This window comes from Cetorhinus maximus, chromosome 3, assembly GCF_964194155.1.
Source record: "Cetorhinus maximus chromosome 3, sCetMax3.hap1.1, whole genome shotgun sequence".
In the NCBI taxonomy this organism is placed as follows: domain Eukaryota; kingdom Metazoa; phylum Chordata; class Chondrichthyes; order Lamniformes; family Cetorhinidae; genus Cetorhinus; species Cetorhinus maximus.
This window is the reverse complement of record NC_135881.1, coordinates 73,322,938-73,582,742: the sequence shown is the minus strand read 5'-3', so window position 1 is coordinate 73,582,742 and position 259,805 is coordinate 73,322,938. Positions and strand designations below refer to the sequence as shown.

Sequence of the window (259,805 nt, the reverse complement as noted above, 5' to 3'; positions counted from 1 at the left end):
AAATGATATGAGAAATGAGCAATAGTAACTAACATGTGGTAAAAGCTTTCTATGCCTCAATGCAGTGAGGAAAACAGGTTGCTGCAGAGAAAGAAAAACAAAAGAAATATGGGCCAGGACTTTACGCTGAATGAGCGGGCACACGCCCAACACAGAATCGCGTGAAGATGCCGGGCCCACGTACCGACGTTTTTACACTCGTGCGCACGGGAGTCAGGTGCACCTGCCGACAATTAAATGGTCAATTAAGCTCATTATCAACTCAACCGATCTGAATTTTAAATTGCCTGCATGATTTAGTGCTCGTCACATGGACAAGACGGGCAGGCAACCAATCCCTTTTTTCTTATTTCTCATCTAAGGGCAGGATCAAAGGGGACTGGACCATTGGCTGTGAGTTCAGGTGAGAGTTTGCTGCTGCTTTAGCGCTGAGATTTCAGACCTTTTCCTGTCTCTTGGAGGATTGCTGCCGAGTGCAGCCTTCAGTATACGGGACAGTGCCATCTGTATTTCAGCAAATGGGGATTGTGCACTCCACTGGGGGACCTCCTCTGAAGAGGAAGAGAGAGGCAGAAGGGAGAGGAGGCCAGATGTCAGCAGGCAGCATCACAGGGACAGACCTGTGAGAGGACAGACGCAGGCACAGTGGGTGCAGGACCAGCAGGGAGAGCAAGGCAGGAGGTACTGCAGAAGGATGCCATGATCTTGCTGCCAGAGGGTACAGGCAGCGATCCAGCTACCTCAATATGTCTGAGGCCCAGTGCCGCAGGAGGCTCCGCCTCTCCAGGGGCACCAAGACATCAATATGCCAGATGATTGGGCCAGAGATCGCCTCCAGCCATGTGGGTGGGCACCCAATGCCAGTGGCTCTAACGATCACAGTAGCCCTCAATTTTTTCACCTCTGGAACTTTCCAGGGGTGAGTTGGGGATCTGTGTGGTGTGTCCCAATCAGCATCCCACATTTGCATCAAACTGTTCACTGACGCTCTCTTCAGATGGGTCATGCCATTCATTTATTACTGGGTGGATGAGGCCAGCCAGGCTGAGCGAGCCAGAAGCTTTTCAGCTATTGCTGTGTTCCCCACATCCAGTGTGCCATAGACTGCGCTCATGTGGCCATCAAGGTTCAGCAGGTCAGCCAGGTGCCTTCATGAGCAGAAAGAGCTTCCACTCTATGAATGTGCAGATAGTTTGCGACCACAAGAGACAGATTCTGCAAGTCTGTGCAAGGTACCCTGGCAGCTCCCATGATGTATACGTCCTGCGACACTTCCAGGTGCCAAGATTGTTCGTGGCTCCAGCTCGACTGGATAGATGGCTGCTGGGTGGCAAAGGGTATACCTTGAAAAGGTGGCTCTTGATGCCACACTGGCACCCAAGGATAGAGGCAGAAGAGAGGTACAATAGGAGTCATGCCTCCAAAAGTGTGGTGGTTGAGAGGACAATAGGGCTGCTAAGGATGAGGTTCTGCTGCCTGGAACTGATCTGGGGGTGCACTGCAATATCTTCCACAGCGCCTGTCACTTATAGTTGTTGTATGCTGCGCTCTCTGGCACTGGCAAGGGGGCACACACTGGAGGACAGCGAGGCAGCTCCACAGGCCTTAGGGGACGACTCTACTGATGGATCTGATTAGGAGCCCGGGCAGGCACAGGGTGTGGACGTGGAGGCAGACTTGAGGAACCTTCAGGGAGGCAGCGACATCAGGGAGGCCTTGATTCAATGCACCTTCAGCTAGGCTGCCAAGGCATGGCTTCGATCTCATGGCAAAGGTGATGCATTTACCACACATTTCTGAGGAGGCAATCCCATTACCCCAATGTCGCTTCACAACCTCTGTATTAAAGTTTGCTGCCCCTACCGTCTATCATAAGGCACTGATGAGGCCTGCATCTATGGAAAACATGAAGGACACTCGGGGCATTGAAACAAAATCTAGATTTACATCTTTTCCAAAGTTGTGATAAAGGAACATAACATAATTGTTTTGCTACCGTCATGCATAAACGATACATAACACTGATGAAATGAAAGAACGTCACCCATGATAACCCCATCCTGTGCTCACGGTGCCTTAAACTTTCGCTCGTGTGTGCTGAGTCTTGGTGCCCCCTCCTCGCTGGCAGCGACATTGGAGGCAGATTCCTGACTCTGCTGTCATGTCGGCCCTGATGACCTTGGCAGTCGTCCTCTGGCCGGCGGGGCTTGAGCAGGCTCCGCCTGGGAGAGTGCAACCTGCAACGTGGCTGGGCATTTCTCAGTCATTGCCCCTCAGCAGATGCCATGGCCACTGGCAGAGGGATGGAGAAGCTGCCGCCTTCGTCCAGAGAGCCATGAGAGGAGCCCACAGAGACGGCAGAGAAGTCCTTCTTTGAGATTAGACAACCCTAAGTTGTTTGCACTCTCCATCAGTCTTGCATCTGCCCACTGGACTCTTACCTTCCTCTAACCCCTGCCTTTCCATGACCTGAGGACCTTGCTTCTCACTGGCACTCTAGCTCAAGGGTGTCCGTATCAAATTTGGTCAGGAGGAGCAGGTTGGCCATCTCATCAGCCATTCGTCTGTGCTCCACAGCATTATGGCTTCTCTTCTCCTGTTTGGAACAAATTGCATTCATTAGTCCACCCTCTACCTTCAACACCATACCAGCCTCATGCCACCTCCCACCCACTCAGGAGGACCAGGTAAAGGAGCCTGTCAAATTTGTACATCCCATCCCTCTATGCCCCCAAGGCTAGTGACCACAAATTCCAGCCTTGGCCAGCACAGGTATATGTGCCATTTGACACTCTGATTTCTATACCCCTGAGAGCCATGAAGGACAGCCACCTTTCATAACATGTCCACACAATACCTTGCCAATTTGGTACGCATCCTTGCCGAGCGCAGAATCATTAAACCATTTGCGGCACTGGATCCAGGAGTGGCGCAAAACGTCATGCCCGCTTACCTGGGATGCCATTCTGATGAGGCTTTATTTGTCTGGTGTGGTGGCCTCCTTTTGCCATCCTGCAGCATCAGAATGTTCCGCCTGGCACTCTCTGCCTCCACTAGAGTGCACAGGCACTCGTCAGAGAACCAGGGGACAGAGTGCCCACTGGCATTTCCTTCCCGCTGTGCGTGCCCAGCGGCTGCTGAGGACATAACTCTTGCGAATTTCAAAAGTCTCTCCAAGACAGCTCCCTGACATTCCTCAAAACCTCCTGGCAGCCTTCAGGGAGCTGCTTCTGCTGTTTTTAAATGCCTCACTGGGTCCCCATTGGACCCGGCGCCCACCATGCTCCTGCCCCTGCCGCCAGAGCATCACCAATGTCCAGGCACATTTCATGCTGACCATCCCTTAATTGGCCAGCCAATGTGATCACTTTCGGGGTCCGATCATGGCTGGAAGCGGAAATCACGGCCACTTCTGGGCCCGCCAATCAAGTGCACCCGACAAGCTCAAAATTCAGGCCAAGAAATAAGAATTGTTCAAGATTAACAAAATTATTTCCTTGTGAAGCTTTCAAGTCTGAGAACTACAACAAAATATTCAGTTTATTATTGCTACCGTTGACTATTGAGGTTATCAAACAATCATTTTCATTCATCAAACAATTCTGCCTGAATATATTTAATAAACACATTTACAGTGATTAGGCACTACACAGTATGCTTTGAGGTTCTTTGGTTTCTTGCTTGGTATCATTTCTCTCTCTTACAATCCTGCCAAATCTCATTCACTTCCAAATAACAATCAGTGCTTTTTGTTGAACTCTTTGCAGTAAATAGAATTTCAGTTTAGTTTGAGGAAACAAAATAGCTCTAGCAATATGCCTTGATACTACGCTCTTCAAATAGCTCCTGGACTCACTCACCTCCACATTGTCTCCAAACATATTCATTACTTCATCGATTCTTCAAGCTGACTCTACCCTGTCTACAAGCCAACTTCATCCCACCATGAAACCTCTCATTTTAACTTTTTAAAATCTAAGATTGTCTCCCCCCTATTCTTTCTTTACAACTGGACATAACTACCATAATTTTTGCCCTGCTGATGTGATCTGTAACCTAAGTTTTTCTATGTCCATTTGTGTGTGCATTTTGGCTGTCAGTCCAAACCTGAGTCCCTTATTTATGTCTCTTGCTTTCTTTCTCTTTCTCTTCTCTTTACCCCTCTTAATCCTTCTTTCCTGTCTCCTTGCTTTTCTGTTGCCAATCATGTCTCATTTTATTTCTCCTTTCTTGGATGCTTTGCTCCCCAAATCCCTACCCCAATCATTCACTTTTCCTCAACCTTCCTACTATCCTGCTCCTGACATAATCTTACATCTTCTCTCTGCACCTCTCTTGGCAAAGGGCCCATTGAGGTGTCCATCATTGTGGGATTGAGATTCTGGAGCGACTCTGGAATTCTGTCCACGGCCAGAGGACAAATTCTTTATTTGTTAAGCCCCTAACATTTGAAACTGGGGCTCTGAGATGCTCCAGGAGAGGTTGGTCTGTGGGAGACGATGCCCATGGTTCGTGAACAATAGGCGTGTTGTGAACCCAGTGCTTTCACCACTAAAGTTGAATGCTGTCAAAGAATCCACTCAAATGCACATCTTATCATAAATTGTTGTCACCTTCTTCTTTCTACATCTCAGATCTACTTTTATTTCTCTCACTTGCCTTTTATTGGATGTCCATTTTGGGCTGTGACTAAAGGCTTAAATAAATCTCTGTTTAACCTGTTTTGCTTTTATCTGTTTAACCTGTTTCTCCTCTCCCACCAGCATGCTTCATCTGCCACTTCTACAGCCAGAGGCTAAATGCAGAGGCTTGACAAAATAAATTAAAAGGATGAATAACTATGTTTCAGATAAAATACAAGACCTCCACAAAAAAAACCCGACTATTCCTCAAGATAGATTCAGCGGAAAATATGTAAATTTTGTAGTGTTTATTCATTAAAATATCTGATTTATATAACATTCCATTTAATTGTGTTTCCCAATAAAAATTTGAAACTTACAGCTACAGTCAATACCTCTTTCAGTTTCTTCATTAGTGTTTCACAATTGTACACGTCATTAAACTGATGCACAATATCTTAATTTGTGATTGGGGATGGATTTTCTATATATTTCCCTTTCATAAGCTGGGGTCAACTGGTATAAGCAACAAACAACAGATGACAATGGAAGAAGCAAATCCAACTGTCATCAACTGGCTCTGACTGGAAAAAACTGATCGGCAGCAGCCCGTGCCTGCCGCCTCCAGCTGGGAAAGAACAACTGGTTGCAACTGGGATCAGTTGATGCCAACTGGCCCCAATTTCCAGCTGGCAACTGAATTCAGCCATGCTACTTGAACTATTTTTCAAAACAGTGAACCCTGAAGCTTCATTCTTTTAGTAAATAACTGGGTTTTGGATTCTAACAAAAAAGCTAAACTTCTTACTGGTCTCCACCGAGATAATAACACCCAGCTCAGAGGGTCCAGCAAGTTCATATCTGCACTTTTAAGTGCCAGCAACTGGGGCTCAGGCCTGTTGCCGGATCATCTGGACTGTTTTCAAAAATGGCTCCAGGGCGGTCCTGTTTGTTTTCTGTCTTCGAGCTGCTGATTGAGACAGCAGACCAACTCCAGCACAAAGTGGGGTCTTCTACCGAGAAAATCCCGTTTCCTGGCAGTTTGGTGATGGAGGCGTGATTAGTCCCACTTCCTGATTCCCGCCTCTGACATGGCCCTGGAGGCTTGACATGTGATCATGTAGAACGTTTGGAAAGATCAGGTGGCTTTGGATTTCTAGGTGGAATATTATCTAAACAGACCCACACATGGTAGGGAGGCTGTTAGCAGGTCAGAACCCCTTTTGTCAATGAAATGGGCTTTACCATTGCTCCTAGGTTTCCTGGCCAATTTAGAGAGGGCTGGTGGGATGATGTGTTGAATCTGTCAAAGGAAGGATTCTAATTAATGGGATCCCAGTAGGAGTCAGAAAGGCAGAACTGTACTTTGATTCTTGAAGGTACAGAAATGACAAACATAACGAGAAGACCAGGAATGGCTATTCCCCTGGATCTCTCACTCTTACCTGGAGGTCTGCTGTGGGATCTGAGGGGCTGGAGTGAGGTGGCCTTCAATGAGGTACTGGTGTTCAGACAAAGAGAGAGCTGATCCTCTGTCTGTAGACCCTGTGTTGACGTCCTTGCCTCCTTTGACCTGGATCTTGTTGTTCATCCCTCTGTAGGGTGGAGCTGCATGTGGCTGAGGAGGAGACAGCTGGTGTTGCTTCTGTTGCTCCGGGTGCTGCAGCTCTTCAGTTTCACTCTTTGAAGGCTTCCCAGCCTGTCAGTTTCATTGTACAAGAACTCCACCTGCGCTCTTGCCTAGTTGACCCTCATAAGTTCCCCACATCTTGGGAAATCCATGTGCTGGATGTTAATGCCTGAAAGCTGGGTTAATTCCTCAGTTAATTTCTTCCTTAAATATTACTCGACAGCTCCATCGGAGTTTTGCACCCACCTGAAAGCGTACTCAGGTTAAACCCAGAATTGGCCCAATCATGTCAGGTGCCAGACCCAGTGCCACTTTTCAAGGCTTTAACCTCCTGCCCACACCTGAAACCCTCTATTTGGCAATTAAATGCTGCTGATAATCCCCAAAGCCCCCTGCCACTGGGATTTACCTTGCATTGTGTTTAATTGAGGTTGTGTGCTATGATTAGCCAACAATTTCATTATCACCAGTTCTGATGAAAGGTCATCAACTTGAAGCGTTAACTCTGACCCGCTGAGTATTCCTCGCATTTTCTGTTTTTATCTCAGATTTCCAGCATTCACAGTAGCTTTTGTAACTCCATTGTCTTTGCACTTTCGATAACTAGAATGATAGAAGGTGAACTAGGTGGACATAGCAAGCGCTAGACAAAGGCAGACCAATGTTCCTATGTTTGCAAGTATGCCATCTTATTTGAGCCCAAATTGAACTTCCCCATATACGAAAAACACAATACTGCGGATACTGAGATCTGAAATGAACACAGAGAGTGCAGAAAAATTTCAGCAGGTCTGGCAGCATCCTTGGAGAGAGGAACGGAGTTAACGTTTCGAGTCTAACTGGAGTCATATTGGACTCAAAACCTTGTTTCTCTCTCACAGATGATGCCAGACCTGCTGAATTTTTCCAGCACTTTCTGTTTTTATTCCAATGCTATATCATTTCTAGAGCAAGTGCCACTGACTTCCACCTCTGTAACATTGATTATGTCAGCCTCCCAGCTTCATCGTTCTCAACTTGTCTGCATTCATTGGCACAGTTGACCGTATCATCCTTCTCCAATCCCTCTTCACAGCCATTCGGCTGAGTGTGACTGCACTCGCCTGGTTCCATTCTTGTCTATCTAATTGTAGCCAGACTATCACCTGCTATCAGCTTCCCATTCTCGCAACATTACCTCTGGTGTCCCCGAGAATCTATCTTTGGCCCCCTCCTGTACACAAAAAGTAGGACAAATCCAACACGGGCAATTACCGCCCCATCAGTCTACTCTCAATCATCATGGAAGGGGTCATCAACAGTTCTATCAAACAGCACTTGCTTAGCAATAACCTGCTCGCTGATCTTTAGGTCACTTTCATGCCTTGATTACCATTGGTCAGCATTTGGACATATGGTACGACACACATTGGGTAATTAAACCTTTTTTTTAAAGTATGAAACTTTTCAAAAATTTATTCCCTTGCAATTTGCACACAATCCAAACGATTATGATCGCAACATTTACGACAATTGCGAGATTCAAATAAATCAGCACATATGGATTGTCACTATATATTTATGTATGGGAGGGCTAGGTCGTGGGCATAGCTTGAAGGTTAGTTCCACAGGAAGTAGAGAAAGGGAGATAGAAAGAGAGAGCTACATGAGTCATGATAGGAATGAAAGCCTGAAAGCTGATGCTCAGTTTGGGTTCCGCCAGGGCCACTCAGCTCCTGGCCTTATTACAGCCTTCGTGCAAACATAGACAAAACAGCTGAACTCCAGAGGTGATGTGAGAGTGACTGCCCTTGACATAAAGGCAGCATTTGACCAAGTGTGGCATCAAGGAGTCCTAGCAAAACTGGAGTCAATAGGAATCAGGGGGAAAACTCTCCACTGATTGGAGTCACACCGAGCACAAAGGAAGATGGTTGTGGTTGTTGGAGGTCAGTCACCTCAGCTCCAGGACATCACTGCAGGAGTTCCTCAGGGTAGTGTCCTAGGCCCAAAAATCTTCAGCTGCTTCATTAATAACCTTCTTTCCATCCTAAGGTCAGAAGTGGGGATGCTCGCTGGTGAATGCACAATGTTCAGCACCATTTGCGATCCCTCAGATACTGAAGCAGTCCATGTCCAAATGCAGCAAGACCTTGACAATATCCAGGCTTTGGCTGACAAGTAGCAAGTAACATTCATGCCATACATGTGCCAGGCAATGACCATCTCCAACAGGAGAGAATCTGACCATTGCCCCTTGACATTCAATGGCATTACCATCACTGAATTCCCCACTATCAACATCCTGGGGGTTACCATTGACCAGAAACTGAACTGGACTATAAACACTATAGCCACAAGAGCAAGTTAGAAGCTTTGGATCCTGTGGCGAGTCACTCACCTCCCCAAAGCCTGCCCACCATCTACAAGGCACAGGTCAGGAGTGTGATGGAATAATCTATACTTGCCTGGATGAGTGCAGCTCCAACAACACTCAAGAAGCTTGACACCATCCAAGACAAAGCAGCTCGCTTGATTGGCACCCTATCCACAAACATTCACTCCCACCACCGCCGATGCACAGTGGCGGCAGTGTGTACCATCTACATGATGTACTGCAGGAACTCAACAACACTCCTTAGACTGCACCTTCCAAACACACGACCACTGTCATCTAGAAGGACAAGTGCAGCAGGCACATGGGAACACCACCACCTGGAAGTTCCTCTCCAAGTCACTCACCATCTTGACTTGGAAATATATCGCCATTCCTTCACTGTCAATCGATAATGGTTTCAATGGTCAGCATTAGATTTAGGAATAAAAAAGGGGCAGCCACATTGTTAGGTGTTTATTATAGACCCCCAGATAGTCAGCGGGAAATTGAGGAGCAAATATGTGCACAATTTGCAGAGGTGTGTAAAAACAATATCAATAGGGTAATTTTATTAGGTGATTTCAACTTTCCCAACATTAACTGAGATAGACATAGTGTTAAGGGCTTGGATGGAGTGGATTTCTTGAAATATGTACAGGAGAACTTTCAATATGTAGAGGGTCCAACAAGGGACGGAGCAGTGCTGGACGTAATTCTGGGGAATGAAGCCGGGCAGGTGGCTGAGGTGGTGGTGGGGGAGCATCTTAGTGATAGCGACCACAACATGGTACAGTTTAAGTTTGTTATGGGCAAAGAAATAGACAAGTTGCAAAAAAACGTTCTGGATTGGGGGAGAGTGGATTTTAGTAAAATAAGGCAGGATCTGGCCAAGGTAGACTGGGAACAGCTACTTGTGGGGAAATCTACAGAGAAGCAGTGGGGGGCATTCAAAAAGGAAATGGGGAGGGTACAGGTTCAATATGTTCCCTCTACGGAGATAGGAAGGAGTAACAAGCCCAGAGAACCATGGATGACCAGAGATATTCAGGTCACGATGAGAAGGAAAAGAGAGGCTTTTAGCATGTACAAGGGAAGCAAATCAGCAGAGCATTAGTGGAGTACAGAAAGTGCAGGGTGGAGCTTAAGAAAGCAATTAGGAGAGCAAAGAGGGAATATGAGAAAGCTCTGGCTGGTAAAAGTAGGGAAAATCCCAAGGTATTCTATAAGTATATCAATGGGAAGAGGATAACCAGGGAAAGAGTAGGGCCCATAAGGGACCAAGGGGGCAATCTATGGGTGGAGCCAGAGGACATCGCTAAAGTGTTGAATGAATACTTTACATCTGTCTTCACCCAAGAGAATGAGGATGAAAGTACTGAACTCGGGGAGAGAGACTGTGAAGTTCTTGAGCAAGTTGATATAGGGAGTGACAAGGTATTGGAGGTGGAGTGACAAGGTATTGGAGGTGTAGGCAGGCTTAAAAGTGGACAAATCTCCAGGTCCGGATGATCTGCTGAGGGAGGCAAGGGAGGAGATCGCAGGGGCTCTGACCCAAATTTTTAATTCCTCTCTGGCCATGGGGAAGGTGCCAGAGGACTGGAGAACATCTAATGTGGTTCCGCTATTTAAGAAGGATTGTAGAGATAAGCCAGGGAACTACAGGCCAGTGAGTCTCACGTCAGTGTTAGGGAAAGTATTGGAGAAAACTCTGAAGGAGAGAATCTATCTCCACTTGGAGAAGCAAGCTTTGATCAGGGATAGTCAGCATGGCTTCGTAAGAGGGAGGTCATGTCTAACAAATTTGATTGAATTTTTTGAGGAGGTGACCAGGTGTGTAGATGAGGGTAGTGTAGTTGATGTAGTTTATGTGGATTTCATCAAAGCCTTTGACAAGGTCCCACATGGGAGACTTAAAAAAAAGGCAAATGCACATGGGATACAGGGTAATTTGATAAGGTGGATTCAAAATTGGCTTAGTTGTAGGAGACAGAGGGTGATGACAGAAGGATGCCTTAGTGACTGGAAGCCAGTGTCCAGTGGCATACCACAGGAATCTGTGCTGGAACCCCTATTATTTGTCATTTATATAAACGACATAGATGACGATGTGGGGGGTAGGATTTGTAAGTTTGCGGATGACACAAAGTTTGGCCGGGTGGTTAACAGTGAGGTTGAGTCTTTTGGGCTACAGGAAGATATTGATGGGGTGGTCAAATGGGCAGATAAGTGGCAGATGGAATTTAACCCTGAAAAGTGTGAGGTGATAGACTTTGGAAGGAGCAATTTGACAAGGAATGGCATGACACTAGGAAGTTCTGAGGAACAAAGGGACCTTAGCGTGTGTGTCCATAGACCTCTGAAGGCAGAGGGGCATGTTAGTGGGGTGGTGAAAAAGGCATCTGGGACACTTGCCTTTATCAATCGAGGTATAGATTACAAAAGTAGGGAGGTCATGTTGGAGTTGTATAGAACCTTGGTGAGGCCACAGCTGGAGTACTGTGTGCAGTTCTGGTCGCCACATTATAGGAAGGATGTGATTGCACTGGAGGGGGTGCGGAGGAGATTCACTAAGATGTTGCTTGGGATGAAACATTTAAGTTATGAAGAGAGGTTGGATAGACTTGGGTTGTTTTCGTTGGAGCCGAGAAGACTGGGGGGGCGACCTGATTGAGGCGTACAAGATTATGAGGGACACGGACAGGGTGGATAGAGAGCAGCTGTTCCTCTTAGTTGAAGGGTCAGTCACAAGGGGGCATGTTCAAGGTGAGGGGCAGAAGGTTTAGGGGGGATGTGAGGAAAAACTTTTTAACTCAGAGGGTGGAGATGGTCTGGAATGCACTGCCTGGGAGGGTGGTGGAGGCGTGTTGCCTCACATCCTTTAAAAAGTACCTGGATGAGCACTTGGCATGTCATAACATTCAAGGTAATGGGCCAAGTGCTGATAAATGTGATTAGGTAGGTAGGTCAGGTGTCTCTCACGTGTTGGTGCACACTCGATGGGCCGAAGGGCCTCTTCTGCACTGTGTGATTCTGTGCTTCTTACCTGGTCTTCCCTATATATGACTCCAGATTCATGACAATGTGGCTGACTCTTAACTGCCCTCTGATATGGATATGCAAGCACTCAGTTCAAGGGCAATTAGAGCTGGGAAACAAATGTTATTCTTGCCAGGGACGCTTACATCCCAAAAAAGAATAAAGAAAATTTATGTCCAAGTATGTTTCTTAGAAGTGCATTGAGACATTTTGCACTGCTAAATGTACTATATAAATGCAAAATGTTGTTGTGACTTCAAATTCCTCATTTATATGGGATCAGTGGTTCCAGATTTTTTAAATATCTCATCTGGCATTCAAACAAAACAGATATACTTTACCTATAATGATTGTTGTTCTGCATCAGCCCACATTATTCATACTGTAAACCAAAGAATGGTGGAAATGGGTATTCACTGTGGCTTATAAAGGACCATATACAAACAGGACATAAAATGAGTAATTTCACCAATCATCTCTCTATTGAATATAGCTTTCCCAACACTCGTCAGTCAAATTGTAAAGCGGTCAAGCAACCAAATGCAATGTATAACTTATTGCTCCATATTTAATGGATTTACGCACATTACATTACTAAGGTACATTGAGGAAACCTGTTCAAGCTATTTACACCACATTCACTCATTACATTTCACAGTACATTAAGCAATATTCTGGTAAGCCTTCATAACCATATAATTTGCATCAAAGCTGGCCTGCAATAGAACTGTAAAGGATATGATGATTCATAACAGTGGCTCAGATCTAAATCACAAACAGAAAATAAATGCATGACTTAATAGGACAAATCAGAAGGCAATTAGAACAGAACAAAACATAAAAACAGACTCATGATGGGATTCGTTTCCATTAGTGTTGAGCCTCACCCAACAGCGTTTTCCCTTCGTGTGTGACCTGACCAATGCCAGACAGCTATTTAATCAATTGAGAATAACAGACAAGGCCAATCCCAACATCAGTCAACACCTACAACTGTACAGCAATCACCAGATAGTGATTTTGAGTGGGGAATCCAAATTGTCTCCCATAACTCCACCACCACTCCTCCCCCCACCCACCCCTGCCTCTTCCTAGCTGCAACCACTGAAGCCAGCATTGTTCCCAAAATCCACAAACAGAACTGTCCTGGCAGACCGATCGTGTCAGCCTGTTCCTGCCCCACGGAACTCATTTCTCGTTATCTTGACTCCCTTCTCTCTCCCCTTGTCCAGTCCCTTCCCACCTACATCCGTGATTCCTCTGACACCTTACGTCACATCAACAATTTCCAGTTCCCTGGCCCCAACCGCTTCCTCTTCACCATGATGTCCAATCCCTCTACACCTCCATCCCCCACCAGGATGGTCTGAGGGCCCTTAGCTTCTTCCTTGAACAGAGGCCCCAACAATCCCCATCCACCACTACTCTCCTCCATCTGGCTGAACTTGTTCTCACACTGAACAATTTCTCCTTTAACTCCTCTCACTTCTTCCAAATAAAAGGTGTGGCTATGGGTACCCGCATGGGCCCCAGCTATGCCTGTCTCTTTATGGGGTATGTGGAACAATCCTTGTTCCAGTCCTACTCCGGCCCCCTCCCACAACTCTTTCTCCGGTACATCGATGATTACTTCGGTGCTGCTTCATGCTCTTGTCGGGACCTGGAAAAATTTATTAATTTTGCTTCCAATCTCCACCCTTCCATCATTTTCACATGGTCCATCTCTGACACTTCTCTTCCCTTTCTTGACCTCTCTGTCTCAATTTCTGATGATAGACTGTCCACCAATATCCATTACAAGCCTACCGACTCCCACAGCTACCTCGACTACAGCTCCTCACACCCCGCTTCCTGTAAAGACTCCATCCCATTCTCTCAGTTCCTTCGCCTCCGTCGCATCTGTTCTGATGACGCTACCTTCAAAAACAGCTCCTCTGACATGTCCTCCTTCTTCCTTAACCGAGGTTTTCCATCCACGGTCGTTGACAGGGCCCTCAACCGTGTCCGGCCCATACCCCGCGCATCCTCCCTCACGCCTTCTCCTCCTTCCCAGAAACATGATAGGGTCCCCCTTGTCCTCACTTATCACCCCACCAGCCTCCGCATTCAAAGGATCATCCTCCGCCATTTCCGCCAACTCCAGCATGATGCCACCAATAAACACATCTTCCCTTCACCCCCCCCTGACGGCATTCCGTAGGGATCGTTCCCTCCGGGACACCCTGGTCCACTCCTCCATCACCCCCTACTCCTCAACCCCCACCTATGGCACCTCCCCATGCTCACGCAGAAGATGCAACACCTGCCCCTTCATTTCCTCTCTCCTCACCGTCCAAGGGCCCAAACACTCCTTTCAAGTGAAGCAGCATTTCACTTGCATTTCCCCTAACTTAGTCTACTGCATTCGTTGCTCCCAATGCGGTCTCCTCTACATTGGAGAGACCAAACGCAAACTGGGCGACCGTTTTGCAGAACACCTGCGGTCTGTCTGCAAGAAAGACCCAAACCTCCCTGTCGCTTGCCATTTTAACACTCCACCCTGTTCTCTTGCCCACATGTCTGTCCTTGGGTTGCTGCATTGTTCCAGTGAAGCCCAACGCAAACTGGAGGAACAACACCTCATCTTCCAACAAGGCACTTTACGGCCTTCCGGGCTGAATATTGAATTCAACAACTTTAGATCTTAAACTCCCCCTCCCCCCATCCCCACCCCGTTTCTCCCCCCTCCCCTTTTTTTTCAATAATTTATATAGATTCTTCTTTCCCCACCTATTTCCATTATTTTTAAATCTAAAACTAAAACCTTGTTAGTCTTTCCACCCCACCCCCACTAGAGCTGTACTTTGAGTATCCTGCCTTCCATTCTTAATTAGCACTTTTCTAGACAAATATCACCACCTTCAACACCTCTTTGATCCTTTTGTCTGTGACATCTTTTGATTATCTGCTCCTATCACTGCTTGCTTATCTCCACAATCACCACACCCTCAACTTCTCTCTCCCCCCGCCCCCCCACCTTAAACCAGCTTATATTTCTCCTTTCTCCTAACTATGCTTCAGTTCTGCCGAAGGGTCGTGAAGGCTCGAAACGTTAACTGATTTCTTCTCCACCGATGCTGCCAGACCTGCTGAGTTTTTCCAGGTAATTCTGTTTTTGTTTTGTTCCCATTAATGTCTGGCTCATGTCAGGTAGTTCACACAAGACAGGGGTGAATCCAGAACCTTCAATGAGAGATCTTTGAATTGGAACAGCCTGCACACCAGCATTTTCGTATTTCAGTTCTTATATCTATTATCCATACCAATTTTACAATACTTAATGTCTAACATAAATTGGACAGTCCATCAGAAAATGTTAGGGAAGCTACTTAATGGCAATCTACCTAAATATCAGTAGAGTCATGCAATTAATAATGCGAAAATTAAATGGTACCACTATTTACAAAAGCAAAGTTCCTCCAGTACCTGCAGATAAAGCATTTCCTTGTCAGGATTGGGAATTGGCATAAAAAATAACAATCTTGTTCACAAAGCTGCTGGAAACGCTAACTTCTAATATAAATCCCTTCAAATTATTATCAACCTACTATACAAAAAGACAAAGTTCAAGCAGCATAATGAAAATGAGCTCTGCCAAGTAGCTTGAAAGGGAGCAAAAGAGATAAATGTCAGCCAGGCCTGCCCTTAAGCAAAGAAAATGCTAATTTATCATTCACCATACAGAATGCAGCTGGGAGCTTGCATTCAGCTTGGAGACAGAGTTCATGAGAGAAGAGAGGCTGGAAGATTTGCCCAGCTTGGAGCTAGAGGAAGCAATCTACAGTAACCTTCATAGTGTAAACAAACAATTAGCTTGGAGAAGGCAGAGTGAGAGAGAGGGACTGCAATGAGCAGTCAAAAGACAGAACAAGGAGTGTAGAGGCCATTAGGAATCAGGGGTATTTTCCTGATTTTTAACTCTCTGATCACGAATGCAGTGAGGCCCAAGCTTGAACTGAGAAGTCCACAGTCATGAGGTTTTGAAGGCCAGTTGAAGGATTGCTTAGCCAAAAGCTTATGAAAGGATCCACATGAAATTTTTAAACTTGAAGAATAGCTTAAACAAAGGAGAAATTAAAATGAATTTTGAGAGCCGTGGCATACTTGCAAAATGGAGATGTGAACAGATCTTCTATTTCTTGGGATGTATAATGGAACTCTTGGGTGGAATTAGAAAGTAAGAGGAACCGGGTTTATACTATAAGGCCGGGATTTCCCGGTCCTGTTGTGGGTGGATTCCACCGTGGGCGAGATGGCGCCTCAGCCAGAAGTCCATTGACTTGCGGTGGGACTGGAAGATCACGGCAGCCGGCATGTACGGAAAATCACGCCGTAAGTCTTGACAAACCATAGTGTTATGTTAGTCGGGCTTGCTTTGTTTAATTTACATATGAACATACAAACATATGAATTAGGAGCAGGAGTAGGCCACTCGGCCCTTCGAGCCTTCTCCATCATTCAATAAGATCATGGCTGATCTGACTGTAACCTCCCACATACCCCCAGTAATCTTTCACCCCGTTGTTTATCAAGGATCTATCTAGATCTGCCTTGAAAATATTCAAAGATTCTGCTTCCATTGCCTTTTGAGAAAAGGAGTTCTAAAGACTCACTAACCTCAGAGAAAAAATTTCTCCTCATCTCTGTCTTAATTGGGTGACCCATATTTTTAAACAGTGACCCCTAGTACTAGATTCTCCCACAAGAGGAAACATCTTCTCCACATCCACCCTGTCAAGACCCCTCAGGATCTTATATGCTTCAGTCAAGTCACCTCTTACTCTTCTGAACTCCAGTGGATACAAGCCTAACCTGTCCAACATTTCCCCATTCCTTGTATTAGTTTAGTAAACCTTCTCTGAACTGCTTCTCATGAATTTACATCCTTCCTTCAATAAGGAGACCAATACTATGCACAGTATTCCAGATGTGGTTTCACTTCCTCTACAACTGAAGCATAACCTCCCTACTTTTATATTCAATTCCCCTCGAAATAAACAATAACATTCTATTAGCTTTCCTAATTACTTGCTGTAACTGCATAATAGCCTTTTGTGATTCATTCACTGGGACACCCAGATCCCTCTAAATCTCAGAGCTCTGTAATTTCTCACCATTTAGATATTACGGCCTGAATTCCACGCTTGGCATGTGTTCCAAGCCGGCAGCAGTGGAAGCGGATGTGAAATCCGCTTCTGGCCATGGTCGTGTTACAAACGCGATTGCTCGCTGTGGGAGGTTACAGTCAGATCAGCCAAGATCTTAATGAATGATGGAGAAGGCTCGAAGGGCCGAGTGTCCTACTCCTGCTCCTAATTCATATGTTCATATGTAAATTAAACAAAGCAAGCCCTACTAACATAACACTATGGTTTGTCAAGGCTTACAACGGGATTTTCCGTCCACTCCTGCCTGTCACTGGCATGCACAGTGACAGGGTAATGACTTAAATGAATGACATTGTTGTTGTTCTCCCTTAGGTTCGCCAGCTTGCACTCGAACGCAGAACCCCGAAGGGCTACCCTTGATGCCAGCGGACCATGGGGCTTTAAATGCACCTGCGTCACACCCCTCTCTGAACCAGGCACTGGTGCAGATACCAGCACTTCGATGGGCATTAGATCGTCAGCTAGAATGTCGGTGCACAGCAATGAGGGCACTTCACTCCCGCTTGAGGAGCAGGCGGAGGCAGAGAGTGCTCATGGCGCTGGCAGTCAGAGGGCTGCTGGAGACCAGGGCCATGCTGCATGAGGCATCCAGTATCCCAGCTCGGTGCCCATCCATCAATGGCAAGCAGGGAGGTCCAGAGCGACCTCATATTGACACACGACCTGCTTGTTGTCTCTGCGGGCTCTTCTCAGGGCGCTCTGGATGACAGCAGCAGCTCCTCCGCCCCTCTGCCAGTGACCGTGGCATCTGACGAGGCTGTGATGACTGGGGAGATGCCAGCTGTGGAACTGGCCGCTCTCTCCCAGGCAGGGCCAGCACAGGCTCCACTGGCCAGAGGACGAATGTCAAGGTCATCAGGGTCAACAGGACAGCACAGTCAGCAGGCTGCCTCCAATGTTGCTGCCAGAGAGGTGGGGATGCAGTAGGGGAGGAACAAGATGCAGCACTCGCGAATGTAAGTTTAAGGCACCATGAGCACAAGAGTGATCTTCTGTTCCAGCATGTTTTGTTAATATGTTTACTGGTGTGGTCATTAACACCATATATAGTTATGATCATTTGATGTGATTGTCAACATGATATAAATTTTGCTTTTGTCTTAATGGCTTGAGTATGCTTCACTTGTTTTGCAGGTGCAGGGCATGCCAGTATCTCATGCTGGCTGTGAGTGGCTCTAAACTTTATTGCACAGGTGCTGAGTGGCCTTTGGGTTCAAAGGAAAGAGTCATTTCAAACATCCAAGATGGAGGCAGCACCCTTGGCATGAGGTGGAAGCAGATCTTTGGCAGCCTAGCTGTCCAGGTGTCCCTGGTGCCCCTGAAGGATCCAGAGGTCTGCCTCCATGTCCTCAGCGTTCTCTTCACTGGGCTCCTCTTTTGACTCACCACTGGATTCATCCTCTGAGTCCTATGGAGTTGCCTCAAGATCCTCTTCCTCCAGTGGGTTCCCCCTTACCAGTGCCAGTGGGGAGCACAGCATGCAACCACTATCAGTGACACCCACTCTGGGGGAATTGTAGAGCACCCCCTGAATGGCCCAGGCATTGGAAGTGATTCTTCAGAAGACCTATGGTTCTCTCTATCACCGCCCTTGTGGAGACATGACTCCGATTATAATGCTCCTCTGCCTCTGTTCTTGGGTGGCGGAGAGGCAACATAAGCCACTTTTCAACGGATAGTCCTTGTCACCCAACAGCCATCCATCCAGTCACGCTGGAGCAGTGAACAGCCTCGGCACCTGTGAGTGTCTGAGGATGTAAGCTTCCTGGGAGCTTCCAGGGTACCTTGCACAGACTTGCAAAATCTGCATCCTGCGATCACACACTATCTGCACGTTCATGGAGTGGAAGCCCTTCCTGTTGATGAAGGCACCCGGCTGACCCGCTGGTGCCTTGATGGCCACATGTGTGCAGTCTACTGCACCCTGGATGCGGGGGAAGCCAGCAATCACTGCAAAGCCTCTGGCTCATTGTGCCTGGCTGGCCTCCTCTATACAGAAATGAATGAAAGTCATTACCCACCTGAACAGAGCTTCTGTCACCAGCTTGTTGCAACTGTGGACAACTGATTAGGACACTCCACAAAGATCCCCCACTGAGCCCTAGAAAGAGCCGGAGGCATAGAAGTTGAGGGCCACTGTGACCTTCAGATCCATTGGCATGGGGTGTCCACCCATACAGTTGGAAGTAATCTCAGGCCTCATCATCTGACAAGTGGAGGTCACAGAATCCCTGGAGAGGCGGCGCCTCCTTTGGCATTGCACCTCGGTCATATTGAGGTAGCTGCATCGCTGCCTGTAAACCCTGGCAGCAGGATAGTGGCATCTTCTGTGGCCCCTTCCGCCTTGGACTCCCTGTTGGCCCTGCGCCCCTTGTGCCTGTGCCTCTACTCCCATAGGTCCCTCCCCTGGAAGCTGCATTGGGACACCTGGCCTCCTTTCCCTTCAGCTCCACTCTTCCACCTCAGAGGAGGTGCCCCCAGCGGAGACCACAATCCCCATTACCAGGGAAATGGAAGGCTGTCTGATAGTTGGAAGGGTCCACACAGTCTGAATCTTCCGGGGGCCTTGGAGACACTAATGAGTCCTGAAATGAAGCCTAGAAATGCTAAGACTGAAGCTAAGAGCAGAGATGAAGCTGTCAAGTTCAAATAAGCAACCAGCAGCAAACTATCTCCTAAACTCCTCACTACTCACACTGGCAATGCTGCTGACCCTTTTTATCCCACCCTCGGATGAGGTTTTGTTAAAAGTGGGCTGCCCATTTTGCCTGTGCGATGAGTGCAAAATCGCACAGGCAACATAAAATCACAAACAATTGTCTTTTTAATGTCCTTATAATTGTTGGCAGGTGCGGTTCTGACACCCGGGTGCGCCCGCCAACCTGAATGTTGCTCGCGTGCGTGATGACATTGGGACACTCGCCCGACGTCATCTTGCGCTATTTCACGTCCGTTCGGGTGGGGCGCGTGCCTGCCCGCAAGGCATAAAATTCTAACCTATGTTTCTTTTTGATTCTTCCTGCCAAAATGGAAATTTCACATTTTCCCACATAATACTCCATTTGCCAAATCTTTGCCCACTCACTTCACCTATCCATGTCTCCTTGTAGCCTCCTTATGCCCTCTTCACAACTTACTTTCCTATCTATTTTTGTATCATCAGCAAATTTAGCAACAATGCCTTCAATCCCTTTATCCAAGTCATTTATATAAATGTGAAAAGTTAAGAGCCCAGCACTGATCCCTGTGGCACACCACCTGGCACATCCCGCCAACCAGAAAAAGACCCATTTATGCTTACCCTCAGTTTCCTGTTAGCTAGCCAATCTTCCATCTGTGCCAATAAGTTACCCCCTACACCATGAGCTTTTGTTATCCACAATAACCTTTGATGCGGCACCTTATCAAATGCCTTCTGGAAATCTAATTACAGTACATCCACTGGATGTACTTATCCACAGCACATGTGAGTCCTTAAAAGAACTCCAATAAATTGGTTAAACATGATTTCCCTTTCACAAAACCAGGCGACTGCCTGATTGCCTCGAATTTATCTAAGTGCCCTGTTATAGAATCTTTAATATTAGCTTCTAACATATTCCCTATGACAGGTTTTAAGCTAACTAGCCTTTAGTTTCCTGCTTTCTGTCTTGCACCCTTTTTGATTAAAGGAGTTAAATTTTCTATTTTCAATCTCATGACACCTGCCTCAAATGCAGGGAATTTTGGAAAATTAAAACCAACACATCAACTATCTTACTAGCCACTTCTTTTAAGACCCTAGGATGAAGTCCATTAGGCCCAGGGATCAGTCAGTCCGAAGCTCCAACAGTTTGCTAAGTACCACTTCCCTGGTGATTGTAATTTTCTTGAGTTCCTCCATCCCTTCCAATTCCTGATTTACAGCTATTTCTGGCAAGTTACTTGTATCCTCTATAAGGAAGACCGATGCAAAATACCTGATCAGTTAATCAGCCATCTCCTTATTTTCCATTATTAGTTCCCCGGACTCACTTTCTATAGGACAAATGCTCACTTTGTTAACTCTTTTCTTTTTTAAACATCTATAGAAACTCTTACTATCCGTCTGTATATTTCTAGCTAGCTTTCTCTCATATTCTAATTTTAATATATTTTATATATATATTATATATATATGTTTTTGTTTAGAAGTGGCATGATTCTTTCAGTTAATAGCTGGGTGTTCAAATTTCTCTTTAAACGTTAAACAGTCTCTACAGAGATTGTAACACAGGCAGCAGGCCAATTTCATGCTGCCTGCTAATTATAATGAAGTCTGCATGCAGCTAGCATGTCCCATATTATTCATTAGCTGCACACATCAACAGGAGACTCATTATTGTAAGTAACTTATACTTCTTTAAGACAGCTACTACTTAAAATTAGCCTGCACCTCCTAATGGGGAGGTACATTGTGGCTCCAAAGCAGGTGCTAGGATTTGTTCTGCAACATTATTTAATCTGGGAAAGAGAGATTAATGGTTGACCATGGAAAAACACAGCTCCTGTTTTTTAGCTGCTGCACTGGAGGTCTTGGTGAAGGAGGTGGAAAGGAGAAGAGCTGTTCTGTGTCCTCTAGGAGGGCCGGAGGCCCAGGAGGTACATTGCAAGAAGGCAATGGGGCCAGATACCTGTGGAGGTCAATACCATGAGTATAGTCCCATGGTCTTGGATGCAGTGATGAAAGAAGGTTAATGATCTCACACCATAAGACATAGGAGCAGAAGTAGGCCATTTGGCCCATTGAGTCTGCTCTGCCATTCAATGAGATCATGGCTGATCTGATAATCCTCAATTCCATTTTCTTGCCTTTTGCCCATAACCCTTGATTCCTTTACTGATTAAAAATCTGTCTATCTCAGCCTTGAATATACTTAATGACCCAGCCTCTACAGCCTCTGCGGTAAAGAATTCCACAGATTGACTACCCTCTGAGAGAAGAAATTCCTCATCATCTCTGTCTTAAATGGGTGCCCCCCCTTACTCTGAGATTATGCCGTCTGGTTCTAGACTCTCCCACAGGGGGAAACAACCTCTCAGCATCTACCCTGTCAAGCCTCCTAAGAATCTTACATGTTTCAATATGGTCGCCTCTCATGCTTCTAAACTCCAACGAGTACAGGCCCAACGTACTTAACCTCTCCTCATAAGAAAATCCCTCCATGCCCAGAATCAACCTAATGAACCTTCTCTGGACTACCTCCAATGTCAGTATATATTTCCTTAGATAAGGGGACCAAAACTGTTCTACAGTATTCGAGATGTGGTCTAACTAGTGCCTTGTATAGTTTTAACAAGACTTCCCTATTTTTATATTCCATTCCTTTTGAAATAAAGGCCAACATTCCATTTGCTTTCCCTATTACCTGTTGAACTTGTATGTTAAAAACAAAAAACTACTGCGGATGCTGGAAACCCAAAACAAAAACAGAATTACCTGGAAGAACTCAACAGGTTTGGCAGCATCGGCGGAGAAGAAAAGAGTTGACATTTCGAGTCCTCTTGACCCTTCAGCAGAACTGAGTAAAGTTAGGAGAGGGGTGAAATATAAGCTGGTTTAAGGTGGGGGGAGAGAAGTTGTGGGGGGGGTGGGTGGTAGTAGGGACAAGCAAGCAGTGATAGGAGCAAATAATCAAAAGATGTCACAGACAAAGGAACAAAGATGTGTTAAAGGTGGTGATATTATCTAAGAGAATGTGCTAATTAAGAGTGATGGCAGGACACTCAAGGTACAGCTCTAGTGGGGGTGGGGTGGAAAGACTGACGGGGCATTACAGATTTAAAAGTAATGGAAATAGGTGGGAAAGGAAAAATCAATATAAATTATTGGAAAAAACAAAAGGGAGGGGGAAGAAATGGAAAGGGGGTGGGGATGGGGGAGGGAGTTCAAGATCTAAAGTTGTTGAATTCAATATTCAGTCCGGAAGGCTGTAAAGTGCCTAGTTGGAAGATGAGGTGCTGTTCCTCCAGTTTGCGTTGGGCTTCACTGCAACAATGCAGCAAGCCAAGGACAGACATGTGGGCAAGAGAGCAGTTTGGAGTGTTAAAATGGCAAGCGACAGGGAGGTTTGGGTCTTTCTTGCGGGCAGACCGCAGGTGTTCTGCAAAGCGGTCGCCCAGTTTACGTTTGGTCTCTCCAATGTAGAGGAGACCGCATTGGGAGCAACGAATGCAGTAGACTAAGTTAGGGGAAATGCAAGTGAAATGCTGCTTCACTTGAAAGGAGTGTTTGGGCCCTTGGACGGTGAGGAGAGAGGAAGTGAAGGGGCAGGTGTTCCATCTTCTGCGTGGGCATGGGGAGGTGCCATAGGTGGGGGTTGAGGAGTAGGGGGTGATGGAGGAGTGGACCAGGGTGTCCTGGAGGGAATGATCCCTACGGAAAGCCGCCGGGGGGGTGAAGAGAAGATGTGGAACATTCCTTGTTCCAGTCCTACTCCGGCCCCCTCCCACAACTCTTTCTCCGGTACATCGATGATTACTTCGGTGCTGCTTCATGCTCTCATCGGTACCTGGAAAAATTTATTAATTTTGCTTCCAATCTCCACCCCTCCATCATTTTCACATGGTCCATCTCTGATACTTCCCTTCCCTTCCTTGACCTCTCTGTCTCAATTTCTGGTGATAGACTGTCCACCAATATCCATTACAAGCCTACCGACTCCCACAGCTACCTCGACTACAGCTCCTCACACCCCGCTTCCTGTAAGGACTCCATCCCATTCTCTCAGTTCCTTCGCCTCCGTCGCATCTGTTCTGATGATGCTACCTTCAAAAACAGTTCCTCTGACATGTCCTCCTTCTTCCTTAACCAAGGTTTTCCACCCACGGTCGTTGACAGGGCCCTCAACCGTGTCCGGCCCATCTCCCGCGCATCCACCCTCACGCCTTCTCCTCCCTCCCAGAAACATGATAGGGTCCCCCTTGTCCTCACCTATCACCCCACCAGCCTCCGCATTCAAAGGATCATCCTCCGCCATTTCCGCCAACTCTAGCATGATGCCACCACCAAAATTGTCCCACCCCCCCCTTAAACCAGCTTATATTTCACCTCTTATCTATTTTTCCTTAGTTCTGGGGAAGAGACATACGGACTCGAAATGTTAACTGTATTCCTCTCCGCAGATGCTGTCAGACCTGCTGAGTTTTTCCAGGTATTTTTGTTTTTGTTTCGAATTTCCAGCATCCGCAGTGTTTTGCTTTTATCTGGTTTGTGTACACTAGTTTGGTAACCATCAAAATAAAGTACTGCAGCATCAGTCAGACAATTCCATGTATTTCATTACTGAAACATCTAACAAGTATGGAAAAACATGCAAAATGTGTAGAATGCTTCGACAGCCAGGAGCAATAATAATGCAACTAACCTGTAAGTAGTTGATAATCCCTTTAAATGATGCTGTTGTGGGGTAGGTCTTTATACCATTTTACTAATGTTCAGCTGTGGAAGCTTACGAAAGGGTGTAGGTTGGAGTGTGAAGCTCCAAAATGGAAGCACTGGTGTCAAATCAGCATGATGTCATCATCTGCCTGCTCTGCATACCAGTGTGGTGTCCAGCACACTTTGCGGCAGAAGCATGCATGTTGACACAGCGCCATTATGGAAACTTAAGGAGCCTCATGGTGCCCAAAAAACGGGTAATAGCAAGCAATGTTCTCTCTGAAATCTGTTCGCTCGGCACGGTCTTCTTGTTGAATTGCGTGGTCTCCTTAAGATTGATAGTGGCCATGTATGTGTGCATCTTTAAAGGGAATGTGGCTTGTGGGTGGCCTGCTTGTTACCTGTGTGGCACATTCCCTATCATTGCATGATTTGGCGGCTTTGCTACCAAGCCCAAAAAGTTCTGTAATTTTTAGGCTCGGGGTAATAAGGTTTTCTAGTAGGAGAAAGCGTACTGAGTCTTCTTTCTGATAGTAAGGGTACAAACAGAGGGACACCACTTTTGCAGTTTGGGAGGACAAGAGGAAAGAGTTGATGTACGTACAAATTTACAATTTTTAAGGTGAAGCCTATTGTATAATTATTTTAGCTGCACCATGATTGGCATATATTTTAAAATATAAATAGATTCAGTTGCACAAGAAAGAGAGAAACAAAAGTTCACACTGTACAGGTAGTAACTGACATCTGTGAACAAAGGATTAGCGGATACAGCTCCAATAAGCAAGAGAAATGTTATCCAACATTATGCACTGTATCACCAGGGCACAAAAATTCCTTTGTGAGCTTTTCCTAACAAATTGGTTATCACGCTTGGGTGACGTTCATCAGCTCATTATTTTAACAAAGCTGCTTTATTTTAAATATGCCAATGATTTTCAAGTAAAATACATAGAAATTTCACCCAAACTCATTAACAAATTTGTTAAAAGTAGCCTTCGAAGGAACTTTTACTTCCAAATGTTAAAACAATAAGATTTCACAAGAATGGAGTCCAAGGCGATAGCAAAGGGAGGTTAAGATGGAAATAGGTTGGTTTAGCAGATTAATTGATCATATAGCAACACTGCCATGTCCTGTCTGCACAAGAAACTTACCACAAATGGCTATTGAATAGCAACAGTGAGAGCACTGCCTATTTGTTTTGTTATCTAAGATGGGAGACAACATCACCCAACCCCCATCCTGCTACAATGTCTTCTACCATGTCCTTAAGAGACTGCTCATCAGATTTATGCACCACACCAGTCCTCCAGCGCTTCCATACAAAGCTATTCTGATAACTTGATGACTTTATAATTAGATTATTTTACCAGGTCAACTGTATTCCCTTACCCTGTTATCTGCATATCATTAAAATATCCTACATAGTTAAAACTCTTCCATAGAATTGTAACCAAGCTTTTTAAAACTTCAGTCTTCACACTAATTATATACTACTTAATACAAAAAGAAAATGCTGTATGTAGGTACTAAAATTGTTAAAAACAATAATATTCAGATTGCTTAGCTAGTTAATACAATGAGCAGCTGATCTGCCCAGATATGAAGATGCTGTGTTTCATTGCTAGGTCAAACGGAGTTAGTTCATCTTAGCTGGATGGTGATAAGGTGGGGGGGGGGGGGGGGGGTGGTCAGGAACCTGGCTAGGAATTATTTAATTAGGCAGGATTCCAATTCTTGTCTACAAACTCCTTGTGAATTTTCTGGAATTAATTTAAGGACATTAGGCTGGGCCAGAACTGTTTTCCAACTGTGATGCCTCAAATTGCCTGATATGCTATGCTTAAAAATGAAGAATGACTACTTGTGTGAGATATCAAAGCTGAAATGGTGCCTGTGGAATCATATCCCAGAAAGGAGCCTAAACCTTTGGAAAAGGGAAGAAAAAGAGAAAAAAAATTGAATAATCGAACTATTACCCTCTATACATCATTTATTCTTTGACTGATTGTGGGCATTTAAACACAAGTTCCCATTGGCAGTTTCATACAAAGGGGCAACATAAGCGATGATATTAATACTGGTATGGAAGATGAGTTAGATTGCTAGAGGAGGTGATACTTGAAAGAAAGATTAAGGCCTCTGAACCAGGCACAGAGAACTGGATAGTAGTCTTCAATTTTGAGATCCATGTGTTCCATAATGAAGACTTAATAGTTCTTTGAATTATTGAACTATCCATATTAATGCAGAGGCTTACATTTTAATAAGCCATAGATTTCCTCTGATACAAGTGCATACACAATATGTTTATACAGTGGCTTGACATCAATCTTCCCATTTTGGCCTTCATGGACAACAAACAACAATTCACAGCTTTTCGAGTGGTTCTGATAATTTAACACTGGCATGTTGAGTGTTGCAATATCACTCGTAAATCAAAGCTGCCAAATCTCCCTCTCAATTCTCCTGTGTAAACTGACTCAATGCTCCACATTATGAGCTGGACAGTAACATGTTCTCTTGAACAACACTTATTTAATAACATTGCTTAAATTGCATTTGTAATAAAAAAAAAATACAATTTTCTCCAAAACAATAAAAACAAAAACAAAATGACTTCAACAATAAAGGAGTATGCTAGTTAATTGTTAGGTCATGTAATAAGAATCTCAGCAGAACCTAATCCACGGCTAATGAACCATTCTAATGCTCATTTTGATTGATTTTTGTTACTGAAAATTAATTTCCTTTTTCCTGTACTGTATTGTCAATCATACTCCAAACCAAAGACAAAAACCATATGATTTTTTTTGCCCCCAGCTGAATATTGAATTATTTTGTACCTTAAATTGTTAACTGTTGTAGAGCTATACAATCTTACCTGGTGGAACTAGGGAATTGTTTCTGGCTCAGACAAACATTCTCATCATCGGGTCAAATTATGAAGAAATGCACCATTATTTTCACACTCTTTACCTTTCCACCTCCTGTGACTTTAGCACACCCATCGTATCAATCACAGGACAGGCCCATCTTTGATCACATCTTTCTATCACACTCTTCTCACAACCTGTCCCAGCTCCACTTCCTTTTGCGTCCCTCTCTCTGTTTGGTCCCTCTCTCCTTCAAATGTGCCATCATCACGCCTATCCTCAAAAGATCAATCCTTGGCCCCACCACCCTTCCAAACTTCCTTCCCATCTCCAACTCCGTTTGTCTTTCAAAGTCCTTGAACGTGTTGTTGCTTCCTAAATCCGTGCCTATCTTTCCTGGAACTTCATATTTCAAACCCTCCAATTACGTTTCCACCCTGCCTCAGTACTGAAACAGCTCTTATCAAAGTTACAAAAGACATCCTATGTGACTGTGACAAAGGTAAACTATCTCTTCTCATCTTTCTCAGCCTGCCCTCCACCAATGACATGGTTGACCACACCACCCACCTCCAGTGTCTCACTACTGTCATCCAGTTGGGTGGGACTGCATTATCCAGGTTCCAATCTTATCAATCTAATTGTAGCCAGAGAATCACTGACTCATGTACCATTACCTGTGGTGTTCCCAAGTATATAAACTTGCCCCCACCCCATTCCAATTTCTCATTTACACACTGCCCCTCAGCAACATCATCTGAAAATAGAGCCTCAGTTTTCACAGGTTCAAAAACAACACCCAACTCTACCTTATCACCACCACCTTTGTCTCCACCACTGTTGTTAAATTATCAGACTGCTTATCCAACATCCAGTGCTGGATGAGCAGAAATTTCCTCCAATTAAATGCCTGTGAAGACCAAAGCCATTGGCCTGGATTTCATGTTGTCAAATTTGGCGCTCTGACCCCTTCCCCACTCTGACAAAAAATTCGGCGTGATGACATGGATCAGCAACCTGACATCATCAGACCAATCTGCAATAATATGGACACTTCCACTGATGGAATATGGGGCTGGCACACTGATTATATCACTCCTATTTACCTATGTAAAGAAGGATTAAAAAAACAGGGATGAAAACTTTGGCGTTGATGCATTGGTGGAGTGGATGCATCAATGGAGTCAGGAAGAAGATGCTGAGGGAGTGGGTTAGGAGCTGTTGAGTTCTTTGTTTGTTTGGGCTTTGTGGAGTGATGTTTTAATTTCACTGGCCAGTAGAGAAGGTGGAAATCTAAGTTCACAGGGAGAATTTTAAGCCATGGTAATTTACACCAAGGGTGGTTGACGAGTGAACTTCTGCACCATAAAAGATTGTTGGAGCAGAATCCATAATTTGTTTTAAAAAAAGAATCAGGCAGTTGCTGAAGAAGAGGGCCAGCAAGACCGTGGGATTAGACTGGGCAGCTCAAATGGAGATAAACGCAGTTTCGCACTCTAAAGACTGAATCTACTGTTCACACACGGCAACATTCTATGATACAAATTGAGGGGTAAGTGTCAGAGATTGTAAGCCAAGGAGTGACAAAGATACTGATAAGGCTTTTGGCAGTAGTTGGTGGAGGTTGTAATGTAAGCAGGTGAAGTAACAAGGCAAAAAGTATGCTGTCTGGCTGATAGACTAAATATAGAGCTTGAAACTCAGTTTAGGGTCAAGCAGGCCAGAAATGCTGCAGTGTATACTAAGCTCAACCTGAGCAAGTAGATGTGAATTGGAATGGAACTGGCACCTAGGGCTTGCAGTTTTTATTGCTGAAGATGAACAAAATGACTTTGATCTTGCTGAGGCTGAGCTACCGTGTTCTGACTCATTCACATTGTTGCACTCTATGCACTGGATTTAATGTCGCCGATGTGGGCCCTGCCAAATTAAGTGCCTGTCAGGCACCTAACTGGTCAGCATGGGTATTCTCACCAAGGAACTCACCAAACCTCCTTAGACAGCACCTGCCTAACCCACGACCGCTACCATCTAGAGGTCAGCAGATAGATGGGAACACCACCAGCTGGAAGTTCCTCTCCAAGCCTCTCACCATCCTGACTTGGAAATATGTGGCCGTTCCTTCACTGTCGCTGGGTCAAAATCCTGGAACTCCCTCCCTAACAGCACTGTGGGTGTACCTACATCACATGGGCTGCAGTGGTTCAAGAAAACAGCTCACCACCACCTTCTCAAGGACAATTAGGGATGGGCAATAAATGCTGGCCCAGCCAGCGAAGCCCATGAATCGCATGAATGAATAATAAAAAAAATTCCCGGGATTTAGGTGGAAAAACTGGCTGCCAATAGCTGCCAGGCTAGCACAGGCTGGCAGCTCTTCATTGGCCAGCAGTGTCACCGGGAGCGCTGCCTGCTGCTGGTAAACTCTGAGACCTTCACCAGGTTTTGACATTGGATCCCTGGCTTCAGGTGAGTGAGGGAGGGATAGAGGGTGGGGGTAGATAGAGGGTGAGGGTAGGGAGTCATAGGTGGGTCAGAGGTGTTAGTAACTATATTTGTATTTGTGAGTGTTAGCTATAGTTTTAAGTTTAAGTTTTAGCTTTAAGTTTAAGTAATCTTGTAATGTATGTTTTATTTGTGGATTTACAGGGTGAAATATAGGTCTAGTTTCACTTTAAAGACTGATGCCTGCAAGTCCGTGGGTTTGTTGGTATACATGCATTTTTAATGAGGTTTTACGACTCTTGAAGTAGAAAAACTGGGCTATTGCCTAGCAACAGGAGGCCCGCACAGAGAGACAGAGATAAACAGAAAAGCAGTTTAAGTTCAATAGGTCATTATGTTCTAAGGTGACAAAAGCAGTTTAAGTCTCTCTCTAGCTGGACATGCTAGCAGGTTGCTGAGGAAAATAAGCCAAAGAATCTTAGATGAGTTGCTCTAAAGTTAAAGCAACAGTGAATGTCGAGTGAGTTCTGGATCTCAAGGGAGATACCAAGTTGTCAGCAGTCTAATGGGAGAGAAATCTGCAGGGAGCAGGTCCTAAAGGGAAAAGAGAAAGGTTCCAAGAAGCCCTTTAAGTTAAGCCAAAGGACGAGGACAGGAATCGGGAAGAAGATCCTGTTCAGTAGAAGTAGAAGTAATGAGCAGAGAAGAAGGCTCCAAGCATAAAGGGATAAAACTGCAGGATGTAGACTTAAAGTAAAATAGGCTTGCGAGAAGTCAGAAGATTCAAGGATGTAGACTTAAAGTAAAATAGGCTTGTGAGAAGTCAGAAGATTCGAGGAGACAGCCAAAGGCTGGTGACTCCTTACTATGGACATGTGAAGCAATGGTGTTCTGTTGGCATGGCTGAGTATCTGAGAGAGTGTGTGGAAGGCAAAGCTTGAATGCACGTGGTGATACAGGAGAAAGGAACATCAGGAGGGGAGTTTGAAACCTTGGAGATAGACCCTTGTGAAAGGCATCAGAGAGAAAACGTCATTTGGGAGAAGGTTCCAAAGTGGGTTCTTCGAGAGTAGAGATTGGAAACCCTCATGTGAAAGATGGAGTTCAGTGAGACTGGTTGGCTTACAGTGTGACAGGCATCTGGGGGGAGTTGATGAGAGCTTCATAGCATTGTTTGGGATGGCATCTGTCACTTGGTTTCAAAGTGTGCTGCATCTGACCACAGGTCGCCTATTGGTTTACATGGGCTGCGTACTTACTGTGAACATTGGACTGTAAGATAGGTTTTGTAACTTGGGTTATCCTTACAAATCTGTATATATCTGTAAAAGTATAGTTGTGGGTGAAGGAGTATTTGTAATATAGTTCATCTTTTCTTGTTTAACAAATGTTTTGTTCTTTTGTTAAAGTTCATCAGCTGACTCCTGTGACTCTGTTCAGTCGCTGCCCTCTACATTTCTAAACAAAAAATGAAAGTTAGGATCTATCAAGCCGGATTCTACCATGGGATTTGGTTTGTCCAGTAGTAACATCAGCTGGGATCATAATAAAGGCAAGGGCAGGGTGTGGCTTTCAGTAGCCCCCCCTCTTCCCATTGCTGGGTCCCTAGATTGGGCAGAATACCTGACAATAAAGGACCACCCTCCCTTCCCAACCCCAGTAAGCCGCTGGCAAACCTGACAGGGTGGCCTTTGGGAGGCAAGGGAAAACCTTGCAACTCTCACTTGATGCCTGAGCCACCACTAAATTTCGATGTGCTCAGGGATAATTGGTGTCAATTGGCTAATTAATGAGCCTAACTGATATCCCACCACAAGCGGGTGTGTTTCCCATATCAGCCCTTTCCCGCCTCCAGCTTAATGACAGGAGGTTTCCCTACGCTGGGAGACTGAAGCGCAGCCTCTATCATGATTAAGTGGATCCAGCTGCCATGTTTGAATTCCGCTCTATATTACAGTTGTTGGACTGAGGAAGCTGTTATTGCTATGCATATTTACAAATAATGTTGGCCTGGAGTAGCAAATACATGAATAGAACTAGACAGGACATGGAGCCTTGGGGCATATGCCACATAGCCTGGTATGGTATATTTAAGAGTAGTAACTTGGCGAAGATCAATTAATGGAGCTGAACATGTGTTGAGAGTAGTAAGATTTTAAATAATTGAAAATGACATCTGAAAAACCACACAGGACTATGTACTAGTTAGATTAATGTACAGTTGTCTGTTTCTTAGCAAAATTAAAAACAAAAATGCTTAAAAGCTTTTAAAACATGCCTTTCAATGTCCTTGCACATAAAAATAGCCAGTTTAATTTGAAGAACCTCCTAGAAGGTCCGTAAATGGAAACCATTTACAAAAACTTGCAATGCCAAATAATTCAGTCTGGGATCAGTTTTTGGGTGGGGCCAGCTTCTAGTGGAATGTTTTTAAACTTAAAGCCAAAGGCCGCAGAAAGTCGATTTGCCCTGGACATGACTTACATTTGAAATTCCACAATCCTTTGTGTTGGTTTTGCCGATTTTGAGTGAATTTCCCTTTGGGAAACATCACAACCTAGCGGCCAAGAATTTTATGTTGGAAGCAGGGGTGTAGTGCCAAATTTTGAGGTGCAGGAGCTCTAAGAAAATGTGTTGGCCATAACATTTTTAATTCTACTATTACGTTGTTTCCTATGCATTGATCATTTGAGTCCCCAAATGTCAGTAAAACTAAAAACAAAAAAACTACTGCGGTTGCTGGAAATCCAAAACAAAAACAGAAACAGAATTAGTAAAACTATGTTTTTTAAGTGAAAAATATTAGCGCCGCTGGGCATTTTATTTCGAACCATGTGGTATTTTGAATCATTAGTCTTTAGTGTAGCTAAAATTTCATTATGCAACAGTCCAATTATTTAACTCAAACCTATTTAAAAAACATGAATTACATGAAACTTTACTTACTTCTGACTGGGGGATGGTAAATAGCGAGGTCACTGCTTTAGCTGATTCATATTTGCAACCTAGACCTGGGTGTACAGGTCACAATTTCAAAATCTGAAGATGATGCAAAACTTGGAAGTGTTGTGAACTGTGAGAAGGATAGCGATAGACTTCAAGAGGATATAGTCAGGCTGGTGGAATGGGCAGATGAAATTTAATGTAGAGCAGTGTGAAGTGGTACATTTTGGTCAGGAGAATGAGGAGAGGTAACAGAAAATAAAGGGCACACTTCTAAATGCAGAAGCAGAGGGACCTGGGTGTATATATGCATAAATCATTGAAGGTGGTGGGGCAGGTTGAGAAAGCAATTCATAAATTATACTGAATCCTGGGTTTTATAAATAGGGGTATAGAGTACAAAAGCAAGTAAGTTATGAACCTTCATTCAATACTGGTTCAGCGTCAATGAGAGGATGTGAAGGTTTTAGAAAGGGTGCAGAAAAGATTTGCGAGAATGGTTCCGAGGATGAGAGACTTCAGTTAAGATGATAGATGGTGACGCAGGAGCTGTTCTCCTTGGAGAAGAGAAGGTTGAGAGGGGATTTGTTAGACATATTCAAAATCATGAAGGATTTGGATAGAGTAAATCAGAAGAAACTGTTCCCATCGGCAGAAGATCAAGAATCCTAAGGTGATTAACAAAAGAACCAGAGGCGACATGAGGAGAAACTTCTTTATGCAGCACATGGTTTGGATCTGGAATGCACTGCCTGAGCCTGTGGTGGAGACAGATTCAACTGCGGTTTTCAAAAGGGAACTGGATAATTATCTGAAGAGAAAAGATTTTGCAGGGCTACAGGGAAAAGGTTGAGGAGTGGGACTAGCTGAGTTGCTGATGCAGAGAACTGATACAAAGACAGTGCGCTGAATGGCCTTCTGTGCTGTAACTATTCTATCATTCTAGTATAGACACATTCAAGGAAGTTGATAAACACATGAGGAAGAAAGAAGCCCAAGGTTACCCTGATAGTGTGATCAAGAAGGGTGGGAGGAGTCTTGCGTGGAACACCAACATAGATGGAGTGGGCCAAATGGCCTGTTTCTGTGCTGAAAATTCCACGTAAAGCTGCCAGTAAGTAATACAAACGCTATACCGTTCTTCACATCCTCAGGCAATCACAACCAAGGAATTAATGCAAATCGCTTTCTCTCTCTCCCCCCACCCCCTGTACCCCTCACACTCACTCTGCCCCACCCCCTCACAATCTCTCTCCTCACAATCTCTCTCCCCCCACCCTCCCATCCTCAATCTCCCCCACCCTCTTCATGCCTACTTCCTCCCACTCCGTCACACTCTCTATCTCCCCACTCCCTCACGCTCTTTCTCTCACACAGTCTCCAGTTACTCACTTACTCAGATGCTGGCGGGCCCCGCTCAGGCTGCCTCGCGCCACCAGCCCTCCAACTCCGGCTGCCTCACATGGGCCCCCCTGCTCCAACTACCCCACGCTCCGGGCCCTGGAACTTACCTTCAACTTACCTTCCCACTTTTTGCTGCTCGTCCAATCAGAGGCTGGTTTCTCTCTGCATTTTCTCACTAGTGGGCCTATCAGCAGCAAATGCAGGGAAGAACCGGCCTGTGACTGGATGAGCAGCTTTACAGCATTTTTCAAATATCAGTCCAACTTGAGTTGGACAAGTCTGCTTTAAATAGGTGGTGCTGGAGCGGCGCTCCCATGCACTCCGGCAGCACTGCACCACTGATTGGAAGTGTTAGGAAATCACAAGCCATTTTAGGTCAATGGGCACTGAAGTGAAGGGGGAATGGGGATAGGATCTTGGTGCAGAGAATAGATAGCAGAATTTATGTATGCTAAAGTTTAGAGAATGGTGGATGGAATAGCCAAATCTGGAGGTGACAGAAGCATGGATGAGTGTTTCAGCAGCAGATGGACAGTGAAGAATAGAGACAGTTGATATGACAGAGGTAAAAACATGCAGTCTTTATGATAGGATATGGGACCTTTCATCAGTTCTCATGAACAATCTCACGTGAAATATTGACCGACAGCGGCTTTTAACTGTCACTTGCTTTGTTCAGATTTCAGGAGACTGGATTCAGGGAGTTGGTTGCCAATTTTTCACTGCTAAATCTGGATCCACTTGAATGGCAGAATCATACATTTGATTTTTCAAAGGTTTATGATTTTGCTGCTGGAATGAGGGAGCCACATTGAGAGTAAACTGCAGAAAGTTTGCTTGTTTGTTAATGGGCTTTAATATCTCAGCACTGTGCAAGATCAGCGTAAAAATTATATATCTTTGATTTGCTACTGGACATTTTCAGAACTTTGTGCTTTAATATCAGATTTTCTGTATTGATTTCTTCTTTTCATGTGATTTTTTTATATATAAAGGAAATACAGAAGATCTTTACCAAATAAATGTTGTTTTAGAACTGTAGTACCAAATGCATTGATGCATGAATGTACAAATTGCGCATTAAAAAACAATGGCGAGCAATCTACCAACTCTGGTGTGAACTCTTCCCAGTTGCATCATGCTAACACTCATATACAGAGTTTCTAAATATCAATCATATACTGGCTTGTAATAGTGCACTGGTATGCAAAAGACTTTTCTCAATTTTATCATCTGAAAAACATAGGCTTCAAGATTCGCCAAATTTATTTCACAGAAGTAAGAAAATTGAAATAAAGGTTTTAGCAAATTGACTCAAAAGGTCATCAGAAATAAATAATTCTATTAATAGATAAAAATAAGAAAATTTCAGCTCTGAAGTCTCAAGTCTGTGTCAGGTATAATTTCTGTCTCCCTTCCCCTATCCAGCATTATTTGCACAAAGAACAAAGATCAGCAGAAAGCAAGAAAGAAGCTATCTTAAACTTTAATATTACTTACCCGTTGCTCTATATACTTACAAGTGACACTCTTAATTCAATTTTAGGATACCAAAATAATCTTCTTACATTCTCATATGATTGTACAACAGGCTTTCACATGGTTTGATCAATGTCATTTTAACTCTACTGATGTTAAAATATTCTTGAGACGTGAAGTCATGCAAAAACCTACCATCATTCCAGAGTAAATTACAGCCCTGTTACTCATGCTTAACCATCAATAATCATATTTTTAATTCAATCAAAGGGCCCAAGTTAACAACTGTAAACACGAAGAGTCCTCTTCAAATACACGATTTTTAAAACAAAATCTAAAAATATATTCCCTAAATAGAGAGAAACATACACCTGCATTAAATTTCTTAAGTTTTACATTTGCAACGTGCTTAATGTTAGTTTTCATATGAGTGATCCAACAAATTATGATATGCATACACAAAGGAGACCCAGTTTTGATTGATGGCTTCCATTTGTGAGTTGCATAAACACTTGAAGCTAGCTGTAGGCAATGTCGCTTTGAAAAAAATTAAGAATCTATGACCGCTTTCTTCAGTTGAAGAGGTTAATAAAAGTTCATTGCAATTGTATTCAATTTCTCAAAGTGCATGACAATACTTAAAATAAATAATTATACAATAAACACTTAAAATTTAATGACCAAGAAACTCATTTCGGCACAATTAAATGGTACTTAAAATCATTTATGTTTTTATTTCAATTAAATACAATTTCCCAACTAAATTATGCTGGGATATTATGTAAACAGAGGCTTATCTTTCATTTTATAATAGAGGTTAAGAGAAAAAAATACAAAAATCATTACACTGGTAGGTACAGGTAATCTCTATAGATATTGTACATGATCATTCTGGTTGTAGTTATGGCAGTGATAGTGGTAATTTACAGTTATTTAAATGATTCAACAGTAGACTAGTATTATCTGTGCTACTTACTCATTGTTCATATACTGATCATTGACCCTGGAATAAGCTCCACTGTCCAGTTTACTAAACTTTCTGTTTTTTTGGCAAGACAAAAGATTATAGCCAACTCGATTGCTTTAGGAGCATTTTAGATCATACTCTTAGCAGTATTAAAAAGTTAATTTACTTCAGTGGTCAAACTCTAGTTTAGCTAATTTGCAATCAACAGTAAACTCAAAAATGACTTAGAATACAAGTATCCAATCTCGCCAAAACTATGAATTAGATTCTTTTTACAAAATTCTATTTAATTGTGTTAGTGAGAGCCTGCAAGTATTCCAGTTAGCTCAGCCTGGTTTACTTTGCTTTGGTTTTGCCGATTATTCATTTCACATATTGGAACGAGTCAGCCAAGTGAAATCCTAAAAGCAAACAACATAAAGTCGAAAGTGATAAAAGATTATTCGGCTACTTGCCCTAAAAGATCAAGTAATGCTATCAATATATCTCTCAATATAACGATGATTTCATCCTGGTAAATATTTAACAGATTTGCGAAAGAAAAGTGTTGTTACCACTCATATTCAAATATCTTGGCAATTGAACGTGATTTCCAATAATTAGATCTAAGAGAAAAATTGGAAGTGCAGTGGTCTTTCCCTCACATGCACATGTGCACACAGAAGAAATTAAATAATACTCGAAAGAGCAAAAACAATAACTTCTCCTCCCCCCATTCAACACTTTCACCAAAAAACATAAGAAGGAACCTGAACGAACACATTGTTTGTACAATGCACAGGGCCCACACATTGACCGATTGCTTCAACAAACTGTAACTTCTAGTAATAGCACCACATAGGACATATGGCTAGAAACAGGCCATTCAGCCCAACAGTCCATGCTGGCATTTTTGCTCCACTCGAGCCCCCCACCCCCCAATCTTTTCTCATCTAAATCTACCATTATAACCATCTATTCTCCCTCATATGCCTGTTTAGTTTTCCCTTAAATGCATCTACACTATTTGCTTCAACCACACCCTGTGGTAGTGAGTTCCACTTTCATACCACTCTTTGGATGAAGAGGTTTCTTCTGAATTCCCTATTGGATTTCTTGGTGACTATCTGATGGCTTCTAGTTATGTCCTTCCCCACAAGAGGAAATATTCTCTACGCATCCACTCTATGAAAACCTTACGGAATTTTGAAGACCTCTATTAGGTCACCCCTCGGCCTTCTTTTTTCATGAGAGAAGAGACTCAGCCTATCAATCCTTTCTTTAAGTGTATACCCACACATTCCTGGTATATAGTTGTAAATTTTTTATGCACCCTCTCCAGTGCCTCTATATCCTTTCTTATAATATGGCAAAATTGTACGCTGTACTCTTAAGTGTGGTTTAACCAAGGTTTGATAGAGATTTAGCATAACTTAGCTACTTTTCAATTCCCTTCTTCTCCTTGAGAAGAATCAAACCCCATGAGGTTGGTACCAATCTGATCCACACCAGCCATCCAGCTAACTTAGCCAACCAGCCAACTTTCAGTGATTAATGTATTTGTACTTCGATCCCACCTAGACTTGCACCTTCCAAGTCATAATATTCTTCCTACCAAAATGTACCACCTCACATTTATCCATGTTGAACTTTATTTGCCAAATATTTGCCCATTCTTCAAGTTTATTAATGCCCTTCTGTAATTTGTTGCAGTCCCCTCAGTGTTGACTATTGCACTTAATGTATTTTTGATTGAATTCCCAAATTGCTAATGTAAATTGTGAACAGCAGTGGTCCCAGCACTAATCCTTGTGGAACACCACTTCCCACATTCTGCCACTCTGAATAACCACCCTTTGCTTCCACCCCCTGCTTTCTGTCTTGAAGGCAGTTAGCAATCCATTCTGCTACTTGTCCCCTGACTCCACAATTTCTGACATTAGATAGCAGAAGCATTAATCCTCATATCTAATAATTTTCTAGAAAAAAGGTGTCATGCCAGAGGATTAATGGATAGCTAATGTAGCTCCAGTATTTAAGAAGGGGGACAGAAAACATCCAATGAATTATAGACCAGTCAGCTTAACATCGGGTGGTAGGACAAATAATGGAAAACTTACTAAAGGACAGAAGAACATTTAAAATTAGAAATATAATAATAAAAACCCAGCATGCATTTCAAAAGGGAAAATCTTGCTTGACTAAGCTTATTGATTTTTTTTTGAGGGGTTCCAGTAACACATCGACTGAATGCCCTTAGAATAGTAAGACACAGGATTCTCTCGAGACTGCCCACACAGGGAGTTTTCAACTCTCAGCCAGCTGACTGCAGAAGATGTGTAATACAGGTCAGGTACTTTTCTACAGGGAGGTAAAGTTAGCGAGCTTATCAAGCTTTGAACAACCATTGTGAAAGCAGCATTGACAGGAACCTGGGATTTGGTTCTGTTTTGTCTATCGTCTCAGTCTCAGTTGGTGGATGTTCTCCCAGAGAGTAGACAATGGTAATACGGTAGATGTAATTTATCTGAATTTTCAAAGGCCTTCAATAAGGTGCCTCATAGTAGACTCATATGAATACTATTGTCTCTGTTATCTTTTCCCTAGATTTTTAAAAAATATGTGGATACAATCCATCCGGACCAGGGGTTTTATCCTCTTTGAGTTTGTTTAGTTTATTCAATACATCCTTTTTTAAATTGTAAATGCACTTATCTTATTCCTCAACTAATCATTCAATGTCACGTCAATCTGTTCTATCTCCCTGGTAAATGCAAATCATCTTCTACATTTTCTTCGGCGCTTTGGGAGGAGAACATTTGCCAACTGAGACTGAGGCGACAGACAAAACAGAACCAAATAAATAAAAGCAAAGTACTGCAGATGCTGGAAATCTGAAACAAAAACAGAAATGCTGGAAAAACTCAGCAGGTGTAACAGCATCGGTGGAGAGAAAACCAGAGGAAACGTTTCGAGTCCGTATGACTCTTCTTCAGAGCTGAAGGACAGTCATACGGACTCGAAACTTTAACTGTTAAAACAGAACCAAATCCCAGGTTCCTGTCAATGCTGCTCTCACAATGGTTGTTCAAAGCTTGATAAGCTGACTAACTTTACCTCCCTGTAGAAAAGCACCTGACCTGTATTACGTATCTTCTGCAGACAGCTGGCTGAGAGTTGAAAACTCACTGGGCAAAATTTTCCAAAATTTGCACGAAGTGCGGTAGTGGGTGGGTAAAACGATGATTTGCCCGCTGGCTGTGATGGCAAGTTTTCACACCATATCGTCCCGAACCCACCTCATTGTTTATGCACTCCCGGGAAACACACCGTTTCCATGGTGGGCGGGCTCTCATTTGCCTGCCCGCCATCACCCTGTCACTGTATCACGCCAGGTGCCATGTTTAAAGTCCAGCCACAAGCAAATCTCAGTGCCTCCAACTCGCTACTGCTGCATGGAAGACATGGCCCTGAAACCGATGAAGACTGCAGCCCCCAGGTTCAGTCTCTCAAGCGATGGATGCCATGGAGGCCAGCCGGGATGTCCTCTACTCCCGCTCTAGCCACAGGATGGGCAGCAACAGCACGAACCCAGCTTGGGAGGCGGTGGCAGCGGTGGTCATTGCCAACGCCCTGCAAAAGAGGACAGCCACCCAATGCCGCAAGAGGATGAATGATCTCCGTTCTGCCAGAGTAAGTCATTATTCTCATCACTCAACTCACACACTCACTAACCCATCACACATCCACAGGGCCCTCACTCACTGCCAGCTCAAAGGACATCACCATTCACTCCCTCACACTCACCGTCATTGTTCTCATCCTGTCCATGGGACCACTTATCACTCACACAGGCCAGGCACATTTAACATCTGGCCTGGCAGGTGTCCTGCTTACATTTTCTCCATCTCTATTCATGCAGGACAAGCTGGCACACAAGTGAGAGGTCGCAGTCCAGTGGCGGAATGCCCGAAATTAAGGTCCTCAAGGGCCTTGAAAACAGACCCTTCCAGCTGGCCGGCGAGGATCTGGACCGGTCCTGTGCTGATGGTGAGGTCGGCAGTGTCCTACCAAGTGAGAGTCCAGCAGTGTAACACCCATCAGACAACCATGCTGTGAGTGATGTGTCCTGTTTCACAGGCCAAATCTGGTGAGCAAATCGCACTTTCTGATCTACAGCAGGCGGAGGCAGGGACTTCCCAGGTGTCCGGCATTCGGAAGACTGCTGAAGGCCAGAACGTTGTTGAGTCCAAGTCAGATGACGAGCCTCTGGACTCGGTCATGTCACAGTTGCTGGAGCTGCAAAGACAAGCTCAGGAACATCAGAAAGGGATGTCCGCTGCACTCCTCAGATTTCAAGGCACGATGGAGGAGTCCGTCCGCCTTCAGTCTGAGGTGATAGCGCTGGCATGCCAATGCTCTGAGGTCAACACTGGTAGGATGGCGGCCACCATGGAGCCCTTGGTCCAGGACGTCGCTGATGCCATATTTGGCCTCCAAAAGTGTGCACGCGAGAGGGATACTGGGTAGCTCGATCTCACTCCAGCTACCCCTGCTCCTCAAAGAGTCAGCCTAGGGTCCCCAGGCACCCATAGGGAGGAGAATCCGCAGGCGCACACTCCGGGCCCATCCGTCCAGGTGACTCCGGGAGTGTCCAACCCATCTGGCTCACCTCTTCCTGTGACCTCAGTAGCTTCAGCTCTACAGGCCGAAGAGGGTGCCACTGCCACACAGCAGGACCCCGAAAGCAGGCCGGGGCCCTCCAAGTCTCGGCCCCCAACAGGGCACCCACCAAAGTCATCGCAGACAGGGCGTCACAGACAGCAGGCTGCCTCCACCTCCGCCATGGATGTCCGCGGAGCACCAAGACACAGTGGCAGGGTTAGGACAGTTAAAGAGAATTAGTTGCACAGCCTGGGCACGGGTGTTAATCACTTGTACACACTGTTCACTATTGCCAATAAACTCCCAAGAATGTCTCCCTGCCTATGGCTCCTTGTTCTGATGAGCAGTGTTCTTGTCACTCAGATCTGAAACCTTTCTTCACAAGATAAAGGCAGGTGTCTCAGTCCAGGGCCTCTTCTCTGTGCTCTGTGCAGCCTTCAAACCATTGTGGTGGTCGGGCCTCACACTCCCTGGAAACATTGCTGATTCCTGCACCTCGGCGGCGCACAGGATGTAGTGGGCAGGTGCCACAGAGTTCTCTCATTCTCTCGGTGTGCTCTCAGCACCTTTAAGTTGGGACTGGCTCTCATCTCTTCAACATCTGTGACCACTGATGCTGTGATCTGGAAGGGCTCAGCTGCTGAAGGCAGACAAAGCATCAGATGCTTCTAAAGTTTTATGGCTGTGTCTCTATGATATGGCCCTGATCACAGAGCGCAAGCGAGCTGTCCTCGGCCAGACAGGAGTCAGACATTCTCAGAGGCTATGTGAAGATTTATGGAGTCTCCTCGCTGAATGTCATCATCATCCTCCTGTAATCAAGTGGGTATTAGGGCCTCCACCGCATCTCCATTACAGGAGCATTCTCGCAGACGGTATTTGCGCTGCCCTAAGCCAGATTGGAGTCAAACGTTCACAAATGCAATGTGAGTATCAATGGGGTCACCTCACTGCATGTTGTCATCATCCTTCACAAATCTGGCAGCTGTGAGGGTCTCTTGAGTGCACCTGCCTCGTCTAGCCAGTGCGAGGGCCTCATCCTTGTCATCATCGTCTCCGAGGACCTCCTCAGTCTCATCCCTGATGGCGTCCTCCTCATCGGAGGAGTCGTGCAGCTCCTCCATCTCCTCCTCAGCCAGTTCCTCTCCCTGTTGCAGCACCAGGTTGTAAATGGCGCAGCAGACAATGATGATGCGTGACACCCTCTGTAGACTGTATTGCAGGGCTCCACCAGACCGGTCCAGGCACCGGAACCACATCTTCAGCAACCCGATGGTCTGTTCCACCAAGTTGTGAGCTGCAACATGAGCCTCATTATAGCGTCGCTCTGCTGCAGCTTGAGGCCGCTGCATGGGTGTCATCAGCCACAGCCTCTGCGAGTGGCCCTTGTCTCTAAGAAGCCTTCCCTGCAGCCTCTGTGAGCCCTGGAAGGCGGCAGGGATCTGCGAGCAACTCAGGATGTAGGCGGTATGCACACTCCCGGAAACCGTGTGCATACCTGCAGGATGTGTTTCTGGTGGTTGCATACCAGCTGCACATTCAGCGAATGGGAGCCCTTGCGGTTGATGAAGTCACTGTGTGTAGTGACGGAGACCGGAGCACCACATAAGTGCAGTCAATCGCACCCTGCACCTGTGGGAAACACGAGATCTGGACGAATATAATCGCTCTTGCATCCTGGCTGTCCTGGTCTTGGGCGAAATGCACAAAGTTGTATGCCCTCTCACGAAGATGGCATCCGTGACCTCATGGGTGGAGGCTTGAGAGATCCCACAGAGATCACCTGTGGAGCCCTGAAAGGAGTCACTGGCATAGAAATTGAGCACCGTGGTCACTTTCATGGCCACTGGCAGTGGATGCCCTCCATGTCCCCGTGGCGCTGAATATTGCAGTAAGTGGCAGATGTGAGCAACCAGTTCACTAGACATGCGCAGTCTTCGGCGACACTGGTTCTCGGTCATCTGCAGGAATGAAAGTCGGTGTCTACAGATCCTGGGTGTCACTAAGAGTTGACCAGCGATGGCTCGTTGTGGCTCTTGGGCAGCATGTGTGGGAGCCCCAGCTGCCCCTTCTTCTTGAGGGTGCTGCTCCTGCCTTTGCACTGCCAGGAGCCTCAGTCGCTCTCCCTCCCATCGCCTTCACTCTCTGTAGGCCATCAGGCAAACAGCTAGTTCACCATGCTCCATGATCCTGATGTGCTCCTCATGGAGGATGAAAGAGAAAGACACGTGGTTAGCATGGGTGCACTAAGAACCTGTCCTGGTTAAATGTGACGGCCCCTTAACATTTCTCGGAGAGTGCTGACTGCCACTTGGATGGCCAGAGATTAGTGCGCTGCATGGCTGCCCTGTTACCTTGAACCATGGGGGAGACTGGTCCAAACCAGCATGCTGAGATTGCAAGGGGCTGTTAGCGCCTCCAGCAGTGACTGCGCCATGCCCAGCTTCAGCGAGGAGATTGTACAACGTGTGCAGTCCAACTGCTCCACGGTCCACTAAAGTGCTCATGAATTTGCAGTCTGTGCCAGGGGTGAGAGGAGGGGGGGAGCTCTGCAGAAATTGGTAGCACTTTGATGCCTCTGCGTTGCTTGAGTGGGCAGATAAACTGGAGCCCGACCCCAATCATATCAATGTGGCTGCGCCTGAACTGTCTCAGTTGCAGAGGAAAAGTCACTTTCTACAGGTTTCCCGGATGCGTAGCCACTTCCCTCGCCCACCGTACCCACCCCCCCCAACCCCGAATGCTTGTGCGCTATGTTCAATGGTAGAGCTGCCCTTGCCCGCCCACCACCACCCCTCCACCCCACCCCTGCCACCACCACCAGTCTCCTCACCGGCAAGGCTGCACTTGCCACCCGCTCACCTTCAAAGGTCACCTCAGAGGCAGGGCTTCACATGCCCCCTTATTCCTCCCCCCGCCACCAGTTGAGCAGGGCAGCACTTAACCCCAACCCCCCATGGCCCTAAAGCCTGCAAAGCAACAGGCAGAACATTGCTGTGCACTCACCTCCAGTTCACCCAAAGTGAAGGCTGCCAAGTGCACATTGCCTGCGTGCTGTTGTGAAACACGTCGGCGTGTTTTCCCGCCGATGTGGACGGACAATCCAGCAGGGGTGCAAGAACCTGATAATGATATGCTGATTTATTATAATGAGGTTCCCGATGCCTGATGGTGGGAAACCTAGCCAGCCATTGCCGGGCTGAGCAGACGCCGCCCATCATGTCCGCCGCCAGTGGGTATGGAAAATTCTGCTCACTGTGTGGACGCTCTCAAGAGAATCCTGTGTCTAACAATTCTATGGGCACTGAGCCATTGTGTTACTGGAACCCCTCCCCCTATACAAAACTGATTTAATAGATTCATTATGAAGACTATAATCGTCTCCACAGGAGGTCACTCCAAACACAACAATAGAGATTTAATGCGTTGAACTATGCATGTGTTCATTCACAACAGAATCAGCCTTTTTCAACCCCTTTCCCACCCAACTCTACAAAGAAAAATAATCAATGGCTGTTCCAACTGCCTCCTTAAAGGAAGTGGAGTTGAAGATAATTATTTATACATAAAAGACATTTTTCCAAATACACTTACTTGCTTTTTTCTGTCAGATGATGGATCAATCATCACATTAATAAGTGATGGCATTTTCCGGTCTGCCAAACATGCATCAAGTGCATTTTGCAGCTCCTGTGGTGTCTGTACAAAATAGCCTTTTCCACCAAATGCAGACATGACCTGTTCATAGTGAGCATTGGGCAGCAGAGAGATGGGTGGAGCTCTGAAAAAAATTGGGGAAACATGGCACTGAATATGCTTATCAAAGAAGAAAAATGACCATGTCATCTCTTCACTTGTTTTCGTTTAAATTTGAATCCAATTACATAATCAATTGTGCTGGTTTCAAATTTGAGACAATTTAGTGAAATGCTATCAATTTTCACTTAAAAATATCCTTAATAAGGTCAGCAACACGAGCTGTCGGCATTTAGATAATGACATTTTTGGAAAACATGTTAGACAATTTCAATATTGCATCAAAGTTCTCAGTCATGTACAATGGCAAATTTATTATAAATTGAAAGTACTTAACAGACTACAATAAATACCAAAAGCAGTTAAAAATGATGAAGGCTTCTATTAGATCAGCTGAAAGCTTAATAGAAAAGAGGATTGTGGACAACTGTGGTAGCAGCTTTTCAGCTATGTTTAAAAGGTAGAGGACTGTCAAAGATTGTACTGACCATTGAAGGATGCTGAAGGACAGTTTAGAAAGGACTCTTGTTACGATCCCCATAGAAACCAATAAATTTTAAAAAGTGATGTGAATTTCTAGGGGGGAATCGTCCCAGATTTGCACTAAGTGCGGTAGCGATGGGGGAAACGACATTTTACCCACAGGGCGCAATGGTGGCTTCTCACATTGTATCGTCCCAATCCTGCCGCATTAATTATACATTCCCGGGAAACACACTGTTTCAATGGCAGGCAGGCTCTCATTCACCCGCCATGCCATTACCTTGCTGCTTCATCACGCTGAGCGCCACATTTCAAGTACAGATGAGTGCACACCTCTCAGTGCCCCCAGCCCGGGACTGCTGCACGGAAGACACACACTCTCTCCATCTGTTTTCATGCAGGAGATGCCTGCTCACATCAGCAGAGAGAGGTCCCAGACCAGGGCTGCAGTGGCCCACATTAGGCCCCTCACTCACTTTGAGGAGTGTGCCATCATGCTGATTGGTCAGGGCATGGACCGTGCCTGCGGTGACGGTGAGGTTGGCGGCGAACACCCACATGAGGATCCTGCACCACATCATCCCTCTCTCAACGCAGCTGTGAGTGCTGTCTCTCCTGCTTTTGACTCTGCTGCCATGCACTAATCATCTCTACTTCAGTTCACAGGGAGCTCTGCCAAGCAACCGACACCCTCAGCCAGCTAGTCCATCAGCTCCAACCAGATCCTCACCTCCAGCCAAGAGGACACCCCCTCCATTGAAAAGCTGGAAATAAGCAGCCTGGAAGACCCGTCACAGCGCTTACTTGCACCCTCCACCAGCGCAGAGACACACACCTTGATGGGACCTAGATCTAGAGCAGGATCGGGTCCACAACCTGATGGTCACTGCACGGATGTGTGTCCACAGCAGGAGGAGGCAGGTTCAGCCAAGCTCCTCAACACTCTGAGGGCTGCTGGGGAAGAGGCATCCGAGGTTGGAGTCAGATGACAAGCCTCTGGATTTGGCCTTCCAACTCACCGTGGAGAGTCAGCAGAAGGAGTGGGAACATCACACAGAGCTGTTGGGATCCCTCAAAAGAATGGCTCGTGAGTCAGAGGAGTACATCCACCTGCTCTCCGATGAAGTGCCTACATGTATGCATATGAAAGTCTCCATAGGGGGGATGGCGGGTGCCATGGAGAACCTGGTCCGGCAGAACGTGGAGATGTATGCAGACCTGCACTTCATCGCAGGGTCCATGTCTGAGTTCCTGCAGTGGCAATGCGAGAGGGAAACGGGGCACCTCAACGCGTCCCTCCAGGAGTTCCTTCCCCTCAAGGATTCAGGCTGGGGCCCCAGGTGCCCAAAGGGAGGAGGAGCGGCAGCTGGACACCCCTGGGGCATCCACTCAGGAATCTCAGAGACTGTCCATTCCCTCCGAGTCGCCTTTGCCCGTGACTCCCTCAACCTCGTCCTCTGTCACTGCAGAGGGAGCTGCTGGCCAACGAGTGATTGTGTGTGTGTGTGTGGCAGGGCCTTTCAAAGCCTCATACAAGCACTCTCCCACACATACGGATCCTTCCCATATCACACTCATCTCAATGTCCTGAGCATTTTCAATGCTGCCTGTTGGGTTCACTTTCAGTTGTCCATCTGAGCTGACCTGCATCTCCACCCACCCACTGATCACACTCCCATGCAGCACTTGATCTCACCCATCAAGATCCTTTTTCACTTTCAATTTAGACAGCATGGTGGCGATTCAGTTCTTCATTCGCTCCCACGTCCTTTCCCTTTCCCCAGTCACCCATTTCCTTTTCCCCATCACTGTTGACTCCAGCCCCGGCATCCCCTTCCATCTCCCCTCCGTGACCCATCAGCCACAACCCTTTTCCTTTGGGGGTGTCCAGGTGAATGTGTACATTCCCTTCCTTCCTGAAAATCCCACCCCCATCCATATTCACCTCCCCGACCTCCTCCTTCCCGCCCCAGGGTCCGTGTCTGCCTCTGAGTTCCCACCAAACACCCTCACCGTCCATTCTACCCATACTGACCCTCCCACCTCACCGCCTCACTGTGCCCTCCGTCATTCTCACCATTCCCTCATACCACGTTCACCCTCAGTTTGTTCCACAGGAGGCAGTCATGCCCTTCCTTGCACGTTCAGATGGACATCCCCCCTTCTGGACCCCATCACCCCCTTGGAACCTTACCCCCTTGGAACATGTTCCCCGCCAGACTCTGCCACCCTTAGTCTTCCCCCAGTCTCCCCGCGCCCGCTGTCCCCACCCCACAGCCTAGTCCTTTCCCCTTCCTGACTCCTTCAGACACCCTGACTTCTTAGCCACCCTTGTCCTTCCCCACTACCAACTCTTTCCTCCAGCCTTACTCTTTCCCCTCTCTGCACTCCTTCCTCCCCCTGGACTCCCCCACTTCTCCACACTCCTGCCTTCCTCTGAACGCCTTCCCCCCTCTGAACTCCATCCCTTACACCTTCCACCTACCTCCTCAGTTGCCATCCTATCCCCCGTTACCCCCTCCTCCCCCTGTACTCCCACCCCCCTCCCAACCTCCCCCCCGACATCTTCATTCCACCCCCTCCACAACCTCACCCCACCGATACCTCTTCCTCTCCCAGTCGATCCTAGACCTTGCTCTCCCAGCCCCCAGTACATCTTCCTCTCCCAAACACAGCTGGACCTTCCTCTCCACCCCCTCGACCATCATCCATGGTGAGCAGACCCTTGATGGTGACTTTCCACCTTTGGTGAACTGCTTCGGGGTGCAGCCATGTCCATGAGAATCCACCCAGCATGCCATGGACGTTCCTCCAGGGTCCCGTGGCTTTCGGGCTCCATCATCTTCTGCTCCTTGGATGTCCGCGATGTGAGCAAGGCCCTGGCGGTAAGTGCCAACTTCTGCACGTCACAGTTGTCAAGATGTGTTCTGCACCGGTGTCCAATCAGGCCGACATGGGCAGACAATCCAGCGGCGGTGGGGGGGAGGTGTGATTCTGGCGGACTGACCTTTCTTAAGATATGCGAATGTATTACAATGAGGTTTCCGACATCCGATGGCGGGAAACGCGGCCCGCCATCAACCGGCTGAGCAGAAAATCACAAACTGGTTTCACAATCATGAATCCGATTTCTGGCCTTCTCGCCATATTGTCTGCTCATGCAGCCGAACACGCCCGACGCCAGCGGGATGGGGAATTCTGCACATTTGTCTCCCTTCTTGAATATAGTCATGATCAGTGCGTCCCTGACATCTCCCGGCATGCGCTCTTCTTCCCAGGTGAGGGATATGATGTTGTGCAACTGTGTCAGGAGTGTATTTCTGCCATGTTTCAGAATTCAGAATCACTCAAAACCAGCTGTGCTGGGTCAGACATGTGTGTACGCCTGACAGCAGGCTCCCAAAGCTCCACTCGGAACTCGGTCACAGCAGGAGACTCCCAGTAGGGCAGGGGAAATACTTTAGGGATGTCCTCAGGGCATCCCTGAGGAGGCCAAAAATACTGACTCATAGGGGAGCTTGGCTTATGACCAATCAAAATGGAGAAGGGTCATTTGCGAAGGCACTGAACACATGGAGAGGCTTCACTGGGAATGTGCAGAGGTGAAGTCAAGGCATTGGAGGGAGTGCACAAACATCCAAACAACTCATCTACCCAACCGTTCCAGCACCACCTATCCTGCATGTGGCAGAGTCTGCAGATCGCACATTATCAGCCACCTCAAAACCCACTGAACTGGAGTAGAAGCAATTCATCTTCGATCCTGACAGACTACCTAAGAAGAAGAGGAGAAGAAGAACCCTCTAGTGATTCTGTGGTCTTCAACTCTTAACAAGCATCATTTCTTCAGATCGAGAATCTATCATCACCAGCACTCTGCTTGGGGGTTAACCTAAAATCAATCCTTTTTTCCTGCTTGGCATAGCAGCACCTGTCGTTGAGTCTTCTTCCCCCAAATTTCTCGGTTTGATTGGCTCTGAGAATCTGAGATTCCGGACAGCAGCAAGACTTCTCCTTTGTGTCAAGGTGTTAAACATTGCATCTTACTTTGAATAAGCTTCAATTTGAGTTTCCGCCTCCATACAAGCAGGTCACATGGGTTTGTCTCCAGGCAGATTCAGTATGAAGTCACATGGGTGTGTCTTAGGGCAGATTTCATAGCAGGTCACATCCCCCTCTCCAACCTATTTCAATCTACCTTGAGTTAAAGGAGACAGTTTAAAACATAACCATCTTATGAAGTCCAGCAGCCATAACACTCTTGAGATAAAGCAGTCAGAGGGTGGTGAATCTTTGGAATTCTCTACCGCAGAGGGCTGTGGAAGCTCAATCGTTGAACATGTTCAAGACAGAAAACGATAGATTTCTGGAGACTAATGACATCACGGGATATGGAGATAGTGCAGGAAAGTGGCACTGAGCTAGACCGTTGAGTTAGATCAGCCATGATCTAATTGAATAGCAGAGCAGGTTCGACAGGCCGAATGGGCTACTCCTGTTCCTTTGTCTTCTCCTGCACAACTGACAGCATAGTTCTGTTAATAAAATTGTTAATGTTAAATAGATGAGGACATTTTTTTAGAAGGAATAAGGAACTTTTATATAAATCGGGTTGCTGTCACTGGTGATATGCATCTAAAGGTCCTTAAGGAAATAAGACAGGAGCTAGGTGAATGCACTGCCTTTATCTTTACTGGCTCACTGGAGTCAGAGCCTTTCCTCAGACCGGTTAGAAGCTAACATATTGCCAATTTTTAAAAAGAGATCATGGCAGAACCTGGTTAATATAAGCCCATTAGCTTGACATCAGTAATAGGCAAGATGCTCAAAGGAATAATTAGACATGCATTATATAACCACTTAGACAGAGGAGGCTGTATCATTCCGGAAAAGAAATTGTATCTTACCAATCTGATTGAGTATTTTGAAGAAGTAAAAGAATGAAGGCAAGGAACTATTGAAGGTTATAGCACAAAATGGTCATTTGACCCAGTGCCAATTCTTTGCTAGAGCTATTCAAAATTAATCCCACAGCCTTAATCTCTCCTTATAATCTTACATCTTCAAATGCAAAACATCTGAATAGATCCTGCCAACATTGAACTTTTAAGGTATGCACAAGAAAAATGAAATATAGTTTTGCTCCCCATGCATTTCCAAATTTCCCATTTATGGTAGTCCAACAGAAATATGAATATGATACTTTTGTCATCATTATAATGTGAACTCCATTTAAGCATGTTATCTATGGACAAAAATTTCTATCTAGGTTTCATTTTCACCACATACATTAGCAGAGCAACATATGGATTATCATTACTCTCTTGTACAATTAGCTCCATGCTGCTGAAGGGAGAGCCTTAAGAGAAAAGAGGCTTGGTCACTGTCACAATGCATCATAAACAGGCAATGGTGTCTAAAATCACCACACCATGCAAAGATCTGCATTTGAATAGAGCCCAACCAGATGGAGAATAACTGATTTTAATGAGCAGCCATTAAAAAACAGCTGTTAACTCACCATTTGAGGTAAAACATCATACCATCATCCCAGGGGTTGTGGAGTACAAAACATTCAACCCAAAATATCAGAAAATTATTTATAAAGTGGATAAAATTATTACCAAAGCAAAATACTAGTATGGTATCAAGATGATTTACTTATTAGGGAACAAAATGAGACAAGCCACGGAAAGCTCAGCTGCCAGTGGAGAGAAGAGAAATGAGCAACTACTGCAATGTTAGTGACCTGGAATAATAGCTTCATTATCAAAAGGCCACTTCATCTAACAGCTAGGCAAAGAACATACTGCATCTCCTAAAAACAAATTATACTAATAAACAGAACTGGGATTTATACCCTCTGAATGAAAATCTAACACTCAATGTCTTGGCCGATCGTTTAGTAAAACTGGTTGTACAAATACCCACTGATGTCCCAGAGCAAAAGAGGTCATTGACTTCAAATCTTTGTTTTCTATACAAATGGTTGAATCAAAGCTGACACTAACAATGAAGGGTCTTGTTCTCCTATTAACAAGCAATGTGAAATCCTTCAATAGTGTAGTGTCACTATTCTCCAACACCTGCTGCTCTTGTAGCATCAGCTCCAGCTCCTGTGGTACTCACTGGAAAATTGTGTCTTTCTGTATACTGTCGCTCTGATTGACCAAAATTGGATTCTTTCATAACAATTGAGAAAATGGGTTAAAAACACCCTAAAGCACTTCACAACACAAACAAACAAAAAAACTGATGGAGATCTGACGAGGAATGGGAAAAGCTTAGTCAGAGGGCTGAGTTTTAGGGCAGACTTTAAAGGAGGAGAGGGACATGGAGTGGTTTATGGAGGGAGTTCTAGAGAATGGAACCTGGACAGCTGGAGGCATGGCCACAATGGCGGGGCAAAGGGAGCGGGGGTGCATAAGAGGCCGAAGTTCTTGATTTGTTGGAGAGTTGAAGAAGCTTGCAGAAATAGGGAGGGGCAAAGATTAACATGTAAAAAGTGACCCCACCGGCCCCCCAACCTCTCAAGAACAGATCGTCCCTAAGCACTGATCTTATTTCAGTGTGGAACCAGCGTGCTCCTGCCTGCTATTCTGCCACCTGTAGCCCACCCGCTCAACACAAACATACTTTGGCTTTTGAAATGGACTGCGGCTCCTGCTCAGACTGTCGGGTAGCTGCGAGCCACACTCTGGCATCCTGAACTCAGCTGAACAGCGCTCTGCTCCAACATATCATACAATTCACCAGGAGCAATGCCACAGGAGATCTGCACTGGGTCTTAGGAAATGAAGCTGCACCTTTAGTACTGGTTAGACAGTGGGAACGTGAATCTAGCAGACATGATAACATCACTGTAGCAATATTTTTAAAGACATCATTCTGCTTCTCAAAATACTATTATGCTTTCATTAAAAGAAAAATAATGCGGTGGTATAATTAAAGCATGAATAAATCATTTTTGGAAACTGTAACCCAAAATCACAGTAGCCATTACTTCCACAATTGTATAGGGTATAACACTCTAGAAATAGAAAATGTGTTATGTTTCATGATTTGAGACTATTTAGCTTAAGTGACAATATATTTTGATTTGAAGCCAGATGCAAGATTAATTCTGAAAGTTCCAGCACAAGTTTCAATCATGTCAGAGAGAAATGGCTGAAGCTACTGAGACAATGGGGGACTAGATATGTTAATGAGCTCTCCAGCGTATGTTAATAAACTGTCCAATGTAGGTTAATGAGTTCTTCTGTAAGAGATAGGCCGGCCCTCAAAACTGTTATCCATATCAGTTTGAGACCTAAGAAAGGTTGTTATTTCCAATTCCTTCTGGTAAACACACACGTGGCATGTTGGGATGGACGGAACCTGCAAGCTCAGCAGGGATTGGCTACACAAATTCGCTCCAAGAACAGGCAACTCAGTTAGCCAATCTCCAAGCACACAGGAGGTGGGGGAAGGGCAGGTCGGAGATCAAACACCTGATTCGCTGTCCAGCTAAGGAAGAAACGCACTGGGCTGAATTTTGAGGCTAGGCTGCAGGGGAGACTTCCACTTGAAATGGAGATCGGCCTGCCGAGCGTGAACTTCCGGGGGCCAGCCAATTAGCAGTCAGGAGACACAAGGGCCAATCACTGAGGGAGAAAAGATGGGCAGGAAGTCAGCAAAGGCAGAGTCAGGTCACATCATGGCTGGTGCTAGTGCCATAATTAAAGGGCTGCCAGCACTGAATGTAATGGAAAGCTTGAGAGAGGAAGGAAAGCAGCAGCCAGAATGGCAGAAGGAAGACTCCATGTGGCCCTACAGTTCAGCAATGCCTCCCAACAGGATCTCCGCCAGACACAGGCCAGGTGGAAGATCCTCTTCCCCAAGGACAGGAGGAGGAGACTAGTCTGCCTGACCAAGCAAGCCTGGACAGAAATCACAGATAAGGTCAGCAGACATGGGGTCACCCCCAGAAACTGGATCCAGTGCCACAAGCACATCTATGACCTCATTCACTCTGACAAGGTGAGTACTCCATACCCTTTCCTTTTGGGACTTGCATTTGGCAACACAAGAGGGTGGGTTTGGTGGGGAGGGAGTGACCACCCAGTCGGTGGCAAGGGGATCAAGTAACAACTTATCCTGTCAGAGGCACAGCTGCATCTCAGCAAGAGGTACCCATCTGTCTTTGTTGACCCACACAAGGTACCTCAAGAGTGACCACATGCAGGACACACTCGTGAGTCCCCATCTCAGGTGACAGTGCAGGGGGAGCACCATATTGGAAGACACCTAAGAAATTTAAGAAGAGCACCTGGCCGCACTTGGAGCTCACAGGTGAATAGAGTGTCAAACTGTGAATCTCGTGTTTCTTGTTGCTTTAAATAAAGGATTAATGTGTCGGCAATACATCTCCTTCTATTCCTTGCTGCCCCCTTGGACTTCAGTTATATCCTGGTTCTCTGAAAGGGCTGCTTGAGAGGGACCATGGGAGCATACTGTTGGTGGTTAACGCTTTAGCCTTGCCCATGTCATGTGTAAATGGGCACTGGGTAATGGAATGGTGAATGATGGAGGTGACAGCAGCGCTGCATTAAAGTAAGGATTTATTGGTATGGATCCAACAGTATGATTGGTTTCCTGAGTCTCCTTTGTGCGTATCTCATTGCGCCTTGTAATTTGTGGTCCCTAGAGCTCTTCATCTTGCATTACCTGGGCAGGAGCCTCCTCCATATCCTCATTGTTGGAAGAGGTATATCTATCCACAAAATCCTCATTGTTCAATACCTCCCGCCTCTGCAACACCAGGTTCTGTAGTACTCAGCAGACCACCACAATACACGAGACCCTCACTGGAGCATACTGAAGGGCGCCACCAGATCGATCAAGACCTTCAGAAGGCCTATGGCCTGCTCGGCGGTCACTCTGATTGCCCCATGACAGGTGTTGTTCCTCTGTTCTGCATCTGCACATGGGTTCCTCACAGGTGTTAGTAGCCATGTATTCGGTGGGTACATCTTGTCTACAAGCATGCATCTCTGAAGGCGGGCAAATACCAGAAAACTTGGAACTGTAAAGTATGTAAGTATCATGGCTGATTCCCAGGAACTGTGCACACACCTGAAGGATTCTTCTGTGATGGTCACCAACCAGTTGTACATTGGGTCCTTCCTGTTGATGAAAACAGTTGGTTGGCCTTAATGGCTACATGTGTAGAGTTGATGACTTTCAGTACTCCCAGACATCCAGTGGCCACCCTGAACGCAATGGCTCTGTCATCAGATCAGTGGGGAAATGCACATACTTGCCAGCCCTCTTGAAGAGGGCATCGGTCACATCACTGAAGTACCACAGACTACATGACGCTATATACCGCACCCCCGCAGCTGATGAATCAATACCCTTCCATGTTGAACACCACTTGGGGGAAGCACTGAGGGTGGTAAGGGTGCAGAATGTAGTCTGGATGGGGGACTTCCATACCAATCATCAAAAGTGGCTCAGTAGCACCACTACAGACCAAGCTGCCAGAGTCCTAAATGACGTGGCTGCTAGACTGGGTCTGTGGCAGGTGGCGAGGGAACCAACAAGAAGAAAAAACCTATTTGACCTCATCCTCACCAAACTGCCTGCCGCAGATGAATCTGTCCTTGACAGTATTGGTAGGAGTGACAACGCATAGTCCTTGTGGAGACAAAGTCTCGTCTTCACACTGAGGATACCCTCCATCATGTTGTGTGGCACTGGAATGGCTGTAGGCACTGGATACTGCAAAGGCTACAGGCCCTGACAATATTCTGGCAATAGTACTGAAGACTTGTGTCAGCCAAGCTGTTCCAGTATAGCTACAACACTGGTATCTACCTGGCAATGTGGAAAATTGTATTCTAGTAATCCAGTAATTGACTAGTAATCCAAAGACCTCTGGGGAGAGGGTTCGAATCCTGCTGCGGCAGATGGTGGAATTTGAATTCAATAAAAATCTGGAATTAAAAGTCCAATGATGACCATGAAACCATTGTCGATTGTTGTTAAAACCATCTGGTTCACTAAGGAAATCTGTCGTCCTTACCTGGTCCGGCCTAATTGTGACTCCAGACCCACAGCAATGTGGCTGACTCTTAAATGCCCTCTGAAATGGCCTAGCAAGCCACTCAGTTGTACAAAGACACAAAAAAGTTATGAAACTGGATAGACCACCCAGCATCGACCTAGGCACCGGAAATGACAACAATCGCAGCCCTGTCGACCCTGCAAAGTCCTCTTTACTAACATCTGGGGGTGAGTGCCAAAAGTGTGAGAGCTGTCTCACAGACTAGTCAAGCAACAGCCTGACATAGTCACCCTCACGGAATCATACTTTACAGATAATGTTCCCAGACTCCACCATCACCATCCCTGGGTATGTCCTGTCCCAACAGACCCAGCAGAGCTGGCAACACAGTGATATACAACTGGGAGGGAGTTGCCCTGGGAGTCCTCAACATCGACTCTGGACCCCATGAAGTCTCATGGCATCAGGTCAAACATGGACAAGAAAACCTCCTGCTGATTGCCATGTACCATCCCCCCTCAGCTGATGAATCAGTGCTCCTCCATGTTGAACACCATTTGGAGGAAGCACTGAGGGGGGCAATGGCAGACAATGCACTCTGGGTGAGGAACTTCAATGCCCATCACTAAGAGTGGCTCGGTAGCACCACCAGAGACTGAGCTGGCCGAGTCCTAAAGGACATAGCTGTCAGACTGGGTATGTGGCAAGTGGTGAGTGCACCAACGAGGGAAAAACATACTTGACCTCATCCTCACCAACCTGCCTGCTGCAGATGCATCTGTCCATGACCATATCGGTAGGAGTGACCACCACACAGTCCTTGTGGAGACAAAGTCCCACCTTCACATTGAGGATACCCTCATCGTGTTGTGTGGCACTATCACCATGCTGAATGGGATAGATTCTGGACATCTATGAGGCGCTGTGGGCCATCATCAGCAGCAGAATTGTATTCGACCACAATTTGTAACCTCATGGCCTGGCATATCCCACACTCTACCATTACCAACAAGCCAGGGGATCAACCCTGGTTCATTGAAGATTGCAGGAGGACATGCCAGGAGCAGCACCAGGCATACCTAAAAATGAGGTGTCAACCTGGTGAAGCTATAACACTACTTGCGTGCCAAACTGCATAAGCAGCAAGTGATAGACAGAACTAAGTGATTCCACAATCAATGGATCAGATCCAAGCTCTGAAGTCCTGACACATCCAGTCGTGAATGGTGGTAGACAATTAAACAAGTCACTAGAGGAGGAGGCTCCACAAATATCCCCATCCTCAATGATGGGGGAGCCCAGCACATCAGTGCAAAAGATATTTGCAATAATCTTCAGCCAGGACTGCCAATTGGGTGATCCATCTTGGACTCCTCCAGAGGTCCCCAGCATCACAGCTACCAGTCTTCAGCCAATTCGATTCACTCCCGTGATATCAAGAAACGGCTGAAGGCACTGGATACTGCAAAGACGATGGGCCCTAACAATATTCCGGTAATAGTACTGAAGACTTGTGCTTCAGAACTTGCAGCACCACTAGCCAAGCTGTTCCAGCTACAATACTTGGCATCGACTCAGCAAAGTGGAAAATTGCTCAGGTATGTCCTGTAACAAAAAGCAGGACAAATCCAACCCAGCCAATTACTGCCCCATTAGTCTAATCTCCATCATCAGTAAAGTGTTGGAAGAGGTCATCAACAGTGCTATCAAGTGGCACTTGCTTAGCAATATCCTGCTCACTGATGCGCAGTTTGGGTTCCGCCAGGGCCACTCAGCTCCTGACCTCATTACAGCCTTCGTTCAAACATGAACAAAAGAGCTGAATTGCCAAGGTGAGGTGAGAGTGACTGCCCTTGATATCTAAGCAGCATATGACAGAATGTGGCATCAAGGTGCCTTAGCAAAACTGGAGTCAATGGGAATCAAGGGGAAAACTCCACTGATTGGAGTCATACCGAGCACAAAGGTTTGATTGTTAGAGGTCAATCATCTTAATTCCAGGACATCACCGCAGCAGTTCCTTAGGATAGTGTCCTAGGTCCGTCCATCTTCAGCTGCTTCATCAATGACCTTCCTTCTATCATAGATCAGAAGTGGGGATGTTTGCCGATGATTGCACAATGTTCAGCACCATTCGCGACTTCTCAGATAGTGAAGCAGTCCATGTCGAACTGCAGCAAGACCTTGATAATATCCAGGCTTGGGCTGACAAGTGGCAAGTAACATTCGGGCCACACAAGTGCCAGGCAATGACCATCTCCAACAAGAGAATCTAACCATTGCCCCTTGACATTCAATGGCATTACCATCGCTGAATCCCCCACTATCAACATCCTGGGGGTTACCATTGACCAAAAACTGAACTGGACGAGCCATATAAATACTGTGGCTACAAAAGCAAGTCAGAGGCTAGGAATCCTTTGGCGAGTAACTCACCTCCTGCCTCCCCAAAGCCTGTCCGCCATCTACAAGGCACAGGTCAGGAGTGTGATGGAATACTCTCCACTCGCATGGATGAGTGCAGCTCCAACAACACTCAAGAAGCTTGACACCATACAGGCCAAAGCAGCCCACTTAGTTAGCATCACATCCACAAACATTCACTCTCTCCACCACCGACGCACAGTAGCAGTAGTATGTGCCATCTACAAGATGTACTGCAGGAATTCACCAAAACTCCTTAGACAGCACCTTCCAAACCCACGACCATTACCATCTAGAAGAATAAGTGCAGCAGACACATGGGAACACCACCACCTGGAAGTTCCCCTCCAAGTCACTCACCATCCTGACTTGGAAATATATCACCGTTCCTTCACTGTCGCTGGGCCAAAATCCTGGAACTCCCTCCCTAACAGCACTGTGGGTGTACCTACACCACATGGACTGCAGAGGTTCAAGAAGGCAGCTCACCACCACCTTCTCAAAGGCAATTAGGGATGGACAATAAATGCTGGCCTAGCCAGCGAAGCCCACATCCCCCGTGAACGAATAAAGAAAAAGATCTCCAATAGATCCCTGAGAAGATCCGAGCATTGGAGGCACCACTTCCTATGGGTCTCAGCTCGTCCTGCAGCGCAGCACAGAAATCAGTGATGGTCTCCCTGGGGAGGTCCTGAGTTTGGAGAGAGTGTCGCTCGGACATTTATAGGTAGTTGAGCCTTTGACGATAGACCCCCTGTGGGGGGTTGCCCCTTCTACTCTCAGGAGGCTGATCGCATGCCCCTCTGCCCCCTTGTCCTATGTCCAAACCCCAAGGCAAGCCCTCCTGTTGGTCCTGAGGTTGCTGATCTCCTGCAGCCTGTGGCTGGACCTCTCTCCCTCTCTGTTGTTCCTCTTCCTCCTCAACAGGGGCCCCGAAGTCTGGATGAATGAGGCCCCATTGCAGGTGGCCTCCCTCATATTTTTATGTAAATGCCACAACACCCACCCCACCATCCCCCCTCCCCTTTACTTGTGCTTCAGTGCCAATGCCCAGATGGCACTCTGGCAGCACTTTCCCACAGTGTTGGCACCTTCCCTCTCCCCTTGCCTTTGTTTGCCAGTGCCCGTGCTTCTACTCTCCATGGCATGCCGGCTGAAGCCAGCACTGCGCTCCCACTTGCTTGCCGCCTCCTTCTACAAGACAAGGTTCTGAAGCCCCATGGTTCCTGTCTGGTGTTTGTAAAATTTAAAGTCCCAATAAAATTGCTCTCAATTGGTGAAATAATTAATCTCAAACATAATTCCAACAAGATTCTAGGAGAATATCAGCTCGATGAGAGTACCTAATCTGTTCATAGCGGGAGTGTGATGTGCTTCGTTATCTTCTATGTTCAAGGAACCATTATGAATTAAGTTGATATCCATAGTAATTGTTACTCTGCTTGCTCATATATTGTGATCTTGTCTTCGTAAAGTGCCTCAATCAATGCATTTTTCGGAAAATAGGAGAAATGTATTTGGGGGCAAGTACAACACTCTAGTAATACAAAATATGTATAGATACTATAATATAAATACAATCGGACATAAACTTTGAATACAGGAATCCACATTAAAAAAGTTTAAGAACAAAACGAGAACATTAATAAATGAAAAAATTCTGCTTGGGTAATAAACTGATGAATAAAGAACACCTTTCCAACCCACCATCACCTACCCCAAAAACTGTAAAGGGGGAAACTGAACAAACCTAATCAGGTTCCAATGTTAACAACACACCAGTGAGTGTGTTAACTCTAACTTCTAAACTCTAACTGAGTTAAGAAATCTATTATTCAACAATCAGTATTAGCAAGCAGATGCGCCTCAGTTTCATTAACCTCGACAGACTTGGCAATTAAGGCACGCGTTTGCAGTTGTCTTTGTTGTACTGCAGCCAGCTGTGTAGATTGGCAGAAATTTAATCAGCTGCAAACATAGTTCTAAGCTTGCAAAAGGAAGTCCTTGACTGTTAGTTTTATTGTGTGCACTAAGAAATTTATTAACCCCCAAAAGCTTCTTTACTTACACAATTGCAGTCTCTCCCAATTTTGACATCTCTTTCCAAGTGTCCTCATCCAATCCACTGTAAATTCCATTATTGTTTACTACAATGACCACTATTGGCAAACTGTACCTAAAAAAAAAATGTTAATGCTTACTAGTGCATTATATTTACTTGTAAGATATTCCAAACCAGCTCTGTAATTGTAAACCATGAAAGTACAACGTTAAGAAAGGGAAATTTCAATGGACTTGATTCAAATTTTCAAGATAAGCCTTGGAGTAGGTGCAGTGCAGATTTGCCAGGGCTTAAAGAGTTAAATGATGCGGGCAGGTTGCATAAACATAGCTTGTATTTGCTCAAGTTTAGAGGGTTAAATTGTGATCCAATTGAGATATTTACATGGATCAGGAGCTCAATAGTGTTGATACAGATAAGTTATTTCCTCAGGTGGTGTAATTCAGAACAAGAAGGCAATGTTTTAAAATTTGAGCTAGGCTATTTACAAGTGAAATCAGGAAGCACTTGCTCCACAAAAAAGGTAGCAGAAATCTGTAATGAAAAAGCTTCGGATGCTGGGTTAATTAAAATTTCAAAGGCTAAGAGCAATAGATTTTCTGTTGGGCATTAGGGACTGTATTAAAGGATATGGAGAAAAGTCAGGGAAATGGAGTTGAGGTACAGCTCAGGGATCAATGGACTAGTCCTATTCCTATGCTCATAGGAAGGGGATTGACAAAACTGATCCAGACAAATTATTCACTATGGTAAATGTTTCTAATCTAAAGATTGGATGCCTAGCGCCATGGTGCTGAAAACATCATTAATCCCTGTTGGGGGTTATGAGATCGGAAAATCATACGAACATACAAATTAGGAGCAGGAGTAGGCCACTCGGCCCCTTGAGCCTGCTCCGCCATTCAGTAAGATCAGGGCTGATCTGATTGTAATCTCAACCCCACATTCCTGCTTACCCTCGATAATCTTTCACTGCCTTGTTAATCAAGAATCTATCTAGCTCTGCCTTAAGAATATTAAAAGACTCTGCTTCCACTGCCTTTTGAGGAAGAGAGTTTCAAAGGCTCAATACTCTCTGAGAGAAAAATTTCTCCTCATCTCTATCTTAAATGAGCGACCCTTTATTTTTAAACCACAACCCCTAGTTCTAGATTCTCCCACAAGAGGAAACATCCTCTTCACATCCACCCTGTCAAGACCCCTCAGGATCTTAAAGGTTTCAATCAAGCCTCCTTTTACTCTTTTAAATTCCAGTGGATACAAGCCTGACCTGTCCAGCCTTTCCTCAGAAGACAACCTGCCCATTCCTGGTATTAGTCTAGTAAACCTTCTCTGAACTGCTTCTAACGCATTTACATCTTTCCTTAAATAAGGAGACCAGTACTGTACACAGATGTGGTCTCACCAGCGCCCCGTACAACTGAAGCATAACCTCCATACTTTTGCATTCAATTCCCTTCACAATACATGATAACATTCTATTAGCTTTCCTAATAACTTGCTGTACCTGCATACTAGCCTTTTGTGATTCATGCACTAGGACACCCAGATCTCTCTGAGTCTCAGAGATTGGCAATCTCTCACCATTTAGATAATAAGCTTCTTTTTCATTCTTCCTGCCAAAATGAACGATTTCACAATCACCCATATTATACTCCATTTGCCAGATGTTTGCCCACTCACTTAACCTATCTGTGTCACTTTGTAGCCCCCTTATGTCCTCTGCAGAACTTACTTTCCTACCCATCTTCGTGTCACCAGCAAATTTAGCAACCATACCTTTAGTTCCTTCATCCAAGTCATTTATATAAATTGTGAAAAGTTGAAGCTCCAGCATTGATCCCTGTGGCACACTACTTGTCATATCCTGCCAGCCAGAAAAAGACTTATTTATGCCTGCTCTCTGTTTTCTGTTAGCCAGCCAATATTCTATCCATGCCAATTTGTTACCCTCTACACCACAAGCTTTTATTTTCCGTAATAACCTTTGATGTGGCACTTTATCAAATGCCTTCTGGAAATCTAAGTAATGTACATCCACCGGTTTCCCCTTTATCCACAGCACGTGACTCCTTCAAAGGAGTCCAATATATAGGTTAGACATGATTTCCCTTTCATAAAACCAATGCTGCCTCTGCCTGATTGCCTTGAATTTTTCTAAGTGCCTTGCAACAACATCTTTAAGAATAGCTTTGAACATTTTCCTACAACAGATATTAGGCTAACACATCCCAACGAGGGAGTCAAGATCCAGCAGGTGGCAGCATAGGAGCCAAACCCCTGTATCCTGGGCAGTAGGACAAAATACAGAGAGATTGGGCAGAATTTTGCCCTCGGATGGCATGCGGACACCACCAGCTTGGCGGTGGGCAGACAGCCGACCCCCGCCACTGAAACGGGGCCCGCCGCCACTTTAAGTGGGCAGGCCAATTAAGGCCCGCCCAGCGGCATCCCCGACAGGAAGCGCTATGTGCTTCCTGTTCCGGGCGGGGGAGGGATTCCCCATCTGTCAAAGTGTGCTTTTTCGTGCATGTGCGCGAAAGAATGCACTTCTCCATGAGGCAAAGTCCTGTCTGAGGGAGAATACTGACAGCGGAAAAAACTTTAAAAATAAAAACATTAAAAAATTAACATGTTCCCCTCATGTGACAATGTCACATGAGATGGAACATGTTAATAAAAAACACATAAACTTTATTTATTTTTTACAAAACAGACATGAAACTTCATCCACCAGTGGATGAAATTTCATCAATAATCTGGAGCCCGCTGGGGCTCCTGGCCTGCCCGCCAACCTTAAGGTTGGCCGGGCAGGTCTTTAATTACTTTAAATAGCCTGTCAATGGCTTCAATTGGCTGATTTCGCTGTCCGCCCACCTTCCTAAAAATTTAAATGGACCGGGATGACGTCGGGGATTCCTCCCGATGTCATCCCGCGTCACTTTCCCCTTGGCGACCGGGCCCCGCCCCCAAATTGCTGAGGGGAAAATCCTGGCCATTGTGTTCTTATGTGGAGTTTGACAACCCACTAGAGTAGGCCAGTGTGCAAACAGACATTCTACTGATTGTCCCAAGTGCCTCTAATCATACACTGCGCTCTGTAGGTTTTGCCCTCCTATGGAACACTGTAGTTTATGACTCAAACCTAACATCGCCTCGCCTAGTGTTAATTTTATCCGACAAAGACACGGAGATCTGGGGGAGGTTTAAACTAGATTGGCTGGGTGGTGGACATGGGAATCTGAGGACAAGTTCAAAGCATGGAACGGGAGATGGAAAATTAGTGAATGACTCTGAAAGCCAGGAGAGGCACAGGTTAAAAGTGTACCACAGGAATTTGGCAGTGTTAAAAGGTATGTATGTAAATACAAGGAGTATAGCAAAAAAATACGATGAGCTGAGAACATAGACAGACACATGGCGCCATGATATCATCACTATAATGGAAACTTGGCTTAAAGAGGGGCAAAAATGTCAGGGCAACATCCTTGGATATAGAGGCCAGGATTTTCCCCTCGGCGATTTGGGGGTGGGGCGCGGTCGCTGAGGGGAAAATGATGCGGGATGACATCGGGAGGAATCCCTGACGTCATCCCGGTCCATTTAAATTTTTAGGAAGGCGGGCGGACAGTGAAATCAGCTGTCCGCCCACCGACCTGTCAATAGCCAATTGAGGCCATTGACAGGCTAGTTAAAGTAATTAAAGACCTGCCCGGCCAACCGTAAGGCTGGCAGACAGGCCAGGAGCCCCAGCGGGCTACTGATAATACATGAAACCTCATCCACCGGTGGGATGAAGTTTCATGTCCGTTTTGTAAAAAATTAATAAAGTTTATGTGTTCTTTACTAACATGTCCCACCTTGTGTGACATTGTCACATGTGGGGACATGTTAATAATTTTTTAATGTTTCTATTTTTAAAGTTTTTCCCGCTGTCAGTATTCTCCCTCAGACAGGACTTTGCCTCAGGGAGCAGTGCGCTCTTTTGCACGCATGCACGAAAGAGTGCACTTTGACAGATGGGGAATCCCTCCCCATCGGGAACAGGAAGCGCATAGGGCTTCCCGTTGGGCAGGCCGCTGGGCGGGCCTTAATTGGCCTGCCCACTTAAAATGGCGGCGGGCCCCGTTTCGGGGGCAGGGGTCGGCTGTCCACCCGCCGCCAAACCGGTGGGGCCCGCACGCCATCCGAGAGCAAAATTCTGCCCAGAGTTTTCAGGCAGGAGAGAGGGGGGATTAACCAAAAAGGTGGGGTATAGCATTAGTGGTTAAAGAATCAATTACAGCTGTGAGGGGGGAATGATATATTAAATGAAGCATCAAATGAGGCTATAGGGTTGAGCCACAAAGGAAAAGGGTGGGACGGCCGAATCTAGAGCCCCCTGGTTATCCAGAAGCATACAAGGTAAGATAAAGCAGAAAAAGAAAGTTTATGACAGTCACAAAAAGCTTAATGCTGTAGAAAGCCTAGAGGAGTATAGAAAGTACATGGATGAAGTAAAAAAGGAAATTAGGAAAGCAAAGAGAGGATATGAAAAAATATTGGCGGGTAAAGTCAAAGAAAACCCAAAAATGCCTTATCAGTACATTAAGAGCAAGAGAATAGCTAAGGAAAGGTAGGGCCTATCAGAGATGTACATGGTAACTTATGCGTTGATGTTGGAGGTGTGGGCAGGGTTCTCAATGGCGTACTTGGTCTCTGCCTTCACTATGGAGAGGGATGATGCAGACAATTAAAGAGGAGGAGTGTGAAATATTAGATACTAGGGAACATTAGGGAGGCAGTGCCATAGTGGTATTGTAACTGGACTATTAACCCAGAGACCCTGGGTAATGCTCTGGGGACCCAGGTTCAAATCCTACACAGCAGATGTCACCTAATGATGACCATGAAACCATTGTCAATTGTTGTAAAAACCCACCTGGTTTACATGTGACTCCAGACCCACAGCAATGTGGTTGACTCTTAAATGCCCTCTGAACAAGGGCAATTAGAGATGGGCAATAAATGCTGGCCTAGCCAGTGATACCCACATCCCATGAATGAATAAGAAAGGTATAATAAGGGAGAGATGAGTACTGGAGGAACTGACATCCACTTGAAAGTGGATGAATCACATGGGCTGGGTGGATTGTTAAAGGAAGGAAATTGTGGATTGCTCTGAGGATCGTTCTCCAATCCTCATTAGATACATGCGAGGCAGAGGATTGTGGCAGCTTACGCTAGGAATACACATCTTCCATTGGAAACACTCCTTTAAAAGAAAGCAACTTGCACTTATATAGCACCTTTCATGACCTTAGGACTTTCTAAAGTGCTTTACAGTCAACACTCTACATTTGAAGCTTATTATTGCAAATTTGCGCACAGAAATTAAACAAATTATCAGATCATCTTTTTAAATGATGGTTGAGGGTTAAGTTGGACAGTGGAAGAACTTCCGAGCTCTTGTTTCAATAGGGCTATGAGATCTTCAGTTTGCACATACTTAAACTAAACATGTAACCTTGAAGCTTTCTCCCCTCCAAGCACATATTGTACATTGTTTTCCTCAAGGAATGTTAAGGCTGCTATTAGGGTGAGGTGACTATTAATATTTTTGTAGCTGCATTGAGAGATTGAACTTTTGAATAGGTGTGGGAACTCTGATGTCAGAATCATACAGGGATCCTGACCCGAATGGTGTCGAAATCAAGCCTGCCTGCGCGTACTTCCCGGGTGCAGCCAATTAACAAGCTGCCTCTGGGAGCCCTGTCCAATTACGGTTGGTGGGGGGGAGGCTGCCAATCAGAATGCCCAAGGCTGTAGGCAGCCTGCACATTTACCAGAAGAGTTGGATGTTGCTCATGTTGGTATTGGACAGCAAGGGAACCTCAAAATGGAGGTGCCAACTGATGGCTTCTTAAATTGTTAAAATTAAATACGGCCACAGCTGCCAGGCCATTATTGTGGAGGGGAAGCCCTCCACAGGATGCCCTGTGGCCGCAGCTGTGGCCCAATGATTACCGCAGTTCTGGAAGGCGGGGATTTAAAGAAGGTGATGATGGACCCCAGCCTGCTGCAGGGAGGCCCTCTAGAGAGCTGTCAGGCTCTGCACTTACCAGCAGGAAGGGAAAACACTGGTGCCGTTGCAAAATAGCCTGAGTGGTGCCCCGTCTTCATGGAGTGGGCAGATAAACCAGGTCCCAGCCCATCCCTGGAAAGCTCTTGAAGATGAGAATGTTTGGGGAGGCATCCCAATCAAGCTCCTCCCCATTTTCCTGGTTGGCACACCTCATCCCCCACCACCTCCCACCCCCCCGCCCCCCCCTCCACCACCACACCTCCAACCCTTTCTTCACAGGGCTGGGAAAATTCAGCCCTTCTAGCTTTCCTTCCACCATTTTGTGTATCATGCTTTTCTCTCAATTCCCTCACTGCCAGCTTCTCTTTCTAATGTAAGGGAATTCCCTTTCAAACGGTGCGACAAGATATAATTTTAGAAAGCAATTAACCTTCACGACCGCAGCTGTTACTCATGCATGCCTGAGGGCCTACACTCCTAATCATTTACAATGAGATAGGCAAAGACTTTTCTGAAGATGGACTGCACATATTCAGAAACCTAAAAATATATTCGCCATCATGATGCTATTTTTCATCAATATTAAATGTTCATCATCCAACCATCTGCAAGCTTTGCCAATGAAAACCTGATGTATACAATTTTTGATTGAAGTTTGAATTGGAATTATTTTCTGCAAAATTTCCACGAATAGGAGGATAATCCGAATAAAATTTTTAATACTATCACTGGTGATTCAGAATCTGTGGCTGGCACAACTGTTTAGTGCGCATTACATTAACAAAACAGATATTTTTTTACAAAGGGAAAATAATCAATTAACCAAATCTTTAAAAAAATATTCATGAACTGCGTGCAACACAGTGGGCAAATGTGTTAAGATTTCAACTCAGTTCCTGGTTCCTCCTGAGGTAGTTGATCTCAGCTAGTTTGGCAAGGCCTCAGCATCCGAATCTAAGGGGAAGAAGAAATAAGGCAAAAAGTAGGAAGCAGGATTCATTGTTCTCCAGTAGTATTGTTCGCACAAAACCCAATGAACTCTTCTCCAAGCAGTCGGCACATTATGATAACAGCCAAATTTTCATTTAATGCTATGTACAGGCACTTATAGTTTCATTGGGCAGCTCTTTCTGCTGCTCTATTCTGGCAGGGATTGGGGGGAAAGAAAGGGGCATATGTTCAAATGGTCTTCTCAACATTAAGGCCCAGGTTTTCGCTCCTGGGTTGGGTGCGTAAAGTCTGGAGAATTGCCGGTTCTGTGAACCTGTCCTTTAAAAATGGCGTCCCACAATTCTGATTTTCGTTCCGAGGGTCGGCGGGGGAGGGGGAGTGCGGTGGGTGTGTGCTGGATTTGAAGTTGGGCCCGTCATTCCCCGGAGCGGGTGCGGAGGCCGCCGGGTGCCGAGGGGTGCTGGGCAGAAGGTCTTGCTCCAGCACTTTTGTTGTATTTAATTTTAAAAAATGATTAAAACAAAAAACAGCCCTCATACCCCCATGCCCCATCCATGCCAACCCATGCTACCTCATGCCCCCCTCACCCATCTCCCATGGGCCCTTATATCGCCTATGCCAACCCATGCTCCTCTACCCACCTCCCCCTACGACCCTTCACATCCTCTTTATTCTTTTCTTTATTCTTTCATGGGATGTGGGCATTGCTGGAAAGGCCAGCATTTGTTGCCCATCCCAAATTGCCCTCGAACTGAGTTGTGTGCTAGGCCATTTCAGATGGCAGTTAAGAATCAACCACATTGCTGTGGGTCTGGAGTCACACGTAAACCAGACCAGGTAAGGATGGCAGATTTGCTTCCCTAAAGGACATTAGTGAACTAGATGGATTTTTACAACAATCGATGATAGTTTCACAGTCACCATTACAGAGACTAGCTTTATATTCCAGACTTTTTTTTATTAATTGAATTTAAATTTCACCAGCTGCCATGGTGGGATTTGAACCCATGTCCCCACAGCATTTGGCTGGGCCACTGGATCACTAGTCCAGCGAAATTATCACTCCACCACCATCTCCCATATGCCAACCCATTCCCCTCTACTCACCCCCTTGGCCCCTCATGCCCCTTATGCCAACCAATGCCCTTCACCTACCCTGCCATAGCCCCCATGCCCCCTATGCCCCACACATCCTAATGGCCCTATATAGCCCCTATTCTAACTTAGTGCCAACTCATGCCAAACCACCCATTACCCTTTTCCCTTAACTCCTCCATGCCAACTCACCTAGTATCCAACATGGGCAAACCGCAGGAATATGCTGACGTAAAATAAAGTTGTGCGTCTATTGATGATGTCACTATTTTAAAAACTCATTGATGAAAAAAACATTCAATGCATAGAAATTCCTTCAACTAATCTCTTCTGAAAACAAACATTTCTATTCCATAACCACTTGGAGTTGTCAATCAAACTGCTCACTTAACAGCTACTCCACTGTGATAATGTTAATTTGTAAAATGATTCATTGCAACACAAGTCCTATAATGATCACCCTCAGGCTTAAGTCAACAGACAGGATGAAATATCAAGCGCTGATTTTTTTTTCAACTCTAGGCTGTTTTTATTTTAATTAATTTTTTAAAACTTAAAGCCCGGCAGAGTTAAATCCATTGACAGTTTGACCGTTCTTTGGCAGCTTTGACAGTTCCAAGAGGTTTATGCCTTTGTTATACACAAACATGTTTACTATTAATAATCTAAAAGGATGCCTCACCTCCCCCAAAGGTGAACAGAATCTTTGCTCTGAAGTCTAGGTGGTGGTGAGTGGGGAAGTCAGAGTGATTTCTGCTGGGCAGCGAGATGGCTGAACACACGCGATCTTCCGCTGCTCAGCTCATTAACTATGCATCTATGAGGGACTCGGCGAAAAGGGCACCCAAACAGCGTTCACTCATTGCTCTGGATCACTCGGCAAGAGAAATGTCTGAGAGAAGAAAGCAACCTTCGGCCCCCTGGTTCAACAACACCTCCTTGGAGATTCTACTCCAGGCCGTCCAGGAAAGGCTGGAGGTGCCGTTTCCTCAGAATGGGAGCAGGAGGCCCTCCCATCTGACCGCTGCGGACTGATCGGAAGTTGCCGGGGTGGTTAGCACCCGTGGGGTCCAAAAAAGAAACGGCCTGCAGTGCAGGAAAAGGATGAATGATCTGCTGTGCTCCGCCAGGTGAGTGCACTGTCTACTCACTGAAAGCTCTCACTCTCATAAGGGAATCAGGCAGCCTAAGGGCTACAGTGCTCAGGGATGTCACACACGATCAGCAAATGGGACAACAGCATTGAATGTGTGCCAGCCACTTTAAGCTCTCCATCTCATATTAGTTCCAGAACAAACAGCTTCCTAATCACTTACTGGGGTTGGCTTAGCAGCAACAATAGGCATGCATGCTTCTGAACTGCCCATTCACCCAGAAGCAATCCTTCTGTTTTTCTGCCGGACAAAATCTGCACAGAACAAACACGAGCGCGCCAAGTCTGATGGCGGAACGCCCGAACTTCGTCTCCTCAGTAGCTCTGAGAAGCAGGCTGCAGAGCGTGGGGGAGAGGAGCGTGACCATGCCTGCACAAAAGATGAGATCAGCCTCCTCCAACAAGCCAGTGAGGATGCATCCAGTCCCCATCTCCAATATGCAGGCATTGATTGTGAATGATCTTTAATGTATGAGCTGCTTCATCATTCACAAAATCTCTCTTCTCTCTATTTCAGGTACCAGCAAGAAAAAGGCAGGGGGTGCGTGAGGGAACAGCAACTTGGACACGCTACAGCCCCAGCCCCCAGCCCATCTCTGAGGAAGGAGCCTCAGTATCCTCAGAGCAAGCACCAACACAGCGTTCACCTGCACCCTCCGCCAGTGCAGATACACCCACCTTGGTGGGTCCTAGTTCTAGACCAGGTTCAGGGTTACAATCTGCTGAACACCTCATAGACACAGGTCCACAGCTGGCGGAGACAGGGACAGCTGAGGTCTCTGACACTAAGAGGACGGCTGGAGTCCAGGCCCCTGCTGAGTCTGAATCAGATGACAAGCCTCCGGACTCGGCCCAAAGAGACCTCTTGAAGATGCAGAAACAGGCAGGGGAACATCAGGCAGAATTTGCAGAGGCCATCCACAGACTGGACTGAAGACAGGGGGAGTCCATCCACGTTCCGTCTGCTATTGTGGCTCCGGCATGCGAGTGCATGGATGTCTCCATGGGAAGGGTGGAGGCCACCTTGGAGACCCAGGTTCAGCAGAAGGTACAGTTTCTGTCAGATGTGCGCTTGGACCTGCAGTCCATCGCTCTAGCCATGGGTGCATTGCAGCAGTGGCTCAGCGAGAGAGGAGCGGGGACTTCTCCTTAAGAAGTCAGGGAGGTGCCATCAGGCACCCACAGGGAGGAGGAACACCAGCCAGTCCCACTGTGGGGGTCGATCCAGGACGCTCCAAGAGTACTCTGGCACTCCACTTCTCCTCTGACAGTGACCCCATAGCCTCCAGCAGGTCAGACCAGGAACGGTGCACCTGCACCTGAGCAGGAGACCCCTAGCAGGCCAGAGCCCTCAAGGCCTCGGGCCACCAGAGGACGCCCACCAAAGTCAACTTAGTAAACAGGCCACAGGAGTCAGCAGGCTGCCTCCACCTCAGCTGTGGATGTCAGGGCTGCACCTAGACGTTGCGGTAGAATTAGAAAAGGTAAGTATTGAATGCACACAGGTGGCACTGGTGTACACTCATTGTATATAGTTTTCACATTTGTAAGTGTGTATTGAATTTAACTGTTTGCAACTCTCATGGATTCAATTTTTCTAACAGTTCCTTCAAAGTTTCGTGGTCAGTTAAGACTCCAGAACATTGGCCCCCCAATTGAGTCCGATCAGGAACTTCTATTGATTTAGTTCTCCCACATTATCACCAGAGTGAGTAGTCTATAATGGCACATGTGCAACATTAAGTAATGGCCATCATTTGTCAGTGTGCTGCCTGGCCAATACTCCTTGCAACCAATTTTCGCTGTTAAACATGCTGTGGTCTTGGGAAATGTGCACATTGAGGTCATTGCTTTTACTGTACCGATGTCAATTGTTTGTGGATGGCATGATTAGCTGTGATAACTTAAATCAGCTACATGTGCCCCAAGGTTCATCATGAATGCATTTTTGAGGTTCTGTATTCGTAACAATCAAAATGTATAGGCTACCATAACTGCCTGGAGGAATATGTGGTGGGCATATTCAATGCTGAATATACTTCCTTGGTAATTTGTCATTTTCAGCGACCACGCAGCTGAACAAGGCAAGTAAGGATACAATGGACACATTAGCTTTGACTGTAAGAGGGGTTCGAATGTAAGATTCAAGAGGTGTGTGTGCATCTGGCTGAAGCTATTTCCAGACCTCACATGGAGAGTTGTTGAACCTGCTCTCCTCCTTATCAAGAGTGTCAATAGTCCTTGGGTAAAGGGATAGTAAATCAAGTTGGAAATCATTGCATGACAGGGCTTTCTAGTGACTTAGCAGAGAGAGACAAGAACGGGCTTGTGTGTTGTACTGTTTCGAGGACTGTGATGCCACCAATGTGATGCATAGCCAGCTCGCTAAGGAAACTGCAGGAAACAATTTGACCACGGCTGGTGTTTCCAAAATGATGCTCACGGTCTCGCCCTAGTGCAAAGGCCATCTAGGAAGAGACTTTTAAGGCTTTTGATGCTTGCAGGGTCCTGAGTCAACCCATAGTCCAGGTGATACACTCTCAGTGAGGACACTACAAAGAAACCGTGAAATTTAACTGCAGATTAAGATGTCTTTAAGCCAGAAGCCATCATTCTGGCTTTATGATGTGTGAGTGGCGATTGGGGGGTATAGTAGCAAGATCATGCTTCATCAATCTGCATTGAGGAGTGATGGTGAGTGGACATATGGTGCTCTCATGCTGCTGCTCCCTGTTGAGTCATCCGTCTGGTCACGCCTGAAACAGTGATCTGAATGGTTGGCCCCACTTTGGGAGCAGGTGTCAGGGTGACAGGAATGCATTCCTGGCTAAATATGAGTTCCAGCCACTTATAAGCTGTCATGTACACAGACTTGGTGAGGGCATGGGTGAAATTACTATTCCATTTAAAGTTGCCTAAGATCATGGGAGAAGGGAGTGCTGTTCAGGTTTATCAGCGGTCATGTGTTGCCAGGGCTACATTTTTAACTGTGGTTTAGCACATTCAAATGAGCAGCCCAACATCAAGGCAGACAGAGTACTGATATTTCCTTATTCTCTATGAAAACATGAACCTTTCAAAAGAAATTATCTGCGAGCAAAAAGGTACTGGGGCCTTCCAGGCAGTAAAGGCGAGAATAAACAATCAATTGTGAGAATGTGCTGATACATTACTCCACCTGGAATGTGGTGACTATCAGATTGTCATGGGCATGTCTGCCTCTTCATGTGTCTGATTAACATCCTGGCCCTTGTCAGATCCATCCCCTTCAACATCCTTCATGTCTCCCTCAGGCAAGACATTCCCTTTTGCAGCGCTAGGTTGAGCAGGGCATAGCAAACGATGATCTAGGACAGTCTTTGTCGTGAGTATTGGAAAGCCCCACCTGAGTGGTCCAAACATCGGAAACACATCTTCAGGAAGCCTATTGTCTGCTCCATCAAGGACCTGGTGGAGTCATGTGCAGCACAGTGCCTCTCTTCAGCAACACTGTGAGGACGGCAAATTGGCGTCATCAGTTGTTTGCTACGCCCTCTGAATTACAAGTTCAGTGACATTATCACAATGCCACCATTTCCCCACGTCTACTCTACTGCTCAAGCATGCAGACATTGAACCTTGACCTGGGTGATATCAGCCATGTGGGAGAACCCTCTGTCAGGAAATTGTCAGCTTGCCTCCATAAACCTAAACAGTCTATAGAGAGGACATGGCCTTGGCATGGTGGAAAGAGTTTCTACATTATGCCTTGTCAGCCATGACCATTTAGCTGGGATTATGGAGGTTTGGAGTGTGCATTAGATTGAAAAATGGCAAATATAACTCCTTTATTCAAAAAGGGATTGAAACAGAAAGCAGTAAACTATAGGCCAGTTAGCCTAACATCTGTCATAGGGAAAATGTTAGAAGCTATGATTAAAGATGTTATAGCAGGGCACTTGGAAAAATTCAAGGCAATCAGACCGAGTCAACATGGTTTTGTAAAATGGAAATAACATTTAACCAATTTATTGGAGTTCTTTGAAGGAGTCACATGTGCTGTGGATACAGGGGAACCAATGGGTGTACTGTACTTAGATTTCCAGAAGGCTTTTGATAAAGCGCCACATCAAAGATTATTGCAGAAAATTAAAGCACATGGTGTAGGGGGTAACATATTAGTATGGATGGGAGATTTGCTAGCTAACAGAAAGCAGGTGGTAGGCATAATTTTTTTTTCTGGTTAATCAGTGCTGGGGCCTCAACTTTTTACAATTTATATGAATGACTTGGATGAAGAGACCGAAGGAATGGTTGCTAAGTTTGCTGACAACACAAAGATAGGTAGGAAAGTAAATTGTGAAGAGGACATAAGGAGTCTACAAAGTGACATAGATAGGTTAAGTGAGTGGGCAAAGATTTGGCAAATGGAGTATAATGTGGGCAAATGTGAAATCATTCATTTTGGCAGGAAGAATAAAAAAGCTTATTATCTAAATGGTGAAAGATTGCAGAGCTCTGAGATGCAGAGTAATCTGGGTGTCCTAGTGCATGAATCACTAAAGGTTAGTATGCAGGTACAGCAGGCAATTAGAAAAGCTAATAGAATGTTATAATTTGTGAGGGGAATGGATTACCAAATTAAGGAGGCTATGCTTCAGTTGTACAGGGCATTGGTGAGACCACATCTGGATTATTGTGTACAGCACTGGTCTCCTTATTTAAAGAAAGATGTAGATGCATTAGAAGCAGTACAGAGAAGGTTTACTAGACTAATAGCAGGAAGGGGCAGATTGTCTTATGAGGAAAGGCTGGACAGATTAGACTTGTATCCATTGTAATTTAGAAGAGTAAGAGGTGACTTAATTGAAACCTTTAAGATCGTGAGGGGTCTTGACAGGGTGGATGTAGAGTGGGTGTTTCCTCTTGTCGGAGAATCTGGAACTAGGGGTCACAGTTTAAAAATAAGGGAACGCTCATTTAAGACAGAGATGAGGAGAATTTTTTTCTCTCAGAGGGTTGAGAGTCTTTGGAACTCTTCCTCAAAAGGTGGTGGAAGCAGATCTTTGAATATTTTTAAGGCAGAGCTAGATAGATTCTTGATTAACAAGGGGGTGAAAGGCTATCAGGATAAGGCAGGAATGTGGGGTTGAGGTTACATTCAGACCAGCCATGATCTTATTGAACGGTGGAACAGGCTCAAGGGGCCGAGTGGCCTACTCCTGCTCCTAATCCATACGTTCGTATGTACTGAAATATACAAAACAATAACAAGATCTATTCTTTAATATACTTAGAAGTTTATTGCGTTACCTGCACATGGTCTCCACTTCCATGCCAGAAAATCCAAAGGCACTGTCTCCTTCAATACAGATAACCTGCTGATGTGGGTTCTGATCCTTGGCAATCAGTGCTGCAGCAATAGCAAAACCCAGCCCTACACCCATGGTGCCAAAGGTGCCAGCATCCAATCTAAAATAAAAAATATAAGAGGGAATATTCTATAGCTTTTAGCTGTAACAATACAAATCAGCCATGTTTTGAATAATATTATACAGGAACAGAGAAACAGGAGTACATCATTCAGCCCCTCCAGTCTGTTCTGTCATTCAATGAGATCATAACTGATATGCATTATAACTCCATTCAACAGCCTTGGCTCCATATAGTTTTATAGCCTTGTCTATCAATAATCTATTGACCTCTGTTTTTGATTTTGAATGATTAATTTAGCTAGCATTTACTGCTTTTTGTGGGAGTAAGTTCCACACTTCCACCACCCTTTGCGTGGACAAGTTTTTCCTAACTTCTCTACTGAATGTCTGGCTCTGAACAGTGGAAACCATCTTTCTCTAGCTACCATATCAATGCCTTTCAAAGTCCTAATAAACCTCAATCAAATCACTCTGTGACTTTTTAATGTTCCAGGGAATACAAACCTAGTTAATGTAAGATCTGATCATCTAATCCTTCCCTACCCAAAGACTTTGACATCATCAACAGCAAACACTTAACTATCATTTGACACCAATTATGCTCAAAAGTAATTATTTAGTTATCATTTAACATTTCAAGTAACATAACTGACGTCAATGTCATCAATTGCCCCAAACCACAGCGCCCCAACCTTTGCAATTAGCAACATCACTTGAGCATTCGGACACCAATAATGATCATAGAGCTTATTTTCCATATTTCTGAATTTCGATAGCTTCAAACATCTTAAAACTGAGCTAACTTTAGAAAAAGCAGAGTCGGTTTTAACATTTGATTTGATAAATTAGCTTTATTTTTTTTTGTAACTATAACTCACGCATGTCAACTCTGCCCCTTCCACACTTCCCCACCCCCAGAGCTTACAGCAGTTTTCTCCCCACCACCCACTCCTGGAGCAGTTTTCTCCCCCAGAGCCACCCTTCTGAGCAATTATCTTCCACCACCACCGCTCCGCCCACCATGGACCAATTTACTTTCACACCCAAACGCCACCCCCCGCCCCCACAAGATTCCAGCAGTTCTAATCCCCTCTCTCTTGCCCCCTCCCCATATTTTGCCCCCACCCTCCCTCCCCTTCTCTCCCTCACCTCCTCTCTCTCTCTCTCTCTCCTCTCCTCTTCCCCTCCCCGCTTCTCTCTCTTCCCCCCATCCTCTCACTGGAGCTCAGCTTGCAGGGCCAGCTGGAGCTAGAAATGTCGGTGAGGCTGCCCCTGATGCAGTTTTGCAGACAGCGTGGCAGCAGTGATGGTGAAAAAAAAGTTCAGGCCCCGCCGAATTCCGTGCCTGGAGTGTGACAGGGCCCAGAGCCCGGAGCCCGGAGCTCAGCAGGGCCCAGGCCTGAAGACTTGGGGGGCGGGGGTGGGGGGGTGGTGAGAGAGTTTGGAGACTGGAGTTGGGGTGGGGGGAGAGAATTTACACCCTGAGACTGGGGTTAGGGGGGGGGGAATTTAGACTCTGAGACTAGGGTGGGGGGGGTGGTGGTGGTGCAGAATTTAGGCCCTGAGACTGAGTGGGGGGAGGGGGGAAAGTTTATGAGCTCATTGGATAGTTTTGAGCATACTGGATAGCTTTGGGTGCACTTGATGCCTTCGAGTATCTTTTGCCATTTGACTGCATTTGAAGTCAAAGATGGCAAATTGCTGCTGATCTGCGATCAAACTCATTCCAAATTAGAGCATACGAACAAGGAGCAGGAGAAGGCCATTCAGCCCCTCAAGCCTGCTCCACCATTTAATGAGAACACGGCTCACCTGATAGCAACCTGAAATCTGCATCCTACCTACCCCTGATAACCTATCACCCCTTGCTCACCAAGAATCAATCCACTTCTGCCTTAAAATATTCAAAGACTCTGCTTCCACCACATTTTCAGGAAGAGAGTTCCAAAGACTCTCAACCCTATGAGTGAAAAAATTTCACCTCATCTCTGTTTTAAATGGGTGACCCGTGATTTTTAAACAGTAAACCCTAGTTCTAGATTCTCCCACAAGAGGAAACATCCTCTCCACATCCACCCTGTCAAGGCCCATCAGGATCTTATATATTTCAATCGAGTTGCCTCTTACTCTTCTACACTCCAGCAGATACAAGCCTCACCTGTCCAACCTTTCCTCATAAGACAACCCACCCATCCAGGTATTAGTCTGATAAACCTTCTCTGTACTGCTTCCAATGCATTTATATCCTTCCTTAAATAAAGTGACCAATAATGTGCACGGTACTCCAAACGTGTTCTCACTAGTGCCCTGTACAACTGAAGCATAACCTCCCTACTTTTGTACTCAATTCCCCTCACAATAAATGATAACATTCTATTAGCTTCCCTAATTACCTGCTGTACTTGCATACCAGCCTTTTGTCATTCATACACTAGGACAGCCAGGTCCCTCTGCACCTCAGAGCTCTGCAATCTCTCATCATTTAGATAATATGCTTCTCTTTTATTATTCCTGTCAAAATGGACAATTTCACATTTTGCCACATTAAACTCCATCTGCCAGATCTTTACCCACTCACTTAACTTATCTAGATCTGTTTGTAGCCTCCTTATGTCCTCTTCACGATTTACTTTCCTATCTTTGTATCCTCAGCAAATTTGGCAACCATTCCTTCAATCCCTTGACCCAAGTCATTTATATAAATTGTAAACAGTTGAGGCGTCAGCACTGATCCCTGTGGCATTCCACTCGTTACATCCTGCCAACCTGAAAAAGACCCATTTATGCATACTCTCTGCTTCCTGTTAGCCAACCAGTTTTCTATCTGTGCCAATATGTTGCCCCCTACACCATGAGCTTTTATTTTCTGCAATAACCTTTGATGTGGCACTTTATCAAATGCCTTCTGGAAATCTAAGTAAAGTACATCTAGACAACTGATGTCAGACAAATTGGCCCATCTTACCCTGTTTTCTCTCTCCCTCCTTTCTTGAATAGCGTAGCTACATGTGCTAACTTTCAATCTGCTGGGACCATTATAGAATCAAGGGAATTTTGGAAAATAATAACCACCGCATCCACTATCTCTGCAGCTACCTCTTTTGTGCCCCTAAGATGGAGGCCATGAGGTCTTGGGAATTTCTCAGCTACTTAAAGGGTTGCTTCCTGCCCGGCCGCCATTCTGAGGCCAGCAGGTGGAGGTCAGGGAAGAACGGGGGGGAAGCCAGGGAGATTACCCTGTTTGGGACTCCCCTTAATGATCAGGACCCCCCACACCTCCAGGGCCTGGCTCCCCACGGTTGCTTCCTATAGCCCTGGCCTTTCCAACCCTACCATCCATTGTCCCCTACCACCCCAATTCCCCCCGGGGTCTCCTCTATAATCCCTGCTGCTGGGGCTACAGAGCTGCTGGCCAGTCAGAGTGGCCAGCAGCTCTCTGAGGCAGGACTTCCTCCTGTTTGAGGGGCGGGAGTCCCAACTCCAGTCATAAATGGCCGCAGGGGTGCTGATATTGGTGACAATGCGTTCCCCACTGACTTTTTCAGTGGCGGGGCCTGCCAAGTGAAAAGTGCTGCCCTTGGTGTATGAATTTGTAAAGTGCCAATGGTGCAGTAAGTTGTCTTCTGAAGCTGGTATTAAACTACTGAAACAAAGTATAGGGAGTTTTGTAGAGGTACAAAGCTATTATTTATAATTTAAAATGTTATATAGTTTTGAATCATTATCAGTGACCTTTATTTACTAAGATGGTAATTACCTATGCCGAGGCATGTCATTTTGCAGCATGGTACGGCCAATGTCCATGGTATTGGCACCCTCGCTGACTATAATACAATCTTGTGGCAGTAGTGCTTGAATATTGTGGAAAACAGTGTAGTAGTTCATAGGCAAAGATTTCTGTGCAGCCAAAACCTGGAATAAGAAAGTCTTAATTCATTAGGTAATGATCTCTTCTGGTATAAGATGACAATTATGCCAAATAAAGCTTGTCATCATTGTTAAACTGTTACTGTGGGTCTGTTGAGGACCATGTGAAGTCATGACCAGTGGCTAAGTTGGTGGCTCACTTGTTGCAATTAGGAAGTGATATATTTAAGATATCCTACAGATAACATGTTAAAAAATGTCTGTTCTTATGGCTCAGGTGTGCTCCTTGTACAAGCCAAAATTCCTCCCCCAAACTGGCAAATAAGTGCAAAATGACAACATAGTTTTACCTACATAAACAGTCACTATATTTCAAAGTTATTGTACATGAAGTACCTTGAGATGTTTTTCTGAAGATATGAGAAGAGGCTAAGTAAATCTAAGTCTTTCATTCATTTTTTGAGTGATAGTTTGGATCAGTTGACAATCTGGTGGTTTCTGAGTCAAGGAGACTGGGTTCAAGTCATACTCCTATGACCTGAACACATAATCTGAGACAACATCTAAATATAATATTTTGGAGCAGGAGGTTGTATTGTCAGGGGCACAACCCTACAGATAAGATGGCAAACTAAGGTTTCAATGTCTGCTCAGGTGGACAGGGTATGACAGCATTAGTGGTTATGGTACTGGTTCAGCAACATCAAGGCCATAAGATTAAAGCTAACTTGGCAAGTTGTGAAATTGAATTCAAAAAGTCCATTCATTTAAATGACCATGAGAGCAGATGGACTGTTGTTGAAATCCAATGGATTTACTTGGGGAAAGACCTATGTGTTTTGTGTGTATCTTTTTGATCTGTATGTGACTGTAGTCCCACATGGCAGAATTGACTTTTAATACCCTCAGGGCATCTTAGAATGGGCAAGAAATGTTGCCTTGCTGTTACTGTCACTCCGAAAAATAAATTATAAAGACATTAAAGATCAAATTTTTGTTTTGGGGTCAGGATCTCGGTGTTGAAGTAATTACAGGTCCCAACCCTGCACCGCATCAGCATCTGACATGTGATGTGCTTTTGAAGGAAATGGCCAGTAGGCATGTTTGGCATTCAATTAAGGATGGCAGGCGGGCTCCTGATGGGCAAATAGGAAGCCCTCCAAGACCGAGAGAACGGCAGCCCCAGCCGATGTAGGTAGGTGAGGGAGGGCACCTCAAGATGGAGGTGCCCTCTGGGTACACTCCATTTTTCAAAATAAAAAGTGGCCGCAACTGTGTGACTGCCATTGTGAAAGCCCGTCCATAGGGAGGCCTGTGGCCACAGCTGGAGCCATCTCAGCATGTCAGCTACTGAGGGTTTAAAACATTGCTGGAGTGCTGCACGCACCCCCACCTCCCCCAGTTTACTGCCAGAAGACTGCTTCCATGCATCAGTTGAGCTACAGCCACCGCAGAAAATTCCAGTCAGTCTCAGAACATTGGTCTTAATTTGCCTCAATAGCATACCCGTGGCTTGTGGGCAGGTAGCTGTCACCGCCCCCCCAAACCTGCCCCTACTTAAATTGACCAGAGGCAGGAACTTGCCAGCAAACTGGCATGCCATTATCCAACACTAATTTTCTAGGCCCCATGCACCGCCGCTCTTCTGTTCCTGCCCAATCCCTCCCCCACCACCACCCACCACCCCATCCTCTCTGCACTACCCTGCCTTCAGCGCAATTAGAAAATTCTGCTCTAAAAATCTGCGGTCCTATTTGAAGCATGGATTTTGCTGGTTTTGATATTTCAATCAACATGACCAAAATCAGGTTAAATGCGCATTAATCTGTACCAGTTGTGAAATCTTGCTATCTGTAACGCTGTTGCCACATTTACCTGCATAAATATTTCTGAGAAATGTAAGAAGGTATTTCTAAATGATTTTCGCCTTTTTCTATTGATTACATAGTTACATTAATTGGAAGTGCAAATACTTCTGTTTTATTACAAATAGTAACCACTTGTGGCAAAATTACACATTTTACAGATTAATAACTCCTCTAACAATTCTTCATTAGTAATCAACATCTTTCACAAAGCACTTCCCGTCTAGCTTAACAAACTAGCCAGAATAACAGCAAAATGGTTAGCATTTGCAATAGAAAAACATGTCACTACTTCAGGTATAATCCTTCATCATTACTCATTTCCAACAAAGGATTATGCCTGAGATACCTATATTTTTTCTTACAGGTTATTATTAACTTGCTGTGCTTTTAACATTTTCAAATATGTTTCAAGGTTTCCAATGTTTGTGTGCTCCCCCACACTCCCATCATTTCTAGCCAGAATATTATAGAGGTATTTTTATGTGCATCTTGTTCCTTAATGCTAACAGTCTCTCAATATTCCTCTGGCCAATATTATTTCCCATGAAAAGGATTAGAAAATAATCTCCAGAATTTTCTTGCTTGCAAAAACCCTTAAGCTGTCAATGAAAATTTGCAAAGCGTTTTAATTCTAGTTTTAACACACACTATAAAACTGTCAATCAAATCCACAAATTCAAAATAAACTGAATAATCAAAGCAAAGCTCACGTTTTAAATAGATGATCCAATTTAAATAGATCACAATCTTTAAGATAGAATTATCCCATCAGTCTTCCTCCCCTCAGCATTTCAGCATTCTGCTACCGTGGAAAACTTCACTCAATGATCCAGCAAAAAAATACAAATGAGATTTCAAATGTCAGTCAAAACTGACACTTCAATCATGACCTATCAGGCTGCCATGAAAAAATTCTCTAGATTAGTAAAAGTTTAAGAAATTTAACCACAATGAATGGCGTAAATGATGTAAGTCACATCCTTCTGTTAATATACAGAACCGAATAACTTGACAATCATTTGCAATTCAAATATGTTCTTCAATAGTTTTTGCCAATTTACCTTGGATGCTTCTTCATTGTCTTTGACTTTCTCCTTCAGGTAAAGCCACCATTCAGTGTTGGATGGGTAAGTCCAAGGGTTAATCCTGAAGCACTCCAATAACTGAAAAACAAAAATTGCAGTTGCATTGCTGAATAAAGGAAAGAAAAATAAATTAACACACTGGAAATAATTTGACTATGGTATTGTGTCACGTATTGACTTTTAAAAAATATATCTAAACTTAATGGTAACAGATGTGAAAGGGACATCAGATAATTAAGTGGAACAAGTTTCCAGTGACCAGGGCTTGCAAATAAATCACAAGCATTGACAATACTGTGCTGAGTGAGATACGTTCACAAAGCAGGTTACAATAGTAAATGTTGATGCAAGAACATGACTGAAAATTATGACAACTGGAATCAAGATTGAGGACAGGAAATGTGTATCTTATGCGAGGTATATAGACATGTAAATAGAGCTGTATAGATTTCCAGTACTTCATTCGGTTGTGCTGTACACATCATACCAACTTTCTACTGAAGAGGGCAAATTCTGTACAAACCAATATGGTCTTTCAAGCGCCAGATCTCATGAGCCTTGTTTCCTGCAGAGCAGTACTTTATAAAGTTTATACTGGGGAGGATCTTCCCCTTGTCAGGCAGCCGCACAATGGTCCGCTGCCTGCGATTGGGCCCCGACCACAATTTCACGCTGGCTGGCCAATTAACGGCCAGCCAGCACCAATCATGCACTGAAATGCTTAGCACTGCCTGGGTTGAGGGGGAGGAGGGCGAGCACGGAGGTCAGCGCATGCGCGCGGGTGCGCTCAGTGAAAGCTCCCTGAAGGCACAGAGCTGCCTCAGGGAGCTGAACATTTTTAATATTAAAGATAAAGAATGGAAAAATAAGGGAAATATGTCCCCTCATGTGACTCTGTCACATGAGCTGGGACATGTTAAAAGTTTTTATTTTTTAAATCACTGGTCGAAATCTCATCCCACCCATGAATGAGGTTTTGCAAAAAATGCAAAGGCCACTTGGTTTATTCACCCACCAGCCAACCAAATGGTTGGACAGGCAGTGAAAAGTTGATTTAATTAATTGATTAAGGGCCTTAATAGGCCTCTTAATTGTCGGCAGGCGCACAGCCGCCTCTCGCGTGTGCCCGCCGAGCGAAATATCGGGAGAGTGCGCGATGACATCGGGACGCTCGCCCGATGTTATCGCGCGCTATTTTACTCCCGTTCAGGTCGGGCACACACCTGCCCAACGAGGGAAAAATTCTGCCCATTGTGTGGAAATTAAACAACCTGTCATTTATACTTATTAAAGTCCTGCACTGTTTTAAACTGCTACATTTAAATGAGAAGTCCCTAGAATTTTATTTATGCTTGGTGCCCACCCATTATGGATCCTCCATCATTGTTCATGGATGGCCTGGGGTCTGCAATGCAGTTTTTTGATGTTTATTGCTGCCCTACTACAACCTAAACATGATGGGTTTCACCCATTGCCATAATACAACAAACCACTTAAGTAATTTATCAAATGACTACCTCAGCATTAAAAATGTAACATCTTACTGTAATAGATATAGGCCTCATTGATATTCTGCAATATTATTTACCTACTTGGTTAAGATGTAAGTAATCTAACCGAGGTGTTTAAAATGATGGAGATTTGATAAAGTGGCAGGAGGGGAGGGGGTGAATGCAGTGAACTATTTTCTCTGATGGATTACTCAGAAAAAGGAGACATCGGCCTGGCGTTTCACAAAGTTGGGTCAAGGTGGGAGGCCTTTAAAAATGGCAGGCAGGACCCGTTTTGGGGGTTCCTGCCCCCATTCCGGTTTCCAGCAATTTTTGCCGGCGCAGGATAAATGTGCAGGTAGCCAGCGTGCATGCAGCACTTCTGCCCTTGCTGGTTCCATTTCAAGGATGGGAAGTACAAACCACCCACCCCCCCTACAATTTTTGTTGAATCACATCCCTTCCATTAAGTATAAGTGACTCACAGCATCTCAGAGGAGTCGTGAACCACAGAGGAACCCCGATCCCAAGTGGGATATCAAAACAAAAACAGCTTCCTGCTCCTGGAAATCTTTTGCTTTGAGCTACAAAACAAAAATCTGTCCTTTCAGTTTCAACAGTTAGGTGCTGTATTATAAGTTAAAATGTGCTTTCACTGCGGCGATTGATTGTAGGGCTCTACCCTGCAAAGGCAAGTTGACCATTACATTGATCAGCATTATTTAAGTGTTGAGATGCATTAGAGTACCATACCCATTAATAAAAGTGCTTTATGTGTTCAAAACTGAAAAAAAGTGCTTGGGAGTTCTAGTGTCATAATCTGAAGAGATTTAAATGTGCACAGTGCTTTATATTTGAAAAAAAAAACCCTGGTTTGCACTTTCATTTAGAGGAAAAGAAATCAGCTACCTGCTCCTAGACTACATTGACTGACAGGCCATCAAAAAACCTAGCCGCCTGTTTTTCCAGTTTCAATAGGCTTCATTGTTTGCAGTAACAGGGGTTTGTTTTGACAGCTGAGCCCATCATGAATGATTAGTTCAGTTTCAAAAGCTCCTTAACTACTTATCTCAGCAAAGGAGTCGTGTAGATAGTTTGACTGACAGTTTTAAGAAGTTATTAAAAGATTATCTGTCTTTGTTGTGGTTAGTGAATAGATGTTTTTACAACAGATTGACCACTTGAGGGAGTTTAATCTTTTTGAATAGCTCTGGGGTTTTTATTCAGTATTAAGCATGTTTCAGTGACAGCTCTGTTTGATTGTTAGAAGTTTATTTTTTCATGTCCATTTCAAATCCTTCCTATTGCTATTACATGGCTCCTGAGATTTACCCGTCGTGGAGACAGGTAAGTGAATGTGGAGGATAAATGAGGGCATGGAGGGGGAAGGAGGGTATGAGAGGGAATGAAGGGGACATGTGCAGGGGGTGGGGAGTTGAGGGGAGGGGGGTGAGAGTGAGGTTTTGAGAGCCTGAAACTCAACATTACAACTGGGCCAACGTTCCAGCCTTTCTAGCCTGCCATCCACCCGCCTCCATTGCCACCTCAGGCCTTCCTCTGCAGGCGGAGAGCCTGACTGCATCTCGCCCCTGTCTTCCGGAAAGGAAATATGGCGGGCAGGAGCCTTTTCAAAGGAGGCTGATCAGCCCAGTCTCGACCAGCTTCCCAACTCGACCTTCCCGCTTCCTCCACAAAAAAAATCGTCCCATCATCTTAAAATTAGGACAATTAAGTGTGAAATCACAAAATATTTTTCCACACAAAGGCAGTGGAAAACCAGAACTCTTCACCTGAAAAGTTGTGGCTGCTGGGGTTGATGAAAATTTTCAAGACTGAGATCAATAGAAATTTGTTAGGTGAGTTTATCAAGGGATATAGAGAAATGTGGGTAAATGGGGTTGAGGTACAAATCATAAAATGGTGGTCAAGAGTCAAGGGAATAAATAGACTATCCCTGTCCCTATGTTAAAAAGTAAGCTTGTTGAATATTGCCTCCACACATCCTCTTATTCCCAGTTAATTACATTATAAAACATTTAACTATCTTCCCCTAACAGTGGCAGAATTTGATTAAGATTTAAGGGTCAAGATTTTGTCCTTTGCGATGTTGGGGTCAAATGGTGGTCACTACCCTGGGCTGTGTGGGGACAGTGATTTTCCCTAAATTGGCCAGTTTGTGGCCAAAGGGTGAGCTCGCCATCCTTGCAAGCTCTCGAAGCTAACAGAAGGCACCGTCTCAGAAGAAGCAGCAGTTCGTCCTTTCAGTTTGAGGGCTGGGGGGGCTTCCTGAAAATGGGGGCCTTGCTCCAACTTTTTAAAATTTTAAATAAATAATACTCAGCAGCAATGCCACAATCCTCCACAGGGTGGCCTATGGCTGCAGTGGATCCATGCAGCCAAGGAAGGCCTCAAAGCCCGACTGGAGTGCTACCTGACTACCCCCCTGTCCTGACCTGACTACCCCCACCCCACCCAACCCATCCACCACTTCAACCTGACCCAATTCCCCGACCATCCGACTACCTCCCAGACCTGGCTACTCCCCTTTTAAAGTCACGCATTCTGGTCTAAATTTATATATCTTCATAAATTTGGCCATAGAATTTTATTATGGAATGTTGGGTGAGTCAATGGTAGCTTTGGAAACAAAATTTATTACTCAAGTTTCTGTTAGGTTCAATGATGCTTGATCTGTTTGGATGGTCACGTTATTGAGGTTGAAAGTGGTGCTTCTTTTCTAGTATTTCCCAGGAGATTGTGAGACTGATGGGGTGGGGGTGTGGAACGGAGAAGGAAAATGGGGCTCATGGTGCACAAAGTTGTACCGTGACAGTCTGAGACGGTCTTGATGCCAACGCTCACTGTTGAGATTTATACATTAACAATGGCCATTGAACCAGGGCAACATATAACAGCCATACCTCAGCATGCGTCAAGAATGGAGAACATAGCTTAAAAATTATAAATACATCAGTTATCCATATATTAATAGCATATTAGACTTCAGGTGGAATCATCCCAGATTTGCACAAAGTGCGGCAGTGAGCGGGAAAAGGGATGTTTTACCTGCTGGTCGCAATGGCGGGTTTTTGCACTTCATCATCGAATTCCCGGCGCATCCTTCCTCATTAATAGTGCATTCCCGGGAAAAACATCAAATCGCTGGCCTCTAATTCACCCACCCTGCCGTCACCTCAGGCCTTCGGGAATCTAGGCGCCATATTTAAAGTGCTCTAGAGCGCATGCCTACTTCATGTATACAGACCAGGACTGCTCCAGGTGACAGATGTCCCCAAAAGCAAAGAAGAATGCAACCCCCAAATTTAGTGACACCTCTCTGGGGTGCCTGCTTGATGCAGTGGAGGGCTACCGCTATGTCCGCTAAACCCGCTCTGGCCGCAGGAGGTCTACCAAAGTCACCAACTCAGCCTGGGAGGCAGTGACAGCAGTGGTCAGTGTCACCAGAGCACAGAGGAGGTCAGCCATCCAGTGCAGGAAGAGGATGAATGCTCTCATCCTATCCATCAGGGTAAGTCAACCGCCTCATCACTCTCAACTCAGACACTCACAAACCCAACACACATCCACAGGGATCTCACACTTCAAGGGACAACACTAATAACTTTCACACGCACCCTCATATTTCCATTAGGCTCATACCCTCTCGAGCTCGCATCCTCATCCTGTCCATGGCTTGGCTTACCACACCACACAAACATTCCACACAGTGCCATGCTCACACACTCTCTTATCTGTGTTCATGCAGGAGAAGCTGGCTCACAACAGCAGGGAGAGGTCCCAGGCCGGGCTGGTGTGGCCATCGTGCTGACTGGTGAGGACGAGAACTGTGCCTGCAGTGCCAGTAAGGTCGGCGGCAAAAACCCATGTGAGTATCCTGCACCACCACGTGAATGCTCTGTCTCCTGCTTTTGACTCTGCTGCAATGCGCTATTTATCTTGACTTTGGTTCACAGGGAGCTCTGCCAAGCAACTGACGCCCTCAGCCAACCAGTCCCTCAGCTCCATCCAGATCCTCTGCTCCAGCCAAGAGGGCACCTCCTACATTGAAGAGCTGGAAATAAGCAGCCTGGAAGACCCATCACGTGTCCACAGCAGGAGGAGGCAGGTTCAGCCAAGCTCCCTGGCACTCGGAGGACTGCTGAGGAAGAGGCATCTGTGAGGTCCAAGTCAGATGACGAACCTCTGGATTTGGCCTTCCTCTCATCGTGGAGGGTCAGCAGAAAGTGGGGGAATATCATATAGAGCTGTTGGAAGCCCTCAATAGAGTGGCACACGAGTCAGAGGAGTGCATCCGCCTGCTCTCTGATGAAGTGGTGCTCACTTGTGCACATATGGAGGTCTCCATGGGAAGGATGGCAGATGCCATGGAGCCCTTGGTCCAGCAGAACACAGAGATGCGTGCAGACCCGCACTCCTGCAGTGGAAACGTGAGAGGGAAACAGAGCAAGGCCTCGGCTCTCCAGAGGGTGCACGCCAATGTCATCTGAGGCAAAAGGGCCAACCATTGCACAGGCTGTCTCCACCCCTGCTGCAGATGTCAGGGCAGCACCTAGAATAACCGTAAGGCCTAGAAAAGTTAGGAAATTTTGATCACAAGTGGTTGCATGGGTCACATTTTGTCACTTTATAATCTGAAAATATATTCACTTTCACTGAATAATGTGCAATGTTCTCTTTCAGCTTCATTGACAGGCTTAGGGAGTCCTCCCACTGCACCCCCCACTCCCACCCATACCAGTTCAGCTGTAAGCAACCAGATTACAAGTGATTCTGGAGAGAAGTGTTTGTGTGGCGCGAGCTTTCAGAGCCTCGTGCAAGGACTCTCCACTGTATAGCCTTCATCTATCACACTCATCTCACTATCCTGAGCATTTGCAATGCTGCCTGCTGGGGTTCTCTTTAGTTGTCCACCTGAGCTGACCTGCATCTCCGCCCACCCACTGCTCGCACTCCCATGCAGCACCTGTGCCCGTCTAAAATGGGGCTCCGCTCACTTTTGATTTGACAATGATGGCCGTGGTCAGACTTTTGCTCAACTCCCCCATCCTCTCCCGTCCCCCAGTCACCCATGTCCTCACCCCCATCACATACCAAACCGAGCCCTTGTTTTTCCAGGATGTCCAGATGAATGTGCATGTTCCCTACCTTCCCAAGAATCCCACCCCCATCCACATTGACCTACCTGACCTCCTCCTTCCCACCCCCAGGGATTGCCTCCGAATCCCCACGAAGCACCCTCGCGTCCCGCCTACCACTACCGACATACCCTCACCTACCCACCCTTCCAGCTCCCTCTGCCCCCTCTCATACTCATCATTCCCTCCTACCATGTCCACCCTCAGTTTGCTCTGCAGGACGTAATCATTGACTCCACCAACCACTCCCTTGCACGTTCACCTGGACATCCTCCACCCCTTACTCCCTCCTCCGCCCTTCCTCCTCCCCCCAGGCTCCTTCCCCCTTCCGAACTCCTTTTCTTACAATTTTCTCCTGGGCTTACACCTTCCTCCCCCTTTTCCGCATTCTCCTCTGTTACATCCTCCTCCCCCATACTCCCTTCTCCCCCTCCCAACCTCACCCCCCTCAACACCTTCATCCCCCCCCAATCTCATCCCACCTTGTAAGCATTCCTCTCTCAGCCAAACTTAGATCTTCCTCTCCCCACCCCCTCGCCGATCATCCATAGCAGGCCATGGCCAAGACTGTGATGTTCTGAAGCAGACCCGAGACATCAACGGAGACCTCCCACCTTCTGTGAGCTGCTTTCTGGTGAAGCCATGTCAATGCGAATCCACACAGCGTGTGATGCACATGTTCCTCCACGGTCCGGTAGCTGTAGGGCTCCAGCATCTTTTGCTCCTTGGATATCCATGTTCTGAGCAAGGCCCTAACTGTAATTCCTGACTTCTGCATGCCACACTTGTCCAGGCGTGCTCTGGGCCGGCGTGTTTTCCCGCCGACATAACGGCACTCTGGGGTGGGGGACGTTTCTGGTCGGGCCTTACTTTGTATCCCATTAGCGGGATGCAAAGCGGGTTCACGCTGGCCTCCAGCGGGATTGGTGTTCCGGCATGGCGGACACCATCGGATGATCCCGCTGTGATTTCGCACCGGCATGAAACCGATTTTTGGCCTTCTCATTATATTGTCCGCCCTCCTGCCACCATGACGGCCAACATCAATGGGGCCAGAAAATTCCAGCCTTCAGGTACACATAAACTTAATGAGTAAACACGCAGAAAGAACTAAGCTGAGTCAGTTAGCAATAATGAAACCATTATGGGGTCCTTATGGGGGCATCAATATTGTAATATGTATCAAAGGCCTCTTCCAGTTCAACTTATTTCAGAGAAAAAAAATCCATGCTGCAAGTGCTGTAGTGATAAGACCTGGTATCTGGGGACCATTGTTAGTATTTGACTCCACCGCTGGTTATTTAAAGACTTAACCCATGCCACATTCATGAGATGCAGTGCGAGTTATTCGTGCAGCTTTCTTCATATGCTGCACTCACTTTCCATTTATTAATCTGATTGGCTGCACACAAGTAGTAATGCAGCTTTTCTCACATCCTGAACTGGCTATTTACTATCTTCTTTGGCTGCAAAAGTGATACCACCACCAAGGATTAAGTGATGTTTAACCAATTTAATTGAAAATGACTATTTACGAAAAAGATTAGGTGTGTGGTTGCATTAACAGAAATTACAATGTTTGCTACTAAGATAATTAGAGCTTCCTTTATTTCAGCTTTTGTTGAAGGCATGCATGCGTCATGGAAACAGTGATAAAGACAGAACTGTAATTTCTATACCGCTCATACTGGATTTAATTGCTCTCAAGCTACTCTAAGGCTGCAGCTATTCTACACAACCAGTCTCAGGCCAATGGTTACAGTACGCCAAGTATAGTTGGCAAGGTTCATTATTGCAGGTTACAGTGGTTGTGACTTGTACTTTGCTGAACAGATGACTTACTATTGATACATCTAACCAAGACCATTGCATCCAGCACACACTTCCTGTCTGTCACACTTCAGGTATTATACGAATTTCTGTGTACACTTTACAACTGATTGGCTTACATTCAATTTTATCCCAGCTCTATTCCACTCAATTTACAGGTATACATATTTAATCATTGCAATTTGAACCAATCAAATTGCTGCAAAACATTTTTTCATCTATTTTCCTCTTCTCAACCAATAGACTGAAAATAGCAAATCGTAACATATTGGCCTGGATTTTCCGCTCAAGCTCACAAAATGCGAATCAGGCCATTTTGCAGCTTATGAAACGTACACCCAACTCATGACTAACTTTGCCCAGGATTTTCATTTTTTCAAGCAAGGGGTGGGTTCCATGTGTAACTTGCGAGTTGCAGTGCAGTGCAGGAACAGTGTAGTTGCTGAGGCGGGCTGGGATAGCAGCCCAGCTCTCAACATCGTTCATATAGCCCTTAAACCTTACCCCTCACCTATGGTGCTGAGTACTACATTTGCTTTTGGAAAGCAGCCAAGCATTCATAATGGCTAACAAAATATTTGCTTTCAGCTCCAGACCCAACTGATACTGAAAGAACAAATGGTATCTCTTCCATTTCACAGCAGATTGCCTATAATCAATGATGTGGAATAGTTGGTTAGATTTTTTTTTTAAAAATCGAACAGCAGGGCCATTTTTTTCTAAGCAAAAGGAGTCTGGTACTTAGTGCAGAATTTTCACTCCTAAGGCAGGTAGCTTGAGTCAGGAAATTCCACGACTTGGTGCACCTACCTCAGGGAAAGTGCCCTGAATAGCACAATTTTCACTCTGAGGGGTGGGGATGTGAGGACAGGTGCAGGTGCGAGACGGAGTCAGACCCGCTTCCCCTGATGCAAATCAGAGGTGGTCACTGGGGCTGCCAAGTGCCAAGGCGGGCTGTTTAAAATGGTTCTCTGGAATTTTGTCCCAATTGCTTTGTTAAATATTAGGCTCTCTAGCCCTTAGACAATCAGCCCTCCCCCCCCACACACACACTCTCCATGCCCCATCCATGCCAACTCATGCTCCCAATCACTCCTCATGACCCCCATACCCTCCATGCCAACTTAATGCCAACTCATGACCCCTCCCCCCACCCAGCCCCATGGCCACATAGCCTCCATGCCAAAGTAATGCTAACTCATAACCACATATCCTCCATGCCAACTCACCCAGTATTTAACACAGGCACACCTCAGAAGCCATATTGAGATGAAATAAAGACCAAAATATATTTTACAGCTTTCACTATAATAAACAAACACTCCCATTCATGAAAGCCCATTCAATGCATTTGAATCCCCTCAAATACTTAAATCCCTTATTAAAAACAAACATCTGCATTCATAGCCCCACATCAAAGGCAGCTAATCCTTTAATAACCACTTTGAGCTGTCAATCAAACTATGAGCTTACAACTCCCCCTTTCCCAACAGTGTGATAATAATAGGTTGTGGAAAGCAGCCAAGCATTAATAATGCTACAAAGATAGCACTTAGGGTTATGTTAACAAACAGCTGTTGAAACTACTCGAACATTTTTTTTTCCACTCTTACAGGCAAGCAGATTTTTTTCCAATTTTTAAAGGGCTGGCCATTTACACAATTCCACAGACCTCATTCGCCCTTCCAGAGCATTTAAGGCCTCTCCAAAGATTTGTAACTCCCACACTGCGAGATAAGCCCCTTTCTCCAGCGAAATTTGGGTTGGTTTGAACTCATGGTCCTGCTGAGTCTGGGTTTCCCACACATGGGAGTCACGTCCTGCCCCCATTTCCCCCCATTCCCGGCGAAAATAGGATCTGCTGGAAATGGAAGTAGGACTTCTGCAAAAATCTCAGTCCAAAGCATGACAGGAGTGTTTGCCAGCACATTTTTCTACAGTTTTTAATGCATTATGGCACTTACTCTTTTGGGGAAAACACTGTAATGCATGTTAACACTTAAATGATGCTGGTCAATGTAATGGTCAACTTATATTTCCAGGACATAACCCTATGAACAATCACTGCACTAAAAACACATCTCTATTACAATACAGCATGTAATAGTCATATTTGAAGGAGTAAAATCATTTAACACGTATCTGTCAGAATGTTCCTGTTCACCCACTGGTCACAAACTTTCCAAATCCCCGAGAAGCACATGAAAATAGCATGGGGAAGGAAATTCACATTTCCTATGATTCTCAAAATGGCAAACTGACCTCAGAAGTGGTTTGTGTGTGTTTTACACCCAAGGCTTCCCCAATCCGCAAAAATCCCTGATAAAAATAGCGTGAGGTCGGGAAGGCAGAGGAAATTTTTTTATGCAGCCAAAAAATTCACAATTACAGGTTTCCTGGCCCGATTTCTGCATCCATTGGGTGATGACAATCTGGCCCGTTAACTTTAAAATTACTGTTACAAGAATAGGCACTCTCTCAGGTACAGTGGTGCTAGTTACTCTGATAAGCCATCCGACTCTTATGTTTAGGGATGTGTCGTAATGTTCAATATCTAACAAAGTGACAATGTAACCCAGGGTTATAACAGTAGTATCTTCTTCTGTTCTGAACTGAACATGGCTTCTATCACACACTGCATTTCTGTAATCTTTTTCAAGATGGGCAGACACAGATGGTAAGAGCCCTGATTTGAATCATTAAGGTGCTTAATTTCACAGTGGGTGAGTGGACATACAGAGTAACAAAGTAATTTCCTCTAATTTGGCTTAATCTCACTTCTCTCTTCAAAAGCATGGGCCTGGAATTTGCAATATTAATGTCAGCAAAACTGTCAGTGTTTCACTGTCGTAACTCCAACTGACTGCAACTTCTGGGGCTTGGTATTTAGGCCATTTGGGGGCCAAGATCGGAGGCAGGCAGTAATCCAGCCACCCAGCAAGCAGTTCCCTGGCTCCATCCTGTCTCTGAGCCATTTTGGCTGGATGGAGAAGAGGAGCATTCAGCAGAGCTACCCGTTTGCATTCCACGGGTAGCTAATTAGGCTTTTTAAGGACCATTTAAGACCAATTAAAGGAGCCTAACTAGGATTTTCCAGTTGCCCTCCAGGTTTACGCTGATGCGGACTAGCTTAGGTACTGGGGGGCGGGGGGGCAGCCTCCCAGTGGCAGACCGGGCGACCAGTGCTTCAGCCAGGCCCAGAGCCTTCCCTTCCCTTCCTTAACCTCTCTGTCTCAATTTCTGGTGATAGACTGTCCACCAATATTCATTACAAGCCTACCGACTCCCACAGCTACCTTGACTACAGCTCCTCACACCCCGCTTCCTGTAAGGACTCCATCCCATTCTCTCAGTTCCTTCGCCTCCGTCGCATCTGTTCTGATGATGCCACTTTCAAAAACAGTTCCTCTGACATGTCTTCCTTCTTCCTCAACTGAGGTTTTCCACCGACAGTGGTTGACAGGGCCCTCAACCATGTCTGGCCCATCTCCCGCGCATCCGCCCTCACACCTTCCTCTCCCTCCCAGAACCATGACAGGGTCCCCCTTGTCCTCACTTATCACCCCACCAGCCTCCGCATTCAAAGGATCATCCTCCACCATTTCCGCCAACTCCAGCATGATGCCACCACCAAACATATCTTCCCTTCACCCCCCCTGGCTGCATTCCACAGGGATCGTTCCCTCCGGGACACCCTGGTCCACTCCTCCATCACCCCCTACACCTCAACCCCCTCCCACGGCACCTTCCCATGCAACCGCAGAAGGTGCAACACCTGCCCCTTTACTTCCCCCCTCCTCACCATCCAAGGGCCCAAACACTCTTATCAAGTGAAGCAGCATTTCAATTGCACTTCCCTCAATTTAGTCTACTGCATTCGCTGCTCCCAATGCGGTTTCCTCTACATTGGAGAGACCAAACGCAGACTGGGTGACCGCTTTGCAGAACACCTTCGGTCTGTCCGCAAGCATGACCCAGACCTCCCTGTCGCTTGTCAATTCAACACTCCACCCTGCTCTCATGCCCACATGTCCGTCCTTGGCTTGCTGCAACGTTCCAGTGAAGCTCAATGCAAACTGGAGGAACAGCACCTCATCTTCCGACTAGGTACTTTACAGCCTTCCGGACTGAATATTGAGTTCAACAACTTTAGATCATGAACTCTCTCCTCCTTTCCCACCCCCTTTCCGATCCCCTTTTTCCAATAATTTATATAGATTTTTCTTTTCCCACCTATTTCCGTTATTTTTAAAAGTATTTCCATCCACTGTTTTATCTCTACCTTTTAGCCTATTTCGATTCCCCCCCCACCCCACCCCCACTAGGGCTATCTGTACCTTGCTCATCCTGCTTTCCACCCTTAATGTCCCCAATAGCACATTCCTTAGATAATATCACCACCGTCAACACCTCTTTGACCTTTTGTCTATGACATCTTTTGGCTATCTCCACCTATCACTGGCCCTCTATCCAGCTCTACCTGTCCACCACCCCCTCCCTTAAACCAGCTTATATTCTGATGAAGAGTCATTCGGACTCGAAACGTTAACTGTATTCCTCTCCGCAGATGCTGTCAGACTTGCTGAGCTTTTCCAGGTATTTTTGTTTTTGTTCTAGAGCCTTCCCTGCCTGCTTGGGTGCAGGAGCCGCTACGGACTGTCCTGTAGAGAGTGCAGTAGCCTGGCTGCAAAACCCATTTTTTAATTTAAACTTTAGAAAGTTGAACAGAGGATACCTCCATTTTGAAGTGCCCTCTCCCTTACACTTTCCATGGCATCCTGCTGCTCCTTTTCACGTTGCCAAAACCCTTGAAAATGTTGTTGAATAAAAATGGTTTTTAACTTCATAATTACTGCTAAACTCAGAGCTCACTAGCCCTGAAAAGCCAATTATACATTTGAAGAATGTCAAATTTCTCCATAATGACTAAAAAAAATTCTGCAAACCTTTAAAAAAGTATTGTTTTCTTCTGTTTACCTTAATTTTCGCTTCTACCTTAATCCAAACAGAATTGTTCATTTCATTATCTGAAAGTTTAAATTAAAAATGAAGGATGCTCAGTGCTTTTAATTTCCTGGTACTGTGTGTGAATACTTCAATGGGATTGGCTGCTTATCTGCTTGCTGGCATCATTGCTACTGTGCTCCAAGGCAGCCCCATGACTAGGAGCCAGATTTAAACTAATGCTGGGAAAGGGGAAAAGCACGCCACAGAGATCGCTGGATCTTTGACGTCAGTGGAGAGCACCCTCACTTCTCTGCTGACCAAGAAATCTGGGCCATAATCAGTGCCTGTGGCCTTCCCTGCTAAACCTGTGTAGATTCACATAGTTTTAAAATGCAACCAATCACAGAACCCTTTGGTTGAAAAAAAAAGTCAAAAATCCCACAATGTAATAATTATATAATTCAAAATAACAATTATATTTACCTATTTTTTAATTCATTCATGGGATGTGGGTGTCACCCATCCCTAATTATCCTTGAGAAGATGGTGGTGAGCTGCCTTCTTGAATCGTTGAAGGGTGTAGGTACTCCCACTATGTTCTAACTTTGAATAGCCTCATTAACGTTTATAATTAGAGGACATAGCCTTAAAAGCCAGAGTTTGCACTTGTATTTTTCCCAAAGTAGTCAACTGAAGGCAATTATCAGCTACACTCAAACTTGCAATTCCCAGGATGCCACCGTTGGAGCATGTGCAGAATCTCTCAGTGTAATTCTCTGGGTGAACAGCTAGAAGCATATTTATGCTGTCACAGGGCATTTGATTTCTTTTTTCCCCACAACTGAAGACAAAATGGAGATTTAACTTTACCGAATTTATAAGTAAACTGCACAATGATTTAAGAAACCGGCAGTAAAAGTTCCACTTCAACATTTTTTAAAAATCTAGCTCATATACTGCAGAGATCTTTACAGAGTCCAAGACATCAGATAATCAGATCTAGAGATGCACCAACTGTTGCAATGACACCTGCAGCTACCCTGCAATATAGGACCAACAGATATCATCTGAAATTTGGCACCGCCTCCTAAAAGGTATGTTGCAATGTTGGCCTATGGGAACGGTGCCATGGAGTGGCGCAGAGGGCAACTATCTAATGCAATACAGCTTTCAGTTCAGCTGCCAGCAAATGGACAAGACAGGTGCTGGGCTGGTTGTCACTTGCCTACAGCCTCACACTTGGGTTTCCATTCTCTTCATTATTGACTATCATTTCTTAGTCCCTGTCCCTTCAGTCTTGGCAAAGGCTGATAATGCTTTCACCATTTTTGTTCCTCGAGTGTGGCACTTCTATCCATTTACATTGAATTTACGCCATCTCCCACTGCTTATTGAAACTGACACCTGAATCACTGCAATAATGAGCTGGTCTCAAAAACTAGTTGCAAAAAGCACATTGCCATTCTGATCAGTACTAAACATGTTTCTATCCATTTCAGTATATACTACATCCACATGAAAATTTTGGCTTTCTTTTCAAATTCTTTTACTGGAGATCTGTACTTTTGCTCAGCTTTAATAACAATTTTCATTTATATAGCACCTTTCATAGAGTAAAACCACATGAAAGCAGCTTCTTACATTACAACATGACTACACTTTATAAGTATTTACTTCGTTGTAAAGTGCTTTGGGAGGTCATGAAAGGTGCTATATCAATGCATGTCTTTCTTTCTCTTTTAAAACATTTCAAGACACTTCACAGGAGTGTTAATAAATAAAACTTTACACTGAGCTACACCAAGAGGTATTAGGTCTGATGACCAAAAGCTTAGTCAAAGAGGTAGGTTTTAAGGAGTGTCTTCATCAACAGAGAGGTGGATAAGCAGAGAAGTTTAGGGAGGCAATTCTAGAACTTAGAGCCCAGGTAGCTGAAGGTACAGTCAACAATGAAGGAATGAAATAAAAATCAGGAACATGCAAGGGATCAAATTATAAGGGGCAGAGATGTTGCAGAGGGTTTGGAGGCGATGACAGGTCATGGAGGGGCAAGGTCATGGATAGATTTGTAAACAAGGATGAGAATTTCAAAATCAAGGCAATGGCAAACTGGGAGCCAATGTATATTAGTGACCACAAGGGTAATATGTGAATGGGACTTGGTATGAGCAAGGACATGGCAGCAGAGCTTTGGATGAATTTAAGGTTACAGAGGGTGCAAGGCAAAAAGCTGATCAGGAAAGCATTGAAATAGACAAGAATAGAGATAACAGTTTATATCATAGGCTCAAAGCACAATATTAGTAAAAGGTATATTAAGAGAAATAGAAAAAAAATATTGATGGAATTGAGAGGGTGCACAAAAGACATTGGGGAGAATTTTGCCCTCGTCGGGGGGATTGTGCAGTGGGTGATGGGCGCGGACCCAGTCGGCACCTCCGATCGGGTCCACGCCGCCATCTTACGTGGGCAGGCCAATTAAGGCCCACCCAGCTTGACGTGAGACCGGAAGCGCACTCCCTGAGTCGAGGCCTGCGCTCACAGAGGTGCCTCAGGGAGATTAGTTTAAGCTTTAAGAATTTAAATAAAGAAAAGAAAAAAATTTTAAAACATGCCCCCTTATGTGACAGTGTCACACGAGCTGGGACATGTCAAAGAATTTTTCAAAACATTTTTATTCAATTTATAAACACTTCATGAAACCTCATCCCGCCTGTAGATGAGGTTCCATGAAAAATGCGAAGGCCACCTGGGCTCTTCGCCTGCCTGCCAACCTTAAGGTTGGACAGCAGCTCAGTTTGTTAGTTTAATTAGTCTTTAAATGGCCTTAATGGCCTTTGACAGTTTGGTGGACACACAACCGACTCGGCTGTGCGCCTGCCGAACTGAAAATGTAAATGATGCACGCCCGACATCACCCCGCGTCACTTTACGCCTCGGCAAGCGAGCCCTGCCCCTGCTCACCGAGCCACAAATTCTGGCCATAGTACTGAGGGAATTTGAGAGCAAACTTCATTCCACACATAGCTGCACTATATCTGATGAGAATGCTTGATGGTGACACTGGTTCCAGAATTAGTAAGGTTTTATGGCATTTACATCTCTCCCTTGGCAAGGGCTGTAGCTGAGCTGTCTGAAGCTACAGATTTCCAGCCATCTCCAGCCTGACCCACTTTCTCATACACTACAGCCTGCACATGATCCAATGCAGTATTTAAAAATAAACAGGCTTATTCCTTATCTTAGTTAACCACAGTAGGGTTACTTTACTCCTTACTGAATAAAATGGAGGGCATCTAGGTCTCCAGGGAGAAGACCTGTAAAAACACGATATTTTTAAAAACAATAGTAGATGCAAGAGGATTAAATATCTGACAGTGACCTATAGGTTAGTAGGTTAGTTACTTGTCATGCCGAGAAGGCATGATGAAAAAAACAGTCTTAAAAATGTGCTCCTCTTCCATATTCTCGTTTAAATTCTGTTTTTTTTTAAATGGACAAAGGATAACTCATCAAACTCCTGGAATATGACACCCCTTGCATTGTATGAATGTCCTAGCTAAGCCAACACAAAGGACTAGTAGATGAGACATCTGCACCAGCCAGCTTTAGTCTAAGGCAGAGCTATTGGGACTCCTCATCTCCAACATTATGCTAATGCCTCCACAGTTATCTCCTCAAAATACAATGGGTTTTAACAAGGGTCCTTAAAGTCCATTGTTAACTGAATGGCTTGACCTGAAGCTACCCTGTCACATGTTCGAGACTTGAGCTGTTTGAATTGCTTTGATTATACAGCTTTTGGATCCTGTCTTCAGTTGCGGTTTAACCCAGACTCCAGGCTAGCAGCCTGCCTCTGGCCTCTATCTCTCTCAAAGTCAGATCTCCACAAAGAATCCTGTATTTTGCCTACAGAGTGAACTAATTCCCAGAATACAAGAATACTTTGCTGCATCTTCAACTGCCTCACCCTAGGACGAAGTCCAGAAATTCTGTCAAACAAAGCCACCTGAAAGAACCTTCATTGGACATTGACTAACAAACTTTACTCACGTGAATTAATGCCAAAACCAAGTAACTCCCAATATGTAACTTCTTTCCCTTTCTTTCTCTGCCTTTTTACCTTATGTGCTCATGAGTGTTAATGTGTGTTGCAATCCATCCCTTGGGTTTTGAATGTGTTATCAAATCCTAGTTTTGCTTCACCTTAAATAATTTCCTGTGGGGTTATTTTTAACATTGGACCCCATAAACTGGGGTTTGGGAAACACACCACATCCCATTTCAGCAAGGGAAAGGATAGTAAGGGAAATAAATTAAATTAGAAATTAAAACTATCACTGTCATGGGCAGAAGAGGGGAACAGTAATAATAATTCAATCCACCTTGCCCTTGCGTCTGTAACAGAATATTTATAGTTCTTACCCAGTAGAGTTACTTTCTCCTTTAAATCAATTTAAGAATCATTAAAATTCTCTGTGCACTAAGTAATACGGTGTGAAGAGAAGAGCCATTAGTAGAAGGCAATGATTGGTTTCAAGAAGCTTCTGAATACAACCGTATAACTTGGAACCACAGTGGATATTAGCTAAAAGCACTTTAAAGAAATAAAATACTCATATGCATTTGTATGATGAAGAAAAAGGGGCTGGAGGGATGTGGGAACAGAGTGGGTTAACATGACTAGAACTATTTGATTGCATGCAGGGTAAATGCAAAATGAGACAAATGACCAGTTTCCATATTGTAAATTCAATGTAGATTTCAAATCTAAATCTTGAAAATATTTTAAAATAATACTAACAGTATCCAATATATAGTTAGAAATAACAAATCATCTTTCAACGTCATTACCCCTTATATTTTGGTTCTTTTTATTTAAAATACTGAATCCAGAAGACATTCTTGTGAGGAATGAGGGAGGAAAAAGATTTAAAATTGTACTGTGATTCCTTTACATATAATTAAGGAAAGCCAGCATGGATTTCGTTAAGGGGAAATCATGATTAACTAACTTGGTTGAGTTTTTTGGTAAGAGAGGGTTGATAAGGATAATGCTGTTGATGTGGTGTACATGAACTTCCAAAAGGCATTTGATAAAGAGTTGCATAACAGACTTGTGAACAAAGTTATAGCTCATGGGGTAAAATGGACAGCGGCAACATGGATACAAAATTGGCTGTGAGACAGGAAACAAAGAGTAGTGGTGAATAGTTGTTTTTCAGACTGGAGGAAGGTTTACAGTGGAGTTCCCCAAGGAATTTGGTGATGATATGAGACTTGGAAGTACTGTGAACCACGAGGAACTTCAAAAGCATATGGACTGGTTGGTAGAATAGACAGACAAGTGGCAGATGAAATGTAATGCTGAGAAGTGTAAAGTGATCCATTTTGGTAGGAAGAAAGCAGAGACACAATATAAAGTAAAGGCTACAATTCTAAACTGGATGCAGGAGGGAGGGACCTGGGTGTATAAATACATAAGTCACTGAAGGTGGGAGGACAGGTTGAGAGCACAGATACATATGGCATCCTGGGCTTTATTAATAAGGGCATAGAGTACAAAAGCAAGGAAGCTATGTTAAACCTGAAAAAAACCGGTCTCAATTGGAGTACTGCATCCAGTTCTGGACACCACGCTTTGGAAGGATGTGAAGGCATTAGAAAGGGTGCAGAAAAGATTCATGAGAATGGTTCCAGGGATGAGGAACTTCAGTTACGTAGAAAGATTGAAGAAGTTGAGACTATCCTTCTTGGAGAAGAGAGGGTTAAGAGAAAGTTTGATAGAGGGGCTTGAACAGAGAATTTAGGGAGAAACTGTTCCTGTTGGTGGAAAGATCATGAACCAGAAGGCACAGATTTAAGGCAATTGGCAAAAGAAGCAATGGCAACATGAGGAAAGCATTTTTTACACAGCAAGTGGTTAGGATCTGAAATGCACTGCCTGACAGTATGGTGGAGGCAGTGTTAATTGAGGCTTTCAAAAGGGAATTGGATCATTATCTGAAAAGGAGAAATATGCAGGGCTATGGAGAAAAGGCAAGGGGACTGGGTTCTAGGTGACTTGCTCCTGCAGAGGGCCAGCACAGACATGATGGGACAAATGGTCTCTTTCTCTGCAGTAGCCATTCTATGGTATTATAAGAAAAACACAGGTAACAATGACAACCTTCATTTACATAGCACCTACCGCATAGTAAAGCATCCCAAGGCATCATAGCACAGCCAACAAGCAAAATTTGTAACAAAGCCACATATGGAGATTAGGGCAGAGATCCAAAAGCTTAATTAAAGAGATAGGTAAGGAGTGTCTTAAAGGGGGAAAGAGAAGTAGAGAGCTGGAGGAGTTTAAGATGGCAATACCAGAGCTTAAGGCCCAGGTGACTGAATGCACAACCACCACTGTTGAAGCGATTAAAATTATGGATGTTCAAGAGGCCAGAAGTGGAGACATGCAGATATCTCAGAGTTGTAGCCCTGGAGGAGGCTACCGAGATAGGGAACGGCAAGGCCAGAGTGTGATTTGAAAACAAGGTTGAGAGTCTTGAAATTGAAGGGTTTGTTAGTTGTTATATAAGATGGGTCAGCAAGCACAGGGATGATGGGTGAATGGAGCTTGACGTAAGTTAGGACATGGACAGCAGAGTTATTGTTAATGGAGAGCGGAAGATCGGAAGCCAGCCAGGAGTGTGTTGGAATAGTCAAGCCTAGAGGTAACAAAGGCATGGGAGTGTCCGCTGAGGTAGGGGCAGAGTCAGGACGTTATGGAGCTGAAACAGGTGGTCTTAATGATAGACATATATGTGGTTGGAAGCTAATCTCAGTGTCAAATATGACACCAAAGTTGCTGCCAGTCTGGTTCAACCTCAGACAGTTGCCAGGAAGAGAGATGGGGTCAATGACAAGTGAACAGAGTTTGTAGCGGGGATTGAAGACAATGGCTTTCGTCTTCCTGTTATTTAACTGGAAGAAATTACTGCCCATCCAGTACTGAATGTCAGATAAGCAGTCTGATAATTTAGCTCAGTTGAAGAGTCGAGAGAGGTGGTTATGAGGTAGAACTGGATAATGTCAGTGTATGTGTGACAACTAACAATGTGCTAATGGATGATATCGCTAAACAGCAGCATGTAGACAAGAATTAGGAGGGGGCCAAGGATAGATCCTTGGGGGACACCTGAAGTAATCGTGCGAGAGTAGCATGAGAAGCCATTTGCAGATGATTCTCTGGCTATGATTGGATTGATAAGAATGGAACCAGGCTAGTGAAGTTCCATCCAGTTGGACGATGGAGGAGAGGCTTTGTAGGCAGATAGTATCATCATCAGCTGTGGAAAAGGCTGCAGATGTGTCAAGAAAGATGAAGAAGGTAAGTTTACCACTGTCACAGTCACATGGGATTTCATTTGTGATTTTTAGGAGGGCTCTTTCAGTACAGTGGCAGGGGCAGAAATCTGATTGGAGGGATTCAAACATGGTGTTGCAGAACAAATGGGCACAGATTTGGGAAGTGACAACATGTTCTGGGACAGTAGTTTACAAAGAAAATAGGTCAAGGTTTGTTTCTTTGAGGAGAGTGGCGATGACAGCAGATTTGTAGGAGAAGGGGACAGCACCTGAGGAGATGGAACATAATAATATCAACTAATATGGGAGCCAAGAAGGAAAGTTGGGTGTTCAGTAGTTTAGTGGGAATAGGGTGGAGGGAACAGGAAGCAGGCCTCCTGGACAAGGTAAGCTTGGAGAGAGCACAAAGGGAGGTAGGAGAGAAAGTAGAGATCAGTGCGAGTTCAGGGCTACAGAAGAGGGGGCCTTAGGGAAAGGTTGGTTCAGTGGGCAAGTGGGAGCGAGGGAAGCAGCAGAGGCAGCTGATGGGGATATTGACAAAAAGGTCTATGAGTTTTTTGCACTTGCAGTTGGAGGTGAGTGTGGAGGCAGCAGGGGAGAGGGGTTTAAGAAGATGTGAGGAAAAGAACCAGGTGTCATTTTGATGTTAAGCTAATTTATAAGGTGCGATGGTTTGGTAGATAAGAGCTGGACCCGGCAGTATTTTATGTGGTGACGAATGTCTAAACCAGTTATCTACCATAAAGGTGGAGATTTCAAAACAATGAAGGAAGTAGCTCAAAAAAGGAAATCTTTGAGAAAATATTAAATTACCTGATCTACAACAGCATTCACATCGCCTAGCAAGGCAGCAACAGGCTTCACATTATTTCCTAGTTCTTCAGCACATAGGTCGACCTTATATAAAAAAGTAGAGGTTACATATAAGAAATCTGAAATAAAATTGAGATCAGATAAGAAAAAATAACAAGCTAGCCTGGAAAATCTGCAATAAAAACAGAAAATGCCGGATACAAGCACCTGAGATGGAATTTTCCCGTTCACACCTGACTTGCATTCCCACCTCTGTTACTAGGCTGCTGGGGGCGGGAGCGGCATTTTCTTAATGCATCCTAATGACGCTAAAGATGGGTTTGTCACCCAATTAGTGGCCGGGGCCAGCGGGAATGGGCGCGGGACACCAAGGAAGTGAACCACGTTCTGGCCAGAATTGCCTGTGGCTGCTATCTGTGCAAGATCTTAAAAAAAAAATGAGAGGATCTTCATCTTCAAAGTGACCAGGGTAAATGGAGAGCTAGTAACTGGGATAGGATAGGAAAAAGTTGGTTATTAAAATTTCATTGTTGCTCAGTAGTTTTCTTGTCCAAACTTGCAGTCTTTTTCCATCAAATAAAACAGTTTCCGCCCCTATTCCCATCAGGCTGCAGCCGGTCAGCTTCAGGGAGCTCCTAACAGGCCACCCGCCCTGATGAAAATCTCAGGAAGTCAGTAGGAAAGCTCTCAACCAGCTCCCTAATGACCTCAAATCACTCAATTAATTAGGCCGGCGACTTCACTTCCCTGCTCGCCCCGGCCTGTTCTTGCACCCCCCCCCCCCCCCCCCACCCCCCACCCCACCCCCCCAACCCCTCAATCCTCTGTGAAGCTGCAGGGTCAGGAACAAAGGCAGCAGGTGAACAAAGGCCATGGCGCCATTTTTTTTGCTGTGCTGCCTCTATTCCAGCTCAATTGAGGACTTGAAAACCCAGTCCCTGGTCAAGCAACATCTGAAAGAAGCAAAAGCAGTAAGTGCTTCAGGTGATGAAGGATCCAGCTTCAAAATTAACCTATAATTCTCTCAAACGTTAAATGGCTTACAATGTATTTCCAACACTTATCTGTTTTTAGTTAGAATAATGTTGCTTTTGGTGACTTACATTCCTATTCACAAGCACAGTAATATTCTAACACCAAATTTGCTATCACAGGTCAGATCCAAAATACTTGGGGCAGAATTTTACATGTGGTGGGGCTTCTTGTTCCACCACCCGAAGAGTCGGCAGGGAACGTATCGCTGCCGATGCCGGCTGCCCTGCAGCCACTTAATTGGCTGGAGGCAAGATTTCCGCCCTCTCTCTTGGAAGGAAGTCATGCCTCAGAGAGCTGCCAGACACTCTGATTGGTCAGCAACTCTGTAGTCACAGCAGCACCATCAGGAGCGTTAGCCGCTGCTGAGACTACAAGCAGTCCCCAGATTCTAAGTCGTGGAGCCAGCATCGAGGTAAGTGTGGGGGTCTCGCAGCAGGGACGGGATGGGAGGCCCGGGGGTGATAGGGACAGGGGGGGTGGGGGCCGTGATGACAAGGCCAGGCATGGAGGGAGCACCCATGGCACCCGATCTGGAAAGAGGGCCGATGATGGAGGTGTCCACCTCCTCCCAACTTTCCTGCCTGAGGTCCAAGCAGGATGATCTGCCAGGTTTTCCCTGTCCCTGAACTCTTCCCGCTGGCCTCAAAATTGCGGCCGGGTTGGACGCTGCCCTTGAGCGGCCAATAATCGGTCACTTAAGGGCCTCATTTGGAACAAGAAGCTACACTGCAGCATGGATGGCCTGCAAACTCGCCGGCAGGAGAATCATAAAATTCTGCCCTATGTAAAACTGATGGAAGATGAGAGTTTCAGATGCGCTTCTATTCTAGTTCCTGAAAGATATACTGATCCTCTTGCCTCATTCAAAATGAAGTAATACATTTCAGTAAAAAGCACATAATTTCTGGTTTTATAATCTGTTTTTGCTTTGACATTGAGTGTGCCTCTCTTGATTCCACGGAGCTTAGTGCTGGAGCTGCTTCAGGACATGTGACTACTTAAAGTGCATACCCAATATTATCATAATACTTTCAGTCCACATACTTCTCCTCCTCCATAAATATTCCTTACATTAGGTTTTTCCTCATAACAATGTGCACAGGAGCAGCTCAGTTATCAATACAGCTGCTCTACCCCCATGCTGCAGTACGAGTTCTGGGCCACGTATTTTGTCCATTATAGTAAAACGGAGATGTTACATTAAAAAATTAAATTTTACCCAGGGTCTTGATATTCTAACTCCCTGGGTGCTCTGTAGCTCATTATACAAAAAAATGCATTATTTACTCCTGTTCCTTGATCATTAAGCTAACCTACCAAGGGAGATTTTAACAGGAGGTGTTAACAATGTGTGGAGGAGCCAGGTCAAGCAACAAGCTCTTGCCCCAACACTTCCTGAAGCTCCAACAGACTCTCTGGCCTCTTGGACCTCATTTGCTTGAGGTAGATCAAACCCCCATCCCAGGGATCACTGCCTCGCCAGTAGGTGGCAGTAGGAGTTCTCATGGCAAGAGTTTGGTGCCCGGAACCTGGCAAAACAGTTCCTAGTGGGTAGGCAAATGGACTGGGGAGAGGGATGAGAGAATTGAAAGATTAGGTAGTGTCTGCAGTCAAAGGAGGGAACCCGGGTGTTTGAAGATTCTTTGTGGGACCTTCATGCTCCTCTGAGCTCATGAGGAGCTTCAAAAAATTGCAAACATTCAAACTTTTCTGGGCCTCCTCTGTCCCTCAATTCGCCGTTATTGTTTGGCAAAGAAGTGATTACTAATCCCCTTCACTCCCCCTGTTCAGACCTCAAGATAACATTGTAGTTAGACCCCAAATAGTTGCCCAATCTGCATATTTAAAGAGTCCACCCACTGTCTTCGCCCAGCTATCCTTTCTATCTGCAATTTAAAATTGCAGTCGGACAGATGGGGGTAGGAGGGCAGCAGGCAACTCCCCCATTACCATTTAACTGCTCTGAATGCCTGCTTTCAATTAAAATTCCTCCCATAATGACGTGGTAATTTCCCTCCAACGTCGACTGTACGAACTTATTTGTGATTCACATTGTTGCAAAGAAACTAAGAAAGCAGGGCCAGGATTTTACAGCCCTACCGCGGCATGTCTCCCCCCACCACCCCCCAGAGGATGCGGCGAGCCATACAAATTTCCATTGAGTTCGGTGGGACCATAATATCCTGCTGGGTGGGATGGGCCATAAAATCCTGGCCCAAGTGATCCGGCATCAGAAAGTGAGGTTAGGTTAATAGCCTGGAACATAATTTAATTATCTAAATTGTATTTAAATTACCTTGCTATATATGCACATAAACTAGATATACAGCTGGTGGCAAGATAAAAGGAAAATAATTAAGTTAGATGCTGAAATACATTAAAAATTGGTTTGATCATTTTGAATATGGAAACCAACATATACGATCAAGCAGCTCTCCTTACCTGTATTATTTTCACATCAGGATGAAACCTTGGTGGATGCCCGAAATGCAAAATCCAGTTTAATCTGGCTCCCAATATCAGAATCACATCTGCATTTTGCAAGGCTCTGAAGTAAAAAAAAAAGCTACCAGTGAAGCACTTCTGGTTGTAAAGAAAATAATTAATAATACAATCCTTAATTCTTTGTTTTCTGGGAAAGGAAGACTGGAAGAGGATGGAAGATACATTGAAGTTGAGGTTAGTTTTCCTTAAAGTGTTGGCATTCCCTAGGAGAAGTCAATGAGAAGGTAATATTGAATATAAAAACACTGAGTCAGTGAATGGAGTATGAATTACATTTCACAACGTACATCTGTGCAGATTAATGACAGAAAATGAGAAATCTGAACAACAGAGGCAGCAATCTTTCCAGATATAAAAACAAAAATCTACTGCGGATGCTGGAAATCCAAAACAAAAACAGAATTACCTGGAAAAACTCAGCAGATCTGGCAGCATCGGCGGAGAAGAAAAGAGTTGACGTTTCGAGTCCTCATGACTCTTCAAGGTCATGAGGACTCGAAACGTCAACTCTTTTCTTCTCCGCCGATGCTGCCAGACCTGCTGAGTTTTTCCAGGTAATTCTGTTTTTGTTCAGCAATCTTTTCAGTCTTCCAAGCAAGATCTTTCCTATTTTATGAATAAGATTTGGAATGAGGGGAAAAAAACTACAAGATTTTAAACTGGAAACCAACAGAAATGATAGTTCAGCTTGGGCTGATCCAACTATAAAAATCACGGACAAAAATAGGTTAGGCTTTTCCAGAGAGACAGACAACAATAAATAAAGGAAAAAGACAGAGTGCCACAATTATCTTTTGAAAACACAAGGTGCTGCTTGCCTGGTTCAAACAAAGCCTCAACAGAAAGATTCTGAGTAGAAAGACCCGGTTAAAAATAAAATTTCACTATCAGAAGCCATTTAAACCTCATCACTTAAAGAATGTGCACCAACTCTACTAATTTGTTTTGAAACTGTGACAAGTGCTGACATCAGGAGAGGAGTTTGGAGAAGCTGAGCTCAGTATTATAAAGGAACCAAATTAACATGGGGCAGGGTTTTGAGTTCGGAGTGCGGGCGTGGTCAGCGGGCCCGGGAGTGGCCGGGAAACAGGCCGCCACCCGCAATTGGCCCCCAACCATGATTTCACGCTGGCTGACCAATTACCGGCAAGCCAGCGTGAAAGGCGCACTGAAATACTCCGTGCTGCCGGAGTGGGAGCGGGAGGATGGTGAGCGCTGAAGTCAGCGCGGGCGCAGGGGAGCGCTCTCAGAAAGCTCCCTGAAGGCAAAAAGCTGCCTCAGGGAGCTGGAGAATTCAAATCCAATAAAAACAGATTTTAAAATCCGGAAAAAATGCCCATGCATTAGAAACAGTCACCTGAACATATACCAGATGAAAATTCTGTGCTAATGTTGTAAGTTGGCCGAGTTATACTATTAGTGATAAGCCATGAAAAATAAAATGAAACTGGGGGCACGTGCAGCTTTGAAAAAGGGTGCGGCAGTGCTGCTGGAGGGAGAGGCCGAGTGTGTTCATATGGCGGAAGAATAAAATGAAACTGGGGGCACGCGCAAGAAGAATTAAATGAAACCGGGGGCATGCGCCCATCCTATTAGTGATAAAGTTGATCCGCAGACACTTCTTGGGTGGAAATATTAAATTTATTTACAATATGCTCAGCAGCAACAACACGTGTGCTTTCAACTCCAACTCTATCTCTACACTGACTGCTGAGGTCGCCTGCGCTACTTTCTCATTGGTTACTATAGATCATGTGATCTTCCTTAACAAGTATTATTCTTAAAGGTACATTACACACTAAATAAAACCATAATTACTACATTCCTCCCCCTTTAACTCGGCTGTACATATTATATTTACAAGTACTTATTTTTCAAGACAACATTGTATTTGCACTGGGTAAGGAATTTACAAGTTCAGTCTTTCAGGTGGTTTCCTGGTACGTTTGGATCATCGCAGCTCCACAACTTCAGACTCTTTGTCAGGAACCTCCTTTCCTGGAGTTGCCTGGACATCAGGTGCTTCGGTGGGCACTTGCAGTTCTGTATCCTCAACTCTTACAGGAAAATCAGACATGTCTGTCCTGGGTTGAGTATCCTCAGCAGGAAACGCAGACCCTGTCACGATCACTGGTGGAACCAAATCTTGGTGATTTGTCTCTCTCTTCCTTAAATGGTCCACGTGTTTACAAATGATCCGGCCTTCCACCTCCATGTGGTAAGATAGAGGTCCAGTCACCGCACTTATTTCACCCGGTAACCACTTTGGTCCGTCCCTGAAATTTTTCACATATACCGGTTCTCCCACAGTAAATTCCCTCTCGCGACTATGCCAGTTGTGTCTAGTTTTCTGGCTTCCCTGACTCCTCTCCACCTTCCCCTCTAAATTCGACATTATTAAGCTCAATCTCATCCTGAGACGGCGTTTCAACAATAACTCCGCAGGTGTGACACCTGTTGTTGTGTGAGGGGTAGTCCTGTAATGAAAAAGAAAGTGTGCTAGCTTGGTTGCCAAGGAATCACCAGTTAGCTTTTACATGCCTGCCTTGAATGTTTGAACCGCCCTTTTGGTCAGTCCGTTTGAGGAAGGGTGATACGGTGCAGTTTTCACGACTGATAAACGTTGAAACTCAGCACCCGTAAATGCCATGCTGTTATCGGAAACAACTACTTCTGGTAGTCCGATGATGGCTAACCTCTAACGTGGTTTCGCAATTGTAGCGGCCGACATTGGTGACATTACCACATATACATCCAACCATTTTGAATGGGCATCGACAATGAGCAGAAACATTGTTCCTAGGAAAGATCCAACGTGTTCAATGTGTAACCGCACCCAGGGTCTACCTGGCCACTCCCACGGGTGTAATGGAGCTATCACTGGCAACTTTTGCAGTTGCTGACATTGCACTCAGTGCTTTACTAAACTCTCCATTTCATCATCCATCCCAGGCCACCATAGAGAGCTGCGTGCTATGGTCTTCATTCAGGAAATTCCTGGGTGGGCACTGTGTATTAAAAAGTGGCTCCCTTCCCTTTGGAGGAACTATCACACATGCTCCCCACAATAAAATGGTTATTTCATTACCTCAGATACGGGCTCCTGTGACTAAACATGTAGCACTTGATCTCGTACTTGAGATAGGACTGGGTCCCGACTTGTCCAGTCTCTGATCTGTCGAGCGCATACTGGCGAGGAATCTAAAAAATTTAACAGTAGAACAAGTTCCTGTGGAACTGGGACATGCTCATCATTTTCTTGTAAAGGCAAATGACCAAGGACATCGGCATTTGCGATTTGATTGCCAGGCCTAAGTAAGAAAGTGTATTAGTATGCTGCCAGAAATAGAGCCCATCGTTGTATTCTTGCTGAAGCTATGCGTGGTATAGCCTTGTCCTCACTAAATAATCCTAGCAATGGTTTGTGGTCTGAAATGATTGTAAAATGACGTCCGTGTGCACACTGGTAAAATTTCTTGACACCAACAATGACGGACAGGCCTTCTTTTTCTATCTGTGAGTATCCCTTTTCTGCTGTGGTGAGCGTTCTTGATATGTAACCTATTGGATGTTCTGTGCTGTCGGCCATCCGATGAGAGAGCACTGCTCCCACTCTGTAGGGAGATGCGTCACATGTCAGCACCAATTCTTCCATCTGGTCATAATGCACTAATAGATTGGACGAGTGCAAGAATTGTTTCACCTTTATGAAAGCTTCTTTCTGGGATACCTCCCAAGACCAACGTTGGTACTTTTTGAGTAGAAAATGCAGGGGGTCCAGCACTGTAGACAAATTGGGTAAGAACCACCCATAATAGTTGATCATTCCTAGGAATGATTTGAGCTCTGAGGCGTTCTTTGATGCAGGTGCCTCGCTTATGGCTCTCACTTTCTCCTCACCCGGATAGAGGCCCTGTGAATCTACCCGTTGACCTGAATACATTACCTCCCGCGCTTGGAACGTGCACTTTTCTTTTATCTAGCACAGACTTTAATCTCGGCCTTTGTTTTGACTTCACTGTTGGCCAGACTTCTCTCAGATGCAAGCTCAACTTGTCTGAGCGCAGTGGCTGAGTCTCTCAAAATTTCATTATCTACCTGCTTCCTGGGAAATTCTATGCCTTTTGTTTCCAAAGTTTCTTTGGCTTCATTTAGCTGCTTCTTCAGCTCTTTACTAGACAGCTAGCTTCACTGAGCTGGCACTGCCTTGGAGTTTATCTGAACTCCTGTCTCCTGGCCGTATCCGGCTATACACGACTCCAAGAGCTTCTTGTGAGCCCTCTCTGATTACCAGGGCTCCCCCTGAGCCCTCTTCGTGTTTCTCCTGCTGTGCTTCCATTCTACTGTTTGAGACGGCTTTCATTTCTTCATTTTGCTGAACGGTGACACATTCCTTTTGCATTTGATCTTGAAGGACAATCAACTGGTTTTTTTAACTGTTTAATTTCTTGTTGTCCTCCCTCTGGGGTCTCCTGTTACCCTTGGTGGAGTTACCCTCTCTCTGGGATCTCTTATTCCCTTCGGCAGAGTTGCCCTCTCTCTGGGGTCTGTTGTTGCCTTCCGCAGAGTTGCCCTCTCTCTGGGGTCTCTTATTCCCTTTGGCAGAGTTGCCCTCTCTCTGGGGTCTCTTATTCCCTTTGGCAGAGTTGCCCTCTCTCTGGGGTCTGTTGTTGCCTTCCGCAGAGTTGCCCTCTCTCTGGGATCTCTTCTAATTTTCTGTCCATAGCCACTTTTCTTGTATTTACCACTTTAAACGTATTGGCGCTTTAAAAGCAGTCACCGTTTTTTTACTCAGGTTGTCCCTGCAGCTGTCGGCTTTTCTATGCTTTTTGACTTTTGGTGGGATCCCCGCGATCGTGGTCCTTCTTCTCTTTTAACTGTGAAAAACTTCGTTCCTGTTCAGAAAAAACACAGCAGCAATTTCTTCCTCCCTTTCTGGGCGATTCTGCCGGGCTTTTTTTAAACTTGCAAGCTGTGTGCCAACCTCTCCAACTGAGCCTGCAGGTCCGCTGCCCACCCCACAATATAAGTACAGGTCCTCTTTATTTTAAATGTTTTGCTCACCCATCTTGTGGACTCTCACTCAGGGGTCTTGCAATTTTGGTATTTTTTTAATGTCGGGAGTGCTTCAGGAGATTTCTCAGCCATTTGGATCGGGGCTAGGTTTTTCTTTAACTTAAAGCGATGGCATACCTGGTGAGTATATCTCCCTTTCTTTTTAATTATCTTAGATACTGACAGTCGCTGTGTGAAGGACAGTACCAGATCATATCCCATCCTTGTCACCAGTTTGTTGTAGGGTGGCTGAGCTGTGCTATTAGTGATAGAGTTGTCAGCAGATACTTCTTGGGTGGAAACATTAAGTGTATTTACAATATACTCAGCCGCAACTACACCTGTGCTTTCAACTCCAAATCTATCTCTACACTGACTGATGGGGTAGCCCGTGTTACTCTCCTATTGGTTACAACTGGTCATGTGATCTTCCTTAATTATTCTTAAAGGTGCATTACACACTAAATAAAACCATAATTACTACAGCAAACATTTTTATATATTTTTAAATTAATATCTGAAACCTCATCCCACCCTTGGATGAGGTTTCCTCAAAAAGGCAAAGGCCACCTGGCCGATTCACCTGCCCGCCAACTGTAATGTTGGACAAGCAGTTGAAAAATCACAGTTGATTAATACGCTAATGGCCTTAATAGGCCTCTTAATTGTCGGAGGGCACGCTGCTGACTTTCGCACACACCTGCTGACCGAAATATTGTGCGAGTGCGCAATGATTTTGGGGCTCTTGCTCGTCATCATCACACGCTATTTCACGCTCGAAGATGCTGGGCACACGGCCACACACCGAGCGAAAAATTCTGCCCATGGACTCAATGGGTTGGATTTTCTGGTGGGTGGTCAGGACCCTCTGATGCAACCTTCTGAGGGGTATTCTCCCAATTAGCCACCTCTGTGTCAGCCCCATCCTATTAAGGGAGAACACACGAACATACGAATTAGGAGCAGGAGTTGGTCCTTCAAGCCTGCTTTGCTATTCAAGGAGATCATGGCTGATCTGATTGTAACCTCAATGCCACATTTCCACCTACCCCTGATAACCTTTCACCCCCTTACTTATCAAGAATCTATCTAGCTCTGCCTTAAAAATATTAGAAGACTCTGCTTCTATCGCCTTTTGAGGAAGAGAGTTCCAAAGACTCACATCCCTCTGAAAGAAAAAATTTCTCCTCATCTCTGGCTTAAATGGGTGACCCCTTATTTTTAAACAGTGACCCCCAATTCTAGATTCCTCAGGATTTTATATGTTTCAATCAAGTTGCCTCTTATTCTTCTAAACTCCAGTGGATACAAGCCTAGCCTGTCCAACCTTTCCTCATATGACAACTCGCCCATTTCAGATATTAATCTAGTAAACCTTCTCTGAACTGCTTCCAACGCATTTATATCCTTCCTTAAATAAGGAGGTCAATACTGCACACAGTACTCCAGATGTCGTCTTACCAATGCCGTGTATAACTGAAGCATAACCTCCCTACTTTTATATTCAATTCCCCTCACAATAAACAACATTCTGCTTAGCTTTCCTAATTGTTGCTGTACCAGCATAGTAACCTTTTGTGATTCATGCACTAGGACACCCAGATCCAAGTGCATCTCTGAGCTCTGCAATCTCTCACCATTTAGATAATATGCTTCTTTTGTATTCTTCCAACCAAAATGGGCAGTTTCACATGTTCCCACACTATACTCCGTTTGCCAGACATTTGCCCACTCACTTATGCCCTCTTCACAACTTACATTCCTACTTATATTTGTGTCATCAGCAAATTTAGCAACCATACCTTTGGTCCCTTCATCCAAGTTATTTATATAAATTGTAAAAAATTGAGGCCCCAGCACCGATCCCTGTGGCACACCACTTGTTACATCTTGCCAACCAGAAAATGACCCATTTATGCCTATTCTCTGTTTCCTGCTTCTTCTATCTATGTTACCCCCTACACCATCAGCTTTTATTTTCCGCAATAACCTTTGATGTGGCACATTAACAAATGCCTTCTGGAAAACTAAATACAGTACATTCACTGGTTCCCCTTTATCCACAGCACATGGGGGTGGGGTGGGGGGTGCAGTGGCGTAGTCGTATTGTCACTGGGCTGGTATTCCACAGACCCAGGGCAATGCTCTGGGGACCTGGGTTTGAATCCCACCATTGCAGATTGTGAAATTTGAATCAATAAACATCTGGAATTAAAAGTCTGAAACCATTGGCATAAAGACCCATCTGGTTCACTAATGTCCTTTAGGGAAGGAAATCTACTTTCCTTACCTGGTCTGGCCTACATGTGATTTCAGGCCCACAGCAATGTGGTTGGCTCTTAAATGCCCTCTGAACAAGGTCAATTAAGGATGGGCAATAAATGCTAGCCTAGCCAGTGATGCCCACACCCCATGAACAAATAATAAAAAGAACTTTTACTTCTTCAAAGAACTCCAATAAATTGGTTAAGCATGATTTCCCTTTCACAAAACCATGGGAAAAATTTTCACCCCACTGTCACATGAGCTGGGACATGTCAAATAATTATTTTTAACATTTTTATTGAATCTTAAAACCCTTCATGAAGCCTCATCCCGCCCGTGGATGAGGTTTCATGAAAAGTGCGAAGGCCGCCTGGGCTCTTCGCCTGCCTGCCAACTTTAAGGTTGGACAGGCAGCTCATTTAGTTGCTTTAATTAGTTTTTCACAGGCCTTAATAGGCCTTTGACAGTTCAGCGAACACGCAGCCGAGTCGGCTGCCCGCCCGCCGCATTGGAAATCTAAATGACACACGGTGATGTCGGGACACCCGCCCAACATCACTGCCTGTCATTTTATGTGTCGGTGAGCGGGCCCTGCCCCCGCTCGCTGATCGGAGAATTCAGCCCCCTGTTGACTCTGCCTGATTACCTTGGATTTATCTAAGTGCCCTGCTTTAACATCTTCAATAATAGCTTTGAACATTTTCCCTACGACAGCTATTAAGCTAACTGGCCTGTAGTTTCCTGGGCCGGAATTTTAAGGCCCTGTTGCGGCGGGGGCAGGGCCATAAAATGCGACGAGCCACTCTAAACTCCATTGACTTTGGCAGGAACACAAAATCTCACTGCTGTAAAATTCCACCCCTGCTTTCTGTCTCCCTCCCTTTTTGAATAAAGGAGTTACATTCCAATCTAACGGAACCTTTCCTAAATCTAGGAAATTTTGGAAAATTGAAACCAGCGCATCAGCTATCTCACTAGCCACTTCTTTTAAGACCCTAGGATGAAGTCCATCAGGACCCAGGGACTTATCACCCTGCAGCTCCAACAATTTTCTCAGTACCACTTCCCTGCTGATTGTAATTTTCTTGAGTTTCATCCTCCCTTCCAATTCCTGATTTCCAGCTATTTCTGGGATGTTACTTGTGTCCTCTATAGTGAAGACCGAAGCAAAATACTTGTTCAATTCATCTGCCATCTCCTTATTTTCCATTATTAATTCCCTAGGCTTACTTTGTATAGGACCAATGCTCACATTGTTAACTGTTTTCTCTTTTAAATATCTATAGGAACTCTTAGTATCTGTCTTTATACTTCTAGCTAGCTTTCTCTTGTACTTTCATTTTTCCCTCCTTATTAATCTTTTAGTCATTTCCGAAGCCGGGAGGGCTTCCGATGCTGCAGGCCCAATCAGAGGCACCCTTGGCTGCCTGCATTGAAATTATAAATTAAAAGGTCAGAAGCGGGTAGGGTCGTCACATTGGAGGGGAAGCTCCTCTGCAGGCCTATTGACGGGCAGGGACACGAACAGCCTTTCCTCCCCATAGCCCCCCCACTGGGGCAGAGACTCTCCGGCTCGAGTGGTCCCCTAACCCAGCACCCGGATGCCACTTCAGTTGAGCAGCAGCCTCTGCATTCAGCAGGGGACCACTCTGACATTGGTAAAAAAAAATGGATTTTTTTTGATTGATAAAGAATGGTAAGATGAAGCTACAACTGGGTTAAAACGAGGTCACCGGGCCTAAGCACTAGAAGCCTTGGGTTGGTGCTGCAGTTTTCCTCTGAATTCTGTCAACCAGTGCAATTTCCATCAGTGGGCAAACATGGAACTTAGAAAATATTTTTTAAATGTGGTGATTGAAACTATGTTTTCTTGAGGATTTCCACTCTATTAGCAGTTTCTCCATCCATCTTTGCTATTTATTTATCTAACCGAGATCAGATATATACTGAAGAGTTTAATGTTTGAAAATCAAACATATCTGCAACCAGTGTGAAGTAGATATTTTAGGTACATAACTCATCTCCACTGATCCGGTCTAAAGTGCTGAAGATAAACCCAAATACAAAAGCAAAATACTGCAGATACTGTAAATCTGAAACAAAAACAGAAAATGCTGGGAATACTGAGCAGATCAGGCACATTCTAAACTAGAATCTATTAGCCAAGTTGACTGTATAAATACACTTTAATTACACCAGTAGCTTTTATTTATATAGCAGCTTTAACAATGAAACATCCCAAGGTGCTTCTCAGGGGTATCATAAATCAAGTATGACACTGAACCACATTTGCAGATATTAGGTCAGATGACCAAAAGCTTGGTCAAAGAGGTATGTTTTAAGGAGTGTCTTAAACAAGGTAAGCATCTTAGAGAGGCAGAGAGGTTTTGGGGAGGGATTTCCAGACCTTGGCACCCAGGCATGTCTATCAATGTTGGAGCAGTTATTATTGGGAATGCATAAGAGGCCAGGCTTAAAGGGTTGCAGAATATTAGTGTAATTAAAATTGCAATTTATGGGGAAAAGACATTTGCTTTAGTGTTCCTACGCACAGGAAATGGAAATTAAAATATGCTTAAATACGAATTTTTGATAGATTCCTCAACATTTGAAATGTAGTGCCCAGAGACTTTTTTTTACTCTGAAAAGACATCAGCTTCATTTCCAACACAAACCTGGACCTTGCTGCAGAAACACAGTTGAGATGGTTGTCAGGTACCACACCTTTCCCCATTGGAGTAGGCAGAAATGGTAATCCACACATGTTTACGAGCTTTCTGATATTATCTTCAGCACGAGAATAGGCTGCACCTTTAAGAAATGAAAGACACATATCTGTAACGTTATGTCTGTCTCCAGGAGCAAATGTTTCCAATATAATCATGAAAGAATATATCTTGCTACAATTCCCAGAATCTTTTACTATTACTCCTATATTCTGTGGTGTTCAGACTTTCATATTAATTCGTTAATGCAGTAGCTCCTCTCTATATACTTTAGAAACAATGCAATTTGCTTCAGATTAATAAAGAGCGTCTTTAAATCAACTCACTGCAGGATTATAGAATCAAAGAATGATTACAGCCATTAGGACCGTCCAAACCAGGCCAGCTCTCTGCAAGAGCAATTTAGTTAGTCCCCCCCACCACCTCGCCCTTACCCCAAATCCCTGCAATTCTTTCTCTTCAGATGTTTATCCAATTCCCTTTTGAAAGCCACATGTGAACTTGCCTCCATCATCCTTCAGACAGTGCATTCCAGATCCTAACCACTCGCTGCGTAAAAAAAAGCTTCTCTTCACGTCACCTTTGATTCTTTTGCCTATCACTGTGTGTCCTCTGCTTCTTGACCCTTCCACTAATGGGAACAGGTTCTCTCTGTCTACTCTGTCCAGACACCCCCCCCATGATTTTGAACACTGAGAACAACCCCAGCTTCAGCAATCGATCCAAATAACTGAAATCCCCATCGCTGGATCCATTCTCGCAAGTTTTTCTGTACTCTTCTACAGGCTTCACATCCTTCCTAAGCGAAGCCCAGTGTTGGACACAATACTCCAGTTGAGGCTGAAGCAGAGTTTTATAAAAGGTCATCATAACTTCTTTGCTTTTGTACTCTGCCTCTATTTATAACACCCAGGATCTTGTAAGTCTTTTTTTTAAATTTACAGTAGAGCAATAATTCAATACACTTACATACGGAAGAGAAAGAGAAAGAAAGGAAGAGAGAAGTAGGAGGAAGAAAAAGAAAAAGGAAAGAGGGAAAAAAACCCTCCCCAAACCCCCAAAAAATAAATAATAAGAAAATCGACAACAATCAGATATAGTTTCACCTGATATAATACATGCAACCTAATTAAGGTCAGTTATAAGAAAGTTTTTCTAGGTTGGCCAAGTTGTGCTATTAGTGATAGAGTTGATCTGCAGACACTTCTTGGGTGGAAACATTGGGCAGAATTTCCCCCTCATCGGTGGGGAAGCTGATGAGCGGGCGCGCTTCCGAATGGTGCCCCCAATTAAGGCCCGGCCAGCGTGACGTCCGCAGGGAAGCGCTCTGCACTCCCTGTGCAGCCGGGGGGAATGCCTAAAATTGAGTGTGCTCTTTCACGCATGCGCACGAAAGAGCGCACTCATCTCCCTGAGTCTAAGTGCTGCCTCAGGGAAATCGCCTCTACTTTCAAAAATATTAAAAATAGAAAAAAAAAATTCCCTTACATGTCCCCTCATGTGACAATGTCACATGAGTTGGGACATGTTCATAGTTTCCAAAAAAACTTTATTAAAATTTTTAAAACCCTTCATGAAACCTCATCCCGCCTGTGGATGAGGTTTCATGTTTTTTCTACTTCCCGCCGGGGCTCCTGACCTGCCCTTAAGGTTGGATGTCAACCTTAAGGTTGGATGGGCAGGTCCTTTAATTGATCTGTCAATGGCCTCAATTGGCCATTGACAGGTCGCCGGGCATGCAGCTGATTTTGCTGCACCCCCACCTTCCTGAAAATATAAATGGGGCATGGTGATGTCAGGAGTTCCACCCGACGTCATCATGCGACATTTTACGTGTCGGCGAGCGGGCCCTGCCCCCGCTCGCCAACGGTAAAATCCTGCCCATTAAGTTTATTTACAATATACTCAGCAGCAACTACACGTGTGATTTCAACTCCAACTCTATCTCTACACTGACTGCTGAGGTAGCCCGTGCTACTTTCCCATTGGTTACTACAGATCATGTGATCTTGCCTAACAAGTATTATTCTCAAAGGTACATTTTGAAAATTCATTCACGAGATGTGAGCTTCGCTGGCTGGGCCAGCATTTATTGCCAATCCCTAGTTGCTCTTGAGAAGGTGGTGGTGAGCTGCCTTCTTGAACTGCTGTAGTCCATGTGGTGTAGGTACACCCACAGTGCTGTTAGGAAGGGAATTCAAGTGGTCTGCTTAGCCCTGGATGGTGTCATGCTTCTTGAGTGTTGTGGAAGTTGCACTCATCCAGGCAAGTGGAGAGTATTCCATCACACTCCTGACTTGTACCTTGTAGATGGTGGACAGGCTTTGGGGAATCAGGAGGTGAGATACTAGCCACAGAATTCCCAGCCTCTGACCTGATCTTGCAGCCACAGTCTGAGAAACAAGCATTTGTCACCACTCACTGTTTTTTGTCACTCAGCCAACTTTGTACCCATGCTGCCACTGTCCCTTTTATTCCATAGGCTTCGACAATGCTGACAAGCCTATTACTTGGCACTTTATCAAATGCCTTTTGGAAGTTCATATACACATAACCCCCATCAACGCTCTCAGTTACCTCATCAAAAACTCAAATCAAGTTAGTCAAACACAGTTTACCTTAAATAAATCTGTGCTGGCTTTCCTTAATTAATCCACCTTTGTCCAAGTGACTGTTAATTTTGATCTAGATTATTGTTTCTAAAAGCTTTCCCACCAACGAGGTTAAACTGACTGACCTATAGTTGCAGGGTTTAATTTTACGCGTTTTTTTGAACAAGGCAGTAAACGTGTAGAATCCTCTGACACTAATCCCATATCAAAGAAGGATTGGAAGATTATCGTTAGCATCACTGCAATTTCCAGCCTTGCTTCCCCCAATATCTTCAAAAGCGTCACCTCCAGTCACGGTGACTTAAGTACAAGTCTTTCTAGTACTTCCCACTTTTCAAGTTTTAGTCTACCAAGTATCTCAATGCATCCTCTTTCACCATGAATTTAGCAGCACCTTCTTTCATAAAGACAGATGCAAAGTATCATATTTAGTGTGTGTCTTGCAATGAGCAACACAAAGGAGCAATTTAAATGCATTTTAACTGCACTCAAAACATTTTATCAGTTGCATTTTAAACACATACTCAATAGTACCAGATGTCGGACAAGCAGTCTGATGATTCAGAAAAAGAGATCCAGATAGGTGGTGGTGAGGCAGAGTTAAGTGTCATCAGGGTACATGTGGGACCTGATGTTGTGTTTCGGATGATGTTGCCAAGGGGGAAGTTAAGAAATAGGAGCGGGCCAAGATACTTAGAAGAATCCAGAGGTAACAGTTCATGATCAGAAAGTAAACCCATTGCAGTGAGATCTTTGGCTATAGTTGTATAGCTAAGAATGGAACCAGGTGAGTAAGTCTTATTTAGCTGATCAATGGAGGAGAGGCATAGAAAAAGGATGGTGTGGTCAACCATGCCAAAGGCTGCAGACAGGTCGACAGGGCTGAGGAGGCATAGGGTAACAAGATCATAGTCACATAGGATGTCATTTGTGGCTTTGTTATGAGCCATTTCAGTACTGTTGCTGGGGCAGAAACCTAATTGGAGGGATCCAGACATGGAGTTCCAGGAAAGTTGAGCATGCGGAGTGACAAGGACTTATAATTTTTTTAAAAATCCATTAACAATGAAATCAGAATAAATTTGTCAACTTGCTCATTCTAAAATAATTTTTGATCTTTGGTTTGAAATGTCTGTGTCTCTCTGCACATGTCTTCCCTTCCCTTTGGGACCTGGAGTTTGTGTTTTGTTACCTTACTGGAACTTGCGCCATTCTTCTTTTGACAGGAGGCCCAACAAGGTAACAGACTACAGCTCCCAGCATGACACAGTGGTGCAGTGCATAATTCAGAATATTGCTGCCACCTACTGCTAAAAGTGGAAGGAAGAAGGGAAGGGTTGGTACAAAGCAGACAATGTGAAACGTGTGAATGGCCAGTATCACCACACATTTTTTTAAAAATTGACTTTCTCAATTTTCAGATCAGTAAAAAAATCTCCCAGATCCAATATGGAAATCAAATTCAAGAAAAAAAATTCTCTCAGAATACATACTATCAAATTCCCCATGTTGCTGTCACTATTAAACAGAGAGGTTTCATTGCAAATTGAGCTAACAGGCAGTGGTTAAGCTACTAAGAAGAGGTCCCACTTGGAGATAATTTAGAGTATATTGTGTAAAAGTATAAAGTAGATTGTCACAACGCGGTATATAACATCCTGATTTAAGTAACAAATTTATTTTATCTGTGTTGAGTCTGTTATCCGAATTACTTAACTGTAAGGAAAATTCAACTTTCTCTTGAAGTCTAATAGATTGAATATTACAATTCTGTACCTGACTCAATCTCCTCCCCTGTCCCAGGATAAGCCACACCTTAGGCTTTACTAATAGTATACAATGTAACCCAATGATGCATCAGACCATAAACTATTAGTGAGCGATTGCATAGGATTATCAGGTGTTAAATAAAGAAAATAAACCAAAGGGGAAACACATTTTCTCCTTCTGAATAAATTTTCACAAAGGCTTTAGGGAACTATATCACAATGACAGACACAGGAAGAATGAAGAAACCCCACGCATTTATATGGTGCTTGTTTCTGTTTAAAGATCTCAAAGTACTTCACAAAGTAAATTACTGTTTGGGTACATTGCTGAGGAGGCACATATGTCAGCAACATCCACAAACAGCAGTGAGGTAAATGGCCAGGTAATCTGTTTTTTGATGCTTTGGGTTGGGAAGAATGTTCCCAAGGACATCAGATATCTGCCTGCTTTCCTTTGAGAGCCAAGCCATTCAATAAACAGGCAAATGGCACCTCAGTTTTACATATTATTCAAAGAACAGCATTTCCAACACTGCAGTGTTCTGGTAGTACTGCACTGGATGATTAGCTTAGTTATTGATTTAGATTAAAGTTTGATCACTTGGCAGAATAAGAGGACACCAATCACAAGCAACGTCTGTTGTGTGGCACTGGTATCAAATGCCTTTTGAAAATCCATATACACCACATCAACAGCGTTTCTTTTATCAATCTTCTCTGTTATCTCCTCAAAAAATTCCAGCAAGTTAGTTAAACATGATTTTCCCTTGATGAATCCATGCTGGCTTAATTATCCTGCATTTGTCTAAGTGATTTTTGATTTTATCCCATACCATAATTTCCAGATGTTTCCCTGCCACTGAGGTCAAACTGACTGGTCTGTAGTTGCCAGCTTTATCCTTGCACCCTTTTTGAACAAGGGCATAACATTTGCAGTTCTCCAGTCCTCCGGCACCTCCCCTGCATCTAAGGAAGACCAGAAGATTATCACTAGTACCTCTGCAATTTCCACTCTCACTTCCCTCAGTAACCTTGAATGCATCTCATCCTATCCTGGTACCTTGGTCCAGGACATTGATCCTGCGCTGCTGCATGGGCTCCATCGCTGAAGCCATAGTTGGCTCCAACAGTGTCAACACGAGAGGGGTGCAGGGCAGCTTGATCTCATAACAGCTTCCCCTTCTCCTCAAGAAATCAGCCAGGGCTCATCGGGCACCCATAGCGAGGAGGGTCAGCAGCTCGACTTCCCATGGCCATCCACCCAGGTGACTCCGGGAGTTTCTGGTCCATCAGAATCCCTTTTTCCTCTGACCCCAGCAGCTCCAGCTCCACAGGCTGAGGAGGGTGCCACTGCATCACAACAGGACCCCAAAAGCAGGCTGGGGCCCTCCAGGTCTCAGCCCCCCGGAGGACGCCCGCCAAGTTCACCATAGACAGGATGTCGCAGTCAGCAGGCTGCCTCCACCTCTGCTGTGGATGTGCGAGGAGCACCAAGACACCTGTGCGGCAGCCTCAGACTGCAGCAGGGCGAAGATATAATGAGGCTCATGCTGCATCTCGGTGGAGCAAACCATCAGGATGCTAAAAATGAGGTTCCGGTGCCTGGACTGGTCTGGTGGAGCCCTGAAATACAGTCCACAGAGGGTGTCACACATCGTCGTCACCTGCTGCGTCCTTTACAACCTGGCGCTGCAAAGGGGAGAGGAGCTGGCTGAGCATCAGTGTTAGGAAGGTTAAAAAGATATAGTTGCACAGCCTGGGCACAGGTGTTATTCACTTGTACATTATGTGCACTATTATAAATAAATTCCCAAGAATGTCTCCTTGCCTGTGGCTCCTTGTTCTGATGAGCAATGTTTGTGTCAATCAGGTGTGAAACCTTTCTGCACAAGATAAAGGCAGGTGCCTCAGTCAAGGGCCTCTTCCCTGTGCTTTGTGCAGCCTTCAGACCAAAGTGATGCTCCAGCCTCACACTCACTGGACACATTCCGATTCCTGCACCTTGGCGGTGCTGGTCATTGCTGCCAGAATGTAGTGGGCAGGCATCACAGAGTTCCATCATTCTCTCTGTGTGCTCTCAGCACTTTTAAGGTGGGGCTGGACCCCATCTCTTCAGCATCTGTGAACAGTGACGCTGTGCTCCTGAAGGGTTCAGGTGCTGAAGGCTGACAAAGGATCATTTAAAGTTTCATGGCTGCGTCTCCATGATATAACCCTGATCACAGAGCACAAACGAACTGCCCTCAGCCAGACAGGAGTCAGACATTCACAGAGGCTATGTGAAGATCTATGGAGTGTCCTCACTGCAAGTTGTCATCATCCTCCTGGAATTGAGCGACTATTAGGGCCTTCGCTGCGTCTCCATGACAGGAGCCTTATCACAGAGAGTATGTGAGCTGCCGTCAGTCAAACTGGAGTCAACCGTTCGTAGGTGAAATGTGAGGATCTATGGTGTCTCCTCACTGCATGTCGTCATCATCCTCCATGATTCTAGCAGCTATGAGGGCCCCCTGAGCATGCCTGCCTCATCTGGCCAGTGTGATGGCTTCATTGCCTTCATCATTGCCTTCGAGGACCTCCTCACCCTCATCCCCATCGATATCCTCCTCATCGGACGTGACATGCAGCTCCTCCATCTCCTCCTCAGCCCGTTGCAGCGCCAGGTTGTAAAGGGCGCAGCAGGTGACGACGATGTGTGACACCCTCTGTGGACTGTATTGCAGGGCTCCATCAGACCAGTCCAGGCACCAGAACCTCATTTTCAGTATCCTGATGGTTTGCTTCACCGAGATGCAGCATGAGCCTCATTATACTGTCACTCTGCTGCAGTCTGAGGCCACCGCACAGGTGGTATCAGCCACATCCTCTGAAGGTAGCCCTTGTCCCTGAGGAGCCAACCCTGCAGCCACTGTGGACCCTGGAAGACATCAGGGATCTGAGACCTGCTAAGGTTGTAGGAGTCATGCGCAGACCTGCAGGATGCGTTGTGGTGGTCGCACAGCAGCTGAACATTCAGTGAATGGAAGCCCTTGCGGTTGATGTAGTTGACCACTTGTTGCCACGGAGATCTGAGCACCACGTGAGTGCAGTCAATGGCACCCTGCACCTGTGGGAAACTTGAGATCTGGGCAAATCCCAGCACTCTTGCATCCTTGCTCTCTTGGTCCCGGGCGAAATGCACAAAGTTGTGTGCCCTCATGAAGATGACACTCATGACCTCATGGATACATTTCTGGGTGGAAGCTTGTGAGATCCCACAGAGATCACCTGTGGAGCCCTGAAAGGAGCCACTGGTGTAAAAATTAAGCACCACTGGCACTTTCAGGACCACTAGCAGCAAATGCCCTCCATGTCCTTGTGGTGCCAAATCTTGCAGTAGTTGGCAGATGAGACCGACCAGTTCCCTAGACATGCGCAGTCTTCAGCGGCACAGGTCCTCAGTCATCTGCAGGAATGAAAGGCAGCATCTATAGACCCTGGGGTCTAGCTAGGCACCGACCAGCGATGGCTCACTGTGGCTTTTCAGCGGCGTGTGCAGGAGCTCCAGCTGCCCCTTCTTCCTGAGGATGCTGATCCCCACTCTGCCTAGCCAGGCACCTCCATTGCTCTCTTCTCCTTTGTCTCTGCTCTCTGTACACCATGGGGAATATGGCTAGTTCACCAGGCTCCATGCTCCTGATGTACTCCTCCTGCAGGAGTGTGGATTAACATAGGTGTACTAAGAACCTTTCTTGGTTAAGCCTGAAGGCCTCTTAATGCATCCAGGAGAGAGCTGGCCACCACTTTGATGGCCAGAGATTAGTGCGCTGCATGGCTGCCCGAAACCCCATCTTCCTCCACCCCACTCCACCTGACCGATTGGCAGCAGCTTTGTCTACTGGACTCCATGCTGTGATCTCAGCTCAGGTGTAGGCATTCTCCTAACCCACACTGCAAGGCTGCCCTGTTAGCTTGAACCATGGGGGAGACTGGTCCAAACTGGGATGATGACATTGCAAGGGGCTGTGAGCCTCCAGCAGTGACTGCTCTATGGCCAGCTTTAGCAAGGAGATTGTACAATGTGCCCCGTCATCCAACTGTTCTGCAGTCCACGAAAACACTCGTTAGTTTGCTGTCAGTGCCTGACAGGTAAAAAGTTCAGGAGCACCGGGTGGCACTTTGATGCCTCTGCATTGCTTGAGCGAGCAGATAAGCTAGAGGCCTGAATCCAATCTGGCTGCGCTTGAACTGTCTCAGCTGCGGAGGAATGGTCACTATATACAAGGTTTCCCTGATGCGTGGCCACTTCCCTCCCCACACCCCGCACATGCTTGTGCTCTGCCATCAATTGCAGTGCAGTCCTTGCCCCCTACCCCCCAAGTTGCCTTGACTACAGTGCAGCCCTTGCCCCCCACCAAGTCGCCTCCACCTTGAAGTCCACCAGGCGGCCCTGGCGAGCACTGTGCAACCTTACTGTGCACTCACCTCAGAGTTCCCCTCAAAGTGCAGCCGGCCGAGTGCACGCCTTATATATTCTGTTGTGAAACACGTCGGCATGCAAACATGCTGTCGTGCTCGAATGGTCCAGTGTGGGGGAGGATGATTCTGGCGAGCTGGGCCTATAATGATATGCAGACGCATTACAATGAGGTTCCTGACGTTCGACGACAGGAAGGCAGGCCACCAAGATGGGCAGAACGGACGATTGCAAACTGGTTTCACGACGTTGTGAAACAGGTTTTTGGCCTTCTCGCCATATTGTCCGCTCATGCCACCAAACACGCCCGACGCCAACGGGCATGGAAAATTCCGGCCATAGAGTGATTTCAGATAATAACCAATCAATAAAACGTCACTCATTTTTGAATATACTGCACAGATGTATTTTACTCACGATATATTTAAATACTACCCTGAAGAATTATAGCAATGTAACATTCCTGGGTTCTGCTCACCTCCTCCGCCTCCAGTGAACATGAATAAATCAGGAATGATTTGAGTAGTGTTTCACTCATCTCAAAAGATAAAAGAGCAGAGCAAAGATATATATTTCTAAATCTCCCATATTTGGCTTAGTTTCAATTATGATATACATTGTTACAGGTGAATAGTATCATGTAAGTAGAAGAGCTATACAGCATTATTCTTATTGTAGAGATTTTGACAGATTAATACCTGTTTTCAGGCAAAGTGGTCATTGAAATTAGAGTGGGAGTTTGCAGTGCTACAAATCAATAAGGTGTGAAAAACTCACACTTAATAGTCTTGATATCACTTGAAGCGTGTGTAATATTTTAATAGTTCTTTGGAGAGGTAGGGTGCCCTTTGAATTATTTGCCAGCATCTGAATTTTAAAAATGCCGGAAAAAAAAAACAAGGCTTCCTGGTGCAAGAGGCACACACGCTGACCAACTAGTGGCACAGTTCTGCAGCTTTAACCCAAGGTCAGTGTTGGGCGCCTGTAAGTCATAGGCCTGAATTTTTCCTTCGTCGGGCGTGCGCGATCGGTGGGCCCCGAAGCGGATGGGAAATGGGCCTTCAGCCGCGATCGGCCCCCGACTGCGATTTCACGCTGGCTGGCAGATCAATGGCCAGCCAGCGTGAAACGCGTGCTGAGAAATGCTCAGCCCTGCCGGGGTGGGGGCGGGAAGAGGGCGGGTGCTGACCTAACTGAGGGTGCGGGTGAGCACTTTGAGTGAGCTCCCTGAAGGCAGACTGCTGCTCCAGGGAGCTGCAGACCTCCACAGAATAAAGGAAACGACAAGAATGCTGCAAAATATGTCCATGCAGCAGAATCAAGCACCTGAAAGCATACCTCATAAAACAACAGTCCCCAGATGTCTCTTTTTATTTTATTTCCCCCTGGAGATTTCATCCTGCCCTGGATTGAGGTTCGAGCAAAAATGTGAATGCCGCCTGGGAGAATGGCCGGTCCGTCAACCGTAAATGTGGATGGTCCATCAAAAATCACTGTTAATTGCATCATTAGTGGGCTTAATTTGCACACTTAGTTGTCAGCAGTCGTGCTTCTGACTGCTGCGCATGCCAACTGAGCAAAATATCACGTGAGTGCGCGAAGATGTTGGAACGCTCGTCCAATGCCTGCCTGCAGGACGTAAAATTCTGGCTATAGAGGTTCAGCTTGTTCAGTTTTGGACTGTTAAACGGTTCTATAAAAGGTAACTCTTTCTCCTATTGGTACAGCAGCCTCTAGTCAGCAATTTACCTAATGAAATGGTCTCCCTCTCTACTACAGGAATTTTAATACAAAATAATAAAGCACAGGTCTGACACCTGAGCTGCTTAAAGAACAGCAATTTTACAGCATGACTTACAGCAACAATTAACTTACAACTCTCAGTGTAAGTCAGCACAATATTTATTCCGTGAGTGAGAAAGAGCAACAGTTATTCAATGGTTAGATGTTTTGTCTTGCTGTTTATACAGGATCTGCAAATGGTATTGCAAGCCACACAACTCTTCATCATTTGATAGGAATCTCATGTGACATCAAGGGCCATCTTACGCTGCAGGGTGACATAGAGATAAAGGTATATGGGCTGCTCCGAGCAATGGGAACACTTGTTTCAGTAAAAGCGCATGGGGATCCCTCCAGCCTAGAATGCACACAAGCAGAAAGAAAGTGATGCCCACGTTCAGCAATACTGGCAGGATGGAAGCTATCATCAATGTGTCTATATGGAGAATAAGAAGGTCACCAGAAAGAGTCAACTGAACTTTTAACCCACTGCATTGCTGACTTTTTGTTTCTGCTTTCAAAATCCGAGCAAGAATTGGGCCAGGAAATCATTGATACAGCGTTTGCCAAGGGTGCTTTCCGAAGCGAGCAGGAAACTTTCTTGAAAGTAAGGGTTCAGATATTTAAACATGTTAAATAGCAATTAAGCAGCAATTCAACGTTCTATTCTGCCTATAACAGCCAGAGCATAGATCTCCCAATCTGTGTGAATCTCACCAGGGTGCAGAAGGCAAGAGCAACATGATAGGAAGCATTTTAAATAGAAAAACAGCTACAGCCATGCCAAGGGAAGACTTGTACTCTCTCTGTCCTAGCAAACCACCACCCCAAATCCAACCTCCCTTTCCTCTCTAAAGTCTTTGAATATTTTTCCGCCTCCCAATTCCATGCCCAACTTTCCCGGAAGGCCATATTTGAATCCTTCCAATCAGATTTCCGCCCTTGCCACAATACTGAAATGGTGCCTAACAAAGTCACAAATGATATCCTATGACAGAGGCAAACTATCCCGCTTCGCCCTTCTCAACTTGTCTGCAACCTTTGACATAGTTAACTACACATGGTCTTATGGTGCAGTAGGTAGCGCTCTACCTCTAAGCAAGAAACTCCGGGTTCAAGATTACCACAGAAAGTGTGTTCAAAACACGACCAAAAAGGTTGATTATCAACCTGTAAATCCTTCCAATACGCCTATAGCAGGCAATAAGAGCAGGAGAGTTTTCTGGTCAGCAATGTCGGAACTGTGTGGTAGCTGCAGCACAACGCCCTCCTCATGTTAAAAGACTCCACGTGCAAGCTCTTGCCAAGGGCTCTGCTCTGTAGCAAGTGTCCTCCTTGCTTCAAGAGACTACTAGAGAGAGTTGATGACACCATCCTCTTCCAGCGCCTCTCCACTGCCATCTAGCTGAGTGGGACTACACTCAGCTGGTTCCATTTTCACCCATCTAATCATAATGTTAGGGGGAATACAGTAAGAATTTATTGAAAGAGAATTACTTAAAAACCCAGACAGTCATGCCATCAAGTACAATAACAGTTAAAGGTTACCAGATGAACTTTGCACACCCTTAGGGCCTGCATTCACCAGAAAGGCCCTGGGAGCCAGACTGGAGACAGAGAAAAAAACAAGATAGGTTAAGTGTGCTCTTCAACAGATAAGGAAAGGGCAGCTGGCACCAGCTCAGATAGGGGTTAAGGCTCTGCCTGGGTGAAACGGGATGTATGTACCTGGAACCAGAGATAGCTGTTTAATGTAAGCCTATATGCTGACGAGATTGGAATTTGAACAATGTCCTCGTGTGTGACCTGTAATGTATAAATATGCTGAATATTTATAATTTAGCAGAGTGCTACCTCAAGCTGCTTTGCTGGTTCTCTCCTTGCAATTGCTCGAATAAACGATCGTGACTTGTACCTGTGCCTCCTATGGTTCGTTCGTCAAAGATACCACAACAATAGTCAGAATATCGGTTGCAATGTCTTCTCTTCCCACTCCTGCACTGTTAGCTCTGGTGGCTGACAAGGATCTATCCTTGGCCCCTCCTATTTCTCACCTACATGCTGCTCCTCGGTGACATCATCCAAAACCACAATGTCAGTTTTCACACGTACACTGATGACATCCAGCACTACCTCACCACCACCTCTCTCGACTCCACTGTCGCTAAACTATCAGATTGCTTATGCAGCATTCAGTACTGCATGAGCAAAAGTTTCCTCCAATTAAATATGGGGAATACCGAAGCCATTCTTTTTGGTCCCCACTCCAATCTCCATTCCTTAGCAACCGACTTCGTCCCTCTCCCTAGCAAGAGTCCAGAATGAAACCAGTCTGTTCGCAATCTTGGTGCCATAGTTGACCTAGAATAATTTCTAACCACATTTAATGCCATCAGCAAGGCTCGCCATTTCCACCTTTGTAACATCATTGAACTTTGTCCCTGTCTCAGCTCATCTGCCAAAACCTTCATTCATTCAGCTCCTCATTACCTCCAGCCCCATAACCCTCTGGGATATCTGTGCTCCTCTAATTCTGGCCACTTGAGCATATTCAGTTTGAATCGCTCCACCATTGGTGGCTAGGCCTATAGTTGCCTAGGTTCTAAGCTCTGGGATTCTCTCTCTATTCCTCTCCGCCTTTCTAGCTCATTTTTCTCCTTGAAAACAAACCTTAAAACGTATCTCTTTGACCGAACTTTTGGTAATCTGTCCCACTATCTCCTTAATGGGATTCAGTGTCATGTTTTGTTTTATAATGCTCCTGTGAAGTGCTTTGGGCTGCTTTATTACATAAAAGGCACTTTATATATAATTTCACTGTTGTTGATGTTATTGAGAGTGTGATTTCCATGTTTACAGGTTTAAAGGAACAACTTTATGGAAGTCATGTGACTTAGTTTGGACCTTACTTTGCTGGAAAATTATCTGCTCTCAGCCTTCACTGCAGAATGGGAGCAGCTTAAGCAGCTGATCAATCTCTGAAGGGGAACAGGAGGAACAACAACATCAAGGAATTCACCAAAGCTCCCTCGACAGCGCCTTCCAAACCCACGACCGCTACCATCTAGAAGGACAAGGGCAGCAGATAGATGAAAACACCATCACCTGGAAGTTCCCCTCCATGTTACTCACCATCCTAACTTGGAAATATATCGGCGTTCCTTCACTGTCACTGGGTCAAAATCCTGGAACTCCCTCCCTAACAGCACTGTGGGTGTACCTACACCACATGGACTGCAGCAGTTCAAGAAGGCAGCTCACCACCACCTTCTCAAGGACAACTAGGAATGGGCAATAAATGGGCGAGCCAGCAAAGCCCACATGCCGTGAATGAATAAAAAAAAAGTCAGCAACATCAGGAGCAAGAGCAGCAACAGCAGATGCCTTCTCCACAGCCATATACTGCTCCACAGGGCAGGGGGGGGACAGACATAGAACCACAGCTCAAAGGAGGCCACCCCTCGCCACCTCCCCCCCACCCCTGGAGCTTCCGGCTCCTTTTGAACATGCAAACATACGAATTAGGAGCAGTAGGCCACTCGGCCCCTCGAGTCTGTTCCGCCATTTAATAAGATAATGCCTGATCTGATTGTAACCTCAACTTCACATTCCTGCCTAGCCACTATAGCCTTTCACCTCCTTGCTTATCAAGAATTTATCTACCTCTGCCTTAAAGATATTCAAAGACTCTGTTTCCACCGCCTTTTGAGGAAGAGAGTTCCAAAGACTCACGACCCTCCGAGAGAAAAAAAGTTTTCTCATCTCTGTCTTAAATGGGCAACACCTTATTTTTAAACAATGATCCCTAGTTCTAGGCTCTCTCACAAGAGGAAACATCATCTCCACATCTACCCTGTAAAGGCTCTCAGGATCTTCTATGTCTCAGACATCAGCTGGGGACATTTGCAAGATCTCTCAATCTGTAGCCCATAAGTCCCAACTTTCAATTCAGTCATGGAGTCACAGTTATAATGTGGAGAAGGAGCCCAATTGGCTCATCGAGTCCATGCCGCACTCTTTGGAGAGGAATCCAGTCAGTCCCAACCCCCAATCGCCCTGCAAGACTGTTTCCCTCAGGTGCTCATCCAATTTCCTTTTGAAATCCCTGATTGTCTCCGCTTCCACCACCATCATGGGCAGCAAGTCATTATATTCGCTGTGTAAAAATGTTCTTCCTCACATCCCTCCTGTATCTCTTGCCCAAAACCTGAAATGTGTCCCCTAGTCCTTGTACTATTAACTAATGGGAACAGATTTTCTTTGTCTACCTTACATTAACTTGACATAATCTTGCACATCTCTATCAGATCACTCCCTTCAAACTCTTGCGTTCCAAGGAGAACAACCCCAGCTTCTCCAACATAACCTTGTAGCTAAAATCCCTCATCCCCGGAACCAATGAGAAAGAAAGAGAGAGCTATGAGTCTGAAGAGTGAACTGATTGCTGAGGATGGAGGGTGAATATTTGAAGAGGGTGACTGGGAACTAAATATTCAGAGGTATGTGACTTTTTGAAAGGACAGGCAGGAAGTAAAGGGTGGTGGGGTAGTTTTGTTAGTATGAGATGGAATAAGTACAATAGCAAGAAATGATCTTGGATCAGAAGATGTGGAATCCATATGGGTGGAGCTAAGAAGTAACAAGGGGAAGAAGACACTGGTGGGAGTAGTCTATAGGCCCCCTGAAAGTAGCTATGCTGTCGGACAGAGAATAAATCAGGAAATAATGAGGGCATGTAAAAAAGGCAGTATATTAATCATGGGTGACTTTAATCTCCATGTAGATTGGGAAAATATAATTGGCAGAGGTAGTCACGAGCAAGAATTCATAGAGTGTATCCAGGACAGTTTCCTAGAACAATATGTCATGGATCCAAGCAGGGATCAGGCTATTTTGGATCTGGTAATGTATAATGTGTAATGAGGCAGGTTTAATAAATAATCTCAGAGTAAAAGATACCCTAGGAAACAGTGACCATAACATGGTAGAATTTAGCATTCAGTTTGAAAGTGAGAAACTTGGATCAGAAACAACTGTGCTAAACTTACATAAGGGTAATTACAAAGGAATGAGGGCAGAGTTGGCTGGAGTGGACTGGGAGAGGAGTTTAGCAGAAAAGACAGTTGATGAATAATGACAGGCATTAAGAAAATAGTTCATGACTCACAACAAAGATATATCCCAGTGAGGAAGAAGGATTGTTGGAAGGGGATAAACCAACCATGGTTAATCAAGGAAGTTAAGGGTAGTATCGATGTGAAAGAAAAAACACACAATGTGGCAAAGATCAGTGGTAAGCCAGATGATTGGGAAAGTTTTAAAAACCAACAAAAGATGACAAAAAAAATAATAAAGAGGGAGAAAATAAACTTGGAGGGTAAACTAGCAAGTAATATAAAAATGGACAGTAAGAGCTTCTTTAAATATATAAAAAGGAAGAGAGAGGCCAAAGTCAATATAGGCTCCTTAGAGAATGGGTCTGGGGAAATAATATTGGGAAACCAGGAAATGGCAGAGGAGTTGAATAAATACTTTGTATCAGTCTTCACAGTAGAAGACACTAATAGTATTCCAAAAATACCAAATAATCAAGGGGCAAAAATGGGGAGGAAATAAATACAATAACTATCACTAGAGAAAAAGTACTAGGAAAACTAATGGGACAAAAGGCCGATAAGTCACCTGGACCTGATGGGTTGCATCTTAGGATATTAAAGGAAATACCTGCAGAGATAGTAGATGCGCTGACAGTAATCTTCCAAGAATCCTTAGATTCTGGAAAAGTCCCAGAAGATTGGAAAACTGCCAATGTAAATACCCTTATTCAAAAAGGGAGGGAGACAAAAATCATGTAACTATAGGCCAGTTAGCTTAACATCTGTCTTTGGGAAAATGTTGGGGTCTATTATAAAGGATGTAATAGCAGAGAATTTAGAAATGCACAATATAATCAAGTAGAGTCAGCATGGCTTCATGAAGGAGGAATCATGCCTGACAAATTTATTAGAATTCTTTGAGGAGGTAACAAGCAGGACTGATAAAGGGAAGCCAGTAGATGTAATATATTTGGATTTCCAAAAGGTGTTTAATAAGGTACCACACATAAGGCTACTTAATAAGATAAGAGCCCAGGGTGTTGGGGGTAATATATTAGCATGGATAGAGGACTGGCTAACTAATAGAAGACAGAGAGTTGGGGTAGGGGGGCATTTTCAGGATGGCAACCTGTAACTAGTGGAGTGCCACAAGGATCAGGGCTGGGGCCACAATTATTTACAATATATATTAATGACTTGGATGAGTGAAATGAATGTACTATCACCAAGTTTGCGGATGACACAAAAATAGGTGGGAAGGCAAGAGGTGAGGATAAGACAAGGAGTCTACAGAGGGATATAGACAGGTTAAGTGAGTGGGCAAAAACATGGCAGATGTAATATGTGGGAAAGTGTGAGGTTATGCACTTTGGCAGGAAGAATAGAGGAGCTGAATATTATTTAAATGGGGAAAGACTGAAGAAAGCTGCAGCACAGATAAATTTGGGGGTCCTTGTGCATGAATCACAAAAAGCTAGCTTACAAGTTCAGCAGGTAATAGGTAAGGCAAATGGAATGCTGGCCTTTATTTCAAAGGGAATTAAGTATAACAATAGGGAAATCTTGCTAAAACTATACAAGGCACTAGTTAGACCACACCTAGAATACTGTGATAAAAACAAAAAGCTAAAAGCTACTGCGGATGCTGGAAATCCAAAACAAAAACAGAATTACCTGGAAAAACTCAACAGGTCTGGCAGCATCGGTGGAGAAGAAATCAGTTAACGTTTCGAGCCTTCACGACCCTTCAGCAGAACTGAAGCATAGTTAGGAGAAAGGAGAAATATAAGCTGGTTTAAGGTGGGGGGCGGGGGGAGAGAGAAGTTGAGGGTGTGGTGATTGTGGAGATAAGCAAGCAGTGATAGGAGCAGATAATCAAAAGATGTCACAGACAAAAGGATCAAAGAGGTGTTGAAGGTGGTGATATTATCTAAGAAAAGTGCTAATTAAGAATGGATGGCAGGACACTCAAGGTACAGCTCTAGTGGGGGTGGGGTGGAAAGACTAAAAAGGTATTAGTTGTAGATTTAAAAATAATGGAAATAGGTGGGAAAAGAAGAATCTATACAAATTATTGAAAAAAAAGGGGGAGGGGGAAGAAACGGGGTGGGGATGGGGGGAGGGGGAGTTTAAGATCTAAAGTTGTTGAATTCAATATTCAGCCTGGAAGGCTGTAAAGTGCCTAGTCGGAAGATGAGGTGCTGTTCCTCCAGTTTGCGTTGGGCTTCACTGGAACAATGCAGCAAGCCAAGGACAGACATGTGGGCAAGAGAACAGGGTGGAGTGTTAAAATGGCAAGCGACAGGGAGGTTTGGGTCTTTCTTGCGGACAGACCGCAGGTGTTCAAAACCGTTTTGCAGAACACCTGCGGTCTGTCCGCAAGAAAGACCCAAACCTCCCTGTCGCTTGCCATTTTAACACTCCACCCTGTTCTCTTGCCCACATGTCTGTCCTTGGCTTGCTGCATTGTTCCAGTGAAGCCCAACGCAAACTGGAGGAACAGCACCTCATCTTCCGACTAGGCACTTTACAGCCTTCCGGGCTGAATATTGAATTCAACAACTTTAGATCTTAAACTCCCCCTCCCCCCATCCCCATCCCGTTTCTCCCCCCCTCCCCTTTTTTTTCAATAATTTATATAGATTCTTCTTTCCCCACCTATTTCCATTATTTTTAAATCTAAAACTAAAACCTTGTTAGTCTTTCCACCCCACCCCCACTAGAGCTGTACTTTGAGTGTCCTGTCTTCCATTCTTAATTAGCACTTTTCTTAGACAAATATCACCACCTTCAACACCTCTTTGATCCTTTTGTCTGTGACATCTTTTGATTATCTGCTCCTATCACTGCTTGCTTATCTCCACAATCACCACACCCTCAACTTCTCTCTCCCCCCGCCCCCCCACCTTAAACCAGCTTATATTTCTCCTTTCTCCTAACTATGCTTCAGTTCTGCCGAAGGGTCGTGAAGGCTCGAAACGTTAACTGATTTCTTCTCCACCGATGCTGCCAGACCTGCTGAGTTTTTCCAGGTAATTCTGTTTTTGTCCTAGAATACTGTGAACAGTTTTGGCCCCCTTATCTAAGGATAAAGATATACTGGCATTGGAGGCAGTCCAGAGAAGGTTCACCAGGTTGATCCCGGAGATGGAGGGATTTTTTTATGAGAAGTTGAGTCGGTTGGGCCTGTACTCGCTGGAGTTTAGAAGAATGAGAGGTGACCTTATTGAAACATAAGATTCTTAGGGGGCTTGACAGGGTAGACGCTGTGAAGTTGTTTCCCCTTGTGGGAGAGTCTAGGACCAGAGGGCATAATTTCAGAGCAAGGGGTCACCCATTTAAAACAGAGATGAGGAGGAATTTCTTCTCTCAGAGGGTAGTCAGTCTGTGGAATTCTTTACCGCAGAGGGATGTAGAGGCTGGGTCATTAAGCATATTCAAGGCTGAGATAGACAGGTTTTTAATCAGTAAGGGAATCAAGGGTTATGGGGAAAAGGCAGGAATTGAAGTTGAGAATTATTAGATCAGCCATGATCTCACTGAATGGCGGAGCAGGCTTGATGGGCCGAATGGCCTACTTCTGCTCCTGTGTCTTATTGTCTTCTGGACTGTGAGAAATGGGTGTGAGAGGACAATATGATGAAGTTGAGTGTGAGAGCTGTCTGTCAAGATGGAGATTTGAGGAGAAGACTGGAGAAAAAGTAAAATGTAGGACTGTGAGCTGTGTTGGTCAGAGGAGTGTTTTACAGGAGAATGTTAGTGAGGTGAGAGAGTTGTAGAACACTCACTTAAGTGGACCTCATGAAGCCATTAAGCTTTTTTGCGGCACTGGATCCTGGTCCCAGGCACCACACTCCTGCTGCTCACCGTTTCTGCTGCATGCAGACACACCTGCTTGGCAAGGTTGGCTGGCCTCCACAGAAAAAAGGACTTTTCTTCTTGCCCTGACTCCATCCATAATGACCTCCATGGACATCAGTCTTCCCATGTCTTGTCTCCATTCAGCACCAGTTTCCTGCTTCCATTTGTATTTTGAATGCTTCACTCAGAGCTGGCATTGTGAGCTCTGCTGGGCTCCCTTTAAATAGAAACCCTTCATTGCATGTTTAGGCATGCCATGTCATTCACCCTCCCTGAGTGGTTGGGGACCAGAAATGTGATAAGAATGGTGTGACTCTGGGAAAGAGCCTTGGCAAAGGTTGTTGAGTAATCAAACAGGCTCTTGACCTGGAAATGGCCTTGCCATTTAGACAGGAGCTAAGTTGACAAAATTTCCACCCTTAATACCTATAGTTTCCCATCCTTGACAACATGCTAATGAGTCTATTCTTTACACTCCCTAGGGTATTAAGGTGCTTTTTATAATGGGGCACCCAAAATTGCTGCTTTATATTTGTCCTAACATTTTGTATAGACTTGTTTCATAGTTGGCAACTTAACATTATAAAAGGATGATAAAGGGGTGACCTAACTGAAGTATGTAACGTATTAAATGGTATAGACCAAGTAATATTCTAGTAGGGCCTAAAAATGATTTCGACTTTAGAAGAAAGTATACTTAAAACACATGTTAGAAAAAAAATTCTCAGAATACTCTGCCAGTTAAGCTATTGAATCAAATATATTTCGGGAGTTTGAGATATAGTTGGGAACTAGGATAGGTGAATTGAAATACTAAGAGAATAAACTCAGAGCCCAAAATCTTTTTCTTTTCCTTGTCTTTGTGCCTATGTTCTAATGAGACCATCACTGTTACAGGAAATGTCTTTCCCCTATCATTTTTAGTGCCCTAGCTCCTCTGTGTATTTTAAATGATCCTGTCTCTCCACTCATACTAGCCCAGAAGATTATGGGCTGAAAAGGCAAAGCATATTTGCCAAAACTCAGATAAACACCAGAGGAAAATGCCATTGTGAACTCCACACATGTGACATGACCCAAATTACCAAACTCTTCATTGCAAGATAATGTCATTTTTTGATGATTTGCCACACTTGTGTGTGTGTGGGGGGGGGGGGTGATCTTCTTTCTAAGGTTAGTCTCTCTCTCTCTTTCTCAGATTATCCAATGCTACAATGATATAGCTATTAAGCTGCATGCATGATCATCCTCCAGCACAGAACTGCTGCAAACACCTGCAGACCAGAATTTTAAACAGCTAGCCAGAATGGGGCAGAAGGTTTTGGGATGCTGTTACATTCAAGCGTGTGGCATACCTTAAATGCTGCGCTAGCTATGAGGCCAAAACTAACAGAGCAAAGAATAATTTGTCACATCAATGCACTGAATTCCTTAACGTCTAAAACATAACAGTGCATTTCTGTCCTTGCATCCAGATGACATATTCAACATACAACCCCAATAAATATCAGGAAGAGATATTTTTTTAAGTAGCACAAACATTTAACATTTCTGTTTTGTAAAATTGCTGCCCAAATATTATCTGTAAGAACCCATAAGCTAAAAAGTTTGATTTCTCTCATTTGTTAAATGAAAACTATAGATCTTATATTCTTATGAAAAATATTCAAATTTTCATGTCCGTACCTTTGCCAACAATAACAAGGGGCCTCTTGGCATTTTTAATGATCAAAGCTGCTTCTTTCACTGCTTGAGGCTCTGCCATGGCTACTGGAGCACGGAGACAACAAGGAACAGTTCTATATGGAGAAAGACAATTAGATGGATTTGCTTAGCTCTTATCTTCCAGCTGCATGATACAATGACAAGCTTCTACACTGATAATGTAAAACGAGCACTTTCTATGGTTTTATAAGTGCACATTCCATAGGAAAATAAATCAGCTTCACTTATATGATTTGCATCAAGAACAAAAAGGGCATTCTATGTACATGTGATTTATTCGTGTCAGCAGTGCACCTTATTGTAAAAGTCAGGAGAAAAAAATAATTTTATCTGTGTTCAGTGTTGCTTTCCAAAGCCATAAATCTCACACACATACATCAATCCAAAGGATGAAGGCAGTGTCTGTAATTTCACAGCACAATGCAGTTGGAGACCATCATTTGGCCTCTGCTACTACTGAAGCCTTTGCCTTATTTTTCTGATTATCTGGAGTTTTGAAATATTGATGCTGGAAATCATGCTGAAATGAGCAGTTAATGGCATCTCATCCTGTGCTAAATTGGCTCATAAGGGCATACCTGATCATAGTACAAGTTACAACTGTCGACTGTATCCTGATTATCAATTCCCAGTTCAGATTTTTGTTTGGACCCTTAGACAAAAATCTAAGGGAGATAATCTATTTCTTCCTCTAATGAGACACAAATAATCAGAGACAAGCATAGTACTACAACTGTGTTGTCTTAGCTTCAACCCTAAGCAAAGATTTGAATGCCAGTCAATTGAATGACAGGGTGTCTTGGCAGAGGGAATACTAATGCTAAAAGATGGGGAAAGGTTTGATAAAACAGCTATGCTGGGTACTATCTGTTAATTGCACATCAGTTGGATGTTTTTGGATTCAGGTAGTGGGTATTAATCGGGGATAGCAGGATGGCCACAAATAATGCTTCTAAATGCATTTAGAAAATAAAATGAGTTTGAGTAGAGCCTGTTTCACTCCCTACTGGGGAATACTGCGTTTGGGTCACCAAACAAGAATGGGGGTATTCTGACTATGGAGGGAAGGAAACTAAGGAAGCTGGCACAGTGTACACTGGAACAAAGGCAATTCAAGGAGATCTCATTAAAGTTTACAGGGCTCTAAGGAGATAAATTGAAGTCAAATATACATTAGTTGACATAACAATGACCTTGCAATCAAGGGCACAGACTCAAACTCAGAAGAGTGAGGATGGACAGTTCAGATGTAACTACTCAAGACAAAGGTCAGTCAATGTGTGGAACAGGCTGCCCTAGAGACAAACTGTTTATTTTGGAAAGAGAGGTGATTGAGTGGGTAAAAGCAAAGGTGTTATTTTTATATAAGAAAAAATGAGAACAATCCAGATGGAACACAATGTTCATTCCCCAAGTCCCCAAGTTCAAAGAAGCAGCAATTAAATTGAATCATTAATTCTAAAGCTAATGACCAATGTCTGACTAATCTTGACACACAGACCTACCTCAGTGATGCACTCTGGATTTTTGACGTCACCATGTCCCCAGGAATGTCAACATAACAAGCTCCTGGGCGGCCATAGATACTACTTCTAACTGCCTTTAAAAAAATATAAAATGATTTGAAATTTCTACTAGCGAAAAGCCAATAGTAAGCAAAGAAAAAGAATGAGCTTGAAATTATATACGACTTCAAGATGTTCCAAAGTGCTTTACAACTAATTAAATATTATATCTTTCAGCTAATGTCCCAGAACCTTCCATCACCATCCTTTGGTACGTCCTGTCCCATTAAAAGGACAGAACCCTCAGGGGTGGCAGTACAGCAGTATACTATTGGGAGGGAATGGCCCTGGGAGTCCTCAGCATTGACTGTGGACCCCATGAAGCCTCATAGAATCAGGTGGAAGTTAGATAGATAGATGGAAGTTTCCTACTGCTTACCCCTACTACCCTCAGCTGATGAAATCACTTGGAAGAAGCACTAATGGTAGCAGAGGCAGTGAATATGCTCTGGGTGGGGGATTTCAATGTTCAGCACCAACAGTGGCCATGTAGCACCACTACTGACTGAGCTGGTTAAGTCCTGAAGGACATATCTGCCAGATTGCACCTGCAGTAAGTGTTGAGAGAACCAACACAAGAGGAAAAATCTACTTGACGTCATCCTCACCAATCTGCTTGTATCAGATACATACATCCATCACAGTATTGGTAGGAGTGACCACCACACAGTTCTTGTGGAGACAGTTTTGTCTTCACACTAATGACACCCTCCACCCTGCCAAATGGGATAAATTAAGAACAGATTTAGCAGCCCAAAACTGGGTATCTATGAAGTGTTGTGGGCTGCAGCAGAATTGTATATCACCATAATATGTAACCTTATGATCCAGCATATCCCTCACTCTATCATTACCATTAAGCCAAGAGCTGGTTCAATGAGGAGTGTAGCAGAGCAGGCCAGAAGCAGCACTTGTCATCTAAAAACAAGATACCAGCCTCGCAAAGGTAACACAGGACTACATGCATGCTAAAGAGCAGAATATCATGTTGTAGTCAGAGCTAAGCAATTCCGCAATTAGCTCACAGCTTTGCAGTCTCATGAATGGTGGTGAACAATTAACTAACTAACAGGAGGAGGAGGCTCCATGAACATCCCCATCCTCAATGATGTGGGAGCCCAGAACATCAGTGCAAAAGACAAGGCTGAAGCATTTGCAAACATCTTCAGCCAAGTGGATGACCAACCTTGGCCTCCTCCTGAGGTCCACAGCATTACTGATGCTAGACGTCAGCTAATTTGATTCACTCCATGTCATATCAAGAAAACACTGAGTGTACTAGATGGAGTAAAGGCTATAGGTCTTGACAACATCCCGACAATAGTACTGAAGACTTGTGCTCCAGAACTAGCCTCAACCCTAGCCAAGCTGCCCATTACAGCTACAACACTGCATCTCTCCAGCAATGTGGAAAATTGCCCAGATATGTCCCATCCACAGTAAACAAGACAAATCCAATCAGGCCATTTACTACCCCATCAGCTGACTCTCAATCATCAGCAATGTAATGCAAGGTTTTTTGTTAACAGTGCTATCAAGTGGCATTTACTCAGCAAAAACTTGCTCACTGGTGCTCAGTTTCGGTTCTGCCAGGGCTACGCAGCTCCAGACCTTTCACAACGTTGATCCAAACGTTGGCAAAAGAGCTGAATTCCAGAGGTGAGGTGACAGTGATTGCCCTTGACATCAAGGCCGAGTGCAGCATCAAGGAGCCCTAGCAAAGCTGGAGTCAATGGGGCTCAGGGCCAAAACTCTCCGCAGATTGGAGTCATACCGAGCATAAAGGAGGATGGTTCTGGATGTTGGAGGCCAATCATCTCAGCCCCGGGATGTCACTGCAGGAGTTAACAGGTTAGTGTCCAAAGCCTAACCATCTTCAGCTGCTTCATTAGTGGCCTTCCCTCCATCATAAGGTTAGAAATGGGGATGTTCATAGATGATTACACAGCTTTCAGTTCATTTGTAACTCCTCAGATAATAAAGCAGCCCAGCCCAACATATAGCATGACCTGGACAGCATTCAGGCTTGAACTGATATGTGGCAAGTAACATTTGCATCACACAATTGCCAGGCAATTACTATTTCCAACAAGAGAGAACCTAACTACCTCTCCCTGATGATAATTGACACTACCATCACTGAAACCCCCACATTTTTTTAAAACAACATTTTAGATATCATCATTGACCAAAACCTTAACAGGATCAGTCATGTGAATATTGCGACTACAAGAGCCAGTCAGAGGCTGGGAATTCTGTGGCGGCTAACCCACCTCCTGACTTCCCAAATTCTGTCCACCATCTACAAGGCACAAATCAGGGTAGAATATTCCCCAAATTCCTCGGTGAATGCAGATCCAACAACATTCAAGAAGCTCAACACCATTCCAGAACAAAGCAGCCCACTTGACTGGCACTCCATTCACTACCTTAAACATTTATTCCCTGCACCATCAGTGCACAGTGGCAGCAATGCGTACCATCTACGAGATGCAATAAAGCAAAGTCAACAAAACTCCTTCGACTGCATCTTCCAAGCCTTACCTAGAATGACAAAGGCAGTAGATACAAAGGACCATCACCACCTAACAATTTCCCTCAAAGTTACACACCATCCTGACTTGGAAATTATTGGGATTCCCTCATCATCACTGGGTCAAAACCCTGGAACTCCCTCCCTATCAGCACCGTGTGTGTATCAACAGCACATGGACTGATGTGGTTCAAGTAAGCAGCTCACCACCAACTTCTCATGGGCAATTGGTCTGGGAACCCAAGGGTGGGATGCTAATGCCATGGCTCAGTTTTAGACCTTTTCCTTCACCATTCAAGTTCCTGACCCACAAATGTTCGTGCTATTTGGCCAGAGACTAAGTTGGCAAAATCTGACCCACTGAGGCAAATTATCCACTGCAAAACAAAGTGTTCATTAGTAAACAACAATCTCAGGAGTTCTTCCACTTGCAAACACTGGAAAAGAAATTACTCACATCTTAGACTCTCTGAAGTTACTTCACTGTAAACTAGATGTTAACTCATTATACTTCAACAAAGATCACTGATAATATTAGATAAACATATTAGAATTAATATCTTCTGCAAATGTATTTTATCTTTCGGGTCAATTTACTTCAAATGGGTTGTGAACAGTTCTGCCTACAGTTATGAAAGTGATGAAGTAGCAATCGTATTATCTGAACATGGGCTGTCAACTTTCTTTGTAAGAGCAATGAACATATGTCTATTTTAAAACAATTGTTTTATTAGATAAAATTGCCAATGATGTGAGACATTTTACCTACCATCCCATTGCATTCAAAATTACCTTTTCTATTATGGCAGGTATAGCTTCCAAGCTGTTTGGTCTAGCTGAGAATTTGCTGTAAAGCCGACATGCTTCAACCTGAAAAAACATTGCAGTGAAGCCTGTTAAATAGAATTGGCCTGGGAAAGGTAGAAGACAATATGTCACAAACCAGGTTACACAGTTTTATTAATATATAATGGCCTGGATTTTGCGGCAAAGGAAGGGTGACTGACCTCAAAGAAAGTCTCGCAGAGAGATCCAGCATCTCTATGGTGAAAACTTTACCTCCTCTCACCAAGCAGTGGATTTTTATTTTCTTTAATGGGGATTCCCAGCCTGGAGCTGCAGTAATGACTTCAAGCTGTCCAAGCAGTCAATCACAGAATTGTTACAGGGCAGAAGGAGGCCATTCAGCCCATCATGCCAGCACCAGCTGTCCGAATGAGCATTTCACCTAGTGCCATTCTCCTGCCTTCTCCCCGTAACCCTGTATATCGTTTTGTTTCAAGAAATCATCTAATTCCCTTGAATGCCTCGTTTGAATCTGCCTCCACCACACTCTCAGGCAGTGCATTCCAGACCTAAACACTTACAGTGGGAGCAAGTTTTTTTTCTCATATCGCTTTTGCAATACACATCACATTCTTTGCCGCATAAAAAAATTCCCACAGACAACCAATCAGGAAATGGAAAGCACTGAAATCAAATCACTTTTTAAAAATTTTGCAAAATAAAATTTTACAACATCAACTGATTTCAATGATTGCAGGCTCTGGGAGAGGTGTCCACCGCCCAGCTTACGATGAAGCAATCAATGGCAGGGTGCATTGGCGGGGACGAGGTGGAGCCGGGGGGATGGGGAATGATGGCGAACATTGACTGCTCGCTTTCAAAATCCCCACAACATCTGGGCCAATACATTTCATAGAAAGGGGCCTCTCACCTTTTTCCATTTTAGAACGCCAAAAGCACAGAAACTTTGACTTTCAAATTCTGAACATCTGCATCACTGTTCACATAGTAGTATCTAGTACGGGAAAATAATCCAGAATACCAACCATTTGGGAATTAATGGGGAAGAAAATACATGAGGACAGTGGTGTCTGAAGGACGCCAAAAGTACTCATTTCTCACTCTGTTGCTGCTAGTTTTGAAAGCAGAGAGGGTGCTGACTGGTGACAAACTCCCTGAGACAAACATAGGAGAAGAGGAAAGTGAAAAGATTTTTGTAAATATGTATGACTCTAAATTGACTAATTTGTCTGGTAACTTTAGGGAAGAGATAAAGTTATCTCTTAGAGAGGTAAAGACAGTTGATGCCAACAGACTGATCTCTTTTTTCAAAGATCAATACCACCTACATGCCTCTCACCACATTCCTGAGTCATTTTCTCTTTTATTAAGCATATCCTATTGTTGTTTGAACCTATTCTCTTACTGTCTTCATTTGATAATACATAAGAAACCCTATAAATAACTGACAGATGAATTCATATACTGTCCAAAAAACAAGAAAAACAATTAGATTAATAACCACCAGATCATTACCATTGTAGCTTCACATCTATAACATTTTGAAAGTGGTAGGCAGAGCACAACATTTCATTTCAAAATGCATTTAAAAGCCTTCTGTAAACTGGCTCTCGTACAGCTTTTAACTTTAAATCATGTGAATATCTGATACACCTGAAGGTGGCACTCACAATGACAAATGCTCAGAACCTACCAGTGCTGTGGTATTGGTTTTAAATTGTCAGACTACCTGTAGTTCCTCTATAATATCACAGGGTGACACCAAAGGACACATATATTTACTGATTTCAGTCTTCCAATTTCTTTCCCATCCTGATTTTAAGATAATTCTCATCAGTTATTGTGCTGATCTGCTCTATGCTCCCTTGCCACAGCTAGAGAGAGAAATGCAAAGGATGCTTACAGGGTTTGCCTCTCCTCCTCCTGAAAGGGTTCTTAGGTTTGGTTGAGAATTTAATGAATGCAACCTGATAACATATGATCTATGGAAATTAATACAAAATGCAGAGTGCAGTCAGCCTTTCATTTTTATTCTGTAAATTAAGGAAATCTGTATTTTACAACATATTGCAACTATTTTTATGCTAAAATGATCATAATTGTGCAATCATTTTTTTGTTTTATACTTTAATTTTATTTAATTTAATGATTGTTTATGGCTATGTTGTCAATTATGATTACTTGTTTGATTTGCAATGCCATCACAATTCGGCACCTGCCACCAGGATGATTTGTCAATAAACCAACTATCTATCTATCTCAGCCTGTCAGTTTCTAGATGCATTGTAATACAGAAGTACACTCTGGCGATCCTCAGTATTATTTGCAGAGTCCCTATAAGTGAGATATTGTCCCACCCCACCCCTGCTGAGCAGCCTAAAGTGTGTACAGGTCACCTTCCTCAAACAGGTCGCAAGGCAGAGGATTGCTACATCTGGTTATGAGTAATGAACTAGATTAGATCGATGAACTAAATGTGGGTGACCACCACATGATAAGGTTCAAGGTCCAATTAAAAACAGAAGAAGTCAGCACAAATTGTGGAACACCCGACTGGGATTAGGGCGCATTTTAGAAAGATGAGGAACAAGCTAAATGAGAGGAGGTTAAAGGAGATATTGACCTACCAACAGCAGAGAAACAGTGGTCGGGATTTTCCCATCATGCTGTAAGTGCGGTGACAGGCGGGTAAAGTGACGTTTTTCCCACCGGGTGCAATGGCGGATTTTCACACCATACTGTCCACTTACCGCCTCATTAACTATGCACCAGCAGGAAACACATCAGATCGCAGGCAGGTGGCGCTGATTCATACAAAACATAGAAGACAGGACAGGAGTAGGTCATTTAGCCTTTGAGCCTGCTCTCAACGCCATACTTTCACTCTCTCCCCATACCCCTTAACGCCTTTAGAGTCTAGAAATCTATCTACTTCCTTCTAAAATATATTCAGTGACTTGGCCTCCACAGCCTTCTGTGGCAGGGAATTCCACAGGTTCACCACCTTCTGAGTGAAGTTTCTCCTCTTCTCAGTTCTCAATGTTCTACCCCGTATCCTGAGACTGTGGCCCCTTGTTCTAGAACCCCTCCCCAGACAGAGGAAACATCATCCCTGCATCCAGTCTGTCCAGCCCTGTCAGAATTTTATACGTTTCAATGAGATCCCCTCTCATTCTTCTAAACTCCACTGAATACAGGCCTAGCCGATTCAATCTCTCCTCATACAACAATCCTGCCATCCCAGGAATCAGTCTGGTGAACCTTCACTGCATTCCCTCTATGGCAAGTATACCCTTTCTTAGGTAAGGAGATCAAAACTGCACACAGTACTCTAGGTATGCTCTCAAGGCCATGTACAGCTGCAATAAGACATCCTTGCTCCTATACTCAAGTCCTCTCGCAATGAAGGCCAACATACCATTTGCTTTCCTAGCTGCTTGCTGTGCCTGCATGTTTGCTTTCAGTGATTGGCGGACAAGGGCACCCAAGTCCCTTTGTACACCAACATTTCCCAATCTATCACCATTTAAATATTACTCTGCCACTCTGTTTTTCCTACTGAAGTGGATAACTCACTCAACCTGTCTAAATCGCCTTGAAGCCTCTTAACATCCTCCTCACCACTCATATTCCCACCTAGTTTCGTGTCATCAGCGAACTTGGAAATATTACATTTGGTTCCCTCACCCAAATCATTGATATATATTGTGAATGGCTGGGGCCAAAGCACTGATCACTGCCTGCCACTCAAACAATTATTCCTACTCTCCGTTTCCTGTTTGCTAACCAATTCTCAATCCATGCCAATATTTTACCCCCAATCCCATGTACTTTCATTTTGCACACTTTCCTTTAATGTGGGACTTTATCAAAAGCTTTCTGAAAATCCAAATACACCACATTCACTGGTTCTCCCTTAACTATTCTGCTAGTTATGTCCACAAAAAACTCCAGTAAGTTTGTCAAACATGATTTCCCTTTCTTAAATCAATGTTCACTTTGTCTAATCCCATTTATATCTTCTAAGTGTCCTGTTATCACATCCTTTATGATAGACTTCAGCATTTTCCCCACTACTGATGTTAGTCTAACCAGTCTGTAATTGTTTCTCCCTCCCTCCTTTTTAAATAGTGGGGTTACATTTTCCACCCTCCAATCTGCTGGGACTGTTCCAGAATCTACAGAATTTTGGAAAATGACAACCATCGCATCCACTATTTCCATAGTCACCTCCTTTAGTATCCTGGGAGGTAGATCAGGTCCTGGGGATTTATCGGCTTTCAGTCCAATTAACTTGTCCAGCACTTTTTTTTAGTAATACTAATTTCCTTTAATTCCTCCTGCTCACGAGACCCTTGGCTCCTTATTATTTCTGGGAAGTTATTTGTCTTCCTCTATGAACACAGAACTAAATGAGTTGCTTAATTCCTCTGTCACTTCCTTGTTCTCTATTATAAATTCTCCTGTTTCGTACTGTAAGGTACCTATATTTGTCTTCACTAATCTTTTTAATTTTACATATTTATAGAAGCTTTTATAGTCTGCTTTTATGTTCCTTGCAAGTTTATTCTCATACTCTATTTTTCTCCCCTTAATCAATCTCTTGATCCTCCTTTGCTGAATTCTAAATTGGTCCCAATCCTCAGGCTTGCTACTTTCTCTAGCAACTTTATATGACTCCTCTTTGGATCTAATACTATCCTTAATTTCTTTTGTTAGCCATGGGTTGGGCTGCTTTTCCTGTTGTGTTTTTGTGCCAGAAAGGAATATATAACTGTTGAAATGCATACATTCGTTCCTTAAATATTAGCCATTGGTCCATCCACCATCATGCCTTTTAATGAAATTCCTCAATCTATCTTAGCCAACTCATGTCTCATACCTTCGTAGTTTCCTTTGTTTAGATTTAGGATCCTAGTTTCGGATCAGACTATTTCATTTTCCATCACGTTCCCTAAAGAACCCCGCACAAGAAGATTATTAATTAACCCCTTCTCATTGCACAATACCAAATCTAGGATGGCCTGTTCCCTCGTTGGTTCCTCAACGTCCCAGTCTAAAAATATCTCGTACACACTCCAGGAATTAATCCGCCACAGTATTATTGCTAACTTGGTTTGGCCAGTCTATATGTATATTAAAGTCACCCATGATTTCTGTATCACCCTTGCTACATACATCTCTAATTTCCTATTTAATGCCCTCCCCTACCTTATCATTACTGTTTGGAGGCCTATAGACAACTCCAACTAATGTTTTCTGCCCCATGTTGCTTCTTAGCTCCACCACATCTTCTACATCTAGATTTCCTGAGCCAATATCCTCTCTCACTCTCACACTGATTTCATCCTTAACTAACAACGTCACCCCACCTCCTTTTCCTTTTTGCCTGTCCTTCCTAAATACCGAACACCTTTGGATATTTAGCTCCCAGCCTTGGTTACCCTGCAGCTACGTCTCCGTAATCACAATCATATGGTACCTATTTACATCTATTTGTGCTGTTAAATTGTCTACCTTAATGTGAATGCTCCGTGCATTCGAATAGTGTTTTTAGACTTGTCTTTTTAACATTTTTACATATTTTTTTTTTGTACTATGACCCTATTTGCCGCTAGCCCTCATTTCCTCTGCCTTCCACTTTTGCTTTCTACTTTCCTATTTTTCATTCCTAACTTTGTTTCCCTCTCTTGTGCCTCCCTGCTCAGGTTCCCATCCCTCACCACTCTCATTTAAACCCTCACCCACAGTACTAGCAAATACCCCTGCGAGGATATTCGAACCGATCCTGCTGGGGTGCAACACGTCCAGCTTGAACAGGTCCCATCTTCCTCAGAATTGGTCCCAATACCTCAGGAATCTAAATCCCTCCCTCCTATGTCATCTCTCCAGCCACAAATTCATCTGGTCTATTTTCCTATTCCTGATCTCATTAGCACGTGGCACTGGGGGTAATCCTGAGATTCGCCTGCCCTGCTGTGACTTCAGCAGTTCTTTGCTCCAGGTGCCATATTTAAGACGCACCTGCACACAGCCTTCTCAATGTCTGCAGCCCTCTCAACATCTGCAACCCAGGACTGCCCTATGGAACACATGACTCCCAAAGGGAAGAAGCATCCTGCTCCTAAATTTAGTGACGCCTCACTGGGCAACCTGCCATGAAGGACTGCTGGGATGTCCTCTACCCATGTCATGGCCAGAGGAGGTCCACCAATGCCACCAAACCTGCTTGAGAGGCAGTGGTAGCAGTGGTCAGTGCTAATGCCACACAGGAAAGGTCAGCAATCCAGTGCACAAAGAGGATGAGTGATCTCATCCATTCTGCCAGGATAAGTCAACCATTACATCACTCTCAACTCACACACTCACAAGCCCATCAGGCGTTCACAGGATAACACTCCACAGGGATCTCACACATTGGCAGCTCAAGAGGCATCACCACTCATTCTCTCACACAAAACTTCACATCTCCATCTGTATAGTTCATGCCCCTCATCCTGTCTCACCGGCAAGACAGACCCAGCAGAGGTGGCAGCACAACAGTATACAGTCAGGAGGGAGTTGCCCCTGCGAGTCCTCAGCATCGACTCTGGAGATGGGGCAGAAATTTATGTCCCCTGCCGGCAGGTTTGTAGGTGGCAGGTTCGCAGTAAAATTCTTCACACCGGGCTCTCGCCCGCCCCAATCTCTCCATAATTTTACAGCGTGACGGATGAGGCCTAGGCCAGTACACTCCCCCACCACCAACTGAGGCCCTTGTGTGGCCAGTTAATGACCACTTAAGGGCCGCTTCCCACCCAGCCTCAATTTTCAGGCTGGTGGGGGGCAGGCAGAAACCCGAAAAGTGACCCTGCTCTGGCCTCAGGGGTGGGAAGCAGGGGATGGGGGGGGTGGAGCACCTCCATCAACAGCCTCTTTTTAACATTGGGCGGCCACCCCTCCCCCACCCCCACAAAAGTCTCTCCCCTGTGGGTACTTCCTCCCCCCCAGCCTCTCCGTCGATAGCCCTACCCCTCCCTGCCCATTATTTTTCTTGCAGATTTTTTTTGAGGAATAGTGATGATACGAGTGCATTGTGATGCTACAACTGAAACCATGTCAGCACCCAGCACGTTTTACTAATGTCAGAACATGGCATAATACTGGATGCATTTAAACTTATTCAATATTTAATTTTCTGTCTTAAAACTGAAAAGTGCTCTGAAATTCAGGAGATGGCAAAAAAGTTAACTGGAAAAAAGACTTTTAGTCACGCAGTATAACGTCTCCAGCCAAACAGGTGGTGGCATCAGTAAGTTCAAACACCTGCAAATTTTCAAAATACAAAAAAACAACCATTTTAAAGAGATTATGAGTTTCACAAACCTGTGGAAATTCCTGAAATGCACCCATTGTTTCCTGATTTCGGTCAGAGGATCCTGCTAGGACAATTACAGGCCTGAGAAAAAATGGCATTGTTTTTATTCAACGGTACTTCACACAAGCCTATTGCATTTCACTCTTTGAGATGTTTTCATCGTCTAGAAGTTTGATGTTTAACAGTCTCAGGTACATGGCACTCAGCATCAATACATCAATCACCTCAACTTCAAACACAATTTCTTCAAATTAAAATGTATGATTATACAAAGCTTGATGTAGATTAAGCCTGATACAATAATTCTGCAGCTGTTGATTAGAGCAAGTGCTCTTAGGTTGAATTATTGAGCCCTGTCTTGTGGTGCATCAGCAATAAACATAGTGCAATGTCTTATGAGAAGCACTGTTACTATTCATTGCACAACAAAATCCTACCAACAGGCCCTCTTTAGTGGCTTACAAAATAAGCAGCTTTAATTGAAATGCTGAATTTCTTTTGTGTACAATGTGCTAGTTGAATGGCAATGCTGCACACTGGTTTAAAAAATGCAAAAAATATCAGATATGTCTGTCAGCGTGTGAAATAAGAAAAAAAACTATGTAATCTTTCAGGTATAGGCTCTTCATTCCAATGAAAATTAAATGTCAAAAACATGAACCCATTTTTCTCTCACGAGTTGGTGCCTGACTTACACTGGGGGAATGAAACTCAGTGGAAATGACCCATTTTAAAATAGTGTCGTGAATTTGGGATACAAGCAGACTTAGCCATATTCAAGTTATTCATTGAGATTTAATGAATATATATCAGTAGCTGTAACTGTTTAAAAAAATTATTCAAGGCATACTGCTTTACTTGTTTTAAAATAAATATATAAAATAGACTTATTTTTCACCAATCTTCCCAATGTAAGTTCCTTTTAAAAGCTAGTCTATTGCAGCCAGTCGTACCTCTCTCCCTACATATATACATATATATATATATATATAATATATTGCTGTAGCGACAATGTCAGCAAAGACATCAGCCTTCGCCGATATTACTCCACTGAAACCAACAGTGACTTCTGGGGTCGGATTTTCCCATTCGACACAGGAAATGGGGGGGGGGGGGCTTAATTCTGGATCAGGAACCCCCCCCTTGTGTCAGGAAACCAGAAACAGGTATGATTTTCATGGGTCTGGGGCCTTAATTACTTTAGGGCTGGGCGTGCTGCCCAATCAGGCAGACAGGAGGCAGGCCAATCCCAGAGCAAGCAGAATAAAAGGCCTGCCTCAGCAACTATGGTTGTGCCTGCCGATTTCAACTCTGATGGAAGTATTGGCTAATGTGTTCAAGGTAAGTAAAAAATAAGGATGTTCTGCTGCCTCTTTATGCTGTCTTTGTTTGAAACACCCTTTAGAAAGTCCCTTCTAACAAGACAAGAAGACTTTGCAATGGTGCATTGGTTTAAACATTGCTTGCTTACAATTTGCTTCCAAATGTTGGGCATGATTGTTAGAGTGCAGGCCTCTCTTCTCTCCAGTATTTGGGTGCAGATTGTATGCACAAATAATGCAAGTGGCAGCAACATAATGAAATGGAGCAGACTAGCCGTTTTGAGGCAGCTCTCTGGATATATGACTCTGAATTAAATGGACTTTCTCAACAACCCCATCTGAACATTCTAAAAATGTGAAGCCTCCAAATGAACAATATCCTGGGCACTGCTGACTGCACACCATCCCATGGAAATGAAGAGCTCAATATAGTCAACGACTTATAAAACATACCACACAGCAGAAACCACTCCATGGTGACCTGCACACATTAACAGTGAGGCAACCAAGCCTACACATGAGATCACATGTATACCCATCACATGTATATTCTTTAGAAAGCACTGGCTGCTCACATTCCGGAAATGTCTCCTTGCTGATGATATGCACGGAATAAAACAAACACACGCTTGATTGCTGTAAGAGGACAACTAAAAAAGAAATAAGGAGGGAGAAGATTAAATATGAGAATAAACCAGCCAGTAATATACAAGAAGATTGCAAGAGTTTTTTTAGATATATAAAGGGGAAGAGAGAGGCAAAAGTGGACATTAGGCCGCTGGAAAATGACGCTGGAGAAGAAGTAGTGGGGAACAACGAAATGGCAGAGGAACTGAATAGGTACTTTGCATCAGTCTTCACAGTGGAAGACACGAGTGACATCCCCAAAGTTCAAGAGAGTCGGGGGGCAGAGGTGAGTATGGTGGCCATTACCAAGGAGAAGGTGCTAGGAAAACTGAAAGGTCTGAAGGTGGATAAATCACCTGGGCCAGATGGATTACACCCCAGAGTTCTGAAGTAGATAGCTGAAGAGATAGTGGAGGCGTTAGTGGTGATCTTTCAGGAATCACCAGAGTCAGGGAGGGTCCCAGAGGACTGTTAAATCGCTAATGTAACCCCCCTGTTTAAGAAGGGAGTGAGGCAAAAGATGGGAAATTACAGGCCGATTAGCCTGACCTCGGTCGTTGGTAAGATTTTAGAGTCCATTATTAAGGATGAGATTTCAGAATACTTGGAAGTGCATGGTAAAATAGGGCAAAGTCAGCATGGTTTCATCAAGGGGAGGTCATGCCTGACAAATCTGTTAGAATTCTTTGAGGAGATAACGAGTAGGTTAGACAAAGGAGAGCCAATGGATGTTATCTACTTGGACTTCCAGAAGGCCTTTGACAAGGTGCCGCACAGGAGGCTGTTCCGTAAGATAAGAGCCCATGGTGTTAGAGGCAAGGTACTAGCATGGATAGAAGATTGGCTGTCTGGCAGGAGGCAGAGAGTGGGGATAAGGGGGTCCTTCTCAGGATGGTGGCCGGTGACCAGTGGAGTTCCGCAGGGTCAGTGTTGGGACCACAACTTTTCACTTTATACATTAATGATCTAGATGAAGGAACTGAGGGCATCCTGGCTAAGTTTGCAGATGATACAAAGATAGGTGGAGGGACAGGTAGTATTGAGGAGGCGGGGAGGCTGCAGAAGGATTTGGACAGGTTAGGAGAATGGGCAAAGAAGTGGCAGATGGAATACAATGTGGGCAAGTGCGAGGTCATGCACTTTGGTAGGAAGAATAGAGGCATAGACTATTTTCTAAACAGGGAGAGAATTCAGAAATCTGGAGTGCAAAGGGACTTGGGAGTCCTAGTCCAGGATTCTCTTAAGGTTAACTTGCAGGTTGAGTCGGTAGTTAGGAAGGCAAATGCAATGTTGGCATTTATTTCAAGAGGACTAGAATATAAAAGCAGGGATGTGCTGCTGAGGCTTTATAAGGCTCTGGTCAGACCACATTTGGAATATTGTGAGCAATTTTGGGCCCCGTATCTCAGGAATGATGTGCTGGCCCTGGAGAGGGTCCAGAGGAAGTTCACGAGAATGATCCCAGGAATGAAAGGCTTAACAAATGAGAAACGTTTGAGGACTCTGGGTCTATACTCGATGGAGTTTAGAAGGATGAGGGGGGATCTGATTGAAACTTACAGAATACTGAAAGGCCTGGATAGAGTGGAAATGGGGAAGATGTTTCCATTAGTAGGAGAGACTAGGACCTGAGGGCACAGCCTCAGAGTAAAGGGAAGACCTTTTAGAACAGAGATGAGGAGAAACTTCTTTAGCCAGAGAGTGGTGAATCTATAGAATTCATTGCCACAGAAGGCTGTGGAGGCCACTGAGTGTATTTAAGACCGAGATAGATAGGTTCTTGATTGGTAAGGGGATCGAAGGTTACGGGGAGAATGCGGGAGAATGGGGTTGAGAAACTTATCAGCCATGATTGAATGGCGGAGCAGACTCGATGGGCCGAATGGCCTAATTTCTGCTCCTATGTCTTATGGTCTTATAGTCTTCCACGCCAATGCTTGGATGTCGCAGCCCCCAGGTTTTTGGACGCTGACCTCCAGGCACTAGTGAATGCTGTAAGGGAGAGGAGGGACATCCCCGTCCCAGAGGGGCAAAAACTACCCCCAGCCACAACCAAGAGGGCGTGGTTGGAAATCGCCAACCTAGTCCATGTCACTGGAACAGTTCAACAAACGTGGATACAGCACTTTAATGACCTTCTTCAATCTGGAAAGGCAAAACCTCCACCAAACCAGCCAGGCCCTTGGGCATACAACCTGCAATACTCCCAGCATCTGAGGAGACACAGGGAACACGCTGCTCCTCAATTTTGGAGGAGTGTGTGACCAAGACACTCTCTCAGCCCTCAGGGAAGATCTAAGGCAAAGTCCTTTTGGGGACAGAAGACTACAGGAACATTCAATATTCTGGAGATGGTGCCCTTCTCCATGCAGGACTGCAGTGCCTTCTCTCCTTCTCTGTCTTGACTAGCGGGAGAACAGGCGCTAATGGCGAAAGCTGGTGGAGGCAAGCCTCTCATGCAACCCATCAGGCCGATGGAGGAGGCAGCAATGGGCATCACAAGGTTGTCGCTGGAGCAAGTGGGTGTTGGTGAGGCCATCATTCCAGGTGTACATGGCCACTGAAGAGGCCCAAGCATGCATACTGTGGTGGGTGGTGTGGCAGGGGTAGTAGTGGAAGGTTTGCATGATACCTCGTCCAAATGCATGTGAGCACTGGGTGGCGTGGAAGGCCTTAGCACTGCAGACAATGAGACTAACTCCCATTCGCTCCTCTAGTGTCTCACACAGGTCCCAGTGGCACCCATCCACCCCAGGCAATGGAATCACTCCTCAGACAGAAGCAGGAGGAAGAGATTTCTGAGGACACAGCATCACAGCAGGCTAGTGCACCATCCACCAATGCAGGTACTATCACCTCATTGGGTCCTTCCACACATGTAGAAATGGTGGCGCTGGATAAGGAACACAACACTAGTGTGCAGGAGGAGGTGTCTGAGGCAGAGGCCTTTGTGGACAGTCCACCTCAGGAGGGAGGACAATGTTTAGCTGGGAAATGATGGAGGGTTCCGGGGATCATAGTTTGGGGGTCAATTCTTGGAGCAGCAGCAGATGTGTTCTCACTTTCGGAGTTCCCTGAGACTGTGCAGGCTCACGAACAACAAATGGAAGAGTCCATGCAGCAAATGACCTCGACCAAACTCGGGGCTTCAAGTGCATCAGCTCATCCAATGAGAGGGTGGCCAACTTCATTGAGAGCCACAAGCAGCAGCAGCACACTGCCATGCACAGAATGCATGGCACTTTATGTAGCCTGGACCAGTCAGTTCAGAATCGGAGTACCAATGTCCATGGAATACATGAAATGATATGCAGCCTGGACATGTTAGCTGTGCAGGTGGCCCAGGGTGGCTGGGGGGTAAGTCAGTTGTGCCCCAAAGATTGGGGATATGCCAGAGGAGGATGGGGGTGCCACCCCGCCCGCAACACCTTCATCCTCCTCAGACTCTTCAGCCCCTCTGACAAAGGGAGCGTCTGTGGAGCAGGGTCCAGTGACGGTGGCTGCTCCTGCAGAGATGCTGGCACAGCAGGTCCCAACAGTCCCTCCGAGAAAAGATGGCCACCATAGTCTTCAGAGTGGTGAAGCCAGAGGAGTGAGCAGGCTGCTTGCACTTCCCCCAAGGGAGCAATAAGGATAAGTATCCAACTAAGTGCTAAGGTGCCACGTCAAGCAGGACACTAAGGTGGTCACTGTGCTGTCCTGTAGATGTCACCTGTTCATCGTTAGTTAAAATCACATTGTAAATAAACTCACCTTTCATTACCAGAGATACAAGATTATATAACTGTGCAAAACAATAATAAGTGTTTCAGCAAAGCAGTAGCTCGTCACTGGCAACAGGCAGGAGTGCAGCTCTCCCTGAATGGTAAGATTGCATAGTCTACCTGTACAGTTGTTGTTCCTTGTGTCAGTGCAGGTTTGGGACATTCACATCCTTGTGCTAAGCCCTTCAGACCTCAGAGTTTATTAGCTGAACCTCTGCTGGATCAGACGATCCCTCACGTTCTTGGCTTCCTGAAATGACCTCGTTGTGACACCCTAGGCCTTGCCACCTCCATGGTCATCCGGACCACCTCGCACAGCAGAAGCTTCCTCCTCCGCATCCCTTGCCCCATCCTCGCCCATGTCCTGCTCCTCCTTTTCCTCCGAAGAGATCACTGCCTCTGCATCCTCAAGGATCACTCCTCATTGCTGGACCATATTATGAAGTATGCTTGACCATATGAGAGACCCTGGCTGGTGTGTATTGCAGGGTGCCACCCATAAGACGTGGGAGCAGAAGTAGGCGATTTGGCCCATCAAGTCTGCTCCGCCATTCAGTGAGATCATGGCTGATCTGATAATCCTCAACTCCGCTTTCCTGCCTTTTCCCCATAACCCTTGATTCTCTTACTGATTAAAAGTCTGGCTATCTCAGCCTTGAATATATTTAATGACCCAGCCTCTACAGCCCTCTGTGGTAAAGAATTCCACAGATTCACTATCCTCTGAGAGAAGAAATTCCTCCTCATCTCTGTTTTAAATGGATGCCCCCTTACTGAGATTATGCCCTCTGGCCCTAGATTCTTCCACAAGGGGAAACAACCTCTCAGCATCTACCCTGTCAAGCCCCCTAAGAATCTTATACGTTCCAATAAGCCTCGGGTAGTCCAGACAGCGAAAGCTCATTTTTATCAGCCCAATATTCTGCTCAATGAGGATTCTGGTGAGAAGATAGTTCTCCTTGTAATGCCTCTGTGTTTGCCTCACTCATGGAGGTATAAAAAGCCATCTCCTCAAACGATAGTCCTTGTTCCCTAGAATCCACCCACAGCGCTTGTGGAGTAGGATGGAATAGCTGCGGAAGGTTTGACAGGCAAAGAATGAAAGTGTCATGGCAGTTACCAGGAAAATGTGCACAGACATGAAGGAAGAACTTCCTATTTTCATTGACCAGCTGCACATTCAGGGAGCGGGAGGCCTTTCTGTCGATGAACCACTCCAGCCTGTCTCTGGGTGCTCCTACGGCAACATGGATGCAGTCAATAATTCCCTGGACTTGTAGGAATCCAGCAACTGCAGTCAAACCCTAGGCCCTCTGAACCTGCGATGCCCCATCAGTCAGGAACCTGATGTAGTCTCCAGCCTTGGCGAAGAGGGCATGTGTGACCGAGGCGATGCAGCGGTGTGCAGCCGTCCATGAGATGCCCAGAGGACTGCAACTGAACATTGAAATGATCCAGTGATGAAGAAATTCAAGGCCCCAGTGACATTGACTGCTACTGGCAGGGTCTGGACATGAGTGGAGTGAGAAGTGACTCCTCACTGACGAGAGTATAGATGTCCGTGACCATCTGCCTGAAGACTCGCAGTCACTTTCTGCACAGGTTTTCTGTCATCTCCAGGTAGCTTCGCCTGTTCTAGTAGCTTCTGTGCTCCAGGAAGTATCTCCTCCTTCGTGATCCTTATCCCTCTCCTGTGGCCTCCTGATGCCTGGAGTCCCTTCTTTGTTGAGCAGGCTGCTGCTCCACAGCTTCAATGGCCTCTATTCTGAGGGCGCAGCACCCATTTCCAGCTGTGACTTTGCTGTTGATCAGGTGAGGTCCACGCAGCCTGGGGTCAATGAGCTGATGTCCAGGTGATGCCAGGAGTGTGGCGAGGATTTGACCTCTGCCTTTTCCCCTGTGCCACCATGTGCATCCTGCAACTTTTCAATCCAGGATATGTGAGCTCTTTCGCACATTAGATAACAAGCCACTAACCTTGATGAAAGTTTTCTTGTCTGCTGACTCACCTCCAGCTTGCAGCACGCCTGCCCTCACTGTTTCTGAAAGCTGAGGGCTCCTAAAGCCCGACTACCTCCCACAAAGTTGCAAAGCTCTGAGCTTCAGGCTTTTGTTAAGCCTTAAATGGTTTAATAGGACTCATAATAAGTGCAGGTCAATCCTGAGGCCTGCGCTTTAAGCCACCCTCATGAAAGTCGCTGCCACTGGAAATGGAAGTAGAACTTCCGGCTGCGAAGCACCCCGGCCATTTTTTTACGCCCTTCTCCATTCTGGCCTGACCTGGGGCAGGAAAATCTCACCCCTGGAGTCCATACATGCACAGAGGTTGCTGCTAGCGGTTCTATGCCACTCCAGTGGCTATGCTGTTAAAGCATCCCACAATCAATAAAAATCACTTGAATTGATGAGAACTTCCAAGCTTACGCAGTTAACCTCTGCCACTTCTTTCCCTACCCCTAGTACATCTGGCCAAACCTTCCCCAAAGATCACTCTGCTGTAGCACTGAACTTGCATCATTCTCCAATATCTCTCCTACCTCCCCTCATCCTCTCCCTGATCTCATTTTGTCCATGGGATCCACTTCCTGTTCCCTCTATACCCAGTAAACTACTGACCACCCAGTTCCCTGGTTCCCATGTTAGCCGATGTTGTTGACAGTTCTTTCCCTTCAGATGTTGCCCCTCTGTCCTTTATATCTGTTGTCATCACTCCTGTTCTCAAAAAACCAACACTTGACCACACCATCCTTGCAAATCACTGCCCCATCTCCAGTTTTCACTCTTGAATCCTTTAACGTGTTGTTGCCTCCCAAAGCCTCGTCCCCCAGGGAGCTAATCCTTAGCCAGCTCCTATTTCTCATCTTCATGCTGCCCTTCTGCAGCATCATCTGAAAACATAGCATTAGTTTTCACAGGAATACTGACTACACCCAGCTCTACCTCACCACCACCTCTCTCGCCTCCTCTACTGTTGCTAAATGATCAGGCTGCCTGTCCGACATCCAATACTGGGTGAGCAGAAACTTTGTCCAATTAAATATTGGGGGGACTGAAGCCACTGTTTTCGGTCCCTGCCACAAACTCCATTCCCTCACCACAAACTCCATCCTGCTACCTGGCAACAGTCTGAGTCTGAATCAGGCTGTTCGCAACCTTAGTGTCATACTCGACCCCAAGATGAACTTCTGACCACATATCCACATCATCACTAAGACCACCTAATTCCACCTCCGAAGCATTGCCCACTCTGCCCCTGCCTCAACTCATCTGCTGCTGAAACCCTTGTCCATATCTTTGTTAGCTCTAGACTTTACTATTCCAACACACTCCTAGCCATCCACCCATATTCTATGCTTTGTAACTTAAGGTCACCCAAAACATTGCTGCCCACATCCTTACTGTTCACAGCCTACATCCAGTCCTGTTCACCTCTCAGCCCTGTGCTCCCCGACCCACAGTGGCTCCCAGTTAAGCAACACCTCGATTTTAAAATTATGTAGAGAAGAAAACTTATGCTGCAAATTATTATGATCTGGAATACACAACCTGAGAGGGTGGTAGAAGCAGATCCACTCCAATCAGGTTTACGCCCCACCACAATACCAAAATGGCTCTTACCACAAGTCATAAATGAGGTCTCATGCATCCTTCCCAACCTGTCTGCAGTCTTTGACATCGTTGACTACATCATCCTCCACAACACCAACACTTTCCCACTGTCGTCCAGCTGGGTGGCACTGTTCTAACGTGGTTCTATTCTTATTCATCAAGTCATAGCTAGAACATGCCCCTGCACTGTTCCATCTGGTGTCCCCGAAGGATCTATACTTGGCCCCCTCCTATTTCTGAACTGCATGCTGCCCCTCTGCGACATCATCCAAAGGCACAACAGTAGTTCTCACATGTATACCTAAGATACCCAGCTCTACCCCACCACCACCTCTTGATTCCTCCACTGTTGCTAAATTATCAGGTTGCTTAACTAACATCCAGTACTGGATGAGCAGAAATTTCATCCAATTAAATATTGGGAAGACTGAAGCCATTGTTTTCAGACCCTGCTCCAAACTCTATTCCCTAGCTACCGACTCCATCCCTCTCACTGGCAACAGTCTTAAGATTAAACCAGTCTGTTTGCAACAATGGTGTCACATTTCAACCCAAGATGAACTTCCGATCTCATATTCATGCCATCACTATGTCCACCTATTTCTACCTCCATAACATTGCCTGACTTCATTACAGTCTCGGCTCATTTGCTCTTAAAACCATTTCTCATGCCTTTGTTTTCTATAGACTTGACTATTCCAACTCACTCCTGGTGGATCTCCCACATTTTACCCCCTGTAAACTTGAGGTCACCCAAAACTCTGCTTCCGTGTCTGAACTTGCATCAAATCTTGGTTTCCTATAACCACTATGCTCACTAACCTATATTGGCTCCTGGTCAAGCAACATTTTGATTTTAAAATTCTCATCCTTGTTTTCAAATCCTACCTCCCCCTATCTCTGTCATTGCCTCCAGCCCCACAACCCTCCTAGAAATGTGTGCTCCACCATTTCTGGCCTCATGTGCATTCCCAATTATAAATTCTCCACCGTTGGTCATGCCTTCAGTTGCCTTAGTTCCGAGCTCTGGAATTCCCTTCCTACAGCTCTCCACCTCTCTACCTCACCTTCCTTCTTTAAGATACTTCTTATAACTATGTCTTTGGCCAAGCTTACAGATCTCTGACCTAATGTCCCTTTATGTGGTTTGATGTCATACTTTGCTTTATAATTCTCCTGCGAAACATCTTGGGATATTTTGTTACTTCAAAGGCACTATATAAATATAAGTTGATGTTGTTAACTTTCAAAATGGAACTGGATAAATACCCTTGCAGTGGACAAAAATTGCAGGGCTATAGGGAAAGGGCAGGAGAATGGAACAAATTGGATAGCTCTACCGAACAGTCAGCACAGGCACAATTGGCTGAACAGCTTTATTCCGTGCTGTAAGAGTCTATGATTTTAGTTAACAAGCTATATATGGTCTTCATTGGTCTCCAATGCATTACTAAACCTTTCTTCTCACACTTGTTCACTGGTAATTCCTCCGTCTTCTCCCCCAGCCCCTTGTAAAACACGTCTTCCCGCAAGTGAGGCACCACCACTTCCTGCTGACACTAGCCATAAGAATTGAAGAGTTCCATTGCAATACCTCTTGAGAAGATTTTGTACACAAAAAAAATTCTGCTTGAATCACAATGGCTAAGTTCTTCACCAACCTACTGAAAACTGTTCAGTTGGTAATATGCTGTCCAGCATGGAAATGAATCATATAGGCCATGAAGGCCCAACTCGGATCCCTGATCTGTGCAGAGTTATCTGGGACAATCATCAATGACAAAGTCACATCATGTTTTTAAATTAATCAGTTTAAATAAATATTTGTAGGTTGACTTCCCAGAATTGTGACTTTTGCAACTGTATCTTTCGCAAAACAAATTGGAAAAACACACACAAGTTATAACAGTTCATAGAAGTTACCAGCAGTTCATGTTTGCATTTGCCATTCCTCCTAGTGCGTGAATAAGACCTGGGCCAGAGACTGCAAGGCAAACACCTGGCCTAAAAAGAAAAGACAGTCGCCTTTAAATGGTAGGTACATAGATAAAATATGATTAAATGCACACAGCAGCAAAGTCGTGAAATTAAAAGGCAACTATTGAGAGACTAACCTTCCTGTTAAATATCCCACTGCAGATGCTGCATAACAAGCCTATTTAGACAACAAACACAAGGCCAGTAAAATAGCAATAGATTTTGTTTTGAGTATACCATGCAAAAAGAGTGACAGAAAGTACACCGAATATTACTTACAGCTTGCTCATTTCTCATTCCGATGTACTTAATTCCAGCAGCTTGAGCTGCCATGGCTACTTCTATTACTGGGATTCCAACAATCCCAAACATATACTGAAGGTTCTGCAGAAAGAAAAATAAAATGCGGCCTTCAGGTTACTACAATTTTATTGGACAATTTTAGTGTGAATTTAAGCAAGAAATATTTTGTTTAGATCAAAGGTGTAATCTTAAGAGATTTTCTGGTATCCTATAAAACTGCATTGGAAACATTCACATTACAGGTACAGAGAATCTGAGCAATCCATAACTCCAGAGTGGAACGTTATAATACTATTAGTCACATACTGATGACTCAATCTTCCTTAGGGGGAATAGCTGGGGTCATGGAATTCAGGGAGACTTTTAGTCAATCGATTGCCTAACTGAACTGTAGCTCTGCCCACCAGTTATCTCAAATGCATTATTTTCTCTTAAGTTGTTGCAACGCACCTGGCACTGTTGCTCTCCATCATCCATTTTTTTAAACCATGGCCACTGAGCCAATGTCATCATACCATTTAAAATATAGAAAGTTATATAATTATTCTCATTTCCTGCCTTTTCCCCATACTCTTGAAATGTTGCTTTTTGGATTCTTTATCCAATTCCTTTTTAAAATTTCTATTATAGATCATGCTTCTACCAGTTTCTGATGCAACTTTCCATGTCCTGACAGGCGTCACTCCTAACCTTTTCATTCCTTTATTCAGTAATGATCTTTCCGGATACTAACTCACCCAACCCAGTAGAAACCTTTTTACCTGAGGTACCTGATCAAAATCCCATAATCTTGAACATGTGCACCAGTTCTTCTCTTAACATTCTTTGTTCTAATGAAAAGAACCCCAGTATCACCTCATAACTAGAAACTCTCTTTCTTTGGTTTAATCTTAGTGAAGCTCTTCAATATATTCAGAGGGTTTGACCTCATTCTGAAAAGCAAGAAGCCTATTATTCTAACTGAGGCTTAACCAATATTTTTCATTTAAGCTCATTCACAGGATGTGGGTGCCACTGACAAGGCCAGCAATTATTGCTCATCTCTTTACACTGAGTGGCTTCCTAGGCCATTTCACAGGTCAGTTAAGAGCCAACAATATCGCTGTGGGTCTGGAGTCACACACTGGCCAGACTAGGTAAATAGGGCAGATTTCTTTCTCTAAAGGACATTAGTGAAGCAGATGAATTCTTCCCAGTAGTTTCATAGTCATCATTACAGATACTAGCCTTCTACTCCAGATTCAGTCCATTCCAGCTATCGTGGTGGGATTTGAAATCATCCCTCTAGATCATTAGTCCAGCTTTCTGGATTTCTAGTCTAGTAACATAACCATTATGCTACCATGCCCCGTATTATAGATAGATTTAGTATCACCCGTGTGTCTTCGTACTCTATGGGAAGAATTTTCCCACGTCAGGGGGGAAGTGCAGGAGTGGGCGCATGTGGGCGTGACCATTTTAAGTGGGCAGGCCACGTAAGAGGTGAGCAATAAATGCTGTAATGCCCAGCGTGATGTGCAGCAGGAAGCGCTATGTGCTTCCTGTGCGGGCGGGGAGGGAATCCCTCAGCCGAGAGTGCGCTCTTTCACGTATGCGCTTGAAAGAGTGCACTCATCTCCCTGAGGCTTAGTGCTGCCTCAGGGAGATCGGCGCCAAATTTAAAAATGGTGAAGGGGCAAAAATAAAATTTCCCTGACATGTCCCCCCATGTGACACTGTCACATGAGTTGGGACATGTCCATCACTTTTAATCAAACTTTTATTAAATTTTTAAAAACCCTCATGAAACCTCATCCCGCCTGTGGATGAGGTTTCATGCTTTTTCTGAAGCTCGCCAGGTCCATTAATTACTTCAATTACTTTTTAAATGGCCTCAATTGGCCATTGACAGGTCGGCAGGCATACAGCTGATTCGGCTGTGCCCCCGCCGACCTGAAAATCGAAATGACGTCGGGAGTTCCGCCCAACATCATCCCCATGACATTTTACATATCGGCGAGCGGGCCCTGCCCCCTGCTCGCCAACCTCAATATCCTGGCCTATGTCCATGTTCATAAAACCTACAATCCCATTGCTTATGTTTTAATTTAGAACAGCTTTATCAGCTTCTCCAATTCTTATAGATATGTGTACCTGAGTCCCTAAGTTTCTCCGCCCTTCTTAATATTTTACCATTGTGTATATTTCCTCTCCTTATTCTCCCTCCCAAAACATATCATGCCACATTTTCCTATATTAAAATTAATCTGGCATCTTCTACCCAATCTAATAGCCAATGTCCTCCTGAAGTCACTTACAGTATCTTCTTCACATTTTGGTGTCATCTGTAAATTTTGATATTGTATCGCCTATGCCCAATTCCAGATCACATGTATGTTATATATATATATATATATATAGAGAGAGAGAGAGTGCATGTGTGTGAGAGAAAGAGAGAGGAGAACTGGCTCCAACACTGAATCCTGTATCCTATACCGCATTCAACAACAGATAAATGATCAAGGGCATATCCACCTGCAGCATTCTTTTGGACTGGCTGAGGATTAGGGAGTGAAGATTATTCAATAATATCATTATGTTGGGTAATGTATGGTTATACTATGTATTGGAGGGTGATTTGATTGATCTGCAAGGCATATACCAGGCTAATTATCTCCTCCTTTGCCTAAATCAATTTGCTTTTCAATAAAATTCTACTGTCCAAATTTTCTCATGGTTTCTTCCAAGGTCCAGATCTGGAACACTCAGGGAATAATGGGCTGGATTTTACAGGGCGCCGCAGTCTCCCCCAAACATTGAAAGTCCCGCCTTAGAGAGGTGCTGGCCAATCCGATTGGCCGGCTGCACAGCAGCAGCAGCCAGGAGAGGCTGCTATGTCTGGAACTGCAGGCAGTCCCACCACGCCAAGGAGTCCAGGTACGTCGAGGGTCAGGGATTCTTAGTGAGAGGGGTGGGGGGCTGGATTCAAGAGGCCAGTGGAGGGTTAAAAGAGGGGCATGTCCTGGAGGGGAAGGGGCTGCCTCCGGTGGGCCCCAAGGGATCTGAAAAGGAGGACACACCCCCCCCATGCCCAACTCCAGTCCACACAACTAAAGCTGCTGGGCTTTCCGCGTTGAGGGGGATCTCCTGCTGTGGGTGAAATAATAGCGGGGATGGGATGAGGCCTTAAGTGGTCATTAATTTGCCACTTAAGGGCCTCAATAGGCCCAAGGGCTGGCTGGCTGCCCAATGGCTCCCTGGTAAAACTTCAGACAGGTCAGGGGCAGGCGGGCAGGCAGGCTCCCTGCCAGTGGCTTTGAAGGTGTAAAATCCAGCCCAAAGAGGTTAGGAAACAGCAAGAGAAGAATTGAGTGTGATACACAATAACAATCGCTCTCCGAACACACGTGTGGGGAGAAACAAGGGTTCCGTACCATCGTGTTTCGTCTTTGAGTTGTTCAGAAGCAAAATTCAGCGGATATTGCGGAAATCTGAAATGGAAACAGAAAGTGTTAGAAATACTCATCAGGTCTGGCAGTATCTGTGGAGAAAGAGTTAATGTTTCAGATCTGTGACCTTTGAACTGATCTGGTGATAGGTCACAGGCCTGAAATGTTAACTCTGTTTCTCTTCACAGTTGCCAGACCCACTGAGTATTTCCAGCACTTTCTGTTCTATTCTATGTGTGGGGTGAGGGAAGGATACGTTCAAGTTTAGGAGCTGAGACTGAGGCTTAAGTTCAATGTTGTTGTGATTTCCTGCTTAAAGGAAGTGTATTGATATTAATATGATTCAACAAGTTAGTTACAAAGTGGCCTCTTTTGGTATAACTCACTCATAAATGTGATGAGGAACAATTTTGTCACCCAAAGGGTGATTGGAGTCTGGAACAAACTTCCTGAAAGCGTGGTGAAGGCAGGTTTGATTGAGGTATTCAAAAGGGAATTGGATTGCTACCTGAAGAGAGAAAATGTGCAGGGTTACAGGCATTAGGCAGGAGAGTGGGATTAGGTGGAGTGCTCTGTCAGAGAGTCATGGCCTCCTGCACTGTAAAGATACTGTGATTAAAAATACAGCTTCATTCATTCCTGTGGACTGGCAGCTTTCGTCCCCATTTTGGTGAATGTTGTGAATGCTGCCTCTGCTGCTCCTCACCTGTTGTCTCAGTGCCTCTGCTATAACCTGGGCTCCGCTGAGCTCCTCTAGCTCCAGCCCACCACCTCCCTCTTGCGCTGCCATTTCCAGCCTAGGCTCTGGGAACAAATAGAGGAAGAAAGCGTTTGGCAGCTCCTGAAGACAGCGGATAAATCGCTCCAGTGCCGTGACTGACAAGCTGCAGGGCCAACCCGAGCAGAGGAGGAAGCGACGGCTCAGGAAGAAGAGCTAGTGCTGCAGGGAAGGACATCCTGTGGGAAGTTTTTTTTTTGTGGGGACTATTTGAGCAATAATATGAAAAAAAATGTGAACGTTTTGAAATTCTCCCCAGATGCAGTGGGATTGGGATTTGCGTCCAAAATTGCAGAGCAACAGAATTCCCATGGGAGCTCAATGATTTGCTTCCTCGGCAGTAAAATGACTTGAGCTTTTGTTTGCTGCCCTCAGTTTGCTGCTGAATCTCATTGGACTGGCACAACTTGATGTCTGAAGCAAACTGACCAGGCAATAATATAGTTCCAGCTGCTGGAGTGACCTTCTTGGAAGAATTCTCTCATTTGGTTTCAAAGGAATTCTCTCAGTCGCTGCCCCAACTTTTTAAGGGACTCCCTCACGTTCATCTTTCCCTGCAGAGCAGAACGGGAGAGGTAGAAGCGAAAGTAGAACAGGGAAGAGAGAGAGTGCCTGTAAACCAGCAGAGAGGGGACAGAGCAGGCAAAGCAGAAAATGGGGAGAAAGGAGTGAACTGGAATTAAAAGATAATAATAACTTATTTTTATATAGCACCGTTAACATAATAAAACCTTCCAAATCACTTCACAGGAGCGTTATGAAATTAAATGTAACACTGAGTCACATAAGGAAATATTAGGTTAGATGGCCAAAAGCTTGGTCAGAAATAGATTTTAAGTGCCTGAAACAAGGAAAGTGTTGCAAAAAGGTTTAGGGAGGGAATTCCAGAGTTTAGGGCCTAGGCAATTGAAACTCTTTCGCGTTATCAACAGTCACAGATTGCAATTCTTTCGAGTACAATCACAGTTCTTGGTTTTCCGGGAGTGGGACATGAACCCACAACCCTCTGATTCAAAGGCAAGGGTGCTATGAACTGAGCCACAGCTGACACCTCCAAAAATTCTTTCGAGTTAGCAACAGTCACAGATTGCAACTCTTTTGAGTACAATCACAGTTCTTGTTTTCCAGGAGTGGGACATGAACCCACAACCCTCTGATTCAAAGGCGAGGGTGCTATGGACTGAGCCACAGCGTGCAGCCACCAATAGTGAAGTGATTAAAATATTGGATTAAGATTAAGATCAAAAGGTCAGAATTGGAGAAACGCAGATATCTTGGAGTGTTGAGGGCTGGAGGAGATTATAGAGTTTGGGAGGGATGAAGCCATGGAGGAATTTGTAAAGGAGGATGAGAATTTTAAAATCAAGATGTTGCTTGACCAGGAGCTAATGTAAGTCAGCAAGCATAGGGTGATAGCTGAATGTGACTTGGTGCAAGTTAAGGTACAGGCAGAAATGTTTGGATAACCTCAGGTTTACAGAGGTTATATATGGGAGACCAGCCAGGAGTGTATTGAAATAGTCAAGCTTAGAGTTAAGAAAGGCATGAATGAGGGTTTCAGCAGCAGATAAACTGAGGTGGAATAAAGTCAGGCGCTGCTAAGGAGGTGGGAAATAGGCAGTCTTAGTGATGGCACAAATATGTGGTTGGAAGTTCATCTTGGGATCAAGTATTGCACCAAGGTTGCGAACAGGATTAATAAAGTCAAGGAGTTAAATGCGTGGCTCAAAGATTGGTGTGGGAGGAATGGGTTCCAGTTTATGGGGAACTGGCACCAGCACTGAGGTAGAAGGGAGCTGTTCCAGTGGGACGGGCTTCACTTGAACCATGCTGGGACCAGTGTCCTGGCAAATCGAATAACTAGGGCCGTAGAGAGGGCTTTAAACTAAATAGAGGGGGGCAGGGTTCTGGAGAGGGGATACGTAGGCTTACAAAGCAAAAGGATATGGCAGCATTGCAGGCAGCTAATTAGGTAATGATACCCTGAGTATGACAGGAAGGGACAGAGTGTACAAACATAAAATGACAGCAGCAAATTTAGGGTCAAAGGGGGAAAAAATGGTAAAAAGGCAAAATTAATGGCTCTTTACTGAAATGCACGTAGTATTCGGAACAAAATAAATGAATTAACGGCACAAATAGAGGTTAATGGGTATGATCTGATAGACGTTACGGAGACATGGGGGAGAATTTTCTCTCCGTCGGGGAGGTTGTGCGCGGGTGGTGGAGCAGCTGATCAGCGCCCCGATCGGCTGGGCGCCACCATTTTATGTGGGTGAGCCAATTAAGGCTTGCCCAGTGTGACACGGGCCCAGAAGCACTGAGCGCTCCCAGTGCAGGCGGGAGGGGTGTTCCCTGAGTCGGGGCCTGTGCTCTTTCACACATACGCACGAAAGAGTGCAGAAATCTCCCTGAGGCCCAGAGGTACCTCAAGGAGATTACTTTCACTTATTATACATTGATTAAAAGTAAAAAAAATTTTAAGGACATGTCCCCTCATGTAAAACTGTCACATGAGCCGGGACATGTCCATTAACTTTATTGAAAATTTTTCAAACACTTTAAAAACATTCATGAAACCTCATCCCTCCTGTGGATGAGGTTCCATGAAAAATGCAAAGGCCGCCTAGGCTCTTCACCTGCCCGCCAACCTTAAGGTTGCTTTATTGGCTTTTTAAATGGCCTTAATAGGTCTTTGAAAGTTCAGAGGGCATGCAGCTCAGTCGGCTGCGCGCCCGCCAAACTGAAAATCTAAATGATGCACGGTGACATCAGGGCACATGCCCAACGTCACCACGCGTCATTTTACGCCTCGATGAGCGGGCTCCAACCCCACTCGCCGAGCCGAAGATTCTGCCCATGGCTGTAAGGAGATCAAAGCTGGGAACTAAATATTCCGGGGTATGTGACATTTCAAAAGGACAGGCAGGAAGGAAAGGGTGATGGGGCAGCTTTGTTAGTATGAGATGGAATAAGTATGATAGCAAGAAAGGATCTTGGATCGGAAGATGTAGAATCCATATGGTTGGAGGTAAGAAATAGCAAGGGGAAGAAGGCACTGGTGGGAGTAGTCTATAGGCCCCCTAGCAGTAGCTATACTGTAGGACGAAGAATAAATCAGGAGAAAATGAGGGCATGTAAAAAAGGCAGTGGATGACTTTAATCTTCATGTAAATTGGGAAAATCAAATTGACAGAGGTAGCCATGAGCAAGAATTGATAATGTATTTGGGACAGTTTCCTAGAACAATATGTTGTGGATCCAACCAGGGATCAGGCTATTTTGGATCCGGTAATGTGTATTGAGGCAGATTTAATAAATGATCTCAGAGTAAAAGATACCTTAGGAAACAGTGACTATAAGGTGGTAGAATTTAGCATTCAGTTTGAGAGTGAGAAACTTGGGTCAGAAACAAATGTGCTAAACTTAAATAAGGGTAATTACAAAGGAACGAAGGCAGAGTTGGCTGGAGTGTACTGGGAGAGGAGTTTAGCAGAAAAGACGGTTGATGAATGATGACAGACATTTAAGAAAATAGTTTATGACTCACAACAAAGATATATCCCAGTGAGGAAGAAGAATTCTAGTAAGGGAATAAACCAACTATAGTTAAACAAGGAAGTTAAGGATAGCATCAAATTTAAAGAAAAAACACACAATGTGGCAAAGATCAGTGGTAAGCCAGAGAATTGGGAAAGTTTTAAACACCAACAAAAGATGACCAAAAAATAATAAAGAGGGAGAAAATAAACTTAGAGGGTAAACTAGCAAGTAATATAAAAATGGACAGTAAGAGCTTCTTTAAATATATAAAAAGAGAGAGGCCAAAGTGATCATAGGCACCTTAGAGAATGAGGCTGTGGAAATAATAATGGGGAACCAGGAAATGACAGAGGAGTCGAATAAATACTTTGCATCAGTCTTCACAGTAGAAGACACTAATAGCATTCCAAAAATACCAAATAATCAAGGGGCAAAAATGGGGGATAAAATAAATACAATAACTATCACTAGAGAAAAAGTACTAGAGAAACTAATGGGGCAAAAGGCCGATAAGTCACCTGGACCTGATGGGTTGCATCCTAGGATATTAAAGGAAATACCTGCAAGATAGTAGATGCGCTGACAGTAATCTTCCAAGAATCCTTAGACTCTGGAAAAGTCCCAGGGGATTGGAAAACTGCCAATGTAACGCCCTTATTCAAAAAGGGAGGTAGACAAAAAACTGGTAACTACAGTTAGCTCAACATCCGTCATTGGGAAAATGTTGGGGTCTATTATAAACGATATAATAGCAGAACATTTAGAAATGCAAACTATAATCAAGCAGAGTCAGCATGGCTTCATGAAGGGGAATTCATGCCTAACAAATTTATTGGAATCCTTTGAGCAGGTAACAAACAGGATAGATAAAGAGGAACCAGTAGATGTAATATATTGGGATTTCCAAAAGGCATTCAATAAGGTTCCACACATAAGGCTACTTAATAAGCTAAGAACCCATGGTGTTGAGGGTAGTATAATAGCATGGATAGAGGCTTGGTTAACCAATTGAAGACAGAGAGTTGAGATAGGGGGGGCATATTCAGGATGGCAACCTGTAACTAGTGGAGTGCCACAGGGACCAGTGCTGGGCCACAATTATCTACAATTTATATTAATGACTTGGATGAGGGAAGTATATGCACTTTCACCAAGTTTCTGGATGACTCAAAAATAGGTGGGAAGGCAAGTGGTGAGGATGACACAAAGAGACTACAGGGGAATATAGACAGGTTAAGTTAGCGGGCAAAAGCTTGGCAGATGGAATATAATGTGGGCCTGAATTTTTCCCACGCGGGCAGGCTCGGCGGGAGTGGGCGAGGGTGGTCGGGGAGCCAACCGCCGCCCGCAATCGATTCCGCACCGCGATTTCACGCCGGTGGGCCAATTGAGGCCTGCCCTGCGTGGATCACAAGCGGTATTGCTAAGCACTACCTGTGCGGGCGAGGGGAGGCGGGAGAGTCAGGCCTAGGTCGCAGTTCACACATACGCGTGAAAGAGCGCTTCAATCTCCCTGAGGCATGGAGCTGCCTCAGAGAGATTGAAACGCTTTTTAAAAAAATAAATAAAGACGTTAAAAATTTAAAGAAACGTGTCCTCTCATGCGACTGTGTCACATGAGGTGGGACGTGTTTTTATTTTCAAAATAAAGGGTTTATTTAATTAGTATTAGCTTTAGGAAACCTCGTCCCGCTCATGGATGAGGTTTCCTAAGAAATTTAAAGGCCGCTTGGCCTTTTCACCTGCCTGCTAACCGTAAGGTTGGATGGGCAGTGTAAATTTCAAGTTAATTAGGTCCTTAATGGCCTTAATAGGCCTTTCAATGATCAGGGAACGTGCAGCCGACTCCGGTATGCGCCCACTGATTAAAATATCATGCGAGTGAGCGATGACGTCGGGATGCGTGCCCGATGTCATTGCTCGTCATATTACGTTCCAGTGTGTCGGGAGGCACCCGCACGCTGAAGGTAAAATTCAGGCCCTAGGAAAATGTGAGGTTATGCACTTTGACAGGAAGAATAGAGGAGTTGAATATTATTTAAGTGAAGAAAGATCGCAGAAAGCTGCAGCACAGAGGGATTTGGGGGTCCTTGTGCATGAATCACAAAAAGCTAGCATACAAGTTCAGGTAATAGGGAAAGCAAATGGAATATTGGCCTTTAGTTTAAAGGGAAAGAAGTATAAAAATAGGGAAGTCTTGCTAAAACTATACAAGGCACTAGTTAGACCATACCTAGAATACTGTGAAGAGTTTTGGTCCCCTTATCTAAGGAAAGATATACTGGCAATGGAGGCAGCCCAGAGAATGTTCATTAGGCTGATCCCGGTTATGGAGAGATTTTCTTATGAGGAGAGGTTGAGTAGGTTGGGCCTGTACTCATTGGAGTTTAGAAAAATGAGAGGTGACCTTACTGGGGGCTTGACAGGTTAGATACTGAGAGGTTGTTTCTCCCTGTGGGAGAGTCTAGGACCAGAGGGTGTTATGGCACAGCCGATGGTAAATTCTGAGTTGTTCAAATCCCAAAGGGAAATTTGAAGCAACTGCCACAACTTATTTTACAATTTGTATAAATTTCGAGATGCAAGCCTTGAATTCAGTAATAATAAGACCACCAAGTCTTATAGGTTTTTACAAAAGTAGATTAAACATTTATTAATAAGAGAAATGATTTTAAACACTTACATAGATCTACAAATTACTACAACGATAACTTCTAAATCCCCTACTAAATCAGACTTCCAGTTGCACTTTCGTTAAGGCAACAGTAAGGCACATAGGTTTTAAAAGACCCAGGCAAAGAAACATGATACCCTGACAATCCAATTCAAAGTGAGTCTTCTCAACTTCAGTACTTTGTAGACAGCAGCTTGAGGGGTAGATGCTGAAGGCTTTTCACGTTTGTTAAATCCTAAAATGCAGTCTTCGCTCCTTTATACATATTTTCCCTTTTCAATGCAAATTCCCATTGGTTCACTATGTCTTTGGACTTTATCTTTCTGATAATAAAAATATCTTATAATACTAAGTTTTACCAGTAACCTTTGGGAAAAATAAACACACTGGATAGGATTTTCCGAGTCCACTGGCCGCGAGCGTGATAGGTGGTGTGCACGGAATATATGGCAGGACACACTTCACGATGGTGTGAAGGCAGGTCGTGATCTTCTGCTCAGCCCACCAATGGCGCGTCACGTTTCCAGCCATCGGTCAGCAGGGAGCTAATTGTAATACATTAGCATATAATTAAAAGGCCAATCCACCAGGCACTTGGAACTCTGCCGTATCGTCCGTCCACGTCGGTGGGAAAGCGTGCCACGTGTTTCACAGCAGCATGCAGGTGACATACATTTGGCGGCGTTCACTTTGGGGGAACTGAGGTGAGTGAGCAGCAACATTTTGCACATCTCGCCCATTGTTTACAGGCCTCAGTGGTGCCAGGAGGAGGGCGGGAGAAAATGATGCCTGGCCACGCAGGCGACTGCTGAGGGGTGGTGGAGGGTGTCTGGGGGCCAGTGCTGGCCAGCATCGAAGGTGACTGCTGGGGGGTGGTGGCTTCTGGGGCCAAGTGCTCACCAGCCTCGCAGGCGACTGTGTGGGTGGGGGGGGGATGTCTTGGGGGGACATGCTGGCCAGCCTTGGGGGTGACTGCTGAGGGAGAGAGGGGTCAAGTGCTGCCCTGGCACTGCATGCTGAGCACGGGCAATCGAGGTGGGGGACAGGATAAGCAAGGGAAGTGGCCACGCATTAGGGACACCTGTATAAACTGACCATGCCTCTGAAAATCCATTGATATTTATTGAATGCACAATCCAATATATTCATTAACCACCATACAGAGATTTAAACAATGAAGATGTCTTTAGTGCCCAAATTGTTGTTGAATTTATCCGCGTCCGAACCATTTTTGCTTCCATATGTCCCTTGAAGCTTTTCCTTTCCTAGATTCATCCCTCTGCCTGTGAAATAGGACTGAAGGATTCGGGAAAGCTGTTCCAGAGGAGAAAGAAATCAACATATTTAAGCAGACAAATAATTAAATCTAAATACTTCACAAATTGTAGGGAATATGTCAAACAAATAATCCAAAAATGATCTTTTTAGTTGAAAATATGATCAGTTAATAGTTGAAAGTGTTATTCTTTTATAATCATGGATATCATTTAACTTTTCTAAACTGAGATAGTGATAATGTGAGGGGTGGGTGGGCAGGGCATGTCACTCTTTTGTGGTATAGATGGATTTGTCTTTTTTTAGACATATTTGCTTAGTGTGTGATATTTTTCACAAGCATGAAATCATAATATCCCATATAGTAAGTAGCAATATTTGCCAGTCATAGCTCAGTGGTATCACTCTCACCTCTAGGTCAGGAGGCTGTTGGTTCAAGTTCCACTCCTAACACATCGTCCAAGCTAGTGCACTAGAATGCCATTCTACTGAGGGAGGATGTTAAATTGAGGCTCCCTCTACCCTGTCAGGTGGATGTAAATGATCCCTGGAACTATTCGGAGAAAAGCTGATGTTGTGAATAATGCTATATAAATGCAAATTTGTTCTTTCTTCCAAAACAGCAGGCTTTGTTTTAACTTAGTGCACTATCAGTATTGCTACTGGTCAGTTGACTTATATCTAAAGCCTGACAGAGCTATCTAGAGAACCAAACAGAACCCAAATTCCACTTATATTGTTCCGTTTTTTTTTCACCAAGGTAGTTCTTTTTTCCCGCAGCTCCTTTTCTAATAATGTTCCTTGGGATAATGGGTACATTAAAATGGTCTGAAATCAGATACTCACAGTCACTCTGGTCAGCTATATAATGTAGTGAACCTGTTTCAATCTTTCTGGAAAATAAAAGCTGTTGTTTTATATGAGTAAGAAATTACTCATTCGAGCTTGTTAAGAGCCCTAAATATACTGGTGAAAATAAGATCCTTTACAGTCAGCAGGAGCAACTCCAATCAAGCTCACAGACCAAATTTATTCATGGACTAACTCATATCTTGTTTCTGGCAGACTTTATTATCAAGCAAACATTGGGAGCATCCTAACCAAAGTATGAAGGATAATTAATCGATAATGTTTAAGACTTTATGGGTGGAATTTTCTGAGCCTGCTGGCGGCGGATTTGATAGGTGGCATACACGAAAAATATGGCGGGGCCCACTTCACGCCGGCGTGAAGGCAGGTGGTGATCTTCCACACAGCATGCCGACGGCGGGCCACATTTTCCGCCATTGGTCAGCGGAGACCTAATTGTAATACATTAGCATATAATTGAAAGGCCATCCCGCCAGGCGCTTTGAACCCCGCCATATCGTCCGTCCATGTCAGTGGGAAAGCACGTCGATGTGTTTCACAACGTGCACTTGGCAGCCTTCACTTTGGGGGAACTGAGGTGAGTGAGCAGCGGCTTCTCCACAGCTCGCCCGTTGTTTACCAGCCTCAGGGCCGCCGGGGGTGGGGTGGGGACAACTGATGCCTGGCCCCAGAGTCGACTGCTGAGGTGGGGAGGATGGTGTCTGGAGGCAAGTGCTGGACAGCCTCGGAGGCAACAGCTGAGGGTGGCGGGGAGGCGTCAAGTGCTGCCCTGGCGCTGCATCCCATGCACAGGCAATCAAAGTGGGGGTCAGGGTAAGCGAAGGAAGTGGCCACACTTTAGAGACACCTGTGTAAACTGACCCTGCCTCTGCAACTGAGACAGATCAGGCGCAGCCACAGTGATATGATTGGGGTCAGTCTCCTAGCCTGTCCAGCTATGCAAGCAACGTGGAGGCACCAAAGGGCCACCAAGTGCTCCATGCCTTACCCACAACAACCCCCCACCCCCTCCAGCACAGACGTTGAATCCGCCACCACTTTATTGGGCTGCGGAGCAGTCGCACTGCATAGGTTATACAATCTCCTCACCAACACTGGCCATGTAGCAGTCACTGCTGGAGGTGCTCACAGCCCCTTGCAATCTCAGCATCCTGGTTTGGACCAGTGTCCCCCATGTCGCAGGTTGACAGGGCAGCCATGCAGTGCGCTCATCTCTGGCCATCCGAGGGGTGACCAGTAATCTCCGGGAAGCATTCAGAGGCAGTCACACAGGGCCAGGAAAAGTACTAAGTACAGCCATAATAACCATGTCTCTCTCTTTCATGCCGCAGGAGGTCCATATCAGGATCATGGATCCTGGTTACCTAGCTGTATGCCTGATGGCCTACAGAGACCTTACAAGACTGAGGAGGGAGTGACTGAGGCTCCTGGCCGTGCAAAGGCAGGAGCAGCAACCTCAGGAAGAAGGGGCAGCAGGAGCTCCCGCACACGCTGTCCAGGAGGGACAGCGAGCTGTGGCTGGTCGGTGCCTAGCAACACCCAGAGTCTATAGACACCGCCTGCCATTCCTGCAGATGACTGAGAACCAGCGTCGCCGACAACTGCACGTGTCTAGGGGCCTGGTGTCTCACATTTGCCACTTACTGCAGGACTGGGTGCCATGGGGACATGGAGGGCATCCACTGCCAGTGGCTGTGAAAGTATCCATGGCGCTCAATTTCTATGCCAGTGGCTCCTTTCAGGGCTCCACAGGTGACCTCTGTGGGGTTTCACAATCTACCACCCACAAATGCATCCATGAGGTCACGGATGGCATCTTCTCCATGGCACCCAACTTTATGCTTTTCGCCCGGGACCGGGACAGCCAGAATGCAAGGGCCATGGGATTCGCCCTGATCTCAGGATTCCCACAGGTGCAGGGTGCGATTGACTGCACTCGTGTGGTGCTCAGGTCTCCATTGCTACACTCGGTGAACTTCATCAACCGCAAGGGCTTCCGCTCACTGAACGTGCAGCTGGTATGCGACCACCTGAAACACACGGTTTCCGGGAGTGTGCATGCCGCCTACATCCTGAGTCACTCGCAGATCCCTGCAGTCTTCCAGGGTCCACGGAGGCTGCAGGGATGGCTCCTTGGAGACAAGGGCTACTCACAGAGGCCGTGTCTGGTGACACCCATGCGGCGGCCTCAGACTGCAGCAGAGTGACGCTGTAATGAGGCTCATGCAGCAGCGCACAACTTGGTGGAGCAGACCATCAGGATGCTGAAGATCCGGTTCCGGTGCTTGGACCATGAGCGGAAGGGGTAGCTGGAGTGAGATCGAGCTGCCCAGCACCCCTCTCCCATACACACTGTTGGAGGCCAACTATGGCATCAGCAATGGAGTTAAGCTCGCGCAGGAGTGCAGGAGCGACATCCTGGACCAAGGTCTCCATGGTGGCCGCCATCCTGCCAGTGGTGACCTCAGTGCGTTGGCATGATGGCGCTATCACCTCAGCCTGAAGACAGACGGACTCCTCCATCGTGCCTTGTAATCTGAGGATTGTAGCGGACATCCCTTCCTGATGTTCCCGAGCTTGCCTTTGCAGCTCCAGCAACTGTGACACGATCGAGTCCAGAGGCTCATCATCTGATTGGACTCAGCAAGGTTCTGGCCTCCAGCAGTTCTCCGAGTGCTGGGGACCTGAGAAGTCCCTGCTGCCACCTGCTGTGGGTCAGACAGTGCGATCTGCTCACCATATTGTGATCCTGAGGCTACTCTAAAGCTAGGTCCCAGTGAGGTATGTGTCTGTGTGCTGGTGGAGGGTGTGGGTGAGCATTGTGATGGGACCTCAGGGAGAGTGCTTCAGATTCCTCTTCAGAGGTTTCTTCGGAGCTTGACTGGAGGCCCTGGGTCATGTAGTCTGTCGGCTGTTTGGCAGATGTAATTGTGAAAGCAAGGGGAGATAATTAGTGCATGGCAGTGGCCTTTGAAAGAGGGCACATCACTCACAGCATTGTTGTCTGATGGATGTTGCATTGCTGGATCCTCACTTGGTAGAGCAGCGCCGACCTCACCGTCAGCACAAGACTGGTCCCAGTCATCGCCGGCCAGCCGGATGGCTGTGTTTTCGAATTCTGTCAGAGCTTTAATTTCCGGCACTCCTCCACCTGTTTGCGACCTTTCCCTCCTCTTGTGAGCCGGTTTGTCCTACATGGATAGAGATGGGGAGAGCCTGCTGAGCCAGATGATAAGTATGCTTGGCTGTGTGGGTGGTGAGTGGTTCCATGGACGGGATGAGGACAATGATGGTGTGTTTGAGAGAGTGAATGGTGATGTCCCTTGCACTGGCAGTGAGTGAGGGCCCTGTGGATGTGCGATGGGTTTGTAAGTGTGTGAGTTGGGAGTGATGAAAAGAGTGACTTCCCCTGGTGAAACGGAGGAAATCATTCAACCTTTTGCAGCACTGGGTGGCTGTCCTCCTTTGCAGGGCGTCCGCGCTGACCACCACTGCCACTGCCTCCCAAGCTGGGTTGGTGACATTGCTACCCATCCTGCAGCCAGAACGGGGGTAGAGCACATCCTGGCAGGCCTCCACAGCATCCAGCAGTCGCTTGAGGGACCCGTCGTTGAAGCAGGGGGGGGAGCTACAGCCTTTTTTCCTTTGCCGGTTATGGTCTCCCGGGCGACAGTGGTGAGCTGGTGGCGATGAGTGCTTTGCTGGCGGCTGCCTTTTAAAGATGGCTGCAGGCATGATGCAACAGTGGGGTGATGGCGAGCGGGCAAATGAGAGCCCGCCCGGTATGGAACAGCGTGTTTTCCTGGAATGAATAAATAATGAGGCGGGCTAGGGAAGATACAGCGTGAAAACCCGCCATTTTCGTCGGCGGGTAGGACTCCATTTTGTCCGCCCGCTACCGCACTTAGTGCAATTCTGGGAAAATTCCATCTTATTTCACTGTGGAGTGCAAATAACATTAAACACACTGGCCGGGATTTTGCAGTGGAAATAACAGTGAGGCTCTCAGTGCTCATCATTATGGAATAAATCGGACATTAGCTTCAGGCATCCGCACCATCAGCACAGTTCAATGTGGAAATGAGGAAGTTGCTGTCCGAGTTGCTCTGCTCCTTTTTAAAGACCACTTCACACACAACCCAACAAGCGGTGATTAGAATTGCACAAAGCATGTTCAAAAGTAAACATGTCCAGGGCACAAATTAATCATTTTGGACTTGCTGAATATCGAGTTTAAATGCTGGGAAACATACAAGGTTACCGATAATAGAAATAAAAAGATTGTAATATTTGAATGCAGAATTTCATCCAAATATTTACCATAAATCAACAGTTGAGGGTTGCTAGCTCAGTTAAAGATGATTTATAGCATAGAGAATACTTATTTATCAATGTGGTAATCTGAGGTGCAATAGACCTTTAAGAGAATATGAGCAGATTGACCACATGAGTGCGTTACCCAATTGCTGTTTAGTGTGGGCTACAATGTTAATCAGGAGTCTAGGGTCTGGTTGGAGAAGCACACATTGTGTTAGTGCTCTGTTACTTGTGTAAATAAACTGTATGTGCTTCACCTTATATTGGTCTCTGCATCTGCAGTATATTGTTGTCAACTCACCCACCGGTAGATAGGTGTGCAATCGTGTTCATGAGCAAAGCGACCCGATAGAAGGAACATAACAACTGGTGACGAGGCAAAACACGACCAGTCGATGACACCAGGGAAAGCCGGGAAAATTCCACTGAAGTGAATCTGTCGTGCCTTGCAGGCCAATTGTAAGTACAGCCCTCACCATAGTCATCGAACTTATCTCCCTCCAATATGCCACAATTTGGCCACATCAAACCTTTTGATCAGACCACCGATGACTGGTCACACTATATTGAATGCCTCGTGTTCTTCTTTTTGGCCAATGACATATTGGGGGAGGAGACGAGGTGAGCGATCCTCTTATCGACATGTGGCAGTAAAACATACGGCCTAATTCGTAGTCTAACGGTACCCAATTCCCCAGATTCCAAAAGCTTTGATAAGTTGGTAAATCTTGTGAAAAGCCACTTTCAGCCGAAATCCTCGCTAACAACGTAGCGTTTTAAATTTAATTCAATGTTTTGCGCCCCTGGAGATTTTGTCTCAATCTGTCTTTACGATATCGCATAATGTGCCCATTGCGCTGGCAGTAGAAACACCCGGTTCTTTTAAATTGTCGTTTGTTTGCAGGCTGTCTGGTTCTGCCATTATTAATGTGGGTTTTATCTGTTAAACCATTGCTTTTTGCTGGTCTGTTACTGATGGCAGTAGCTTGCTATGTAGCAGCCTATAAACAACTGACAGAGCACTGTGAGTTCGGGACATCGATTAATGACATGTTAAGAGACCGATTAGTGTGTGGGATTAACGAAGATGCCATTCAAAAAAGGTTGTTGTCAGTAGCGAATTTGGACTTCGGCAAGGCACTGGAGTTGGCGCTCACAATGAAGAGCACAGTCAGGGATTCAGAAGCAATCAAGGGAGCACAAAATGGTGCCATCCTTCACGTCGGGAGGGTGACTAGAAATGGTGCAGAAGCGCAGGACTCTGTGGGAAGGCGGGAAACAGCCATCAGTAACAGACCAGCAAAAAGCAATGGTTTAACAGATAAAACCCACAATAATAATGGCAGAAATGGAACCAGACAGCCTACAAATGAGCAACAATTTAAAAGAACTGAGTGTTTCTACCACCAGCGCAATGGGCACATTATGCAATATTGTAAAGACAGATTGAGACAAAATTTTAAATAAAAAGGCAGAAATCATGAAATCCACATAATAGAGGGATGAGAAGAAACAGAGCCAGATATTTGCTCACAGCACAACTTAAAAATGGCTAAAACAGAGCCAATCTACATGACAGTGAAAGTCAATGGGAAACCCATGCGGATGGAGTTGGATACAGGGTTATCCACGATTGTTATAGGGGAACATACGTTCAAATATCTGAATGGAGGAGACCACTCATTAAATCTAGAAAATTCAGATGCTAACTTAAAGACGTATACTGGTAAAGACATACGTTTAAGAGGTATATGCAAAGTCCCAATACAGTATGGAAGCCAGTCTGTTGATCTACCCCTACTACTGATAGCAGGCAGAGGACCGGGTCTCCTCGGAAGATACTGGTTAAGAGAGATTAATCTTGAGAGACTATTGTGATCTCAATCAGAAGCAGGAAATGTTAGTGTTTGGAAAAAGGAATATGACAAGACTCAACAAAAGGAACTCGTTGAAGTGATGCTTCAGGACAGAGCTTGAGTTGGAGTCAGTAACCTCCAAAAAGAAAAAGAAAACCTGGTGAAGGACTTTCGCATATTGCAAGATCCCCTGAGATCCCAATTTGTATCACAAAAAAGAATGAGGAAGAACAGAAAGAACTCAGCACATCTCTGGCCAAGATGAAGAATAAATTAGCTGAGAAAACACAACAATACTTAATTCTCCAGGAAGCAACTAACAAATATAAAATAGCCAAGAAGTTTTAAAAATAGAGACCTCTGAGTTTTCAAAGGAGCTGACAGATGAAGAAATGCTGGAAGACTCAGCCATTGAGTTCACTCAAGTTGAACCTATACCTGAGCCTAGTCTGGCCAATAGGGAAATTGAAAAGAAGGCCGAGATTAAAGTCAGCGCTGCCAAGAAGAAAACCCAACAAAAGAAGACACTTGGGAAAAAAATGCGGAATTGCTAACAAGGCCCCGAAATTTTTTTCAAAAATTTTTACACGACAGGAGGCTGATCGTTCCGTGTTCAATTTAGCCTTGTCCAGCATCCTGATTTTGAGAACCTTCCTGACAATTGACCCTCATATTGTTGATCTTGGAGGGGAGGGGCAGAGGAGTTCATGTGATTGGGCGCGAAAGAGGGTGCAAACATTCTCATTAGAGTCTACACCACATGTAGAAGGAACTTCCCTTGGCTTGGCTCACCTGTAGGACCTGGTGAGCCTGAGAGTCAAAAAGACAAACTTACAGGTCCTTACCGGATAGCCTAGTGGACAGGTGACTCCTGAGAGGGAAGCCTCGGATAAACCATCGAAGTTGTAGAACTACGATGTTCGACACGTTTGAAAAATCCTCCAAAGAGACAGAATTTGCAAATAGTTTACTTATATAAATAGTTGATATATTGTAAAGATTATAAATTGTACTTTCGAGTAAAGGAGGAGGGCTGTGATAATCTGAGGTGCAATACACCTTTAAGAGAATGTGAGCAGATTGACCGTATTACCCAATTGCTGTGTAGCGTGGGCTACAATGTTAATTAGTAGTCTAGAGTGGGGTCTGGTTGGAGATGCACATATTGTGTTAATGCTCTGTTACTTGTTTCAATAAACAGCATGTGCTTCATCTTATATTGGTCTCTGTGTCTGCAGTATACTGTTGCCAACTCACCCACGTGCAACCATGTTTGCGATCAAAGCGGCCCAACAGGAGAAACATAACAATCAACCTTGCTATGAATTAGATTACTTTTTATACTCTGTTTAATCTTTGTTGCACTATTTCCGAGATGTGTGAACATTGTTTCAGTAGTTTTGTTTTATAAATTACAGACCATAAATTCAATGGTGACACAGTTTATCTATAATCTTGCTAGAACTTCAGTGTCTAGGGGCTAAATTTTCCGGGAAGCCTGAGGTGCCGTTGCTGGGACCAAAAGCAGGAGCCGCTGCCACTCAGGCAAGAGAACGGGGGTGGTGGTGGTGGTTGTTGTGAGGTTTGGGGTAGGGGTGTGCGCGGTGCATCCTGCAGTTAGCACTTCAGTATCAGCTGGCCAATTAAATGCCAGGAGGTGGAGGCGCAGTCTACTCAAGCAGAGTGGGCAAGGTGAGATCACGCCACTAGAAGGTAAAAAACAGTCAAACTTGGAAATGGCCGGTACTGGTCTGAACTGGAGTTCCGCTATAAAGTATACAAGGCCAGCTCAGGCTAGCACCAGTCACTTCCAAGTTTTACTGGTTTTGAAAGTGCTGGAAAGGGCTGTGAGCACTCTGACAAATCGACCCTCCCACAGAGTCCGCACCCATTGAAGCCCCAAAGAAGGTGGCATTTAGGGGAATGACTGAGGGAAGATTCAGGGAGGGAGATTTTATGGAGCTTGCAAGACAGGGATACGTGGCGTGCGGGGTAACTGAATTTGACGGCAGCCAAAATTTTGATTTCCTGATGGCGGGTTGAGATGCAGGGATAAAGTCAATGGTGTATTTGCAGCGTGTAAGGTCTTATGCATTCCTATAGTGGATTCCCACTTGTAATACATTTTCACACCATGAATGCTCATTAGCATTAAACTTCTTTGAAATGACATCCTACGTTCAAGATAAAGTCAGTGGCATGCGAAAATCTCCTGGCACCCAGTTCACGTTCATTTAAAGGTGGTGCACACTGGTCGGCTTTGTGCAGTTGTGTCTGAGATCAGCGGTTTTCCTTGTTGAACTCGACAACACGAGGGAGGGAAACAAGAGAATGGCAGCTCATGTGGAAGCTCAGGACCGGCAAGGGAAGGTCAGTGGGGAGGCGGGGTTAGTGTGTGGTGGGGTCAGGGGCATGGAGGAGTGGAAGAAGGAAGGGTCTGGCATCCTGGGTGCGGCAGGGGATGGTTGGAACAGTCAGGCAATGTAAGGAAATGAGGGGCCTAAAGGGCAATGTCAGTATTGTCCACGTGGGTCTATCTCAGGGTGTTGAGCGGCTGAATTCTTATAGGGCATTGAGTTCACCAACAACATTTCAGTTATCCCTGCCGAGATTGATCTCGGCCAATGCCCTTTACAAAACATAGAAGGGAGAGCCAGCTGAGCCTGCAAGTTCATCCATGTCCCACAGAGTGGTGAGTACAACACTGGACACAAACATGAAGAGTCAATAAAGAGTGAACACAAAAACACAACATTGTTTATTTCACAAGACATGCCCCTAACTCCTCTGTAACCATTAATGCGTGCCAACCATGAGGCATGCCAGTACATTTAGCTATCTGACTAAGCTTGTTCCAACAAATAACAATGATGTACAAATGAATAAAGTGAACCCAATGTGATATGAAATATCTACAAGTGAAATTTAAATTTGCTAACGCCCGTGCCACCTTTGTGCTCTTATGTTAACGGTAACAGAGTTGTGCAGGAAAGCTGTGGCCGTGATGAAGAGCCTCCCTATTTACCCAGGAGGTGTTTTATAGCTTGTACATACCTGCTGCACTGCCAGCTGACAGCAAGGGGAAGTCTTTTCATTTTAATTGTAATCGCTTGGGAACCAGCAAAACGCAAGAGAGCATAGGTGAATGCCCACTTCCTGTTCCACCATTGGGAATAGCATGCCAAAGATACAATTCTGCCCTCAGGGTGGCCCCAAGGTTCAGTGATGCCTCCCTGCAGGTTCTCATCCAGGCTGCTTGGGCAAAGATGGATGTCCGCTTCCCCAGGCCAGGAGTAGGAGGATGGCTCAGGAGATGAAACAAGTCTGGACAGGGATCACAAAAGGGGTCAGTGGCCGTGGAGTTGTCCCTCAAAGCTGGCTGCAATGCCATAGGCAGGTTAATTACCTCTTGCAATCTGCCAAGATGAATTTTTTTTATTATTCATTCATGGGATGTGGGCTTCACTGGTGGGCCAGCATTTATTGCCCAGCCCTACTTGCCCTTGGGAAGGTGGTAGCGAGCTGCCTTCTTGAACCACTGCAGTCCATGTGGTGGAGGTACGACTACAGTGCTATTAGGGAGGGAGTTCCAGGATTTTGACCCAGTGACAGTGAAGGAATGAAGATATATTTCCAAGTCAGGATGGTGAGTGACTTGGAGGGGAACTTCTAGGTGGTGGTGTTCCCATCTATCTGCTGTCCTTGTCCTTCTAGGTAGTAGTGGTTGTGGATTTGGAAGGTGCTGTCTAAGGAGCCTTGGTGAATTCCTGCAGTGCATCTTGTAGATGGTACACGCTGCTGCTACTGATGCTGAATGCATCAGGCATTGATTATCCTGCAGGTCTACATTTGCCTAGGGGGTGACTGTAGTCTTGGTTGAAAGGGCATGCCTACACAGTCACTGGCACAGCAGCATTGCTTGTCAAAGGCAGGGCAGCTTCTGTGAAGGGCCCTGTTCCATGAGAGCTAGCGCCTGCACTGCTGTTTCTGAGTGGTCACATGCTGGAGGTATTACTGTGGCTGTTTCATGGACAGTCAGGCTCCCACCAGCATTGGTGTTGTGCTTAATTTTGGTGGGCAACTAACAATGGGCATTTATATGCTTATAGGAAAAGACTGTGTATAATGCCAAAGAAGGTCATCTCAGAAGGCAATGTCCCTTACAATGTCCCTCACCATTCTGAAACTGATGGACAAAGAGACTCTGCAGCCCAGAGGCCAGCATGGGGGTCATTTCTTGCCAATGGTGAGATTAGAGTGGAGCCCAGAGAGGGTGACTGGCTGATCTGATGGGCACAGGAGAGCCACTAGAGAGCATGAAGCTTAGTGTTCATGTGTTCACCACTGGTCACATAGAGTTCTTCAGTAGAAGTACAGTGAAATGCCATTACCCTTTAAACATTCTTCTCTCTCAAGCTGGTCAAAGACAAGAGCAGCAAGCTGCAGTGAGCAGGACAGCAGTTCACAGCTGAAGTGAAGAAGGGAGCCTCAGGCGGTGCACAACCACATCACTTCTCCTACACCCTCCACCAGCACAGATACTCCCACGTTGGTGGGTCCCATACACATGAAAATTCAGCATTGCAGCCTGGTGAGCAGAGCACAGATGCACTTGAGCACCTCACAGAGGCTGTGACAGCCAAGACCACTAACAGTCAGAGGACTGTGGGAGGCCAGGCCCATGCTGAGCCCCAGGCTGACGGTGTGCCTCTGGAGGCATCAACAGGCGGCAGATACTGGAGCTACAGCATGAGGTGCTGAGACACTTCCAGCGGCTATTTGCACCTACGTGTGGATGATGGCAGAGTCCATCCAGGCCATGAGTGCGGCCATGTCTTAGGCAAGTGCGCCCTTAGCTTCCTCCATCGAGAGATTGGTGATCCTCATTGAAAGCCTGATCCAGCAGACCAGTCAGTGGATGCAGGTATGCACGGCATAGCCACTGGGTTCTGGGGAGCAATGGGCTGGGCACGGGGTGGTGGGGAGGGTGGGTGGTGGTCTGAGGCGCCTGAAATCTTCACCAGTGCTTCAGACTCCTCAGGTCAGCAAGGATGGACAAGTACACCCTGAAAGGGAAGAGAAGTGACTACCTTCCACCTTAGGCATTCCTGTCAGCGTGCTCCTGTCAGCAGTTCCTCAGTCCCTCTACCAGTGACACTGGCGCCTCATGTAGCCGCAATTACCGTGAAGGCTTCTGCACATGTTCAGAGGTCCCTCAGCATGCCGGGGCCCTCCAGGCCTCAGGTAGCCAGGGTACAATGGGCACAGGGTGCCATGGTCAGCAACTTGCCTCCATCTCAGCTGGCAGCATAGGGCAGCACCACATATGAAACACATGTATGAGATTTAAGAAGTGCACCATTTGCACTTGGGGTTCATGGATTTATTTTCTATTAATGCCTGCTGCCTTGCAAGACTTTTGTTCTCCAGTAAATGTGGAATGTTGCAAAGCAACAGTAATTGTTCCATTTCTTACAGGTTGCTGGGACTTCAGGAGTACCTTAACTCTCTCAAAACATGATGGGAAAGACCACACCACTTGGCGTCAATTCATTCCCCATGTCACAGTTTAATGCCTTATTTGGTGCAGGTGAGATGATCAAATAAACAAGTGCAGTAGGCTGTAGCTTTATTGGATAGCATGGATCTGTTAGTAGGAATCATCTGAAACATGCCTGTATTAGTATGTCATAATTTGAGTGTATCTCATTGCACCTTTCCTGCAGTCCATAGGGTTCCTCATCATTCTGTACCCAGTCATCACCTTCCTCTTTATCTCATCATTGAAAGAAGCATCGAACTCCAGGATGTCCTCATTATTCAAACCTTCTCCCCTCCATACCACTAGGTTGTGTAGGGCACAGCAGATCACAATGATCCAAAGATCCTTGCTGGGGCATACTGAAGAGCTCGAGTGGATCAATCTCGGCATTTGAACTGCATCTTCAAAAGCCTTGAGCCCTGCTCTATGGTCATTTGGGTTGTCCCATGGCAGGTGTTGTACCTCTCCTCTGCATCTGTGCCTGGGTTCCACACAGGCATCAGTAGCCAAGACATACAAGGACACCTGGGACTGCCTCAAGATGTAGCTGTCATGGCTGCTTCCCGGGAACTGTACACTCAATTGAAGGAACCACAGATGGTGTTTACATAGACCAGATGCATATCGAGCAAGTGGAAACCCTTACACAAAAACAAATATAGCTGGAAAAACTCAGCAGGTCTGACAGCATCTGCAGAGGGGAACACAGTTGATGTTTCGAGTCCGTATAACTCTTCATCAGAACTAAGGAAATAGAGAAGTGGAGACCCTTCCTGTTGATGAAGTCCTCTGGCTGTTCAGTGGGAACCTTGAGGCCCACACATGTGCAATCAATGTGATCCTGAACCTGGGGAAATCCAGCAATGGCCCCACATGCTATGGTGCTCTTAGTGTGAGTGTCCTGATGAGTGCGAAACTGCACATATTAGCTGGCCCTCTTGAACAGGACATTGGTGACCTGTTGATGCAGCGATTAGCCACAGACTTGGAGATCCCACACATATCTCCAGAAGGTCTCTGTAATGAGCCTGAGGTGTAGAAATTCATTGTCACAGTGACCTTCAGTGACAAAGGCATTAGGTTGCCACCACGACCCATAGAGGGCTCAGCGCATCGTCTATCATGGTGTGCAGCTCAGTGATGGCTTCCCTAGTGATGCACAATCTTGAATGACACAGCTACTCTGACATTTGAAGGTAGCTGAGCCTCAGGTGGTACACCCTCTATGGAGGGTAGCTGCATCTGCACACAAGAGGTTGGTTGTGTGCCACTCTGTCTTCTCCTCCTTAGTGTCCTCTCTGATACTAATGTTCCTGGTGGCCCTCATCTTGCTGTTGTCCTGCTCCCGGTGGCTGCAGCTCTGTCCCTCTCTGATGCTCCTCTTTACCAGAGCCCTCAAAGTCTGAGTGAATAAGGCCCATGGCAAAATAGCTGCACTAATTTTCCATTTCTCCCTACCTACTCTATTCACACACGTGCCAGGTCTTGTTGCACATTCCCCGCTCTCAATTTATAGCCATTCAGATAATAATCTGCCTTTCTGTTTTTGCTACCAAAGTGGATAACCTCACATTTATCCACATTATACTGCATCTGCCATGCATTTGCCCACTCACTCAGCTTGTCCATATCACACTGAAGCACCTCTGCATCCTCCTCACAATTTAGCCTTCCATCCAGCTTTGTGTCATCCGCAAATTTGGAGATATTACATTTAGTTCCCTCATCTAAGTCATTAATATATATTGTGAATAGCTGAGGTCCCAGCACTGATCCCTGCGGTACCCCACTAGTCACTGCCTGCCATTTGGAAAAAGGTCCGTTTATTCCAACTCTTTGTTTCCTGTCTGCCAACCAGTTTTCTATCCATCTCAATACGCTACCCCCAATCCCATGCGCTTTAATTTTACACGTTAATCTCTTATGTGGGCCTTTGTCGAAAGCCTTCTGAAAGTCCAAATAAACCACATCAACTTGCTCCCCCTCATCAACTCCACTAGTTACATCCTCAAAAAATTCCAATAGATTTGTCAATCATGATTCCCCTTTCATAAGTCTGACTCTATCCGATTCTGCCACTGTTTTCCAAGTGCTCAGCTATTAAATCTTTTATAATGGACTCCAGAATTTTCCCCACTACCGACGTCAGGCTGACTGGTCTATAATTCCCTGTTTTCTCTCTACCTCCCTTTTTAAATAGTGGGGCTACATTAGCTACCCTCCAATCTGTAGGAACTGTTCCAGATTCTATAGAATCTCAGAAGATGACCACCAATGCATCCACTATTTCTAGCGCCACTTCCTTAAGTATCTGGGATATAGATTATCAGGCCCTGGGGATTTATCGGCCTTCAATCCCATCAGTTTCCCCAACACCATTTCCCTATTAATACTGATTTCTTTCAGTTCCTCCCTTTCACTAAACCGTGTGTTCCCCAACATTTCTGGTAGTTCAATGCCTCATTATACCTAGAACCCCTTGGTTTCCATGCACACTTTGTAAACTTGTTACAGTAAAAGTTAATTGCCTGTTAACCAGGCTTAGTTACCTTTCCCCATTTTCCCCCTGCTCCCTTTATGTTTCGGTGTCAAGATTTCCCGTTATGCTGTCCACCCTTCAGTATATCTGGTTATATACAAACATACACATTAGGAGCAGGAGAAGGCCATTCAGCCACTTGAGCCTGTTCCACCATTCAATAAGATCATGGCTGATCTGATTATGGCCTTGACTCCACATTCCACCTACGCTCACCTACCCCTGATATCCTTTGACTCCCTTGTTAGTCAAGAATCTATCCACCGCTGCCTTAAAAATATTCAATGACCCTGCCTCCACTGCTCTCCGGGCGGAGAGTTCCAAAGATTCACAACTCTCTGAGAGAAAAAAAATTCTTCTCTTCTCTGACTTAAATGAGAGACCCCTTATTTTTAAACTATGCCTCCTAGTTTTAGTCTCTCCCACAAAGGAAAACATCTTTTCTGCATCCACCCTGTAAATTCACCTCAAGATCTTATATGTTTCAATACGATCACCTCTCAATCTTCTAAACTCCAATGGATACAGGCCCAGCCTGTCCAACCTTTCCTCATAACTTCCTCATCCCAGGTATCTGTCGAGTGAACCTTCCCTGAACTGCTTCAAATGCATTTATATCCTTTCTTAAATAAAGAGACCAAAACTGAACACAGTACTCTAAATCTGATCTCACCAATGCTCTATACAACTGTGGCAAAACATCCCTACTTTTATTGTTCCATTACCTTTGCAATAAACTTCAACATTCCATTTGCCTTCCTAATCATTTGTGACACCTGCGTACTAACATTTTGTGATTCATGTACCAGGATACTCGGATCCCTCTGTACCACAGAGTTCTGCAATCTCTCTCCATTTTAATAATATGTGCTTTGCTATTCTTCCTGGCAAAGTGGACAAGTTCACTTTTTCCCACATTAGACTCCATCTACCAAATTAAGTGTCCACTCACTTAGCCTAATTGTATCCCTTTGCAAGCTTCTTATGTCCTTTTCACAACTTACTTTCCTACCTATCTTTGTGTCATTGGTACATTTAGCAACCATACATTCAGTCCCTTCATCCAAGTCATTGATATAAATTGTAAATAGTTGAGGCCCAAGCACTGATCCATGTGGCACTCCACTTGTCACATCTTGCCAATCTGAAAATGCCCATTTCTGCCTGCTTTGTTTTCTATTAGCTAACTGATCCTCTATCTATGTTAATATGTTACCCCCTACAATGTGAGCACTTATGTTGTGCAGTAACCTTTGATGTGCTCCTTGTCAAATGCCTTCTGGAAATATCTGGAGTTCCTCAAACAACTCCAATAAATTAGTTTTTCTTTTCACAAAACTGTGTTGATTCTACCTGATTGCACTGAGATTTTCTAAGTGCCCCACTATAACCTCCTTAATAATAAATTCCAGCTATTTCCCTATGAAAGATGTTAAACTGGATGTATGGCCTGTAGTTTTCTGCCTTCTGTCATCTTCCTTTCTTAAATAAAGGAGTCAATTCGCTATTTTCCAATTTTGGAAAATTAAAACCAATGCATCTACTATCTCAGCAGCCACTTCTTTTAAGACTCTAGGTTAAAGTCCGTCAGGACCTGGGGACTTGTCAGCTTTTAGTTCTAATAATTTTCCCTGTACCCTTTCCCTTGAGATTGTAATTGTTTTAAGTTCCTCACTCCCTTTCACTTCTTGATTCATAATTATTTCTGGGATGTTATCTGTACCCTCTACAGTGAGGACAGCTGCAAAATCTCTGTTCAATTTATCCGCCATTTCCTTATTTTCCATTACTAATTCCCCATTCTCACTCTGTAGAGGACCAATGCTCATGTTACTTACTCTTTTCCTTTTTAAATACCTGTAGAAACTCTTACTACCTGTTTTTATATTTCTAGTTTTCTCTTGCACTCTACATTCTTCCTCCTTAATAATATTTAGTAATTCTTTGCTGTTCTTTATGTTCTGTCCAATCTTCTGACCCGCCACTCATGTTTGCGGAATTATACGCTTTTTCCTTCAATTTGATACTATCTTTAACTTCCTTAGTTAACCACGAAAGGTGTGTCCTTCCTTTGGATTCTTCCTTACTGTAATGTATCTTTTCTGAGTATGCTGAAATATCTCCTTAAATGTCTGCCACTGCATTTCTACTGATGTATCCCTTAACCTAATTTCCCAGTTCACTTTAGCCAGCTCTGTTTTCATGGCCTCATAATTGCCATTATTTAAGTTTAAAACACTAGTCTTAGATCCACTCCTCTCTCCCTCTAACTGAATGTAAAATTCAATCATATTGCGATCATTGCACACTGTGGGGGCCTTTACTAGGAGGTCATTAATTAATCCTATCTCCTTGTCTAGTTTAGCCTGCTGTCTGGATGGTGCTGAAACATGCTGCTCTAAGAAACTGTCCCTAAAACGCTCTATGAACTCATCATCCAGGCTACTTTTGCCAATATGATTTGTCCAATTTATATGTACATTAGAATCACCCATGATTATCACCATACCTTTCTCACAAGCCCCCATTACTTCTTTCTGTATATCCCACCCTATAGTGTGGTTAGTGTTAGGAGGACTATGAACAACTCCAACAAGTGACTTCTTACCTTTACTATTTCTCATCTCTATCCAAACTGATTCAACACCTTGATCTTTAGAACTAAGATCATCTCTCTCTATTGTACTAATGTGATCCTTAATTAACAGAGCTGCCCTTATACCTTTTCCTAGCTTTCTGTCCTTCCTAAATGTTATATACCCTTGAATATTCAGGTCCTAGTCTTTGTCATCCTGCAGTCATGTCTCTGTAATGGCTATCGGATCATACATATTTATTTCTTTTTGTGCAGTCAATTCACCTGTTTTGTACAAGTGCTATGTGCATTCTGATACAGAACCTTTAGTTCTACCTTTTTACAATTTTTGTAACCTCTAGCCTTATTTGCTAGTGCACCCCTAGATTTTTACAAGTCTGTCCGTTTGTCATGAAGAGATATTAATCTATATACTATTAATGGAAATTATTTTTTTTAAATAGAGGTTTAGTCTGTGTGTGTGTTAATTGGTTTAAAGCCAGCTAGCCTGAGTCCTTTGATGTATAGTAGTTTTGAGATGTTAAACAGTAAGGAAGTTAACGTAAAGAGTACATTTGCATTTTGTTGAATAAACCATTCAAAGACTGGGGAGCAAAATCTTGCACATAGCTAGGAGACACCAAGCAATATGTTTATATTACTAATAAAATTGATACCATGAAAGGGGTTTTGTTGCTAGAAGAAGTGGAATTCAAAGGGCCTGGTGATGCAATGAGAATTTGCATTCAAAGGGAAAGGCTGGGTATAACAGAAGGGAGTTTATGTGCACAGGGCAGAGGCAAGTAAGATCTAAGCAGTTGTAAGCTTGCAACTGTCTGCAAAGGAACCAAATTGAAAGGAACCTCATTTTGAATTTGTAAGATGAAAAATGCTTTGCCTGGTGTCTGTTTAAGTTGATTGGTTATTGTTGCCTTAGTGGAGATTAATTTGGGAATTTGTTAAAAAGTTATGATAGGAATAATTTGTAGACATGTTTAATACCTTGTTGTAAATTAATAAAGGTTTCATTTAGTTTGATATAAAACCTCTGAAGGCTTGGTGGGTTCATTTCTGAATTCAGAGTTGCATCTCAAACGTACCAATTGAAAATATAGGTTATGACAGTTGTTTAAAATTTCCCTCTGGGATTTTAAATAACTCAGCCTTTATCAACTGCTGTGTCACAACACCCATCCTGTCATGCTCTGATCATCATTTCCCTTATTCCTATCTTGCTGTCTTGTTTTGTCTTCTCTATTTAATTTATCACACTTGACCTCTTGCCCACACTATATGACTTGCCGGAACACTGATCCCAGCATGGCTCAGGAGAAGACTGTTCCAACTGTACAACTCCCACTTTCCCCAGTACTGGTACTAGTGCCCATGAATCAAAATCCTTTTCTCCCACACCAATCTTTGAGCCACGCATTCATCTTTCCAATCTTGTTTACCCTATGTCAATTTGCTCGTGACTCAGGTAGTAATCCAGAGATTATTACCTTTGAGGTTCTGCTTTTTAATTTAGCCCTTAGCTGCTCATATTCCCTCAGCAGAACCTGTTTCCTATTTTCACCTAAGTCATTCGTACCTATGTGGGCCATGACCACTGGATCCTCCCCCTCCCACTTCAAGTTCTTTTCCAGCCCAGGGCAGATATCCCAAACCCTTGTATTGGGCAGCCCTCTGGGCTTCTGCTCTCGGCTGCAGAGAACTGTATCTATCCCCCAGACTACACTGTTCCTGATTATCATTCCATTCCTATTAACACCCCCTTTTGAAGTGCCATGGTAAGTTTTCTCATCCACCCTGCAGTCACTGCTTTCATCCATACAGGCTGCAAGAACCCTAACCTGTTGGACACTTACCAAAGGCTGAGGCTACTACACTTTTACCTTCTGGGTCCCCATAGCTGCCTCACTTGCAGTCACACCCTCCTGTCCTTGACTTATGACCAAGTCAGAAGACCCTATCCTAAGGGGTGTGACTGCCTCCTGGTACAAAGTGTTCAGGTACCTTTCTCCCTCCCTGATGCATCACAGTGCCTGCAGCTCTGCCTCCAGTTCATTAAATCTGAGCCAAAGCTCCTCAAGCCACAGACTTACTACAGATGTGTTTGCCCTGGATTGCACTGGTGCCCAGAAAGATCCACATTCTGCAGCCACAACACATCACCTGCACTGCCATCTTTATAATGTGTTAAAAAAATTATTTTTCTTAATTGATTTATAATTAATAAACACTGCTACTCCCAGTAATCTTAACTACTGCTAATAAACCTTACTACAACTAACAAAACCTTGCAATTATGAATAAATAACGAGTTCTAAAGATGAACAAGCAAAATATTCACCAACCAATCACTTATCTGTTTTCCTGTGATGTTACACTTTGATTTCTCTCAGAACACACCGGTCTACTCTGGAGTCACAGACTGGATTGGATAGTTCTTCTAGGTAGTGGTTACTGCCTCTGGGTCCTCTTTTCGCCCGCTCTTCTAGGTGGTGGTTACTACCCCTAGGTCATCTTTTCGCCCGCTCTTGTAGGTGGTGGTTACTGCCTCTGGGTCCTCTTTTCGTCCGCTCTTCTAGGTGCTGCTGGCCACCTCCAGGTTCTCCATTTGCCCACTCATCCTTTACGTCAGTTACAAAGTAGAGACGTTGGGCTTTGCTCCCAATGCCTTTGTTGCGATATTACTACTCCTCCCAGCTCCTAGCCCATCACCATAGGGCTAGTAAAATTCAGCCCTCTATCTTATGTACATATTATTATGCTAAATTGCCAAATCACTAGTTTTTTATTTATGTGTATCAGGAGTTGTTGACCAAAAAGAAATACAATTACAATAGTCACTTCGCTCAACAGGTTAAGAGTGGGATCATTGTTGGTTTGTTGATGCAGGAGCATGACATGCACAGCAAGTAACAAAATTACATTCCTACCATAAATATAACAAGTTTTATAAGTTACAGCACATGTTACATTTCAGATAACAAAGAAAACAACTTTTCCAACTCCATGTTAGAGGCAATGATTTTCCTGTTTCATGATTCTTGTTGTTTTATTTAACACCTCATTGAGAAAAATCCTTAGAAAATTAGCTGCTCTTATCTGTAGTTTGTAATTAGCATATTTATTATATTATCATTATTGAAGATTCCACAAATACAATTGAAAAGAATACAGAATTTCACTTTTGAATACTGAAATTTGTTGCTCTGCTCTGCTTAAATTGTATCAGAAACTATTTTGTAAGATTATGGAGAATAAAATTGGGTCATAACATGAACATCAAACATTTCTATCCTCAACTATAACATCTTTGGTAAATCTTCCTTTCTCATTTAGTCTTAATCCAATGAAAACTCTTCTGAGTGAAGTTACATTTTCATCCTGACACTTCAGGACTGCTGCACATTACTTACCAGGTCCCTGTTTTGTTGTTTTTCGCAAGATTTCCATCCAACTTCAGTGATGACTAGCTCAGCAGTCACACATACCAGCAGGAAGATGGATGCAAAGATAATGAGGAGCTGAATATTTTTCATCCTAAAGCACAAGAAACATTTTTACATTGTTAAATATGTAGAATTTAGAAATTGTAGAACTGAAATGATTCAAATAAATAGCAGCACCTTCGTGATTGTAATATTCCCCAACATGAACGGGATAACATGCATACTTTTACAGATTTATAATAGTTACTGGTTATAAATGCACTGATAAAATAGAGAACAGAAATTGAAACAAAATTAAATGTTTGCCACAGTGCAAAGCAGAATACAAATTAACATATACATATACATAAAAATCCACCTATTTAAAATATTGCTTATATATACTATACATATTTATGCAATATTCTAAGTAGGTGGATAAACACAAATAGTTCAATAAAAGGGAGCAATAGTAATAAATATTTCACAAGGGTGAAGTACAATAGGTTCAACATTGTATTTTATGTTGGCTTTTTGAATTTTATATCGAATTTTTGCACAGAGAAACTTGAAGACAGATAATAGACATTGAAATAAATAAGGAATGAATAAGAAAAGAAAGACAGTTGCAGTAAAGCTCACTGTTTGTTACCTGTCTAGGAGATTGAAAGTTGTGTATCATCGAAGGCCCTGCTGCTGCCTCTGATCTACAATATGTAGAATTGCTCCAATTTATATACTCTCTCCAACCCGCTCACTGATATATCAATGATTGAATGACTCACTGATCATAGACAAAATGCCATTTACAGGTACCCAGACCAGACAGCAATGCAAGACTTTGAAAATCTCAGAATTTATTCTGTCTGTCTTTGCAGATAATATTTAAGGCATGTGTCCTAATGAATTTATGGAAAACTGACATTGTGAACTGAAAGTATAAATACAGATTAATGAATACTGCCATTATAATTTAAAAGTGTATTAAAATAAACAAATTCAATTAACTAGCCAGTTTTATAACTTCAATTATGAAACCACTTCTTATGAAAATGTAGTTATAGTAACAGTTTAGAATATTTTATGTAGTTTTGATTAAAATAACACATATATCTTATATTTTACACATTTCTATTCTAATTTTCTTTGAAGCAACAACTTTAATTCAGTTAGACTGGAAGTAAAAGCGTAGTTGTCACTTCAAGCAGTAGGTCAGGATCTGAAGAACATACCTTTTAATGTGCCGCCACACCAGTAGGTGATTGGGACTATTTTTTCTGTAGAGGCAACAAACCAGTTGACTTTTCCCCATGAGAGTTTTACACAGTGTTTTTTTTTTGAGCTGCATTGTCTGATGGAAGAATAGTGCAATTAAACAGGATAATTGAGAAGCATGGTGAAGAACGTGGAAGCTTTGGTGGGTGTGCTAATCAAATTGTATGAGCATTATTTTGAGCATTGTAACTGCAGGCCACCACTGGAATTATAAATTTGCATCATATCCCAGCCTTTCCATACATCCTCTAATCTTCCCATCTAAATGAATCATCTGTGGATTTATCTTTCAACTCTTCGTACAGATTGAATCGCTATTGACCTGAACTCAGGATCATTTCCTGAATACGCGCATGCATGGAACCGTCTTTTTTGGTGATAAAGAATCCGCTGAATTCATTTCACAGGACTATAAAATGGATTTAGGTGAAGGAGGACATTCAGCCCATTATATTCATTATACCTTTTCAAAATACTAACCTGACTGACATCCTATTGCAGCATTTACTTGCTTCTCATGAGCCAATTTCCTGGCCCCAACCATTCTTTCTGGCATTCATTCTAGTTGTTAATCATCTTCTGTGATTATATATTAAATAGCTGCTTTTCATACAGATAAATGGCTTTTCCAGCCTCAATTCATGCTTTAGACAGGACAGAAAACAAAGCTGATTTTGGCTGACTTAAATAGCTGAGTGTTACTTGTGTTAAGTGATTAAAGGGAGAGGGCAGATATATTCAATGGCTAACTTGTCGGTTTTAGAAATTGTATTGTACACCAAAACCTTTTCATCAGCATTTCTAATGCGGTCTATACAAGGAAAAATCCACAAGCTGAAAACTTCATAGAAGTTAGAATGAGGTCTGAGGAATATTTTAAATTGCTGTAATTTGCTAGTTCCAGGTAACTACAGCTTCACTAACTTTTCTTTATTCATTCGTGGGATGTGGGCTTCACTGGCTGGGCAAACATTTATTGCCCATCCCTAGTTGCCCTTGAGAAGGTTGTGGTGAGCTGCCTTCTTGAACCGCTGCAGTCCATGTGGTGTAGGTACATTCACAGTGCTGTTAGGAAGGGAGTTCCAGGATTTGACCCAGTGATAGTGAAGGAACGGCGATATATTTCCAAGTCAGGATGGAGAGTGACTTGGAGGGAAACTTCCAGATGGTGGTGTTCCCATCTATCTGCTGCCCTTGTCCTTCAAGATAGTAGTAGTCATGGGTTGAAGGTGCTGTCAAAGGACCCTTGCTGAATTTCTGCAATGCATCTTGTAGATGGTACACACTGCTGCTACTGTGCGTCGATGGTGGAGGGAGTGAATGTTTGTGGATGTGATGCTAATCAAGTGGGCTGCTTTGTACTGGACAGTGTTGAGCTTCTTCATTGTTGTGAGAGCTGCACTCATCTGGGCAAGGGGAGAGTATTCCATCACACTCCTGACTTATGCCTTGTAGATAGTGGACAGGCTTTGGGGAGCCAGGACATGAGTTACTCATCGCAGGATTCCTAGCCTCTGACCTGCTTTTGTAGCCACTGTATTTATATAGCTAATGCAGTTCAGTTTCTGGTCAATGGTGACCCCCAGGATGTTGATAGTGGGGGATTCAGTGATGGTAATGCCAATGAACGTCAAGGGGTGATGGTTAGATTCTCTCTTGTTGGAGATGGTCATTCCCTGACACTTGTGTGGTGCAAATGTTACTTGCCACTTGCCAGCCCAAGCCTGGATATTGTCCAGGTCTTGCTGCATTTGGACATGGGCTGCTTCAGTATCTGTGGAGTCCTGAATGGTGCTGAACATTGTGCAATCATCAGCGAACATCCCCACTTCTGACTTTATGATGGAAGGAAGGCCACTGCTGAAGCAGCTGAAGATGGTGGGGCCGAGGACACCACCCTGAGGAATTCCTGCAGTGATGCTCTGGAGCTGAGATGACTGACCTCCAACAACCACAACCATCTTCCTTTCTGCTAGATATGACTCCAATCAGCAGAGTGTTTTCCCCCTGATTCCCATTGATTCCAGTTTTGCTAGGGCTCCTTGATGCCACACTCGGTCAAATGCTGCCTTGATGTCAAGGGCAGTCACTCTCACCTCACCTCAGGTGTTCAGCTCTTTTGTCCACGTTTGAACCAAGGCTGTAATGAGGTCAGGAGCTGAATGGCCCTGGCGAAACCCAAACTGGGCATCAGTGAACAGGTTATTGCTAACAAGTGCCACTTGATAGCACAGTTGATGGCCCCTTCCATAACTGGCAGAAAACGCACTTCGAACAGTCTATGTCACCTTTTTGGATAATTATCCAACTACTTCCTTGGTCACTCGAGCCTTGAGTTTCACTCGAGTTTTTAAAGATTTTGGCCGGAATCTTCCAGCCTGCAGCGGGCCCGGCAAGCCGTGGAAATCTCTGCTCACACCAGCAGAACCAGAAGATCCCGCCAGTGTGAGGCACTGGAAAACTCCGGCCTTAGTAATTATTTTACAAACAATCCAAAATGCTAGTCAGTGACCACAGCACTGACATTAAATTGCAAATCCACCACCACCGTCATCTTCTCAATTTCATTCATTACATCTCCTCTTCCTTATATTTAAGATCAGGAGTGCTATCTGCCAGATGTGAAAATTTCTAGATTGCATGTACAATGTGTTACAAAGCTGTGTCTGAACAAAACACCACAAACACAAAGGATCGCCATTTAGACTTAGATGAAGGTACTGAAATGCTTTTGGTTGTTCAGACCAAATCAAAGGATCCTAAATTGGTTGTGATAAATATACCTGATAAGAATGATTTTCGGGGAGAGCTATTTATTTGAACTTTGTGTTTTGATGACTGTTTCCACAATCTAAATCCAGATTTCTATCAAATAGTTTACAAAAAGTGATATTAAATAAATGTGGTTGCTTCATACTTTGAAAATTTATTACAAGCTAATTTTAATTTATAATTCATATTATATGTCCTTTCTCATCTTTTTCACTAATAGGCAGCTCTCCTCATGAACCCTCCTTATGAAGGGAAAACAAGAAAAGCTTTTCTTTTCATAAGTGTCAGAAAGCTCAAATGAAAGCAGAAGGCAAGAGTCCCCCTAATTTCTTTAAGTTTATGATTTCTTTCCGAAGGTTTAGTCTATCATCTTAAATTGAGAGTAAATTCAAGTTGCTGTTTTATTTTACATAGTTATTAATTGTTCAGTTTCATGTGAGGGCCAGCTGTTTTGGTGCCTGCATGTGCTGTTTTGTAGGGTGCCAGAGAAAATAGCTAATTTTAGTTTGCCTGAATCCACTTCATGATGCATTGCAGCAATGTGCAGACTATGGACTGACTTCAAACAACCCATAAACAAATTTTTCCCAATATTTCTGCTGATAGTGTAAATTGGGGTTGGAAAAGCAAAAATAAAAACAGAAACTGCTGGAAATACTCAGCTGGTCAGGCAGAATCAGTGGAGAGAGTTACGACTGAACTAGCTCTCTCCTGTATTCAAGCCCCTCAGTTGGTCACAATAAAGGTTTAAGTTTTTTTTTCATGAGGATATGCCTTTTACAAATCAGAACATAATTAACGAACCTGTGAGGAATAAGTAGTCAATCAAACAAAGTTTCCTTGAGTTAAAGAAAGAAAAAATTTATTAACCATTAATCCAAGAAAAAGTAATAAAAACAAAACATCAAGTATTTGGCCCTAATAAGTCATTTGGGACATGCACACACATATACACACACACACACACACACACACACATATATCCAGAGATAAGGATTGATCGAGTCCAAATATAAAAAGGTGAAAGAATATACAGTTAAGTGTCCTGTGATTGTCCTTGAGGTGTAGATTTTAGACATTGCAGCTGATTTATGTTAGCTGGTTTCTTGGATGCAGTCAGATGTAGAAGATGTTGCAATTATTATGAGATCTCAGTTCGCTGGTATGTTTCTGGTAGTTGGCTTCTCAAACCGAGCAATGCACACTTCTTCCAAAGGAGAGACAGGGAGAGAGCCCAGTTTTCAGTCTGTTTCTTCTGCTGAAAACTTTGGTACCATCTCTTGTACCATTTCTTAAAAAACCTGGCTGGCTGTATATTCCAGAGGAATTTGATGACCATGTATCCTGAAGTCATTGTGTTGTAGAACAGGTAATTACGTTTTGATGTCTCATCTCAGAAACTTTTGAGGATCAATGGTATAAAAGTCAGCAGGAGATGGGGCCTTTCATGTTTGAGAGTCTGTTCATTTTCATCCCACTTGCATGGAATACAAGTTGTATTTTCTGCTGGCTGTCAGTCAGAATTGTAATTCCACATTAGAACTTTCCAGAAACTGATTACTGGTGATACCAGATAGCAGGTGACTTGAGGCAGTCAACTTTAGTCAGTGTCTTTTCTTGTCTTTGAAAGAAGTCCTTTTTAAACAGTGCAGTATATGTTTGGTTAGTCGCTGAAATTACAGAATGATCTTACTCATGCACAAGTCATATCATTGTGACAAGAGACAAACAAAGTTAATGGCCAGAATTTTCATGTCAGCGTGCGGGGGCGGGCCTCACACACCTACGCATAAAATGATGCGCGGTGACGTCGGGCAGGTGTCCCGACATCACCATGCGTCATTCAGATCTTTCATTCGGCTGGCACGCAGCAGAGTCGGCTGCGCACCCGCCAAACTGTCAAAGGCCTGTTAAGGCCATTAAAAAGCCAATTAAACTAATTATCAACGCAGGTGAAGAGCCTAAGCAGCCTTCGTGTTTTTCAGGAAACCTCATCCATGGGTGGGATGAGGTTTCCTGAAGATTTAATAAAATCTATAAATAATTTATTCACATTTCGTAAATATGTCCCAGCTCATGTGACACTGTCACATGAGGGGACATGTCTAAATAATTTTTACCTTTCTTTATTCAAATATTTCATCTGAACTTTATCTCCCTGAGGCAGCTCAAGGAGATTTCTGCACTCGTTTGCAGACTCTCCCTCTTCCCCCCACCTGCACAGGTAGCGCTGAGCACTACCGGCCATGCGTCATGCTGGGCGGGCCTTAATTTGCCCGCTCATGTAAAATGGTGGCGCTGAGCCGATCGTGGGCGGCGATCGGCTCCACGACCGCTCCTGACCGGCCTGCTCAACAGGGAGAAAATTCTCGCCAATATTTCAGGTCAATTACCTTTCATCAGGATTGGGAAAAGTTAGAGATGTAATTGCATTTGGGGAAGAGATGGGTGGGACAAGGTCAAAGGAAGGTCTGTGATAGGGTGGAAGGTAGGAAGGATTGAATGACAGAAGGGTTAGTCTTAGGGCCAAAGGAAATGGTGACAGGGCAAGAAAGAAAACAAAAAAAAAACAAAATATGTGCCGAGAGCAGGTGTCCTGCTATCTGAAAGAAGGGAAAAAAAGAAACTGAAACATGCATAGAAAAGGAAACAAAATGGGGAAGGCTTTACGGTCTGAAATTGTTGAACTCAATGTTGAGTCCAGAACACTGGTGCCTAATCAAACCTGCTGACAAAAGGGGTGCTGTTGTTGTCTGGCAAACTGACCTCTATCTTACAGAGGCTGAATGCCAACTCTCTGACATTTCCTCCTACATCTGATAATGGGCTAGACGAACTCTTCTCTGGTTCAATCTCTCCTGTCTTCCACCCAATCACAGGCCTTCCTTTGTCCTCCTCCCACCTACCCCGTGCTCGAAATCTATTCTATCATTAACCTTCCCTAGTCTGATGAAAGGTCATCGACCTGAAACATTACCCTATTTCTCTCCACAGATGCTGCCTTATTTATTTCCAGCATTTTTACTTCAGAATTCCTGCATCTGCAATGTTCTGCTTTTCGGTTGGAAAATCCAGTGTTGGTACAAAAGGTAAATGATTGGCAACCAGGGTTACATCTTGGCTAAAATCAGGAAAGCTCATAACCTTTGTAATTACTTTTCATAAGTGAGGCCATTGGATATCACTTCCGATAAAAAAACAAACTTAAGTTGCGAAATGTAATCCCAAAGCCTTTCGAAGAAGCCTAGAAATTGAATGGATACTTATTCAGTCACTTGAGAGAATGTATTATATATATATATAATACCTAAGAGTTGGCAGCTGTTTGAGGAGTGTGTCAGCTTATTTGAAGCTTGCACAACTGTCTGTGACCCATGAGCTCAGCGTCTCAATTTAAAAGGATCTGACTTAATCTGTTTTTTTCTAAAGTTGCCGAGCTGTTGCGTGTTATTTAAAATAAACACACACAAAATCCAACAACTGCATTGTGTTTTTGTTGTTACTGTTCCCATGATTTGCAGTTAAACATCATGATGATAATAATGTACAGATATTATTCTGTTTCAATCATTTATTTTAGTTGACAAACATATTGAAGGCCCTGCTGCAACTTGTGCAAACAACAATAGAAATAGAATTATTTTCATCAACTTGCACACTTCATAGTGACTAGATTTACTGCTATGGTAAGTGTAAGGAAGCAATAGTGCAGTAAAGTCCATGGGAAGTGGGTTTACTAGTCACCGCCAACAGTTGCTCCATGTGGTGTTCAGACAGTCCAGCTCGCCTATTGTTTAAGTGAGTCTGATTCTGCACAGTGAATAAGGGATGATGTTGGGCTGGTGAGATCATTTCTGACTACACCTCTCTTGCAGAATACATGTTTGACATTAACTGTTGAGCAATGTTTCAAGTTTAAATATTCAGGCCAACCTTGGGAGTCCACTGCTGCAACTTATCTGAAACATCTAGATTCAGGCATGGGGGCATTTTGCTTGAGGTGGCTGTTGTTGGTGTGGCAATGCTTTGTAATCCCAGTATGGGGGCTGGATTTTTACAAAGCGGCGGTCTATGAACACCCGACAGTCCTACATCTAAACTCAATGATCCCTTCCACACGTGAGGGGGCACTGAGGCTTATGCAGAAAAACCTGGACAAATACCAAGAGCAAGTTCATGAAGCAAGCAAACAGGTAAAGCAACCTTCTCAAGTTTGATCTGGCTGTTTAGCACAAAGCATTTGTAGTTGCATTAAAAACAGATCGGATTAGGAATGTAAATGCAGAAGTTTGTAGCAAAATGTTCCCACAGGAACAAGAGCATTTTAGGGTGAGATTTTCAATTCGCGAAATATTTCAGGGCCAGAATTTTCCCGTGGTGGCGTCGGGCAAGCGTCACTGCGCGCCATCGCGATACTTAGGTGGGTGGGTGCGCGATGTTCTCCATTGTGCACCCGCTATTAACTAATCATGTAGTTAAGGCCTTTGAGGCAGCAACTGACTGCAATTTTCCAGAGGAAATCGCATGGGCACAACGGGCAGGCGGGTAGGAGACACTTGTATAAACCTCATCCACGAGTTGGATAAAAGGGGTGAGTGCGGTTGTGAATGTTATCTGTTAGATATTTAATTGTGAAAATTACTGCTACTTGCCTGTGTGAGCAGGAATACTTCAAAACTCATACCAGCTGCTTGGACAGGAGTAACAGCCTTCAGGTCAGGACTCTAAAGATCATTTTTGGGGCCTCCAGGTTTCAGGAAGCCTTCCCTTAGCCTGGGAATGGGAGTTGTGCTCTCCACTGGAGGCACCTCCTCGGAGGGGGAAGGGAGGGCCAGAAGGTGGAGGAGGCCAGGAGTCCACATTCAGCCTCCAGGGGAGCCACCTTTGGGAGGACAGGCACAGGCACAAGGGGCACAGGGCCAACAGGAAGTCCAAGGCGGAAGGGGCCACAGAGGACGCCACTATCCTGTTGCCAGGGTTTACAGGCAGCGAAGCAGCTACATCAATATGTCTGAGGTGCAGTGCCAAAGGAGGCTCCGTCTCTCAGTGGAGACAGTGACATCCATCTGTCAGATGATAGGCATTGAGATCTGCGCCAACTGTGTGGGTGGGCATTTCATGCCAGTGGCGCTAAAGGTCACAGCTGCCCTCAACTTCTATGCCTCCAGCTCTTCCCAGGGGTCAGTGGGTGATCTTTGCGGAGTCTCCTAGTCAGCTGTCCACACTTGTGTCAAGCTGGTGACAGACGCCCTGTTCAGGCGTGCATTGACTTTCATCCACTAACACTGGGATGAGGCCAGCCAGACAGAGCAAGCCAGAGGCTTCGTGGCAATTGCTGGCTTCCCCCGCGTCCAGGGTGCTATAGACTGTACACATGTGGCCATCAAGGCGCCAGCAGGTGAGCCCGGTGCCTTCGTCAACAGGAAGGGCTTCCACTTCATGAACGTGCAGATAGTGTGTGACCACAGGATGCAGATTCTGCAAGTTTGTGCAAGGCACCCAGGCAGCTCCCACGACACCTACATCCTCAGACACTCCCAGGTACCGAGGCTCTTCAGTGCTCCAGCCCGGCTGGATGGATGGCTGCTGGGTGACAAGGGCTATCCCCTCAGAAGGTGGCTCATGACGCCTCTCTGACATCCAAGAACAGAGGCTGAGCAGTGGCACAACAGAAGCCATGCCTCCACAAGGGCTGTGGTGGAGAGAACCATCGGTCTTCTCAAGATGCGCTTCCGATGCCTGGACCGTTCAGGGGGTGCACTGCGATACCCCCCAGATTGAGTGTCACTGATAGTGGTTGCATGCTGCGCTCTCCACAATCTGGTGCTGGAAAGAGGCGACGCAGTTGGCAAAGAAGATGTAGACACAGTTGTTCCGGATGCACACAATGAGTCCAGCAGTGAGTCCGAGGATGAGCACACACAGTGAAATGCTGAGGGGGTAGACGCTGACCCGAGCATACTCCAGGGAGGCAGGGACTCCTGGGAGGCTTTAATCCAAAGAATCTTCAGCTAGCCCACCACAGATGGACCCCCAACACACGCCAGGGCTCAGGTTCCATACTCGATACCTGAGTGCTAAATTTGCCTGGATAGTAACATGAACTAAGGCCCTTGTCAATAAAACTCAATATCAGACAACTCACTCATAACATCCTGGGTTCTCGTCCACCTGCAGAAGTAAGGAATCACCCTGAGGCATGGCAACATATCAAAATTTAAGGAGATGACAAAAGTAATTTCAGAAACCAAAAAAAAAGGTGTTGCACATCACAACAAGTCTTAAATGAACTAATATGGGGCAATATAAAAGCACCAGTGAGAAACCCGTGGTGCGCCTAATGTGCCTTAAATTTACACTTATGTGTACTATGTCTAGGTGCTGTCGCCTCGCTGGCACTGGCATCTGAGACAGCCTGCTCACTCTGCTGTCCTGTTGGCCTCGATGACCTTGGCAGCCATCCTCTGGTCTATGGAGCCTTTGATGGCCCCGCCTGGGAGGGAGCTGCCAGTCCCATGGCTGGCATCTCCCCAGTCGCTGCAGCCTCATCAGATGCCACGGTCACTGGCAGAGGGACGGCACCACCTCCTCCAGTGAGTTGTTTAATTGTCCACCACCATTCACAACTGGATGTGGCAGGACTGCAGAGCTCAAATCTAATCTGTTGGTTGTGGGATCACTTAGCTCTGTCTACAATTTGCTGCTTATGCTGTTTGACACACAAGTAGTCCCGTTTTTTAGCTTCACCAGGTTGACACCTCATTTTTAGGTACACCTGGTGCTGCTCCTGACATGCCCTCCTGCACTCTTCATTGAACCAGGGTTGATCCCCTGGCTTGATGGTATTGGTAGAGTGGGGGATATGCCGGGCCATGAGGTTACAGATTGTGTTTGAGTACAATTCTGCTGCTGCTGATGGTCCACAGTGCCTCATGGATGCCCAGTCTTGAGTTGCTAGATTTGTTCAAAATCTATCCCATTTAGCATGGTGGTAGTGCCACACAACACGATGGAGGGTATCCTCAATGTGAAAGCCGGACTTTGTCTCCACAATGACTGTGCAGTGGTCACTCCTACCGATACTGTCATGGACAGATGCATCTGCAGCAGGCAGGTTGATGAGGATGAGGGAGTTGCTCTGGGAGCCCTGGATATGTTTTTCCCTCTTGTTGGTTCCCTCACCACCTGACGCAGACCCAGTCTAGCAGCTATGTCATTTAGGACTCGGCCAGCACCACCAGCTTGGTCAGTACTGGTGCTACTGAGCCACTCTTGGTGATGGACATTGAAGTCCCCCACTCAGAGTACATCTGCGCCCTTGCCACCCTCAGTGCTCCCTCCGAGTGATGTTCAGCATGGAGGAGCACTGGTTCATCAGCTGAGGGAATGCAGTACATGGTAATCAGCAGGAGGTTTCCTTGACCATGTTTGATCTGATGCCATGAGACTTCATGGGGTCTGGAGTCAATGTTGAGGACTCCCAGGGCAACTCCCTCCCGGCTGTGTACCATTGTGCCGTCACCTCTGCTGGGTCTGACCTGCCAGCGGGACAGGACATACCCAGGGATGGTGATGGTAGAGTCTGAGACATTATCTGTAAAGTATGATTCCGTGAGGATGACTATGTCAGACTTTTGCTTGACTAGTCTGTGAGACAGCTCTCCCAATTTTGGTCCCAGATGTTAGTACGGGGGGCTTTGCAGGGTCGACAGGGCTGAGATTGCCGTTGTCATTTCCGGTGCCTAGATCGATGCTGGGTGGTCTGTCCAGTTTCATTCCTTTTTTGTGACATTGTAGTGGTTTTTTACAACTGAGTGGCTTGCTAGGCCATTTCAGAGGGATGTCAGAGTCAGCTGTGGGTCTGGAATCATGTGTAGGCCAGGCCAGGTAAGGATGACAGATTTCCTTTCCCTCAAGGGGATTAGTGAACCAGCTGGGTTTTTACAACAATTGACAATGGTTCCATGGTCATAGTTAGACTTTTAATTCCATATTTTTATTGAATTCAAATTCCACCATCTGCCATGGCTGGATTCAAACCCAGGTCCCCAGGACATTACCCTGGATCTCTGGATTACTAGTCCAGCGACAATACTACTACGCTATCACCTCCCCTAATGACCTACTGACTCCAGATGCCTCCTGTCAATGTTAATGTGCACTCTGCTTCCCAGTACTATGACTCCAGCCCCCAGGGCTAAATGCCTGAGTTTGCTGACCACACCCTACACACCATTCTAAGCACGACCATCACTGCCAGAGAGGCCTTCCCCCACCCAAGACGGTGACCAAGACATGCATGCCATGCAGGCCCCTCTAACCTGGCCTGCACAGGCTAGGCCAATCTATTATAACTGCCCCCAACTGTGTAGCCTCAGCCCCAGGACAATCTGCTCTCTCTCCCTCGCAACGGTGTAGCCTCAGCCCCAAGACAATCTTTGATTCCTCCTCCTAAGACAGTCTTATAACTCTTGCCTCAAGATAGTCTTTCATTACTCCACTCTGTTCCTTTAACACCAACCCCAGTCATACCTCTGTCTCCCGCCTTCCCTCCCGGGTTCTATTAGCCAAGTCCAGCTGTCATGACTCTGGCTTCCCCCCTTCTCTCTGGTGTTGCTTCACGGGCACCAGCCTTGACGCAGAATCAAAGAATCTTCGAAATATTGCAGCACCGCTGTTAAAGGTAGGTGAAGGCAGCACCTACATACCTTGAAGTCATTGATGAAGTGAGGCTCGCCAGGTGCACGCCACTTATATACAGTTGTGAAACAGACTGTTCTAATTATCCGCTGGTGGCACACTTAATTTGGATGGGTATGTGATTCCGGCACATTTGCCTCTTAATGAGCATTCATGAGATGCAAACGTGGCTCTGGCATAGAGCAGTGGGGAAGTCGACCTGCCTGTAACCTGCTATCAAAGTTGGGAGAACAAAATTCCAAACTGATTTCCTGATAGCTTCTGCAAACTCTCCATATTTTCTGCCCCTGCCTGCCACAATTCCCACCACTGGAGGGAATGGAAAATTCCAGCCTTAGTATAGCACAGTTTCAGTGATGTTGGTTATATTAGTTGTTAGTTTGATATGGGGATGGGCTTTGCAAGCACAGTATAACATCAGCATTATCCTGCCAATAAGTATTGGATTGTATTAGCACATTAGCACTATCCTGCAGTACGTACTGTAACAGCACTGTCCTGACAAACTGATTACTACAGTCGTACGAATGATAATTTAGGACTTTGTTTATAATTGTCATCATGCTAATGTATCAAATTATTCTTTTTATCTATACTGCAGGGAGTTAAGATAATTGTATTTCCAGAGAATGGTATCCATGGCTTTCACAACAGAAGTGCAATTTTTCCATATTTGGAGCCTATTCCAGATGCTAATGTTGTTCAATGGAATCCCTGTCTGCATCCAACAGAATATAATGATACAGAGGTAGGAGCTATACAAAGTTTGCTCTTAATTTAAGTATCTTGTTATATCTTAAGAATCCTTATAGCATTTTTGTAACTATTAATTATAAGCATTTAGGCAATACTGATGCCAGTTTACCCAGGGTACTTTGCAAACATTCGACATGACTTGATTGGAATATTGAATTGGTATCAGTTTGTAAATTTCTTTAAATTTTATGGCATATTCCCTATAGGACTGTGTTTGTATATAAACTATTAACATTTGGATTTTAGAAATGGTTTTGGTTTTGATGGGCTGATATTGCTAAATCATGCTCCCAATATGGACGCTTGCCCACCGGGATTGTACATTGGGAATTGAGTGGCACTCGCTCTCTAGAATAAAGGGTTAGCATATGGGATATACTGATTTGTGATCTAGATGATGATGTACAGACGCCAGTCAGTCATGTGTTAGACATGGGAGAGAGAGGTTGGAATCATGCCTAGGAGCTATGTGCCTACTCTGTAACCTGTTTAGATTTGGTGCTAAAATAATAATAATAATAATAATAAAAGTGTTAAGCAGATACCAGAGTATGTCTACAGTCTGTCTAAGCACCAAGTCCAACACCTAGATCCAAGACAGAAGGACTCAAACTCAGAACATCCTCAACAATTTGCCATCCATTCCTTTTAATGGACAGAAATCCATGACAGAAATTTCAATATGCACACACAGCATGTGAGGCTTTACACTGAGTGCAGTTTTGCAAAAGTGCGCCTAATATTTCAATTATTAATAGAATAGCAATATGTTCCTTGGGCTCTGGCCTTTCAGCCAGATTGATGAATGGTTAACTACTATTAAAAAAAAACTAACCTTTCCTTTCTCTTTCCCATGTGGACTAACTAATGTGCTCCTCTTCATCTTTATCCTACTTTCCTCAGGGATCCATCTTAAATTTGCTATATAGTTCCCTAAACATATGGGAATGATTCACCATGTTGAGTTAAGTCAACCACTATAAACACCCTTAGATAAGAGATTAGATTTTTTTTCCAGAGAGGAGCGTAAAGTGGTTCCTTGTCCTTTAATTCTATTGAAATAAAATGTACATTCATCACAAAATGTGGTAATGTTGCCATTTCTGTTTTATTGTAGGTTCTTTATCAACTGAGCTGTATGGCTAGAAACGGCAATATGTACCTGATAGCAAACATGGGGGAAAGACAAGCCTGTGAGCTTAGTGACCCTCAGTGTCCACCAGATGGAAGATATCAGTTTAACACAAATGTGGTTTTTGATGCTGAAGGCACTCTCATAGCCAAATACCAGAAATGGAACCTTTTTATACTAGAGGTTGCTTATGACACACCTAAGACAGTGCAACATGTCATCTTCAATACACCTTTTGCTGGAAGATTTGGTGTCTTTACTTGCTTTGATATATTGTTCTATGAGCCAGCAGTAAGGTTAATTGAGCATTATGGTGTAAAACAAATTATATTTCCCACAGCCTGGATGAACGTGCTGCCTCTCTTATCTGCAATAGAGTTTCATCAAGCATTTGCCTTTGCATTCGGTATCAACCTTCTTGTAGCCAATCAGCATCATCCTGAATACAACATGGCAGGAAGTGGCATCTACACTCCTTTAGATTTCCCCTATTACTACAACGCAAAGAGCAGCGAAGGAAAACTTCTTGTGGCCAAGGTCCCTATAATTACATCCATTAAAGATCACAGCCCAGAACAGTCTAAGTCTCAGGGGACATCAACTTTTCTTCAGAGGAACAGACATATTGAACCTTCTGTCCTTCAGCAACAGAAGGAGGGAGTAAAGCCAGAAAATATTGGGCCATTACCTACACTGTCCCACATGGATAGTCCTGGAGATATCTTTCATGCTTTGATGATTTTTGATAATTATACATTTATCTCTTTGAAAGGCAAGGAAGGTAACCTGCAAGTCTGTTCCAACAGCCTTTGTTGCCATGTAGCCTACAAATGTGGCAACACACCCAGTGATCGGTATGCTTTAGGAGCCTTTGATGGGCATCACACTAGAGATGGTATCTACTATCTGCAAGTCTGTGCCTTGGTGAAGTGTGCAGGCTCTAGATATGACACCTGTGGACAAAGTGTTACAACTGCCTCCGATATCATAGACTTCAAGTTGTGGGGGAATTTCAGCACACAGCATATTTATCCAGAAATACTGGCTAGTGAGATGAAAATTCATCGTGCGGATACCATAGGGTGGGATAACAATGATTTTTATATGACTAAGAAGGGCATGTCGGCAGGTCTTGTGACTGCAGCATTCTATGGAAGATGGTACGAGAAAGATTAGCTTAATGCGATGCAGATTGTTTCAAATGTGTGATATGAATTAAATACAATAGCATCTTTGCAAATAATTTGCAGATATTTTATTATTATAATGCCCTCACATTCTTTGTTGGATCCTGAGTTTTAGGCAGTTCCTTCCATCAGGAAAAGGGATGTCAGAAATAACATACTGACGATACTTTTTCTCCCAAAAGGTTCCACTTGAAGAAGACAATAACCCTCTGTCACAATAATCACCTGAATTGTCACCGAGCCTATTTCAGATGGCAGCACTACCATGGAACTTGTTTCTGGGACTCGGTGCAATAGCTCGAGTGAAAGTCTTTAGCCTTTGTTGACTTCTCCATTAACCACTGTCCATGTGGAAGATTCCCATTACAGTCAGACAGTGGTAACAATTTTAGGCTCCATAGTGACAAAAGCTCTATGGGTGCCACATTGATACCAAAATTGTGTCTGTGCTGCACACACAGATCTTCAGTATGACCCTTGTCAGATGCCATTTGATGTCATTTGGCAGAACCACAATGGATTCCTCATTTTTGTTTTTAAACAGGTGACAATAATTTCCAAGTCTACATACATACTGATACTGCAGCAAGAAATCTAGCAGTTTTTAAGAATTCAAGAACTAATTTGCAGAAATTAAAGGTCACAACATGGTGACGATTTTAACTTTGCCTTTCAAAGACTCTGTCTAACCTACTCAAGGCCATTATTATCCTCCAAGGCAAAGTGCTTGAGAAGGGGCAATATGGATATTATCTCTAAATTAACTACAAACACTTCTGTCTCTGACATTAAAAAACACATGCAAAACCATGAAGCCATGCATCATTGGTTCTGAGATTTGAATTGACAAAATAAAGTGATATGAGTTGCTATTTCACATATTCAAAGGGAAAATTTACTTGAAGTTTAAGGGATAACCAAATTTTAATTAAAGAAACTAAAAAAGGTGAAAAGCGGTCTTGATAGTTCCTGAATAGCAATAAATAATTGGCCAGATCTTCCACAGAGCAGCAATCATCATTGGATTGCCGCTCCACGCAAACTTTTCCATATCCTGACACTGCTTTGCATTTCTTGCCCAGTTTTTCAAGCCACGCTGATTAAAAGACCCACCTTGGTTTCTCCAGAAATGCAGAGCACAGCGTCCATTGAAGAGCTCCGTCGCAAGGCTGTAGCGTCAGGGGGATGACAGGACAATACTCCCTTTTTACGGCACTATCTGTTGTAAGTTTAAAGATCCAGCGTGAATGTCAGTGAATGGGTGATTGGATGAATGGGTGAGTGAGTGAGTGGATGAATGAGTGAATGGGTAAAGAAGGGGGAGGTGATGAGTTGTGAGGGGTGAGGGCTGGAGGGCCTAAATTGTAACAAAACAACAGGGACGAAGTCCCAGAAAACTGAGACTGGCCTTTTAATCAGCATGGCTTGGCACTCGACTGCCCCTTTGGATGCATCTGATCTGTTTCTGGAATGGCTGGATTGACTCTACACTGCAGCCAACCCCCTGAGTGAAAATTTGATCTGATGGGTCACGGCCTACTGAGATGGGTCTGCCAAGTCAGGAAATTTCCCGACTCAACTACTCATCTCGATAGCGAAAATCCGGTCCCAAAACTATATACTGTACTAGGTGTAATCTCATCAATGCCATGTACAGTTGTAAAATGACTCCCCTACTTTTATACTCCATCCTTTTGCAATAAAGGCTAACATTCCACATGCCTTCTTATTACTTGCTATACTTGCATGCTAACCTTTTGTGATTCTTGCACAACGACACCCTGGTCCCTTTGTATCTCAGCATTCTGCTGTCTCTCTCCATTTAAATAATATCCTGCTTTTATATTCTTCCTGATAAAGTGGACAAGTTCACATTTTCCTACATTATGCATTGTAGTGATTATAGGCAAAATCTTTCCTACTGCATTTAGGGGTCATGTGATTGTCCTGACGAATCAGCCCTAAGCACGGGTAATCTTGGGATGGAGCTTTTTTAGTTGTGGACTTGGTTCAAGCATGTAACTTCTACAAGGGCTCTGTAAATAAAGTTAACTGTTTCAAGTAAGAAACCTGTCGGTACATCAAGTTTATTACAATTGGCGATGAGGATAAATTGCTCCAACGCTGCACCTTGCCTCGTGAATGTGAATATATTAATTCTTAAGGGGAGAAAGAAAAGTATACTCACCAGTCAATCCACCCTTCAGCAGAATCAACCCTTTTGATCCATCCATGGAAAACTGGAGCCAGTAATTAGAGTGCCTAGGTTTTTATTTCATGATGAATTAAATAACAGTGGGGAAGAAGCAAAAATCAATTCTTTTAAGGGTCTGCAGGAGCAAGGCATATAACCTTATCCCTAGTCTGACAGCCCCGAATGCGCCCAATTCTAAATCTTGAAACGAGCTGGTAGACCTCATGTAAACACATTTTCAGCCACAGCCATTGGTAATTGTGCAGAGATTTAAGTTCAACTCTATAGTAAGGGCCCCAGATGAGTCAATCGCACCTTATATCGCGAAGTTGAAACAGTTGACCGAGCACTGCAAATTCGGAGAAACACTCAATAACATGTTGCTGGGTCGTTTGGTTTGTGGCGTACACGACGATGCCATTCAGCACTGTTTACTTACACAACTTATTATTGATTTGAAGTGTGCCATGGAAATAGCACTAGCAATGGAGAGTGCTGAGAGGGTCTTGCAGACTTTGCAGAGTGTGCAACATGGCGCCATTCTTCAGTTGGGACGGGAACCTAACACCAGGCATGGCGCAAAAACCAGAGAGACAGCTGCAAAGCACGAGACAGTCTCAACTGCTTGAAAATCGAAGAGGCATACTGGAAACATTTCACAAACAATTCAGAAATTAATCTGGGGGTGACCATGTACCGGAAACCTGCAGATTTAAGTAGGTAGAATGCCACTACTGCCACAAAAAAGGGCATGTAATAAAGCAATGCAGGGCGAAATCGAGACAGCCAATCAGACAGCAGACCAAGATGGTTGAAGTTCACAATATAACTGAACCAGAAGCTGCTGATACTGATATCTATTCCCTATACAATGTCAAAGCAGTAAAAACTGAACCATTTACCATCACCCTTCGAATGAATGGTAAGCCTCTAGTCATGGAGGTGGACAAGGGACCATAGTGGTGGGAGGGTACACATTTAAATACCTAAATGAAGGTACCCAGCCACTGAATCTGGAGCAAGCCATGGCTCAGCTGAAGACATATATTCGAGAGTCAATACAGGTAAAGGGCATTGCCACAGTACCTGTATCCTACAGGCAACAGACAGCCCAGATTCCAGTGATCACTGTAACAGCGAAAGGACCTAGTCTTCCGGGCCAAAGAAATTAAGCTCAACCGGTCAGAAATATTTCAAGTCAGGACAGGAGGAATTCCCGAGCTGTTAAAGAAGTATGACAACATATTTTGTGACGAACTGGGAAAGATAAAAGGCCTACAAGCCAAAATATATGTAAATTTGGAGGCAACACTCTGTTTCTTTAAGGTCAGTTCTGTGCCTTATGCCCTAAAGGAGAAGGTGGATGCAGAATTGTGCTGCTTAGAGAAGCTAGCCATCATCCAGCCAGTCCAAATTTCAGAACGGGTAGCGCCCATAGTCCCTGTGATGAAACCAGATTAAACTAATCACATTTGCAGAGACTATAAATTAACTGTGAACAAGGCTGCTAAATTAGATAAATATCCTCTCCCAAGGTTTAAAGATTTGTATGTTAAGCTGGCTGGAGGAAAATCCTACACCAAACTGGACATGAGCCATGCATACTAACAGCTAGAGCTGGATAGCACACCTAGAGGAAATATAACATTCAACACGCACGAAGGCCTGTACCAATACACACGCCTACCCTTTGGTGTATGTTTGGCCTGTGCAAACTTCCAAAGGACCGTGGAAAGACCATTGCAAGGACTTCCCCGAGTAGTAGTGTACCTGAATGACATCCTGATCACAGGCTCAAAGGAAGCCAAACATTTGGCCAACCTAAAAGAGGTTCTAAGAAGATTTTTGGAAGCTGGTGTACGTTGAAGAAAGAAAAATGTACTTTCCAAGTGAATGAAGTTACTTATTTAGGTCATTGAGTGGATGCCCAAGGGTTGCATCCGGTGGAGGAGAAAGTCAGGGCAATCAAGGAAGTGCCCTCTCCTACCAACGTCACTGAACTCAAATCTTTTTTGGGCATGATAAATTATTATAGTCGCTTCTTGCCAAACTTGTTGACAGTGTTAGCACCTTTACGCTTATTATTGGAAAAGAACCATAGATGGTCATGGAAGGCGCAACAAGAAGAAGCCTTCAGAAAAGTCAAGAAGCTATTACGCTCATTGTGTCTACTAGTACATCATGACTAATCAAAAGAATTAATATTAATCTGTGACACATCTCCCTACGGTGTGGGAGCATTGTTGTCACACAGGATGGAAGATGGTTCTCAAAGGTCAATAGGCTACATCTCCAGAACCCTCTTTGCAGTCGAGAAGGGTTACTCACAACTAGAAAAAGAAGGTTTATCCATAATATTTGGAGTGAAGAAATTCCATCAGTATCTGCATGGTTGACGTTTCACCAGTGTCGGGTTATAAGCCACTAATGGGTTTATTCAGTGAAGGTTAAGCAATTCCGCCAATAGCCTCAGCCAGAATTAAATGGTGGGCTTTGATTTTGTTAGCGTATGAGTACACCTTTATGCACCATCTGGGTGTGTATATTGCAAATGCAGACGCATTCACTTGTCTTCCGTTACCAGGTAGCATTCTACATGCTCCAGTGCCAAAAGAAGTTGTGCTTGTGTTGAATTTCTTGGACTCTTCACCAGTCCGTGCGAAACAAGTAAAGAGTTGGACAAGCCGGGATCCAAGTTTATCAGAAGTCCGAGACCAGGTATTGTAAGGATGGTCGAATGCGCCAGTCTCTAGAGAGACAAAACCATTCCATGCCCATAAAACTGAGTTGAGTTGTCAAGATGGAATTTTGTTGTGGGGAGCAAGAGTCGTCGTCCCTTCGCACGGCAGAGAGCCACTCTTGCCAGAGCTTCATGGTGCGCATCCAGGCATTTCGAAGATGAAGATGCTTGCGTGAAGCTATGTCTGGTGGCCAGGTATAGACAGTGATATAGAAAAATTGGTTAAACACTGTCTCCAGTGTCAGCAACAACAAAAGTTGCCTGTTTCAGCCCTACTGCATCCGGGGGAGCTCTACTGCTTCTGGGGGAAAGGCCTGGTCGACCCTGGGTTAGACTACATATAGATTATGTAGGTCTATTTCTAGGTACAATGTTTTTATTGATCATTGATGAGCATTCTATGTGGATGGATGTGTATGAAGTTAGATCACCGACATCGTGTGCAACTTTTGAAAAGCTGCGCCAATGTTTTAGTGTACATGGCCTACCAGAAGTCATTGTTTCAAATAACGGTACTGCCTTCACTAGTACAGAATTCCTGAGATTCATGAGTTTAAATGGGATTAAACATATTAAAACAGCACCATATCATCCCTCATCAAATGGGTTAGCAGAATGAGCAATGCAAACTTTCAAATCAGGAATGAAGAAGTTATCCAAAATAATTTTAGAAATTCGAATTTCATATTTTCTTCTCAATTATCATACAACTCCTCATGCAACTACGGGTTCAGCACCATCTGAATTACTGATGAAATGCCAACTTCGTACAAGGTCAAGTCTGGGGTTTCCAAACTTAGAGGAGAAGATAGAGAAGAACCAGAGTAGTCAGAAAGTGAATCATGATATTCATAGCAAAGCTCGAAGATTTACGGTGGGAGAGACAGTTTTTGTGCAAACCTTTGGAAATTGACCTAATTGGGTTCCTGGTTTATTTGTCTCTGAAACTGGACCTTTGTCACACCAAGTGGAAGTGGAAGACCAGATTGTTCAAAAACATGTGGATTACCTAAGGAGTAGAGGGTCATTCCAACAACCAATTATTCCACCTGTAATTGATGTCAAACCTTTAAACCCTGAGGCGCCAGATCTACCTAGAATAGATATATTTGATGCCTCTGTTGAATTACCCCATTCTGAACTGTCATTGTCTAAGGATGTCCCTGATGCTGCAGTTTCTGATCATGTTGATCCAATGGGAGAATCTCAAGTCGTAGGATTACGTCGCTCTAACCAAATTAGAAAATCACCTCAGAGACTTAATCTATGTATACGAGACCTGTGTGTGTGTGTGTATATATATATATTTGTTGTGGATTAAAATATTCTTGTAAATAAGAAATGTGTAAAAATTTAAAGGCAGGGGTGATGTAGTGATCGTAGGTAAAACCTGTCCCACTGCTTTTAGGGGTCACACGATTGTACTGACAAATCAGCCCTAAGCACTGGTAATCTTAGGGGCAGGGCTTTTTAGTTGTGGACTTGGTTCAAGCATGTAGCTTCTACAAGAGCTCTGTAAATAAAGTTATCTGTTTCAACTAAGAAACTTGTCCAATACAGCAAGTTTATTAAATACACCATCTGTCGAATTTTTGCCCACTTACTTAACCTATCTTTATCCCTTTGCAGACTCTTTGTATCCTCCTCATAATTTGCTTTCCTACCTATCTTTAAGCCATCAGCAAATTTAGCTACAATATTATTGGTTCCTTCATCCAAGTCATTAATATAGATCATAGACAGTTGAGGCCAGAGCACAGATTTCTGTGGCACTCCACTCGTTACTGTTTGCCAACATGAAAGTGACCCATTTATCCCGATGGGTTGAATTATACAAGACTCCAGATTTCCTTCCCCCACCAGCTAAAAAGTCCAGGGTGGGTAGCCGCCGAGGAGAACACTGGCTGTTAAGGGCCTCAATTGGCCCACTGACAGGCCCAACACCACCCTTACTGTGGGTATAATTGTGCTGTGGGCAGGGGAGGCTGGATAGGCAGCGGGCAGGCTGTCCACTGTAATCAATGAGCATCCTCCGTCTTCAAACCCACCAGCAGTGGAGTATAAAATCCAGATTTCTGTTTCCTGTTAGTTAGCCAATCCTCTATCCATGCAAATATATCACGCCCAGCACCATGAGCTCTTATCTTGTGTAATAACCTATAATGTGGTACCTTATAAAATGCCTTTTGGAAATCCAAATGTACATCTAGTGGTTCCCCTTTATCCACCCATCTTCAAAGAATTCTAATAAATATGACAAATACAATTCCCTTTCACAAATTCATGATAATCTGTCCTGCAGTGCAGTCACTGTTAGGGGACCTTTATGCTACTCTTTACTTCTTTTCTTTGTTGTTTCTTGATTCCACCCAAACTGATTTTTGGGTCCAGATTTTCATGTGGAGGTGGGAATCAGGAGGTGGGTTTAAACTTGCTGTTGAGATCCTGCCTATGTTGGGAGTTTGCGGGGAAATGGGATTTTCTGGAAGCCAGGGCCTTACTTGGCCTCAAGACAGTGGCAGGCCCAAGGTGGAATTGGAGATGGGTCAACATCAGAGCAGGTTGGATAAGAGGCTGTCCTCATTTACCATCTTTAAATCACTTACCCGTTGTTGCTGATATCTAGAGGTTCTGTGGAAGTTTGGCCAGCAAGAAGGAACCCTTGTTAATAAAGACTCAAACCATTACAGGCTCTTTGGAGTCTTCTTTGCCTGAGATCCCTATCACAACCGTCCTGGTAGTGAAACCTGTCTCTGATCTCCTCAGCAAGTGGCCGAAATCAGCCACATTCAGCTTCAGCAGACCAAAGTACAGTCCTGCAATTAAATACAGCAGCCCAGCTCCCCACATTCAGCCCTGATCTATATTTCACCTCTCAGAAACCCTATTCCTCCAATCTCAACCGAAGAGGACAAACACAGAGTAATTCCCTGGCCACTCGGAGCTGCACAACATCAAGTGTGCATGTCGAGGAACTCAGCCTCCTGAAATCATTGCAACAAAGTGTAAGGCCGTGCCATGCTGGCATGCACACTCGATAACTGGGGCTGCCAAAGCTACACAAAGCAAAACCTTCACTAGCATTCAACCCAAAATTCACCAGGCCCTCATAATCATGGAATCATGCCTGGTTGATGATGTACCCGACATGAAGCTAGCACATTTACCGACCTATATACTTCATGGACTCTAATGACAGCATATCTCAGCCAGCCAGCAGTCAAAGGAGCTGGGTCTTGTCAGCCTCCAGATTGGCAGCCAGTACAGCTACAACACTGGTATCTACCTGGCTATGTGGAAAATTGCCCAGGTATGTCCTATACACAAAAAGCACAACAAATCTAACCTGCCCAATTACCACCCCATCTGTCTACTCTCCATCATCAGTAAAATAATGGAAGGGGGTCACCAACGGCGCTATCAAGTAGCACTTGCTTAGCAATAACCTGCTCACTGATGCCCAGTTTGGGTTCCACCAGAGGCATTCAGCTCCTAACCTCATTACAGCCTTTGTTCAAACATGGACAAAAGAGCTGAACTCCTGAGGTGAGGTGAGAGTGACTGCCCTTGACATCAAGGCAGCATTTGACCGAGTGTGGCGTCAAGGAGCCCTAGCTAAACTAGAGTCAATGGGAATCGGGGAAAACTCTTCGCTGGTTGTATTCATACCTAGCACAAAGAAAGCTGGTTGCGGTTGTTGGAAGTCAGTCATCTCAGCTCCAGGACATCACTGCAGGAGTTCCTCAGGGTAGTGTCCTTGGCCCAACCATCTTCATCTGCATCATCAATGACCTTCCTTCCATCATAAGGTCAGAAGTGGGGATGTTCACTGATGATTGCACAATGTTCAGTGCCATTCGCGACTCCTCAGATACTGAAGCAGTCCATATCCAAATGCAGCAAGACCTGGACAATATTCAGGCTTAAGCTGACAAATGGCAAATAACATTCGCGCCACATGAGTGCCAGGCAATGAACATCTCCAACAAGAGAGAATCTCATCATCGCCCCTTGACGTTCATTGGCATTACCACTATCAACATCCTGGGGAATGCCAATGATCAGAAACTGAACTGGACTAGCCATATAAATACTGTGGTTACAAGAGCAGGTCAGAGACTAGGAATCCTGCAACGAGTATCTCACCCCCTGACTCCCCAAAGCCTGTTCACAATCTGCAAGACACAAATCAGAGTGTGATGGAATACTCTCCACTTGCCTGGATGAGTGCAGCTCCCACAACACTCAAGGAGCTTGACACCATCCAGGACAAAGCAGCCTGCTTGATTGGCACCCCATCCACAAACATTCACTCCCTCCACCAGCGACGCACAGTGGCAGCAGTGTGTACCATCTACAAGATGCACTGCAGGAATTCACCAAGGCTCCTTGGGCAGCACCTTCAAAACCCACAATCACTACCACCTAGAAGGACAAGGACAGCAGATAGATGGGAACACCACCACCTGGAAGTTCCCCTCCAAGTCATTCACCATCCTGACTTGGAAATATTTCACCGTTCTTTCACTGTCACTGGATCAAAATCCTGGAACTCCCATCCTAACTACACCACATGGACTGCAGCGGTTCAAGAATGTAGCTCACCACCACCTTCTCAAGGGCAATTAGGGATGGGCAATAAATGCTGGCCCAGCCATCAAAGCCCACATCGTGTGAATGAATAAAAAAAAATCCAGGCAAAACAGGAGAGGCATCATATTCTTTACCCCGAGAGGGCTGCAGGATGTCATTAGCGATTACCAAGAGGACTTGACTAGAGATTACAGACGCCATGAGTGAGCAGCACTGCATGTGGCTCCAGTGCCAGGAAAGATTCCATGATCTAGTGTGGTCTGGAAAGGTGAATGAGGTCTCCAGCTACTCCGAGAGGCCTTGGGCATGCAGCCTGCAAGATTCACTTGCTTAGCAAACCTCTTTCTTAGTCCTATCCGTGTCATTGGAACCCACATGGACAACGCCAACGGGGTAATTCCCCTTCCACACCAAGTTCCTCTCCCACCCTGACGGGATATCTATAACTCTGCCACTAGACAGGCAACACAGGCTTTAGGACTCACGATCTTGGCTTCAAAAAACAGTAACAACCCCGAACTATACTGTCTCTTACTATGACTACATTCCTTTTTACTCCGCCCCCCCACTAGAATGGCCCCTTCAACTACGGTGTTGTGGTCAATATGCTCATCCTCCTTGCATTCGCTGCTCTCATCCAAACAAGTTGCAAGAATCTCAAACCTGTTGGGCAATTGCAAGGCTGCGGCTCCTCCAATGTCAACTTCTGGATCTCCTTACTCGCCTCACTCATTGGACAGAATTTTCCGTCCCCATTGGCATTGGGCGTCATGGCGGGCGTGAGCATTCAATATGGCAGGAAAGCCAAAAATCAGTTTCACGACATAGTGAAACCAGTTTGCAATCGTCCGCTCCGCCTGTGAATGGCGGGCCATTTTCCCACTACCGCACACTGGGAACTTAATTTTAATAAATCTGCATATCATTATAAACCCAGCTTGTTGGAATCATCCCCCACATCAAATTTACCACCCATGACAGCGGGAGAGCACGTACTGACAAGTGTGACATGCAGAAGTTGGGATTTACCATCAGGGCCTTGCTCACATTGCGGACATCCAAAGAGCAGAAGGTGCTGGAGCCTGACAGCAAATGGAGGAACACGCATTGCATGCTGGGTGGATTCTCAGGGACATGGCTCCGCTGCAAAGCATCGCACGGATGTTGGAAAGTCACCAATGAGGGTCTGCTTTGGGACATCAGGGGTTGGCCATGGTCCGCTACAGATGATCATCGAGGAGGTGGAGAGGAAGACGTAGGTTTGACTGGAAGAGGAAGGTGTACCGAGTTGCAGGGGAGGAAGGTCTAGATTTGACTGGGAGAGAAAGGTGTGTCGGGGGGTTAGGTAAGGTTGAGATGGGGGAAACAATAGTGTCAGGTTGGCAAGGGGGGTGTCGGAGGGGTGAAGTTGGGAGGAGGGAGGCATGGTGTCGGGGGTGAGGTTAGGAGGGGGAGTTGGAGTATGAGGGAGGAAGGTGTAACAGGGGAGAATACGGCAACTGGGAAGGTAGGAGTAAGGGGTGAAGAATGTGTAAAGGTAGGAATTCAGAGGTGGAAGGAGTTCAGAGTGGGGAAGGAGCCCAGGGGGAGGAAGGAGTAAGGGGGGGGAGGAAGGAGTAAGGGGGAGGAAGGAGTAAGGGGGAAGAATGAGTAAGGGGGAGGAAGGAGTAAGTGCAGAGGAAGGAGTAAGGGTGGAGGAAGGAGTAAGGGGGAAGAATGAGTAAGGGGGAGGAAGGAGTAAGGAGGGGGGAAGGAGTAAGGGTGGGGAAGGAGTAACGGGGGGCTGTGTCCAGGTGAACGTGTAAGGGAAGGGTCTGTAGAGTCGATGACTGCCTCCAGGGGAGCAAAATGAGGGTGGGTGTGGTAGGAGGGAATGGTGAGAATGAGAGAGGGCAGAGTGAATCAGTAGGGTGGGATGGTGAGGGTGCGATGGTAGCGGTAAAAGGGACAACGAGGGTGGTTGATGGGGACTCGGAGGCAGACATGGACCCTGGGGGTGGGAAGGAGGAGGGCGGAAATGTCGATGTGGATGGGGGTGGGATTTTCAGGTATTTAGGGAACGTACACCTTTACCTGGACATCCCTGAAAGAAAAGTGTTCTGGCTGGTAGGTAATGATGGGGAGGTGGAAGGTGATGCCAGAGGGATCGACAGTGATGGGGGGAAGGACATGGGTGACTCGGGGAGGGGAAAGGACGGAGGAGCTCAAAACAAATTTTACCAGCACCATGCTTCTAAAACCGAAAGTGAAAGGAGACTCGTGTTGGATGGACACAGGTGCTGCATGGGAGTGTGATCAGGGGTGGGTGGAGATGCAGGTCAGGCTCAGATAGTCAACTGAAAGAGAACCCCAGCAGGCAGCATTGAAAATGCTCAGGACATTCGGATATGTCTGATGGAGGAAGGATCCATGTGTGTGGGAGAGTTCTTGTACAAGGCTCCGAAAGGCCCTGTCTCACTCACACTTCTTCCTCCAGAATTACTCATAAGCCAGCTGTGTGCAGCTGAAGTGTTAGTTGGGGACGATGCAGTGGGAGGACTCGCGAAACCTGTCAATGCAGCTGAAAGACACCATTACACATTATTCAGTGAAATTGAATATAGTTTCAGATTATAAAGTGACAAAATGTATTCACCCATGCAACCACTTGTGATCAGAATTTCTTAACTATTCTAGGCCTAACACTCCTAGGTGCTGCCCTGACATCCACAGCAGGGGTGGAGACAGCCTGTGCAATGGTTGGCCCTGTTGCCTCTGATGACTTCAACATGGGTCCCCTGGAGAGCAAAAGCTTTGAGGGATCCAGCTTGCTTTGGCTGTCCTCCTGTGGGCCAGCTGCTCCCTCTGCAGTGACAGAGGATAAGGTTGAGGGGAATCACAGGCAAAGGGGCCTCGGAGGGAGAGGACATCTTCTGAGATTCCTGAGTGGATGGCCCAGGGGAGTGCAGCCTCCTCGCTTCGGTTGCCCGGGGGTCCCAGCCTGACTCCTTGAGGGGAAGGAGAACCTGGAGGGACGTCGAGGTGCCCTGTTTCCCTCTCAAGTTGCCACTGCAGGAACTCACGCATGACTACCATGATGGAGTGAAGGTCTGCATGCATCTCCGTGTTCTGCTGGACTAGGGCCTCCATGATGTCCACCATCCTTCCCATGGAGACCTCCATGTGCGTACATGTGGGCACTGCTTCATCAGAGAGCAGGCGGATGCATTCCTCCTACTCAGATGCCACGCTGTTGAGGGACTCCAACAGCCCTCCTGCCTTCTATTGATTCTCCACGATGAGTTAAAAGGCCGAATCCAGAGGCTTGTCATCTGAATCGGACCTCACTGATGCCTCCCTCCCCAGCAGTCCTACGAGTGCCTGGGAGGTTGGCTCAAACGGCCTCTTCCTGCTTCAAACACGTGTCCATGTGGTGACTACCAGATTATGAACCTGAGCCTGCTCTAGATCTAGGTCCCATTGAGGTGTGTGTCTCTGCACTGGTAGAGGGTGTGGGTAAGCGCTGTAACGGGTCTTCCAGGCTGCTTATTTCCAGCTCTTCAATGGAGGAGGTATCCTCTTGACTGGAGGTGAAGACATGGATGGAGCTGAGGGACTGTCTGGCTGAGAGTGTCAGTTGCTTGGCAGAGCTCCCTGTGAACCAAGTAGAGATGATTAGTGCATGGCAGCAGAGTCAAAAGCAGGAGAGAGAGCACTCACAGTTGCATTGAGAGAGGGATGATGTGGTACAGAATCCTCACGAGGGTGTTTGCTGCCAACTCACCATCACCGCAGGCATGGTCCACGTCCTCACCAGTCAGCACGATGGCACGCTCCTCAAAGTGAGTGAGGGGCCTAATGTGAGCCACTCCACCCCTGGTCTGGGGCTTCTCCCTGCTGCTGTCAGCCAACTACTCTTGCATGAAAACAACTGGAGAGAGTGTGAGCAAGACACATGGCACTGCGTACAATGTTTGTGTGGTGAGCGGAGCCATGGACAGGAGGAGGACACGAGCTCAAGAGGATATGAGCCTGATGGAGATGTGATGGTGTGTGAGAAAATTAGTGCTGTTGTCCCGTGAAGTGTGAGATCGCTGTGGATGTGTGATGGGTTTGTGAGTGTGTGAGTTGAGAGTGATGAGAAGAGTAACACCATCCAAGCAGACTGCTTGATTGGCACTCCAAACATTCACTCCCTCCACAGCCGACACACAATGGCAACAGTGTATACCATCTACAAGATGCATTGCCAGAACTCACCAAGCCTCCTTAGGAACTCACCAAGCCTTCCAGGCAGCACCTTCCAAACCCATGACCATTACCACCTAGAAAGCAAAGGGACACAGCACATGCAATCACCACCACCAAGTTACTCACCGTCCTAGCTTGGAAACATATTGCTGTTCCTTGACTGCTGCTCCATCAAAATCCTGGAACTCCCATCTTAACGGCACTGTGGTTGTACCTACACCACATGGGCTACAGTGGTTCAAGAAGGCAGCTCACAACCACCTTCTCAAGGGCAATTAGGGATGGGCAACAAATGCTGGCTTAGCCAGTGATGCTCACATCTCATGAATGAATTTTAAAAAACTTACTTACAGGGACAGAGGTGGACCTGTGGGAGATATACAGCTGGAAGCAGATAAGTAAAGTACAAGGAACGTGGCCTGCAGTGCTTAACTTTAGCGAGGGCCATGGCTTTGAAAAAAATGTGAACAGTGGCATCATAGGGAAGTTGTACGGTGATTGACTGGTGAGTATTGCTGCTTAGGGATTGAATCTAAACAACTGGGAGTTTAAAAAATGTGGAAAATATTAACTATTAACACCAAGAAACAAGTGAGCACCTGGTGAGTCTTATCTTTTATTAAGTAAGGTATATTGCCACTAGCAAGGTGTACTAAGTATTAATAGGATTTCTCGTAGTCGTAAGGTTTATTAATAGTACTAAGTTTTATTAATATTGGCAAAGCTTTATCAGTAATCGTAACCAGCAGTAATAGGATTAATTCACAGTTACAAGATTATCAATTAATAAAGTAGAAAATTAGCTGGGCTGGTTCAACCTCGAGAGTGCACATCCTGTGCTAAGTGGGAACTCCAGGATGCTTCCCATGCCCTGGCTATCCATTTGTGCCGGAAGGGTCATCAGTTACAGCAGCTTGAGCAGCAGCTGGCGTCATTGCATTGATACAAGATGCTCAAGAATGATAGGAAAGGAAGAAAAGGGGGAGCAGTGATGGAATTGATTAAGGAGAGCATTGCGGTGCTGGAGAAAAAAGTTGTTTCAGAGGTGTCAAGGACAGAATCTATTTGGCTAGAGCTAAGGAACAAAAAAGTTGTAATTACATTGGCCTATATAATCTTTGGGTACCAACTAGTGGGAAGTGTAGCATAATGTGTTAATGGAATAGATATGTTAATGAGTGATGTTGATGATGAATTATCAGTTACACCAGCAATCATGCACTTGATTCTCGAGTGAGAGGATGGAACACTCTGTAATCAGGAGAGGCATACTCTGTAACCTGTCTTATTTTTAAACCAGTTTAAAGCAAGTACAAGAGTAAGACTACAATCTGTCTAGATAAGATAGGTCACACATACCAGGAGCCAGGGGCTACGCCTAGAGTACATAAAGCAGGAAGCATGTAGACGAACATATTTGCAAGGAAATTACAGAGGTTAAAAAATTATAGCGTAGTTATTAGGGGGAACTTTAATTACCCAAATATAGACTGGGGTAGTAGTAGTGTAAAGGGCAAAGAAGGACAACATTCCCTAGGGTGTGTTCAGGAAAATTTTCTACAGCGGTATGTTTCCAGTCCAACAAGAAAGGAGGCACAGCTATGGTTCTTGGGAATGAGGTGGGCCAAGTGAATCAGGTGTCAGTAGGAGAGCCTTTAGGGGACAATGATAATTGCATCATAAGGTTTAGGCTGACAATAGAAAAGGTAAAAGAACAATCAAGAGTAAAAATAATTAACTGGGGGAAAGCCAACTTCAACGAGTAATACTGGATCCGGACTGAATAAACAGGGCTCAAAGATTAGCAGGGAAAATCAATAGCTGAACAATGTATTACCCTCGAAGAACAGATATTTCAGGCATGGTCAAGGTATATCTCCTCCAAAGGGGGAGGTAGGGCAAATAATTCCAAAGTGATAAAAGTGTGGGAGTAGGGCAAAAAGGGGAATTATGCATGAAGGCAAGGGGCATAGCTGAGGTATTAAATGAATACTTTGCATCTGTCTTTACCAAGAAGATGCTGCCCAGGCCATGGTAAAATAGAAGGTAATTCAGACACTTTAAGGGTATAAAATTGATAATGAGGAGATATTGGATGGGCTATCTGTACTTACATTTGATATGGCACCAGGGCCAGATGAAATGCATTCAAAGAAACAGAGGCAAATGAGAGTGGAAATTGCAGAGGCACTGGTCATCATTTTTCAGCCTTCCTTAGCCTCAGGGGACTGGAGAATTGCAAACTTCACACCCTTGTTCAAAAAAGGGTGTAAAGATAAGCCCAGCACCTATAGGTCAGTCAGTTCAACTTCGGTGGTGGGGAAAGTTCTAGAAACAATAATTCAGGACAAAATTGTCACATGGACAAATGTGGGTTAATTAAGGAAAGCTAGCATGGATTTCTTAAAGGAAAATCGTGTTCAACTAACTTACTGGAGTTTTATGAAGAAGTGACATCGAGGATTGATGGAGGTGACGCTGTTGATGTGGTACACATGGGGCGGAATTTTATGACCCTGTTGCGGCAGGGCCTGGGCCAGAAAATGCGGTAAGCCGTTCAAAACTCCATTGACTTTGGTGGGACCGGAAGATCCCACCAGTGGGTGGGACTGTAAAATTGAGGGTCCTCATAGAGCCGCTCCCAGCAACCACCGCTCTCTTCTCTCGGCTGGAATCCAACATGGGTCGTGTCAGGACTAAAACGGCAAGAAAGCCGCCCGAGGGATCATTGAGAAATATTACAACAGCCTTGGCAATGACTGCCACACCAACAAAAGGGCATGCGAGGAGATTGCCATCATCCCCAGCAAGAAACTTCGCAACTTCTTAAAGGCATTTGATATTCAGTACCGCAAAACAGACTTGTGAGCAAAGTTATAGCTCATAGGATAAAAGGGAAAGTAGCAACAGGAATATGAAATTGGCTGAGTGACAGGGAATAGACAATGGTGGCTAATGGATGTTTTTCGGGCTGGAGGAAGGAACTTGGATACAGGTCTTTTATTCAGGACTGTTTTCTATTTTTTTATAAATATATTTTTAAGTAATTGCTTTTGAGTTGAAAACTGTCTGAGGGATTTATCAGCTGTTTTCACAGAATCACAGAATACAGAAGAGGCCCTTCGGCCCATCGAGTCTGCACCGACACGTAAGAAACACCTGACCTACCTACCTAATCCCATTTACCAGCACTTGCCCATAGCCTTGAATGTTATGACGTGCCAAGTGCTCATCCAGGTACTTTTTAAAGGATGTGAGGCAACCCGCCTCCACCACCCTCCTAGGCAGCGCATTCCAGACCGTCACCACCCTCTGGGTAAAAAAGTTTTCCCTCACATCCCCCCTAAACCTTCTGCCCCTCACCTTGAATTTATGTCCCCTTGTGACTGACCCTTCAACTAAGCTGCTTCCTATCCACCCTGTCCATGCCCCTCATAACCTTGAAGCTGTTCAGTCAGCCTTTCTATGTTTTGTAGGTCAGATGCGTGTTTCATCTAACATTTGCCAACCTTTTAAAGCTCAAGCTTCACTTCCTCACATTTGGCCGGTTATATCTGTGCCTGGCTAAGGTCATAAATAACATGCAGCAGCTTGTGAATTTTAGAAGAAAATCACACTTACAATAGTTACAATCTTTTTAAATTGAGCTCAAGGTTCATGGCCAGCCATGCACCACAGCACTAAAGTTGGAGCTGTAACCATTCTATGATTCCTCTTCTTCAGTTCTCTGCCCGAAGGCAGCTCGGACCCACAGCCCCATAACTTCCACCACGGCTGAGGAATGGAGATCGAACCCCATGCTGTTGGCATCAATCTGATCCATACCGGCTCTCCAGTCCCACAAGTACTTTATGTTGCTGTGGTAACATACATGCATGTTGTAGCCTGGAACCAAGGATAGTGATGGTTCTGATTTCTTCCCATTACAACCCAATAGGAGAAAACAGTTCGGATCAGTACTCTTAATTCCCACTTTTTACTAGTGTCCCATTTTAAGATATACAAGACCAGTTTGGACCTATATCCTTATTTCCCAGTTTTTACTGTTTGTTCATTCTGGGTTGGCCGACCAGGAATCTCTCCCCCTCATTGGCTACAGGTGAGGTGCCAGAGGACTGGAGGACTGCTAACATTCCATTATTAAAAAAAGAGAGGAAGGGATAGACCAGGAAATTACAGGCTAGTCAGCCTTCGGTGGTGGGGAAGTTACTAGAAAGAATTCTGAGGGACAGAATATATCTGCACTTGGAGAGACACAGATTAATCAGGGATCATCAGCATGGATTTGTTAAGGGAAGGTCATGTTTGACAAATTTGATTGAATTTTTTGAAGAGGTGACCAGGAGTGTTGATGAGGGTGATGTTTTTGATGTAGTCTACAGGGACTTTAGCAAGGCTTTTGATTAGGCCCCTCATGGCAGACCAGTCAAGAAATTAAGAGACCAAGGGATCCAAGGCAAAGTGGCACATTGGATCCAAAATTGGCTGAGAAGCAGGAAGCAGGGTGGTGATGGAGGGATGTTTCTGTGACTGGAAGTCTGTTTCCAGTGGGGTTCTGCAGGGCTCAGTGCTTGGGCCCTTGCTATTTGTGGTGTACATAAATAATTTGGATTTAAATGTAGGGGGTATGATAAGAAGTTTGCGGATGACACAAAAATCGGTAGGGTGGTAAATAGTGAGGAGGATAGCCATAAACTGCAGGAGGATATCAATGGATTGGTCAGGTGGACAGAGCAGTGGCAAATGGAATTCAACCCGGAAAGTGTAAGATGATGCACTTGGGGAGGGCTAACAAGACAAGGGATTACGCTATGAAGGGTAGGACCCTGGAAAGTGCTGAAGATCAGAGGGACCTTGTTATGCATATCCACAGATCCCTGAGGGTAGCAGGGCAGGTAGGTAAGGTGATAGAGGTGTATAAGATCATGAGGGGCATAGATAGGGTGGATCGGAAGGCACTTTTTCCATTGGTAGAGGAGTCAATAACCAGGGGGCATAGATTTAAGGTAAGAGGTAGAAGGCTAAGAGGGGAGTTGAGGACAATTTTTTTCACCCAGATGGTGGTGGGAGTCTGGAACTCACTGCCTGAAAGAATGGTTGAGTCAGAAACTCATGTAACATTTCAGAAGCATTTAGATATTCATTTGCGGTGCCCATAGCCTCCAGGGCAAGGGGCCAAGGGATTAAGGAATTAGTGTAGTCAGATCTTTGTGGACTGGTGTGGACACAATGGGCCGAATGGCCTCCTTCTGTGCTGTCAACGTCTATGAGTCTATGAATTACCACCTGTCATTACCGTACGTTGGAAGAATTTGCAAGTTGATAATTAACCTGTTTGGCTGTGTTCTGGGGCCATCATGTCCTGGAGTGGACTTGAACCCAAAGCTTCTGGCTCAGAAGCAGGGACACCACTCACTGTGCCACAAGACCTCCTCCTATTTACCATAATCATGTAGAAAATCAACAACTGCATTTTATTTTTTGTTACTGTTCTCATAATTTACAGTTAAACCTCATGATAATAACGTATAGATATTATTCTGTTTCAATCATTTATTTTAGTTGACAAACATATTGAAAAGGTGCTGCTGCAACTTGTGCAAACAATAGAAGTAGAATTATTTTCATCAACTTGCACACTTCATAGTGACTAGATTTACTGCTGTGGTAAGTGTAAGGAAGCAATAGTGCAGTAAAGTCCATGGGAAGTGGGTTTACTTGTCAACGCCAACAGTTGCTCCATGTGGTGTTCAGACAGTCCAGCTCACATAGTGTCTAACAGAGTCTGATTCTGCACAGTGAATAAGGGATGTTGTTGGGCTGGTGAGGTCATTTTTGACTACACCTCTCTTGCAGAATACACGTTTGACGTTAACTGTTGAGCAACGTTTCAAGTATAAATATTCAGGCTAACCTCAGGAGTCCACTGCTGCAACTTATTGTTGTATTGAATCAAAGATTCAGGCATGGGGGCATTTTGCTTGAGGTGGCTGTTGCTGGTGTGGCAATGCTCTGTCATCCCGGTATGGGGGCTGGATTTTTACAAAGCGGCGGTCTATGAACACGCGACAGTCCTGCGGCTAAACTCAAAGATCCCTTCCACACGTGAGGGGGCACTGAGGCTTATGCAGAAAAACCTGGACAAATACCAAGAGCAAGTTCACAAAGCAAGCAAACAGGTAAAGCAACTTAGAACCATAGAACCATAGAACTACAGCATAGAAAACAGGCCATTTGGCCCTTCTAGTCTGTGCCGAAATATTATTCCGCTAGTCCCATTGACCTGTACCTAGTCCATAACCCTCCATCCATGTATCTATCAAAATGTATCCATGTATTTCTCAAGTTTGATCTGCCTGTTCAGCAGAAAGTATTTGTGCTGCTCAAAAGCAGATGGGATTAGGAAGGTAAACGCAGAAGTTTGTAGCAAAAGATTCCCACAGGAACAAGAGCGTTTTTAGAGTGAGATTTTCACTTTGTAAAATATTTCATAAACAATTATGTTGCATATTGGGATTGGGGTTTCCCTCATTCGAGTACAGGGGTTTCTCTTCTGCATTGTTACTGGGGCAGGCTCCTGTGGAAATTCACTCTGCGACTAGATAGAAAATTGTGAGCCTGGTCTTGTAGCTATTTGAGGAATATATTGGTGAAGACACCTGGAGATCTCACCAGGTCTTCTTTATATAGTGTCATGGGGTCTTTTACATCCTCCTGAAGGAGCAGATGGGGTCTGAGATTAACGTTTCACATGGACAGGCCAACACATCTTCAGTACTGCACTGAAGGGTGGGATTTTACCTTCCTGCTGAAGTTAATGAAGTTTAGGGCGGTGGAGGTGGCATACTGGTATTGTCAATAGAGTAGTATTTTAGAAACCCAGGATAATGCTCTGGGGACCTGGGTTTGAATTCCACCATAGCAGATGGGATTCAATAAAAATTAAGAAGCCTGATGATGACCATGAAACCATTGCCGATTGTCACAAAAACCCATCTGGTTCACGAATGTCCTTTGGGGAAGGAAATCTGCTGTCCTTACCTGGTCTGGCCTACATGTGACTCCAGACCCACAGCAATGTGGTTGACTCTTAAATGCCCCCTGATGACTCTTAAATGCCCTCTGGGCAAGGGCAATTAGGGATGGGCAATAAATGCTGGCCTAGGCAGAGATGCCCACATACCATGAATGAATAAAAAAAAATGCATGTTATCAATAAAGTTAGCGCAACTACAATGTCGATGGCCTGTGTGCATCATTTATAAAAAGAAACAAGAAACAAGACTTGGTGTCAGAAGTAAACTAAACGCAACAATGGCGATTGCGAAACCACTGACAGAGCTCAGTTTGGAGGCAATCTCACCGAAAACTGGAGGAGGTTCTGGCAGTGATTTGAGCTGCACCTCACAGCGACAGGCAGTGATAAAAAAAGTCCGAGATAAAAACAAAAAACTGCGGATGCTGGAAATCCAAAACAACAACAGAAATACCTGGAAAAACTCAGCAGGTCTGGCAGCATCGGCGGAGAAGAACAAAGTTGACGTTTCGAGTCCTCATGACCCTTCAACAGAACTAAGTAAAAATAGGAGAGGGGTGAAATATAGGCTTATATTTCAGCCCTCTCCTATTTTTACTTAGTTCTGTTGAAGGGTCATGAGGACTCGAAACGTCAACTTTGTTCTTCTCCGCCGATGCTGCCAGACCTGCTGAGTTTTTCCAGGTATTTCTGTTTTTGTTATAAAAAAAGACCCTCAGGTACAGTCTTCCGTCTTTCTTAACATAGCAGGACAAGAAGACTTATAAGTCTATAACATATTCATGTTTGAAAGTGATGAGAAACAAAATGACTTGAAAGAAATAATGGAAAAATTCGAAGCCTACTGTAGAAAGACATTACATATGAAAGATTTTGTTTTTTTTAATTCTTTTGGAGTCAACCAAATAAACTAAATTAACAAAATCAGGGACAAAATAAACGCAGCCCCTAAATTAGGGAGGCTGCAAAACCAAAGACAAAATTTAAAGGAAACTTATAAACATTAAACCAAAATGTGACTGAGAGGGTCAATAAAACACCTCAGTCCCCGCAATGCCTACTGAGCATGGAAGGCCTTGACAGTGCCAGCAGACACTGCGTGCTCCCTCTCCAGGGACACCCGGCCGCGACCATAGCCGTGGAAGAGGGTCAGGCAGTCGGGTCAGATGACCCCTTCGATCGTCCGCTGCCTGGACCTGTTAATGGATAGCTTGGCCAGGCCCAGGAGCAGGTTCACAAGGAGGTCCTCCTCCCTCCCGTCCCCCCTCCGCACCAGGTGCCCATAGATCAGGAGCATGGGGTTGAAGTGCAAACAAAACACCAGTAAATGTTTTTTAAATAACTGAAAAGGGAGTGCAGCCTACAACAGCCTATATAGACATGGTCCACAGACTCCACAAGGCTATAAAAGACGCAGGTATCTTGGGAGTCCATGAACCAACACATCCTATGGTTATGTGGGACTGCTGCGTACAACACCCTCCACCCCAGGCCCCCGATGGAAAGTGGGAGGACGCCCCCCCCGTAGACGACCCCCCACTGGGGACCTCCACTGCCAGATGGTAACAAGGCACGCCAGGGCGTGTCCGGGCGGTGGGCGAGGGCAAGGAAGGGAAGGGTGTGCAGCAGCAGCCCATACAGGAAACCCCTTCGCGCCTTGCTAAAGGACAGGGAGGGCATTTCCCCGAGGCGGCTCATGTTGTGGGACACCGGCTCCCAAGGGAGGTTTCAGGGCTTGGGGCCAATGTGGAATTCCGTCCGAACAGGGGTACGCTCGGATGGAAGAACATCCCCTCTTCCACGGTTATGTTCGCGGCCAGGTGTCCCTGGAGAGGGAGTACGCAGTGTCTGCGCCACCTCGAGACCCAGTATGATGTTAAGGCCGGGTACACCCGTCCGAAGGTCTTGAATGGCATCGGCCGCGAGCCGGACGCCCACAGACACGCAATTCACCAACTCCTGTGGTATTATCTAGCCCACTCCGCTGGCACCCAGCACGTCCCAAATCCTGGTCACCCTAGCAGCCACAGCCCTCCTCTCTGCCAGTCACTGAAAAGGACGGAGGGCGGGTTCCTGTGTAGCGGCTCTCTGACGATAGCCGCTACTCCTGACAGAGGAGAGCTGCGTTGCGAGGCGACCATGTTCCAGACTTTGGTCAGGTCCTGGTAAAAGACGGGCAACACTTACAAGGGGCCACGAAGGCCTCTCTGGTCTACAAACAGTAACTGCATGTCATAATTCAGGCCGTGCGCCTGGCAGAAGAAATACGTCGCCAGGGCACACCACCTCAGAGGGGGCTCGACGTAAAGGTATCGCTGCAGGTTCTGAAAGCGGAAACTCACCACCTGGGTGCGTAGGCACACCAGTGCCTGACCACCCTCCCTAAGTGGGAGACTCAGAATCTCAGCAGCGACCCAGTGCAGCCTCTTGTGCCAGAAGAAATCGATGAGCATTCTCTGGGTTTTTGTGACAAAGTCTGGGGGAGGGGTTAAAGTGACCAGCCGGTACCACAACATGGCGACAACCAGCTGGTTTATGACCAGAACTTGACCCCGGTAAGACAGCACTTGGAGCAGTCCTGTCCAGCGCCGCAGGCGAGTGGTGACTTTGGCCTCCAGCTCCTGCCAGTTCACCGGCCAGGATTCCTGAGCATGGCAGAGGTGGATCCCTAGGTAGAGGAGGCTGGTCCTGCTCCAGGTGAAAGGCCTGAGCTCCTCGGGTAGGGGATCCATCTGCCACTGACCGACCAGGAGTCCAGAACACTTGCCCCAGTTGATCTTGGCAGAAGACGTGGCAGAGTAAACCTCCTGGCACTCGCACATCCTCAGCAGGTCAGCCAGGTTGCTGATCATGAGGAGCACGTCATCGGCATAAGCCGAGAGGACCACACCGATGCAGAACCAATCCTGACCACCTCCTCCGCAAAGTGTGCAGGAAAGGCTCCGCGCAGATAGAATACAGTTGACCAGACTGGGGGCAGCCCTGCACACTCCTCTCCCAAAGCAAAGGGGCGCCGTCAGGGACCCATTAACCTTAACTAGACACCCCGCGGCAACGTATAGAAGTCGGATCCGGGCGGCCAAATGCATCTTGAACTTGAATACTTGCAGACTGCCGAATAAATATTTGTGATCCACCCAGTCGAACACCTTCTCCTAGTCAAGAGACAGGAAGACGCTCGACAGACCAGCCCTCTGGGAGAAGTGGATAATGTCCTGGACCAGATGGATGTTATCAAAGATGGTGCAGCCCAGGACCATGTAGAACTGGTCAGGGTGGATCATGTGGTCCAGCACGGTGCCAAGGCGAGAAGACTGGCAAAGATCTTGTAATCCGTGTTGAGGAGGGAGACCGGGTGCCAGTTCTTAAGTAGATGGAGATCCCCCTTCTTAGGCAGCAGGGCAGTGACGGCCCTGCGAGACGAGAGGGGCATCTCCCTGGTCGCGGTACCCTCCACCAGGACCCCCGCATAGTCGTTCCCCAGGACCTCCCAGAATGCCCTGAAGAACTCCACAGCCCGTCCAGCTCCGGGGTCTTGCCCCTGGAGAGGCTGTTAAAGGCGCCGGTCAGCTCCCCCAGACTTATTGGGGAGTCAAGCTTTCCGGCGCCCTCCGGGCTGACCTGCGGCAGGTCCTCCCACAAAACTCTGTGAGCATCCTCGCTGGATGGATCCGGAGAGAACAGAGCAGTGTAGTAAGACTTGGCAATGGCCCTGATACCCTCCAAATCCGAGATAAGGGATCCGTCGTCGGCCAGCAGCGTAAAGAGTTGCTGACGGACCCTGTGCCTTTTTTCCAGCGAGTAGAAGAAAGGGGGAGCCACGGTCCAAGTCCTTGAGGAACCGGATCCGCGACCTCACGTACGCACCACGGGCCCCAATGAGTTGGAGGTCCCGCAGCGCGCCCTTCTTCTCTTCGTACACCAGCCGCAGGGCCGGGTCCGCGTCGGGCTGACAGAGACGTGCCTCCAGGTCGAGCACCTCCTTCTCCAACTCCTCGACCCTGGGTTTCCACCTCTTTGTCGACCACCTCGTGTACTCCTGACAGAAAACGCAGACGTGGTCCTTGCCCACGTCCCACCATAGCCTCAAGGAGGGGAAGCCTCCCCGCTTCCTTCTCCAGCCGGCCCAGAAACGATGAAACGAGTCCAGGAACCGCTCGTCCTCCAGCAGCAGGTTGTTCAAGTGCCAGTACGCAGACCCCGTCCGAGCACAGAATGGAATGAGTTCTGCCCACACCAGAGGGTGGTCCGTGCACCGCACCTGCTGCACAGACGCCAATGGAACACAGGACACGTACGCCTTCGAAATGTAAAGATGATCGAGTCTGGACACTCCGACTCCAGGTGACACAAAGGTGAAATCGCTGGAGTCAGGATGGAGATGTCTCCAGACATCCAACAAGTAAAAGGACCTGACCAGGTCCCGCAACTTACTCACACCTAGCGTGCGGTGCTGGGTACCGTGACAGTCCCGGGCCCCGAGGGTACAGTTGAAATCTCCCCCCGAGGATGATGCACTCGCCCACCTCAATGGAGCCAAGATGAGTGGACACTTCCTCAAAGAAGCTCGCTTGCTGCTGCGCGCCCAGGGGAGCGTACACACTCATAAAGTGAAGTGCTGCGTCCCCCAGGCGCACAGTGAGGTGCAGCAACCAGCCTGGCACCGGCTCCTTAACCCCCAAGGGGCTGAAAATGCGGGGCCAACAAGATAGCCACCCCACCAGAATTGGAGGCTAGGTGACTTATGTAGACCCCCCCTCACCACTCCAGGAGTCACATAGCCTTGTCTCCCGGAACGGTATGGGTTTCCTGCAGGAAGCACATCACATACTTCCTGTCCCGGAGGACCGAGAAGTTCTGGAACCTGCGCTGTGTGTCCCTGCTGCCGTGGATGTTGAGGCTGGCTATGGTCGTCTTCATTGTTAGAAGTATGTGCTACCATCATCATGCCTCGTGTAAGAAGGAGAAGGCTATTTTAATCCTTCCTCTCCTTGAGGGGCCCAGCGAGAAACTTCTGGACCCTCCTCTTAGCATTCCAGTCCAGCCCAGGGGCTTCAAGGGCCTTGTGGGTGGACCAGAACACAAGAGGAAAAGAATGTCACCGGTCTAGGGCCGACTGGACCCTGTCTCAGCAACCGCGATTACTCACTAAAAAATCCTGGAGTTCCGATAAAGTGATGAGGAGAGAATCGGTGAGGGGCACCAGGGGATCCACCACCTCACTCGACAATGACTCTAAGTCATCTCTGGTACTCACCACCGAAACCCTATCCTCCTCCAGGTCATCGCCTCCAGCTTCCAACCCCTCCTCCTTATTGAGTACGGGGGCTGCCTCGGAGCTGCCAGTCGGTTCCACCTCCACCTCGATCCCACCCCCAGGATCAAGGGCAGAGGGGTCCTGTCTGGTCTCCTCTTGGGGATATGGGCCAAAGGGCGGCGGTAGTTCAGAGCCCTGATCCACCCGGGACACCGGGTCACCTGGCGAGTCCGGAAAATGCTCCGGACCTAAGACAGAGGCACCCAACGCTGAAGGTTGGGAGGGAGCGGGAAGGCCTCCCTCGCTACCGCTGCCCGATGACCCAGTGGTCGGGGTCGTGAAGGGACTGCTGCAGTCTCCTGCTGGGCCAGATGGCACGTTGGGTGCAAGATGGGTCAGGGTGGGGAACCACCGCAAGGGTGATACCCTCACTGGCCCCGGAAGGGCCCTGCTCAAGGGACTGCAGCAAGGGGTCGGGGATTCGGGCTCCCCCCAGAGGGCAGAGCGAGGACTTACGGGGCGGAGACGCCACTTCACTGGAGGAGGGGACACATCCAACGTCGCGAGTCGCGAGGTCCTTCCCCTCCGAGGGGTGGCATCTCTTCTGGGATAGGCTGGGGGCTGGGGAGACCTCTATCTGCGAGGCCCCGTCACCTCATCCAGCCCCTCCGGACACTCCACCCTCTGGGGTTTGGGCAGGTCCACCTTCTGCAGCAGCAATAACCACAGGAAAACCCACAGCAGCAGCAACAGCCACTGGAAATCCCACAGCAGCAGCAACAGCCACTGGAAATCCCACAGCAGCAGGAACAGCTGTTCCTTCACTGTCGTTGGGTCAAAGTCCTGGGACTCCCTCTCTAACAGCACTGTGGGTGTATCTGCACCACATGGACTGCAGTGGTTCAAGAAGGCAGCTCAATACCAGCTTCTCAAGGGCAATTAGGGATGGGCAATAAATGCTGGCCCAGCCAGCAACGCCCGCATTCTGTAAGTGAATAAAAAACACCAACAGTCCTGATAATATTTATGGGCCTGAACTTCCATGGAGTGGCATCAGAATCACATTTCCACTCTGCTCCTACTTTCTTACCTGAAAATGTTTTCAAACCTTTCTCGGCCGACATTCTGACTCAGGCCAGGTGAGATCCGGGCAGTGCAATGAATGCCTGGCGCATAGCATCAAGGGCAGCTCTGTTGAATGTAAAGAGGCCGCGCCCCCTTGTTACGGCACTAGCTGTCGTAAACCAGGTACGTTAAAGGTCCAGCCAAATTTAAAAGCCCCTGACAGGCCAGGGAGAGAAGGTAAGTGTATAAGGTAAGCAGGCAGTCCTGCCATGCCCAGTCGTGAATGGCGGTGGACAATTAAACAACTCATTGGAGGAGGAGGCTCCACAAATAGGGAAGCCCAACACATCAGTGCAAAAGATAAGGCTGAAGCATTTGCAGCAATCTTCAGCCAGGAGTGTCGAGTGGATGATCATCTCGGCCTCTGCGGGAGGTCCCCGGCATCAAGGATGCCAGTCTTCAGCTAATTCGATTCACTCCACATGATATGAAGAAATAGCTGAAAGCATTGGATACTGCAAAGGCTATGGGCCCTGACAATATTCTGGCAATAGTACTGAAGACTTGTGCTCCAGAGTTTGCTGCATCCCTAGCCAAGCTGTTCCAGTAAAGCTACAACACTGGCATCTACCCAGCTATGTGGAAAATTGCCCAGGTATGTCCTGTACACAAAAAGCAGGACAAACCCAACCCAGACAATTACTGCCCCATCAGACCACTCTCCATCATCAGTAAAGTGATGGAAGGGGTCATCAACGGCGCTATCAAGAGGTATGTGCTTAGCAATAACCTGCTCACTGACACTCAATTTGAGTTCCGCCAGAGATACTCAGCTCCTGGTCTCATTACAGCCTTTGTTCAAACATGGACAAAAGAGCTGAACTCCTGAGGTGAGGTGAGAGTGACTGCCCTTGACATCAAGGCAGCATTTGACCGAGTGTGGCATCAAGGAGCCCTAGCCAAACTGGAATCAGTGGGAATCAAGGGGAAAACTCTTCACTGGTTGGAGTCTTACCTAGCACAAAGGATGATGGTTGTGACTATTGGAGGTCAATCATTTCAGTTCCAGGATTTCACTGCAGGAGTTGCTCAGGGTAGTGTCCTAGACCTAACCATCTTCAGCTGCTTCATCAATGATCTTCCTTCCATCATAAGGTCAGAAGTGGGGATGTTCACTGATGATTGCACAACGTCCAGCACCATTCACCATTCCTCAGATACTGAAGCAGTCCATGTCCAAATGCAGCAAGACCTGGACAATATCCAGGCTTGGGCTGACAAGTGGCAAGTAACATTCATGCCACACAAGTGCCAAGCAATGACCATCTCCAACAAAAGAGAATCTAACCATCACTCCTTGGCATCGCTTCAATTGCATTATCATCGCTGAATCCCCCACGATCAACATCCTGGGGGTTCCTATTGACCGGAAACTGAACTGAACTAGCCATATAAATATTGTGGCTACATGAGCAGGTCAGAGGCTAGGAATCCTGCGATGAGTAATTCACCTCCTGATTCCCCAAAGTCTGTCCACCAGCTACAAGGCACAAGTCAGGAGTGTGATAGAATTCTCTCCATTTACCTGGATGAATGCAGCTCCAACAACACTCAAAAGCTTGACACCATCCAGGTAAGGCAGCCCACTTGATTGGCATTCCATCCACAAACATTCACTCACTCCAGCACCAATGAATGGTGGCAGCAATGTGTACCATCTAAAAGATGCACTGCAGAAACTCACCAAGACTCCTTTGACAGCACATTCCAAGCCCACGACCTCTACAATCTAGAAGGACAAAGGCAGCAGGCACATGGGAACACCTCCACCTGGAAATTCCCCTCACCATCCTGACTTGGAAATGAACTGTCATTCCTTCATTGCCGCTTGGTCAAAATCCTGGAACTCCCTCACTAGCAGCACTGTGGGTGTACCTACACCACAGGGACTGCAGCGGTTCAAGAAGGCAGCTCACCACCGCCTTCTAAAGGGCAATCAGGGATGGGCAATAAATGCTGGCCTAGTCAGAGATGCCCACATCCTGTAAAAATGTATAAAATAAAGCTAAGTTCATTGATGAAGCAGCTGGAGATGATTGGGCCTAGGACACCACCCTCGGGAATGTTTGCAGTGATACTCTGGGGCTGAGATAATTTGCTTCCATCTTCTTCTGTGCTAGGTATGAATCCAACCAATGAAGATTTGTCTCCCATTTCATTTCACAAGAGCTCCCTGACACCACAGCTGGTCAAAGGCTGCCTTGGTGTCAAGGGCAGACACTCTCTTCGCCACGTAAGTTCGGCTCTTTCTTTTTATTCATTCATGGCAAGGCCAGCATTTATTACCCATCCCTAACTGCCTTTGTTTAGAGGCCATTTAAGAGTCAACCATATTACTGTGGGTCTGGAGTCACATGTAGGCCAGACCAGGTAAGAACAGCAGATTTCCTTCCCTAAAGGGCATTAGTGAACCAGATGGGTTTTTACAACAATCAACAATGGTTCCATTAGACTTTTAATTCCAGATTTTTATTGAATTCAAATTCCACCATCTGCCGTGGCAGGATTCAAACCCAGGTCCCCAGGGCGTTACCCTGGGTCTCTGGATTACTAGCCCAGCAATAATACCACTATACTATACCCTTTTGTTCATGTTTGGACCAATGCTGTAATGCCATCAGGACATTAGTGGTCCTGGTGGAACCCAAACTGAGCATCAGCGAGGAGGTTAGTGCTATGGTTGTGATAGCACTGTCGGCACCACCTACCATCACTAAGCTGATGATCAAGAGTAGATTGGGGGGTGGTAACTGACCAGATTAGATTTGTCCTTTTTGTGAATGGGGCATATCTGGGCAGTTTTCTACATTGAATAGGCCGGTGTTGTAGCTGCACTGGAACAGATTGACTAGGGAGGTGCAGTTGGTTTTGGAACATAAATCTTCACCAGTACAGCTTGATGTTGTCTAGTTTAAAATGGACTGCATTCGCCTCTACTCTTTTCTTTCTGACCCTTAGCTAATTTCATATCCCTGCAGCCACTGCCCCTTTAATTCCATGGGCTTCAAATTCGCTAACAAAGGTGCCTCTGCAAATGCCTTTGCGAAGTCCAAATACACATCAACTGCACTCCCCTCATTATTCCTCTCTGTTATCTCATCAAAACACTCGATGAAGTTAGTTAGAACATGAAAATCTCTGCTGACTTTCACTTCTTAATTCATATTTTCCCAAGCACCATTTAATTTTGTCTTAGATTATTACCTTTAAAAATTTCCCCATCACAGATGTTTGACTGACTGGCCTGATGTTTCTGGGTACATTCCTCTCTCCTTTTTTGAATAGGGTTGCAACATTTTTCAATCTTCTAGTCCACTGGCACGTCTCCTGTATCGAAGGAGATTTAGAAAATTGTAACCAAGACTGTGGAATGTTCATTTTGACTTCCCACAGAAACCTGGAATACATCCGGTCTGCACAACTTTCCTAATTCCCCTTTCAAGTACCTCGTCCTCGTCTATTTTTATCCTATCCAATTTCTGTACTGCCTCTTCCTGTACTGTGATAGTTGCAGCATTGTCTCTTTAGTGAAGATAGATATAAAGGGCCAAATTTTCGCTCCCAAGCTGGGTATTTTAAATTGAGAAATTTTCTGGCTTGCCACCTCGGGAAAAAGTGTTCCGAATGGCACGATTTTCGCTCCTGGGTGGGTGGGTGAGGGATGGAGTCGGGACGCAGACTGGAGGCTGCCACCCGGAGCTGCCAAGTCCCGAGGCCGGCTGTTTAAACGGCCTGCCTCTGTTTACTGGGACTTTGTCCCAGTTGTGTTGTTAAATATCAGGACCTCCAGCCCACACTCCTCACACTCCATCGCCCACCCCCATCCGCTCCTCATGCCCCATCCATGATAACTCATGCCCCTCCCTCCATGGTCCCTTATAGCCCCATGCCAACTTCATACCAAATCATACCACCACCATTGCCCCTTATAGCACCCAATGCATCTTTATTCCAACTTGCCAACCAATGCCCCCTACCCTTTGCCTTATACCCCCATGCTACCTCACCTAGTACCTACTATATACAGACATTAGGAACCATGTTAGGATGAAATAAAATAAATATTTATTACAACTTTCAATATAACAAACAAATGCTCATATTCATGACAGTGCATTTAAAACTTAAAAACCTTCAAACGCTTAATCCATTATCAAAACAAACAGACTTGTATTCGTAACCCCACGTCAAAACAGCTAATCCTTTCATAATCTCCAAGTTGTTAGTCAAACTGTGAATTTAGAACACCCCCTGCTAGGATAATTATAAGTTGTGGAAAGCGGCCAACTATTAATAATGATACCCCTTAAGGTGATGTCAGCAAACATCTATTGAAACTGCTTTTCAACTCTCACTGACACAGTTTTTTTTCCCAAGTCTTTAAAGGGCTGGGGATTTAAATTACTTGACAGGTCTACGTACCTATGTGCCCTTCACATGCATTTACATCACTTCCATAAATTCGTGACTTCCTTACTGCAGGTTAAGGTCCTTGCTAAAGTGAAAATGTTTTTTTTTTTAACTCGTCACTGTGTTCAAATGGCCCTGCTGAGCTCAGTTTCCCTAACGTGTGAGGTATGCCCCACCCCCTTTTCCCTACAGGTAAAAATGAGATTCTTCAGAAATGGGGGTGGGACCTCCTGATCTGAGTCCTATCTGTTGCTTTTAAAGGTCCACAGAGTCTCCATGACTCTGTGAAAATCTGGCCCAAAGTATTCATGTACTAACTCAGCCATCCCCTCTGCTGCCACAAGAGTATCTGCTATTTGGTCCATAATTGGCCCCACTCTTCATTTGGCTATTGTTTTATGGTTTTAATGTTTATCAAGGCTTTTGGGTTTCCTTTTATGTACCCGTTAATGCATTCCCTGACAGGAACTTTGTCCATCTGATTTCCTTTTCCAGTTCTTTGTACTTTTTGAGTTCTTTGGTTCGGTACTGAATTTTGAACCTGACATTTAGCAGAAACCTTCTACTGTTTTACCTGAACCAGCTCCTCTTTGAAGACTTCCCATTTCTCATTTACTCAGTTAGCTTCCAATCTTTGATTCCATTACCCTGGGCCAGATCCCTTTTCAATTACTGAATTTAACCTGCTCTAATTGGATATTTAACATTTGTGCTTTCCTTTTACATCACTTCTCAAAACTTTAAGTGTTCAGGTCTTTGGAATTGGGCTTGATCCTATGACCTTTTGACAAAGCTTACATGTGTAGAAGAATGTTTTACACCATTTGTTTCAAAAAGGGCCAATACGTACTGTAAATGCTTTGACTTCAGTTTAAATTTGGTTTGGTTCCCATCCTTAGCGACACTCAGGACCATTTAGCTGCCTCATATTGATATGTAACTTAGTACGGCACAGTTCCACTGATGTTGGTTATATTAGTTATTAGTTTGGTATGGGCACGGACTTTGTAATAACAGTATAACATCAGCATTATCCTGCCAATAAGTACTGGACTGTATTAGAAACAACCTGCAGTACGTACTGTAACAGCACTCTCCTGACAAAGTGATTGTTACAGTTGTACATTACATTTTAGGATGTTTTTATAATTGTGATCATGTTATTGTATCAAACGATTATTTTTATCTGTACTACAGGGAGTTAAGATAATTGTATTTCCAGAGGATGGTCTCCAAGGCTTTCTGTTCAATTCCAGAGCTTCTATTTTTCCATATTTGGAGCCTATTCCAGATCCTAATGTTGTTCAATGGAATCCCTGTCTGCAGCCAACAGAATATAATGGTACAGAGGTAGGAGCTATACAGAGTTTGCACTTAATTTAAGTATCTTGTTATATCTTAAGTATTCTTGTACTTCTTTTGGAATCTTGATTGTAAGCATTTAGGCAACATTGATGCCAATTTACCAAGAGTTCTTTGCAAAACGTTGACATCTACTGTTTGGAATATACAGGATAGTGATTTCACCCTTAAAAGCTCTCAAAAATCCCTGGAAAATTCAATCATGGGGGATGACCAATCAGGAAATAGTCACACCTGTACGTGGAAGTGGTAGAATCTGTGAGGAGCTGTTCCTCTAATCACAGATTGTTTCTCTCCCACATTTGCTGTTGATAGGCTTAATTGCATCTCACTAGTGAGCCTATCAGCAGGAAATGCAAGAGAGAAAAAGCCTGTGATTGGAGAAGCAGTGAGCAGTGGGAAGGTGAGTGGCAGCAGTGAGAAATGCTGAGGGGCTGGGGTGGGGGAGAGGAAGGGAAAGCAAGTGTGACTGCTGGGGGGGTGGGGAAACGGAAGTGGGGGGCTGCTGGGCAGGAGCGAAAGAGTTGGGAGGGGAAGGTAAAGCAAACGAGACTGAAAGGGAGGGGGGTGGTGGGAAGGGAAGAGAAAGCGAGCAAGGCTGTCAGGTGGGGTGGGGGGTTGGGTGTGAAGGAGAGAAGGAGAAAGCGATGCCTGGAAGGTGGGGGTTGCAAGTGAGACAGCCAGGGCGGTTGGGTGTGAGTGAGTGAGGCTGCCGGTGTGGTGGAGCGGGAGGGGAAATGAGTGAGGCTGCCGGGGGGATGTGAGGGGAAAGAGCGAGGCTGCTATGGTGGGGGTGGGCAGTGAGGCTGCAGGGGCAGTTGAAATGAACATAATGGGCTTGATAATAGTTCAATGGAGGAGGGTAGAGATGATAGACACTTTGGTAGTCACTGCATGGACACGTATCCGCAGAAGGAGGATGCAGTGAAAGCCAAGGTCACTGGCAGTCAGGAGAAGAGGCTTATGCTAAGTTTGTTTCAGATAGCGGTCCTGGAAAGATGCTGGGGATGCAGCGAAAGGTTGAGGAACATCAGGCAGGGGTGTCGGAGACCCTCAACAGGGTGGCAAGTGAGGCAGAGGAGACCGTCTATCTGCTGGCTGATGAAGTGGTACTGACATGTTTGCACACCGAGATCTCTATGAGGAGGATGGCGGGCAACATGGAGAACCTGGTCCAGCAGAATGCCTAGTTTCTGTTGGAGATGTGCACAGACCTGCACTCCATCGCTGCATGCATTGGGCAAGTTTTTGTAATGGCCATGCGCGAGGGGGACAGCACAACTCGACCTCCCTCCGGGTGCCCTTTGCCAAAAGGAGTCAAGGCACCAAAGGGAGGAGGAGCATCTGGAGGACGCCCCTGGGGCCACTTAGGATTATTCAAGGCTGTTGTGGCATTCTGAGTTCTCCCTGTCTGTGACTCCATCAGCTACAGCACCTGGGACCACTGAGCAGGAGTCCCAAAGAAGGCCAGGCCCTCCAGGCCTCGGGCCTCCAGGGGATGGCGGCCAAGGTTATCGGAGACAAGAAGACATAGTGATCAGCAGGCTGCCTCTGCCTCTGCTGCTTACATTGAGAAAAAACCAAGACGTAGTGCTAGCGTAAGGAAAATGAAGAAGTTCTAAGTCCACTCACAGCATGGGTGTACAATCATTGTAAATAGTTCTTGTACACTTGTAAATATGTGTATAGTTGCACTTTATGGAGAACAGCTGGGTTTTTATCACTTCTGTTCATGTTAATGCTGGTGTGCCCCCCTTCAACCCAATCACCTCCCCCAATTCAAGGGGCTGACCTGTACTGGGTCTATGTCCCCCTGAACCATGCTTGGACATGGAGGCGTCGATCTTTGCCAGGGCCCTTGCGAGCCATGTGTTAGATGCCTCCCACGCATGCTGTTCCCTTCCCCTCCACTGCCTAGTCTATAGAAGCACATTTTCCTTGTCAGGAAAGTACATTGGGGTTCCCCTTCAATTGTCCAGTTGAGTTTACCTACAGCTCCGCCCGCCCAATGACCCTCCTCCCAACCAGTATTTCTTGAGATGGACATCGAGGGAGTAGACAGTGCTGCAGAAGCAGGATGGTGCGTGTTTCCTTTTAAACAGTCACTTTTTACCCTCCACCTGTAACCCCCCCGCCCTACCCCACCAACCAGTGACCCCTCCCCTCTGGTGTAATCTTTACCCTCCCAACTGTCACCCTTGAACCCCACCCATAACCCTGCAGCCCATCACAGTCACATTGCCCATGCCCATCCTTATCCTGCCCAAACCTAGGATCCGCGTCCATTTCCGAGTGCCCTCCACCAACCCAAACCAGCCCTTCACCCGCAACTGATGGGTGCATGCCACTGCCCCCTTTCACTGTAAATGTTCCCTCCCACCACCAGTATCCTCTGTTTACCCCCCATAGGATTCCACGATAGATAGCATCGGCCTCTCGTTCTGAACCCCCCCTCCCGGTTCCCCTGCAGTTCACCTCCCCCAACCCCCTCACACTACCCTGCTATCCCACAGCCCTTGCACCCCTCCTCAGTTGCCCCCACCCCCCAAGTTTTCATGCTTACACTGCCTTCTCCCCCTGTCCCCACCTCCTCCCGCAAACCACACCCCACCCCCCACCAGACATCCTCACCCACCCCACCTTTGGATGCTGCCCTCCCCGTGCTCCATGAACCCCCTCCACACCCATCCAAACCAGTCGCCATGCACCTTTCACCTGCTCCAGCCGTGCATCCCAGTAAGTCTCAACATGTGCACACACCACATCGGTCCAATCATGTTTTGGATCAGTGTGAACTCTTGCTGGCAGGGTGGATGATCGACTTGGGGTTGGCGGGGGGGGTGGGGGTAACAATTCTGGTCAAATGGTAGCTTGAATGCTGCTAAAGATATATTAAACTGCTTCCCGACGGCCTTTGGTGGGAATGGCAACCTGTCGTTATCTCGCCATGACAGTCGGGACCGCAAGCTCTGACCGCTGGGAAACCGATTTTTTGAGCTGCATCGTACTGTCCACCCCCACCCCCACAAACCCCACCGCTGGTGGGAGGGGACGATTCCAGCCCATATGCCAACACTAATAGAGACGGTGAGGTTACAACCTGACTGCATCAGCTAACAAAGGAGTTGGTCGAATGAAAAAGGAGCCTCTGAAAACCAAAATGTAGCCTCCAGGGTCCTTATCTATTTTTAGTTGGTGAGAGAGAGTGCATGGAAGACAGCTTAAATGTATGTAGTGACGCAGGGAAGAGGAACATCGAAAGGAGAGTTTGAAACCCTGGAGGTGAACCCTTGCGGAGGGCGTCTGAGAGAAAGCATCAGTTTGGGAGAAGATTCTAAGGTGAGGGGCGGAATTTTCCATGCCCGCTGGCCGTGGGCATGATAGGTGCCATGCATGGACAATATGGCGTGATCAGCTTCACAACGGCGGGAAGGCAGGTCACGATCTTCTGCTCAGCCCGCCGATAACAGGCCGCGTTTCCCGCCAATGATCGTTGGGGAGCTCATTGTAAAACATCAGCATATCATTAAAAGGCCATCCTGCCAGGCTCTTGGACCTCGGTCGGATTGTCCGTCCACGTTGGTGGGAAAGCCTGTCGACGTGCTTCACAACGACACACAGGCGACGTGCACTTGGCAGCCTTCGCTTTGGGGGAACTGAGGTGAGTGAGCAGCAGTGTTCTCCACAGCTCACCAGGGTCGCCTGTTGCTTTGAAGGCTTCAGGGGCGCCGGGAGACCTGGATGAAGTGCCGCCCAATCTCAGAGGTGACTGTTTTTGGAGGTGGGGGGGTGTCCAGGGGCAACCCCAGCCTGTAGTTGGGGGTGGGGGGGGTGGGGCAGGTGACAACTGCTGTCCTGGTGTTGGATCCCACGCACAAGAAATCGAGGTGAGGGACAGGGTAGGCGAGGGAAGTGGCCACGCATTAGGGACACCTCTATAAATGACCATTCCTCTGCAACTGAGACAGTTCAGGCGCAGCCACAGTGATATGAATGGGGTCGGGCTCCCAACAACACGGAGGCACCAAAGTGCCACCAAGTGGCCCAGGCCTTACCCCCCCTACCCACCCCAACCCCACCCCCCCCCACCACCCGGTATAGACTGTGAGTCAACGACCTCCTTACTGGGCCACGAAGCAGTTGGACTGCACACATTGTGCAATCTCTTTGACAAAACTGGCCATGCAGCAGTCACTGCCGGAGACTCTCACAGCCCCTTGCAATCTCAGCAATGCGGTTAGGAGCTGCCTGCCCCATGTCGCAGGCTGACAGGGCAGCCATGCAGCACACTCGTCTGTGGCCATCTGAGGGGTGGCCTGCACTCTCCGAAAAGCTATCACACAGGGCCAGGAAAGGTACTAAGCACACCCATGCTAACCACGTCACTCTCTATCCTTCATGCTGCAGGAGAACCACATCAGGAGCATGGAGACTGGTGATCTGGTTGTATGCCTGATGGCCTACAGAGAGCGAAGAAGGCTGAGGAGAGAGAGTGACTGAGGCTCCTGTTCGCACAAAGGCAGGAGCAGCAACCTCAGGAAGAAGGGCTGCTGGGGCAAAACGCTACCCAGGAGCAACAGTGAGCCGTGGCTGGTCAGCGCCTAGCATCAGCCAGGGTCAATAGACACCGTCTGTCATTCCTGCAGATGACCAAGAACCAGCGACGCCAACAACTGTGCATGTCTAGGGACCTGGTGGCTCACATCTGCCACTTACTGCTGGACTTGGTGCCAAGGGGACATGGAGGGCATCCATTGCCAGTGGCTGTGAAAGTGACCAGGGTGCTCAATTTCTAAGCCAGTGGCTCCTGTCAGGGCTCCATAGGTGACCTCTGTGGGATTTCACAATCCGCCACCCACAAATGCATCCATGAGGTCCTGGATGCCATCTTCTCCTTGGCACACAACTTTGTGCTATTTGCCCAGGAGCGGGACAGCCAGGATGCAAGGGCCATTGGATTCTCCTGGATCTCGGGATTCCCACAGGTGCAGGGTGTGGTCAATTGCACCCATCAGGTCTCCGTTGCTACACATGGTGGACTACATCAACTACAAGGGATTCCACTCACTGAATGTGCAGCTGGCATGCGACCACCAGAAACGCATCCTGCAGGTGTGTGTACATGGTTTCCAGGGAGTATGCACAACTCCTACATCCTCAGCCAGTCACAGATCCCTGGAGTCTTCCAGGGTCCACAGAAGCTTCAGGGATGGCTCCTTGGGGACAAGGGCTACCCACAGAGGCCGTGGCTGATGATACCCGTGCAGCAGCCTCAGACTGCAGCAGAGCTACAGTATAATGAGGCTTATGCTGCAGCTCGCAACTTGGTGGAGAAGATGAGGTTCCAGTGCCTGGACCGGTCTGGTGGAGCCCTGCAATACAGTTCGGAGAGGGTGTCAAGCATCATCATCATCTGCTGCGCTCTTTACAAACTGGTGCTCCAACAGCAAGATGAGCTGGCTGAGGAGGAGATGGGGGAGCTGCATGTCTCCTCTGATCAGGGTGAGGAGGTCCTCGGAGGCAACAATGACTGGGATGAGGCCCTTGCATTGGCTAGATAAGCATTCAAGAGGGCCTCATAGCTGCTACATTTATGGAGGATGATGACGACACGCAGCGAGGTGACCCCACAGCACATTTCTGAATGTTTGACTTCAGTCAGGCATATGGCAGTGCGAATACCCTCCGTGAGAATGCTCCTGTCATGGAGATGCAGTGAAGGCCCTAAAAGTCGCTCGATTGCAGAAGGATGATGACGAAATGCAGTGAGGACACTCCATGGATCTTCATATAGCCTCTGAGAATGTCTGACTCCTTTCTGGCCAAGGGCAGCTCACTTGCGCTCTGTGATCAGGGTCATATCATAGAGACGCAGCCAAGGAACTTTAGAAGCATCTGATGCTTTGTCCGCTTTCAGCACCTGAGCCCTTCAGGATCACAGCGTCACTGGTCACAGGTGTTGAAGAAATGGGAGCCAGCCCCTCCTTAAAAATGCTGAGAGCACACAGAGAGTGTGAGAGAATTTTGTTGTGCCTGTCCACTACATTCTGGCAGCAATGACCAGTAATATTTCCAGGGAGTGTGAGGCTGGACCATCACTTTGGTCTGAAGGCTGCACAAAGCACAGAGAAGAGGCCCTGGACTGAGGCGCCTGCCTTTACCTTGTTCAGAAAGGTTTCACAATCTGAGTGAGAGGAACACTGCTCATCAGAACAAGGAGCCACAGGCAGGGGGGCATTCTTGAGAGTTTATTGACAATAGTGAACAGTTTGTACAAATGATTAACACCCATGTGCAGCTAATTCTCCTTAATTTTCCTAACCATGCCACTACGTCTTGGTGCTCCCGGACATCCACAGCAGAGGTGGAGGCAGCCTGCTGACTGCCGACTGCTGACTGTCTGTGATGACTTTGGCAGGTGTCCTCTGGAGGGCTGAGACTTGGAGGGCCTCGGACTGCTTTCGAGATCCTGCAGTGTGGCAGTGGTACCCACCTCGCCCGGTGGAGCTGGAGCTGCAGAGGTCACAGGAACAGGGGATTCGGATGGGCCGGTCACTCATGGAATCACCTGGGTGGATGGGCCTGGAATGTGCACCTGCTGATCCTCCTCCCAATGGGTGCCCGGGGGCCCCTGGCTGACCCCTTGAGGGGAAGGGGTAGCTGGAGTGAGATTAAGCTGCTCAGCACCCCTCTCATGTACACATTGTTAGAGGCCAACTATGGCATCAGCAATGGAGTTCAGCCCGTGCAGCAGTGCAGGAGCGACGTCCTGGACCAAGGTCTCCCTGGCAGCTGCCATCCTACCAGTGTTGACCTCGGTGCATTGGCATGCTGGCGCTATCACCTCCGCCTGAAGGCGGACGGACTCCTCCATTGTGCCTTGCAATCTGAGGAGTGCAGCGGACATCCCTTCCTGATGTTCCCGAGCTTGCCTTTGCAGCTCCAGCAACTGTGACATGACTGAGTCCAGAGGCTCGTCATCTGACTCAGACTCAGCAAATTTCTGCCTCCAGCAATTCCCCAAGTGCTGGGGACCTGGGTGCCGGGGACCTGGGACATGCCTGCCACCACCTGCTGTGGATCAGACAGTGTGACGTTCTCACCAGATTGTGATACACTCACGGTATCATGTGGTTCCACCGAGGTGTGTATCTCTGTGCTGTTGGAGGATGTGGTTGAGCGCTGTGATGGAACTTCGAGGAGGATAACTTCAGATTCCTCTTCGGAGGTTTCTTCCAGTCTTGATTGGAGGCCCTGGGTCAAGGACTCTGTCGGCTGTTTAGCAGATGTGCCTGCGAAAGCAATGGGAGGTAATTAGTGCATGGCAGAGGCCTGTGAAAGAGGAAACATCACTTACAGCATGGTTGTCCGATGGATGTTGCACTGCTGGATCCTCACTTGGTAGAGCCGTGCTGAACTCACTGTCAGCACAGGACCGGTCCAGATTCTCACCGGCCAGCTGGATGGCCCCATTTTCAAAGTCTGTGAGTACCTTGGTTCCTGGCATTCCACCACTGGTCTGCGACTTCTCTGTCTTGTGTGCCAGCTTGTCCTGCATGAATAGGGATGGAGAAAGTGTAAGCAGGATACCTGCCAGGCCAGATGATAGGCATGTCTGGACTGTGTGTGGTGGTAATTGGTCCCATGGACAGGATGAGGACAATGATGGTGTGTGTGAGAGAGTGAATGGTGATGTCCCTTGAACTGGCAGTGAGTGAGGTCCCTGTGGATGTGTGATGGATTTGTGAGTGTGTGAGTTGGGTGTGATGAAAAGAGCGACTTACCCTAGCGGAACAGAGGAGGTCATTCATCCTCTTGCAGCACTGGGTGGCTGTCCTCCTCTGCAGGGTGTTGGTGCTGACTACTGCTGCCATCGCCTTCCAAGCCGGATTGGTCACGTTGCTGCCCATCCTGTGGCCATAGCGGGGGTATAGGACATCCCGGCGGGCCTCCACAGCATCCAGCAGTTGCCCAAGGGACCCATCATTAAACTGGGGGCTTAGGGTCTTTTTTTCTTTGATGGTCATGTCTCCCAGGCAGCAGCGGTGAGCTGGTAGCAATGAGCAGTGTGCTGGTGGCTCCCTTTTAAACATGGCGGCCAGCATGATGCAGCGATGGGATGATGGCGGCAGAGCGAATGAAAGCCCACCCGCCATGGAAATGGCGCGTTTCGTGGGAATCCATAAATAATGAGGTGGTGGGTTTGGGACAATACAGTTTGAAAACCCGCCATCACAGTCGGTGACCTGCTACCGCACTTAGTGCAAATCTGGGAAAGTTCCACCCGAGGTCTTAGAGAGTGGAGATTGGAAACCCTCGTGTGAAGGAGGGAACTCAGTGAGACTGGTTGGTTCATGGTGTGATAAGCATCTGGGGAGAGTTGAGGAGAGATCCATAACATCTGGTTGAGGTGGCATCGGTCACTTTAGGTCAGAGTGTGGTGTGTCTGACCATAGGGTGCCATAGATTTACTTGGACTGTGTACTTGTGGTGTGCATCAGAGTATAAGATAGCTTTTGTAACATGTGTTATCCTTACAAATCAGTATACACCTGTAAAGGTATAGTTGTGGGTGAAGGAGTATTATAGTATGGTTCTTTTCTTGTTGAATAAATGTTTTATTCTTTTGTTAAAAGTTCATTAGCTGACTCTGGCGACTGTTCAGTCGCCCCTCTCCACATATCTAGAATCTATCAAGCTTGGTTCCACCCTGGGATCAGGCTTGTCCAGGAGTAACCTCAGCTGGAATTGTAACAAGGTCCTTTTGTGTATTAATCAGAAATCTAGTTTTAACGCGGCAATTTTCACGACTGGTATCTCATTTTCTCTTCTCTCTGAAATATGTTTTGCACTTGCTTCAGCAATTGTTAACTGTCTATTGTTATTCTGGGGTTATTCTACTGAATTTTACACTTTTAGTAAAGCAGAATAATAGCAAACAAGTGCAGCAATTTAGAAATAACATGAATTGGGAATGGTTTCTAATGTTTTACTTATTTCTCCACCTGTCCCATACCATGTTACCAACAGAAGCCATCTAGTCTCCTGGGCATCAGAAAGCATCATTCTAGACCCAGGACTGTGCTTAACTGCTCCTCTTCTCCATTCTCCCTTTTTCCCCAGGGATCCACCTTAAATTTGCTACATAGTTCAGTAAACATCAGTAGATAAGGGGAATAATTCACCATTTTGAGTTAAATAAACCGTTGCTTAAACACCTTTTAGTGAGGCATGAAGAGAAGAGCATAAAATGGTTCCTTGTTTTTTAATTTGTTGAAATAAAATAATCATTCATCACAAAATGTGTTAATGTTTCCATTTCTGTTTTATTGTAGGTCCTTTATCAACTGAGCTGTATGGCGAGAAACGGCAATATGTACCTGATAGCAAACATGGGGGAAAGACAAGCCTGTGAGCTTAGTGACCCTCAGTGTCCACCAGATGGAAGATATCAGTTTAACACAAATGTGGTTTTTGATGCTGAAGGCACTCTCATAGCCAAATACCAGAAATGGAAACTTTTCAGAGTAGAAATTTATTATAACAAACCTAAGACAGTGCAGCATGTCATCTTTAATACACCTTTTGCTGGAAAATTTGGCATATTTACTTGCTTTGATATATTGTTCTATGAGCCAGCAGTAAGTTTAATTGAGCAATATGGTGTAAAACAAATTATATTTCCCACAGCCTGGATGAACAAGTTGCCACTGTTATCTGCAATAGAGTTTCATCAAGCATTTGCCTCTGCATTTGGTATCAATCTTCTAGCAGCCAATCAGCATCATCCTGAATACAACATGACAGGAAGTGGCATCTACACTCCTTTAGATTTCCCCTATTACTACAACGCAAAGAGCAGTGAAGGAAAACTTCTTGTGGCCAAGGTCCCTATAATTACATCCATTAAAGATCACAGCCCAGAACAGTCTAAGTCTCAGGGGACATCAGCTTTTCTTCAGAGGAACAGTCATATTGAACCTTCTGTCCTTCAGCAGCAGAAGGGGGGAAAAAAGCTGGAACAAATTGACCCATTGAAACATCTTACACTGTCCCACGTGGGTAGTCCTGGAGATATCTTTCATGCTTCAATGATGTCTGATAATTATACATTTATTTCTCTGACAGATGTGCAAGGTAACCAGCAAGTCTGTTCCAACAACCTCTGTTGCCATGTAGCCTATGAACATGCTAACACACCCAGTAATCTATATGCTTTAGGAGCCTATAATGGGCATCACAGAGTAAATGGCAGTCGCTACCTACAAGTGTGTGCCTTGGTGAAGTGTGCAGGCTCTAAATATGACACCTGTGGACAAGGTGTTACAAATGCTACCGACATCATAGACTTTAAGTTGTGGGGGAATTTCAGCACACGCTATATTTTTCCAGAAATACTGGCTAGTGAGATGAAACTTTATCGTGCAGATAGCAGAGGGTGGGATAACAATGATTTTTATATGACTAAGAAGGGGATGTCAGCAGGTCTTGTGACTGCAGCACTCTATGGAAGATGGTACGAGAAAGATAACTTATCTTAATAATAAAAGCATAAGACTTTAGATGCTGGATTAATGTTAATCTAATTCACACATTAGCACCAAAGCTAACTGGCCCCCCACAAAAGAGATCAGCTTTATCAAATGCAGATTGTTCCTGATTGGGATATGTCTTAAATAAAACAGCATGTTTGCAAATAATTTGTAGATAGTTTATAATTATAATGCCTTCATGTTTTTCAACGGGATCCAGAGTTTTGACCAGTTCCTTCCATCAGGAAATGGGACATTCGAAATAAGCACACACTGGCAATAATTCTTTTTCTATTGAAGACTCCACTTGAAGATTTAAGACCGCAGCCCTCTGTCACATGAATCATCTCAGATGGCGCCACTAACACTTGGGATGCCCCCACCTTAAGATAGAAGATAGGGTAGGAAAATCATACCACCAAATGAGAATTTTAAAAATCCAATGAAAGTTTTGGGGAACTAGGTGATGGTATGAAACTATGTGAGGGGGATGTGTTTAAACCCCTGTAAAAGGACGGAAAGGTGTAGTGGGCTGGCATATACCCGATGGTATACATGATGCAACTATCATAGTAAGTGAAAAGGATTAATGATAGCTCAGAGTTGGATGATATCACCCCGATGTCCATCACAAGACAATGGCCGGAATTTTACGGCCCCCTCGCAGTGGGGACGGGGCCGTAAAATGCGGCGAGCCATTCTAAACTCCATTGACTTCGGCAGCACCGTAAAATCCCGCTGGCACAAAATTCCACCCCGTGTTTCTAATTTATATCTGGCTGATGCGAGAGTTAATAAAACAATTTTGGGAAAGGGCCAGCACAACATTGGCAGAATCTGAATTCAAACTGACATATTCATTTAGGACAGAATTCCCAAGGTGTCCAGAACATCCCAGTGAAAATCAGGAAAATGCAGATGAGACTAGTAAATTGATAACTTCCCTTGGAGACAATCGTATCCTTTCTGTGGACATGTTCAAGGTAACTGTATTTGATGATAGTCTAGCCACGACCCGAGAAATCAAGCTCCTGCAGGGGGAAATAAATAAAGATTTCAAACAGATACATTCCCTAATCTGATAGAATTACCTGATTAGCAATAACTATCCACAGGGGGGATACAGGTTAAGAGAGAGCCAGAGAATCTTTTAGTCTATGTTTCATCTGTTGCTTGAAGCATATGCACTTGTGTGGTAATGTCTTCGAATTGGTAACTCTTCTTGCGGTATTTTGGTGATGGTTTGTTCTTCCGCTTAAACAATGTTTTATTTTCTCAAAAGTAACCTACTAGATCAGGCTTGCACAAGGGCTGGCCCGCGAGGCAGATATGGCAGGGCCCTGCTACAGCATGGGGGAGGGGAGGGCGGGGGGAGGGAAGGCACTTCACGGGCTGACTGACAGGCATCTGGTCTGGGATGGGCCCCAGCGCTACATCAGGTACGTGGGCAGGCATTGACATTTTGTGGCAGGCAAAAATGAAGGCAGATGTCTCACTGAATCAGTGCTCAACCAGGCTGTGAAGGTAAGGCGCTATGGCACTGTGTCTTCAAAGATTTTCTCTGCAGTCTCCTTCACTCACTATCAATCTGGCCTACACCTTGGTCACTCACCTTTCACAACTGAACTAACCCACTGCTGGTCCCCATATGCACTGTCCTACTCACCACGAGGGAACCTCCTGCTTACTAGCTCTTTACTTGAGCACTATTCTGGCACTGTGTCTTCAAAGCTTTTCTCTGCAGTCACCACACTGCAATTTCAACACTCTCACAGAATCACAGAATCACACAGTGCAGAAAAGGCCCTTCGGCCCATCGAGTCTGCACCAACACAGGAGAAACACCTGATCTACCTACCTAATCCCATTTACCAGCACTTGGCGCATATCCTTGAATGTTATGATGTGCCAAATGCTCATCCGGGTACTTTTTAAAGGATGTGAGGCAACCCGCCTCCATCATCCTCCCAGGCAGCGCATTCCAGACTGTCACCACCCTCTGGGTAAAAAAGTTTTTCCTCACATCCCCCCAAGCCTCCTGCCCCTCACCTTGAACTTGTGTCCCCTCGTGACTGACCCTTCAACTAAGGGGAACAGCTGCTCCCTATCCACCCTGTCCATGCCCCTCATAATCTTGTACACCTTGATCAGGTCGCCCCTCAGTCTTCTCTGCTCCAACGAAAACAACCCAAGTCTCTCCGTCGCTGTGGTTGTGTTGCAGTCTGACCAAAATGTCCAGGGTTGTCTAATGCCATGTAGTATCATCAAAGAGTGTTCACCATGTCGCACTTGTACTAAATCTTTCTGCCAGGCTGAGCATCATGTCATTTAGAAGGGACTATTGCTGCACACCATTTCATGTTCAATCACTCATAAGGGATTGGGCGCCATCAACATGTAGGCGATATGGGGACGAGGCACCTTGACCTCCCTCCTGGTGCACCATCTCTAGGGGAATGTTCTAGGTCAGGTGATGGCATAATGGTATTGTTGCTAGACTAGTAATCCAAAGACCTCTGGGGAGAGGGTTCAAATCCTGCTGCGGCAGATGGTGGAATTGGAATTCAATAAAAATCTGGAATTAAAAGTCCAATGATGACTATGAAACCATTGTTGATTCTTGTAAAAACCCCATTGGTTCACTAAGGAAAACCTGTCATCCTTACCTGGTCCGGCTTACGTGTGACTCTAGACCCACAGTAATGTGGTTGACTCTTAAATGCCCTCTGAAATGGCCTAGCAAACCACTCAGTTGTACAAAGACACAAAAAAGGAATGAAACTGGATAGACCACCCAGCATTGACCTAGGCACCGGAAACGACAACAACAATCGCAGCCCTGTCGACCCTGCAAAGTCATCTTTACTAACATATGGGTCTAGTGCCAAAATTGGGAGAGCTGTCTCACAGGCTAGTCAAGCAATAGCCTGACACAGTTATCCTCACAGAATCATACTTTACAGATAATGTTCCCAGAAACCACCATCACCATCCCTGGGTATGTCCTGTCCCAGCAGAGCTGGCAGCACAGCGATATACAATCGGGACGGAGTTGCCCTGGGAGTCCTCAACATTGACTCCGGACCCCATGAAGTCTCATAGCATCAGGTCAAACATGGGCAAGGAAACTTCCTGCTGATTACCATGTACCACCCTTCCTCAGCTGATGAATCAGTGCTTCTCCATGTTGAACATCACTTTGAGGAAGCACTGAGGGTGACAAGGGCGCAGAATATTCTCTGGGTGGGGGGCGTCAATGTCCATCACCAAGAGTGGCTCGGTAGCACCACTGCTGGCCGAGGCCTAAATGACATAGCTGCTGGACTGGGTCTGTGGCAGGGGGTGAGGGAACCAACAAGAGGGAAAAACATACTTGACTTCATCCTCACAAACCTGCCTGTCACAGATGCATCTGTCCATGACAGTATTGGTAGGAGTGGCAGTTGCACAGTCATTGTGGAGACGAAGTCCCACCTTCACATTGAGGATACCCTCCATTGTGTTGTGTGGCACTACCACCGTGCTAAATGGGATAGATTTTGAACAGATCTAGCAACTCAAGACTGGGCATCCATGAGGCACTGTGGACCATCAGCAGCAGCAGAATTGTACTCGAACACAATCTGTAACCTCATGGCCCGGCATATCCCCCATTCTACCAATACCATCAAGCCAGGGGATCAACCCTGGTTCAATGAAGAATGTAGGAGGGCATGTAGGGAGCAGCACCAGGCATACCTAAAAATGAGGTGTCAACCTGGTGAAGCTAAAAAACGGGACTACTTGTGTGTCAAACAGCATAAGCAGCAAATTGTAGACAGAGCTAAGTGATCCCACAACCAACAGATTAGATTTAAGCTCTGCAGTCCTGCCACATCCAGTTGTGAATGGTGGTGGACAATTAAACAACTCACTGGAGGAAGTGGCGCCACAAATATCCCCATCCTCAATGATGGAGGAGCCCAGCACAGCAGTGCAAAAGATAAGGATGAAGAATTCGCAACAATCTTCAGCCAGAAGTGCCGAGTGGATGATCCACCTTGGCCTCCTCCAGAGGTCACCAGCATCACAGATGCCAGTCATCAACCAATTCGATTCACTCCACATGATATCAAGAAATGGCTGAAGGCACTGGATACTGCAAAGGCCATGGGCCCTGACAACATTCCAGCAATTGTACTGAAGACTTGTGCTCCAGAACTTGCCACGCCCCTAGCCAAGCTGTTCCAGTACAGCTACAACACTGGCATCTACCCAGCTATGTGGAAAATTGCCCAGGTATGTCCTGTACACAAAAAGCACGACAAATCCAACCCAGCTAATTACTGCCCCATCAATCTATTCTCCATCATCAGTTAAGTAATGGAAGAGGTCATCAACAGTGTTAGCAAGGAGAAATTGCTTAGCAATAACCTGCTCACTGATACCCAGTTTGGGTTTGCCAGGGCCACTCAGCTCCTGACCTCATTACAGCCTTGGTTCAAACATGGAAATAAGAGCTGAACTCCTGAGGTGAGGTAAGGTGACTGCCCTTGACATCAAGGCAGCATTTGAACAAGTGTGGCATCAAGGAGCCCTAGCAAAACTGGAGTCAATGGGAATGAGGGGAAAACTCTTCACTGGCTGGAGTCATACCTAGCACAAAGGAAGCTGATTGTGGTTGTTGGAGGTCAGTCATCTTAGCTCCAGAGCATCACTGTAGGAGTTCCTCAGGGTAGTGTCCTAGGCCCAGCCATCTTCAGCTGCTTCATCAATGACCTTCCTTCCATCATAAGGTCAGAAGTGGGGTTGTTCACTGATGATTGCACAATGTTCAGCACCATTCATGACTCCTCAGATACTGAAGCAGTCCATGTCCAAATGCAGCAAGACCTGGACAATATCCAGGCTTGGGCTGGCAGGTGGCAAGTAACATTTGCGCCACACAAGTGTCAGGCAATGACCATCTCCAACAAGGGAGAATCCAACCATCGCGTCTTGATGTTCAATGGCATTACCATCACTGAACCCCCCACTATCAACATCGTGGGGGTTACCATTGACCAGACTCTGAACTGGACTAGCCATATAAATACTGTGGCTACAAGAGCAGGTCAGAGGCTAGGAATCCTGTGACAAGTAACTCGCCTTCTGACTCCCTGAAGCCTGTCCACCATCTACAAGGCACAAATCAGGAATGTGATGGAATACTCCCCACTTTCCTGGATGAGTGCAGCTCCTACAAGACTGAAGAAGCTGGACACCGTCCAAGACAAAGCAGCCTTTTGATTGGCACCACATGCACAAACATTCACTCCCTCCACCACCGATGCACAGTAGCAGCAGTGTGTACCATCTACAAGGTGCACTGCAGGAATTCACCAAGGCTCCTTAGAAAGCACCTTCATAACCCACGACCACCACCACCTAGAAGGACAAGGGCAGGAGGTAGATGAGAACGCCACCACCTGGAATTTTCCCTCCAAGTCACTCACCATCCTGACTTGGAAATATATCGCCGTTCCTTCACTGTCGCTGGGTTCAAATCCTGGAACTGCCTTCCTAACAGCATTGTGGGTGTATCTACACCACATGGACTGCAGCAGTTCAAGAAGGCAGCTCAGCACCACCTTCTCAAGGGCAACTAGGCATGGGCAATAAAAATGCTGGCCCAGCCAGTGAAGTCCACATCTGGGGCGCCCACAGGGAGGATAAGCATCAGCAGGACACACCGGGGGCCTCCACTCAGGGCACTTCAAGGGTGTTTTCTGTGACCACATCCATTCCAGCTTGTCAGGTGGCCGCTGGCGTTTCTGCTGGAGAGCCTTATCAGGCCCTCCAGGCCTCGAGCCCCCACAGGACATTCTGCCAAGGGCATCGTTGACATCAGGGCATAACAGTCAGCAGGCGGCATCCATCTCTGCTGTGGAATTCGGGGCTGCACCCAGGCGTAGTGGTAGAGTTAGGAAAGTTAAGACAAACTGATGTCGCTTTTGGGTCACGGGTGTATTACACATGTGAATACATTGCACTTCTGTTAATACGTTTGATGCTATGTGAAAGTTCTTGTCAACTG

The 259,805-nt window shown here is 45.4% G+C and overlaps 2 protein-coding genes across 7 annotated transcripts; one reads left to right on the top strand and one right to left on the bottom strand.

The window, feature by feature from the left end:
• Window positions 1-36,108: 36,108 nt before the first annotated feature.
• hacl1 (2-hydroxyacyl-CoA lyase 1) lies at window positions 36,109-194,577 on the bottom strand. Of its 3 annotated transcripts, none has more exons than XM_078538562.1 (18): window positions 194,438-194,577; window positions 173,200-173,352; window positions 161,592-161,696; window positions 161,450-161,490; window positions 161,259-161,339; window positions 150,022-150,094; window positions 142,642-142,719; window positions 139,257-139,351; window positions 137,713-137,825; window positions 116,400-116,535; window positions 106,342-106,447; window positions 102,865-102,948; window positions 81,258-81,359; window positions 78,219-78,373; window positions 74,340-74,498; window positions 59,791-59,898; window positions 44,606-44,792; window positions 36,109-36,768 (listed from the first exon to the last, which is right to left on the bottom strand). In XM_078538562.1, the coding sequence occupies exons 3-18, from the start codon at window positions 161,682-161,684 to the stop codon at window positions 36,736-36,738; spliced, it is 1,644 nt and encodes a 547-aa protein (XP_078394688.1). In that variant the 5' UTR covers window positions 161,685-161,696; window positions 173,200-173,352; window positions 194,438-194,577; the 3' UTR covers window positions 36,109-36,735. The 3 variants fall into 3 exon arrangements, with proteins under 3 accessions (XP_078394688.1, XP_078394687.1, XP_078394686.1); XM_078538561.1 differs by lacking the exons at window positions 173,200-173,352; window positions 194,438-194,577 and adding exons at window positions 165,029-165,085; window positions 165,750-165,854; XM_078538560.1 differs by lacking the exons at window positions 173,200-173,352; window positions 194,438-194,577 and adding an exon at window positions 165,750-165,906.
• On the top strand, window positions 178,729-253,789 carry LOC144678725 (biotinidase-like). 4 transcript variants are annotated; one of them, XM_078538568.1, is made up of 5 exons: window positions 178,729-178,959; window positions 185,835-185,946; window positions 201,491-201,585; window positions 207,798-207,944; window positions 209,070-210,351. In XM_078538568.1, exons 2-5 carry the CDS (start codon window positions 185,874-185,876, stop codon window positions 210,258-210,260), a joined length of 1,506 nt encoding a protein of 501 aa, XP_078394694.1. In that variant the 5' UTR covers window positions 178,729-178,959; window positions 185,835-185,873; the 3' UTR covers window positions 210,261-210,351. The 4 variants fall into 4 exon arrangements, with proteins under 4 accessions (XP_078394694.1, XP_078394693.1, XP_078394691.1 ...); XM_078538567.1 differs by lacking the exons at window positions 178,729-178,959; window positions 185,835-185,946; window positions 201,491-201,585 and adding an exon at window positions 202,321-202,689; XM_078538565.1 differs by lacking the exons at window positions 178,729-178,959; window positions 185,835-185,946; window positions 201,491-201,585; window positions 207,798-207,944; window positions 209,070-210,351 and adding exons at window positions 202,361-202,689; window positions 243,054-243,206; window positions 252,554-253,789.
• Window positions 253,790-259,805: the final 6,016 nt, after the last annotated feature.

Coding starts and splice junctions, on each gene's coding strand:
- LOC144678725 (XM_078538565.1), top strand. CDS start 202,477: ATGGGGGCATTTTGCTTGAGGTGGCTGTTGTTGGTGTGGCAATGCTTT. Junction 202,690..243,053: donor TTCATGAAGCAAGCAAACAG/GTAAAGCAACCT, acceptor TCTGTACTACAG/GGAGTTAAGATAATTGTATT. Junction 243,207..252,553: donor CAGAATATAATGGTACAGAG/GTAGGAGCTATA, acceptor GTTTTATTGTAG/GTCCTTTATCAACTGAGCTG.
- hacl1 (XM_078538560.1), bottom strand. CDS start 165,833: ATGGCAGCGCAAGAGGGAGGTGGTGGGCTGGAGCTAGAGGAGCTCAGC. Junction 139,352..142,641: donor TACCTGCCATAATAGAAAAG/GTAATTTTGAAT, acceptor ATTTTTTTAAAG/GCAGTTAGAAGTAGTATCTA. Junction 81,360..102,864: donor TGAATGCTGTTGTAGATCAG/GTAATTTAATAT, acceptor TTTGTTTTTCAG/TTATTGGAGTGCTTCAGGAT.